The sequence below is a fragment of the Scardinius erythrophthalmus genome (genome assembly GCF_964197995.2).
Source record: "Scardinius erythrophthalmus genome assembly, chromosome: 16".
Lineage (NCBI taxonomy): Eukaryota > Metazoa > Chordata > Actinopteri > Cypriniformes > Leuciscidae > Scardinius > Scardinius erythrophthalmus.
The window spans coordinates 26313797-26536434 of record NC_138236.1 but is presented as its reverse complement, the minus strand read 5'-3'; the positions used below and the strand labels follow the sequence as shown (position 1 = coordinate 26536434).

Sequence of the window (222638 nt, the reverse complement as noted above, 5' to 3'; positions counted from 1 at the left end):
CTCTTTGAACTGTTGCCGTCTGGTCGGAACTACTGTAAGAATTAAGAAATACCGGGCAGTCTTGGTTGAGGAATGACCACTCCCGAGAAGACAAAGGACCTTCCTGGAAATTAACATTTGATTCTCTCTTAAGAAACTAGCATCCTCGAGTCAATCACCTCCCCCATGTTGTCTCTCTCTCACGCTGAGATCACCAGATATTCACCCAAAAATCTATATGGTTTATTGTGAATAATTATCATACAGTATTATACATGTTTGGTAACATTTGAAATGTCTCAGTGCGACTGGTACAAATGTCTCATTCCCAAAGAAGTAAACCAAAATGTAATAAAGTTCTTAAGAGTTTAGAGATAACTTATACATAGAGGAGGGGTGGGTCCTCCAGGCAAATGGCATTCTGCTCCAAAAAGGTGTAAACTCTAAATGCAAATTCCCATTGTTAGCAAATGTTTCCATGTGAAAGAAGTTTCTGTCTATATAAAGAAATGCAACAAGAGGCTCAGGGAGATTTGTAACTCATATTAGCCCGTGATGCGGAGTGTATGCAGGCACTCTGCATGTATTTTATAATGGCTGGTTCGCATCTTCTCTCTATATTCCAGAGGTCTGGATATTTTATGGAGTACAGCAGGGAGATCGGGGCCTTTTCTGTACTTTAGATCGGTCCGTTAGGCTGAGAGATATAGATCTCTCAGCCTCACGTATTTCTTAATGTTGGGTTTGCATCTTCTCTCTATTCCAGAGCATTTGATGTTTTGTATCGATTATATTTGAATTGATTATAAAATTGGCATGATACATTTACCTGACATAATAAATTGTTACATTTGATTATTCTAACTGACTTTGATATTATTTTCATTGAAGAGTTAAACGGAATAGTCAAACATTCACTCATGATTAATGATCCACAGATATCATTAAAACCTTTTAAATGGAGTCAGATGAAATAAACGAGAGAATACATAACTAAATGTATTGTAAATTTAACCAACCAATACTTTGCACGAGTGAGGACAGAACACGTGATAACCTTCCCCGTGTATTGGAGGGCCGGCAGATTGGACCAATTTCACGGGCCTTACAGCATCTTCTCTCTATATTCCAGAGCATTTGATATTTTGTATTTATTATCTTTGAACTGATTATGAAATTGGCATAATACGTTTACCTGAAATAATAAATTGTTAAAAGTGATTTTATTCCGACTGACTCTGAAATTGTTTTCCCGAGTAGATTAAACAGATTCGTAGGCTATGTTACCGCAAGTTTTGCGTCAGATAGTGACAACTAATATTTGGCACTAATTCAAGTGTATGTGTTTTGTAAAGACAAGAAGGGAATTTCCGTTTAGGGGCAGCAAAAGTGCTGCTTGACCAACCTACATCTGGGTGTGTCTTACCTCTGTATTAATTTAATCTTACTTTAGATAAGTGTAGGCTACGTGGGAAAATGGCCCATATCTGGTATGTGTGGATTCCACGTGTACCAGATGTGGGCCGGATCTGGGCCGACACTATCCCAGCTAACACAGTTACGTTGTGAACACGTAACCAGACCGGACCATATTCATAGTAGCTACGTACCACATAACATTCCAGCGACATAACTTTGTGAATCCCATAATCGTCCTGGCGATGTTATAGTGGTATGTAGCAAGAACGTAACGGGTACATCTCAGTGACCAAACTAGCATGTTGCGAGGACGTAACATCAAAGGACCATATTAGCCGGTGCAATGTGCCAAATAATGTTCCAGCAACATAACTTTGTGATTCCTGTATGCGTTGTGGCGATGTTATAACTGTGCGTTGCTGGAGTGTGGCAGGGACGTCCTAACAACCAAAATTCCACGCATTTCCGCATTTATTTTTAATACACTTCTCACCTTTAGTCCTGGGAATGAAGATGTGCTTGATCCATAACCTTGAAATCCGCATAGATCTGATAAACTCAAACATTTCATTCTCTGCTGTAAAACCTTATAAATTCTAATAGGGAATTGTGTATTGTTTTAATACATTTAGGTATCAATACATGTAACGGAAACCAATACAAACCCCTATTACATTCTAAATAGAAAATGGCCCCAAACCAAACTGCATTCATTTATTAATCAGCATTTATTCAGTATTACTTTGTACAATTACTAAACCAATACATTTTGAATATTAACAATTTTTTTAACCATCTAAAGTTATGAGTACAGAAATTTAACACGCCAATTAATTAATAAAAAAACATGATAAATGAATAATGTAACCAACTATTATTTTTTATTGAAAAAAAAGTGTCTTATTATTAGGGATGGGTGTAGTTAAATAATTATTTATTACTGATACTTATCAATACTCTTATTGACACTCTTCTCTATAATTTGGCGCAAAAACAATAAAGACATTTAAAAAAAAGAAATAAAAAGATTCAGCAGTTTCTTTATTATTCAATTATTTGCAGAAAATTATAATAATTTCATAGAATAACAGAATTTATGTTTTAGATTTACATATTCATTGAATATTGCTCATATAGTATCACTTACATTTGAATGTCAAAGCCTTCTTAAAATAAATTAAATGAATAAAACTTTTAAATTTGAGATAATAATAAAAAAGGAAAAAACAGATGTATGGTGATATAGGCTAGGTAAAACATATTGTGGGGAAAAATGGATATGAAGTTATTTAATAAGCTTCCTCTCTTCACCTGTGTTTCCTCTCTGGCAGCAGTTTTCTTCAGAAATGTTGAAATCGTGGAGCTTTCCCTCTGTTGTTAAAGGGTTATTTTGTCGCTGCTAAAATAACAGAACATTTATTAATATTTCTGTGCTCCGTGTAAATGATGTCATCGATTAACAGCACATACATTTATGTTAAATATCAGTTTGTTAAATAAATTAGCCAACTTCCAATCACCCATTCTACTGACAGCAAAACCTTTACAAAACTAACAAAAAATCTCGTCTACACATAAAGACGTAATTAAATAAAAGCACAAACTTTTATAAACAAGAGTTTAGTTGTCCTAACAGTTAACGTTAACATTACCTCTTCTGAAAACGGGTGAGATGCTAATGGGCTTTTTCGAAGACACTAAACTATTTTAAAGCTGCAGTCCGTAGTTTTTCCTCTTTGTGGCCATCTCTGTTCGAAATCTGCAATTGCAGTTATTCGCGGAATTATCAACTTTACGTGCGTTGTGCTTCGGCATGGCACAGCGCGGATGAATCCAATGTTTTGAGGAGAATGTGCGGCTGTCAATCACTGCGCTGGTGGTGTGGATACTGTCATTCGCAATCACAGATTCTACTTTTTGGAAGTATGACCAACATAAGAATTTTCACCGTAAAATGTCGTCTGAACAAGTACCGTAAGTAACATCCACTTTTGTTCTGACCAACTAAGGGGAAAAAAGCATTGCGGTAAATCGAGCCAATTAAATCTAACGCTCGCTTATCATATCATGTCAAACCGTGCAAATTATACTTTGTTCTCAAATTGTTAATGTTAACAACATCAGCATTGCGTGACTACATTTAATGCCCTTCCGATATTTATCCTTGTTTTCGCATGGGCCGGTTGCAGTCTCTTTTTTTCTCGAAGTCTTTGTGTTTTACAACGGGTGAATCTCCAGTTGTCACTGGTGATTGTCGTTTGAACCTTTCTGGATCCGCCATCAAATTGATAAGTTTAAAGGGGGGGTGAAATGCTATTTCATGCATACTGAGTTTTTTACACTGGTAAAGAGTTGGATTCCCATGCTAAACATGGACAAAGTTTCAAAAACTAAGTTGTACATTTGAAGGAGTATTTGAGAAGCTCTTTTCCAAAAAGGGATAAATCCATTTCAGTAGTTTTCAGGAAAATTACATTTTTTTACCTAGACCCACACATTTTGTGAATATTCAATTTATCCTAATTAAAATGTTTTTTTGGCTCAGTCTGAACACGTTGAACAATGATTATTAAATCAAACAACAATATTGTTGATGATAAATTCAAAGTTTATTTATTTATTTTTCAAAACGGTATAAATCCATCAATTTTTGGAAAAAAAAATGATGGTTTGTCTTTTAAAAAACAAACCAGAGAACATGCAACATATAACCAGGTACTCATAGTATAAATGAATATAAATTAAATAAGTGCAAATGCATGAAATAAATAAAAGCCAAATAAAATAAATAGTAAAATAAAATAAAATAAATAGTAAAAATAAAATACATATTTCCAGTGACATGTTCTAATATTGTCCACCACATAAAACAAATAATTTAAAAATAACACACATACAAATACCAGTCCTTAAATACAACAATGTTAAAAATACATTCAAATCATTTAGTAACACATTTAGGCTATTAGGCTATTAGAACTATTCAGTACTTTTAATGTCACGTTAGCAGGCTTCTTTACAGGAAAATATCTTTATCGCGAGGGGGAAACCTACAAAACAGTATTATACTAGTCAATTCTGAAACGAAAGTTGTACTCACCAAACACTTTTATGAAGGTCGCCTTGCAAACGGGCACATTCTCCGGATGTCTGTTGCACAAAAGACTGTACTTAACAGATACGTTCCGGTATTTTTGTTTGTTAATGTCCTGGACTTTCGGACGCTTCCTTGTCACTTGCGTGATGTCCAGGAGATGAAGTATGGCCTGGTCCTGGTCAACCTTGTTTTGTTATTCATAAAAATAGTTGAAATTTACCATCAGATCATCCGGCGACAGCCTCTCGGCCTGACAGAAACCTTTGGCGGCAGCTTTGTGTTGACATCCCACTGTTGGTATTAACGCGCCACCCGAGTGACGAACCTTCTTTTTTTGTTGTTTTTTGTGATTTTCTTTGTCCAGTCTGCGTTTTCTACCCCCAGGTGTAGGTCTCACTGGCTCATCAAGGCCATCAAAAGTGTTACTACAGTTCAAAGCACTCATTTTGAGGAATGAATGAACATAAACAAAGTAACAAACCTCTGTTCAGATCGCCGCCTATTTGGATTGCATAGAACGCTCACCGAATTCTGATTGGTTGAGAGGATATATCCCGTTTAGGCTAAAAATAGGTTTGGCGCTTATCTCGTTTTGGAAAGAAACTGCATCTTGCAGTACATTTTAAACAAGTAAATATAGCGATTTGTCATGAAACGTTGATGGAGCAGTGAATAGGTCCAGTACACAGCAAAATGACATGACAAACTCATTTTTTTTAAAAATGGCGTTTATCCCGTTTTGGAAAAGAGCTCTTCATTTCTGTTCCAAAAAAACTCCTTCCTGTTTGTCACAAGTTTCGGAAAGTTTTTTTCGAGTATGGCTCTGTCTTACGTAAGATAGAGCGGAGATTCCTTATATGGGTCCTAAGGGCACTTCTCCGGTAAGATCGCGGGCGCGCGCGCACTCGTAGACCAGAGCAAGAGAGTGAAAGCAGTTCGCCATCAAAGCGCCCTGCCCGGCTTTTGGGAAGTCAATGTCACCAAAGAAGTGTGTTTTTGGTTGCCAGGGCAAGACAACCCTGCACAGATTCCCAAAGAACCCAGCGTTAAGGAACCCGTGGATGGAGTTTGTTTTCCTCAGCATAAACGGAGTTGTTTAAGACTGTTGTTCCCTGCATTTCGACGATGATTGTTTTATAAACAAAGCCCAGATCGACGGATTTGCAGATCGTCTAATGCTTAAGGATCGAGCAGTCACAATGATAAAGGTTCGCGGTCGTGCGTTGGAACCGGACGGTGCGTAAAACTGTTGAACAAATGTCTCTGTGTGTTGTCACTAGCTCGGCGCGTTAGCACAGCTAAGCTTCGCCCACACGGCCCGCCCCCAGCCGCTCGTTTTTTTCCGGAAAGACTCGGTACAGCCTATCTTTCTTTTAAAAATATAATAAAACAAAAGACTTTTTGGAGATATGAAGGATGCAATATTACTCTATAGGTACTCAAGATTAACAGGAGATTGAGTGAAAATGAGCATTTCACCCCCCCTTTAATTATATCAAGTGCTGCGAGAAAAGGCTATAAATCTCCACCTCCAACATCCTCACACGCAATATAGCCTACTAGCCGAGACTTCTTCTTTATGTGTACAGATGTGACGTAATGACGCAACGACATGCTCGAATTTCCCGCAGAAATCCACCAGTACCACTGAAATTAAATACACTAGTGCAAAATGCCCATGCAAAATCAGTTTTTGTGTGTTTTTTTTAGTAATTGTTGGTTTGTTTGAGTGCTCACTGTTACAATTACACAGCAAAAGTTCAGTGACATTTTTATTTGTGCATGGTAGAGAGCAAATACTGATACTGACATAATGACATACAATAAATGTGGAACACTGAACTACACAATTGACCTATGGCTAAGCCACGCCCTCAAACGCGATGAGCCAATCACAGTGCGCATAGCTAACCCAATACACTCGGACATTCTCTGCTTCCACATCCATTGAAATGCATTGCAGTTAGTCAGTTTTCATTCGTTTTTATCTGTTTTTCTTGTCATTTTAAGTTTAAAATGGTCAAACGGTGTGCATGGGGTACATTCAACTCCAACACTAGGTATCCTGAGAGGCTGGGCGACAGTGTGTATTTTTTACCCTTTCCCAAGTCACATCTCAACCGAGATAAGTGTCTGCCCTGGATTAATTTATGCGGTAACTTAGACCACAACACCAACTAAACGTGGATAAATTAAACAAGGATGTCTACATCTGTTCTGTAAGTCAACAACGTATTTGAACGTTATCTTTAACATCTCTAATGTAACGTTAGCCTAGCTTCTAGCTGCGTTGCAGTTTGACAAGAGTACAGTTTGACAAAAGCACAATGTTGTGTTTTACACAAATATAAGTAGGCTAAACACTTTGCAGTTTTAATGATGTCCTGTATGAACAAAATGGAGTATGTTTTTATGTTTCCACTGTTCGATCGCGATCGCGCCTCTCTCTCTCTGACACACACATGCTGCGTTCACAGCGAAAGGCGAATAGCTTTTCATCGACCTTCTCAACATAAAATGATTAATATAACCCTCCAATGCATAGCTAAGGCCCTTTTGGTGACTTTGAGATGATATATAATCTTTCTGTCTCCAAAAATCATCAATTGCCTCCTGTGAAATGTCTCCTACTGTGACAGCTGCCATAGCGCCTGTTACCAAATGTTGACTGTTTGTCCGAGTGAGTGGAGGGGGCGTGGCTTAGCCATAGGTCAATTCAGGGAGCAGACTACACAGTGAACTCCGAGAAAACGCTTCTTAAAGGAGAACTTGGTAACTTTTTTAACTTAATAAAACTGTCTAGAAATCATTTGGATGGTTAAAGAACCTGTTCTGGTGATATTGGTGACTTTCCCCGCTCCCCCCAGCGTTCCCAGGCGGAAAACCAACCTTGCAACTTGGGGACTACCGTCCCGGCAAAATAGAAATTGGAAGTCTCGTGAGAAACGAGAACGAGCGCGAAACACGAATCGCTTTACGGCAATTCAACATAAACACACACGCATGTATGATGTATTACCAGATTACCCACCTCGGTAGACAAAGCTCCACACGATACAGTTGGCTTGTTCCGACCAAAACAAACGCACATGAGCAGCGGTAGAGAGGGGGAGGAAGCAGCCGCAAGTGAGTTTTTTACGACCGTGTTGTGACATATACGCCCCCCCACAGCTGTAGGGGGAGCTCGTGGGGAAAACATGCGACAACAAAAGGGAAAATCAGCGAAGAAGTGACTAGAGTTCGCTAGAGTTGCCGAGTTCTCCTTTAAGCTCCGCTGCTTTCTTCGACCCTCTCTGTCTCTGGTCCTGCGCTGTGCTCACCAGGGGGGCAGTGTTTCGGAAAACATTGAAGCTTCCCCGGGCGCCGCCATTGATTGACCATCACCTGCTGTTAGCATCCCATTGACTCCCATTCATTTTGGCGTCACTTTGACAGCGAATAACTTTACATCTGAGGCATTTAAATAGGCTATTCCATTTGTCCATTATTTATTTCTAAAGAAACACGAAAATGTATAAAAGGCTCCATTGCCTTGTCTTTTGTCCATTACCTTGTCTCTACCTTGTCCATTATCTCATGTTATGGCCCCGTAGATGCAGTTTTTGTAAAAATAGGTTAACAATTGCATCATAACCACGCGACTCTCTGTCGCACAGTAGAGAAATTACCGTATGGACAGGAAGAGAAGCTCGCACGCAATCAGGGGGACGTGGAGGTAAAATGACAGCAAAATGAGCACAGCTACTAGAAGACAGACAGTTTGCTCACGTGACATCTACGTCGTCAAGCTCAGTTTGAGTCTGCACAGTACGCTCGGCCATCAGGAAGTGAGTGCTTCTAAATGACTTCACAATCCAATGGGGTCGCTGTGTCCATTTATTTTACGGTCTACTTATGGTGCTCACTCAGTGTGCAGTGTGAGAGGGGGAGTGGCCAGCGGGTAGAGTGGCAAAAGCCAGTGTGTGCTTCTTTTACCGATATATTTAACAATATCTTTTGCATTTCTCATACAATGTCAAACTTGGCACTGCACTTACTCGTGCCCGTATAAAGACACCTGTCAAGTTTGAAATCCACCGGACTAACGGTTCGAGAGATATGCAAATAACACACACACAGACAGACAGACGTTTCTGTAATTTATAGATAGATTATTACAAGCTTACCATTTTGCAAGCAGATAGTTTTGAACACTGGCTGGTTATGTACTTACTCAAAAAAATATTTTGGGTAATTTTTAACCTAAAAAAGCTACGGACTGCAGCTAATTAGTAATAGTAAATATTCAACAGGTGTGTGTCAATTACACGTAAGAAAAATGTCAGGAACAGTTGTGTGTATTATTTGTGTGATTTTAGAGACTAAACTCACCTGAAAGCAGTGAAAACAACAGCGAGAGAGGGAGTTTGTTGCTTCTTGTCAGTTGTGTTTGCTGCGCCGTTTCCATGGCAACTCTGCGCCGCTCCAGGGTTTGAAAGCTACTCGAATGTTCAACGCGCACACAGTCAAGCGCATTTACATAAGTAAACATCTAGAATTAACACATTATAGGCTAAATTAATAAAAAAAATCTCATGAATTTAAAATATGTTGTCATATGTTGCTGTCTGGGATAAGATGTAATCGAGACAAGATGCAATTAAAGCTAAACATTTAATATTCGACTACTGTTTTACCATTATTTATTTATTTTTGTCAAATTTCTATATATTTTGACTAATTCATAATTAAATGTGAGACGACAAGAATATTACAAAGCCTTGAAATTTCGACATATAAGGCATACCCTTACAAAAAATAAGTATAGCCTACTTCAAGTTAATTTTATTAGGTATACTTAAGTAATGTTCAAGTATATTTTAAGTATACTTTATATTGTCAATGCACTTATAAGGTAGGCTATCAGATATAACCCAGGATTTCCACCCCGGAATTGTCTTGTTCTTTAATAAAACGTACCTCTACTGTTACAAAGTAGTCACTGACTAAAACCTATGAGAAAGGATTTACTTTCATACACTGACAACAATTGTTTTCAAAAACCATAGAGAAACAATCTTTGACATTTTGACGGCAAAAGAAAATACAAGCCCCGGTTGGGTTTGTAAAGCAAAATTACTTTTTTTTGTTATATTTTTATATCATATAATACAATATTTCAATGTTTTTACGTATCAGTGTACTATTTTTGTACAAATATAAAATATACAAAAATCCCATTTTTAGAGTATAGAGTATAAAAGTATACTTTTATGTATACTTTAAGTGTAACAGTAGCCTACTACTGAGTAGCCTACCACTATGTTTTTCATTTGTACTACAACTATACTATAGTTTATACTGATAGCTATACTTGCATACTGATAGTTTACTAGTCAAATACATGTAGCACATTTTTTAGTTTATGAAAGTACACTTTGAATTATACTCTCAGTAAACTACTAGTTATACTGCAAGTTTTCTTATCAATATTTTCAAACAATGTAAGTTTATAAGACAGTATGTAAAACTGAGCATTTAATAGGCTTCTCAATCTAAAGAGTAAACACAACTACAAGCCAAGTATACTTAGAATACTTAATCATACTTTTAAGTATATGTATTCAAGTATAGGCCAAATACTACTGGCAGTAGTAAGTGCAAATTTAAGTGTATTTCTGAGAAGTACATAAAGTATATTTCTGAGAACATAAAAAGTAGACTGAAAGTATTTTAATTTTAGTTTAAAAGAAGTGTATAATAGAACACTTGAATAAACTTACTTTTCGTAAGGGTAAGATTAAGAGTGAATGTGTGCATAATAGCCTAGATTCCTATAACAAATATTAGCCTGGCAACACGAAGTAGCCAAGCAACACAAATTTGATGTCATGTCTGAGCAACACGCAACACTAAAACGCTAAATAACAACAAAAAAATGATTCAGTTATGCATATACAGTAGCTCATGCTTATGCATATATTTTCTAGAATAGTTGTGGACAGGTGTTGTGACAAGTAAGTGTGAGATTCTTTTGGAATAAAACAGCCTTTGTGGCAACTTGTGCGTTTAGTACATTTTCCTGTCAGAGCTTTAACATCTAGGGATAAATCCCAGAGCAATCTTCTTCAGAGGTGTTACATTTCCACCACAGCTTGTGTTTGATGGTCCAAAGAGAGCCGAGAGACACTTGGCATGCATATTGATTCATCATGTACATATTCATACACACAGTGATTGAACAGTTGAGAATAATCTCCAAAGAGAGGTGCACAAGGTGAATTCAGGTTGATGCGCAAGAAGCGTAATTAAAATACCATGAGAAAATGTTTATTCAGTAGTGTTTTTTTATGAAATACAATACTGTTTCTGTAATTCTGTGACATTACCACTCATCACATTTCTCCAGTTCTAACTTTTAACATCATTCTGATGCACAAATGTCCTTAAAATCCCTGTAGAACTGTTTCAGAACAGTAGGCACTTCAAGGGCTTCTAAAACATTTGTGAATATACATTTTCATAGATTTTTTTAACTAACATATTACATATAATATGTAGTATATAAATAATTATATTCTATAAATTATTGTATATTAACATATACAGAGACGTCGTTGACTCTAAATGGTCAGGTCTTTAAAAGAAACATCGGAAATGCACATGAAAAGAAGAGTAAAAATGAGCAGATGTGATTCACGTTATTAATCATCATCACTGTTAACAACACTGTTTGAGTCTTTGGAAGGTCAGAGACATTCAGCAGAATATGCTCGAGTCAGAAACAAAAGAGAAATCATTTTAAAAGCTGCTTTAGCGTGAGGGATAATATTATGAAATAAAGAAAAATGGCCTTCATTAGGGTTTCTGTCAAAAATGAACATTGGAAATGTGTCAACTGAGAAGAATGTGGGTGTAAAAATCAGTAAAACTGCAGAATTTTACTGGGTAAATGATGTTAACTTGTCATGGAAGATTCATTCTTGGTCTCATTAAACTTGTTAATAATCCATATCTTATTCTAATGAGCCTTTTTTTCCATCCAAGTGTTGGGTAACTGGATATCAAAAAGTTTTGCTGGGGGTTCTTGACCTTGATAAGCTTGTGTGCAGTGCAAACTTATATCATAGTTACAGTAATCTTAATAATTTAAGTCAATTACTGCAATACTGAAGTATGTTGTGAATGGAGTTGTGGCAGACTTTGATGAAACTAAAAGACAGAAAAAGAGAGAATGAAGGAGTACAAGAATGGAGGAATGTGTTCTTAGCTTTAGGCAAAGTAGAATGTGAACGTTCAGGGACATAACACTGTACCAACTACATTAAAATCATGAAATATAACAAAATACATTTAAACATTCTGCAGTATGCTGTGATCTTTGAATGATTTCATATTGGCCAGACGAAAAAATACAAACATTCAGTTTGACTGAAGAACATAATGGCACAAGCCGAAGGAGAAAAATACTCTTTACAAAACCGATGAGATGAAAACTAAATTACTGATAAAGTCCACACTGAGATAAGTTACTCAAATGTAATCAGTGGAAAATTAAAGGTATCAGATATAACCCAGGATTTCCACCCCGGAATTGTCTTGTTCTTTAATAAAACGTACCTCTACTGTTACAAAGTAGTCACTGACTAAAACCTGTGAGAAATGATTTACTTTCATACACTGACAACAATTGTTTTCAAAAACCATAGAGAAACAATCTTTGACATTTTTGATCCCAAAAGAAAATACAAGCCCCGGTTGGGTTTGTAAAGCAAAATTACTTTTTTGTTACATTTTTAAATAAGTAAAGGTTCCCCGTAAAAAAAAATCCCCTCGATGTGCTACCAATCCAACGCTACTCTTGGAGAGGAGTTGCTTGTCATAGTGATGTTACTGTTGGCAATGATTGGTGTTTCAGGCATAGAACTCTTTACTCGGAGCCTTCTGATAGGCTGAGCTGGGTGGCTTGCGCTCTCCAAGGTCATAGCTCCCCTCATCCTTCTTTCTCATACGGTACACCAGAAGGAGGATCAGGAAGATGGCAAACAGGAAGCCGATCACTCCGCCGGCTATAACCGCTGCACCAAGAAGAATGACACCATGTCAAACAAAAATAATATTAAGTTTATAATATCTAACACACACATGCATCTTCAACAAAGGCACACAGCTACAAGTCAAATGAATGAAAATATCAGTGAAATGAACACAGAGGTCCTGTTTACACCTGATATAAAGATGCATTTTGGTTGGTTGGATCACAAGTGAACGACACCAAATACAGGTGTAAAAGGGGTCTAAAACATTTTGAGATCCAGATGTAGTTGAAAACGCATTCAACCGGATTGCTTTCGTAGTGTAAACGTTCATGTGGTCGAATGCATTCGAACAGCCACAAAAGACCACCTCATCTTCTACTGACCATACATGCATAAACATTATGGGAAACGCACTATCCAGAAGGGATTTAAACTTTGTCGGCTAAAGACCCAAGTTTAGTTTGAAGGTGAAAAACGTACCAAGCACAATGTTCTCTCATCATTCCTATTTTTAACACACACTCACAGTGTTTGGTGTGGTCTTGCGGCTGTCAGAGCAGAAACGAAAGCTGCTACTCTCCGTATGTTTTAACGTTGTATGTAAATTGTGCAAGCATATTTCGTCCATTAGATCGAAAGCCCGTTCATTTACCAGCCCATAGACCCTCCCTTTGAAAAAATCAGGACAGAAGTGATTGAAATTTGACAAAAGAGACGGATTTAAACACCAGGTGTAAACAGGTTTGTGTCTCCCTCGTCTACTTGTGATCCGATCGACCAAAACACATCCTAATACCAGGTGTAAACAGGGCCAGAGACATCTGAAATGGTTTGTCAACTTATTCATTTACAGAAAATAGATTGGGTGATTCTTCAATTATGGGCACTTTTGATTACTTCAACATAATAAAGATTTTTATAGCATTTTGTCTTTAACGTCTTGATAGGGGACTGAAATGTTCCCCTAACTGAAGAATCACCCGTCTGTGTGCTGTTCATTTTAAACATACCTGCCAGCACTTCTGTCCTTTGGAAGAGATTCTCTGTGCGAACCTCATGAAGCAGGTCAGCATCTTGTTCAGCACTCGGTGAGCTGGTGGCTTCAGCTGTGACCTGGGGCTTTTCTGTCTGATCGTTAGAGATCTAAAAAACAGTAAAAGAGGGAGCAAGAGAAAGACATCTAAACATCAAAATTGCTGACACAAAAAACAATTCAGCTAGTAGATGGTGTCGGAAAAAGTGAAAAGATTCAATAACAAGATTGAAGGATCCAACATAACAGTGGTGTTCAGTAAAACTGCGAAAGACAGCAGGTCAGTGTATGCGTCAAAGAGGGGCAATATCACAAGTTGTCACAGTTTTGCAGGCTGTGCAGGTTTCCGGAGAAGTGGGAGTCAGCAAAAGCTTTGATAGTGTCAGAAGCAGTACGACTGAAATGGGCGAGCAATTGCACCTCTGGTTCCATGTCTGACTCAATGACTGTCTCTATGCTGATTTTGTCCATCTCTCTGGAAATGGAGGACTCCAAGCTGGGGCTGCTGGTGTAGACAGGCTCCTGAGTAGACCCCGCATTAAATTCTGGGTACCGCGCAATTACCGTGGAAGTGTCTTCATCATCATCTGTGTCACTAAAACCTAAAGAGATGAGTGAGAAATAAAGAAATTAAATAAGTCAGCCATTAGAATGTTTGTTGCAATCCTTGAATTCGATTGGCTGAGCAGAGTTTTTTACTCAGCTTGTCTTTTTTGTGCATTCCAAACCCTCTGGAATTTTTAATTGTCTCTTTCTGGGTGTTACAATAATATGCCAGCAGGTAGAGAAAAGTGTCTTTATGAGTGTGTCATTTGAATCATTCACTCAACTAACTCTTTCAAAAACATCGATTCATTCATGAATATAACAAGTGGCTGCCTTTGTGAGTGACTCATCTGAATCATTTACTCAACCAACTCATGCGAAAACAATGATTCATTCATGAACAAAACAAATGGTTGTCTTTATGAGTGAGTCATTTGAATCATTCACTCAACCAACTCATTCAAAAACATGGGCTGAGTCCGAAATCACATACTCTCTTAATACTAATTTGAATAAGTACTATTTGAATAAGTACTTTGTGACCACTAAAATATACACACATTGTATATAATATGAATGTAATCCAGACATATTACATTCCCCATGTTTTCATTAAATGTAATTTCAAATATTTCTGAGATCTCATGGGATAGTAAAGAAGTGTCTATCGTATGTACACTTCAAAATCATCTGGGTACTGTTTTACTACTGTATTTTGCCTACTATATAGTAGGGAAGTATGCGATTTCAGATGCAGCCATGGATTCATTCATAAACAAAACATGAGTTCATGAGTGAGTCACTGAATCATTCACTGAACTGTTTCATTCAGGATTGAAAATACAACTGTCTATAACCTGAAGGAGCGCAAAAGTTAATTCAGCTGTGGCTTAGTTTAAAACAGTTTTTCACTGACAGAGCAAAAACAGATAAAAGTCACTTTTTGAGTATAGTGTCTAAAATATAATTACCTCAATAATATTTCCTTACATTTGCCTATGGTCATTTTCAACCAACACTTGACGATTTTGAAAATATGAGGTTTTGCAAATGTTGACCTATGATGTTATGGTGTGATGAGACTATAATGACATACCAATGCCCTGGGCTTTACTTTGAACATTCCAAACGTCTCACTTTCTTAGACTTTTAGTCCCACGTAAATACAACGATACAGAATAGGAATGCAAGATCAGCACTTTTGCTTAAAGTGTTTCCAAAAGAGACAGGTGAAATGCATTAAATGTATAAATATTTCAACCATTCTCTCCATTTTGCACTGTAATTGTGCCAGGTACAAGGCACTGCGGTACAGCAGTAAGAGGTAGAGAAATGACTTATTAATAATGCAGAATTTCTGTATGGAGCGGACATCTGCTGAGTGACTATGGTGGTCTTGGCTGACCGCGTTTGACTGCAGGTGAAACATCTGTCCGCTCAAAGGGTGGGCAGCATTGTCTAGCAACCACCGAGTAGACCTTCTATTAACAACACATTAGACAACCTTTAGCCACAACAACACTGGCTCAGTGGCTTAATTGTAAATACATCATTAAATTGTTTTTCTAATACATGTACTATACATGCCCCAATAGTAAGTAAAAAAGCAGATATAAAAGCATAATTATGTCTTTTTTTAGTTGAGTGATTATATAGGATAAACATTACAAGACTCTAACTAGACAATATTTTTCCATTTTTTATTCGATGCAAATCCCACAAGAGTGTTTTGGGTGGTTGCCAGGGCATCTCTATGCAGTTGGTTTTAAGTGTTTTTAAGTACATTGTCTACAGCTACTTCCTGGTCAAATAAGCCTTTCCACATGTATCTATGGTCCTATTCCAAATGGCACATTTGGTGTGGACTTGTGTTGTCGGTCATGTGACGTGTCCTAGTGTCTGTGATGTCCACAAGACCGGAGGGTGTCCCATTTGTCATTGTAGGTTTTAAAAGTCCAAAGCAGACTACTACCAAACAATAGCGGCATTACCAAAGTGTGGACTTGGAGGTGAAAGAAAGGAGAAAGGAATTTTGAGGGGAAAAAACGTCCATTGTCCATTGCCAATAGTGTAGACTTGTATAAAGTACAGCTCACATAGAAGTCACTTTCAGACCAAGTAGCTTTCTGTTGGTCAACTCAGTGACTTAAATGATCAACTTGAACATGAGTGATATCTGCATGGGGAACTTTTTCGCCCTCACTTGAAACTCCCGATTATATGGTTTTCTACTGAAATGACTGGATTTTTGTTGAGCAATGTTAAATGTGACCTCACCTTTAGGCTTGCATTTGAGACAATGCCTTTGATATTCTAGCCCCTAGATCGTCACCAATGATCTCTAGGATCAACTTAGACTCACAATGCTTTTGGGAAATGTACACCTGATCACTTAGGGGCAAAAGTAGCAATACACCTCTCCTCAACAAGCCACATGATTAGAGATTATCATTCACAAACAGTGTGGGATGAGTTATGCGCCAAAATGGAACACTTTGTGTTAGGGGTTTGTTGAGTAATAGTCATAATATTATAATTATGGTCTCTTGAGACTGAAGATGCCTCAGAACAACAATAGTAATACAATAAACTGTTATAGAATCAGTAACAGTGATACAGAATCAGAAACAATCCTTACCAGATCCTGAACCAGAAGTGAAGTCATCATCATCTAAAGGGTAGTCACCAGACTGCTGGTCATCCAAATAGATGTCATCAGCTGAGGCAGGGGACTGACCCGAGACCAGTACCTGTACAGGTGAACACAAGCAGAAATTTCAGAATAACTTAATTTGAAAATTATATTTTAACATCTAGTAAACTTTCTTTAATGGCAAAGGTTTAGTCATTTCCTTAGTACATATATGAAATGATCTCAAAAAATTCTTCAGTTACTGAAAAAAGAAATGTGCACCACTTAAGTGCCATTAACATATCAAACAAAAGCTTTTTTACATTTTTCTAAACAACACAGAATAAAATCTTGGCAGATTTTCTTTTATGCTGAAGACATAAACAACAGAGATGCATGCCCAAGGTTCCTCCCACTTCTGTTTCCCTGGAAACTACCTCAAAGGAAAATAATATTTGATTCCTCTGGAGAAAACTCTCTGAAAACTCTCTGACCCACTAAACAGACGCTAAAAACCAATCTAAAAGTCAGCATCTGTCATTTTTTTTGCACATTGTGGAAGTAACAAAAGGTTTATCGCTCTGGGGTAATACTTCAAGGTTGAGGGGTGGCGCAAACGGACAGACACGGTCTAGCAAACAAACGCAAGAGGCTATCATTGTTGTCAAGAGAGGGGCAGATGGACCTATGTTTATTTCCAAAACCTATGACCCTTTCTTTTTCATCATGATGGTATCACATCCTCCAGCGACTTCGTCGTCTCCCACAGACTTTTCCATTCACGCTTTCTGAAGCTCAGCCGTCTCTGATCTTCTCCATCCATATTAACCCTTCAGCAAATCACAAAGAGCCACCAACAGCAATGCTTTGTGCACCTATGTGTCATTGTATTTCTTATAACGTGGAGGGCAAACAATGAAATAGTGTATGAAAGCGCTGATATTGTCTGTATGTGTGTGTATTTGATTAAAGCCTACAAGAGCGCCTAACAAGGAGATTGGATAATACTCCAAGCACCTTTGTGTGTAATCTGAATCCTCCTATTCACCCGCAGGATAAATAATGGCACTCAGGTGATAAGGTTCAATATTATAGAGGTCACTCATGCAGGATAAAAACCCAGGAAGAGTGAAGGGGTTGGATTCAAAGCCTGTACAATAACAGGAGGCTGGAGCAGGCGCTGTTTTCAGAGGCACTGAGGGGGAGATTAAACGGGACTTGAAAGCCAATGGAAGACTAAATAAAGCCACAGAAGTGCCAGAGCCTGTGATCAGCCATGGGTCCCACTCAGGACACCTCAAACATACATCAGCCTCTGTTTGACTCTTCCCATTTTTCACAGTCTCCTCACAAAGCGAAGGCTTTCATTAGCCGTCATTGCTCATCGTGACAGAGAACACACAGGAAGACGGGATAAAAAAAAACCTGTTTAACCTCCACAGCTTACAATAACTGAACTTGAGTGACATAAGGGCCGTGTATGAAGCCTAAAAGGCAGCTGCCTAGACAGTCAATGACTAAACAGCCAGTGTTTTAGTATGAAAGTTCCTAAGTAAATTGGTTTCAGAAAGACTTCAACGCCACCATAATGTCACCTCAAATTATTAATGCAAGCTTTAGACATTTCTGAAAATATTTAAGGACTGCAATTCTTATGTCTGATTAAAGAGGAGTGATGGTTTAAAAAACGGGGGGAAATCAGACAGCATTTTTTTAATAAACAGAAAGTGATGTAAACAGTGGATTTGAATGTGCCTTGATGCCTTCCTACAAAATAAAAAGTTCTCTTTATGACTTACTCATTCCCTCTTTCTCTTTCTTCCATATAAAGACCATAATATAAAAATGGTATTTGCTTGTGCGAAAGTCACTGCCATGATGCTAGTTGCAATGCTATTCATTTGCTAAGGTGTTCTGATTGTTTTTAGCGCAGAGTATTGGTAAGTGGTTTCTAATGTGTTCTGGGTCGGGTTTCCCAAAAGCATCGTGAGCCTGGTTGATCGTAGAGACCATTGGTGGCAATGGTTTTACGATCTACTTGGGTTTACGATGCTTTTGGGAAACGCGACATTCAGTTGAATGTATAAATCACAAGTCATGCCTATTTTAGCTAAGCACTAAATATCTAAAAATATAAGATAGAGAGTACAAAAGTCAAAGCATCTGAGAATATGGAACATGTGTTTCATTAAAACAGCACGTTTATTTTTTTTTTAAGTTTAAACTCAACCACCAGTATCAAATCCTAAAATAATTCCAGCATACATTTTTCCTCATTTTTTTCCTCTCATATGAAAGTGTGAGTCTCTGTTGCTTAATCCGTCTTCCAGTGAGAGCGATTTTGATCCATGCGATTTTCACACCCCTGTGTTTCACGAAAACTGCCTTTAATGAATGGCAAAAGTGATTTAGAAAGTTCTCAAGAAAATCCTAGCGTTTAATTGAATGGGAATGCTCGGAAGAGCTTCGGTGAAATTGCTAATGGGATGAAGGGACTAAAAAGCCACGAACTGAAAGAAACTACTGCAGGTGGAGGAGTCAGATCTCAGATTTCAGACTGAAGTCACTTTATTTTCTTTACTTTGAGGACGGCCATGAAGGAGAGAGAGACGTAAGTGAGGAAAAGAGAAAGAGTGAGAGAGTGCGGTAAGAGTGTGATGGATAATATCTCTCATTCCAAAACAAACTCCTGTCAGCCATATGAAGGTGAGAGCCACATTCCTGAGTTCCCGGACTGCAACACAAGTGCTGTATTGTGCGAGGGTCTGAGTCCCTCTCTTTCAGCCCGTGCCAATGATACAGCTGGACAGGAAACTCTGAAACTCACAACCAGCTCACTCTTCTTACTCAAACAGCCATGCCAAGCAGCCCAGCACACACACTCTCTCTCTCTCTCTCTTTCCCTAACACCCTCTCTCTCTCTCTCTCTCTCTCAGCACACCGTCACCAACTCATATGTTACACACAGTGTCCAGCCAGCTGTACGCAGCTGCCAAGCTGCAGAGTTGAAAGCAGAGAGAAAGTACTGACACATATGCTGGATTTGGCAAGCAGAGGTCTAAAGTACATAAAAGGAAAACATTTACTGCTGACCGAAAATGAGGTGAATAATTCAAAAACAGGAAGCAACAAGGGCAAGAAATTATGCTGCCCGTGCCAACATTAAAACGTCTACATCTATATTGAAATTTAAAGGTGAACTAAGTAACTTTTTTACATTAACTGAACAGCTTCGGAGTCATTGGAATGGTTATATTACTTATTTCGGGTTGAATGGTGGTCGTTTCGCACCCCCCCTGGTGCCCGTGAGCGGAAAATTCGCACTTGCAACTTTGAGACGGCGGGCCGCCGGCAGCCGCGGCAGGAAGTATCGCGTGATATCAGGTCTCGCGATGTAAACAATTGCTTTACGGCCAAAAGAAATCTGCTCAAATACTGTCATTATTGCGCTCCCTCACGCTGTTCGAACCCGAAGGAAGAAGACGTTTTAAAGAATGTCCCATCTGCTTTGATGTCGTTGATCTACTAGCCTCTGGTGTCTGAGAATCACCAAAGAGTTTTTACAACAGTGTTGTCAAATATCTATTCCGAAGCTGTGGGGGGAGCTCTAGAGAGAAACCTGCGAGCAAAAAGCGAGAATACAGCGAAGAAATCCCGAAGCTACTGAGTGCTGCTTTAATGTGATTTTAATATGATTTCACTTGCCCTTGACATCGAGAATGACAGTGGCAGAAGCTAAACGCTAGTGGCAGTTCTCCAGGTGGCTCTGTCTGTTTCCACACCCTGTGAAAACCTGATTGATTAAGTCTACTCAGGCTTCCCTCAAACTCTTACCACAGGATACACAGTGCAAAATACACAAATGTGGTCAATTGAGCTAGCAAATGTAAATGCAGCCATTTTCCATTGGCCATTTCTATCAAGTCAACAACCTCTTGTGAAGTGGATTGTATATCCATAGACAGACTCTGGGCTGAAAAGCAGTTCTTTCTTTTTGTCTAAATCACTAATGTTAGTCTTAAATGTGATATGAGCATTAAATACCATATTATGTGTGCAGATATATAGGAAACATGCTCAGTTCACATACTTGTTTCTTTGAAAAACAATGCTACAGCCAGTTATTCTACTTTGAAATGTGTGTTCCGTGTCAAATCGTGTCCACTACCAATTTACCCAATCTACCCAATTTACCCAGTATTTCGACACCCCTAGCTTGTCAGTTGGCAGAAAAAAAATGCTTATTGGAGCCATGGAGCCATGGCCATCAGACATTGCAGACTCTACACAACCTAAAAAGCCTCAGCATCCATCTTTCCAGTATATCTATCCAGAGACATATTAAACATGGATAAATCAACTCATCAACTTACAGTTTAAGGTTCGTTACTTTCCAGTGTTAATTGCGCTCATCCTTGTTACGTGTCCTTAATCTAGCAACTTGCGTGAGGTTGGAGGAAACAACTTTATAATTGAATACTTTGGACTGCAGTACCCATTTCAACCTCTAGCTGTCAATATTGCATACTGCAACTGTAAGAATGTAAATCAGCTGTGAGGTCAGAAAAAATAATCCACCTACAATAGCAGTGGCGCGAGTGTTGAGCATCACCTGTGCGCCACACCAGTCTCGAGTCCCACAGAGGAGCTCCGGAAGGATAAACGGAGGAGTGACGACAGAGTAGGATGAGAGAGGACAGGGCATGGGACATTTATGTTTGTGTTTTGTTTTAATTTATGCGGCAGTCGTCAGTGAGGGGCTGCCACTTTACTTTCCTTTGTTATTTGTGTTTATTTTGTGTATAAAGTTATGTTCAACGTACACCAGTTCCTGCCTCCTTTTTTTCCTGAGCCTTGAACATCCTTACAGACTGCTTCCCCTTACAAACTGTCCTGTGCTTCCAAGATTTGGTATAATAGATGGAATAATAATCAGATAGTATAATAATAACAAATTATCTTTATACTTTAAATATGAACGCCCCAATAAACTTAAAGTAAAATCGAATAACAAACTGTTGTGACATCATTTCGAACAAAATCAGGCCCAAAACGATGTTCGTTTGGATTTTGTCTATCTTCAGTGTGAAGTATTGCTAATTCTTGTTGTTTTGCAATTTTGAGTCTTGTTTTTTCCTTAAGCCGGCCTGTGTATTATTATTATTAATGGATTTCCTCATTTACCCCTGCTGTCTCGATTTGAATTTGTTTGCATTGTGGGAACTGTCTGTCTGGTTACTGACCTCTGCCTGTCTGACTACTTTAAATAAAGTCTGCTAATGGATTGTACTTTGGGGTCCAACCCTAGTCTGTCACAGTTGGTCGCACCAAATGAAGAAAAATCAAAAATCAAAAATCAAATTTTGAATACAATTAAGCAGGTTTGTAATAAAGTGTCCCCAATGCTTTTTTTGAATATTACATTTTATGCAGTGTGTACTAATAGCTGCTTGTGAATGTAAAAGGTCTGCAAAGTTTAAAAGATCAAAGTGAACGACAAATCGAAAAATAATCGATTCTTAACTGCTGAAGCGAGCTTTAGTTTCTGCTCTGACAACCGCAAGAAGACCACACCAAACACTGTGAATGTGTGTTAGAAATCAGGAATGGTGAGAGAACGCTGTGCTTGGTATGTTTTTCGTCTTCAAACCAAACTTGGATTTTCAGCCAACAAAGTTTAAATTCCGTCTGGATAGTGCGTTTCCCATAATGTTTACGCATTAAGTCAGTAGACATAGAGAAGGTGTATTTTTTGTGGCTGTACAAACACATTCGACCACATGAGCGTCTACACTACAAAAGCAATCCGGTCGAATGCGTTTTCGACTACCTCTGGAAGTGGTCGAAAGGGGACAAGCTCAAAACATCTTAGACCCCGTTTACATGTGTATTTAGTGTCATCCACTTGAGACTGACAAAAAAGCATCTTAATACCAGGTGTAAACAGGGCCTAGAAAATGCTTTAGTTAGCCAACAATTTACCAAACGCATAAGTCAATCATTCCCATCCAAATTGACTTACAGTACAGTATATTTGTCACAAGGACAGTCCTCTGGGAGTAACCAGGGGTTGAATTTGTTTGTTTAAGTGGGGTGTACCATTGTGGTGGTCCTATTTACATGATAAAAATTAATTAAATCAAGTGAGTCAAGTGAAATGCAAATAAACTAACATAAAAGAGCACAGGCTACTTAGGCTTATGAAAAGAAGAAAAATACAGCAAAAAAGAGAGAAAAGAGTTTAGAGACTGAATTGAAGACACTGAATGTACGAGACAAAGCAGGGTTTTTTTAGCTGCTGGGTGAAGCTGAAGCTCACACACTGCCAGACTAATATGATTATTACACTCCGAACAGCCCCTTTACACATTCCAGACTGCATTCGGTTCCCTTAATGTAATCTCAATATGAAGCAGACTGCTGTGTTTCCTTTGAAATTCCTCTCTATGCCCCTGAGGCCTGGCTGTGTAATTTCACATAGTCTGCTGCTCCGCTCCAGCCGCAGGAAAACGTGGTGTGTTTTCCTAGTTCAGACTGACACCTATTACACAATGATGCCATAAAGCCACCATCTTTCCTGGTAGAAAACACAGGCAGAGCCAGCATTTGCTCTGGTTCTCTCTGATCAGAGGTACAGAGGAAAAACCCTTGCACACACAGCTAAATACAGTATGACCTCAGTTGTCTTCATCACTTTAATTAGCAGACATACAGTACTTCAAGATTTAACTGTGAAGTTAAATTTAAATTATATGTTGCATATTGCAGACTGTAATAGCTAGTTAGTTGAAAATACACTTATAGGCTTTTCCCATTGCGAATACCCGTGAGTTAACATAGTTTTTAACCTCCAGGCTACTATTAACCTTGGGCTAAGCAACGTTTCACCCTTTTAATTTTGAATGGGGCTTAGCACTAATTTTTTGCTCTGGGTAATGAAGCCCTGCTCAGTGCCAACGGATCGCCTACAGCCTGATGTATAGCACAACAAAATGGCACCAAAAAATAAATAAATAAATAAAATAAAACAAAATAATATATACTATACATATATATATATATATATATATATATATATATATATATATATAGTAGTCAACATTTGAAGTGGATCAAAACCTTTCTTCAAAGTTATACATGAATTTTTAACAATAACCGTTCTTGTCTTATGACAACTTTGATGAACTTTTTTGTTCCACTTGTTATCCACTTGGACCATGCCGATACTCAATATCTGTCTCCGAATATACTTACTATCCTATATAGTATGTGTAAAAAGCAGTACAAGTGAGTGTCTGAAAATGTAGTATTCATAAAAGACCAGGCAAAAAATACCCCGAAAGATTTACTGCTTACGCCGAAACTCTGAAATGTGCACCATGTGAGAGAACTATTCATGTTCATATATGTTGGGGAACATCGGTGTGGATGACATCAAGAAATTCTGCATCAAAAGTGGTACATACTCTGACTCAGCTTTGGAGTAAAAGTAATATGCAAGTCAAAGAATTCTAAATTAAACAATGCTTAGTTCCCTCAGATGCAAAACAATTAAGGCAAACACCTCCATTGCAATTATAAAAAATCTTTTCTGCAGACGGAGAAGCAGTTAGTGCCTGATATTAACCTCATATATATGCAAATGAGAATGCTAATGCAGTGTTTACAAATGTACAGTGTGAAATCTCGAAACTACCCAGGGGTAATAAATAGAGATAACCCAGGATTACAGTAACGCAGGGTTAACAGTTTAAAGTATGTAAAGTCTTATGTTAACGTATTCGAATTTGTGTATACATGCTTTTTCTACACTTATCACACACTGATGTGGTGGTAATGTTATTCATATGATGAGTCAACTTATTCTTTCCGCATATTTCATTTTTCAAGCCATTTTTTCACTAAACGTTACATTCAAAGGGCAAGACGATACTAAAGCACAAGAAATTCAATAGAAACATCTGAGTCATTCACTTGTGTATTGAATTTAAAAATGAATATGAATACATTTTACAGCACAAGAAAAAAATGAAAGGAGAGAAGCTTAAAAAACAAAAGGACATGTAATGACTATTGGCTAATGAGCTGAATGTGTTGAAAGCTGCAGATGTTCTTCTGTCAGCTCATGTGTGCAGAGACAAAAAACTTTAACGCCAAATTAAGTGTGAAATCCACCTTGAAATAGAAATTAAAATAGGTTTTATAATGTTTCTCAGTTTGAGCTTTAGCTAATAGATTATAACTGACTGAAAGTCTAATGAACCATGAAAGACAAAAAAAAAAAAAACCTTTAGCAGTGTCCTAAGGTCTAAACATAAACTTTGAAGATACTTTTAAGATTTCAAGTACACTCCAAGTGTATATTCAATACAGTTAAGCAAGGGACAACTTTATACTTGCTGTTTGCATGTATGACCTTTTTAAACTAAACCACACACAGTTTGTAGACTAAAACCTTGAGGACCACACTACGATAGCTGTCAACTCTGAAGATTGACTGGAAGATTTGTGACCAGTGTGCATGTGTCGGGCCTCCAGGGCTCCGGTAATGATCAGGTCTACCGGACAGTGTGAGAACACAGCTGTGACCGGCTGAGCTCTCGACGCACAGATGATATAACGCCTGACCAGCTGCGGAGATTCACTTCACTTCACTGCACATATACACAACATCCATCGGGCTGCCATAACCGTCCAGAATATGCTGGATGGAAAGTGGGAACCAGGATGAATACTGTCCATTCAGACCACAGGCATGTCTGGCATTCCTAAAATGCCTTCTCAAATACAGGTGCTGTCGGGAGTGGATAGAGCAAAAGAAGCAAACAGAACGAGAGAAACGAAGGGTACAGAGAAAGGTTCGCAGGAGAAAGAGAAATTGAGAGAGGAAAAACAGGGCGGAAAGTCTTGTTTTTCTTTGTGAATGTAAAAGGTCTGCAAATTTTTCAAGATCTAAGTGCACAGTAAATAAAGTTATTGTCTCCTGAAAGAAAGAACCGATACAAACCTACATAATATTGTAACACATTTGCATAATGGCAGCCTATGGTCTTCATGGCTGCTCGTGACATCTACATCAACATTGACCCTCAAACACTGAATTGTAGCTGAAACTGGAAGAGTTTGGTTTGTGTTGTCATCATGTCGAGAAGATGCTGTTTTCTGTGCTGCAAAAGCAAAGCAATTTTTGAATGCACTTCATAGGACGAGGACTCGCTGTAGAATTGATACAGTAAAACCGACACCATTGCTACTGTTCGTATCACTGTGTTTCAAGCGCTTAGGAAGCCTCTGGAACTGAAATTCTGATATAGTAACGAATGTTTCACTTCCAACATGCGCTGTAAGCAGTAGACCACGACTGAGTCATCTGACCAATCAGAGCAGAGGAAGCTCTCCTTTAGAGAGACTAAATCCTTTATTGAACCATTTCAGACACTGTGAGAAAAGAGCTCATTTACTAAACAGGGCAAATTCGCATCGGAAAGTTCTGCGCTTGATCTTTTGACGACGTGCAAATTTAAGAACACAGACGTAGCCAGATCATGTCCATAATGATCAATGCAATCTACCAAGAGCAGCGCAAATTAGCGTTTGGTTTAAGACGTGCTTTTTTGGGGCGTTAAATAAAGGCACAAGTACCAGTAAATTGACTAGCGCAAACCTTTGTAAATCACCTTGCGTGATTCATTTAGATACTCCCCTCCCATAAATTTCAGAAATTTGAAAGGGAACTCCTACAAATGCATAGCAATAAGGTCAGATGCAATAAGGTTTTCAGCGTTAATTTTTCACTGCGTGTCTTTAGTAAATCCTGACTGTAATTTTTTAACACCAAAAGACGCAAGACGCAAAAGACGATTTACTGGTGTAAGCTGTTAGTAAATCTGCCATAAAATCATTGTATTACTGTTGCGGTAGCAGGAAACTTGAATGCTTTTTTATTGCCTTTTTTCCCTATCACATATCTATCTATCTATAAATTACAGAAACGAGTAAGTGCAGTGCCAAGTTTGGCGTTGTTTGGATTAGAAATGCAAAAGATATCGGTAAATATATCGGTAAAAGAAGCACTTAGAAGGTTGTGGTTTAAAAATAAACATTCTGACATAAACACTGTCAGCTAAACATTAAGTCAGCTACACTGTTTACTTCTGAATATTATATTTTATTCACGGCCATCATTTGTAGTAGCCCATTAACAATCTGTTTTCTCAAGCGTAGCGTTTTCTCGGAGTTCACTGTGTAGCTTGCTCCCTGAATTGTCGCGCTTATTCATTTGTGGATGCTAACTGAATCTGTAAGTCAGCTACACTGTTTACTTCTGAATATTATATTTCATTCTGGTGTGCTTAACGTTATCGCTACTGTGCAATAGTAGCCTATGCTATTCACCAACTAAACATATCCTATTCAATGCGTTCACTGTCTCTTTCACGGCCATCATTTGTAGTGGCCTATACACACTATAAACTGTTTGTTCAAGCGTAGCGTTTTCTCGGAGTTCACTGTGTAGTCTGCTCCCTCAATCGTGTAGTTCAATTTTCCATATTTATTGTATGTCATTATGTCAGTATCAGTATTAGCTTTCTACCATGCTAAAATAAAAATGTCACTGAACTTTTGCTGTGTAATTGTAACAATGAGCACTCAAACACACTGAACCAACAATTACTAAAAACACACACAAAAACTGATTTCGCACAGGCACTTTGCACTAGTTTTAGCAATCATCATAAATTTGTTATCATTCAAAAGACATAATTCATCCTGTTTTGAAATTGGGCATTGTGTTTCCATAGATACTGTACTTTACAACTTAATTTTTCAACTATATCATTTCCAAATTTGAAACACAAATTGGTTAGACATATGGATTTGATTTTCAAGCAATTTTAGAGACCAAATTTGTAATTTTTAATTTGTAATTGTCATTTTTTAAACTTACATATTTTGAAGTGCCTTCTTCAAAAAAACACCTTAGGCCTGAATTACAAAGTGTTCATTAATTAATTACAACCAAATTCAGATCTACACTGAAAAAGGGGGATGACAGTTAACAGGTTAATGCTACTTTTTAATACTATTAATACTTTTAGTCAGAAAAGATGCATTCAACTGATCAAAAAGGACAGTAAAGACATTAATAATAATATGAAAAAACTGTTTCACAGTTGTCAGCATTGATAATAATAAGAAATGTTTATTAAGCAGCAAATCTGCATAAAGATCATGTGACACTGAAGACTGGAGTTATGATGCTGAAAATTCAGCTTAGCCATCACAGGAATAAATTACATTTTAAAATATATAGAAAAAAAAAATAGAAAACAGTTATTTTAAATTGTAATAATATTTTACAGTTACTACTGTATTCTTGATCAAATAAATGCATTAAAACTTTTGAACAGTAGTGTATAGAGATCACAATGAAAAGCATAGAATTTGTGCCTCTAATGCTTTAAAAATGTAATGGAATATCAGACTTTACTCTATTGGTGGAGTTTATACCTTTATATTGTTATAGACTGCTGAGTTATAATGAAGGAAGGGAAAAAATGACGGTTAAACAGCATGTGAGGTCTACTGCATCTGGAGAACATGTGAAAACACACACACATACACACGCACAATATACTGTACAGATATGAAAATGGTCCAGGGTATTTCCAAAAGAGAGTTTATGACCTGGTCCATGTACAGTTTTAAAGTGACGTTATACTTCAACTTTTCACAGCACATAAATACAACAGTAAAATTTTAAAGAAGGCGTCTCTGAATTCCAAAGTCATCGGTTTTCTGGAGTTCTCTGATTTTATTGAGCGTTGGACTAACCACTAATCCGTCTATTCGACTTGCAATTTATTTAACATTTTTAAGCTAAAACATCATACACGTCATGTGGAGCACCATAAAGGTGTTGACTGCTGGTATTTTTTAACGATCTTTAAAAACTGCAAGCATACTGTCTTTAAGTAACTTAAAACCTCATACCTCGTTTTCCCATTTCTACGCACAGTATGTACCATTGTGTCGGCGCACACCTGGGGCTCATGTGGGCTCTTATTTGAGAGTCCTCTGGAGAGCTCAGGTAACCCATTGGGTCATGAAGTGCACACCTGGTTATTCAGACCACTGATTTACAGCACATAACACACCTGAGCTCTCACATACAGTATATCTATTCACATGAGTGGACAATGAAATCCGAGGACTGATACAGGGAGTTAAATAAGACAGACGGGTCAATCTGTACGTAGTATAAATCTGTTATGAGATCTGCTCTGGGGTCAATGACAAAAAGACTGTCCAAGTTAAAGAAAATAAAACACAAAGTTCTTCTAAATGAACTCTTTGAAATCATGTTGAAAAAAGTAAAGATTCTAAAAATGACGTAACCATCAAGTAAAAAGTAATAACATATTTTCCTTATAGCTTGAAGAAATGTAAGTGTACAGATGTTAATGATTATTTTTAATTATTAATTAATAAATATAATTCAATTTCACACCACATGACATTTTACACCTTGCATTGTCAAATTACCGCAACAGTGAAATCAGTTTATGAACAAACGTGAACGATGGACAGTTGATGGAAAAGCACTTCAACGTCACGAAAGTTTAAGCCTTGACAAGAAGACGTGAAAGGGAGCTCATTTCATTACTCGTACGCTGTGTCTAAAGTTTTGTGATGCCCGGAAAGACACGTCTTGACAGCGTGTGAATGCTAAACTGAGCTCTATTTCATGTTTTCTTGCACTTGAGCGGACAAATTCACACAAAATTGTCAAAAAAATAGTGAGTATCCTAGTAAACATAGTCGGTTATCTCTTAAGTAAACGTAAACAGCGGACAAAAAGTAAAAGCATGTGTACAGTATGAATCAGTATATTAGACCTGTGCATTCGCTCTTAAAGTGACAGCAGCCTAATATTTATAATACGTCTGCGTTTTCACGGGTTTGTGTTTTTGAGGTTTGCGGATAATCGTTTGCACCTTCGAACCTATTTCAGTGAGTGCGTTTTCGAGACACCAGGCATTGTTTTGTGCGGATGGGCGGCCGAAGCGCGTTAAGGATTTTCCTGTTAAAACGGTGCTAAGTTAATAACTAATGATTTTCGCAACGGAAGTGAATCAATCAATCAATCAAAACTAACTTTAGCTGGACAATAACTTTATCCTAGAGCTGTTGTAAAGCCTAAACAATCTGTTACGGTAATTTACTATTATCTCTGTAAAGCTGCTTTGAAACAATCCATAAAGGTTAATAAAACATTACACTCACATCTTCTGGAGGTTCAGCAGGAACACGTTGGTACCGATCCGTTTTTTCTCGTTTGTGAAGCTGTCTGGTGTGAAATGATTCGCGCAAACATGAAAGCACAGACGATCGTGGGGAATCCCTGTGAGGGAATCCCCGCGTCAATCCTTTGGGCATATCGCTTCAAAAACAAAACTCAGCCACTGCTTCTTCAACGGCTCGGATTTAGGAACATCCAAATGACTGCTGTGTTCCTTATTACATCTAAGAACAGAACACCACAATCGCTTAGACGCCATTCTACTCCAGCATATCAACAATGGTGGACTACTATGACGACGGCTGTCACAGCTTGCTCAGGGCGGGTCTTGTGTTGAAACACGGCTGTCAATCACAATAGCGGGAGGGGCGTACGATCTTATGACGTCACAATATCGAACGGCTTGATTTCAGAAATGGTCAAACATATAAGGAGATTAAAACAAAACCACTGGATGGATTTTTATCATGATAGGATGGTTGTGTACAGGCACTGCCAACAGACATTTCAGTGCAATCAACTTGTAAAAGTGCATGTACCATTATATGACCCCTTTAAAAGCGCTATATAAATGAAGGTGACTTGACTTGACTTGACTTAATATACCTACTGCTGCATGTGCTTTTTATGTTAATTAAACAACTAAGGACAAAGAAAAAATCAATCAGCTCTTGACTGATTCACTTTTGTAACTTTAATAAGGATTAATTAATACAGATGTTTAATTAATACATTGAAGATTATGCAGAGTTATTTTACATTCGCTTATTTTATAAAAAATTTGTATACATGAAAACTACTGTTAGACCTAAGTTTACTTGTCTTCAATAATGTTTAATATTCACTATCAAGTTTAAATCTGGAGGCCAAACTGTGAGCCTGATGGACTTGTTCTCAAGCCAATTCTTGGTTGTCTTTGAAATTTGGGCAGGAGCATTGTCTTGTTGAAAAATAACATCTGATCATTCCTCTTTAGATAACAACTTTTCACTTATGGGAAGCAAGCCATTCTGCAATATTATCCTGTACTCCAAAGCATTAAATGACTTTTCACAGTGAAGCAGCTCACCAATACCAGCAGCTACTGTAAAAGGCTCTCCGCACAATGACACAGTCTCTTCCTCCCTGCTTCACTGTGCTAAAGATGCATTTATTATAATATTTCTCAGCAGATTTTCGAAGACACTTCTCTGGAACATCCCCATGCAACCCATTTCTTTGTGATGCATCACTCCACACACAACTTCCCATATTCAGCCAAAAACTTTATTTCGTTTTGGATGTTTTTCTGAGAGAGCAATGTCTTTTTAAGTAGTGCATTTGCTGAAATGTTGCTATATTTCCTGATCAATAATTTGTGATCAATTTGTGATAATTTGTGATAGCCATTTTGGGCTTGGCCCATATATATATGGGCCAAGCCCATATATATATGGGCCAAGCCCATATATATATTCGTATAAACTTTTTTACGAATCATATATATATATATATATATATATATATATGGGCTAAGTAATATTAAGCAACTACATTTAAACTACAAGTACTAAATAACTACAAGTACTAAAGGTTAGGGTTGGATTAGGATTTGGTTAAGGGGTTACTTGCATGTAATTATGCATAATTGACTGTTATTACTATGGTAAGTACATGTAACATTTGTTACGACACTGTAAAATAAAGGGTTACCCTATTTTTAAACTTATGTGCCCCCAAAAAATTCTAAAATAATTTTAAATCAGAGATTATGTTCATCAAACAAGAAGTGTCACTGTATGTATGAATTGGATTGTTAATGTATTTTTGAACAGATTATTAGATCTGGAGAATAGAATAAAACAATACAACACTGCACAAAAAAAAAGGTCATAATTCACTCACATTACACATTTAATTAAAAACATTCCAATAACTGCTGCCATGCATCTATGCTTAAATATGTGCAGGAAGCTCAACAGTACCAGTCCTCCATTATCTTCACTACACTTCTCTTTTTGTGTTCCTCAAAGGACAGAGTATAAGAGTAAATTAATATTTTTATTTTATTTTAAGATCCTTTAACAGGTACAAGGTTTTAATGAAAAACTTCACTTGGTGCAACAACACAGCTTGACATCTTGCAGTTGATCAGAACCTTCAAAAAAGACAAAACTGAGGCATGAGCCTCTCTCATTCTTAGCAGCGTTCCTCCGTCTGTGCTGCTGGAGGCCGGCCAAACCAGCTCCCTCTGGAAGGATAACCAGGCTCATATTTACTGCTTACTTCTAAAAACTGAGCAGACTTTGGTGGAGTCTTTCGTGGACTTTTCTCTGTGCTATTCCAAAATAGCACAGTCACAGTCAGTATCAGACAAACTTTTTTACGAATCTTGCAGACTGTAAACTGTTTTCGGCATTCCATCATTTCTAAAAGGGAAAAGTATTATCTCCATAAAACCTAGGAAACTGGGGTAGAGGATTCTGGAAATTACATATAGAAGTTTTCTGTAAAATTCAAAGAAAAATAGGAGACAGATTAGTTTTACTCTAGTCCCAAATGTACACTTCATCGCCCAAAGGTATTTATGTTTCAAGGATTTTTATAACTAATGTCTTCTCTAAGACAGTCTGCTGGTTCTTAAGCTATGAAAAATCTCAAATGAATATTAGAAATGTAAAATCACTTCACATAAAAATCCACCTCAAAATATAAAACGTCAAATGCTTGGCCCATCAAAGAAGCTTGTTTCTAAAAATATGCCTCAAATTCCAAACAGGCTTTGCTTTGGTAGATAAAAGTGGAGTGAGGAGGGAAAGAGAGGGTGAGGAGTGAGAGATAGATGGAGAAAAAAAATACATAATAAAACCAGATATGATATGTCAGCTTAAACTCTGATAAAATGTGTCGGCCACATGAAAGCCTCACTATCGTGGGGCATCTTTCCTGGTCATGCCCTCCGTCTGCAGGGTGCTATCTGGCTAAATAAGGTTCAGCAAAAACAAATCTAAAGGCAAAAAAGAGATTGCGAAACATTACGGAACCCAGGCGGCTTATTCCCCCCACCAAATTCAGACTTACTCTGTGGTTGTGCCGTATTTGAAATGTTTCGCAAAGTCCCCCCAGGAGCTAAAGATTATGAGTGATCTGGGGCCGGATTCACAAAACATTCTTAAGAATAAAATTCTTCCTAACTGCCATTTTCTTATTTTCTTACGTAAGAAAAAAGATAAGAATGTTTTGCATTACCAAAAACCTGGTTACACTTTATTTTAAGGTGTCATTGTTACAGTGTAATTATATATTTAAAGGGTTAGTTCACCCAAAAATGAAAATTATGTCATTAATGACTCACTCTCATGTCGTTCCAAGCCCGTAAGACCTCCGTTCATCTTCGGAACACAGTTTAAGATATTTTAGATTTAGTCCGAGAGCTTTCTGTTCCTCCATTGAAAGTCAATGGACGGCATACTGTTCACGTCCAGAAAGGCAATACAGACATCATCAAAGAAGTCCATGTACGTCACACGCATCACACATGACCAGCGTCGGCCTATAGTGAGCCTACGTGTGACGTACAACACAGACGCGCTACGCAGTTACACTACGTGAAATAGCTCGAGACCCAGAGAGAAGGAAATGAATAGTGGAATAAAGTCGTTATTTTTGTTTACTTTTTGCGCACAAAAAGTATTCTCGTCGCTTGATAAACTTAAGATTGAGCCACTGATGTCACATGGACTACTTTGATGATGTCTTTATTGCCTTTCTGGACATGGACAGTATGCCGTCCATTGACTTTCAATGGAGGAACAGAAAGCTCTCGGACTAAATCTAAAATATCTTAAACTGTGTTCCGAAGATGAACGGAGGTCTTACGGGCTTGGAACGACATGAGGGTGAGTCATTAATGACATAATTTTCATTTTTGGGTGAACTAACCCTTTAAGTACTGAGTAATATTAAGCAACTACATGTACTTATTATAGGGTTAGATTAGGATTAGGAATTGAAGTTTAGTTGCATGTAATTATGCATAATTTACTCTTATTACTACGGTAAGTACATGGACACTGTCAAATAAAGTGTTACCGAATTTTCTTAACTTTCTTCAGAAGATTTTCGTGAATTCGGCCCCAGATTACTTTCAAGATAATTACTTACAAAGCACTAAATGGTTTAGCTCCCCAGGACTTGAGCGAGCTCTTAACGCATTATAATCCTTCACGTCTATTGCAATCTCAAAATAATGCACGGCTGATCATACCCTAGATATCAAAATCAACTGCAGGAGTTAGATCCTTTTCCTATTTAGCACCTAAACTCTAGAGCAGTCTTCCATGTTGTTCTGGAAGCAGACATACTCAGTCAGTTTAAATCTAGACTAAAAACACATCTCTTTAACCTGGCATAGCCTACACATAACACATCATCAATTTCTATAATTCAAATCATGTAAAATGATGGCTGCATAAACTAGGTCAGCCGGAACCGGGAACACTTCCTAAAACACCCGGTGTACTGTTAGATCATAAGAAGAATGGCATCTACGCTAATGTTAGTCTCTTTGTTTATCCCGAGGTTCAGCCGGATCCAGATCAGATGACGAGGACCTCGCCCTAGACACGACAGCAACGCAGCCCTGAAGAGACCGTGTCAATATCCCCTGTAAAGCCCTCATCAACACGACAAACATTGTTTTCCTCTGCACAGATGAAAACGTTATCAAAATGATTCCCGTTCACACGGATCCGCGGAAACGACTAAAAACAGTGTATTATGCATGCCAGACAAGTAATTGGCGATGTCACTTTGTAAAGAAAGACTACGCGCCCGCGCACATACGCATTCAAACACGCAATACGAATGTGTGTCACCGTTTTCACAGATTCACGCTTTTGAAGTTTACACGGAGATGATAACGGTATCGCTTTCAAAAACGTGCACTTTGAAACCTACTTCAAAATTTGCGTTAACGCCACTGTCGACAGTGTCGAGTAAATGAACGGCCAGAACGCATTAAAAGTTTTCTGCTTTCAGTTGAAAACGGTCGTGTAAGCGTCGCCTGAGTTAATAACTAATGATATTTAGGCTACAACGGAAATGAATCAATTAAAAACGTACTGAAGCTGGAAAATGAAAATTTTCTTCTCGAGCTGCTGTGCAACCAAAACAATCTTTGTTGCATTCATTTCCAATTATCACTGTAAAGCTGTCTGAAACAATTGTAAAAAGTGCTATGAAGGAGACTTGACTTGACTTGACAATCCAATAAAATCTACAAATCTTACATTTTTTTAATTTGTGGTTTTACTCAGAAAAACATAACAGAAGTGAAATGGGTTGCAAATGTTTGATGTTTTATGTATTTTCACAGCGGTGCTCATTAACGGTGTAGCTGGCAATCTAGAGGGACAGATTTTAATGAATCCTCTGTGTAAATAAGAGATTTGTTATTTATAGGGATATACTCTACATGAATATAAGCAAGATATCTCTGTAAATAAAAGAGAAATCATATATATATAATGACAGATTTAGAGTCATTAATCTTAAAGTTGTTAAAGTTCGAAAACTTTTTCCAAATCATATGAAACAAACATGAGCATATTTTTAAGAACTTTCTGCCTATTTTTGTCCTTTTATTTGTCATGGACACTCTTCTTTGTCATTGACAAGTTATAATTATGCATTTTGATTACATAATACAATTCAGCACAAAAAGTACTCAGGATTCATAAGCAAATGGGTAAATGCCCCATAACCCAGCTGTTCCCACACTTCCTCTGTTTACAGCTTTCGCTGCTAGTATTCCATAACACAAGCTACTCCCACAGAGAGAGCACGGGAACATCTGCATCTTGTACATAAAACATCTGGCATAGATGTTTCTGTATTCTGGACAACAGAGGCACATCCATCTATGGGATTTACACAGGGCTAGGGACTCTCACGTCGACGCATTCCTCCAAAGACCTGCAGACAGCGGGTTAATCTGTCTGCGGTATGCAGGATCTGCTATGTCAACACACTGGCATGCCATGGAGAGAAACACCTAAGGAACCATTAATCACTTCAGGACTATATCCTCCCAGATGAGCTATGACAAAAACATTCACCTTCATCTGGACAGATTGACAGACAGCTTAAAGATTGCAAACTAAACAGACCTACACAACACTGATTGACAATGACAACGCTCCAGATTTAGAGCTGTTTTAATGAGAGTGGAACCCACATAAAACTGTGGACAGACATGGACAGGAAGCAAATATACCCAGTGTTACGTTTCTCTTTCGCAAAAAAAAAAAAAAAAAAAAAAGTCTGTACACTGTAAATACAGATGTGTTTCCGAAAGCACCCCCACAACAGATGAGAATACCACATGCCTCTGGCAGACACACTGCTCTTTTCAGATGCTAAATTGGTCTTCAGTATGGATAAACAACACTTGGACTGTTGGCTCATTTTCATAAGTAATTTTCCCTCGTGCTTTAATATATCATGACATTGTGATAGAATATTGTACCAAAAAGTGCAATTATCGTCTACTGCAGCTTTTGTGTACCCTCATTGCAGACATTTTCCACTTAAAAGTGAAGGAAATTCCCTATAGTTAAGATTAGCCTAAATCAAAGCGGCCACAATGCTGGTGAAAACTGTAAACTGACTTCTCTTAGGTATATTAATAGTTCTTTAGTGGTTTGCACTGTGGGGTCTAACTGGTACGTGTTATTCACACTTTCACTCAGACTACCACCTCTGCACAAAGTTTCCAACTCTCTATCTCTCTTTCTTTCTCATGTTTTATGACTTCCTGTTGCAGGATTCACACTAAAAGTGAATGAACAAGGTTGGCCAACATGAATGACACAGACAAAATGTCCATTCATCCAGACAGAGACAGAAGTGGGTGAATAGATAGATAGATAGATAGATAGATAGATAGATAGATAGATAGATAGATAGATAGATAGATAGATAGATAGATAGATAGATAGATAGATAGATAGATAGATAGATAGATAGATAGATAGATAGATAGATAGATAGATAGATAGATAGATTCCATTTGCTAAGCTAATTGAGGGGAACTGTTGGTAACAGAAATTCAAAGCTATTAGTTTCCATTCTGTGTTACACACACAGATAAACTGTCTGACAACATCCCTGTTTCATGACTTCCTCTGCCTGAGGTTGTATATATGCAGTCAGCACACAAATATTGTTCAGATACTGGCATTACTAGAAGCACACACAGGTGTTCAGAGTGGGAGTCTGTGTTTACGCCCATGAATGAGGTGTCAGCACAGTCATGCATCTGTCATAACATGTTGTCTTGGCAATGGGTACAGTTTATGTTTGGTTACATCATATTACGCTGACATTATTTTGTGGAACGGCACAATAAGAAAGGTCGTAATAATCTGTTACCAACAGTTAGTCCCTAACAGTAAAATGTTACATGGTGCTATTTATCCAAGAGGCAGCTGGTTTTTTTTTCTTGTTTTTCACCCCCTTTAATTTAATGGTAATTGGTTGAATTCAGCAGTTATGCAATTACATTTTGGCTGTTTCAAAGTTAGACCATACAGTTGTGGCTTTGGATCAGGCTATGAGGACTCAAGGCTCCACATTATGAGAATCCTCACTGTTGAGGAATTGAAACCTGAAATACGTTCGAAACGGCATGAAAAGAAATGAAACAAGGAATGAAAACCAATGGGGAACCACTTATTGTCATTTTCATATTAATTTCATTAGTTCTAAGAATCATGGAATATATAAACTTCTGATTTTGAAAACATGTTAGTGTTACAAGTACAGCATTAATATTCCATTCATTCCCTCTATAGATATAATGTTGAAATAAAATTTCATCTTTTGAAACAGATTGGCTAATACTTAAATAAGGCTGAACAGACTATTTACTCACTATGAATGATTAGCACTGATAAAACTGTAGATGTGGTGCAACTTGTTGGATCTCAGGGTCAAACTGAAGAGTAAACTCATTGCCAAGGTTAATAAAGGATAGGGAAAAAGACCTTATTTCAGGACGTTCTGAAAACACGAGGGCAGTTGCTTCACTCACACAACAAATCAATAAACAGGGTATTAGAACAACTGTGCAAAAGCTTTCAACAATTCCAAACATCTTCCAGTAAAATTACACTGCGGTGGCTTGATTTTATTGCTTCTTTGTAATGGGCTTCATCACAGTTGAAAGCTAAAGGTAATTAACACATACAGATCTGCGCCCTGAAGCAACCTGCAAATTTGCTTGACAGCACTTTGAAAGCAGTGTTGCTATTGGGAATCGATGTGCTGCGTTCGTTGCTTTGCAGTCTAGTTCGCACACAGAATAAAAAAAAGTTGCCGCCTTAAATTTCTAAGTACAGTCAACTTGGATATTTAAGTCATTTCAACTTAAATCACATGAGTTGAATCTGGTTGAACTTATAAAAAAAGTTGAAAACCGCTTAACTTAATTTGATGAGTTAAAGCAATGTAAAAACATATGTTGTCATAACTTATTGATCATATTATTTTGTACAGTGAGGAACAATCCCTGATAAGCAGGAATTTAAATTCTTCCCATAAACCAAATCCCATTGTTCTCGTCAATGGCTCAAAGCTCTGAAACTGAACCAAGACTAATCTGAATTTGATTTGCGACACACAGTGGTTTTCAGTTTCAGAACTGAAATAAGTCGACTCAACTGGATTTCTAGAGTAAAACTGGCTGAGAAATTAAGTTCTCTCAGGAGGAGATTAGGGTTCATTTGCTGGTTGTCTCAGTGAGACACTGAATATGAGCTCCAGAAGACCAATACATAGTGACATTGAACTTCACTTTTAAATATAAAGGTTCCAAAAAGGGTTTTTGACAGCGATGCCATAGAAGAACCATTTTTGGTTCCCCCAAAGAACCTTTCAGTCAACAGTTCTAAAAAGTTTATTTTTTTCTTAATGTGAAGAACATTTAAAAAAATCTTAAGAACCCTTTTCCACCTTTTGTGGAATGAAAAGATTCCATGAACGTTAAAGGTTCTTCATGGAACCATCAAAGCCAATAAAGAACCTTTATTTTTAAGAGTGTTCGAGTGACTCTTCTGAGATCGAAATGCAATTGTCATTAGAGTACTCTGTAGCCTAACTTTCTCAGGGATCTCTTTAAGATTGTTTTATTTTTATTATTTTTTAGAAGTTTGGACATCTGTGTAAAAGGATGAGCATTATCACGTTAATATCTACTACATAACATCATCATGCTGGTGTTACAACAATCTCATAATATGATCAAGATGGGCTTTACAGGTTTCCCAAGACCAAGTTGACACTTTTTCTGAAGCAAAAGATGCATGTTAAGAATCAATTAAACAGTATAAAATAAGCAACATAATGCATTATGTCTGTCGTAACAACTCCACACAATATGTTTATCATTATATGTCACATAGGAAGAATGTAGGCTACAGCATCAAATAGTAGATCGGCGCACAAAACAACATGAACTCGGCTCAAACTCACCTTGTCGCTGGACAAGAAGACAGCTGCTGAAAGTGTCAGGAATATCCAAATGTTCCTCATTATTCCCCTTAAAGAAGTCTTTCGGAAAGAATTCGTGGATGGCACTCGTCTGCGCTCCTTAAACCAGCTTCTCTCTTCGGTCTCTTTTACAGTTTCACCTAAAACACAAACGCAAGATCCTTTTCGAGAGATGTTTGGCGTTTTGATCCACCTGATCAAACTTCTCTTTTGCCTTTCCAAACGGGAACTATTGAGAGAGTGTTGATGCGATGTTGATGTCTCGGGTCCATGTGAGGCTGCGAGGGAGGGAGAGAGAGAGAGAGAGAGAGAGAGAGAGGGGGGGGGGGGGTATGTTAGACGGGGAAGGATTTTTGCGTCACACTTGATTAATAGGACTTGGACCAGACTGACATGTCTGAACATCATTTTGTCGTAATTTCCGGCAGTAAACGTGCCTGTGTGCAGCTCACTCAATGGGATAGACAGACTCCAGCAAAATGAACAGCTTCGATATTGGAAAATTTGCTGTGCCCCCTAGTGAGCCCCGGCCCACTGCTTTAAAACAACTAGAAACCATCTAACATCTTACATAAATGATGTACTGTCAATCAAAATTTCAATTACAAAGCCATTACAGGCAGTGCTACAAGTTTAATAAAATGTACTGCTTATCATAGTTAATATTGTTTAGTTTATTTGCTTGTAACAGCTGTTGCTGTAATCACATGGTAATCAGCCACTAATGTCATTAACAAAGATACAAAATGGCAAAGATTCTGAAATCTTCTTAAGAGATCCTAAATTAGTTATGTTTTACAGAGTAGTAACAATAACAGTCCTATTGTATTTTAGCTCAAACTATGGTTGTTGTTTAATCATCGTCATTTCTGGGTGTAAGTAATGCATTATTAAGTCATTAATTACTTTAAGTTAAAAGTGATTACTCTTAATTTTCTGTAATTTAATAGTTACTTGTGATGTAAATTAGTACACACAAAAATGAAAATTGTCCCATAATTTACTCGCCCTCAAGCCAGGTGTATATGACTTTATCTTTCAGCCAAACACAATGAGTTATTGATATAGTTATTGAGTTATTGATAGTTATTGAGTTATGAGATATTAAAATATCACGGCTCTTCCAAACTTTATAATGGGAGCGAAAAGTAACTTAGATTTTGAAGCCCAAAAAAGCACATCCATCCATCATAAAAGCAATCCATACGGCTCCAGGTGGTTAATAAATGCCTTCTTCAGTGAAGCGATGCGCTTTTGTAAGAAAAAGATCCATATTTATAACTTTATAAACTATAATCTCTGGATTCCGGTAACAGCCGTACGCAAGTTTCATATCTATCCTTGTATTTTACAACTGGTCAAGGTTAATGTGGGAATTAGAACATCATTTATAATAAGTAATGCGATACTTTAGTAATTAGTAAAGTAGCCTATAAGATAAAATTAGCTTGTAGCTAATTCATGACTTTTTAGAGTAACTTACCCAACATTGGTTATTTTTAAGAAAATGTAATAAAATCCTTTTAAAACACGTTTAATCTTTTACTGTACATTGTATTATTTTCAGTTTTCATTATATGAAAGATAATGTCCGTAATATCACCTTCTGGGACATACAACCTATCTGAGTGAATATTTTCTGAGTGGGAGTTTGTCTCCCCCTGCTGTTCTGCTCGATATAAGCACACAAAATACAAGCACACTTAGTGCATTACACACTACTTTTATTGAGCGCTTTTATGCAAATAGAGGTTCAGAGCATTTTAATTAAAAATCAAACTTTGAATAATGTATACACGAGTGCTTTAGTGCTGCAAAAACATCAGATTTTTTATTCTAAATCCCTAAAATAAAGAACACAACAAATACAAGTTTTTAATGTTTTATTAAACATATATTCATAAACATCTGTTTTTTAAAGGGTAACGAGGGAATCTGAGTTAGTGGCAGATAATTTTGCTCTTTGAAAGTATGTCAGACACTTTACAGTCAATAAAAGATATCGGATCATTATGTCATTAAAATATTCACAACAATAAATAGTGGGATTATACCAAAATATACTGCAAGACAAATGTCACGTAGCAAGATAAAAACTGTCAACATGATACCACATAGGACCTGAATGGTTAAATGTGATTTTAAATTAGACTGAGGTGTGCAGGGTGAAAAATACAGCATCATTCGGAGATACTAGAGTCACACTATCATCTAATTCCAGGTTTAACGTCTGTTCCTTTTAAGGTGCCAATATGGTTTTTCCTCCAAACAGGGGGAATCTGTCAAAAGACAAAAAAAAAAAAAAAAAAGTTACAATCATCACTATAAAGTTGTAGAGCTGTTGCAAAGTACACATGGAGTATTGTATTACGCACAGGAGGCGGAGAGCTGGTCTCTAAGTGTCGGCCCAGAAAAGAGAGAAGTCTTCTCCAGATTAGTCCACTGCCCAGGAACATGAACCCGGTCACTAACCAAAACACACGTGGGTCCTACACACACACACAAATCAGTGTGGGTCGATAAACAACATGTTCTCAGTCAGACAGATACTCTCAGTCTGTTGGAAAGACTTCGGGAGTTTAAAGCGTCATCTGATTGGTTGAATTCTACAGTATTTCCGGGAAACTGTTAGACATTCTTTAAACTAAGCCGGTGTGTTGACAACTGACAATGAGTGCTTACAAGGATCTATAAAATACTGGACTTTCAAAAGTATGTTAAATATGTGAAGTCTGCGGTATAGACTCTTTAAAAAGTGTCCAAGAGTTTAATGTAGGGACATCGACTTTACATTTTCACACGACTGGTTGCTTTATATGTCAGTTATACAGCCTCTTGGCAGTCCTTGGTCAATGAAAGCTGTTATGGAGTTCAGAGCTTCTGCCGTCAGTCTGCGAGACTGTCAGATTGATAACACTGCACACAATGCTGGCTATAACACTGAAGTAAAACGGTACACAGTAATAAAACGGTAAACTGTAGAAAAGCGGTACCAACCTCTTCAAAGGAAGATTCTAAATTCATTCCAAAAGCCACACCCATCAGACCAAATAAGGAGAGGGAGAAGGTTCCCATGGTGAGCTGGAGGTTCAGGCGCATCATGACATTCCGATGGCTAAAGACAATTTAAGGCAAGACCACGCAGGTGAATATGGGAACTAATCGATATCACCATACTTCCCCCAGTTGATAAATCACAGTACATTAAAAAAAAAGTTTTGTATTACAAATTTTCAATGTTAAAATTAAATATGCAAAGAATGCATTATCTAATTAAGCTGGCAATAATTTGCATACATTCTTCAGAACTGAAATTTTAATATTGGATGAAGCCAGGTTCAAAATTCTTGTTTCATTTTGATGACGTATTACAGTTAAAGGTTTTTATAGAGGTAATTTTGGAAATCTTTTTTTATCACTGCTGGGGAAAAAACATGTTCACCATGTTTTTAGGGATAAAATGTAATATGAATCAGGTGAATGGTATTTGGACAAACCTTACAAAGCATGTAAGTGCTGCTGAAGGGGAGATTTCTGGAAGAAAAATGCCTTTAAAAGACATGCATTGTAATGAAATCTACAGACACAAATAGATAAAGTGTAATAAAATAACATTAAAATGCGTATTCTGGATGTGCACTTTCTACAAGTCTGAAAGAAGACAAGTACCCCCCCCCCCCAAATTTCTCTGTACTATACGTCTTTTTAAATGTCTCAATTACAGTAGGCCTATAGATAAAAGTTATGATATTTGTGGCTTTAAAACATTATTTTATAAATTAAATATAAATAAACCTGACGTTACATGACTGGATAGTGTCGAATTGCACAAACACATTCACACCACTATGATCAGATGCTTTCTTAACTGCTGTTTTCTCACTGCTGTCATTTTTGTTGTACGTTTATTTTGTTATTGAGAGGAAAATGCACAGCACATATTTACATATTCGTCTAAATGGCACTCGCATCTGTGTGAATGGTGTTGGGGAGTTTGGTATTTCAAACTTCTTTTTCAAAAAACGAAAAAGAACTTCGCTGTTAGTAGGCTATATCACACAATTAAAGCAACAAGGAACTTTTCCTCTTTGGTCGCCCTACAGGTTAGAAGCGGAATTGTCCATTACCGCTGTCGTGAACAATTTTGCCGCCCGCAGCCTACCGTCGCACACTCGCTGTTTATCCAGCACCGGCTTTGAATGAACAATGTCCACAGACAAGGTAGAGTATGTTGCATGATTTCATGAAAGTATGATGTATTGCGACATTAGAAACGCCAAATACGTCTCATTCGAACTACAGAAACGCGACCCGGTTTGGCAAACTTGCATAGTGTGGTTATAGCAGATATAGGGCTGCAAAGCGAATCCAGAAGTACCTTTCACCCTGTTATCGACTTGATGAACCACTGATACGATTTTGGAAACATTATTTTAAGGTTTAAAATGCTACTTAGTGTTGCTTTAATCTTTGCTAACTCAGTTTCTCCACACTCCCTTTCAATATCCTCTACTTCTTCGTTCTTAACTTTGATGTTTACTGTGCATTTAGGCTATGTATACGGTATAACTTCATAAAAACAATATTTGAACTCCATAACCATGTACCTATTGAAAAATTTCACATATTCTCGAACCAGCATATCAGAAAGAGCATTCTGGGATGAGCTAGAGGAGCGGAATCCTTAGAAATATCCCCGCTTCGCTCACACGCTCCGACTGTGACATATGCACAGTCTCTTGATGTGTATTGCATCATGAGGTACAGCCCTAGAGCAGTCAAAAATGGCGTTATAGAAGATGTGGTTGCCGCTGGCGTACCTATCCAGGTTAATGAAGATGACGCTTTCAGAGTCATCGATGAGGTCCTTCAGCTCTCTGGCTTTGTTACCAAGCTCCTCTGCTTGCATGAAGTAATTCTCCAGCAGTAACTCCATCTCTTCAGCGTGATCTATACCCAGACTACTCTCCTCACTGGCTCCATGTGAACACATACCCACATACAAACACAGGCACACCAGCAGATAAAAGACCCACACAACAATTATCAGATATTTACACTGACACCAAGAATATTTGTGTACATGTAAATGTGTTGCTATGAAGTTGAATTCTGTGATGTGTCACCTACAACACTTGCGGGTCGCTCCACTTGGTGACACAGAGTTCATCTATCAGTTCATCCTCATCCAGGATTTTTAGCAGACTCTCTTTAAACATTCTAATGTCCGTCTCTAGCTCTGAAAGGCTGCAGGGAGATAAAAAGCCTGTTTTTTTTTTCTCTCAAAGAAAATGATAGATCATGCTACTTCAAAGATTCCACTCTAAAAGAAATGACTTTAAAATCATTTTCTACCACACAGAGAACATATAATCTAATAATAATGAGATGTGAGAATATTCATCACAGAAAAACTCAATTTCGCCATGCCATTTTTTCCCAACATCGGGCAGCCCTATTTAGATACTATCAGAGACTGTTCAATATCTTTTTATTAACCCTAGTGATGAGCAAAACTACATATTTTCAAAACTGACAAGACAACTTGGAAGCCACAAATACCACAAAAACTATCAAAGACTTAAGCGCAAACACAGCAAGCATTCTCCTTCGAATCACCACCACAAAAATAGTAAAAGAAAAACTAGATAAACTCACTAGGGGACATTACTAACAACCTAATCAGCTGTTATACGGTCGAGTCGACTATCCTGACTCATCCCTAATTAACACAAGAAAAACACAACAAAACAATCATTTTAGAACTCTGGATAAGCTTAATAGCAATTACCCCTTCATATTATGTACTAGCGATCTTTCATTAAGATTAGCTAATAAGAAAGTAAGGTTCTTAATTGTGTAGTTAAATGCCTCTTGCACTTGGGAACAAAATGTTCTAAACAACAACATGGCTAGGGAAAGGCTTTTAGAGCAGCTTTTTAATGAAGTTAATGAACTCACCTCTTGCTATTAAGCAGGAGCAAATGGAGTTTGCTTCGGTCGGCAGAGAGGAGCTTTGGGTCGACCAACGACTCCAGACAATCCAGAACCTGAGGCTGAACTTCATTCAGTCGCATCTGCAGCAAATTCACCTGTGCCAAAACACATGCTTACCCATATAAACATGCAACAACACATGATTACACATACAAACATGGACAAATAATCAAGTAGACACAGAGACCAAGAACAAAAACATAGACAAAGATCAGACTGCGGCACGAAACAACTCCACACTAGCCATGATGATCCCCAAATACCACTAACAAACTCAGTCATGTAGAGCTGGTAAGTCCCGCCCCTTCCGCTAACCCCACTGGACCTCTAGGTTGAAAAATCGTCAATGCAAGTGAATGGGAGAAAATAATTATTTTCTGGTCCCGTTTGAATTGTGCCATGAATGTGAACATATGTTGTCTGTGAATTTTTTATATATTTTTTCGTGTAAAGAATGCTACAATTTAGCGGGTAGAAGTTTGATACGGTTAGACTTTGTGTGAGAGCACTTTGTGGACTACAACTCTTCGCTGCTTTCGACGCGTTTGAAACGTCACCACCACCACTCGCACACGGACACTAGCTCACGGATCCCGCTAAACATGGCTGTGTCTTTGGTGCACTTCACCGCCTTCTTTCAGGGAGAGGACAAAATCGTTGAGGTTGGCGAAAACCACGGGTAAGTCAACTTTATGGGGTGACGTCACATAGGCGACATATAGTCTTTCTCGTCATGTCTTTTCCACAACTGCTAGCCGAAGAATCATACCATATACTGTCAAACTCGTAACATGAAAAATTATATAAAAAATTCACAGACAACATATGTTCATGGCACAATTCAAACAGGACCAGAAAATAATTATTTTCTCCCATTCACTTGCATTGACGATTTTTCAACCTAGAGGTCCACTTGGGGTTTTACGGAAGGGGCGGGACTTACCAACTCTATATATTTTATGATACATAGATTATGATCACAATATTTTTTATGCTTTTTTTAAAAAGTCAATTACACTCACCAAAGCTGCATTTATTTGATCAAAAATACAGTAAAAACTATAATATTGTGAATTTTTTTTACACATAATATAACTGATTTTCATTTCAATATATTTTCACATTTAATAATAAAAAAAAGCTGATTTTTTTTTTTTTTTTTTTTTTGCTGCCATTACTTCGGTCACACAATCCTTCAGAAATCAGTCTAATATTGTAATTTAGTGAATCATTATTAACAGTATTGAAAACAGATTGTTTTGTGCAAACAGTGTTTTTTTACAGAATTCTTAGATAAACAAAGTTAAAAAGAACAGCATTTATTTGAAAAAGAAATATTTTGTAAAATATTGAATATATTTACTGTACCTTTTGATCAATTTAACTCATCCTTGCAGAATAAAAGTATTGATTTCTTTCTTCTTTTTTTAAACCTTATTGAGCCCAAATTTTGAACGGTAGTGTATTACCATGTTGTTATTGTTTTGATTGTTTTGTGCAAACAGTGTTTTTTTACAGAATTCTTAGATAAACAAAGTTAAAAATAACAGCATTTATTTGAAAAAGAAATATTTTGTAAAATATTGAACATATTTACTGTACCTTTTGATCAATTTAACTCATCCTTGCTGAATAAAAGTATTGATTTCTTTCTTCTTTTTTTAAACCTTATTGAGCCCAAATTTTGAACGGTAGTGTATTACCATGTTGTTATTGTTATTGTTATTTATTTATTTATTAAAAAAAAATTTAAACACTCACCCTGTGTTGTAGAATGGCTTCCAGAGCTCTGAACTCAAAGGGCAGGGAGTAAGTAGCCAAATTTCCATCTCCCGCCAACTGTGGCCCAAGTTCTAACACTAGCCATTTCTCCAGGCCAAGACCACGGAAATCCAGCACCAGCAAACACTCCGGGGTGACCACTGCCTTCATGGACTACACATAAAAAAAAAAGGAGAAAAAAAACTTTTTATACTTCAAAAAAATAAATATTCAATTTCCACAGACAAATGAGTTTTCATCTTTAGAATATTTATTGTATTTGGTATTAAAGGGTTACTTCAGGATTTAGCATTAAGCTTTGTATTAGTAGAAAACCTGTAGTATTTTCGAATTACCATGCTTTCCCCCCTCATATCCCCCTGAGAGGAGAGATTTATGTATTTTTTGTCTGGAAAAAATCCTCCGATGACGCAAAAATCGTCATTTTGCGTCATCGGAGGCTAAAGACTACAGCCAGTAGATGGCGTTGTTCCGCATGTTTTCAGCCCGCCCATAGAGGGAGGGATCTCACTCACAGAATGTACACAGTGTCAGCCGTCTTTCTTTGGAAGCTAAGCTAGCAGGCTCTTGTTCTGTGGAGAAAGCTGAATAATAGGAGAAAGCTGAGTAAGTAGGGGTTACCATCTTCCTTTTCCCGGACTTGTCCGGCGGGCGAGACTGTTAAAAATGTCCGGGATTCGGCTTTTGCGTTCTGCTGTCGCCATTCATTGTTTACATGCACACCTCTCGTTTCAATCTAACTGAATTAATTCCGATCGGTGAATCTGACTGTAGTGTTTACATGAACACTAAACAAGTGATCGGTTGATGTGCGTTTTAACATTGCTAAGAAAATTCCCGCTCCTCCGTGAGAGATGCGAGACCCGGCGCGTCTCAGTAATGAAGCCACCGGCCTCGCGCTGTTCTCCCGCGGCCGTCAGCCTCGTCCTGCTCGCCACAGTAAACATGATGAATGGTGACTGTAGAACGCAAAAGCCGAATCCCGGACATTTTGGGTCTCTAAATCCCTGGCAAACTCATCACTTACTTAGGCTAGCCTTGTTGTTTTCAACTGTGCTCTCTTACCGGTAGGCGTGGCCTCCTAAGGCAGCGAAGCAAGTGCATTCTGGGAATTGTTGTCTTTCATCCACATAAGCCAAAAATACATTTTCTGGCTTTTCTCAGTCTAGAAAGCTCCAAATTCAAAAATTTCTCCACATTTCTTCTACTTAAATGACCTATTTTAAATACACATTCATCTTCCCAGAGGTGAAGTATCCCTTTAAGTATAAGATAAAGATCATCTTTTATGTTTATGAAACAATCTTCAGAAGCTGCGAGTGCGATGACGTGTGTCGATACCTCCATGCGTATGATGATGGCATTGTTCCGGGCCGTAATACTTGTTAAGTGCTGGAATCTCAGATCTCTCGCCTGCAAACTAAGCTCCTGATACAACTCAGTCTTCTTCTTTTCTAGAGAACAGAATAAGAGCCAGATCCATCGATAAAAATTTCAAATATTTGGCCATAAAACACTAATGAACAAAATAAAGACAGGAGGATGCTCTCTCTCTATCTCTCTCATTCAAACAGGGTTGATAAACCAAATTACAAAATACACAATTTAACATAAAATATTCTGTTATAAATATAATTTAAAAATATAACTTATAATAATTAACATTTCTTGGGTCAAATGAAAAGGAACTAACATCATACCAAAATCTGGAACATACAGTAAGTTTGTGAAAAGCATCCCACTCACCAAATGATGTCACATTCCCATCACGCTCAAATTTCATCTGTTGAATGAGAACGCAAATTAGTAAAGGTGAGTGAATGACCTTCTAATCATGACGGCCCGGTTTCACAGACAGGGCTTAGATTAAGCCAGGATAAGGCCTTAGTTCAGGCTCTTATAGCATTGTCACTGACGTATTTTAAGATGTGTCAGAGCAAGTTACTTTCAGCTCAAACATGCATTTTAGTCTGGAACTAGCTTAAGCCTCGTCTGTGAAACGGAGGGATACAGTGTGTGATTAACACTAAAAGATGCTAAATGTTTGGCGTACCACAACAAACACTGGAGCAACGCTAGACAGGGCTGCCTGGGACGCGTCTGTGGCTCTTTGGCGACAGGAGAAGTCTGGCAACAGAAGTAAATGTGTTCCTCGTGCTGTGCCACAGGGTCCCTGAGCTCTCAGCAGAAGAGTGCTGTGGTGTGTCCGTCCACACGCTGCTGTAAGAGGGCGTCTGAAAGATGATCTCGAGCACTTCACGGGTCTCCATGTCCAGCATTTCATCGACACTTTTCTCAGACTCTCTCGACACACAGACCGCAAACATGGCTCCATATTTTAAAACGCTTGAGTTAAAAGTCCATTTTACCCCGACACACAGGTGAGGTTACTGTGCGATATGACACACTAGCTTTGGCCTTACTATAACTCCATTGAAACCCGATTATGTTGCTATTATGTATTAGTTGTCAAAGTAAAGAACACCATCTCCGAAATCCCGGTTATAAAAATGAAGGAAGAAAGAACCCTCCCGGTGTGATGTATTTAGCTGTCCTGCAAACTCGCAACCGCAGGTATCTCCGCTTTACTATTAGCTCGTAATGTATTTGGTATACGAGCACATAAGTGCAGGAAAAGTTCAGCGAGTTGCTGACTTTATCAACAGTGGCTGAACGGCATGTTTTCGGAAACTGTTGATGACGTGAGGCATGCGTACAGCACGCGCTCGCTGTCGCTCCCAATGGGCGGCAGTTATGTGTGGTGACGTCACGCACGAAGCCGTTAAAGAGATAGTTCACCAGAAAATAAAAATTCTGTCATCATTTACTCACCCTTATGTTGATCCAAAATTGTATGAGTTTCTTTGTTCTGTTGAACACAAAATAATATATTTTAAAGACTATTGGTAACCAGACTGTTGACGGTAAAAAAATATTAGTACCCATTTTCAAAAATAAATTGACATTTTATTTCTTTATTTCTTTCTTTATTTAGAATTCCGTTGCTGCAAATATTAAGTTAAATACTGTCTGTTGTATATTATTATATTATATTATAGCCTATTATATTATTATAAAAACAACGACGACAAAGGTCTTGAATGTACAGTTAATTTATTTATTTTGCTAGCAAATTTTCAATAGCACACATTCGCATGCATAAGTTATTTTTTGAATGAATTTATGCTACAGTGCAAACTTTGTTTGGTTTTGTACTAGTTGCCTATTTATGTTCCATAAGATATCTTTAAAAAGCTGCATGTTCCCTGGATCAAGAAATAACTTTCATAATGAACTTTATAAACACATTCTTTTACATTAAAGACTTAACAATTTAACTTATCTTCTCTGCATTTAACTAAACTTTACTAATCTTCTCTGCATTACTCCTCTTCAGCTTCCTATAGTGATATAATAAACATTGTTTGTATATTACAAATATTGCTGGGTCTTTGATGTAGTGCTTTTTTTTGTAAGCGTCTGTCAAATGCATAAATGTAAACAATAAATTGTTTTTGTGTGTGTATTTTGCTTGTGCATCTCTTTTTATTATTTACTTATTTGCCTTTTAATTAATTTAAAAAAAAATGTGGGGGTGGACTCAGCCGTAATGTTTGAGAAGGGAGTGATATTTTGGCATTACTGGATGTTTTTTAACATAAGAAGTCACAAGCGCAGATTCTCATTGCGGCCACAGGATGGCGCTCTCCGCATTCATCCCAATCAACCCTGCCCAGTATCCACAAATACAGTATACTACGATGCTGGTCATACATGAGATCATGCGGTTGCATATTCGGCATTCGGGAAATTACATATAAATGAATATCTCCGCTCCAGCCTTTGTATTTTGATGGTTTTAGGCCTTCTGTAATTCACTGAAACATCAACTCGCTGCTGCTGCACTGATGCTTTACAGCGCCTGGGATAAAGACATCATTTCCCCTCCGAGGGCGCGCAATGAATGAATGAACCAGGCAAGTGTTGCTGTGCTTTGCCAGCTAAGGGAAATCGCTAAAAGCTTTTTTTCCTGCATTCGTCCCCCTACAATAACGACTTGACGTGGCGTGAAGATGTTCCCGTCGTGCTATACTAAGCCCAAAAATGGCTCTCAGTTCAAGATGTCTTACACTAAAGTGATTTGTGGGGTGTTGGTGGTGTATGTCCTGCATACGTGCTGGGCCATATACGGCTTCATACACACCAAACCCTGTGACAGCGCCAAAGGGGACAGCTGCGTTACATCTTATCTCACTGTCAAGCCTCGACTTCAGGTGAGTGTATCTAGTTTAACTGTCTTTGTCATATCATGTATTGTAAGTCACCCGTTGCTTCATAATCTTACAGTTATTAATGCGTGTTATTTCTCAACAGCTTAGTGTCTATTCCGCTCTGGACCCCAGTGATGAAGCTGGACACAACCTGCTTTTCAGAGTGGACAGATTTGATATAAACGCCAAGTTCGAAAGGCAAGCTGACCTTTTGTGGTTTGTTACCCATGTGAAATAGCATAATATTAATAACTTATTATGGAAATAATAATAGGCCGTACATTAAAACTATATAAGCTACTTAAGTGTGAAGTGAATGTAATTAGCAATGTTAGTTGCAATTAAATTAAAATGTCTTGTATTAAATGTCAAAATCCATCAATATTCAATGCAAACTTCTTTTTTCTGCATCAGTCATACACTATGGGAGTATAAAAATTATTTTTTTCTTAAGGTGTTCCTTTAACCCCATTGTAAGTCCCACCCATCCGTAAAACCCCAAGTGGACCTCTAGGTTGAAAAATCGTCAATGCAAGTGAATGGGAGAAAATAATTATTTTCTGGTCCCGTTTGAATTGTGCCATAAATGTCAACATATGTTGTCTGTGAATTTTTTATATAATTTTTCATGTTACGAGTTTGACAGTATATGGTATGATTCTTCGGCTACCAGTTGTGGAAAAGACATAACGAGAAAGACTATATGTCGCCTATGTGACGTCACCCCATAAAGTTGACTTACCCGTGGTTTTCGCCAACCTCAACGATTTTGTCCTCTCCCTGAAAGAAGGCGGTGAAGTGCACCAAAGACACAGCCATGTTTAGCGGGATCCGTGAGCTAGTGTCCGTGTGCGAGTGGTGGTGACGTTTCAAACGCGTCGAAAGCAGCGAAGAGTTGTAGTCCACAAAGTGCTCTCACACAAAGTCTAACCGCATCAAACTTCTACCCGCTAAATTGTAGCATTCTTTACACGAAAAAATATATGAAAAATTCACAGACAACATATGTTCACATTCATGGAAAAATTCAAACGGGACCAGAAAATAATTATTTTCTCCCATTCACTTGCACTTGCCGATTTTTCAACCTAGAGGTCCAGTGGGGTTAGCGGAAGGGGCGGGACTTACCAGCTCTATGCTGAATGTACTGAAAAGGATTTATTATAAAATAGAATGATTTAAATAGCATATTTGTAATAACACATTTGTACAGTTTAGCTTGCAATTTAGTACATTTAAAATATTAACTTTAAATGAACTTAGCACACTACAGTTAAAATTATAATCATGTACTCGATATCTTCTCTAGTATTTTAGTCAACATTAAAATATGACAAATATAATTAAAATAATGATTTAAAACATACTTTAAAGTCAAACTTTTAATTTGACCTTTTATTCATTAATTGTATAATACAACCCCCATTCCAGAAAAGTTGGGACATTTTGTAAAATGCAGTAGAATCTGTGATTTGTTAGTTCTCTTGAACCTTTATTTAACTGACAATTCCAATGGTCAAATTAGTATTTTGTAAATATTAAAAAAAATTATTTGGATGGCTGCAACACACTCCAAAAAAGTTTGGACAGAGGCAAAATAAAGAGATGAAAGTGGCAATAACTCTGGGACCACGTGACTCGGATGCGCTGAGATCACCGGACTTGGCATGCCAGCCTCTCGTACCTCAGAGGAGAATCCATCACACTGTTTATCAGTCTCCTACATCCTCGGACTGATCCAGTGATCAAGGAGTTCCCAAGCTCCACAGACATTTGAGCCCGGTAAATATTCAATTCAAATATTCAATTCAAACAATTAAACATTGGATAACTATGACAGCTAAAGAAACATGAAAAGGGAAACTGGGCAAAACAGAGTCCCAAAATACCTAGACCAAATCCGTGACAATCCAGAGAAATGTCAGTCTGTATAGGCCAAGGCAGGAAACGTATCGGTTACCTAACGTAACCTCTGTTCTCTCTAGAAGAGGGAACGAGTATTGCGTAAGTAGCTTACGCTGCGGGAAAGTCTTCTTTCTCGAGATACTGAAGCCAAAAAATTATCCTTAATTTTTAATAATCTTGTCAACGCAGTGCGGCAGCATGCAGACCTAGGGCAGGCTAACTAGCGTAACCCTGCGGCAACTGCAGCAGCCTATCGCTGAGCCCTTGGCGTGACGTCACGACCAATGAGCGCGCTTGGCGCGCTTCATACGTCACAGCCCGCGAAAAGGGGTGTGGCTTTAGCGTATATAAGCGAGGCTCAGAGGCTGCTTCACTGGTTTCTGTCGCTGAAGCGAGTGAGCTCGTGGCGCGTGCACGGCGGGTTACGCAATACTCGTTCCCTCTTCTAGAGAGAACAGAGGTTACGTTAGGTAACCGATACGTTCTCTTACAAGAGGTTCTCTCATATTGCGTAAGTACCTTACACTGCGGGAACTCCCTTGTCAACGCCGTGCGCGCCCAGCATCCACTGAATGAGTCCCAGGGAGAGCCCGGGGAACGTGATAGCAGGGAGCCGGGCGGCCAATAGAAGGCTAGCGTAGTACACAAGCACATACTAGGGAGCACGGAGCAGCACAGCCGGTCCAAACTGACAATTCCCTGCATAGTGCAGCTCAACCAGTAGAGCTAAATCAACCAACATAGCCCGCGCACTGATAGTGGGCCGATCTACGCGAGACTTAGACTGATAAAACCTTCACCTGCAAGGCGGGAACTTCCAGGTTGTAAAATCTAACAAATGTAGAGGGGGAGGGCCCAGCCTGCCGCTGTACAAATGTCGTGAATGGAAATCCCGCTGGACCATGCCCACGACGAGGCCATGCCTCTGGTGGAGTGGGCTTGAATGCCCAGTGGGCACTGCAGGTCTTTAGACGCATAAGCAGCTGCGATAGCGTCCACTATCCATCTGGACAGGCTGTGTTTCGAGGAGGCGAGACCCTTGGTTCGCCCTCCAAACGAAACAAAAAGCTGCTCCGAGCGCCTGAAAGCGGCGGAGCGTGTGATGTAGTTTCTCAGCGCCCTGACCGGGCAGAGGAGATTACCATCGGCCTCGCTGCCGGAAGATGGCAGGGCTGAGAGGGAAATGACCTGCGCTCTGAAAGGAGTGCCCAATATTTTGGGGATGTAACCATGCCTCGGTTTGAGAATAACTTTAGAGTCGTTAGGTACGAACTCGAGGCATGCGGCGTTAATAGATAACGCGTGAAGGTCTCCCACATGTCTGACTGAAGACAGAGCTATCAGAAAAATGGTTTTGAGCGTGAGGTATTTCATATCCACAGTTTCCAAGGGTTCAAAGGGATGCGTTTTCAGGGCCTCCAAGACCAGTGAAAGATCCCACATAGGAACCGAGGGGGGTCGCGGGGGGATCATCCTCCTGGCTCCTCTAAGGAAGCGGGTGACGAACTCGTTCCTTCCTAATGCGCGGCCCAGCTCTGAGTCAGTGAAAGCTGAGATGGCCGCAGCATAAACTTTGAGCGTGGAGGGGGACCTGCCCGCGTCCAGCAGCTCTTGAAGGAAACACAATACGCGCGATACCCCACATGCCTGTTGATTGAGCCCCTTGGCAGTGCACCATTTGCTAAACACAGACCATTTAGACGTGTAGAGCCGCCTCGTAGAGCAGAGCTCTATAACCCCTCTTGGCAGATCAACGGGTAACCGTTGAGGCTCCATGCATGCAGAGACCACCGCTCTGGAGGGGGATGCCAGATCGAGCCGCGGGTTTGAGAGAGAAGGTCTCTCCTCGCCGGTATCGGCCAGGGGACTGTGTCTGCCAGCTGCTAGTTCCGGGAACCAAGCTTGGTTCTCCCAGTACGGGGCTATGAGGAGCACTGTGTGGCGCGCTTCCCTGACTCTCCTGATGACCTGAGGCAACAGAGAGACCGGGGGAAAAGCATATAGCGGGCCGCTGGGCCAGGTCTGGGCCAGCGCGTCCTCGTTCTTCGTAAATAACTCTGGGCAGTGAGCGTTGTCTTTTGACGCAAAACGGCACCATAGTGACTGGACTGTTTGGGGGTGTAGAGACCACTCCCAGGGGGAACATTGTCCCTGGACAGTCTGTCGGGACCCTCGTTCAGGTCGCCAGGCACATGCGCGGCTCTCAGCGAGAGCAGAGAGTGCTGAGCCCACACGAGGAGGCGTTCCCGCCAGGGTGCAGAGCATCTTTGATCTGACACCACCCTGGCGATTCACATAGGCCACTACCGATGTATTGTCCGTGCGGACTAGAACATGGTGACCTAGGAGGAATGGAAGGAAGTGCTTGAGCGCTTTCTCGACCGCGAGCATCTCTAGACAGTTTGTGTGTAGGAAATTCTCCTGGTCTGACCAGCGGCCATAGACCGGTCTGCCTTCGAAGAGCGCTCCCCAACCTTGGTTGGAAGCGTCTGACGAGACAACTTTCCGGTGTGAGATCACTCCCATAGTCACTCCTGTGTGATACCATTCGGCTGCCAGCCAGGGCTGCAGGGCTGAAATGCAGCCCTGATTCACTCTGACTCGCGAGCCGCCGGCCGTCCAGGCTCGGTGGGGCACGCGCGCTTTCAGCCAGCGTTGAAGCAGGCGCATGCGCAATAAGCCCAGCTGGAGCACCGCTGCAGCTGAAGCCATATGCCCCAGGATACGCTGGAATGTCCTCAGCGGAACCTGGCTGCCTACTTGGAAGGATGCGGCGAGGTGACGGATGCGGCGTGCACGCTGCTCCGACAATCTGGCCGTCATAGCCACCGAATCCAGTTCTATTCCAAGAAATGAAATTGACTGACGGGGCGATAACGAGCTCTTGGTCCAGTTGACCGAGAGACCTAGACCTTCCAGATGGCTGAGAAGCGCTGTTCTGTGAGACACAAGCTCTGTCTCTGACTGCGCTAGAATAAGCCAATCGTCCAGATAGTTCAGTATCCGCATTTCCTGTCTTCTCAGGGGAGCGAGAGCCGTGTCCATGCACTTCGTAAACGTACGGGGTGCTAAAGACAGGCCGAACGGCAGGACTGTGTATTGATATACTCGACCGTCGAAGGCGAATCTCAAGAATGGCCTGTGACGGGGAGTTATCTGGATCTGAAAGTACGCGTCCTTCAGATCAAGAGAGATAAACCAGTCTCCTGGGCGAATCTGCGCGAGGATTTGTCTGGTTGTGATCATTTTGAATGGCCGTCTCATGAGGGCTTTGTTTAAATGTCTCAGGCCCCGTCCACACTACTGCGTTTTCGTTTAGAAACGGAGAATTAAAACGAATACGATCTCCGTCCACACCAGCGTTTTAGCTGCGTATTAGAATTGATCTCCGTCCACATTAAAACGACTGAAAACGCGGATCACGTGACTATTCACCAACACTGGGCATGCGCGTGCCGGTGTAAACATAGAGACTTTCAGACATAGACTGTAAAAAAATGCTTTCAAACATCAAAATGTCATTTATTAATATGTATTTGTGTCAAAATTACATATTTTCCTATTCTATTTTGCCTGGAAACGCTTCCAACACGTATCGCATGAAAAATAGGCGTCGGTTCTATTTATAACATATGCACGCGTTTACCGCGCGAGCCGCGCCTGAGACGCGGCAGTTTATTACTGTAAGAAACTGTTCCAGCGGGTGAAGTTTACTGAATATTACCTGTGTACTCCATGACTGATGACACCCAATCATAGAGCCGAGCGTGAGCCTCTGCGTCATCGTTTCTAAAGTCCTCCGTTTTGACCCGTCCACACTAAAACGCCCTCCGGAGATTCAAAACGAAAAACGGGTCGGCAGCTTTTCTAAACTTCTCAGTTTTGGGTCTCCGTTTTTGCCGTTTTAGTGTGGACGGGAGGTGCAAACGTAGCAAAAGGTCTCCGTTTTTAAACTAAAACGCAGTAGTGTGGACGGGGCCTCAGATCTAAAATAGGTCTTAGCGCTCCGTCCTTCTTGGGTACGAGGAAGTAACGGCTGTAAAAGCCCGACTCGCTCAGAGAAGGATGAACCTGTTCTATAGCCCCTTTGCGCAGCAGCTTTGCTATTTCTGCTTGAAGCAGGTGCGCTGCTTCTAAACTCACTTTCGTCTCCGTCTGCGCTAGAAAGCGCGGGGGGCGACGAGCGAATTGAAGCGAATAGCCGTGTTTTATAGTATTCAGCACCCATTCTGACCTGCCCTGAATAGCTTCCCATGCTTTTGCACGCATAGCTAGGGGTCGAATGGTCTCTGGGTTCAGATCGCTGCGCTGCGCGGGATGGGGAACCTGTATCAGAGAGGATGTAGCGGCGCGCGTGGGGGTTATCATGTCTGAAAGTGAGTGCGCGTGCTCGTGAGCGGGCGCAGCGTTTACACTTATAACACGGCCAGTGTTTGGGAGCTTTAGAAGGTCTGTAACCCGAGGTAACTGAGTGGCAGAGCGAGCAGCGGGTAGGTGTGAGCACAGAGTTGTGGGCACATTTACTACACTTAGTACTCGAGCGGCGTGTGTCCGCTTTATGAGAGTGCGCCCTGAGCGCGTTACCATGGGGACCGTGTTTGTGTGTAGTGGTGAGCACATGGGAGTGGGCACATTTTCTACACTTATGACACCTTCGGCCAGAGCCGGAAAACCCGAATTTATACTCTTTCTGAGATTTATCTGGGCCGCCGTAAAAACGGCGTTTGTGTGCAGGCGAGCGAGTAGTGTTACTGGCTCGTTGGCTGCGGTGTAAGCTGCTGCAGTAGCCTGATTTAAGGGGACTGACAGAGCTGGGCGTTTTGATGGCGGTCCGGCCGCGGCGGGACTCAGCCATCTTTTCCTCCTTACAGGTGCTAGGAGGACTTCGCGGGCTCGGGCTTCAACGCTATCTTGGGCCGCGGTCCCCGGGGGGGCGGCGGTCTGTGACGGCTGGTCGAGCATCACAGACCGCCGGTCACAGACCACAGATCGGTCCCTGACGTCGCTGCAAAGAAGGAGGAGGCCGAGACGAGCGCTGCGTGCAGGAGGCTGAGTTTGAGGGCGGCCTGCAGCTGGGCTCGAGCGGCGGGGCAGGAAGAGGTTCGTAGCCTGCGACGCCTTTTGCACTTCAGAGAAGCGATCCACAATTCCGCTGACCGCAGGGCCAAAGAGGCCAGTGGGCGAGAGCGGGGCATTGAGGAATCTGGCAAGCGGTCGGCTTGTAGGATCTGAAGCACGGCCATCGAGTGCAGGGCAGAAGCAGCTTGACCGGAGGTGGCGAAAGCGCGGCCAGCGAGAGCTGAAGTGGTCCTGCAGGCTTTAGACGGCAAGGCAGATTTGAGCGCCATCTGGCAGACGGCGGGCAAAGGTGCGTTGCCACAGCTTCCTCTACGGAGGGGATGTTAGCATATCCCTTCTCGACGGCCCCGTCCACCTGGGAGAGAGCCGAGGAGACTGAAGAGCGGAGCCTAGCGGAGAAAGGAGAGTTCCACGACTTCGATAGCTCCGTGTGGAGCTCAGGCAGAAAGGGTGCTGACCTAGAGGCTGGCGCTTGGCGGCGGCTAGGCAGAAAACACCCGTCGAGTCGGTTAGGTGCAGGCTCCTTCAGTGGGGACCAGTCAAGTCCCAGTCGGTCGACCGCTTTGGTGAGGAGGCGGAGGAGTTCCGCGTCGACACTGGCGCGGGACCGGCTAGACTCCTGAGTAGAGGAGGCGGAGCGGTGAGAACCCGACCACTCCTCGCTGTCTGAAGCAAGCAGAGAGCAGTTGTCGTCGACAGCGGCGTCATCTGCTTCTTCCCCGAGGCGACGGCAGTGCGGGCAATGGCCGGCCGCTGCGCGTCGGGGAAGGGCGGGGGAGAAGGAGAGAGCGAGGCTCGCGGGAGGGGCTCCGGTGAGCGCTCAGCTGTTACATCCGGCTCGGGAGGCCTTTGAGAGCGGCATTTCTTCTTTCGCGGCCCGGTAGAGGCAGCCGGAGAAGGGGGAGGATCGTCAAACATGGCGAGTCGAGCCCGCAGGGTCGACATCGGCATCTCCTCACACTGTTCGCAGCCGCCCGAGGAAAGGGCGCAGGCTGCGTGGTCGAGGCCCAGGCAGAGAGCGCAGATCACATGGCGGTCTCTGTCGCTGAGCGGGGCTCTGCACGAGCCACAGGATGAGCGAGGCATTTTGAAACAAACGGCGAACACTCAAACACACAACACAGAGCAGTAAAAGGATATAATCGCCTGATAGCGAAGCAGGCAGGGAATGCTGAAGGCGGCGAAGGCGGCCGGCTTCCTCAGGCTGAGATCCTCGGCGTGCTGGTCGCTTGATTCGACGGCGGCTTCCTCAGAGCCCAGCGATGCGGAGAGCTTTGCTGAAGAGACAGAAATCAGTGAAGCAGCCTCTGAGCCTCGCTTATATACGCTAAAGCTACACCCCTTTTCACGGGCTGTGACTCATGAAGCGCTCCAAGCGCGCTCATTGGACGTGACGTCACGCCAAGGGCTCAGCGATAGGCTGCTGCAGTTGCCGCAGGGCAGCCAATGGGCACGCTAGTTAGCCTGCCCTAGGTCTGCATGCTGCCGCACTGCGTTGACAAGATTATTAAAAATTAAGGATAATTTTGTGGCTTCATTATCTCGAGAAAGAAGACTTTCCCGCAGCGTAAGCTACTTACGCAATACGAGAGAACCTCTCGTAAGAGAACCTCTGTTTAATGTGCGTGACCTTCGAGCCCTCAGATGGCACTGCATGAGAAAATCATCAAGCTGCTGTATTAAAAATACATTGGAAAACCAACATCAAGAAATGCATTGTATCAGACAAGATTGGGCAAAAATCCCACTTGCAAAACTGTGACAATTGACCCTTCGCTAAGCCCCGCCCTCCTTAGTTACTGTTGCTACGCCTGTCAAGATTTTGCGCCTGGCACGTCTATTACAGTATGTATGCACCGGTTTCAGACATTCCTAAGGAGATAATTAGTCATTTTTGGCGAACAGGTGAAAATATGAGAAAGCAAGACTGCAGTATGCATTCGAGGGCTATATCCACGACATAATATGCAAACGATTAGAGAATAATTTCATCAAAAATTTAAGCTAAAGCCTATAACGTTAGGTCCCAACGCAAGCAGTAGCCGCCTCGTACGCTGATCATTCAAATGGGAAACACACAAATTGAGGAACAGCTTTGTGCATGCACAGCAGCGTAAGTGAAATTTGAAAATATTCTAATATTTATAAATCAAACAGCTTATCCATAAGTATTGTGAAATAAACAAGACATTAGCCTGACCACTTTGCAATGATAACATTCTCCCGCTTATATTTTTAGTGCGCCAGGCTACCGCTCACACGTCGTGGGTCACATAAGTGACTAACTTACTGTTATGAACTGATTAAGTTTGCATACCAACCTTTTCCTTGGAGATCTCCGGCAAAGCCCCCTGATGTTCCCTCCTTTTACTAACTACCTTTTACTTTTACTAGACACCGGGAGAGTCGCGATCGGATTGGGGTAACGTTATTAGTTTGGCCGTCGATTAACAAAATGCTGAAATATATTTTTAAGTAACGTTATATTATGTCTGTGAGCCTCCGTCTTGCCTTTAATCACACTGCTTGATCCACGAGCTGGACAATAACTTTATTCTAGAGCTGCTATAAAGCCAAAACACTTTACTTTAATTTCCTATTATCAATGTAAAGCTGCTTTGGAACAATCTACATTGTTAAAAGCCCTATATTTATAATGAAGATGACGCCCGGCATTTCTCCCCTTGGGTTTTAGGTTTCGGGAAGGGAACAAAATCCACCACCCCGTCCAAACTTTTACGATACCGGGTATCTGATTTGCACAATCCATACGCACAACGCTTCGGCATGTTTCCCTCGCTCGAAAGCTTGCCAGACCTCCCGCGCCTAGTTAAGGTTGCTAAGCCAAGGCGTGCTTTTCGGGCGTGGCTTAGCGAAGGGTCAATTAGTATCCTCAATTCCCAAATGATTAAAAAGTATACAGTTGTAAACATGCCTCTGTCTCAATTTTTCTGGAGTGTTGCAGCCATCAAAAACCAAATTACAAACAAACTGGTCAGCGAAAAACCTGAATCTTTTTCCCAGTTAAATAAAGGTTAAAGAGAATTGTTACATTCCCAATTAATTTTCTAGGGGCAAAAGGGAAAGTAACTTTAAAGCAAAAATTAACAGCGTCAAAGAGAAGTTAACCTATCTGAGTCCCAGCACACAATACACAAAGAAAGATTTCCAATACATTTATTTACAATAAGTGATAAATACAGTGCAAAAAGAATCCTAAACAAACAGCTCCAAAAGAAAAAGAAATGAAGCGTGTTCTTCAGGAGCGGGTAAAGCCAAAACAACAAACAAAAGATCACTACCTGGTAGAAGGAAAATCTAATTAACCTACAACAATAAACACAAATAAACAACAGAACTCTTAGCTTACTTCCTAACTAACAAAAACAGGAGAAAATGAGAAAAGAAAATGGCACCCACTCCTTACTGCTCCAACACTCAATAATGGGCAAGCAATTCAAAGCTGTACACTACAGCCACAAGACATTTAAGTTGACCTTGGTTTAAGCTTAACACATCAAAGCTGCCACTACAGCCGTAACACCACATTTAAGCTTAACATACACCAACAAGAGCAACACTCCGAGTCTGGTAACACCACCAGTCTCAGGCTCTTGGGAGAAGAAATCTCTCACAGTCTCTCTCTCCAGCTCTGCTTAAATACTGGATCCTCTTGCCATTGATGAGGAACAGCTGGTAGGTCCCATCACCTAGATTAGGACAGGGAGGAGCACAAGAAATTGGACAAAACATACAACAAAACTACAACTCCCAGCTGGTTGTTGGGTCCATTGGCAGCACACACACTCAATAAATCAATGAATGACACTTACAAATTATAAAACACAAATGCATACGTCCTGGGACGTAACAGAATGAACAAATCACAGATTCTTGATTTTACTGCATTTTACAACCTGTCCCAACCTTTATGGAAATGGTGTTGAATCTGCTTATTTAAGATTTTAAGTACACCACAAGTGCACTTTCAATACAATTAATATTTTTCAATAAACTTAAAGTTGTTGATGAGAACATACAGGTTTTAAATAATAAAACAATAAATGAGTAATTGGACACATTCTGATTGGGACCAATTAGGTTAAAGTAATTGCAAAATTGCTAGTTCTGTTAGTTAGTTCTGATAAAAGGTCTAACATTCATTTGTTTTAAGCCTCTTATTATTTGATGTCCCTCATTTCCTTTTAGTGCATTCTGATCACCCTGTCGGGGTTTATTCTGCAATAACAACCGGCTGGACATACATTATCCCTTATGTGGCACTCTGAATTATGTACATGCATATATAAATAAAATGGCCATTTTCCTTGCAAATGCCACTTGGTTTGATTTTAATAATAATTTAATGACATTCAGATTTTTTTTAAATGTGGTTTAAGGGACCAGTATATATTAAAGTATGTGATTTACCATGTGATCCAGTACCATAGGATCACCACAGTACATTTTTGTTAGGGCTAGATGAAAATCCTATTTCCCATTTAGTTGCAGAAAGTACACTGTGGCTCAGAACTGGTGATCTGGTAAGAAATTGATTCAGTTTAATATGGTTTTGAGAATTTTTATTGACCAGTATGTGAATACTGAAACTGCATTGTTTGGTTCCTCAGACAGCATACAATTTTTTGTGATTAAAGGAAGGTGAGTGTCACGGTTCCTGAGATGACCCATAACAATGGGAGCGTCCATGCTGTGGTGTTTGTGCACAAAAGCGGAGTTTCGCCTTGGAAAGACAGCAGACATGTGCGGCTTGTGACCCGTCTCACCTCTCAAGTGATCCTTCTTCAGTCTGGCACCAGCACTAACCCTGAGGTATTGTGGCAAAGTATTACTGCCCACACTTCTTCAAATATTGAGCTCTAGAGCTGTAGTTTCAATGATGCTGTTTGTGAATGTTCATTGGAACTATGATTTCAGGAAATGCCAAATCGTTTAACTTTGCTGCTAACGACTGAACTTGTGACCATAGTTGGCTAATGTTGCTTTTGGGAAAGCACACTTGCGTTAGAGCATCATCTAAAAGCATAAAATTGTTGGGGTTCTCAACTTTACATACAGTACAGTACAGCAAAGTGAAGTATTATCTTACTTCATCTGTCCATGAAAACATAGGTGCTAAATGAATATACCCTACTTCAAATAAAAAATCTCAACTGATTATATAAACACATTAAATTAAGTTTAGTTGACTAAAATCAAAAATGCATCATGACAGATGTGAAGAGATAACTTGAATGTGGCTACTTTCCTGTGTAAAGGCACCAGAAGAGCAGCAGATTGTTTCTTACTGGAAATCACGACTTCCCTTGCACGTAATGAACGAGGATTTCACCTTCAACAGTGCCGCGGTGCCCAGCGACCTTCGCCGCTATATGAAAATGTGAGTTATTATCTGAAACCTTGATGTGTGTGTATCTGTGTCGTAATATATTACCTGGAATTCCAACGCTGTTTGTTTTACTTTCATTTTTATTCCCTCAGAGTTGAAGATGGAAAAAAGGAAAAAAAGAAATTGTATCTGCCACTTTTACTGGTTGATGAACTAAGAAGCAGATTAAAGGACTTAATTGTATTTAAAAATAATAATTCTGAGATTCTATTTAAAATGTAAACATTTAAATGCGCCCGATTTATGAATGCACGTTTACATGTTAAATTACGCAGGAGATAAACAGCACCACAAAAGCAGTCCCACTGACAATATCATATGACACCATTACCTTACGCAAATTCAGAATATGGATCCACATACAAGCTGTCATATACTCACTCAAACATTTTGGTGAGTGGCATACAATGCATGACATATATGCATCATATACTAGATTCACAAGTTTTCTCAGATTCCTCATTTAATTCTGTATTAATCATAAGCCTGTTTTTCTACTTTCCTTCTGGCAGGATTTTCGGAGCAGAATCTTGATGAGATTAAAGCCATGTTTGTTGATAGTGGGCTGCACATCTTGGCTTTGTCCATTCTAGTGCCTGCATTCCATGTAAAAATGCTTTATAAAGATACTTATTTTTATGTACGTTTATTATTATATATCATTATTTAACCAATAATGAAATATTTTGTTTTGCAGCTCTCATTTGAGGTCTTTGCCTTCAAGAATGACATACGGTTCTGGCGAGAAAAGAAGAGTTTAGCTGGTATTTCTAGAAGATCAGGTACTGATTAAAGAGCTGCAGTGTGTTGGTGCGACGAGACGAGCCACAAATAATGTGTCGCAATTGGGAAAAATGGCTATAAAATCGTGTTTGTCTCTGCAGTTGTGTGGAGATGTTTCAGTACCATCGTAATATTCCTCCACCTAATAGAAGAGAAATCCAGCTGGCTGATTCTGCTTCCCACTGGGATCTCGGCTCTAATTGAGGTATAAAAATAGGTGAAATGTGCTCATTTTGGCCTGCTGGCATTTATTTCTGTTTAAACCAAACCTGACTTTTCTCCACTGTCATTTGTTCTTGAATTTGTAGTTATGGAAAGTGAACAAGGTCTTGGCACTTTCACCCACATTTCATGTAAGTGTTTATTAGTTTGTTAGTAAGCACAGTATGGTCTTTTTAAGGAATATACTACACATCGTACTCACTGTAATTTGTTTTCTTGAAGAATGAAAGAATGGATGATTTTGAGCGCGCAACGGAAGACTATGATTCTAAGGTTTGTTCATTGAATCATTTAGTTCATTATTAATTCATGTTTCCCGAGTTCCTATAGAATTTGCCATCTTTCTTTGACACGGTTTTTTTTTAGTAGTTTCTCTTTACTTGTACAGGCCATGAAGTTCTTGTCATATCTGATGTATCCATTGTGTATCAGTGGGGCCATATACTCGTACTTGTATCTCCAAAATAAAAGGTAACATTTTTACTTTAAAAATAATATTCATATTCTGTGTATGTATATATATATGGAAATGTGCATGCTTTTCTCCATATATATATACTTACTGTAGTGGTACTGGAAAATGTGTGAACCCTTTGACCAACATTGAAATCTTCCTGGAAGTCCTCTGACTAGATAAAGAGAAATCCAATAAAACAAATAACACTGCATATTTTAACTTAATTATTAAGCAAAATAAACATCTTTGTTGTTATCTTGAGCAGCAGTAACAGGAACCAAATGTTTCCATGTAACTGTGTAATCAGTTCTATTCATCAGCTTAAAAAGTATTTTGGTCAATTCCTCCTAACAAGACTGCCTCAACTCATTTAAATAAGAAAGCTCTATTTCGAATTCATCTTTCTATATAGGTCATATTTATAAAGAAAATTCACAAAAAAGGTTCACAAACTTTTTAGAGCCTTTATATATATTAATATGTATTCATGTTTCGTTATGTTGTGTACTCTCAATAGTTGGTACTCTTGGATAACCAATGGCCTTATTAGTGGTAAGAGTTTTAATAATAAAAAGTGTTGATTAACACTTAATTACTTACTGCACAAAGAATTTCTAAATAAAACTCCTCTTCTTTTTTTAAACATTAAGGTGTTTATGCGTTCGGGTTTCTGTCAATGGTTCCTCAGCTGTTCATCAATTACAAGGTTTGTTTATAGGCCAGTTCTGAAATACAGTTCAACTACAGTTGTCTTTTTCCTATAATGTTTCCTCTGAATGTTCCTTAAGTGTGTCTTTTGCTTTTTCCACAGTTAAAATCTGTGGCTCACCTGCAGATGTCCGTCTTGATGTATAAGGTAAGTTACGTTAATTTAATGAGAAATCGATTTTCTGTGATCTTATTGAAAACATACTGCAAAATGAAAATAAACTTATATTTTGGGTAACACATTTTGATAATTTCATGACTTACTGACAACATAAGTACCGTGTTTCATGCTTGTTTTTTCTAAAAGACTTTCTAGAAGTATGATCCACCAGTTGAGAAACACTGACTTAGAAGAACTAAATATATAATGTGTGAAAGCTCATCATATATGTTCCTGGCTGTGTGTAGCACCTACTGCTCTGCATATCCTTCAGAAGGATCTTAAAGTTAGGGCTGAAGGTTATTTTTAATACTGAATAATATTATAATGGCCATAAACTAAATTATGATTTTGGGTGCAGGAAACATCTCAGGGGAAAAAATAAGATAAAATGACTTTTTAATATATATATTTTTTATATCAGAACATTAACTGTTCTCATTGGGGAAAACCAATATTACATTTCTTTTAAGTTGTTTCTGCTTAATAGGGAGTCTTAAGACTTAAATATAAAGAGACCCTTTCCAAAATAGATATACACTACTGTATGATGAATTGCTTTTGCTTCTCAGGGCTTGAACACATTCATCAGTGATGTGTTCAGTGGAATAATAACAACCCCTGGACCCCATCAGTTGGCATGCTTCAGAGATGATGTGGTCTTCCTCATCTACCTCTATCAGCGCAGGTGGGGAAAACATACAGTTGGTGCGTGTGGAATAGGATGAAGGAGTGAACAAGCCAATCCACAAAAAGCTCCTTGCAGAGTAATTTCTGTACAGTACAGTAAAAATCTTAGTAATGTAGCTACATTTTCATTAGCATGACATTAGTTCAGTTCTTTTCCTGACAGTATCCACTTTTCCTCTAACAAGTTATTTTTTCCAGTAGGTTTCAGTAGCATTAATAAAGCACATTCTCCTAAACAGAACTAGGAGAACTGAAACAGATATGTAATATCTGAATGGCGCTCCTCTGTGTGCGACATAGCGTAGTTCTCAGAGTCAAGTTTACCTAGTTTTTGTTTTGGTAGTGTCTTTACTGTCCTTTCATGTGCGGTATGTTAGAGCTCATGTTAAGCTGCTCCTTGCTCTCCCTTAAAATATATTTTTTTAAATAAAAGCTGACTCTGAGAAATGCACAAGAATTCCAATGTACCTGTGCTGTAACGTACCTGTGCAAACGGCAATAAACTTTAAACTGTCCTCTATCTCTGAAAAATTAGGAAGATTCATTGTAGTTTGGATGGTTTAATCAAATGATTCACAGATTTCTTTTCTAGTCCCTGCTGCATTTTCCAGTCTTATATTGAATATTTAGTTAAATGGTTCATCATGTTTTTTGCACTGCGTTAAATAAATCACTTTTTGTATTTTACTACTTGTATTTAGGTTTTTAGGTTTCAGGTATATAGGTTGCAGATGAATACTTAAATACAGTTCACTACCATTCAAAAGTTTGTCATCAGTAATTGTTTTTAAGAAATTAGCAATACTTAAAGGAACACTCCACCGTTTTTTGAAATAGGGCTTATTCACCTACTTTCCTACATTTAGATAGGTGGGCAAATGCATTTTTGTCTCAGTGCATGCTTTGTTTTAGTTTGACAGGGTCGGCGCGAGCTTAGCATAGCTTAATGAATGGAATCCTTTGTTGCCAGCTAGCATGTCCTGAGTAAAAGTGATAAAAAAATGTTAAAAAAACCCACACCTAATTACTTCTTGTGGCCTGCGTATTCACAACGAGTACAAATAGCGATACAGATTAACACTAGGCAATTTCCTAGGCAGATATTGACTTAGGGGGAAGCACAGGCGAAGCACTGCTACTTGGGCGTAGAGATATCACGCAACACATGAAATCCCACAATATAATAGTAGCCGGCTATTTTTTCTACAGTAGACATAGTGAATGGCGATGAACATGGCTGATTTTGTGAGAGACGAGGAGGGTCACTTCTCAGACAGTCAAGATCCAGAACCATACCTCTATGAACCAGAGTTTTCAGAAGATGAGCTGCGTGCTTTGGAAATAGAACGACAGGAGGAGGAGGTTGCGATCGCTCAACAGCCTGAGGACGTGAGGATGAGAGCCAACATGAACTGGTGGTGTGAATGTGGGGGAATATGCCAATCTATGCCGACTGAAATAGTGTCTGTTCTGTGGCGAGTGGGACAAGTTTCTGCCATCGATGACCAGGCTCAACGCGTCAGGTCAAGATGAGCGTGCCCGCAGTTGAGTCACAGCTACCGAGGATTTCACGGCGTTGATGCATCCTGCAGTACTCGATTTTTTTTTTTCGGTGTGATAAAGTGAACTGGAAAAAACGCCCCAAATGGACAGCTGTCCACAGAGTAAGTGATTATTTTAAACATGACGCATGTATAGATCGACCCATATTATACCTGTTGCACGCCGGTATGTTGAAGGAAGTTGTGTGATTTCATGTGTTGTGTGATATCTCTGCGCCCAAGTAGCAGTGCTTCACCTGTGCTTCCCCCAATATAGTCCCAAGTCAATATCTGCCTAGGAAATCGCCTAGTGTTAATCTGCATCGCTATTTGTACTCGTTGTGAATACGCAGGCCACAAGAAGTAATTAGGTGGGTTTTTTATTTATTTATTTTTTATCACTTTTACTCAGGACATGCTAGCTGGCAACAAATGATTCCATTCATTATGCTAAGCTAAGCTCACGCCGACCCTGTAAAACTACAACAATGCATGCACTGAGACAAAAATGCATTTGCCCACCAATCTAAATGTAGGAAAGAAGGTGAATAAGCCCTATTTCAAAAAACGGTGGAGTGTTCCTTTAAGAAATTGTTGTGCAAGGACACATCAAAGGGGACAGGTAAGACATTTATGATACAAATATATTTTATTTTAACAAATGCTGTTCTGTTGAACTACATATTCATAAAAGAATACTGAAAAAAATGATCACTGTTTGCACAAAAATATTAAGCAGCACAACTGTTTTCAAGATAATGAAAGAAATGTTCCCCATATGTCTGGTGTCGAAGACGGACACTAGGGGGTCGTACTTGGGATCTCGACTCACTTTTCTGGCTAAAGAGAGAGTCACCTCAGCCACTCTCTGTGCTGGTCCTTCTGCAATGCACAAGGCCACGACGGCTAAAACTGAGGGATATATGAGGGCAACAACGGGAGCATTTCTGTCGGGTCAATCCCCACATTCCTCCCATTCCTCACTTTGCATGTTGCTCCCGATGGAGTTCCCGGATGAGTTTGTTGTTGTGTCACATGACGTGCCTGATTTCTCATTCAGGGTCCAGATGAGGATGAGCTGTCAATAGCAGCATCGGACATGAAAGACTCGTCTAAGTGTGACTCTGAGTTGGCGGCCATGCTTGATCAGGCCCTCGAGAGCATCGGGCTCGAGTGGAATCCTCCGTCCTGTCCTAAGCGCTATCGGTTGGACTGGTATCTAGGCTCGGAGCGCGACTCACAGCTGTGCCCTGCCCTAGTACCTTTCTTTCCAGAAGTTCATGTGGAGCACACAGTCACGGAAGGCACCTTTTAATGCCTGGTTCCACTTTACGAGCTCTTCCACCCTCATTACCCTCAACGGTGGGGCAGCCAAGGGGTATACAGAGGTTCCACAGGTGGAGCGTGCAATTGCGATGCATTTATGCCTGCAAAATGCCGTCACCTGGCGTAATTGTACCAGATCTCTGACAGCGAAGGCTTGCGGGAATGCTGGACAGGCCGCCTCCACCCTGCATGCCATAACCATCTTGCAGGTCCATCTGGCTAAACCTCTAAAAGAGCTGCACGTGGGGAGTTCTGAGCCGGGATTGATACAGAAACTACGCTTAGTGAGTGACTTCACTCTCAGAGCGACCAAAGTCTCGCCGGAGCCCACAGCCAGGCTGCAGCGTCGAGTTGCCCCCAGGAATGCGACACAGCCCACTCGTCAGGCGACCGCCAAGAACATCAAGAAGGCTTTGAAGCATCCCTGAGACGGGTGACCCAGGGATGGTAGGATCTGCTCTTTCCCAGGAGGTGGTAAATTCAATGCTCCTTCCCCCAGTAGGACCTACCACAGAGACCTATTTCAACGGGTGGGTAATTCCCTAGGGCAGAATGTGGTGTCTGTAGTGTTCTTTCTCTCATCTGGGAGGAAGAGCGCTTCCTCACCACTCCGGTCTGAAAACAGCTGTGATTACTTTCCTAAAAAAAAAATAAAAAAAATAGAAGAACTGAAAAGTTCTTGGAAGTTCAGCGGGAGCAACCTATTCCAAATGTAAGGACTGTCCTTCGGTCCCAGAGTGGTACGAAGGACTACACGGCTTACGTGGAGTGTTGGGTAGGTTACGACGTTGCGAGTGTACTTCTTACTCGGCACGCAGTAGCTTGCCAACATCTGCATCGCCAGAGCCTCGTAACTCAGTTCAGCTGTTGTGACTCTTTCCATGGGGATCCCTAGTGTTAGGCTCAGACACTACATTGAAGTGACTGTCAGATAGGGAATATCTCGGTTTCTGTTTTAACCTCCACTGATGGAGGGAACAAGACGTGGTGTCCCTCTTTTCACAGCATTGGACCACCCACTTAATGGCCAGGACACACTCTCGGCTCCTCAGCACAAACCTGAATGAGTGGATGCACGCCAGCTCCTTTTCTAACCGTATGTCCGGGGAAGTGGCGCATGTAAATTCCACTCGCCAATTCTCATTGACCTTTCCTGAAATATCAGAGGAATCCAAGTACGACCCCTAGTGTCAGTCTTCGACACCATGTCTCATTCCCTCCATCAGGGGACGGAGGTTTCAACAGTAACAGAGACCTTTCTTGAACACCAAATCAGCATATTAGATGGATTTCTGAAGGATCATGTGACACTGAAGGCTGAAGTAATGGCTGCTGAAAATTACATTGTTAAATTTAAATATAATAAAATAGTAAACAGATATATTTTATAATAGTAATAATATTTCACAACATTGACTTTTTACTCTTTTTTGATCAAATGAATGCAGACCCCAAACTTTTGAATGGTAGTAGGCTATGTATGTAAGCTTGAATATAGTTTACATTATCAGTAGCTTTGAACTTGATACAGTTACAAAGTAGTTTTCCAGGCTTTATTGAGGATACAGTTATTAGCCATGGCTAACAAATGTTCATTTCACTGTCCTCAGGATTTATCCAGTGAGCAAGTCCAGGTCACGTGATTTCGGGGCGTCACACAGGAAGAAACCCAAAGGAAAGCTACATGAAGACTAAGCGTCCTGGACGTTCTCTGACAGCTTGCGCTCTCCATGCATGCAATACAGGAGAAATGCTAGAGCACTGAAGAAGGGCATTACAGTCGTCGAAAAGTTCTGTGTATTTTTGTAACGATCTTGCCTCCTGCTCTCTGCTGCAAAATCTACACCTACTTGAACAAGCCAGAACTGATGAGAATAGCAGAGCACACCTGCTTTAGACTAAATCAGTGTGTACTATTCACTCAGGCCGATCCATCCAACAATTAAAAAGTGATGTAAGCTCTAAAAGAAACTACAGCAACACCCACCTGGGCTTTTACGTCCTTTGAAAGAATGACTGCAATGGCAAAACCTGTGATTACTAAATCTACACAACTGTTTTTAAACGTCCAAAATAACACTCACTAGTTGTTTTGAACAGAAATGCACATTCTACAGATTTTGAAACGCATCGAGTTGCCGCTTTGCATTTTTTGTTTGTTTTGCATTTGAACTATAATTATATACACAGAAGTTCCTTTTTGACATGCTGTGCACTTCAACAGGAAATGAATATGTTGAAAATGTAATGACTTTTTCATTTTCTGAACTAGCAAGCTTCAGTACAGTATTTATTGCAAATGTTTAAAGAGTATCAGTCTGTCACGTGCATTATTTGGTCTTGTTTATTATGAAAGTATGAAGAGTTCAGATGCAAAAGCCTCTAAGTGCCATCTGAAATTTTCTTCTAGAATGATCATTTTTATAAAGCTTGTTCAGTAATTTCACTTAAATGACAATTAATAGGTCATTTGCATTGCCTTTTAAGTGAGATCATTGAACTTAAATATACGAGCTTGATAAAAATGATCATTCTTGAAGAAAATTTCAGGTGGCACTCAGAGGCTTTTGCATCTGAACTCTTCGTATAATTTTACATGAAAAAAAGTCAACTATACATCTGTTTGACTATATCTAGGTTTCATTTTACTTTTAAAGAATGTTTTATTAAAGTTTGACAACAGAATTATTTTCTTCTGGGGTTTTCATCTTGTTGCCTTTAAACAAATCCTCCACACAAACAAAAGGAGATGATTTTATCAGTGTTTTGGTAGTTACAACAATAAGTGGAAGCAGTCTGACCTGTTTAGTCTGCACTCGGAAGGGAGGGAACACTAACCATGATGAAACAGATAAGCAAACCACTATGTACAGACTCGACTTTTTACCTAGCCTCATAATTATGATTGAATAAAAGTGCTACTGGATTTTTCACTGAAGTCAGTGTAGATTAGTCTGAATTTTCTTACACTATGCGTCTCAGTCGTAAAGCCAAGAAGCCATCATCGGCGACAAAGCTACATACAAAATGCTCTGTTTGTAAAATTCAAATCTAACAGTTGTCATGTAAGAATGCACATTGTGACACAAGGCCAAAAGTATGAGGGAATGCCAGCTGTGCTGGCGTGTGTCTTCTTTCACTTGTTCTTTCTAAAGGACCAGTGAAAGAATGTCTGCATGGGTGGATCTTTGAGGAGACAGTGAGTTTCAGTCAGAAGCAGAAACACCCAGTGAACTTCCCCACACATACAGTCAGTGCTTCAGCAACATGGACACTCTTTCTAGTCTGCTCTTTTTACTTCTAACTGTACACTCAGGTATGGCTTCTCGTTCACTTGCTTGAATTGCATTTTTGATTGTTAATGTTTTGTAATCCATTATGAAATAGCAGTTCTTTAATATCCGTCTAATTTTGTGGTTGGATGGAAATCCAGTTGATATTTCTAAACAGTGCTAAGAATTACTGTATGGTTAAAAAAAGGATTGATAAAATTATTATATGTATATGCTACCGCTCAAATGTTTGGAGTGTGTAGTTTTTTGTACGTTGTTTTTAAAGAAATGTCTTGTATGTTCACTAAGGCTGCATTTAATTGATTACAAACACAGTAAAATATTGTGTACAGTATTACTATATAAATAATGCTATTATAATGTTATAACTGTTTTTAATATATTTTAAAGTTTGATTTATTCTTGTGATGGCAAAGCTGAATTTTCAGCATTCATTACTCCAGTCTTCAGTCACATGATTCCTCAGAAATCTAAAATGGAAACTATACATTTTCAGGATTTATTTAGTAATAGAAAGTTCAAAAGAATAGTTTTTTTTAATCATCCTTGCTATATTAATGTATTTCAAAATAATAATAATAATAATAATAATAAAAATATGATACAGATATATGCATATCTGAGAGATCCCAAACTTTTAAACGGTACTATATATTCAACTATTATGGGCTACTTTCTAAGCTGGGGTTCTAACCTATTTTTTACAGTCTAACCCTTTTCCATGATTATGTAAGGGACTGTTAATATTTACCAAACCTGTAATGTGTATTGTGTAAACAACATTTTCCAGCACTAACGGTTTCAAGGGTGGTGAAATAGTTTTAGAATACAGTGTTCTCTAATGTGACTTTCAGCTGTTAGATTGCGTAATAAAAAAAAATCAAGTCAATATTGATAACATAAATTCATGTTTTTCTTTAAAAGCAGGCTATTTTGCTCTTTTGCAGTGAGTGCGCTTAAGTGTTACGTGTGTGGCTCCGTAACATCAAATCAAGAATGTAACAAAAACTCTCAGGACTGCCAGGCTCCTCTGGACACCTGCATGACCACTGGAGTCAAACAAGGTGAGCACATGCCCTCGACATTAAAGCACATCAACTGTGGGGAATTGTAGAAATTCAGGAAGGATTTTAATTTTATAGTATACACAAATCATGTTTTGTTGTGTTTGAGGCCTCATAGAAGTTACTAATGTTGGTGTCACAGGGGTGTGTGTGGACTGACTTAAAAAGCAGGCAGATGATGACATAGATTTTAACAATACACAGAAAATCAACAAACAAGGCAAGAAAACACACCTTAACATAAACGTGACCAGACAATGAGTGATAGGCTACAAACTAGGGATGTCAATTTTCACAAATTCCCATGATCGATCGTCGTTTAAATTAACGATCAATTAATCGATTAATCGTTAGCCTTAATACTGCGATATGCATCAACTGCAGTGGCATGTGGCCAACAGCATGACAGGGTCTGCAAATGCTAATGTTCCTCACCAAATCAATTAGAATGGTTTTAAATATAAATAAAGGGCTAGGATTGTAAAATGTTTCGATGTGATTGATAATTAAATTAATTATTTAATAATCAAATATAACTACTAATACAACGCGTCACCAACGCCGCCTCATATGCGCTAGAATGTGACTGTTGTGGACGTGTTCTTCCTGGAACAACTGCACGCGCTGAATGAATCTGCAACCGTTAAACTGGAGCACTTTGCTAGCACGTTATTTATCTAAAAGAAACGCATCCTATATGAGATTAATCAGATATATTTAGAATAAACATAATATTACAAATTATATCTGCACAAAATGACGCAAATTCATGCACAAGTGAACTTGAACTAAGTTACGTGCCATTCATTCAGAACTACTCATGTTGTGGACGCGCTCTTCCTGGAGCAACGCGACACGGCAACTAAACCCAAATAATTCACAATGTTTTATTACAGTATTGTTCTCTTTATAATGTTATGTAATATTACAGTCCCAATAGTCATTATTAGTCGTGCACTGCCGTTTGAGCTGCGCGCGCTGAAGCTGACGCTTTACTACAGAGTTCTTTACCAAATGCATCCAATATGAGATAAATCAGATATAGATAGGCATACACAAAATAAACAGTATTACAACTTACATTTGAACAAAACAAAAGGCTGCGAATGCACACGCAAACTTACATGATGATGAAGGTTTAAAATGGTCCCAAACATAACTCCGGCGCGCTCGCTTTACATGTTTCGCGGTTGAGCAGCACGCACGCGCATAAAAACCTGCTTAATCGATGATCGATAAGTTCTATCGATTAAATGTATTATCGACAATTAATCGATCGTCGATTAATCGTTGACATCCCTACTACAAACCGAAGGAACTTAAATAAGGCGGAGATAATGTAGGCCTATATGAGCAGCAGCTGTGACGATTAATCAGTGTCCATAGAAACTAATGATTGACGGGGAATATGTGTCTGAGAAAAACGAAGGGGCTGATTACACCACACCGTTGCTTTGTTTTGGCTGTTGGTTAGAACGGAGGGTTGTTCCATAAAAGACGCTTAGAAAAGCGGGGATTAAATTCCAAAACGAGCCTAACAAATGAGTTGGGGCTAAAGTGGTTCCATAAAAGGTAATTGAAGTTCACGCAATCTCACTAATTTGACCCAGGTTTATCTAGTCTAGATAATTGCGTGTGCTGTGCACGCGTTTCTGAAGCAGCCCTAGAGGTCGATCGTGGATCAAATCGATCCACCATCAAACAGCGTAGGCTAGGCCTAGGCCAGGGGTCGGCAACCCGCGGCTCTAGAGCCGCATGCGGCTCTTAAGCGCCGCCCTAGTGGCTCCCTGGAGCTTTTTTAAAAAATATGAAAATGGAAAAAATATTTCTTGTTTTAATATAATTTCGGTAGGAGGAAAAACATGACAAACATTCTTAACCCTTTCGCACGTACGATCACATCGGTCGGTGTGATTAGAACGGTCAGTGCATGACGTGATCAACTGCTAAATTCAAATGTGCTCTCGCGCGTTGGCTGGCGCTGAGCCAGAGACAGGCGCGCTCGGCTCAGAGCTGTCATATATCACAACTTTTCAGTGTTTTCAACCACATAATGTTTATTTTAGGTTTCAGACATATAAATACAAAAAAAAAAAAATACATTTAGAGTTTGTAAAATACACACTGATGTTAAAGGAAGAGGCAATAATAATCCTTTTCCATTATAATTAGACACGTTTTATTCATATCAGATACACATTGTGTAAGTAACTTTAAAGTTTACTCTATTCTTCTCCCAGTTCACCAGCCACTTACTTTTATGTATTTCGGGAGAAGTGGATGAATTCACATGTTGTAAATCCAACAGATCCGATTCTCTGAACTGCGTCTGCGGCACAAACTAAGATGGCGGCGCCCATCGCGCATACAGCTCAACTAACGCGATCGTTATAAAGGTGTTTAAACAACAAAACACTTCCAATTGCATATATTTGACAATCGGAATATCAGATATTTCATGCCATATCTAACAAATTTGTGAATATTTTGAATAAAAAAGGAAAAATGACAAAAGCAGATCATCATTCATTCAGCTCTGTTGCTGCTGCGGTGTGTCACGTGACACGCAATGACGCGTCACCATGGAAACCATAAAGTGACACATTCTAAATAACGGTCGCCTTGAAAAACTCACGGGTCAGTCAGAACATTTTAAACTTACGTGTGAAAGGGTTAAAGTTTTTCAACGTTGTAAACATAATACACGAATAAATAAATCGAAACATAATACATTAAAATTATAATGGAAGTTAAACTTAAAGCACGATCGTACAGCAGAGTAGTCACGTGGTGCGTCATTCTCTCCAGGATGCGCTGCAGGGAAAATAAACATAATCATGAACGCTCACTATGTATTTGTAGCCTACTTATCATTTTGATACTAGGGGGCTAATAACGCTAATATAGACAGTTGCAGCATGTGTTGCCTTCATTATAAGGCTTATAAGGCTTTTAATTTTTTGCGGCTCCAGACAGATTTTTTTTTTTTTTTTTTTTGGTCCAATATGGCTCTTTCAACATTTTGGGTTGCCGACCCCTGGCCTAGGCCTATATGTTGTGCTGTTTTATGCGTTTGTGACATGTTTTTTTCTTCCCTCAGTGCAAAACTTACACTTTACAGTTATATTCTTCATCTGTAAATGTTAGAAAGTCATGCAAATATATCCATTTTGCTGCTAATCTTCATATTGAACGAGCGCTGCTGCGCGCCATAGCTATAGGAGCGCAATAATTCTGACTAAAATATACATTTTGCTTGGAAAATTAATATGCGATATTTTATAACACCAGAAATATATTCTAATTCTAATTTATTAATTTATGATTAATTATAATTTATCTTTAGGATGCTGGATAAGTTGCAGTGAACTTCTAGCTCATTACACTCATATATTTTATACTTCTAATAAAAAAAAATGAACAGAAGTAGCCTAATTCAGGGAAGATTTTTTTTAAGAAACTAAATATATAAAGATACAAAATATAGTTTTGGGTATAGGACCTATGCTACTTAATAAAGATGACATATAGGCCTACTTATTTAGAATGCTAAGGATTGCAGCTTTTAATGCAATATTTTTTTGGAGATCAGCAAGAATCCCCAGTTTTAAATGAGTGGTTAGATTTAGTTTCTAAAGTAGGCCTACACTATGGAGAGGATAACATGAAATTAAGAGCAAATGTATACATTTTGAAAAGATATGTGCAACTCTAAAATCAAAGAATATTCCATAAAATAAAGGAATATATATTAGCCTACATTAACTACATTTTTATATAACCCTCCCTCCCTTTTATTTCTAGTTATTTATTTTATTTATTGACTTATTTAATATTTAATATTTGATATTTAAATAATATTACTTGAATAATTAGGAATTATGTGTCATTATAAGAGTTTGATATAAATATGTGAATGTTAAATTTTTATTAATATTTATTTATTGTTTTTTGTCTTTTTCCCCATGTAAAAGTGTCTAAATATGTACTTTTTGGTTATATATATATATATATATATACTTTATTATGTCTTTCAATTCAAACACATTTAACACAATTATACAAATGGACAGTTCCTTTAAAGACATCATATTTTCCCCCAATAAATATTCCTTATTTTTCCTTCTACTTTTTTTCTTTTGTGATAATACCCACCAACACATAGCCTAAAAAAAAAACACATAATTAATAACCAAAAACATAGTTAGACACTTTTACATATGATTTAAGGGGGAAAAGACAAAAAACAATAAAAATATTTGTTATTTTGGACATTAGAGGTGCCTTATTTAGAATTTTAAACCTACAAGTGTATTTTTATGATAGCAATAACTATCAAGGGACTATATGGGGTAAATCAAATGTAGATACTGTCAATTACTAAGCTCAGATTCATCTTACCGGTTATAATTTATACTGTGCTTTTGTAATTATTTATTTTTAATTTTGTGATTTTTAACTTCTGCTTTAAAAATATTTTTTTAGATTATGTTCTAATGTTCTTCTAATAATCATTACTACAGTTGCCAAACAAAACCAGTGAGAAATGTATTCATAAATCTTTAAACCAATCTAATTAAATCTTGGGCACAAAACATTCAGCCAGTAAAAAAAGAAAACCTGTAGTACTATCTATCTATCTATCTATCTATCTATCTATCTATCTATCTATCTATCTATCTATCTATCTATCTATCTATCTATCTATCTATCTATCTATCTATCTATCTATCTATCTATCTATCTATCTATCTATCTATCTATCTATCTATCTAGTCTATCATTGTAGCCTAATTTCAGTAAATTTTCTGTATACTGTGTATTTATTTTTGGACTAATAGTGGTTAATGAAGTCCAATAATGCTATGAGAGAGTGTCAGTAGTAATATCATTGTATTCTTGTCGGTCAGTGTTAGAGGATCTGTGTAACAGCTGAGGCTTAGCCTGACAGTTAGCCTGCCCTGGACCAGGCTATTTTCCCAGCATAAGTTGCCAGGGTAATTGAGTTTGAACTATTTTAAGTTTGCTTTATGAAACAGAATTCACCGACAATAAGTCTGACTAACCAAAATAAGCCTGACTTGTATTCTAATCTTGTTTTATGGAACAACCCTCCGGTAACTTAGAACTTTAAAACGGGTTTCAAACAAGCGGCAACCTCCTCCCCGTCTCTCTCTCTTGAAACCAACACGGAAGTGAGTTAAACTGCAATTCGTTGACTGGCCGCTTGAGGCTGATGTCAAAAGTGAGTCAAATTGGTATCTCCCCCATGTTAAAATGCCAAATTTTACAGCAGAAAAAAACGTGTTTACAGCCTGGTGTCTGTATGTGGCTTTATTTTGCAGTGACATTGTTACATTATGTTAAAGTGTAACCAGCGGAATTCAAAGAAAAAAAGAATGTACCCCTTCATTATTTTCCTTATTCTTCTTTTCTCTTTGCATTCGGCTGTTAAAGTATGAAAAAGGCTGCTGTGCATTTGTGGTATGCTCTTCCGATTTAATGTACAATATCATGAATAATTCACTGGAATGCACTAAGAATCTCTCTTCCGTTTTTTTTTTTTTTATTATTATTATTATTGTTCATAGAGCGAGCCTTTCACTGAATGTTTACAGTTTAAAGGAAGTTACTCACATAATTCAAAGCAGCTTCATATGGAGTATGAAAAAGGTATATATATATATATATATATATATATATATATATATATATATATATATATATATATATAATGAATGAGTGTAGATAGATAGATTGATAGATGCCTATATAAATCATTAAAGATTTCATAGAACCACCATGACCTGAAGTTTTAGAATTATGCTATACTAAGAGGCCTTTTACTTGCTAAAAAAAAAAAAGAGCATAAATGAGCTTCCAAAACAAGAACAAATTTCAAGAGAATACACAAAAAGCTGGATGCGTTAGTCATAAAAACAAACTATTCAACATGGTAGAGGGAAAACTAGATAAACTTTGAATTTGTCTTTTTAGGAAGTGTTACAGCCATTGTGAAGTCATGCTCCTATTCAAAAATCTGCACAAGTGCTGCTGCATCTGCCTCTGTGGACAGTAATGGAGATGGAGTCCAGGTGACATGCTGTAACAGTAACCTGTGTAACTACAGTGGAGCTGCCAGCGTTACACTGCACAGATGGCTGTTGGTCCTACCACTGCTCCTCATCTCCCTCCTCTTCAGACAGAACACTTGAAATGTGAAACACTCAGGGTACTGATGGATTAAATCCCATCATGGACTAAAATGGTCTTCATACTGAAAATCCAACCTTGTAACTACTGAGCTAAGCTATCTAGAAAACTTAATTTCCCCTGCTTCATTACTTGTTTGGTAACCTTTTTGTTGAAAATAAGGATGTCAGTCCATTGTGTCATATGTCAGGATGTCATATCATGTATTCCAGACATCTGATCATATGTAAGTAATTGTTTATGAAAACGTATGAAGGATTTTAAAGTTGGCAAGAGTTGCACAAATTATGGCCTGTGTTAACTATGTGTATAATGAAATGTTAACATAATTCAGGCCTTAGATTTATGGATATAGGTGTTTCAAACCCTTTTTTACTTGAATGAAAAACTGTGGTTCTAATAAATAAAATTATAAAATATTCTAGTTTTATATTAATCAATGGTAACAAATTAACTTTGAAAAACGTTAATGATACACTATGGAACTGTAAATAAAACTCAATGCATTTTGCAAAAAACATTGTTTTGGTTTGTTATCTTACTGCTCATACAATTTTCACTAGGGGTCATCGGATGCAAAATTCACTTTTATATGGTTTGCATACGTGTATTTGCAGTGTGTGGACACACTGCACCAAACAATGAAAAAAAATCCATTCTATCCTTTTTTTAAATCTTCAAAAAGTCTAAACACTCTCAATAATCAAGACGTTTGGTTTATCTGAGCAATATGATGTCATACTGCCCATGCTCCGCCCATGGACTGTCCCGTATTAGCATATGTCCCGTATAAGCATATTTCCGCCCTCAGTATTTGTATACTGTCCGCCATGGCAGCACTTTACATGTGTTGTGTCGACACCCCCCATGGAAGAGAGGGGTGGGGTGAGCAGTTGCTCATTATCATTGGGTTGCTGTGAACAGAGCCAATTTTGAGGTGGTAAAAAGGGTGTTGTTTTACACAACCATTGAGGAATTTTAACCAAAGTATGTTACAAACTTTACATGAAGACCCTAAAGAATCATACCAACTTGTGGAAAATGAGCATCCGATATCCCCTTTAAGACAAACAGATTAGCCCAAGTGTGAATTGTGGTAGATTTTTCCCTAAACCTAACTACGTAATTGGGTCTCGTCTACAATTGACGTCCCCTAACGTCTGCAGTCAACGTTTAGTATATACTCCAGCAAGTCTACAGTCGACTTCAGCTGAGTCTAATCCTATACCCTAGCACGTCTACACATCGACGTCAGCTGGGTGCTAATACCTGTTCCCCTAACTAGCTTATAGTAGGGAGGTTAAGCCCAAAAAATAGGCCTTTGACTTCAAGTCATGATGCAAAGGTCGTCTTTGGTATGGAAGTACCTTAGGGTCATACAAATAAATTTATCCTAAGACACAAGTGAGATCACACTTTGTATCAGAAATAAACAGGTTTTTTCAAAAATGGCCGCCAATGCGCCGAAAATACTCTAGAGCCCATATCTTTGCTTTTGTTATCACTATAATGACAAATTTGGTGTCAAAGTGTACATTTTTGGGGTCAAGGAATCCAATAAAATTGGTTTCAAGTTTAAAAAAACTAAAATTTTCCCCATACCATGACAATTGGGGGTAAATATGCACATTTCACATAAAAATTGTGTCATCAGTGACTTTACTTATCTTTTCCTTCAAAAACTTTAATTTTGTATTTAAGCAGTGCAGCTACTTCTGTACTTTACATTTGTCCTAAGTAGCATGAGATTTCGACCAGTCAGGAGTAGCCTATAGCAAATCAGTTCCTGCAACAACACATCCCATCTGCACCAGGAGCTGTGACAGCTGTTGAAGGTCAGAGGTGACAGGTTAACACTTTGAGGTTCGTATGACTTCCTCATTAAATAGAAAAATGCTTTTAATGTTAGATAACTAGTAACTAGCTAGCTAGTAACTAGTTAGCTTCATTATAACTAGGTCGCTAGTAACTAGTTAGCTTCATCATAACTAGCAAGTGACTAGTTAGTGTCATTTTTATTGAAGCAAGCACATAGCCTACATGTTGCTAGCTAGTTAGCTAGCTTCATTATTTGATATTTCTTACTTTTGCGAATGCTTGTTAATGCTCATATTATCTCTCTTATGATGATAAAGCAACTTCATTTCTTTTTTCAGATTAGCCATAATGGAATGCCGTGACTGGAGTTTATGCTTCCTATGTCAGTCCGCCCTAAAGATTGAAAAAAGATCCCTCTTAAACCGAGGACCGTGACGTCGCACGGTATGGCGCAGCCGGGGCCCCACCCTGGAGCCAGGCCGGTGGTTGGGGCTCGTATGCGAGCGCCTGGTGGCCGGGCCTCCCCCCACGGGGTCCGGCCGGGCTCAACTCAAAGGAGCGACGTGGGGCCGCCTTCCCATGGGCTCACCACCTGCAGGAGGGACCGTAAGGGGGTCAGTGCTGAGAGGATCGGGCGGCAGTCGAAGGCGGGGGCCTCGACAACCCGATCCCTGGACACAGAAGCTAGCTCTAGGGACGTGGAACATCACCTCACTGGCGGGGAAGGAGCCTGAGATTGTGCGTGAGGTTGAGAGGTTCCGACTAGAGATAGTCGGGATCACCTCTACGCACGGCTTGGGCTCTGGAACCACACTCCTCAAGAGAGGATGGACTCTTCACCACTCTGGAGTTGCCCATGGTGAGAGGTGGCGGGCTGGTGTATGTTTGCTTATAGACCCCCAGCTCAGCCACCATGTGTTGGAGTTCACCCCGGTGAACGAGAGGGTCGTTTCCCTGCGCCTTCGGGTCTGGGATAGGTCTCTCACTGTCGTGTGTGCCTACGGGCCAAACGGCAGTGCAGAGTACCCGGCCTTCTTTGGGTCTCTGGGAGGGGTGCTGGAAAGTGCTCCAACTGGGGACTCCGTCGTTCTACTGGGGGACTTCAATGCCCACGTGGGCAGTGGCAGTGACACCTGGAGTGGCGTGATTGGGAGGAACGGCCCCCCTGATCTGAACCCGAGCAGTGTTCAGTTATTGGACTTCTGTGCTAGTTACAGTTTGTCCATATTGAACACCATGTTCAAGCATAAGGGTGTCCATCAGTGCACGTGGCACCAGGACACCCTAGGCCGTAGGTCGATGATCGACTTTGTGGTCGTTTCATCTGACCTGCGGCCGTATGTCTTGGACACTCCAAGAGAGGGTAAAGAGAGGGGTGGAGCTGTCAACTGATCACCACCTGGTGGTGAGTTGGATCCGATGGCGGGGGAGGAAGCTGGACAGACTCAACAGACCCAAGCGTACTGTGAGGGTCTGCTGGGAACGTTTGACCGAGTCTCCTGTCAGAGAGATCTTCAACTCCCACCTCCGGTGGAGCTTCGACCGGATCCCGAGGGAGGCTGGAGATATTGAGTCCGAGTGGACCATGTTCTCCACCTCCATTGTCGAAGCGGCCGCTCGGAGCTGTGGCCGTAAGGTCTCAGGTGCCTGTCGAGGCGGCAATCCCCGAAGCCGGTGGTGGACACCGGAAGTAAAGGATGCCGTCAAGCTGAAGAAGGAGTCCTATCGGGCCTGGTTGGCTTGCGGGACTCCCGGTGCATTTTGGACTCCGGCAGGGCTGCCCTTTGTCGCCGGTTCTGTTCATAATTTTTATGGACAGAATTTCTAGGCGCAGCCAGGGGCCGGAGGGTGTCAGGTTTGGTGACAACACGATTTCGTCTCTGCTCTTTGCAGATGATGTTGTCATGTTGGCCTCATCAAACCAGGACCTTCAGCATGCACTGGGACGGTTTGCAGCCGAGTGTGAAGCGGCTGGGATGAGAATCAACACCTCCAAATCCGAGGCCAGAAAAGGGTGACTTGGTGGAGAGTTCCTGCCTCAAGTGGAGGAGTTTAAGTATCTTGGGGTTTTGTTCACGAGTGAGGGAAGGATGGAACGGGAGATTGACAGACGAATCGGTGCAGCTTTTGCAGTAATGCGGTCGATGTACTGGTCTGTCATGGTGAAGAAAGAGCTGAGCCGCAAGGCGAAGCTCTCGATTTACCGGTCAATCTACGTTCCTATTCTCACCTATGGTCATGAGCTTTTGGTCATGACCGAAAGGACAAGATCCTAGATACAGGCGGCCGAAATGAGCTTTCTCCGCAGGGTGGCTGGGCGATCCCTTAGAGATAGGGTGAGAAGCTCTTTCACTCGGGAGGAGCGCAGAGTAGAGCAGCTGCTCCTCCACATCCAGAGGGGTCAGCTGAGGTGGCTCGGGCATCTGTTCCGGATGCCTCCTGGACACCTTCCCGGGAAGGTGTTCCGGGCGCGTCCCACTGGGAGGAGACCCCCGGGAAGACCTAGGACAGACTATGGAGACACTATGTCTCCCGGCTGGCCTGGGAACGCCTCGGTGTCCCCCCGGAAGAGCTGGAGGAAGTGTCTAGGGAGAGGGAAGTCTGGGCATCTCTGCTTAGACTGCTGCCCCCGCGACCCGGCCCCGGATAAGCGGAAGAAGATGGATGGATGGATGGATGGATGGATAGATCCCTCTTCATCATTCAAACTGAGAAACAATCCTGAAAGATTGCAATCATGTTACAAAGAAGCTTTAGATAACATCCTGGAGCTGAAGGCATTAGGGGATCTGCCTGAGTTTATAGTGGACATTAGTGGTGGTAGTCAGGATGTAGTTCAGCTGATGATTCAAAATCCTATGGTGTGGCACAAAAGCTGCAGAAATGCGATTGATAAACAAAAAGTTGAGAGAGCAAGAAAAAGAAAAAAGCATGTAGAGTCTGTGAGTCCAGTAAAAACATGGCGCATGAGTGACAAGTCCACCACACTCGCTTTACCCAGACCCTCAACATCATCATGTGAACCATTTGATAAACTGTGTCTCTTCTGTGGTGAAGTGGGCAAAAAAAAGGAACTGAGGAGGGCTGCCACCCTTGGCTTGGATAGAAAAGTGAAAGAATGTGCTCAGGTGGTGGGTGACAGGCATCTATTGGCTGAACTAGCTGCTGGTGACATGGTTGCTATTAATGCTGTTTATCATCGTCCATGCCTGACTAGGCTCTATAGAAAAGCAGAAACTGTTGGATGTGACTCAACTGAAAGTAATGCAACTAAGGTCATCAGAGCACATGTCCTCAATGAGTTGCTCGAATACATCGAGGACTATCGTTGCTCAGGGGAATCACTGGCAATGTCTGACTTGACAGCCCTCTATGACGAGCGCATTGCTGATCTTGGATTTCCAAACATCAAATGCAACACCACACGCCTTCGGAAGGATATTGAACGCCTGATTCCTGACATCAGATCAGTACAAATAAATCGTGTCTGGTCCATTGTATTTGATGATGACCTGAGCAAAGCTGTTGCTAACATGAAAAACAACACTTCTACCGATGTCTCCATCATCTTCAAAGCTGCCAATATCCTTCGGCAAGAGTATCTCCCCATGAAGCATGCTTTTACAGGTGCCTTCTCAACTTCCTGTGAAGCTGATTCTATCCCTCCCATGCTGAGATCGTTCTTACACATGCTTCTTGATGGATCAGGTATTGATCAGCCACCTCCTGGACCTGAGAAGTTCCAGGCTGCAACATCCATTGGGCAGCAAATAATTTTCAACTCTGTAAGATGCAGATCCAAGAAACATGGCAGTGTTCCTCGTCACATAAGAGAGAGGGAAACACCAGCTTCGCTATATCTGGCAATGAAACTACACCAGCAAAGTGGTAGTAGATATCTGGTGGAGGCCATGCATAAAAGAGGAATGTGTGTCATATGACCACTTGAAAACATTTAGCATAGATATAGCGAATTCAGTGATCAGTCACTAGGAGCAGATTGGTGTCGTGGTCCCACCTCAGGCAGTCCACTGAATAAAACGGCCGATTTTGTCAAATAGGGTGTCAAATTTCGTTCAACCTACCCTCCATTAGATGGCAGACATGTCATACTTCATCCGCGACTCAAAAAAACGTCATGCTTCTATACAAAATCTTCGAGCTAGAGTGCATTGAATCAGTGCGAACAAAAGCGGAGCTAGTGTGCGAGTGAGCCATTTTATCAGAGCAATATTGTCAACGTCAGCGAGTATTTGTATTAGATTATTATTATTATTATTATTATATCTAATGGCATCAATAAAACTTACCCGCAATGAAGTGTTGGGTCTTCTATTCGTGGACCCTGATTATGAATGGGAATATCTGCCTGATTCTGAAAGTGAAAGTATAGCCCTACACCAAGCACAAACGGTGAATCCTTTGCCCAATTTAGATGGTCCTTTACCCATTGTCAGTGGTGGAAACAATGTTTCTCGGGGTCGGAGTGTTCATCGCGAAGTTAGCAGGCGTGTTAGTGTTGTGGGGAACGAGGCGGGAGATTTTATGAGGATGATTTACTATATGTAGAAAATAGAAAATCTCTACAGCAAAAGGCCAACCGCTACTTGCATTCGGTTTGTTTCTACCATTTATTAGTAATGATTTACACAGTTTGTTTACTACTTACTATTTACCTGAGCATTCAGTATAATGCAATATAGCATACAGAAGGTGAGGGACATTTTGGGGGGAAAGAAGTGCTGCATTTGATCATTTTATCATTTAAATGTGACTTTTCATGAAAATTCTATAATCCAAGATTGCCGCCACCATAATGACGTCATAATATGCAAATTAGATGGGGAAATGTAATCCCTACATAAACTTTGGGTCATCCTTAATATTTCTCTAATTTACAGAAAGTCTCTATCTTTTATCACTTTTAAGATATAGCCTTTTGAAATTAAGATGTCAAAATCGAACATTTTAGGAAAAAACCTCCCACCTCCCACGAAACACTGTGTGTTTGGCATGTGTTTTTTAATAAAAAATTGCATACTTCACCTCCAATTGTCATGGTAAGGACAACATTATTGTTTTTTTAGTCTTGGAACCTATTTTATTGGACTCCTTGACCCCAAAAATGTACACGTTGATACCAAATTTGTCATTATAGCTATAACAGAAGAAAAGATATGGGCCTCTCAAGTATGGTCGGCGGCCATTTTTAAAAAATGTGCGTATATAAGATACAAAATGTGATCTCACGTCTGTCTTAGGATAAATTTATTTCTATGGCCCTAAGGTACTTCCATACCAAAGGGGACCTTTGCATCATGACTTGAAGTCAAAAGTCACTTAACCTCCCTACTATTACTTCCTGCACAGGAATAATCAACAAACAGACTTCAGCAAATGTCCTCTAATTGCTTTAATCACGGCCGGAGGATCTCTCGAGCATTTCTCAGAGAATCTCCCCCAAGAAGAAGCAAGGCCGGAGGATCTCAGACAAATTCCATTGAGAATCCCACCAGCTAAAAGAATTCAACAGTTTTTATAGAATAAGGAGGTATGGCAAAAATGTCATGCTGCATTTCATAATTTCCCCACAATTTTATTAGTTCTTCATATGCATCCCCTCTTTTACCAGGTAGAACCAAACTCTGTTTTTGGTTTCAAGTTTAGACATCTGTCTAGTTTAATTTCCCATATTTGCTATTTATACACTCACACAACCAAAGTCAAAGGGGTATGGTTTCCTGCAAGAAAAACAAATGTTAGTTATTAATTAAGAAATCTATCACAGTATCTGGAGGTGTGAGTAATGGGTGTGACGAAAGTTTGATTAGTGCACAAAGGTAGGGCGTGGAGAGAAAATTAATTGGTCGCAAAAGCGGTCTGTCAGGCTGTAGGGCAGGGTTAAGGTTAGTCTCTTTTGTAGAAATTAATTCACCTCTCGGCACACCCATTACTCCAACCTGCAGCGATCCCTGTCTCAATTTAGATGGATGATCTCAAACTGACTAGCTGAAGACGTTACTTTAGCTGATCAACAGATTATAAAATGGCCCTTCAGATAATGCTTTATAATGAACTCTGTTAGAGAGATACTATGGCAATTTAACTGTTCAATACAATACCTTACTCACTGGTTTAGTACTAAAAATGACGTCTCCGCGTCGCTTTTACAACATTTCAAATCCCTTTCTTGTCATCTTCTAAAAGTCAAGCCAGTGTTGATTCTGGTTCCCTTTCATAGGTTCAAATCTGTGGCGTTCTCTTTTGCAAGCAGACTCTCTGCATTTTTTCAAACTGGTGATTCCCCCAGAGGTTCCATATTTATCTGCTCCATGTCAACCTTTCTTACTCGTTGTAACAACTAACTTATGCCAGTCTCCCTCCCACACCACACACGTGTCAAAGTAGCCGGAACAAGTCCTCTCTATTTACGCATATAATGAGACCGGACGAGTGAAGCATGTATGCAATTTCCCGCGAAAACCATCTCGCTAGGCCTAAAATATAAACATTTATAATAGGCTTACCATAGTGAATCAGGGCAAGTCAAAAACAAGTTTTGGAAGAAGCAGTGATGTATTGACTCATTTAAATGTTAATTTTGAAGAAAAGAAAAAAAGCTGTAGTGTGCATTTAACTTAAACATAAACAAGCTCAAAAACCTTTTCATTATGAAGCAAAAAAAACCCCGCATAAATTAAAGCTGCAAGCAGCGATGAAAAGGGCCCTTGCACCCGTGTCACCGACACCCGGCGGCTTTAGGAAAACAGAGCACGGTGGGCAGTATGTAAATATAGGAGGACTATGTCAAAGTCATTTGTATTTGCCACACTTCCTGCTACAGGTGGCGCTATTACTATTAACTGAATATTGGCATGTAGATGTCTTCAGGACAGGATTCTTTTCAAACATGTAAAGTTTGGGGCAGATTGGACATTGTACGCCTGAGTAGGGCAATTCCGCGCAAAACGGTCACATCCATAACGCCAACTAAATACCATGGCATTGTGTTGGCGTTATGGATGTGACAGTTTTGCGTGGAATTGCCCAGTTACAACTTCCTGTTTCGTGGCGTTAATCGCATAAATTAGCACTTAGCCAAGTGTTGCAAGTGGGAGTGAATTACAGTGTAAAACATGTAATTTCCTGTTGCCAACAGGGGGTGCTATGACTAGCTGAATATTGTCATGTAGATGCGTTCAGAACAGGTCTCTTATCAAACATGTGAAGTTTGGGGCAGATCGGACATTGTAAGCCTGAGTTACAACAGCTTCCTCTTTCATGGCGAAACGTCAGAATTTGTCAGGCCGCCACGGACACACCCTTCAGCGAAAACTCAAGATCTTCACAATTTACCACCATTAAGGCCTTAAAGGAACACTATGTAGCTTTTCAACCTTCATAATATATTTCCAAGACCCTTGTGATGGTACATCAACTTACAATAGATTGAATGACACGTCTGGCATAGCCTGACGGGTCTATATCGCTTTTACTGGCACTATGTAACTTCGGGGTTCGGGTAGTAACCCAAGCACAAAAAGAACTACAAAATTCGACTGCTTTACAGCATACGTCACGTATTTACAACAGTGCAGGTGTTCCACAGCGACTCTAGGGGTCGCTGTTTGACAAAAACACAATTTCTACACAGTGTGCCTTTAAGATTAGACTGACCATATATGATTTTGATCTGGTTAAATCTCTATAAAGAGTTAATCACAGTGTAAAACGTGTCATTTCCTGTTGTCTTCAGGTCAGGACTTTAATAAAACATGAAGTTTGGGGCAGATCGGACACTGTATGTCCGAGTTACAATAACTTCCGGTTTCATAGCGAAACATCAAATTTTTGACGCGTGTGCAAAGTTTCGTGATTGGGCAATGTGTAAATATAGGAGGACACACCCTTTGACGAAAACTCAAGATCTTCGCAATTTAACGTCGCAAAGGCCTTAAGATTACACTCACCAAATTTGAAGAGGATCAGATCAAAACTGTAGGAGTTTGTTAAAGTACGAGGCCTTAAAATGGCAAAAACTGCACACAAATCAGAGAGGAAATTCAAAATGGCAGACTTCCTGTTGTGTTTAGGGCTACGCTCCAAGAGACTTTTTAGTAGGTATTGGGTCATTACATGCATGTACCAAATTTCGTCCATGTACGTGAAACGTTGCGCCAGCGCCAATTCGAAATATTGTAGGGGGCGCTATTGAGCCATTTTGCCCCACCCAATTCTGAAACCCATTTCATGTGTACATTTTCTCCACTTCTGATGCATGTGCAAAGTTTTGTGAGTTTGAGCATGTTTAGGCCCTCAAAAAAGCAATTCACTTTGGAGAAGAAGCGGAGGAATAATAATAAACGGAGCAATTCCAATAGGGTCCTCTCACCATCGGTGCTCAGGCCCTAATTAAATAGTAAGGGTAAGATACACATTAGTGGAAGACAATTCACCAATAAATAAAATTATTTTTTTATTTAATCAAGAACTGATTTAAAATAAATACCTACGACAGAAAAAAAAAAAAAAAAAAATTTACACATAAAATGATTTTTGTGCTGCAATCTTCAACTAATGGTGATTCAAATCTTTCTTTAAAATATTTGTTCGGCCTCATTATGTGATGACACTTCTATCAACAGGTGAGCTCATGTTAACAGTTACACAAAATGAAACAAATCCTTACATCAAGGTAGAAAACTGATACAGACCTTACATCAGTGATACGAAGGTGACAAACTGTGGCAAACACATTCAAATGATGTTGTGATGCTGGATATATAATATCCATATTGCATGGTGCTTATATCCAAAGAAAGTATAAGATGATAGTTGACAACAACTAGAAAAACTAAGGATGGGGGAAAACACAAAGCTTGACATTCTTTTGCAAAGCATTTAGAAGAAAAAGTTTCAAGTATGCCTCTTCATTATTAGCTTCGTCTTGCAGTGGCCTCTGCTGGCGGTGAGCAGGTCTTTATGGCAAGGCTTCTCCATTGAGCTCTACGGCCAGTTTAGCGTCTGTGCCCGTCTGTACGAGTAGCGTGCCGGAAAACTGGCCCGCAGCGGCCGGCACGAACTGCACAGGGAGGTTGATGTAGTGTTGTGATCTAGAAAGCCACATGGAAAAAGGTTCAATGCTTGAAAACATGCAGGTATAATAGCACACCTAACTAGCTTGTGATGTTACTTAAAAAAAAAAAACTAATGTTAAACATGAATTCCACATTAATATAATATTTAAACAAGTTAAAAATGATTTATTTAACACCACACACATTTAGTACACAATCACATGCATACAGTGCTACGAACCACAAAAACACCACTCTGGCCGACCTGTGGCTGAGCTCAGAATCAGAGCCTTCACATCAGGCATTGGCAGCAGGAAGTGACATGGAATGCTTCAATAAAATCTCTACTTGCTATTTCTTAAATTGGCTTGAGCAAACAGTAAGACTTACTACTACTAGAGAATAAGCGAGAGAAGATTTAACTCACCTTAGAGAATAATTTGAATGCTTGATGTGGAAAGGCTCTTTAGGACTTATGAATTTTAGCTGCAAGTTAATTAGAAAAGCTCAAAATAAGTCTCATGCCAGACATTTAGGAGCAGCAATAATAACACTGCACACATCAACATGCAATATGACTGAAGTTGTTAGACTTGAACGTATTTTATATGTAAATAATTGCTCTGTGAATTCTTAATGTATTTTTCCTCAGAAACAGAACTTTGAACAACTGTGAAGAGTCCGTTTGGATTAGTTATTGCCGCTTTACGAATGTCATGTGACTTCTTTGAAGGTCATTAGTGTTCTCACCTCATGTGTGTCGAAGGAGTTATTTCTGAAGTTAACCTTCAGCGTGCTGGTGACGCCCACACGTGTGGCAGGAAATGTGTACAGACTTTGGGGTGCATACACTCCCCTCTTTTGGGTCTCAGTTGAAGATCTGGATGAATTAAAGATAAACAGCAAAATATGCCCTATGAAATGTTTTAGAGGGGAAAGTTGAATCTTTCTCAATAGATCAGATTTAGATTGGCTGCAGATTGTAGTGTTGAGTTCTGCATGTTAATAAGACAGACGGTCAGTGGTACTTCAGTGTGAAAGACTCTTACCCTGTCTTTGAGCCTGCAGACTCCAGTCTCTTCCTGTTCTTCACAGTGGCTTCTGTTTTCACCAACGAGCAATTTTCTTTAACACTCGCTCCTTCTCCTGCTCTTATGCCCTGCACACACAAATTAATACACTCAAAAACTGTGAAAGACTGCCATTCCCAATTAGATTACTGCACATGTATTACTTTTTGATTCTCTCTTTGATTAACATTTTCAGCTAACAATGGGGGTTGCATTAGGTTAGTGTGGTTATAAAAGACACAAACTACAGAACACTGCATTCAAGAGACTTACAGTGCCACACAGCTGGAAGCGAACGCGGCTCTTGTGCTGAGGTTTGGCGGCAGGGTGGCATTCCAAATCCCAAAACTGGGCATAATCTCCTCGGTCACGTGGGAGGAAAGTGATTGGAACCTTTTAACAAAACACCACAAAAAAAGGGTTAAATCTGGTTAAATTGCATTAGATCTGTCAGCCACAAGATGATGTTTTGCCCTGCCCTACCTTCATCCTCTCTTGAATCCCCAAAGTCCCAGATACCTTCTCACACCTGAAGGCAGAGTATGTGGCACGGTAAACATCTCCACTGCTATCAACACCCTGAACCAAGAGACAACAGCAAAGTCAAAATCAATAAATCCCTCAGGAATGAAAGGAGTCAAAATTCTTACATAAGTGCCAACAATCACACACCTTCACATATGGAGGTGCAAATGAAGAGAGGTACCACCTCACCTCCTCTCCATGATTCTCCACTTCCAGGGAACATTCTGTACAAAGGAAAGAAGCTTTCCTTACACAATTTTATTAGGCCAATAATTCAGACTTATACTGAAAGTTCTAATGTCTCAAACTGATTAAAATCCTGTTACTGGACAAATAATGACAGGTGATTTTTGAGAAAGTGACTGTACAGAGACATAGCGACATAAGATGGGACAACTGGGCTTTTTATCTTGAAGACAAAATTACAATACGCAATTTTGACTATGATAAAGATGAAGTTCAGATGGCAGGTTCTAAAGTTACCTGATGACTCTCCAGAGGCAGTGGGTGAGAAGACAAGGGTTCGGTTCTTGATCTCAACCTGAGGTTGGGCGCTGCTGCACTGAGGTTTCTGTCCTGGTACGGTAGGGGTCTCAGCCTGAGGGGGTAGTGGGCATAAAGAGCGGTCCGTGGCACAGCTAGTGGAAGAGACATCCATGGCCAGATCCTGTCGGATCTGGACTTTAATGGACTTCAAAGAAAGAGACATAAGAATAGACGTTACGGAGAGAGCAACACCATGATGTTTTATTTGCATCTGCAGTAACATAAATTTGTACAAAAATAATTTTTTTTTTTTAATGCACATTTCTGTTATTAAACTCACTGGAATGCTCCATGTGCTTGTGCAACTGTTCACACCGTCAGTTCAAATCTGATTATTTGTCTCTGAATGGAATCTGATCTAAAGAATTGACTGTCCACATTGTGTATCGCAATGGTTTAGATCTGATTTGTTTCCCCCCGTGGCAGTGTTTAGTTTTCTGGAATCTCTGAATAGGCTTCTATGGCGAAGAAATTTAATTGGTATCCCAATGGCAAAAACAGCATTAGCAACATGGAGACGTTTGCAATACAGAAGCTGTCTTACAGCATGTCAATGGCAAGCCGCGATGCTGGACTTCTACATTTTATATGAAGCAGCAGCAGAAACAGGTGAGGCTGGCAAACGCAACTGCTGCCATCTCCGCTTGTCTCAAAAGAGGCGTGTAGGTCAGGCCGACTAGCAGTAAACTGAAATGTTCTGCTCGATCTGCACTTTGCAACAACCTTATTTCTGCAACAATTTCAGCATGTTTCCTACAATGTCTGAAATGTTTACATTTGACGTGGCATAAGAAAGTGACAGGCAGAATAGCTACAAACAAATCTGATCAGAGCAGTCAGACTGAAACGGAAAACCAGAAATGTGATTTGAATAGGATTTCAAACAAGAACATTACTTTAAAAATATTTTCTGTGGTAAAGCAACAGCATGTCAAACTTGTTGATATATAAACTAGAGACAGTCCTTGAAAACATGTACATTCCTAACATTTTTTTTTTTGAGGGAAACTAGTACCTTCTGTTGATTATCACACTGTACATAGATCTGTCCACTCCAGGGCAGCATTGAGGATTTGGTTGCCAGAGAGGGATTGGGACTGATGAGGATTTGCAAGTGGCTCCTGAAAAAAATCCCAAAAAAACCTATAGATTAAAATTTGTTGAAATGCCAAATATTTATATCAGCTTATGTGCTTTAAATGAAATATGAGAGCAAAATGTTAAGGTGACTCCGTTTCATTGATTTTCCTGGTGTTTGTTTATATGCAAGTCTCGTACTGAGGTTCAATGACTCCGTGCTGTGGGGTGATGGTAAGGCAGTGGGCAGGCCAGGACAGCTCAAAGCTCAGCTCTCTGTTTGAGCGGTTCAGTATTTGCACATGCCTGGTGTCAGCTGCACTGTCTGCAAATAAACCAACAGAAAATAACATTCGGAGGGGAAAGCATTCGATCCCACTATGCTAAGTGCATTTGCTTCAAACAAATACTAATGGTCTAACACTTAAACCACTTGAGGTCATTTTCAATATCACAGTCCTAAACTTACTGATAGTGGGTGCAGTGAGAACCAGTTGTTCAGGCTTGATGCTCCAGGTGCTCTCCAGGTTCAGCTCTGTTTGTTTAAGCACAGGTCCTGATGGGCTTAATGGAGGACCTTTGACTGGCAGCACATCCAGAGAAACATTACTGATGTAACGGCCTGATGACCCCAAACCGCTGCGTGGGGAACTACACATTAACTTCATCAGCACCGTAAAGTCTGAAAGCATTCGTTTGTGTTCACCATGTTATTCGTTGAGGATGATTACCTGTCTGATTCGGAAGCCTGCCGTTGTGAAGGTCTGATGGACTCCATATGGTCACTCTCTCCAGAGTCTGACAATTCCACAGTGCCAAACAGTGACAGCATCACTTTGCTCATGTTGCCATAGAAAATTTGAGCTTCATTTGGCCTCTGAGGCAAATCATAGGCTGAAATTTAACCAATCATAAAGCCAAAAAATAAATAAATAATTCATAACCAGGGTCAGTTGAGTAAAAGCGATTCAATTTGAGCAAATCTTACCCTCCTGAACCTGCTCCTCCCCGAGGAACATTTCATCAAAGGGGATACTCTTCAATAAGCTGTTCTCAGAAAGTACTTTATTCCCTGCTTCTGGTTTGATTTGTAGTAACCTTGAAAACAGATTAAAATACAAAATTGTGAAACATGATTTACCATCACACAATGTCTAAAAATCAGCTGAACTTTTCTCTCACATCAATTTGATATTTAATAAGGACATCAAGGAGGTAATGTCCTCAGCAGGTAAGTGTGAATCATATACTAGGAATTATGTTTAATTTCCAAAAAGATCTCCAGTACAATATGGACGGCTACATGCAACACTTAAAAATAAATGTGATATAAGAATGTGTTTCCAATCTGAGGAAACCTACTATGTTCAGTTAGAAGCCTCTAAGAAAATACACATTATATGGTAAGTGTTCAATTATTTTTTCATTGCAAGAGTACATCAATTACTGAGATGTTACCTTTCATTATATCCTTTGCAGTAGTTTTCCATTTTAAAAACATTTTAACATTTGAATGTATTCCTATAATGCTGCTCAAGAATCGGCTCTTATCAATGCTGTGCTAATATTATTCAGGAAACAATTTTTATTTTTTATTTTTTTCAAGATTCTTCAATAAATAGAAAGTTAAAAAGAATAGTATTATTTGAAAAAATTTAATTTTACATTATAAACATTATAAATGTATTTACGTTACTTTTGATCAATTTAATGCATACTTGCTAACAAGTTATTTTATTTACCCCAAACTTTTGAATGGTAGTGTAATCACGGTTTCTGCAATAATATTAAGCAGCAAAAACTATTTAATCATTGATAAGAAGAAATGTTTCTTTAGCACCAAATCAGCATGTTTTGTAGGGGGTGGATTGGAATCCACTACTGCTTCAATGTACATGTAAGAAGTGATTATAATCAAGGTATTAATCAATATTTTTCCTCCTGAATATCAAATGAGTTGAATGACTTCTCTGGAGATTTTACTTTGTTATTGAAGTTACCAGTGTGATTACTGAAATGTTCTTTTCATGTATTCTTTAATGTCTGTATTTGATATTTGAATGCAGTAACAGTGCTTGCCTATTTACTATTTACATTGCTTGCCCATTGCTTCCAGAAATGAAATAGGGACCTGTTTTGTGTTTGAGAAAGGTCTTAAACGTGTTAAAACATATAGGGGTCATTGAAGTCTATAGTTTAAGGGACCATTTGTCAGTTAAAACATATATTTTCCATTTAGACTAAAGTGTCATATCCTGAGAGAAAGAACTTATCTTGATGTTTTGAGACGAGACTCCTGTTTATAGTTAGAGCCTGGCCAAATCCAACCTTGGAAAAGATGTGTGTCGGGTGTGTGTGTTAGTCTTCTTGCTTACAGGTTAAGGAACCACTGGCATTGTTGGAGATTGACTGAGTTGTTGTTCGAGACATGCTGGCACCCAGCAACCCAAATCTGCGACCTGGAAGGTCACGATATGCCTGACTTCAGGGTCCGAGTGTCAGCTGCATAATCTATGGAGATATGCTTCTGTCTATCTGTATATGTGTGGAAAATTACTATGTTTATGAATTTCTAAGCCAATCAGAATCATTCAGCCAGTAAGCAAGGACGTAGCTTAGACCTTGGAAATGGTATAACTGCTGTGATCTTTCTAACTTTAAGCGGGGCGGCCTACGAACTCCTGTGTGAGTCTTGAAGCTGATGAAACTGCAAACTATCTTCAGTAACACTTTTTTTTTTTTTCAATTTTTTATAATTCTGACTCCAGGTCTTCTTTCAAACATCTGGTCCTTGGGTCCTAAACTGTTAACCCCTAACACTTTGCATCAGGAATACATTACATTCTTCTCATTTAATCTGAGAATTCAGGCCATCGTGTAAAATGAGAAAAGTCACTGACTTCCTGAACTGTTGTCGAGAGACCTCGTCCCCACAGAAGAGGCAGACAGTTGCAAGGAGAGCGGCAGCCGACTGACAGAGTGCCTGCTCTCTGCGTGAAGCCTTCATCGCTATTGTGATCACCTGTAGAAGCAGCACTGATAAATCTTCCAAGCAAATACAGGTGTAAACATGGATGGCAGTCCAAAAGCAATTTCTGAATAAAATCTATAAATGTTACGTGGAAGAAAGCTTTTCAAAAAAAATCAACAAAATACAAAAAAAATACCACCACCACAACAATTTTTTTTTTTTAAACCAAAGTAAAATGTGCACTTGGCTCACCTCCTGCGTTCTCTCTTTCAGAACAAACTGTGAAGGGGATAAGCTAATAATGGTCGAGTCCATGACAGCTCGATTCTGAAGATTGCTGTAGGGTACCACTTTTACGAAGGCAGCACGTGAGCCCGTGTTCCGCACGCACACGCAGAGCTTACTGACACGGCCGGCCTGCACTCCACCAATCGTGGCCACATAGCCATCAGAACGCTTCCTCAACTCCTCCAGGATCACATTACTTGTGCCGCCATATCCCGACAAAGGGATCTGAGAACATCATGATTAAGTGTAACACCACCTATTTGTGACAATATTGTGGTTTATCAGAGATTATAAATAAACTCACAGTGAACTTGACCCCAGGCTGGGAGGCACGAGCAGCAGACTGCTTGATCTCCAGTTTGGCTAGCATAGAAGCAACGCGCGTGGGAGCAAAGAGCAGATGAACAGTCACATCCTCTTTGGGTTTGATTGACAGCTCTCTGTTACGTGTCAGTCGCTCATCTGGGCCGAATGAACTCTGCAGCTGGAGGTTGAGACAGAAAAAGACAAAGGAGAGAAAAGATCAACAAATGTGGATAGACAAATGTGAATATACTGCCAACCAGCTCCTTAGAGTGCAACAGCTGGGTTCTGGAAGTAAAAAACAAACAAACAAAAAAAACATTTAAAAATGTACCATGTGCTTTTGTTAAAGCCATGTGTTATTTAAACTTTTTAAATTTATGGTTTATGAAAAACCCCAAAATTACCCACGATGCTGTACAGAAAATCCCACCAATCAGAGTGTTGCGACAAGCAAATCACACCAAAAGACCTCGCAGGCAACGGCCACTCCCATTAAGCACTGTGAATGACGTGATAGAGTCGTTCTCCCTACGCTCTCAAAATACTTAGGACTATATACACAAATACCTATAACATTTATCAGAAGATTGGCTCAAAACAACTGCCATTGAAATGAATGGGAATGCTAATGGTTAATATTGTGCTTATTAAAAAGAATTAAAAAAAATTATGAAATACAACAAATAAAGAAATGCATTTCTAAGGTAATAATACGAATGCTGCCACACACTCTCCAATTAGTGTGCTTCACTTGTCAGCTTGTTCACAGCAGCTATACAGGCGTAAATATTGAAGTTATGCTCATTCTATTAATCATACTTCTTACTACTACAGATACTACTTCATCGGCATCTTTAATATCCATATCGGTGTTTGTTAGGCCATACAAAGAAACAGACAACAATACACTGTACTGAACACATGCTGTGTGCCATTGGTTTTGGAGCATTTTAATGAGTACGAGCACACAAGCCCAGTATCAGGCCCAAACCGATACTGGTATCAGTATTATTTTATTTCTTTGCTTTCAAATGTTAAACAATAAAGCTGTTATTTTGGCAGAAAATGTACAGATAGTCTCTTTTGTTGACAACAGATTCATAAACAATTCTTATTTCAAATATTGGAAAAATGTTGTCGTGTTGCATTTTAAAATGCACATAGGCAAACCAAAATCTCTGCACTGGGGGGTTCACGTGGAGTAATATTGGTGAGCATCGGTTTCATATATTTCAGACCAGCTGGTGAGCATCAGTTTCGTATACAATATTTGGCAGCAGAATGTACACAACTAAATGCTGTGTTTCAATTTACATACTATCCGTCCTAAATAGTATTCCAAATTATACAATGGGTTGTGGGCTAATATTGCCCACAACCCATTGTGCGTTGGACAAGGATTCTATTAGAACAACAAACATGAGTAAAACATCTTTTAAAAAAAAAAACTACAAACATAGCAGATGTGCAAGACCAACGGTTAAGATAGTTTAGATAGATTAAGAGGTTTAGATAAATAGGTTTGAGAGATTATTAATCCGTATCTAACCTGATGAAAAGGTATTTATTCAATGTTTCATCTGCAACAGCATTGTGAACTTTTATAAAGGTATGTTTGGTCATTAATCTGTAAATGCATCATTATGCAAACACATGAGAAGAGTTCTCCGCATGAAAGATTCACGACTGGCAGATCAACGTGCAACTACATTTCTCTCCAATTTGGAAGGAATTCAATTAAATTGAATGTGGAGGATTTTAACTGTGACAAGATTATTGACGGCAGTTTATACGGTGGCAGGATGCAAGTAACTAAGCGACAATTGCGTCTTTAACGGACCACTCTATGGTTAAGTAGTATGTCCCAAAGCTTGCCTACTATTATGCTACACACTCAAAAGTATGTACTTTTTCTACACAAAAACAATACATACTTTTAGGGCATAGTATAAGTAGGCAAATTAAAACAGCAACTGAGTTAGCTTACCTGGAAACAATCTTGGTCTTGACCCCTGATGAGAAGTCTGAGTTGCTGTGATGTAGAGGGTGAATTGTTTCTTAGCACCAGTTTCTGTTGCCTGCAAACACAAAAGCATCATCCACACACATTTCATAGACATGCCACTGAGAGCAGCTGTGTTTAAACAGGAGGCCCAGTGCTAATTCGAAAAGACAAAACGATAACGTCAGGACTTGACAATGAGGACAGCCTAAAGGCCCAGCGTGAAAGACGCTTGGGACAGTAGACAGAACTGTCACTGTCCCAATCGGGCCAGTGCTGAATCATCATGAAACTATCATTTGGATGTGTTAAGCCTTGCCGATTTAATAATTTAAGCGAAAGATGACGTGAAATAACTTAAGCATGTTATAAGTATAACATAAATGAATAAATTGAGCTCTCTTTCGTGTCTTCTTGTGCTTGAAAGGACAAATTTACACAAAATTATGTCTTGGTGAGGCGAACAGTCAAGAAAGAACACACGTGTATCAGTATATTGGATCTGTGCGTTATCTTAAAGTGACAGCAGCCTAATATACTTGTCTAATATGCTATTAGGTGTAACAATATTGTGTCACAACAATATATCGTAATACAAAAATGCATCAATATGCATCGTGGATAGTGACAATATGTATGTATTGTGTATAATACACCCAAAATGAACATTTCTGTGCGAGGAGAAAATGCAAGACTCAGTATGACATTAAAAATGCAGAGTTTTACTGTCAGTATGACATCAAACTACTATATATAATGTCATATAAATATAATTTGGCATTATCAGGACCAACAAATATTCCCCCCATTGCATTATGTTACCAGTAAAAAGTGGCCAACATTATTTTAAATATATCTAGCCAGTGACAAGCATGCATATTAATCTAAAATAATTCTGTATTTTAAGCTCCAGAATCATGAATATTTTTATTCTGGTGTCACTATTGTCCAGTGTATTGGGTTACTAGCACTAAGTCCAAGCCTATTCATTTCCACACCCAATGTAATACCAAATTTAGCATTTTAAATCAACTAAATTTTTTGTTAACCTTTTACCAAATGTCTTGGGAATATCGCAATAATATTGTATAGTGAGTTCAGTATTATGATATGTATCGAATCGTGACATGAGGGTATTGTTACACCCCAACTCACTGCTCTTGACTGAATAACTTTTGTAACTTTAATAAGGATGAATCTATATTTAAGGTATACAGTGAAGACTATGCAGTGTTATTTTACATTTGATTAGTTTTCAGAAACAGAAATTGAATAAAGTACTTTTAGATCCACCATTTCATTTGAATCTTTGCTCTAGTGTATTTATTTGTGCTGTTATTTGTAGTTTTATTTGTTCTTATTGTTTTTATTTCACAGTACTCCTTTTTTTCCTGAACATAGCACACATACCAAACCGTACCGAAACGGTGACTCTAAAACCGTGACCGAACCGCAAGTAATTTGAACCGTTACACCCCTACATTCTATGGCTATGTGTACTCACACTGCTCTGCCCAGCGTAACCCCTCCCCATGCCATGAACTGTTTGTTGGAGAGGATGGGTGGGACTTCAGCCTGTGATAATACAGCAGGTAGGGATGCCACTTTCCCAGAAACTCCTTGGATCATCTCTCCTTTCAACATCACCTCATACTGAGGTCCACTTGGTAGAACCAGAATCGTCAACATGCTAAGAAAATAAATAAATAATTGAGTTACTTGAAAGTGCAACAATATAAAAAAATAGCAAGTATATTTTGAATACACTTGTTTATACTCCCTCTGATGAGGACAAAACTATTAACATACACAAAAACTATTTCTATATGAATAAACATGCCTCTCCTTGTGTTTCTGTGTGTCCTGGGCAGTAAAAGAGACCACTACGCCTTGCTCCTCTCCAGCTTTAAGAGTCAGCTCCTCTGGCCTCACAGTGAAGCAGCGGTCACCATCAGTACTCTGAAAAACAGCCAGAAAAACTAGAATGAAAAACAAAGCTTTTGAGACATATTCTAAGGTATTTATTCTAGAGTATGCGGTCAATGTATGAGAAACATCTAAGTGTTTTAAAAAGTAAAGCTCATATCAGGTACCTTTAGTCTGAGCAGAACATCAATGTTGCCTGCATTCTTTAAGGGAAGAGTCTGCTTTGCAGTCTGCCCCAAAGGAGCCTGAAGACACACCGTCTGTACAGACATTCATGTAGTAAATAAGTGGCAGAAAGCAAGCAAATAAGCAAGCAAAAAACTGAAACTGAACCCATTTCATAACCCAAAAAAGCCATGTGTGTCTTGTAGCTTGTGGAGACAATGTTTCCTCCATTACCTGTAGGTCTTTGGGTGCATGTACTCTTGCAGTGCCTGCCCTTGCCCTCAGGGCTACACTCTGGATCACATGACTGGGGCCTGGACTGTCCACCTCAATATCCACCCGTGCACTGTATTCATCAGCTGGCCCCAACTCACCTGAATACAAAAAAAGGGACACCAGCTCATGTTCATTGTGTACCTTATTTTACTGGATACAGGGCAGGGTTATTATAGACCATAGAAAAAAAATAAAAAAAAATTACTTTGAAAAATAAACCATAACTAAAATACATTATTAAAAAACCTTAAACACATTTTATTTCAAAATTGAATAGGAAAAAAAATTCAAATGGAAAAGATAAAAATAAAACATGAAAAACACATATACACACACTGATCAGGCATAACATTATGACCACATTCCTAATATTGTGTTGGTCCCCCTTTTGCTGCCAAAACAGCCAGACCCGTCGAGGCATGGACTCCACTAGACCCCTGAAGGTGTGCTGTGGTATCTGGCACCGAGATGTTAGCAACAGATCCTTTAAGTCCTGTAAGTAGCGAGGTGGGGCCTCCATGAATCGGACTTGTTTGTTCAGCAAGGAATTTGGTGGCCAAGTCAACACCTCAAACTCATTGTTGTGCTCCTCAAACCATTCCTGAACCATTTTTGCTTTGTGGCAGGGCACATTATTCTGCTGAAAGAGGCCACAGCCACCAGGGAATACTGTTTCCATGAAAGGGTGTACATGGTCTGCAACAATGCTTAGGTAGGTGGTACGTGTCAAAGTAACATCCACATGGCTGGCAGGACCCAAGGTTTCCCAGCAGAACATTGCCCAAAGCATCACACTGCCTCCGCCAGCTTGCCTTTTTCCCCACAGTGCATCCTGGTGCCATGTGTTCCTCAGGTAAGTGACACACACATCAGATTCATCAGGGCAGGCCACCTTTTTCCATTGCTCTGTGGTTCAGTTCCGATGCTCACATGCCCACTGTTGGCGCTGGCCAGGTGTCAACATGGGCACCCTGACTGGTCTGCGGCTATGCAGCCCCATACACAACAAACTGCGATGCACTGTGTATTCTGACACCTTTCTATAAGAACCAGCATTAACTTCTTGAGCAACAGTAGTTTGTCTGTTGGATCGGACCACGCAGGCCAGCCTTCGCTCCCCACGTGCTTCAATGAGCCTTGGCCACCCATGACCATGACAAAATGTTCACTTGCTGCCTAATATATCCCATCCACAAACAGGTGCCGTGATGAAGAGATAATCTGTGTTATTCACTTCACCTGTCAGTGGTCATAATGTTATGCCTGATCGGTGTGTGTATAGTGTTATTTTAGTATCACTGATATGCTACTAATACAGGATGAACATTTCTCAACTTGTGCCTAGTTTGTAGGTTTACATACAGACATACCTGAACTTGAAATGTACTTCTGAGGGGCACTGAAATGAACCCACACCAAGAAGCTTTCTTGATTCTGGAAAAAGACATGTATTTAAACACTCAAATCTGCCATCAGTTCTGAAAAAACTATTTAGAGAGATATTCACCTCTGAATAACTGGCATGCAGCACATGGTTTATGACTGATGAAGTTGAAAGTGAGGTCATGGTTGAGCCAGAATGAAGGGAACTGTCTGTGCTCATGGCAACCGGGCTCTTAGAGAAGCCGAAACAATGCCATGCTGATGCATTCTATGAGAGACAAAACCTTGAAACTGTTAACATGCCATTGAACGAGGTCTGTCATTATCTGTCAAAAGTCTCATAAGGATTACATCACACACAACTAACGTTTAATACATTTTTCAAAAACAAATGCTGACAGAGCTCACTGACCGCACTGATAACCAGTCGAATAGGCACAGTGGCATGAGTCCTGTTGACCACTTTGAGTGGCAGAGTCTTAGTACTGCCCCCCGCCAGGTCCCCGAATTCCAAGCAGCCCGTCTTTCCAACATCTACCTATTTATTAAAGTAAGAGAAAGACAGTGTTTTTGCACATTTCACATGGATTACAATTCTTCTAAAAAACAATTTGAACAAATTTCAGGTATAAAGGCCAATCCGCACTGCACCAACAGACTGACGGAGAGAGTCACCAGATTACAGCGTGTCACTTCTCAGACATTCTAATTCAGCAAAAACAAGCTCCGACAGATGGCAACAGGCTCTGACAGGGGTAACATGCGGATCCGACAAAACTCGACTAAGTATCTGTTGCCGTCCGTCAGTAGGTACAGTGTGAAGTGGCCTTTAAACCGCCACATCATTAATTCTAGTACACATTTGTTTTAATTATAAGCAGTTTTAGTGCTTTGAACTAGCAATAAAGGCAAAGGAAACTCTTAACCTCTATTGAAGGGTTCTCAGCCACAGCGATCATCACCACTTTCTTGGCAAAGACTTCGGCGTGAGCAACCATCTCCATCTCTGAAGATGCAGGCCAGGACGACACACTGAGAGTACATTGATACAGTCCAGCCCTTGGAGCTATGAACAAAACCTTCTGTTCTTCTGTACATTTAGGTCCAATTATGGTCTTATTCTTTACTATCAGCCACTGGAATGGGAGAGACTCCACCTGAAATGAAACATTTATTGTCCATTTTTGTACGCAGTATTATAATTTAGACATTTATCTATAAGAGGCTTCAGATAAACTACTTTTTGGCCAGATTTAGCTAAATCTAGACCCAAGGCCACAATTATCCACACAAAATATTTGAAGGCCCAATACTCATTTCTAGTTTTATAATTTTTTATAAAGCAGGACTCCAGAAGTTTTAGGAGCCGAACATTCTTCAATGTTGCCACTGATGAATGAATTTACATGCCTTTTCCAGTCGTTTATAACTACTTGAACATTTTTGACCTTGGCCTCCATCTAGAGCAATTACAAAACGTAAAGTGAATACTGAAAAATATATATTCATTATAAAAATGACAATTGAATTTTTTAATATTTTTCTTATTTACATGGTTTTCACAGGATTTCTAATAAAATAAGAAATGTCTTAATTTTGGTTGCTTTAAGATTATTTTAATACTTTTTGTCCTACACAATTTTACATAGTGATGGACCAAAACAAATTTCTTAAAGGGATAGTTCACCCAAAAATTAAAATTGTCATCATTTACTCTCCCTCAAGTTGTTCCAAACCTGTATGAGTTTCTTTCTTCTGCTGAACACAAAAGAAGATATTTTGAAGAAAGTCGGTAACCAAACGACTGATGGACCCCATTGACTTCCATAGTAGGAAAAAAAATACTATGGATGTCAATGGGGACCAGCAACTGTTTAATTACCAACCTTCTTTAATATCTTCTTTTGTGTTTAGCAGAAGAAAGAAAATCATACAGGTTTGGAACAACTTGAGGACAGTAAATGATGACAGAATTTTAATTTTTGGGTGAACTATCCCTTTAATGAATTGCTTTCTAACTTTTCATTTTCAGTGAAGGAAAACTTTAAAGTTCCTTTAATAAAAGAATATTTTGATTAATTCATTATTAAACACTCAAACTGTGAGTTGCATAAAAATGTATATTGCACATAAGGCATCTTTTTGATTATATATTAATTTGTTGCTGAAACAACCATTTAAATGCATCAATCTTCACATCATCTTAAAGCCCCACTGAAATTTTGCTGAGGCCTCCTTGTTGAGATCCACTGATCTAGACTACATTTGACAGATTTTCTTACCTTCTCTCCATCAATGGATAGGCTTGTGATGGAGATGGAAACTTGCTGCCAGCGCTCCGAGGGGTTGAAGATGTTGAGGGATGTCTGAGAGGCAATTCCCACACAGCAAGAACTGGGAAACTTCAGCTCATTTGGAACTATTACTTGAGCTAAAGTGCAAGTGAAAAAAAAAAAAAAGTCTTTCTTTTAAGAAATTCCTTTATAACACTGATGTCTTTGATGTCAAATACATGAACAATTCCACTCACTTCTAAGATCTGCCAGATCTTGTGCGGCCCATGACCCAACATTTGGCTGTCCATAAGTCTTGCTGACTGGATAATGCGGAGGATGTTGTTGACCGGTGTTCAGGTAACCAGACTGAAGACTTGTAGATCCAGGGACATGCATATGTCCCATTGATGGGTTTGCAGCTGATACTCCATACAAACCAGATGGCCCTCCAATCTGATATGGAGGAGCATGTAGAGGGCCCTCTGAGCTCAGATACTGCTGTGCCAGTTGGGAACTGAAGAGGGAACGTCCTGTTAGGAGGCTGGAAAGGTTTGGCAGGGGACCCTGAGAGCTGTAGCTCGGAACTGGCCCATATGTCAAGTCATCCGCAACACCAAAACAAGACCCAGACCCCAAGACATGAGGCAACAATTGGTGCGTCGGTTCTGTGGATGTCACAGGTGGATGCTGAATGTTTATTTTGCTCGAGTACCCAGAATCCCCTTGAGTGTACAACCTCGGCCCAGGCTCAGACTGGCGGTTGCCATTAGCGTATCCGTTTTCTTCTTTATGGAAGTCATTTTCACTCTGGCTACGTGAGCCCAGTTCTGAGGTCTTTTGGTTGAGTCCTGGAATTTCAGAGTGGCAAAGAGGTTCTGGACTCTTTAAGGAACTCAAAACATTCCCATTATCAAACGGCTCCACTGGAGGAGTTGGGCTGGCTCTGATTATAGTGGTGCTTAAAGCTATTGAGGTGTTTTTCTGAAGAAGCAGAGAAAAAGATTCTTCTGTACATTTAAACCATAAAGCAAATCAGTGGCATCACGATCAATATTAAATAGTGGTCAACTAATATGGGCTTCCAATGGCCAATGTCAATATCTACAAGAGCATGGTAGCTTGCTTCAATTTTACCCAAACGTTACTCTGTGAACATTAACCAATAACAGATTTAGCAACAAAGTTTTTTTTTTTTAATAACAAAATTTGTCTTTGTACATGCTCTGTCTTCTGATTGTCATTTATACTTAAAAAAAATTAAAATGCCTTTCAGTATAATTCTAGAACTGTTGTGGTGCATGTCTTTTCTGTTAAAACTTTACTGATTTTTATACAGTAAATGTAAGAATACATTTCAAATGGTTAGTAATATTTAACAATGAACACTGAAGCAACTTAGGTTTTTGATTATCAGGGTTAATAAAGCAGCAACAACTTTACATCTCAAATAGCCAATTAATATTGTAATCCACATAAAACTAAAATGGGAATTAAAAAAACCCTCACCTTATGGTGGTCAGGGGTGGGCATGCAAGTGTTCTCATTAATGGAGAGGTAAGTCAGCCTGCTGAGAGTTGGGCTTGAACAGTGAGACTGTGGGGAATCAGGATCTCCAGCATCCTTTCCACTACTGGGTGAGCACGGAGATGTCTCCCTATTTCCAAAACACACGGATAAGTGTCAAATCATGTCATTGCAGTTCAGTAGATTCTGGAATAACTACTATGGCTGATTACAAGACAACCAAAAATAATTACAATACACAGAGAAATTTAAATGTGGCTTACACCACAAAAAAAGCGAGATGTAAATCTGTAAGATATGAAACAAGTATACAAGAATTTTTTTTTTACCCATATCCACTTAGAACAGAGGCCTGGCTTGGACTGGAGTGCGTAAGAGGGGAAGTGGACGGTCTGAAATTACAATGGGTGACCTCCACAACACCAGGGGCACCGTTCTCAGGCGAGCCTTTAATAAAAAGTAGTAAATACAGTTGCTGTCCTTAATTTTCTGAAGCTTGTATGATAGTCATGCAAATATAAGCACAGACAAGAGATTAAATGAAATTAAAAGAAGTCTAACAAGGACTGATAACAAAATGTATCAAATTATATGATATGCCATTAATTGCATTTAGCAATCAGCATCTCAATATTTGCAGAGTAAAGACCACAAATTAGTAAAATTCAAAGACATGACATTATTATGGCAGATAAAAACTTTGCAGATATTACAAAAACTGTCTGAAGTGAGACCTGAGCCAGTCAACTGAATTAAATTGTTAAACTAACAGCCCTTTATTAAAGTCATGATGAAATGGAAGTAATGACAGATCTCTTCTTCCATATTGTGATTAAAGTATAATTATTATTATTTTTTTGTAGGTTTGAGACTTGGTTCTATATTCATCAGTTGCTGATTGGATAGAGGCAAACCTGAATGCAAGCTTGTAGTTGACTAAGAAATGGATGAGATTTGTGACCTAAATGAGAGAAGTCTGCTGTTTCACCAGAAGATGCATGGATGAATTGTTTACAATAAAATCAATAGCATGGATTTCGAAAGTAGATGGGATGAAATAAAAAAATTCACCCTAACTATAAAACCAGCACTACGACAGGTTTAACATGTTAAAAATAAAATAGATACCAAATTTTTCCTCTGTTGCTGGCAGTGAATCCTGACGATCAACAGCTGCAATTTTCTCTTTTGAAACAGACTGAGAGGCTTTAGGGCTTCTAGGTGATCGTGCCCGGTTAATGACAGGTTTGTCTGTCTGGCCTCCTGTTGTCCTGGGTTTGTGTGGGGAGGTCTTCAATGACGAGCTGCCACCACTTCGAAGGCCAGGTGAGGTCTTTGGGCCAAAAGCAGGTGTTGATGTGGACCCGTCACCTTTCAGAGATCGGCGGTTACCTGTGGTGGAACTGCTGGCTACTTGTGGTCGAGCCGTTCCTATTTTGATCCTGGATTCAGGGACACTTTTATTGGTGGATGGTTTTGCACAATAGTCATTTTTGTTTTTCTCAAAGCCAGGTTTTGGTTTCAAGGATGTCGAAGATGATGACTGGCCAGAGCCTAAAGATCTTTTGGCAGGATGCGCAGTGGCAGTGCCAGTTGGTAAACTGCTTGACTTAGGTCGAGGAATTGAACTTCGTTTGGCATCTGACTTTGGATTTGGTGAAATAACATAAGTATCCTCTATTTGTTTGGATGCTTTACTTGCCAGAACCTGATATTTTTTCTTTACTGCTTGCTCTTCCATCAATGAATTCTCTTCATTTTTATGGGTGGTTCCATTTTCCAAAGTCGGCAACTGCTGTTGAGTCTGCTTATTAGAACTGGCCAAACTATCAGCCAAAGTGAGGATGTCCAAGCAGGACTGGGAAGTAGATCCATCACTGTCGCTACTTGAGACCTCAGCCCTCTTCAGATATTTCTCCATGTCGGGAGTACTAAGGTCTCCCAATGATGTGGTCTTCTGCAGGTCCTCTGGTAGACCATTCTGATGCAAGGCTGCTAAAGGACTGATAATGGACTCTTCTGCTACTTGCTGGTGGCTTTTAGAGCGACTCCGTTTGGACAGCTCCATGATCATGGCAGCAAGCTGGGCTGGATCTGAGCTGATGGAGGCATCAGCAATTGCAGAGGCAATTGTACTGATGCTGAGCATAAGGTTGCTGCTGGAGTTGGGCGATTCTGAACTATGGCCAGAGACCTCCTTATCTTCATATTGTGCAGAGATCTAATACAAAATTAGACAAAGGTTTCAAAATTATTGCACATTTTTAAAAGACTATATGGCAGCAGTCCAAATCAAAACGGTTGTGAATACCTGGGAAACCTGCCCCTCATTTGTTTGTGGTTGCACATTTTTCTCATGTGCAGCTTCAGTTGTGTTGGGCTCAAGAGTCTTATCTAGATCATCTGTAGTTCACATAAAGGATATCAAATTACTTATCAAAAATAAATAAATTATTAAACAAATAACAAATTAAATGTGAGAAGTATGTTGAATGCACCTTGATTAAGAGTCTCATCAGCATCACTTTGCTGAACCGTCTCAATGTGGATGGAGCTTCCTCTGGAGAACAAATCTGAGGGCCGGAGTAACGCAAAAGGTTCCCTCTTCTCAGGAGAGGTAATGCAATACCCAAAAGATGGCTGAAAAACAAACATCAAATGGTTGACAATCTGTCAGGTAAACTTGGTTCTGAAGACTCTGCGGTAGGGGGGCATCCAACCTTGACCCTAGAGCGCCACCTTCCAGTAGAGTTTTGCTCTAGCCCCAATTAAACACCTGGATCAGCAGTCTTCAGGCTTACTAGAAACTTCTAGGCTGCGTCCGAAATCGCATACTCTCTGAGTAAGTACTTAATTTTGAATAAGTAATTATTTAATATGTGGTATAATGTAATGCGAACATACTACATTTGTGATGTTGTCCTTGTAATGTTCCTTCATTGCATTCACAAATCCTCTCCAGTGGCCTCATGAGATACTAAAGTGTGCATACAATGGACATTTTACTATCTTGCCAGAAATAGTAGATCTTTATGACTTTATGAATACTGTGAATTTGGACATACTACTATTTTCACATACTGTTTTTAGCTACTATATAGTAGGGGAGTATGCAATTTCAGATGCAAGAAGGTTGGAGCTAAAAACTACACGAGAATGTGGCCCTCCAGGAGCAGGACTGGTCAACTCTGCTCTACGGCATCCCAAGCAAACTATTGATGCAATGATTGTTAGAAAAACATCTAGCCAAATTCTAAATGCACAATTGACTTACACTGCATTAAATATATACATTAACAAATCCATGCATACCATGGGAAGCCAGCCCAAGATTTTTGCATTGCTGTCTCCATTCAGTGTAATCTACAAAAAGGGTTATTCAATCATGATCGAGTTGCTAGCACACTTTGCATGGCCCGAGACATTTGCATGGCATACAGTATGTTGTCTTAGACACCTGCCCAAGCAGGTTTTTGGACAGATATAGAGTTCTTACCCTTTTAATATTGTCCTCGTCACTACTACCAAGACACCCCAGAGCTTCAGAGCGCCTCTGAAAAAACTCCCCCAGTGAAATGCGCAGATAACTTTGGTTCCCAGCCTCGAGTTCAGAGGAGACCTGGGAGGCCCTCATGAGGATGTTGTTACTTGTTGGGGTTTTCCAAGAGGTGTCTCCCAGAACTTCACTCATATTTACAGCTTGAATCTGCTCTTCCTACCAGAACACAAAAGAAAAACAAATTTGTAGGTTCCTCAATCACACATATGGTGCCTTTGTGTAAAATGGACTTTAGTTCCAGTTTGGCTGAACTCAAAAAACCTAAAGAGAACCATTCGTACCTGCATAAAACGGTGCTCCTTTTCAAACTCCTCCTGATCCTCAACTATCTTGTCCATAGCCTGGCCTAAGGGAGGACAACATATGCCGTAAAAATAAATAATTCATTTAAAGGATTAACTCAAATGTGTCAATTGTTCCAAACACGTTTGACTATCTTTCACAAGTGGAAGATTACAGGAGAAATTGAATAACCACCAGGTGGTTAAAATGACTTGCCAGCCCATTACAATAAAAAAAAAAAGCATCATATAGATAATTCGGCTTGTGAAATGAATCAACAAGATCTGACTCAAAAGAACAGTTCATTCACAAACCGAGCATTTCTCTCATTAAAAGGAAATCGGTGAATAACTTGTCACTTTCCTCATACAAAGCTATAATATGGCTTTGGAAGACTTTTATATTTATGCATTTGGCAGATGAAAAAAAAAAACAAACAAACAAGATTACTCAAAGCAAATTGCATTGCATTCAAGGCATCCATATTATTAGTTCAAAGCATTCCCTGGGAATCAAACTCATAACTTTGGCATTGCTTGTGCCATGCTCTGCTGCTTAAGCTATACAAAAGATTTTAGTCTGCATTCATTTTCATTAAATTGACTTAATACCTTTTTTTGTGTTCTCCACAGAAAAAAGTAAATCAAGGTTGAGCAAATTAAGGAATAGTAAACCCCAAAATTACATTTTCATTAAATGTGAAGAATGTTAACATTAATTTTCTTGGGTTTCTTCCCCCAAAGTGTAAACATTAAGCCACCCAGACACCATTAAAACATTAGGTGAATTTGTGAAAATGAACATGCGAAATGTGTGAAAACAGTGACGTCATGCGCATGCAAACTACATGTTCAGTCTATAGGCATGTGAGTACTTGAGAACCAAAACAACCAGGGCAGATTACAGGACTGTGTTTGTGCTGCTCAAGATACAAAGTTTATTAATGCTTCTCCAGCAAAGTGTAGATTTACTGCACCACTACGAACAGCAGAGACAAAAAGTGCGCCCATAGGATGGGTTTATTATAACAGAGATGCTTGCAATTTGCTCTAGACAAAGTGTTAGCCTACTCAATTGTTCCCTCATTAGGAATACTTTTAGCTTTGTTGCTATGTGTCATATGTTGCATCTTATTAAAAGTAACCTACTTTTACCCATTGAGACATTCCTTTACATGCACCTGTAAGAGCTGTGTTTGTGATTTGGGGGAGGCGCAATGCATGAAAGGGTAATTTGCAAGGTTGTTTGAAAAATATTTTTGCAATTACATACGTCACCTTTAAAGGAACACTCCACCGTTTTTTGAAATAGGGCTTATTCACATTCTTTCATACATTTAGATAGGTGGGTGAATGCATTTTTGTCTCAGTGCATGCATTGTTTTAGTTTGACAGGGTCGGCGCTAGCTTAGCTTAGCTTAATGAATGGAATCCTTTGTTGCCAGCTAGCATGGCCTGAGTAAAAGTGATAAAAAAAAAAATCCCACGTAACTACTTCTTGTGGCCTGCGTATTCACAAAGAGTACAAATAGCGATGCAGATTAACACTAGGTGATTTCCTAGGCAGATATTGACTTGGGACTATATTAGGGGGAAGAACAGGCGAAGCACTGCTACTTAGGCGAAGCACTGCTACTTGGGCGCAAAGATATCACGCAACACATGAAATTCCACGACTTCCGTCAACATACCGGTGTGCATTGCAACGAGTCAAAACACAGAAGAAGAAGAACAACACGCGTGACCTGCACCGAGTGTCTTTGCTTTTGGAATTTTTTTTTTTTTTTTTTTTTTAGAGAAGTTACAGCAAACATGGTAATTACCTGCGTAGCAAAAGGTTGTGAAAACAAGCAAAGGACATACACGAATGTAATGTTTCACAGAATTCCACCGAATGTGGAACTGAGAAATAAATGGCTAGCAGCTCTGGATATCTGTACTTCAACGCCTCTCTACAAAATGAAACAGTATCGTGTTTGCGAAGAGCGTTTTGCACCGGAGGATTAAGTTACTTTGAAAAAATGGAATATGGGCCCAGAAAGATGGTACTAACGTTAGTCTGAAACATACGGCCGTCCCATCCCATCTATTTTCAAAGCACAGGCAGAACAAAGTGCACATGTAAGTTGTCTTTTATTACTCTTCCTTATGTTAATCTATGTCTTTATTCGGTTGTAAGATAGATGCTGAGAAGCTGTATATAGACTAAGGTTCAAATAACATTAGCCTCTTCTAGTATAACCTCATGTTGAATTCAACCTGTTTAGCATGAACAACCAAACTAAAATAAAAAACGCTGTTATCGTTACCTGTAAAATGAAATGACTGAGGGCTAAGTTAGCTATTTCTCTCACCGAGTTAGCCTGGTTCTTTTGACTCAGGAGTTTTAGTATAACTACTATGAGGAGAAAGCTACAAGCAGTTTACTATACATGTGTCATGTTTAAAATAATCACTTACTCTGTGGACAGCTGTCCATTTGGTCTATTTGGCGTGGGGCGTTTTTTCCAGTTCACTTTATCACACCGGGAAAAAATAAAATAAATCGAGTACTGCTGGATGGATCAGCGGCGTGGAATCCTCGGTAGCTGTGACACAACTGCGGGCACGCTCATCTTGATCTGACGCGCTGAGCCTGGTCATCGATGGCAGCAACTTGTCCCACTCGCCACAGCACAGATACTATTTCAGTCGGCATAGATTGGCATATTCCCCCACATTCACACCATCAGTTTGTGTTGGCTCTCATCCTCACGTCCTCAGGCTGTTAAACGATCGCAACCTCCTCCGGTCGTTCTATTTCCACTCATTTTCTGTAAACTCTTGTATATAGGTATGGTTCTGGCTCACACAAAATCAGCCATGTTCATCGCCACTCATGGACTGTTGGGAAAATAGCCAGGCAGCTACTATTCACACCGGTATGTTGACGAAGTCGTGGGATTTCATGTGTTGCGTGATATCTTTCCACCCAAGTAGCAGTGCTTCGCCTAAGTAGCTGTGCATCGTCTGTGCTTCCCCCTAATATAGTCCCAAGTCAATATCTGCCAAGGAAATCGCCTAGTGTTAATCTGCATCGCTATTTGTACTCGTTGTGAATACGCAGGCCACAAGAAGTAATTACGTGTTTGTTTGTTTTTTGATCACTTTTACTCAGGCCATGCTAGCTGGCAACAAAGGATTCCATTCATTGTGCTAAGCTAAGCTAGCGCCGACCCTGTCAAACTAAAACAATGCATGCACTGAGACAAAAATGCATTTAACCACCTATCTAAATGTATGAAAGAATGTGAATAAGCCCTATTTAAAAAAATGGTGGAGTGTTCCTTTAAGGATGAGAAAAATCACTGCATTTCACTTACTTCCAGCAAGAAAATCTTCAGACTGGAACTGCACAGCAACTTCCTCAGGCATATTGGCCTCCATTTCCTTCTCAAAGGAAGAGTAATAGGCCAAATCAGTGACCCACTTTCCCTCTTCATTCTGATAGACCACACTATGAGTGGCATTTTCGCCTGAGGAGGTATTGAACATTTAATTTCTAGAACATGAATATAGTTTCTTAAAGTATTAAAAAAAATATATATTTATGTAATACTACAAATTTCAGAGAAATTACTGACATTACATTAGAAATGGAAGAAAAAGCAAGTTACCTTGCTGTAACTCAAGCTCCACATTATCTGGTTGACGACTCCAAATATCATTATGTTCCTCATGATTCTCATTCAAGCTCTGGGAAAGGTACCTAGCATCCAGAGACTCTTCAGGTTGATTATCTTTACTGCTGGTGCTCTGCTCCTTGTTGAGACCTGGAGAATCTCCACAAGGGCCATCACGTAGGCCCATGGCACCGAGATCCACAGTGTTGGCCAGGTAGACCCTTTGCTCTGTTTTATTATGCGATTCCTGAAGAAGCTGAGAGAGGTGGAAACTGCTCTGGGTGCCCTGAAGGAAGGGATTGACTGAAGCAGAAATGTCCTGAGGGTTGTGACCAACACCTGCCCTCAAGTAAATGGAGTCCAGATTAACTTCTGATGGGTTATCCATTGCATCCTGTTAAGGAGAAAAGTGTTAAGGGGTTTCAACAATTTTTACTACAGCAAAAGGAAACAGAAAAAGAATTACAAGAGCCTCCTGTCGGTCCAGGCTCATGCTCCAATTGACTGGGCATCGACTGACAGGTCCAGATGCCACTGCAGTATGACCGGCCTCCCCTGTGCCAACTGGACCAACACGATCACCCATCTGAAAATATCCAAAATAAACAAATACAATCTGTAATTGTGCAATGATTTGTATAATTATGGTAAAATATGCATAAAATAAATAAACCAACCAATCTTTTTTTTTTTATTAATCTTTGATCATTTAACAATAGTTTTATTTGATTATTGATTATTTAGTGTGACGACACCTGTCATTCAGCAGTACTGATACCTGCTGATACCTGGCTGCTTTAAAAAGCTTTAAATCACTCCTGTGAATGTTTGTGTAAGCGCTCTGCGAAAAGAGTTTACAACGTGTTTTTGCAGCATTAAGCTTTATAGCCAATCACAGACAAATCTGTTGAGCGTGTGAACCAGTGATGCGCGGGTCGATGTATAAACAAACCGCACCCGACCGACGTTTTCAACTAACCCGCCCGCAACTCGGACCGCAAAAAAAGAAAATATTGTACATGACCCACATTTTTTAAAAGTAGTAAATGCTCATCGTCTTAATATAACTTATATATTCTAATTTTGTCAATAATTATTAAAAATCGTCATTAAGCTGATTAAGCTCATAATTTGTACTAAAATAGTCTAAATGTTTAGTTTTAAAAACAATTTTAAAAAGCTGGCTATGTCTATTTTGATGTTTCTGCGCAAGTTCAGCAGACAGTGAGGTTCGGGTTTGTTCCGATCAGAGCTCGTGAGTGGAGAGCGCATCTCTGAATATTCCGCTCTGCTCGCTCATTCCGTAGGGTCGCTCGCCCAACGCAGAATGGCCTGCTGGTTCGAAAATGTGTGGAATAAGGGCTGCCTGACTAATTTTTTTTTTCTAGTCGACTAGTAGTTAAGCCATTCGTGGACAAATCGCCCCTTTATATTAATTTAATTACTTAAATAGGCTATAGCCTACAGGATAAGCAGCGTTATGACCGCACGCATAAAGCTTGCCACAAAAAAAACGGTTAAAGTAATGATTATGAATGTGTCTAAATTAGCAAGGAGACATTTAATTGTTTAGTAATAAACTGGTGTTTTCTGTGTCGCTGCAAAGACGAAGTTGACGATGCGGAGATTGCGGACTCGCCATGAACGCCAGAGAGAAATGCACATTTCATATGGATTACATATTCAAACCAAAATAAATAGGCTACTCTCTGATTATTTTCGTTTAAAAGTAGACATTTAAAGCTTTCTGTAATATATAGCCTATATTTCTCAAATCTGTGAGGCACAAGCTGAGTTTCGGCGCCCTCCAGTTCACATGCAAAGTGATCGTGTCGGCGCCTTATTACATTGTCTGCTATATATTTGCTTCTTATTTATTAAATACGGGCAATTGATTGATAAAACATTGATCAAAATTAAGATACAATTTATACCAAACGAAAATCTTTTAAAAGAGTTTTCTATAAAACAAAACGTAATGATGTCGTCAAAATCACGTTTTACCAAAAACAGTGCTGTTGCTAGGATGGCGCCAACGCCTCTGCCTTTCAGCGCCTTTGCCTCGCGAGTGGATGATAGCCCTGAAGACGCCTAGCAATGATATACCTTTAGTGGTAGTATGCCTTTAGTTAAGTTATACCTTATGAGTCTTCATAGCGCGCTAAAAGACAATGTTATCGGAAAATACAGCCCAGGTATGATGCGTATGATGATGCGTAATGGAGATTCCAAAGCGCTCTTCTTTGGTCAGAACCATGGAGAGCGATCGCGGATTTACTTTTAACAATGCAACAAAATATTTAAAGAGCATCAAGCTATTAAAATCTATATTATGTATACGCACAGATAATATAACAGTGGGCTATATTAGTCAATATTTTTTTATTAGGTTAAGCAGTGATTGGATAATTTATTTTTATTTTTTATACACGTTTTTAATTTAAGGCCCACCCACAATTGGTCTGGCCCATCCAAAACTGGAATCCTGGCGCTGTGCCTGGTTGGTCGTGCCAGTTTTGTTGTTATCAAATGTGTAAATAGCGTCGCAAGAAGTACACATGACAAAGCCAGCACTTTGGTCATCATCTTTCATTATTTCGGCAAATGTCTCCCACACTTTGCTCTTTCTATTTGTGTATTTGCGGAGCTTCCACTCCCCAGTCTTCACCTTTTCTCTTGCCGCCTCCATCTCTACCTGCAGACTGAGCTCGTGCGTCATCTTCGCGCCAATTATTCAGCCAATAAAGTGCAGGCCTATGTATTTCATAGAAAATTGTGTCTAGTACTATATAAATTACAAAGGTTTAATTGGCATCTTTATTTCAAACGACCCGACCGACCGCGACCCGAATATCATAAAAAATATTTTTGGATGACTCGTAACCGCGGGTGACCGCAGGCAACCACTCATTTTGGATCAACCGGTGAGTCACTGGTGTGAACGCAATGGCCAATCAGATGCATTTAAGTTAGTCTAAATCCACTCAACACTGCTCAAAACGTCAGTGTGCTTGTTCAGCGCGGGTTCTGCATGCTCGCTAATTTTTTCATTATAACCAACAAAGTATAAACACAATGTCAATATGAGACTCTGCACAGCGAAGACAGCTTCATTGACTATTACGGGAGTTTTCACAAGAATACAGCTTTATGTACATCACGTTGAACTGAAGCAATTGGCAGCTTCAGTGATTATAAAGGCAGTGATCTTTGATCGCTTTCTGCATAATACATATTTTTCATGACGCTAACTACACATTTCAAAGTCTCTAGATTGACAACCATACTTAAATGCGCGACTGAATCCGATTGATAGTGATAACCATAGACAAAATAAAACAATCTGATCACGTATGTCAAACAAATTCTTGGAGTGTAAATGCAAAATAATAGACCTACCACTTTTATGTTGTGTTTACTTTCAAATCAGTCAATCAGTGACTTTTTACATATGAATTAACATTTTTAAATATAAAATAGTTCCAAGCACTTTGTTATGATTTGTCCTGCTGACAGTGATTGTTTTTATTTAATGAATAAATAGGTTAAATTAAAATTACAAACCGCTTCTTTGCATTTATTTTGGATATATTTTCAGTATTGGGCTCGCAGTTCATATGGGTAGGGTACTTAGTACTCTATGTGTGGATGGCTGTATTAGTTTGCCACCACAGAAGACCATTTTTGACCCAGGAAAACCCTGGCAATAGAAAAAACAAAGAAACGAAAAAAAAAAAAAAAAAAAAAAAAAAAAACACATTCTGTATTTTCTTTTAAGCTTTTTAAGGGACGTATATACGTATGTTATCAGTACAGAAAGCTATGTTTTGTTAGCTCAGTGTAACTCTTAAAATGGGAAGCTTAGAAAGACGAAGTTCCAAAGAAACTTCCTCAAAACTAAATAGCATTTTCCTGTTGTTTAAAAACATACAGTTTTACATTGATCATTGTTAATTGCTTACATGCCACTAACTTTACCTGGTCATGCATAATCATGCCCGATCTGCTTAGCAAAGTCTGAAGCTGATCATCATCTCGGGTCTCTCCGCTTCCGCCCACGATGCCCAGGCCACGCAGCACATCATAGGTGCTCTGAACTGTGGTGGGAGGCAAGGGAACGGTAGATACGCCTCCATCATTTCCCTCCTCATCACTCCCACTACTCCCATCTCCTCCTCCTCCATCACCTGACGCCACAGAGAAACACAGTGAGGAAATTCCTGTGATTTTATTTAATAAACATAGCTTTTTATATTTAATAAAGAGCATTTTACCAGTAATGGGCGAGTTGATGACCTGTCCCTCTGCAGAGCAGCGGTGCTCAATGCCTGTCCTGGTGTCAGTGTTCCTCCCTGCAGTCTGTAACTCATCATCAGAGCTCCCTCCTTCCAACCCTGGTCGAAAATGAGGCCGATGGCTCTCCCCAACCTGATCATACAGAAGTATTGCATTACAAAATTATTTTTGTGGTGTTTGGATCTGGTCAAAATAAAAGCCATTGATAATGTGAGCAAAAAGGAGTCTAAAACAAACCGGTTGTCTGGAGGTACTTGGTAGCAGGAATCTTGCTCTGCTCCGGTTCTGTAAAGCCTCTAGCTCATCCTCTGTATCCTCTTCATCACTTGCAGGACACGAATCCATACCTGTGGCTGCCAGACGTACATCAGGCATGTGAAAATCCCTCTGTGGATTGACACCGCAAGAGCAAACGTTAGCCGAACAGTTTCAGACGCCAGGGAAATTTAAAACATATTGCTAAAAGATTAATAAGACTAAAAATTATCTGGAATATTATTAATATGGATATCAAACATTGGCAATAATACCAGAAGCATGCATCATGAAAGTAAATGAGGTCAATTTTGATTTAATTTTATGACGATTAGCTCATACTTGGTCATAGTCATCATGGAAATCGTGTCTGTTCCTTTCAGGTTTGGTAGAGGTGGGCTGAGATGAACTGGAAGGTAACTCCTACAACAGGAACAGAGTGTTATAAAAAATAATAAAAAAGGTAAGCTTTGGTAAACAAGCAAAAGAACTCACAACAGAGATTTCTTGTCCTTCCACATGACCTCTCTGCATTGCAGGTGGCATCAACTTGTTGAAGTACAGCTCCAATTCGTCATCATGGAGTTGGTTCACATCAATATCATCATCTAGAGGACAAAAAAACAACAATACATTTTTACCTTGTTTATCTTGGTCCTTTAGAGCTCTTTTGAAGATATAACTTAAATTCTTAACCAACCAGTGATATCACTGTCCATGCTGTCCAGAGACATCAGTTTCTCATTAGCCAGGAAGCTGGCGACGCTGCCACAGCACCTTTCACTTCCTGTCCCTTCACTGGCAGAACCCTCCTCTTCCTCCATCATCACTGGGAGCAATGTGGTCTAAGAAGAACAGAAGAAAGCTTAGCCCTAGAAAGCCTACTGTTTCTGCTCATACAAACTGTTTCTTCAGTACTGTAAGACAAGTATTGACAAAACTAAATAAATGCATTATTTTTTATTTTATTTTGTCAGTACTGGTTTCGCAGTTCACATGTGTAGGGTACTTTGTGAATGGATGACTTTTGCAATTTGATGCAGTTGCTGATATTTATATTTCAGTTTGAAAGTTTTTTTTTTTTTTTCCTACTCGAGTATGAGCTCCATATTCTTCTATACCATATTATATGAGCCATAAAAGCCTGATGTACGAAATACATCACTCAAAAACACATATGCAATTTTTCTTTTTTAGATTTTGCCTAAAATGTTCAATAATTTGTTCTTTTTTATTATAATTATTTAAAAAAAAAAAAAAAAGTACCTGAGCTGCAATCGTTTGTTTGTCTCCAAAATGAGAGAATGACAGTGGACCAGTTGAGAGGTCTAATGAAAGAAAAAATATATTTCAAAATACTTTTCTCAGCTTGAACAAGTTACCCAAACTCCACTATTTTACAAATAATTTCTCAATCATGCATCATCAATTAGGCATCATTAGGCCTGCCATTACATTTAAGACATTTAAGTCTTTAACTAAAACTAAAAAGAAAACAGCAGATTACGTACCTGTATTCTGAAGAGGAACAGAACCTGACACAAGAGGTGGAGCCACCCTTCCTGATGAGGTTTTGGAAACAGATTCGGTTTCATCCAAATTAACATTCACCAACAGGTCAGAGAACCGATTCACAGGAATAAAGTCATCTACATTGTCTCTAAAAAAAAAAAAAAAAAACCTGGCTGACGGCAGATATAATATTGATATAAAGTTCTACATAATACAACTTAAGACAAATAAAAATTGTAAAATGAAAGCATGTTAACCAACATTAAAAAAATATAATAATAATAATAAATTATTATTATTATATTATATTTATTATTATTATTATTTTATATTTATTATTATTATTATTATTATTATTATATTATATATGTTGATAAGGTTGTTTGTAGACAAAGGGAAACTAGTAGTGCTGTCAATTCTGAAACTTTTTGGACTAGAGGAAAGTTCAGTCTATCACAATTCTAACAACTGCTGATCACTTACAAATCTTCTTTGAGGCTGAGAACAAATTTTTCCCTCCCTCCATCCGACCCCTGGGAATGCATGAGGGAAAATTGCCCATCCTCTAAATATGATGCTTGGACATCAGTAACTCTGAAAGGGACAAATGAACTCAATTAACCTTGTTGGCGTTTAATGGCAGTATAATCATTTAAGTTAGCAGCAATACATGTACAGCATGTGATCATAACACTAAATAGTATTTTGACCCTCCACCCATGGTTGGAAAACTGCATGAAGACCTTTAGGTTTCTGTCACAACAGGTTTACAAACATGTCTCAATACATGTAAAATATGAAATGCTGTAATCGTCTGTCCACAAATGTATTTTGGAAATGATAAAGCGAAACTGACGCACATTGCATTCCTAAATGCATGTTAAACTCACAGTGCATGCAGAGATTAATTGTTTGCTCGTTTTAAAGCCATGTTAGCATCAAGGCTATTTACATGGCAAACAAGGTCAATATCACAATCCATCAAATAAAATTATTATATAAAACATTTCAACTTAACATAACAGAAAATACATCCGGGTGATACATTCTGAAATATTCCATGTAAACTTATTCCTGCATAAAAGCGTTTCAGTAGTCCTTATGTTACAGATGTCAAATTAATTGTGGCGCTTGCTTCTAAATAAGTGATCAAAAGCAGTTGCAAATATTTTACAAAATACTCACTTGCACTGTAAACCTCAACATTGTGCAATTTCAGGGCAGAACATGGATGATGGGATACACTTGGCATTAAAAAACAATCCAAAACCGTATTAAAGGGGACCTATTATGAAAAATTCACTTTTACATGGTGTTTGAACATAAATGTGTGTCGGCAGTGTGTGTACACAACCACCCTATAATGGTAAAAATTCATCCACTCCTTTTTTTTTAACTCCTCGACTGTCGAAGGACTCCACCCTATCAGCATAAACCCCGTCCTGAGTGAGCTGAACACAGTCCACCGTGTTTATCTCCTCACCAGAGCATTTAACAGCAGAATTCAAGAAAGGTTATTCAATCAAGAGCAGTGAGTGATTTTCTGTTTTTCTTTTGTTGTTTGATTCATATTAACAGCATATACAATACAGTAACCACTGCTATATATTACGTTGCTTTCACTTTAAAACACAGATCTAATACACACATGCAATTCATTTACTTGCTGTTTACGTTCCCAGACATAAAGGACTGCGTTTATGTGAACCTTGTGTGTATTTGACAGTTTAAGCGCAATAATACGTCAGAGAACTTAAGTTTAATTCTCATGGAAGTGCTGTCTGATATCCAGCTTTCTGTGCGCTAAGAACCATATAGAAGTTAAGATTGATATGGCTTTAAAACACGTGCAGACAATAAACTTTCATTATGATGAATAACTGCAATGTCAAGTGAGTGTGACAGTAACTAGGTTTACATGGACACCTTTTGGCTCAATCGGAATGAAATCAATACGATTGATGAATCCGAACACGGTGTTTACATGAACGATAAATAAAGTAATCGGGTTGATGTGCGCGTTTATGTCACAAGTTTCAAATCAGAATTGATTTTTTGACATGCGCACTGCACAAATATAAAGAGTTTCTTGCTGTTTGCGCATAACTATTCTCCTCTATTGGTTATTTATTTGTTTTAAACAGCAGATGTAATATTTATCCGTCTCTGGTCATGATCTGGAGACAATGAGCATATGAACCCTTTTGCCGTGCCGCTTATATTCATCATGCAGTAAAAATGCCCAAAACCAGTCGTCTGTGGATGAGAATCCAAAATAAGGACTGGTGGGACATTGTCCTGCTTCACTTCACAGATGCAGTGAAATGAGAATTTAAGAATGACGGGACACTTATTTACATGATACTTTATTAAACAGGAAGAACAGCTCGTTCCGCACGTTATACGTCATGACACTATTTAACGCCATTGCACATGCACGTCCTTTCAGTTTCAGTTTTCAATCCGATCAAGTGTTTACATGTTCTCTCGATCAGATTACAAAAGGAATAAACCACCCCTTTTAATCCGATCGAAATTTCATTCGGATCGATTAAGGTGTTTACATGAAGGATTTTTAGCCCGATTGAGCCGTCAATCCGATTATAAGGGTCCATGTAAATGCAGCTAGTGATAGAGATAAGCAAAACCAAACAGATGTTTTAGTTTTTGGCAGAGTATCCGACTTGTAGGATAGTTGATGAATGACGTTGAATTTGTGATTCATGTTAGCAGACGATAAAGCCAGGCCACATTGCATGAATCAAATAAATTATATTTATTTTGTTTTCAATTAACAATTTGCTTTGATATTCTGTACATCTTTTTAAAATGTTTGTTAATCAAGGTTTTATATCACTGCTTAATAAATACATTAAGTGACTTTTATCTGTTTCTGTACTGACTGCATCCACAAAGACTCTTTAAGTACACATAAACTGGGATGGGCAAAGATGCAAAGATACATCAATCTATTTTGAAGGGATTTATAGCTCTTAAACTCCTGCAAAGTGTACGCACTCACTCCAAAAACAAGGTAATTAACGATGTCCAGATTTGTGAGCGGAGGTAGTGCGTCTGGATTCGTAATCCAGTCTTGGGCAGCTAAATCATATGGATCAACGTTGTTTATCGCGGACAGGTTTGTCCTAATAACGTTTTTTGGCAGTGGCAATGGCCAAACACACCCACTATTAAATGTCATAGCAACGGCCGGCGAAAAGGTAAACACAGATCGTGCCTGTAAACATGGCGCCCACGTCCCATAATGCAACACTGCGTGACGTTACCTTCACATTCCCTATAAAAGAATAGAGGAGTTCACTCCACAATTATAACTACACAGAAACAATATTGTTGATGAACGATAAAAACGTTGCCAATCAGAATCCATCCTGCCTAAAAATAGCAAAACTTCAGGATGCAATTAGAATAAACAGAACAGAACAATATTGTGCACTGATGTGGACACTAATAGTTATCTTTCTTGATGTGAACGGGCCTTTAGAGGATTTAGTGTGTGTTAAGGGCACTGCGCTTTGGCATTTATCAGACTTGGGACAGTCTTGCACATTTACTGTGCCGCACGTTGCTTTGAAATACACAGAACAAGAAACTAGGCCTATATGCTTAATCACCATGAAATCAAAAATTGACAATTCAGATTTTTATTTTTAATAAAACATTGGAGTATTTCTCAAACAATTTATTCATGATGCACATAACAAAAAAATTTATGTGTAACCTTTAATCAAAATTAGGGCTGGGAAATGATTAATCGCGATTAATCGCATCCAAAATAAAAGTTTGTGTTTATCACATAATATTTGTGTGTGTACTGTGCATAATTATTTTGTATATATAATACACACACATGCAAGTAAATATTTAAGAAAGTTTGTTATTTATATATAAAATATTTATATTTATTTATAATACAAATTATAATATATATACACAGTATATTTAAGCAAATATTTCTTAAATATATACATGCATATGTGTGTATTTATACATATACAAAATAATTATGGACAGTACACACACATATATTATGTGAACACAAACTTTTATTTTGGATGCGATTAATCGCGATTAATCATTTCCCAGCCCTAATCAAAATAACTTCTCTGATGATGTGTTTACTAGGGCTGTAATCTCCCCGTCGATTAGTCGATTATTTGGTCGATACGTTCTTGCTCGACCAAAATTCTGATTGGTCGATTTTTTGCCGCGTTCATTTCATCAGGTGGAAAGCACTAATTACTAATGGGGGTGTTTTCAGAGCAACCCTGTTTCCCAGGTAATAGTCTGTCTTCGGAACACCCCCCTTGTTTTCACTTCTTTTGGATTAGCCCAACTCACCGGAGAAGACGGACAGATTGAAGAAAGTAGGCTACTAGAAGGTTTGCTGAATATTACTTGATCTGGTTTGTTTAATAAATATTATTTTTTATTAAAGTGGACGTGCCTTTTGTGTTTAAGAGTAAAAGCTTTAAGTTAATAGTCTATTCGTGTCTCAGCCGCGAAGCTGAGCTCCTATGTTCAGCCTCGCTCTGTGCGAGCTGCAATAAATTGATAGTGTCTGTCAGTCTAAATTATGGTGTATATTCCTCAAAAGTTCTTGTGATGATATCACTAGTTGACAACAAAGTACTATTTTCGGAAATCATAGGCTCTGATATTGCGCGCAGATGCACGTGATGCAACGCTGCAGAGCCGACAGACTCGTGTGTCAGACTCATTTCAGTGCAAAATAATTAGGCCAAAAACGATTTAATATACTGCAAATAGCCTACTAGTTTTTTATGTTTATTCATTCATTCATTTAGGCGGACAACAAGGCTACCAAGTACTGCACATATTGTGCAGATAATTCATTTAACGTTTTTTTTCCCTAACGTCATTTTTAGTCGAAAATTTCAGGACTTTAGTCGACCAAGATTTTCTTTGGTTGATTACAGCCCTAGTGTTTACTGGCACGAGGGCGGGACAACCCATCACTCACATGAGGTTACAGCAATGGCAAACAACCACCATCCAATCAATTCCAAAGTGAATGGACAAAGTGAATGCACAAAGCCATATAGCAATTTTAGATTTTAGTTTGTTTAAAACTAAACAAAGATGGCCGGTCTGGTGATTTTACAATACCAATGCAGGTAATCACTCAAAAAAAAAAAATAACACTGTTTACTAAACAGGAAACTAAGGAAGTCAACATTCTCACCAAGTTAGGACAGATACAGGGTCACAATATTTGTGAGATTAAATGCAGAAGTTTCCCACCTGTTGTCTACTGGAGGTCTAATTTTAGCCACGGTAGAGGCTGCCATGGGCATCCCGAGTGTGGAGCCCAGTGTCACGTTGCCGAGAGTGGAGCGGCCACTACTGCCCAGCGAGGCGTTAGAAAGGAAGCTGGGAAACGGCTCATCCTCAATGTTTTGGAAGTTCTCCATGTCTGTGTGGCTCACTGGCACAGGGCTTCAGCACATGAGGAGTGACTGCAAAACAAGAAGTGCATATTTCAGGCATGCAGAGTGAACTCGTGAGTTCCCATAGGGAACCAGTGCAAAATGACATTATTGTCATACTGTGCCTGTTTGTTTACTGGACATGCAGACTGCCAACTAAAGACTAGCTTGGAGGATGTTATGTCTCTTACACAGTGTCACACATAATAGGGTGTTTTGTGACTCATGTTGTTACACAGATAGAGCTGACATCTGTTGATATGGCAGCTAGCTTACGTTGCATTTAGCTCTTTATCGTTACTGGAAAATGACAAAGCACAGATTCAACTAAATAAATATACATTAATAATTTAGCAACATCGTAAACTTGACTGTCTCTTTCCATATAACGTTACTCCAGAATTGGCTTCATTCATGTGACGTTTGTAGTCATCAGACTACCTTTATCAGTTCAATAACCAACTAACTTACTTTAACTGCACATCAAACGCTGTTGTAAGTTATTAAAGGCAGAATAACATTATTTGCGGGTGGACTGACTAAAAACTACATAAATAAGGATAAAGGGCTGTTTAACTCAAATAAACACCGTGCAGTTGAGAATAACTGTAAAGGCCATGATACAAACACTTCAACCGTATAACTTAAACAGTTAAACAAAGGCAAAAAAAGTGACACATAAATGTCATTTAAACAGAAACGTCGTTTTTTTCGGGCTCAAGCTTACTTCCTTCGACCAGTCGTTGGCGAAAAACTATACCGTGACAACAACACTGGAAAAGATTTGCAACAGCTGAGAAGAATTTGTTTCGATGAGAACTTACCATGAGGAGAAAAGCGGCACTTGTGCCTTATAAAGGAAGTTAATTCGACTACTTTATACAAATACAGCACCAATAATCCGCATAACAAGAAGAACCGTTGCCTTTATAGCGACCTCTCCGCTTTCTGAGAAGAGTTTGTCGAAGTATAAAGATGAAGTGAAGCCATTACGAGAGAATCCCGCCTCTAGTTTCTCTTTGCATGGGCGGGGCTTCGACATTTTCATTGGAGAATCCTGTCTGACTGAGTTCAAAGAGTGGCGTAATCATCTGTCAATCAACTTGTTGGTGTTTTGAATGAAGAAGCTGTTTGTTTCAAACATTTTTAATACATACATGTGTTGTAAATAGTGCTGTTAAATGTATACTTTACGTTTAGTAATGATAGTACAGCAGATAATTTCTGAATGCATGAGGACTTCAATTGGTTGTTAGATCTTACAATCAAACGATTAAAAGCCTGATTTTTTTTTTAAATTAATAAGTATTTATTAATTTAAAATGTCGTTTCTTATAAACTAGCACGAACGAGATCGTGAAATGAATCTCTAGAGCAGATCCACAGAACAGCTGAGACAGCAACTGTGTGGGACCCTAAAATGACAGTTGCTTACTAAACACGGTCATTGTAATTCACCAAACGGCATATTTAAATAGCCTGATATTTAGACTGGAAATACATACTGTCATATAAGGCTATAAATAAAATTCCCGAATACAGGACAATATATCTGCACATCATACACACCATATAACAAAATTAGAGTTGTAGAAAATATTTATTTTGATCAATTATAATATAAAACATTTTAATGTCAGTAGTTACATGATCCATATTATTAGATTTTGACACTAAATTGTTTTAGTATTTTAAGCCCAATCATTTTTTTGTTTATCCATTTAAAAAAAAAATGGCATTTAATACATGCCCTTTTAATTTAAATAGATACATAAATGTGACTTTATGAAAATAAAGGAACAAATGACCTCCAAATAATTTTAATTAAATTTAATCCTGAATTCTTTTTTATCACTTTTTCCCTTCACTTATTAACTTCTATATTTATTTTTATTCTCTTATTTATTTTTATATTTATGTATGCATCTTTCTTTGCAGAAATGTTTGGCCAAGAAACACAGAAAATACTAAATCATTTGCATCATAATACAACTGTCCAATACAGATTATGACAAGTATCAGTATAGATATTTGTAGATATGCAGGATTCTTATGAAATAAGCTCAAAGATTTATGCATGCTTCAACAGCGGCTATGACCTTTATTATTCTCGTTCTATAACACAAAAAAGTGAAGACAATTAGACAAAATTTTGGCAGTGTTATAATGCCAGCATATTTTTCATGTCGACAATGTGAGAAAATAGAATAGAAATAAAATGTAGAGTCCTATATAGTAAGACAGTCCCTTTTGTGATCAAGGCATTAGCATCCATTCAAAGATGACGATACAACAATTCTGAAAGCCATGATTTTTTTCACAGAATTCATTCAGATCAGAGCAAAACATAATACTACAGATAGAAAGAAAAGTAAACTCAGTGATCATTCCTTCAAGGCAGTTCAAAATAATGGACCCATGTTAAGTGCCAGTCTTGTCGCATGTCCAGCAAGCACAATCAGTTTATATCAGTGTGAAGTCCCGTATCATAGAAGTGCTCAGCTCCGGATTTCCTCAGGGTGGTCCTGTAGAAAGACATCTATCGTCCAGTGGCCCCGTTTAAAGCACTCTGTGCAGAAGAGGAGCCCAGGACGGCACTCAGAGCACCAGGCTGACCAGATGACCCATATACTGGACTGCCATCTCCCTTTAGAATACCTGTGCATTTCCAATTGTCCATGTAGTTTGCTGGTGAAATGTGAAAAAGAAAAAGGCAAATTACAACAAATTCATGAAATCAAAATGGAAAATTCTTCATTGTTATGCAATATTGCAAATTATAAATGTATCTGTGCACTTTTTTTTTTATGTGCCCCAGAAAGCTTTAATCAAATTAACTTCTCCCTCTTGCAGCAACATCTCTTCTCTGATGAAGCGTTTACTGGCACGAGGGGGAGACGTTATGTCACTTAGGCCTCGTTTACATCTGGTATTAAGATTCGTTTTGATTGATCGGATCACAAGTAGACGACACTAGTAAATACAGGTGTAAACGGGGTCTAAAATGTAATCGGACAAAAGAGACGGATTAAAACACCCCATGTGTAAACACGGGAATGTGTCTCACTCTTCTACTTGTGATCCGATCGACCAAAATGCATCTTAATACCAGTTGTAAACAAGGCCTCAGATGAGATCACAGAAATTGCAAACCATAACCATCCAATCAATTCCTGATGGACAAAATCAAGTCCTGCCCTTTAAATGCTGATGTTAATATTCTAGTAGTTGCATATGATCATTGCGATTACAAATTCTTGCAAACACTCACCTTTCCAGAGTCTCACACAGCCATCATCACCGGAAGAGGCCAGAATCGTACTGGTGATGTTCCAACTGACGCGCCACACCTGAGAGTTATGACTGTCAAACTGGGCCAGCACCTGCACCTCGAATTTAGTGGGAGCTGACGAAGAGCTGTCCTTTCTGTTAGTCAAAAAGAGGCATGCAAATTGTGGTAAATCTATAGACCTTATTCACAGCAGCGCCGCCTTTGATTTTTAACAGGAATGAAAGCGAGGCAGTGAGGGATAGTCATCTCTTCAGTGGGTTGTACTGTTATTCAATGTGTTTTTGGACTGTTCAGCTGACAAAACGCTGCATATCTTTCAGAGAAATTTCAGTAGGCCAAAAAACAAAAACAAAAAAAACCTCCAGACAACATGAGCTGTGGAAAATTATATGTGATCTAGGAGTTTTTTTTTTTACAGCAGATGCCATTGAAAATAGGCAAGTCTATCCCTCACAGCTTTGCTTTCATACCTGTCATGGCGCTGCTCTGAATAAGGTCTATTGGCATTCAATTAAAATATTTTCTATCTAACCAACTCTGAATGGAGTTTTTTTATTTTTAATTCTGGAAGAAAACTTTTTTTAATCTAAACATCAGGACTGCAATGCTAAAATAAATAGAAGTCGCCTTTCCACGATCTCCAACAAACAAGCGACAGACCGAAATTCAATCATTTTCAATGAATAGTACAGGAGCTGCGTGGGGTTCTGACCATATGCGTGCATTTCTGATTCGACTTAAGCTTCAGATGCATTAATATATTTGAACTTCTGTGACTAGATCGTATGCAATGTGATGCAGTCTAATCAAAACTATGAATGTGAGGTCGGCATTACCAGTATTTTTCCACTAAAACATTATCAACATTTCTGAAAGGTTAAGTCACTGTGAAATCAAAATGGACAAATCTTATTTTTATGGAATATTGCAGTATTCATTATAAATTATTTATCCGTGCACTTCTTAAAATTCATGTGCCCCAGTAATCTTCAATCAAAATAACTTCCCCTCCCTCTTGCAGCGACATATCTGATGACGCGTTTACTTTATCACAGCAACAACAAACCCTGAACAACCCCAAGAAAACCAACTGTCTCCTTCAGACATATCGGGAAGCCATTTGTTTAGTGTGGATACATTCATAAATTCAATATATTCATGGAAATCACTGATATTACAATGGCCAAAAGCTGAGGGTAACGGTTGCTTTAAGACCACTGTGGGTGAAGTGTGACAATCGTATGCTAATATTGGAGATGGTGGAGAGGCGGTTTTAGAATTATCATATAGATGCAGTGATGTACAGGGCTTAAATAATAAAGAAAAGCTCATGCCATCATTACACAAGATATATTTCCCTTTCTACTGTAATACTCATTCGGCTTCATTTCTCTCACCGGAGTGGAACCAGTTTGAAGATGCGAACGTCTTTGGTGGCAATAGCAAGCACATGGAAAGACCGGCCCAGATTTGGAGCAAATGCAATATCATGTACCGCATCTGTAACTGTCATCAGTGTCTCCGCTTTGGCATATTTCCTGCAACCATTAAAAAAGATAAATAAAGCCTTAAAATATTTAACCTGTGGGGATGTGAGTTTTTGCTGGATAAGTGTGAACTAGGATATAAAAGGATAAAATGATTTGAAGGCAAACCTTGTAACTTCATTATACTCGTATATCTGAACCTTGCCACCATATGTCGCATTGCTGTCATCACTCCCCACTGCAATCATAGGGGCGTGAGCTCGAGAACTGTGAAGACAAAAACATTTTCTTTTTTTTCTTAAATGGTTAGTTCACCCCAAATGAACATTTTGCCACCTGTTTGGTTACTGACATTCTTCCAAATATCTTCTTTTGTGTTCAGCAGAAGAAAGAAATTCATACGGGTTTGGAACAACTTGAGGTTGAGCAAATTACGACAATTTTAATTTGGGGGGGGGAACCTTTAAGTAATCAAGCATGTGCATTTATTGATTCAGTTTGCTAGGACAATACAGTCTCAAAGTGGCATGAGAGGTCTTGAAAACCAATAGAATCTTGTTTGAAATGTAGTCAAAGATCTATTAAGTTTGATGTTACTGTTGACAAGCATGTAGAACATATGTGATATTTGCAGTCACAGATCTAATGAGAGACAGAGGTTTCACCCTTTTGTGAAACTATTTCAATGAGACTTTATCTGAGACTTTCAGATTCAGGATAAATTAAGTTACAAAATGTGCACATCTATAAAAAGGGCCCTATGATTTTGATGATGCAGAAAACATGGACAGAATCCAGTCACATAATTTGGGGTGATAAGTCAAAAGTAGGCTGTACACTTAACTGAATAGTGATATGGACTTCTGTCTGAGAATATTAGACTGCATAAAGACTGCTATTGAAATATGAAGTCTGTGTTCATGAATGCCGCTGGTTCAGCTTATACGCGCTGCTCAAGCATGTGTGACGCTTGCAGTGTTTATAGTGTCTTCTGTCTCAATATATGAGGACATGAACACTTGAACTTCACCTGCAGAGCTGCTCTGAGTCACTTCACAAGCATTTCAGTTGAGGAATCGTCATATCAAATACAAGGTCTTCACAACAACTCGCCAAAATAAAAGTTCAATTTAACTTAAAATTGTGACAGAAATACATTTCTATTGTAGCTCAAAGAGTAATAATAGTATTAATATTTTTTCCAATCATCCTTTGGCTAGCGTTGCATTATATGATCACGCTCTTATTCATACAAATGCTTTTAAAAGTGATAAGAAACAAATGAGAACTCTGTGAATCTCCTGACTGTGTGAAACAGACGACTGTGACTATGTTGTAGTTATGTTTATCCATCATCGGTGCGCTCTCACCTGGAAGGGTTCCACGAGATGCAGGAGCAGGAGAGTTTGGACGAGATCTCGTGCTGCAGGGACCACTGGCTCAGGTTCATCACGTCAGGGGCCTCGTAGATTCGCACCACCCCGTCAGCAGAACATGTGGTCAGCATCAAGCCCATGTGTTTCGGGGCAAACTTCACATCGGTCACAGATGTCCGACTGTCCACAAGTGTGGTCCTCTTGATCTGATGTGAGAACAGGGGAGACATTAATGCTGACAATTTCAGAGTCCTAAAGTTATAAACAAGCCATGTTCGGATTAGAATAACTGATTTTGCAACATGGAAGTAAACTGCTTCATGTGAATGTACAAGACTGCTCATTCATTAGCCACAATAGGTAAAGATAACTAGAGCAAAAAGCAGTAAACAGTAAAACTATTTGCACTACAAACCTGTTTAACATTATGATAAATTAAAATATGATAAATACCACATTGCAATATCAAGCAGCCCAACAGACTGTTTTTGTACAGCTAAAATATGTCTTAACTCCTGAGAGTCCAATCAAATGGAGTCAAAGAGATGACAAAAAAAAGAAATATATCCATTTAATTTACTGCACTAGACACAGAAGAGTATGGTAGTATGCCATTGAAACTCTTATTGAAGAAGTTAAAGCCTCCTTCTGCAACTATGCATTAACCCCAATCAATTCCAACATATTCATTAAAAAAAACTTGGCAGAATCAACTAATTTAAGGCAAATGCCCATTCGAATCTCATTTACCCAGTGGCTTTGCCCTCGTTGTTTGTCATTGGACTCTCCAACAATCTCCTCCCACACTATGGCAGTACGGTCAAAGGAGCAGGATGCCAACACCTGTCCAAACTCTGGATGGGCCCAGGTCACTCGCCAGACTGAGCCACTGTGAGTCTACAAAACAACAGTATCAAATTATAGCCCAAAACCCAATGCACCCCAATAACAACCAATACTGAAAGTATACAAATATTCATGATGCTGACTAAGTGTTTTGGGATGATCTTATGGCAGTGGTTCTCAAACTGTTTGAACCAAAGGCCCCACCATATTTCTAGGACACCCCCCATTTTATATATTTCAGTTGTAATTATTGCAAAAGCTGCTTGTTTTCCTTAACGCACGTCACATTCTTTAACAATCCCGCCTGGAAACAAAGATGCCGTGACGCCAAACCCCCTCAATGAGAGCTTATCAGGATAAACTAAATGTTTTCAAAAGTATGTGAAGTTCGCAACATAGACTCTCTATAATATGCCCAAGAGTTTTACACACCAGTCTGTTGTTGTAGGGACATCGTTACATTTTCACACTACTAAACATGACGCAAAACTAAAACTCTGACTGGTTTACATGTCAGTCAAATGGCTTCTGGGCAGTCCTTGGCCAATGAAAGCTGCGATGGAGTCCAGACCTTCTGCCATCAGTCTGACTAGTGGCTACGCGAGGAGGTTAGCCTTCAAATGGCTTCAGAGAAATTTTACGGAGACAGGAACTAAGAGTGTTAAAGACAGGTTGGGAAGAGAGCTGCAACAATGTAAGATATGTGAAAAAATAATGCATTTTTGAACATTCAAGCATGAGAACCTATTCTAGTAGACCTCAAAAACAAACCAAGACTTTGAAAAGGCACAATAGGTCCTCTTTAAATGAGGAAGTGTATGGGGAATATGAGTCCAATCAAAAGCTTCAGCATTTTGAGTATTTTCATATAATTAACTAATTGAAATAATTCATCCTCTAGCCCCCTAGTGGGCCCTGGACCCTTGTTTGAGAACCACTTTAAAGTGAGACCTACTTTCCAGCTGGCTGTGCAGTTCCATTCTCCACTATCCCCCTTATCCCACACCTAGGAGAAAAAAAAAAAGCACACTTCTAGTCAGATTCAGGTCTTATTTACATTGCATGCTTGTTAACCACATCTGTTACATTGTAAACCAACTTCAGCAGGCCATGGTGTGAGAAATCATTTACCTTAATGCTTTGGTCGCTGGAACACGTCGCCATTCTCCGGCCGTGAAAATCATATGAAACATCGTGGATCAGATCTTTGTGATCGGCTGCGATGCTGCGCGCGACAAACATACTTTTATTATCTGCGCGATTCTTCCTGGCACGCGGGAAGTAAACACACACACACTAGAGCACTTCCTCAGTTTTTGAACGCAAAGTTGCAACCAGTCCAATCACGTTTGACATGGGAAGCATGCGTTCTAAGATCTTTATACAATAAGATGAGTTTAAGTATTTAAGAGGATGACGTGAAGATCAGCTCTAATCTGAGCATGCGCAGTCATGCAATCTAACATTTAACCAAATAGCGCCCTCTATTGGACGTGATCGTGACCGTACAACAAGACAGGAAACCATGAATATTAGACTTTTGCATTTATTAAACAGTAAAACCGCAAAAAATGTGTTAAGAAAACATGCATTTATAAATATTCTGTAATCTTTCCTCTTTTTTGACGAACACAAAAACAACTGACTAGAAAAGACTAACCAAACGTGCTCGGTCATGAAGGCAGCTGTTTCAGATCATTCATCACAGTAAAATGAACAGTAATAGTAGCCTATTGTGAACAAGTGTAAACATGAAAAGCCTTCGATCCCTTATTACATTTAGAATTTGCAAGTTGAAAACCCTCATCAAAACACACCCATCATCTGGGCAATGAGAAGGACGGTGAGGAAGAGAGGAGCGAGGGACAACTGAACTGCAGAGGCAGAGTTGCAGAAGTCTTCATCACAACACGTGGTCTTCATGGTGTACAAGGTCTTATTGGGAAGAAACTCTACATATGTTGTCATGTTGCATTTCTCCACAGGAAGACAACCCATCACCTTTATATCCAGGACAGAAGCTGAGAAAACAAAAACAAAGGGAAAGTTAGGCAGAGTAACAAAAGGAGACTGGTTTGTCAGTAGGATACTGCAAAAACTGAACATTGGCATAATTTACCTGCTTTACCATTTCCCACATAACACAACTCATCCTCACTGCAGTTTGTCTTTGTAGTGAAACACAGATCCCAGAATCCAAGATCACACCGAAAGCACTCAAGTGTTTGTCCTGCAAGAAAAAGACTACTTTTAATATACAATTTAAACGTTTTTATAAGTAATACAACTCTTTAAGTCAGTTTAATGTAACTGAAGTTGAAATGACTTAAACATCCAAGTTGACTGCACTTAAGTTAAAGCAGCAAATTTTTTACAGGGAGTTCCTTAGTTAATGGCACAAATCGGTTTGTAGTTTGCACATGTGATATCAAATTACATTAATATTCAAAATGCTATCCAACACATATTATACATACATAGGCCTACTCAAGATCTAATATCACACTGGTATGATTTTTAAAATGCTGTATGGAAATAAGCATTTCAATCCATTCATCTTTGATTTGAACAAAGCGTTAAAATAGCCTACATATCAGGCTAGAATGGAAATAGACTTACCCAAAAAAAACAAAGACATCAAAATCACAGAGGTAGTTAAAATATTTCCTCTCATGTTTAAGTGAGTTTTAGAAGTAGATGAACCCATAAAGGTGAATGCAGCCATTTGAGATGGTTATGGTCTTTACAAACAAGCACTACCAAACAGACAGCCAGAGTATCCAATCGCCTATGACTGAGGATTGTGTTGTACAATGCACGATAAGGTGTGAGGGGGATAAAAGCATTATCTTATTAGCCATTTATGAGAAGCAGCTGGTCTCCTGGAGCACGTGAACATAAACTACGTCCACGTTTACCTTATTAATCACATTAAAGCCTGTTTGGTTTAAACGTGAAACGAGTTGTGCATCATTCATCTACACCAATGGACATAGACCTTCCCTGACGAAAATTAACCATAACAAACCATAACCATGGTAGGCCTATTTGTAGTAAAACTGCGGTTGGTAAGGTAATCAATCCGCCAAAATGGTTAGCTACACATACTATAAAAACAATAAAACTAATAAAAACATGGTTTCGTAAGGGTTTTTACCGACATTTCACTAATGTGGCCACCTTAAATCCTTTCTTAATTGTAACGTTTTGATAAATTACATTTCTCAATATAATTTAATGTTATATAGGCCTCAATGTCCCTTATGGGACCAAAATACAACAAAATAGATGATCACTATAAATAAAATATATTTTAAAAAGACCCTATAGGGCCTAGAACTCTTTTTATTGATTTTTCCTGGAAGTAGGCTATCATTTGTGAACGAATCGGCATCGCTAATTGAACGAATCTTTAAATTGTCGGTCACTTCCACTGACTCGCTAAATTCATAATATAACATACAGTTTCCAGGCTTATAGATATAAATGTGGCATAAAAAGTAAGATTAGTGTTAACTTATTCCGAATTCAGCCCTCTGCTCTTATGAATTGAACGAGGCTCGGAGTGAAATTTCAATTTAGTTGATTTTTTTTTTAAAGCACGAAATATATTTATTTAGTCTGTTAATATTGTCCCTTTTGTGTTGCCTGATAAACCACACTCAAAGTGAATGTGGGTGGTGGAAAAAAAAAGAGCTGCTAAGGCATTTGAGGAAAAACGTGATTTGCAGACAAATTTAATAAATAAATTAAATAAAAAAGATAGATAAAAGATAAATTTCGTGACAATCTACCAAATACTTTATACTTTTATTATTCTTTCTATGGCAGAGTAGTAGCCTACGCGATTCCGAATTCAGCACGACTTGTCTCCATCTTGACGTCATCCATAGATATGGTGTCACCTGTCCTGAGGAAGAGCCATGAGGAAGAGCGAGTGAATGAATCTTATAAGTGAAGTGATTCAAAAGATTCGAATCATTGGAATGAATCTCCACTACTACCTGGAAGTAATCAAGGTTGCCATGACGACTCTTGCAGACAGAGGGCGCCATTTCTCGCTTTCCTCTCGACTGGCACACGGAAGTAGCCGATGGGGGTGCTGAAAGTGCTAGTAATTTTATCCTCTTTGATGAGGGTTAACATCGTACAGCACCGTTCCTCTTGCCGTTTTCACGGGATCATGACCATTTCTAACAATGGAATAGTGACCCCTCGTTTGATCTCAGACGACATTTGATTGAACCATTTTCCGTTTGAATAACCCCGAAAAAAATGGATCAGGAGTTTGAGAACATCGATTCAACTGGACAGTGGCAAAACCTTTATAATGTAAGTCGTACTGTTTTATTTTTATTTTTTAGGTTAAATATGAGTCGCTCCTTAGATGAACGCTTGGGACACCTGCATTTATTTGCTCTGGTAGATTTGCAATGTTTATCTAATAGTCCTAGACAAGTACTTAGCCCGTGAGAACGAATGAGTAATTCAGCTTTGCGTTACTGCGCATGCGCGTAATACCGAGAAATACGGTGAAATAATCTTCTTCTGTGAATCATTTCAGCTCGGTAAACCTGTACACGAGTGTTTATGGTTATACAAGAATATTGAGTTAAATTGGGTTATATTTTTTTTATTCTTGTCATTAAGCAAAATGAGTAGGCAGCGTATTATTGTAGTAAACCATACAGCGAATTACCATGTGTCAAAACAACTTGACTGGCAGCAATGCGAAGTGCATGAGTGCTCGTGTCACAGAGCGGTACATTAGAGCAGCTCACTAGGTGCTTCCTGTGAACACGTGGGCTGTGTCTCAACACCTAGTGAGCTGTTTACCTAGATAGCGTTTTCAGACCACTGACTCGTGCTGTATTTTTTAGGTACCACAGGAGTTCCCAGCCCTAGCACAATAAATGCCATGTAATTGTGTGTCCTTCAAAACCCCCCGCATGCGTGTATGTTGCCTAAATATGCTGTCAGATTAGGGAGCTCGTGAGGTTTTGAGACGCAACCATGCACTGATATGGTTTCTGAGAACTGACGAGCACTTCCCAAGAACTGAAGAACCGAAGCTGTCAGTTCTCTATAAAACTCAGCCAGATAGTCATGCCCAACCCCCCTTATGTGATGGATATATTATTATCTTTTTATGTTCTTTATTTCAATTTTAAAAACACTCCCCACTCTTTTTGCCATTTGTTAGAAAAGCTTTAAATATTTAATAAGTGATTTTTTTTTTTTTTTTTTTTTTTTTTTTTTTTTAAGGGATGGCTCTTAGGGTTCTCACAATCATGTTTGTTATTTTGTAATCTCTTTCTAGGAAATCCGTAACCAGTCTCAGGACTGCGCCTGCAAAGTGGCAAAGTTCCCAGAAAATCGCAATAGGAATAGATATAGAGACGTCAGTCCCTGTAAGTTTCTTCCATGTAACCCATTTTAGCAATGTTTCACTCATTTTGTAACCTTGCCCTTAAGTGGATGGGGGGGGGGGATTAATTTACTCATCATCACGTTGTTCCAAATCTCTATGACTTTTCTGTATGTGAACTACAAAAGGGGATGTTAAAGGAGAACTCTGGTCAATTTTAACATTGAGCTAATTTTTTTGTACATTTGGAGTGCTGTCAATACAGAGAACAACGTCAAAAATCAGTGTTGCCTACATCGAGTTATTCTATTTTTAAAATTTGCACCCTGTTGACTTCAATGGGGCAAGTACTAAACCTGCTTTTAGGCTCTTAACATCCTTGATGTGTCATTACAAGTGCACAGAAAATGTGAGTGATTCCTTCAGAGTGAACACGAGTGAATCTGACTGCAATAGATGTGAAAGATATGTATAAAAATGATGTTATTTAAGCCAGCGCAAATACCTGTGTTTACATCCAGTCGATTGCCGAGTTCACGCGCGTGATCATAGGTAACTAAACCTATGCGCGTGAACTCGACAATCGACTACTTTGGGCTTCAACCGAAAACAGGATGTAAACACAGGTATTTGCGCTGGCTTAAATAACATCATTTTTATACATATCTTTCACATCTACTGCAGTCAGATTCACTCGTGATCACTCTGAAGGAATCACTCACATTTTCTGTGCACTTGTAATGACACATCAAGGATGTTAAGAGGCTAAAAGCAGGTTTAGTACTTGCCCCATTGAAGTCAACAGGGTGCAAATTTAAAAAATAGAATAACTCGATGTAGGCAACACCGATTTTTGTCGTTGTTCTCTGTATTGACAGCACTCCAAATGTACAAAAAAATGAGCTCAATGTTAAAATTGACCGGAGTTCTCCTTTAATCAGAATAATTCACTTTCATTATGTATGAAAGAAAAATGCAGTGGAAAATAAATTGTGACCTTTTGTGGTTCCATTGAGGAAATACAGCCATATAGATTTGTATTACATGAGAGCGAGTAAATGACGAGTAAGTCAGAATTATATTTTTTTGGGATAATCTCCTTAAAATAAAAGCTTTTCTTTTCTGTAAGCTTACGTTGAATTTCACACAAATTTATGCTAACATGTTTGTTTTGACTCTGGCTTAATAACCTGCATTTTGTGTTAAGATGATCACAGTCGGGTGAGATTAGAAAATTCAGAGAATGACTACATAAATGCAAGCTTAATTACCGTGGAGGAGGCCCAGAGAAGGTACATATTGACACAGGTATGACAGTAATGGAAAAAGTAAGTCCACTGTTTGCATTTTGCTAACTTGCATTGATGTGTTATGTGACCTAAATACAAATTTACATGCGGTTGTTGTAAACGAACAAGTTTAATTTACACATTCCCCCTGTTTTTATAGAATTTCTAAAGTTTAGCATCTTGAAACCTGCCTTTTTAACTCTTTCCCCGCCACTGACGGAATTTTCAGGCTTTCCGTGTTTTCGCTGTTTTACGGTAGGGGCGCTATTGCACATCTTCTGAAAGAGTACAGAATCTCCTGATCAAAACACATGCGAAGAAGAAGCAGAAACAAGCGATAGCATATGTAAGCATATGCATGTGTAAAATAACATCATCAACATTAAACGGCATATAAATCAAAACTGCCTAACTTTACCTAATGAAATGTTGACCCAGGATGAGCTACAGGACTGTGAAGCTTTTAGGGTGTTGATGGACTCGATTACGTTTTGATCATCGTTTGACAAAACCTTTTTTTTCTCAGCTTTTTGCTCAAAATGTTGCTTTTTATGAAACTTACCCATATGCAAGTGTTGATAAAAAACTAATGCATTAAGCTAGAATAAAACTTTTTTTTTTAAAGCAGAGGCTCTGTTCTTTCTTTTGATAAATTGCATTTTCAGATATTCATACAACTAAATATTCTGGCGGCCATGAAACTTTTGTGAAAATGATCAAAAATGCTGGCGGTGGCTGGCAACTTTTTAAAAAAAAAACGCTGGCCGGGAAAGAGTTAACAGCTTTTACAGCCTTTTGTAGAACAAAGAAGGATGTCTCATAGATTATTTCCACTTTTTTTGCATTGGCCAGCTTGTTGAAATAGTTAGCATATTCAGTAATGTAATTGCAGATACTTTTCTCTTTCTGCAGGGTCCCCTGAGGAACACTTGTGGTCACTTTTGGCTAATGATTTGGGAACAACGTTGCAAAGCAATTATTATGCTTAACAGAGTTATAGAAAAAGGCTCGGTGAGTGAACACATCTGATGTTTTGTTATTTGCCTTGCTTTGTTATAGACATGTAACATGTAACCGGTAAACGGTAACACAGTATATCACGATAATGGACATGCGCAATATTGTTATTATCAAAATACCACCAATAAAAATATTTTGAAAATGTTCTGATTCTTTATCATTGTTCAGTAATACAGTAGTTCCATTTGTTTTGAACTTCCGAACAGAAGAGTAAATCATTGTTATTTTAAATAATTGTCGTGAAATCTGGTAGTATGTTGATGTATAGTAATGCATTCAACACATAAGCTGTAAAAAATGTAAAAAAATTATAGAAACATCCGGCTTGTGTTGTTTTGCTGTTTTTGTTGACGCTGAACAGGAGAAGTGTGCGCAGTACTGGCCGTCAAAGGAGGAGCGAGACATGGATTTCAGTGACACTGGGTTTATGGTGACTCTGGAGTCCGAGGAGGTCAAACCCAATTACACGATAAGAATATTAGAACTTCGAAATAGCAAGGTGTGAATGCAATGTCAAATGATCACGTCGTTGAATGCTTCTCTGAACAAGACATGAAAAATAAATGTTTTTTCAATTTTGTCCCATATGTTTAGACAGGAGAAACCAGAGATATCTACCATTTTCATTACTCGTCGTGGCCTGATTTTGGTGTGCCAGAGTCCCCAGCATCATTCCTCAATTTCCTTTTCAAGGTTCGAGAGTCTGGCTCATTGGGGCCAGAGAACGGCCCCGCTGTGGTCCACTGCAGTGCAGGAATAGGGCGGTCTGGGACCTTCTCATTGGTTGACACCTGCCTCGTCTTGGTAAGACTGCAGTTACACAATAGTTAATAATTCTAAAGGTTTCACTGAGACTGTAATCATTTCTCAAGCAGCTGTTATCAGGTGTAATATATGACGTGTGTGGAACTGACTTTTAAATGTCCTTTCCTCTTTGTAGATGGACAAGAGGAAAGACCCTTTGTCTGTGGACATACAAAAGGTTTTGTTAGATATGAGAGAGTATCGAATGGGTCTTATCCAAACCCCAGATCAGCTTCGGTTTTCATACATGGCAGTCATAGAGGGTGCAAAGAGCATCCTGAAAGAGTCTACTCAACAAGTATCAAGCACGGTGCGATTGCATTATTTATTTTCTCCATACTATGCAAGCCAATCAACTGTTTGGTTACTCATATTATATTATGCTATTCCTAAAAATACACTACCATTAAAAGTTTGGGGGCAGTACGTTTATTATTTTTTTAAAGATATTAATACCTTCATTCTTTTTAAATTTATATTCATCAATGAATACTGAAAAAAAATTCACAGTTTCCACAATAATATTAATTAGCATAACTGTTTTCAACATTGATAATAAAAATAAATGTTTCTTAAGCAGCAAATCAGCATATTAGAATGATTTCTGAAGGATCATGTGACACTGAGTGATGATGCTGAAAATTCAGTAATATATATAATATAAAAAATATTTTACAATATGACTATTTTTGCAGTAGTTTTGATCAAACAAAAACAGCCTTGGTGAGCTGTAGCTTGAAGAGACTTGAAAATCCCAAACTTTTTTTGCGTTATTAGTTCATTTTAAATGTTCTTGTGGTGTTATGTACTATATCTAACTCTGAACCTTTTTCACTGAAAGCAGAAGCGTCATGAAGAATGGCAGGAGCCAGAAGCTTATTTAGTTTCGTCGTCTCAAAGCGCCATCTGTAGTTCAGAGAAACACAACGGACAGTCTGACTCTTGTACGGAGCCGCAAGATCCAGGAAGAGAACAAGACCGGATACAGTCACCAAAGGAAGAGCGGCTTACAGAGTTAAAAACTTTTGGGTAAGAGAAATAAATAAAAATGTTAAATTTTATCTTGTAAACTGGTAGCTGAGTTGTTGTAGTCTAGTTATATCAACTGTGATTGTAACAAGTGTTAGACTGAATTACAGAGTTGATCAAGAGCTGTATATAAAACATACATTACCGCTCAAAAGTTTGGGGTCCGTAAAACATTTTTTTTTTTATGATTTTAATTTAAGTTGACAGTAAAGACTTTTGTCATTGTTTCCAAAGATTTCTGTTCTTTCTTTCTGTCTATTAACCAAATGATCCTGAATTTTTGTTATCACAGTTTCCACAAAAATATTAAGCATCACAACTGTTTTCAACATTAATAATAATAATAAATGTTTCTTGAGCAGCAAATCATCATATTAGAATGATTTCTGAAGGATCATGTGACAATGAAGACTTGAGTAATGATGCTGAAAATTCAGCTTTGCCATTACAAAAATAAATTTTCAAATATTTAAATAAAAAAGTTATTTTAAATTGTAATAATTACTGTTGTTACAGTATTTTTGATCAACTAAAAATGCAGCCTTGTTGAGCTTCTTCTTAAAAATAATACCTACTCCCAAACTTTTGAACGGTATTGCAAAAGTGGTTAAAATGATAATTTACACGGATAGTAAACAACCAAGAATTTTGATAAAATGTATATTTAAAACAAAGACATGCGTTAAATGATATAGTTCATCTCGAATCACAGTTTCTGTCCTGTGAAGTGAAATATGAAGTAATCAACCATGCGTGTGTTTCTGTTTCTTCCAGCCTACGCAAGCGGAACCGTGAGGAGCGAATAGCCAGCACTGCACAGAAGGTGCAGCAAATGAAGCTGAAACTGAGCGATTCTGAGAAAAAGAAAGAGAACTGGCAGTTCTGGAGACCAATCCTCCTAAATGTCGGTGCTGGTGCCGCATTAGCACTAGGACTGTGCATGTGCTGGGCCTTTCTGTCCCAGTAATGCAATTTTATCCCACAGATTCCTCTTCTTGTCTTTTATTTTGCCCAGGGACCCAAATTATGGTACTCATATTAGTAGGTGCTTGGATGTTTTTAGATAAGGGACAAAATGTAGTATGATTGTGTTTACAAGCATTCAATCCCCGGACATTCTACATGAGTTACTGAATGTTTGTGTCGTGGTTATCACAGTGTAAAGAACGATGTAGTTACATTGTAACTGCTATTGTAATTCCATCATGGTAAATTCTCGAGGCCTAGCAAATTTCACTGTACAGTATTATGTCTCAGTTTATCTGCAGAACAATGTTAAATGGAATTGAAGCTTGTTTCCGCCACAAAAAAAAAAGAAGATAATTGTGACTTTTTTTTTCACAATTCCGAGTTTATTTCTCAGAATTGTGGCTTTAAATCTTGCAATTCTGACTTTGTGAGAAAAAAAGTCCCAATTGCAAGATTTAATCTCGCATTTGCAAGAAAAGTCACAATTGTTGGTGTATATCTCTGAATTATTTTGATTTCTCAAAATAGCAACTTTAAAGGGATAGTTCGCCCAAAAATGAAAATTCTGTCATCATTTACTCACCCTCAAGTTGTTCCAAACCTGTATGACTTTCTTTTTTCTGCTGAACACAAAAGAAGATATTTTGAAAAATGTCGGTAACCAAACAGTTGATGGACCCCATTGACTTCCATAGTATTTTTTTTTCCTACTATGGAAGTCAATGGGGTCCATCAACTGTTTGGTTACCGACATTTTTCAAAATATCTTCTTTTGTGTTCAGCAGAAAAAAGAAAGTCATACAGGTTTGGAACAACTTGAGGGTGAGTAAATGATGACAGAATTTTCATTTTTGGGCGAACTATCCCTTTAAATCTCACAATTCTGAGAAAAAAAGTTCAAATTGTGAGATTTAAACATGCAATTGCGGAGAAAAAAAGTCAAAATGGTCAAAAATAGACCCCCACCGGTCTTACTGAGTCAGTTTATTAAATGCTTCTGTCTTCAAGTTTGCGCATGGATATTCATAGGGTGACTCATTTGTTTCAGTAGGTCAAAGCCCAGTGAGTTTCCGTACTTTCACATCTCAGGATCTTCTAGTAATAAACTGACTGTAGATTCAGCCAAATGTAATAAGTGGTCTGGTTTCCACTTTCAAAATGTAAATAGTAAACTCTTTACTAAAGAAAACAATATTGCTGTTTATTTGTCTCAGGCATCTTCTGTGCATATGCTTCTCTGTTCAAGCTCATTTGCATATATAAAATGGTTTGGATGCACGTGGGGTAAATCTGATGTACGAGTGCGAATAAATGCAGATTGTGTTCGATTTCACTTGATGCATGTTTACAGATGTCTACATCAGTGCAGTGTTAGGCCTGCTATGGTTAATATTTAGACGACGGATGCTAAACTAAGCCTGTAGCGATTTATTTTTGTCTCCAAGGATCAAAGTTTGTTTCCAGCTCCCATTACCTCACACTGTTCATTGTGGGTTTAATGCCAATTACTTAACAGAATCAATGCGAGTCAAATTAGATGTCTCTTCCTGCCATGGTTCCAGGAATTGATCCAATATTTCCAGAAGTGGCTAATGGTGGAGTGGTAATTTCATTCCATCTAGCCAAGTGACCAACCGGGAAAGACCGATCCTTTTTCCTCGCAGTTGACTTGTCACAAATACGGGAAAATGTCTTATTGGAGCCAAGCTTTGCTTAAGGGATGACCTCCTAAAAGCTCTTAAAATTTTTCCAAATATTGAGTTTTTGAGCTTTTATTGATTTTCATTAGTTTATGTTTGGTTCTCAGGTTTCAAAGTACATCAGCATTACATATGTATGAGGGTTGCTTGAGTTATTCCTGACATGCGAATGTAAAATTTTGTTAAAATAATTAAAGGATTGGCGTAAAAAAAAATTCTGATAATTTTGGTTGTTAATAAAATCAAATACTGGACAGTTGTTAATTTGAAACTTTTTTAAATATTTTTTTCTGTCATTTCTATGTTAAAGTCATTCCAGATTGAAGAGAATGTTCATTTGCAAGCCATACTTCTGGATTTTTTTTTTTTTTTTTTAAGAGTAAAACGTCTATGGTTTACATTTGAGACTTTAACGTTTTGTTGTATAACATAAATTACATATTCATTACTCAAAACGTGAATTTTAAAGCTATATGTGTTTTAAGGAACTAATAAAATGCTATGTGAGGACTTTCAAGAAGGACAGCTTCGAATGACTGAAAATGCAGTCGAGAACCATTTTAGTTTTTTTTATTGAATAAACATTAACATCATACAACAGTATACACGTTTGTTCAAATGCAAATATTGAACATTGTACAATAACGCATAGAGAAACAGAAAAAGAAAAGCAACTAGAAAATAGTACATATAAAAATCACAACTGTACAATTGGGTATAAAATATCAAATAAATATAGAGCTTTGGGAGAGAATAGCCTTTTTTAGAGTATAGTATTGTGTTCAACCTCAGTCAACAAAATCATAAAATTGGGTTATTAGCAAACTTGGATTCATGAATGTGAGATTTTGTTAAAAGTGTCAGTAAATTAATTAAAAGCATTTTCAGTGAAGCCAAAAAGTAGCCTACACTCTCCCATAAAACTGAGAGGTCTTGAACACTGATACATTTCAATATTTGACACCACAATATGGCTGAATAAGTACAGATTTGAAAAAATAAAAGTAAGGTAGTTGCATTATAGTTATTCCAAAAACTGCAGTTTGTGTTATAGTATAGTTTTAGTTTATGTTAAATATTCTTTCGAGAACTACAAGATCCAGGAGGCGACTTTTCATGACGTAATTTCCTAAGGATGAAGGGGCGTCAACGCTGTGCCTGAATTAAACTAAATAGGTTAGCATTTCCTATAATCTCAGAATTCGTTAAACATTAAAGCTCACGAACACCATCGTTCTTTAAAAGTAATGTAATTTGTTTTTAGTTTACAGCTTTTAGAGTATTTTAAAACCGCAACTGCGAATATACACAGGCGCTGTGACGACAGATTCCCGCTTGCCTTTCCGCCAGGATTTAAAATGTCAGTTGCAGCAGGAGGCGTTGACATCGCATCCAGCAATACAACAACACAAATATACTGAATATGTTGAATCCGCGCATTTAATGCAGACGTTGAAGTTGAAGTTGAAATGCTTAGTTATAAACTTGTAGTTTAAACTTCTGTCGCATTTTCACGCTCGAAAACATGTCCCTGCCACCAGAAAAAGCAACTGAATTAAAACAAATAATTCATGACCATTTAATCAAGGTAAGGTGATGATCAGTTTGTTTTTATCATGGTTTTTACTTGCAAATCATGACGTTAATTATGTTAGGTGCCCGTATGTGACTGTAATTTTTTTTTATGTCAAAAACCATTATATTCCTGTTTTACACAATGTTATATATGAAGTAATTTTGTTGCTTTAAAAGAAATGCATTACGTTTTTTTTTTCGATGCCTTGTGGTTTTTATTTTGTGCTGGTCTATTTGGGCGGTTGACATGACAACCATACACTACGACACTTTAGTTAATTTAGACCAAAAGCAATGGCTGTTCTTTTAAACATGTATTTGTCACGCCACAAGAGCCTACAATGTGATTACAAAGTTATGCACTTTCCCTTTACACACTAAACTTACCTGCCATAAAAAAATGTTTACCGGCCATGAAATAAGTTAGTTTTTTTTTTTTTTTTTTTTTTGCAAAAAAGGCAGTAATGACACCAAAATTTTAAATAACAGTGAAAATGAACAATTCTCTAATCAAATGTCGATACCACAGCTACCAGCCTAATATAAATTTAGTCAGTAATAAAACAAGAACAAATAATTAAATTACAAGCAAAAACACAAATAAATACAATATAACAAAGACTTTTCAGGTAGGTCTAACAGTAGTTTTCAGGTAGTGCCTACAGAAATTTAATAAACTAAGCAAATGTAAATTAACACTGCATAGTCTTCTCTTCACTGTATAAATTAAACATCCATATTAAAGGAGAACTCCGGTCAATTTTAACATTGAGCTCATTTTTTTGTACATTTGGAGTGCTGTCAATACAGAGAACAACGACAAAAATCGGTGTTGCCTACACCGAGTTATTCTATTTTTAAAATTTGCACCCTATTGACTTCAATGGGGCAAGTAGTAAGCCTGCTTTTAGCCTCTTAACATCCTTGATGTGTCATTACAAGTGCACAGAAAATGTGAGTGATTCCTTCCGAGTGAACACGGGTGAATCTGACTGCAGTAGATGTTAGAGATATAAATAAAAATGAAGTTAATTCAGCCAGCGCTCATACCTCTGTTTACATCCTGTTTTCGGTGGAAGGCCGTAGTAATCGATTGTCGAGTTCACGCGCGTGATCATAGGCACTAAACCTATGCGCGTGAACTCGACAATCGATTACTACGGCCTTCCACCGAAAACAGGATGTAAACAGAGGTATGAGCGCTGGCTGAATTAACTTCATTTTTATTTATATCTCTAACATCTACTGCAGTCAGATTCACCCGTGTTCACTCGGAAGGAATCACTCACATTTTCTGTGCACTTGTAATGACACATCAAGGATGTTAAGAGGCTAAAAGCAGGCTTACTACTTGCCCCAAAATTTTTCTTTGTCCTTAGTTGTTTGATTAACATTATACCATGGTCTGGGTGAATACTCGATTCTGATTGGCTGCAGGGTGTCCATTAAAAAGTGATAGAGGACACCTAGTAAATAAACCATCAGGCGTAACCAGGGAAACCAAGTTATTGTTTGTAAAAACTTTAGATTTTGATTGTAAAACTAATTAAAATATAAACTAATGTTTTAAAAATGTGTTATTTGGCAAGTGACCATGGTATAAGCAGGTTAATGCCCTTCGAGGTGTCCATTGTCAGGTATTAATGCACTTCGGTGGAGGTCCGCTGCGCGTCGGACAGTTCACAGCTCGCCGTCGTCCATTAATGCCTGACAATCAGGCTGCTGTCACTTTAAGAGTGAATGCACGGATCTAATGTACTGATACTGCCTCTTTCTCAACTGTTTACGTTCACTTAAGATATAACCGACTATGTTTACTGGGACACTCGCCATTTGTTTTTGTTTTTACAGACTTTTGTGTAAATTTGTACACTCAAGCGAAAGAGAGCTCAGTTTAGTAATTTCATGCTGTCTGACGCGGCTTTCTGGGTGTGCTTCGAATGTGTGTTCACACAAAACGTTCCACACAGAGTGCGAGCAACAAAATAAACTCCCTTTTGTGTCTTCTTGTCAAGGCTTAAACATTTGTGACGATGAAGCGCTGCCCCGTCAATTGTCCCTAGCAGCGTTCACGTTAAAGGGATAGTTCACTTTGAAATAAAATTTTGGTATGTTTTAGCTTACCTGAAGGGCATCCAAGATGTAGGTGTCTTTTTTTCCGCAGTAGTTTCAATTTTGATATTTTTAGGTCAAACCGTTCTTTTCTTTCAGTCATATCATGCAGGTCTATGGTCACTATCTGAAAGAGCATGCAGAGTCCAAATTAAAACAATTCCCCATCGTAAGTAGCCTACATATTGATGGCCTAAGACACGAAACGAGCGGTTTGTGTGAGAAAACTCTTGTAACACAGCCACGTCCAAGTGATCTGATCTGAGGGCACGAGCGCATCCTGGTGTGTGACGTGTGCGCAGACTGGTGCATAGATATATACACTAGATGACGCCTTGGCTACGGCAGTTCATTGGAACGAATGTCTTTAAGGCGACATCTAGTGTATATATCTATGCACCAGTCTGCGCACACGTCACACACCAGGAAGCGCGCGCCCTCAGATCACTTGGACGTGGCTGTGTATATACAGTGACCATAGATCTGCATTATATGACTGAAAGACAAAATTGAAACTACTGCGGAAAAAAAGACACCTACATCTTGGATGCCCTTGAGGTAAGCTAAAACATACCAACATTTTATTTCAAAGTGAACTATCACTTTAATGCATTGTTAGAATTCATAAAAATATTACCGGCCAACCGGCGAGTGATACCGTTTCATATCGCCAACGCTGATTTTTACTTGCATTTGGCTCTTGGCGAGTGTTAATTTTAGGCCCTTCACACACTCACTCACATTTGTTTCACTATATTAGTGAGGACTAATTGCATAGACTTCCATTGATACTTGTAGCAAGTATTGATAGTGTGTGGGATTTCCTTTTGTCTTTTTTAGATTTTTGCCTTTTTTTTATATTCTCTCCTACCTGTCTATTACCTGCAAGTGTGCGATGGTAATTGTTAATTGATTATCTCACAATTCTGAAAGTTGTAAAGTCAGAATTGCGTGTTATATAGTCAGAATTGCGAGATATAAACTCGCAAAGCGAGAAAATAGTAATTGTAATAGAAATAATAATTACGAATTTTTCTGAGAAAAGAAGTCAGAATTGTGAGATAAAATGGAGAAAAAAAGTTGTGAGCAGAATTTGGCAGAATTGTGAGATGAAAAGTCGCAATTAACTTTTAAATTGTTTTATTCAGTGGCAGAAACAAGCTTCCTTACCCTAAACCTACCCATCACAGAAATATTTCACTATATAAGTGAGGACATTTGGACCTCACAAGTTTAGCTAAACCTGTACACACACATATATACCTAAACCTTTATCTTAAAAAAAAGTAGTTTAATGTTATTTGTCAACTAACCCATTTTCAGATGGATATCCATGGTAAGATTCGTGATGTTTTAGCGGAGACGGTGAGGGGTGACGGGCACCATGGACAGCGCTCGCTCTCTGAGGAAGACTTCATACATGCTCTTCAGCGGAGGGGAATCGTAGATGATGTGATGAAAGATCTCCAGTTTACAAATGTGGTATGAGTATTCTGATTTTGTAACCTGTATTACATACATTGAGATTACAAAAAAGACTGCATCTTCTCACTGAAACGTACATTTTATAGCTCTTTAAATGTTGGTTTCTCACCAGGATGTTTCTCACACTGAAGCTGATACTGTGAACAAGTCTGCGACCCGTTTTGTGGACAAGAACATCACACAGCTGAAGACAAGTGAGTGCTTGCTTGTGAGGGTCATCATTTACTCACCCTCATGTCGTTCCAAACCCATAAGACGTTTGTTCATCTTAAAAACACAAATGTAGAATTTTTTTATGAAAACTGAGAGAGTTCTGCCCCTTCATTGAAAGTCTATTCCACTAAAACTTCAAAATGTTCACAAAAGTCAAGCAAGTATGGTCGAGCTTCTGTTTACCATATCTGATGTGCTCTATGCATGTGCGTTGGTCAATGTTTATAGCCTAAAGTAAATCTATTCATCATTTAAAGCAATCAAAACACTTACATTGCTTTGTTCACATGGATTTTACAAAGTCTTAATGATTTTTATATTTTATGAAGTGTCAAAGTTTTTGTGAAATGGACTTTCAAAGGAGAGGCAGAATTTATTAATAATCAGGTTTCATTAAAAAATATCTTCATTTGTGTCCATGATGCGACACAATCCATTGAACTGTGCACTTATATCCGTAACAACCTCATTTTCATTCCTGTCAAAAATGAAGTAAGCCTCTACCTTACCTGACTAAGATCTATTGATATCACCTTCATGGTTGGGAAAAGAACCATGTAAGCCTGTCTACACTCTTTTGTGTCCCACTGAAGAAAGAAAGGGAGGTGTACATGATGAAATTGTCATTGTTGAGTGAACTAACCCTTTAAAAACTTTCACCAGCTAACATCAGTCCACTACGGAGATACCTCTACCTACAAGTTCTGGGTGGGAAGGCTTTCCTGGAACACTTGCAGGAGCCAGAGCCTTTACCTGGTCAGGTGTGCTCTACATTCACCCTTCATCTCTACTTCCGCAACCAGCGCTTCCGCTCCAAACCAGTCCCATGTGCTTGTGAACCAGACGTACAGGAGGGCTTTCTTCTGGAAGTCCACAGAGATGGCCCAGGTTTCTCATGCAACCCTACTTATATTAGCAGCCTATAACATACTCCTCCTAATTTCAAGAACATGTGTAAAGGCTAATGATAAAGATAAGGTTTTTAGAATCGTTCTAAATGTAAAAGAATAGCAGAGTCCACACCACACCTATAACAATATGGGACAGAGAAACAATGTCGCTGGAATCACTTTCACAGCGAATATTTATTTATTTTTCTTCATCTGATGTACAATAAAAGCATTGACAGCCAATCTGAATTTATCCTGCTTTAATGCTCTGTACACATTGTTTGATTTTGGGCTGTCCCAGATGACAGATGACCAATCGTGGCGATTTCTGTGTTCGTGGCTCTTAAACGGTGGTTCTACTGTACGTCGTACAGTGAGAGAGGTTCAAAGACAGCTGTTGTCACAGTCTTGGGACCAAAGATCGCCTGTGATAATGTTCTGACAGTGTCAGAGATTTAGCATGATCATCTCACAGTGTGTTTGATGCTACGACCTACATCTACTGACTAGCCAATAAAAGTGCAGCATGAAACGGCGTATTGATCAACGCGACATGGCGCTTAAACTTAAAACTACTTACCTCAAGCTCCATTTACAAAACGCTTACTGGTGTTTTCAGCGCACATAAATACCAAACTACAACTGCCAATTTGTTTACCACTAGCACATGCTGATGACGTTTTATTCTTCTATACTAATTTGCTTCGTAGCCTTGCGATTCAACAGGTGTCATCATCGTACAGTCTGCATACATGTCGTACCCAAGTTTATTAGATCCATGTCGTGCAGTGTGATTTGTAATGATCTTATAGGATTGCTGAAATCGCAGTCTGTAGCAGGCAGAAAGAGTTTGAGTATTTAAAGCCATAGGCAACAAAACTGCTGGCGGTTTTAATATTAAACAGAATGATATTGTGCGTTGGTGTGGACGCTGATATAGTTATTGTTAAAGTTATCTTTATAGTTATCATTCCTTGTTTGACAGGGCCTTAACTATGGTATTGTTGTGTTACAGGAGATGCTAGCAAGATGGCTGATGCTACCACCATGTTGTCCATCTGTGATCCAGTGCATATGGTGCTGATTAAAACAGACACGTCTGGGGACACGACACTCGTTTCTTCTTATTTTCTTGACTGGCGGACAGTTCTCAGTGCTCCCAATGGAAAAAACGCTGTCTCAGTAGAACTACTAGGAGTGGGTAAGCAAAAGAATTTCCTTTCAAAAATACTGTTAAGATATTTTGAAGAATGTTTTGTCCATACATTGAAAGTCAGGGGAGTTTAACTTTGGACCAACTTACTTTCACTGTATGGACAAAAACAGTTGAAACACTCTTCAAAATATCTACGTTTGGACATTTTACCTTTTTGGTTAAACTATCCATTTGAGTTGTTAATCCATGAAAATTGTTGATGGGTATATATGTGTGTGTATTTTTTCCAGGCAGTGAATGTAAAGTACCTGCTGGTGTTCTGAATCTGAAGTTGGAACTGTATCCTCCCCTTACTGAGACCCTGAGCCCTGATGTCATCGCCACCCAGGTGAATCATTACTATATTAATGCTTCAGTTCATTTAAGGCTCAATCCCAATTCACCCCTTGGCCCTACCCCTCCGTTTTATGCATTCCCGTGAAGGGGTAGGGTTGTCTCGATTCTCTTTTGGTTGGAGGGGTAGGGGTAGGGGGAAGGGCCAGATAGCCCTTGAAACGAAGATTTTTCGGGACCACACTTCAAACGAAGGGGTATGAGAAATGAACCTGCATACACCGGCTACAGAGGCAACATAGCTGCCAATAATCATTTGCTTTGTCACATTCAATCTTGTGTTCATATTTACGGTCATGTTCTTCAAAGAAACGTTTGCAAAAAAATCGCTGAAAGTTCGTTTACGATAGTCCCGCAACATATTTTCATGTCTGATAACTGGTGAATGTAATTGCGGCAGGGAATTGGCTTATCTTTTACCGTACGTCTGCTATGAACGCATTGTTTTCTTGTGGTTATATGTGAACACGATATAAACGAACAGTGCTTACACAGTTTCGTGCTTTTTGCAACATGATCAACCAGTCTTGGATGTTCTTTATCAAACAGGGACACCTGAGGAAACCCGGAGGCTCATTCGTTTTCGCGCTGACAACGAGCAACGTTTCCTGAAGTCCAAAAATACTTAGGTGTCGAAGATATCGTCATCTCCGTTGTTTTCTGCGAACTTCAGAAGAAAAATGCAAAAAAATAGCTGTAACCCACGCAATTGAGATGACTACAGCTGACGACGGGATCTGGGAAGTTTGTGATAAACATTGGCGCATCTCCTGTGACGTAGGCGCTAGCGACGACGTATAATGACATGTAACGGTGTAGTAGTGGTGTCCCATTTCTTAGGGGAATATTTTCACCCCTACGCCTTGCCACTCTGGTTCAAGGGGCGAGGGTAAGGGGTAGGTGAAGGGTTAGGGGTAGGCGAAGGGGTATAAAATAGAATTGGGATTGGGCCTAAGTCTTGTTGATTAGCTCCAGCCATAACCATGTAATAACCAGTCCCTATTTACATTATAGGAAAACATTTGGAATCAAGTTCTTAATTAAGAATTAAGTGCATAAACAAAAGTTCATCTTTGTAGAAACAGCAGTTCTAAAAGGACAATGCAGATAATGATTCAAATGTTTCTGGTTTTAAATATTCTAGAATGTCCCATAGACGTCCATTGTATGTTTATTACTGTAAACATGATTTATTGTGTACTTCTCTCTTCTTTTTCTTCTTCTTCCGCTCCTGAGTCTATGTCAGGCCATAGAACCGTACATAAGACATTTATGAAATTTATGAAGATAATATGTTGAATAAAAATAAATGAGGTTAACATTCCTTTTTAAGGAGTTTTGGTTCTCTAAACATCATTTGTCCATAAGAGGTAATGGTAAATCATCAACAAAGCTTTATCATTCTTGTAATTTCTCTGTTTTTACAAGGGTTGTCTCTGTAACACCTAAAATATAATGTTTTTTTTTAAAAACTCATGGTCTTTCTCCAGCAATCCCTGGAGAGACGGAAAACAGCAGAGAAGGAGAGGCTGTTTTTGGTATATGCCAAACAGTGGTGGCAGGAGTTCTTGGAGATTCGACCCTCACACCAGTCCAAACTGGTGAAGATCTTTGCACAGGTGACCTTACTGAGCACCGTACTGGTGAATGTTGATATAAGTACCTATTGTTGATTTATGCTTGTGCATAACAGTATATGACTCAGATGTTTTATAATACTTGTGTGTTTTCCAGGATGAAAATGGTGTGAACCGGCCTGTGTGCTCATATGTTCGTGTACTGCGTGCCGGAAGGTTGCTTGAGAGTCCGCGGCAGGCGGCGCGTTTCGTTAGCCTGTTAGCTCAGGAGAGAGCGCCTATGGTTGGGGGAGGAGTCAGGCAGGAGCAGTGGTGCTCTATGATGGCCTTTCTGTGCAGGAACAAGGCAAGACATCCTGTTAAATGCTGATCTAACACTGAGCACTGAAACTGAATAATCAAACGCTAGAGTAAAATATCAGAATGTACTGTTTTTATGAACATCGACACATTTGATTACATTTATTAACATGTTCAGGGTGAATGTGAGGATCATGCCACGTTGCTGTGTAGTCTGCTGTTGGGATTTGGACTGGATGCTTATGTATGTGTGGGCACCAAAGCCAAGAACATTCCACACACCTGGGTCATGACCTGCGGTACAGACGGCTCCATCACCTTTTGGGAAAGTTTCACTGCACACAGGTAATAATTCATACATTTGAATTGTTCTTAGTTATCTTCTAAACTGCCTCAAACATGGCTCCAGACTAAAATAAAATGACTTAAAAGGTTGTTCTGCCTGTTCGAAAAAAGGTCAATTATTGTGTTGATTACAGTCTCAAAATGTCACCCACCATGCTCCCAAACAAAGTTTCTATTACACTCAACATTCAATCCAAAAAGTAAAATCAACATTAAAATTGTACCTCACTAATGAAACAGTTTTTTGTTACAGTTCCCCTATGGTGAAAATCAAGCTTTTAATGTTGTTTATATGTCTGTGTGGTGTTTTTAATATGCTTTAAGACAAACCATGTGCAAATTCATAAGTCAACACCATTGCTGAGTATTTTCTCCTTAAAGGGATAGTTCACTTTGAAATTAAATTTTGGTATGTTTTAGCTTACCTCAAGGGCATCCAAGATGTAGGTGTCTTTTTTTCCACAGTAATTTAAATTTTGATATTTTTAGGTCAAACCGTTCTTGTCTGTCAGTCATATAATGCAGGTCTGTGGTCACTGTCTCAAAGAGCATGCACAGAGTCCAAATTAAAACAGTTCCTCATCGTAAGTACACATTGATGGCCTAAGACACGAAACGAGCGGTTTGTGTGAGAAAACGAACAGTATTTATATCGTTTTTACCTCTTATACACAGCCACGTCCAAGTGATCTGAGGGCGCGCGCGCATCCTGGTGTGTGACGTGTACGCAGACTGGTGCATAGATATATACACTAGATGTCGTAGATATCTTGCTTTAAGACTAGCTTTCCTGCTTTATTTTCTGTACTAGATACCTCCACCGTCCAATAGACCCAGATGCACCTCCCATGGTCCCCCAACCAAAATCCACCCACCCTTACCGGACACTCGGCTGCGTCTTCAACCACAAGACGTTCTTGGCGAACTGTCAGCCATCAGATGCTGTGGAGCTGTGTGTGTTTGACTTCACAGACGGCTCCCGCTGGAAGGCCATGAGTGAGGAGGCCGTGAGATCTGTATGTGCTCCCGGCTCCACCTCCTCTCTTCCGCCGACTCCTCCTCTCTGCTCTCCTTCTATAGTTCCCAATGAGGCCAGCAACCAACTGGAGCTGGAGATGCGATACCTATTAGCAGAGCATAGGAAGGTAATAAAAACACACATGCTCAAGTAACCTTTGACACAAAAACAACTTGTGTAATGTGCATTTCTGAATACAGTCAAAGCGAACTTTAACCCTAAAATGAAAATTCCGTCATCATTTTACTCTCATGTCAGTCCAAACTGACAAAAAACATCAGTAAAGAGTCTTCTGAAGTTGCTCTACTGTTCAAAAGTTTGGAGTCAGTAAGATATTTTTGAAAGAAGTCTCTTATGTTCACCAAGGATGCAATTTGTTTGATCAAAAATAATATATAAAAAATATTTTTGAAATATTATTAAAATTGAAAAGAACTGTTTTTTTATAGATATTTTAAAATGTAATTTATTCCGGTGTTGGCAAAGCTGAATTTTCATCATTACTCCAGTTTTCAGTGTCACATGATCCTTCAGAAATCATTCTAATATGTCAATTTGGTGCTCAAAAAACATTTCTTATTATCAATTTTGAATACAGTTGTGATGCTTAATATTTATGTGTAATTTTTTTCAGGATTCTTTGATTAATATAAAGTGCAGCATTTATTTGAAATATATATTTTAAAGAAGTAAAATAGAAGTGAACGTCTTTTATTTTCACTTTTGATCTATTGAATGCATGAATATATATTTTTTTTATTAAAAAAAAAAAAAAAAAAAAAAAAAAAACTTACTGACCGATAATGTCAGTTAACTAAATGGTGTCAATGCACCATTTTTCTTAATTTCAGCACAAATTGTTGTTGAGCTGTTGTTGTTGTTTGTTCCTCCAAGAAAAAAAGTATTGTATGACTTTAGAAAACTTGGAATATTGTGCAGTTGTATGGACCACTTATGTTGTGCTTTTTGTCATTTTGAAACTTGACATACCAAAAAAAAAAAAAAAAAAAAAAAAAAATGGAAATGAGAGACCAGCTCAATTTAAAGACTTAATTTTATGTTCAGTGGAAGAAAGTGACTCTTGCGAGTCTTTTGGAGCAACATGAGTATTAGTGTAATTAAAAAAAGATCTCAGTTTACCACAGATATACAAGACTACTTTCTTGCAATTGAAAAAGCAGCTGGAAACTATGGCTGACAGATAAACCTATACTTGGATACTTTTTAACATGCTTTTGGAATTACTAAGTGTAACGTCTGTCTGTAGGATCTCGGCCTGGCAACAGTCTGGGATGATCACCTGTCATACCTGCTGTCAGCAGCGCTGTCGGCGTATGAACTAGAGCGCTGTACAGGTGTGTCGTGTGGAAACGAGGAGTTTCAGGATGCTGTGAGAAGGGCGGTGCCCGACGGACACACTTTTAAAGGCTTTCCTATTCATTTCTTACACCGTAATGCACGCAGGGCGTTCGCTACCTGCCTCAGGTACCTTCACAAACAAACTGATCTACCTTTAAAATGTATTTTTAACTGATATGTCTTAAAACGGAAAGCTGTTTAGAGAAGTACTTTTCGCTATTTCATTCGGTGCTGTTATTGCTGCAGAAATCACACACTGCAGCTTTAAAAAAGGCAAACAACTAACATCTACTAACTTGTTCTCTTCTGTATCACTCAGGTCACCGTTCTGTGAAGAGATTGTTTGCTGCAGAGGGGATCATGTGCGACTGGCGGTGAGGGTTCGTGTGTTTGCTTATCCAGAGTCAGCTTGTGCCGTATGGATCATGTTCGCTTGCAAGTACAGATCCGTGCTGTGACAGAAAGCAGCGCGATCTTTCACCTCAGGTTTACAGAATTCACAAGTCCTCTGACTGTATGCTTGGTTTAGAGTATTATTATGAGTTTTGGAATTGCATGTATGACATGTTATACTATCTATGCTGCTCATGTATGTTCAGTACAACAGTATGTGTGTGTGTCATATGGAAACTGTTTCAAAATGGTATTTATGGATATATTTTTCTAAATAAATGTTATGATACCCTTAATTGTATTTAGCTTGATTTGTTTGTTGTGCTATTTAAATCACCTCTACTTACTACTTAAAGGTTGTCAGTTTTACTGGTGAAAATTTTTGCAAGGCTGCATTTTTTACAATCAAAAATATTGTAAAAAAAAAAAAAAAAAAAATAGTCAAATATAATTACAATTTAAAAGAACTGTTAGAATGATTTCTGAGGGCTCATGTGACACTGAAGAATGTAGGTAACCAGACAGTTGATGGACCCTATTAACTTCCATAGTAGGAAAAAAAATACTATGGAAGTCAATGGGGTCCATCAAATGTTTGGTTACTGACATTCTTCAAAATATCTTCTTTTGTGTTCAGCAGAAGAAAGAAATTCATATAGGTTTGAAACAACTTGGTGAGTAAATGACTACAGAATTTTCAGTTAACTATTCCTTTCAGGGTGGTTGGGTGGGGGCCATACTGTTGACTTTATATTAGCAGTGTTTTATTTTGACCAGGAGATGGCAACATACTCTTAAAAAAGAATTGCACAATTTTAGACTGGATCCTTATGGGAAAGAAAAGCCGATATCCTAATCCGCCCTCATGCTGCAGCATATTAATTGAAACTAAAGCAGAAATGTATGATGAGCTTGCCTTCTCTTTTCTAAGAACTCTATGGATGACCTTTGTGTGTTCCTCTTTCCATTTAAGAGCCATTAGCGAATCTGCCCAAGTATTCAGAGAACCTGCACTTGACCACAAGTGCACATTATCAATTCATTATTTAGGCAAGCTCTCCAAGGTCACATGATTGTTTAGCTTCTAATTAACAGGAACCAGTTACCATGGCTGCCACCCAATTCCACTTAGAGTTGACACAAATTTGTGTTGTACACAAACAAATATGCTTTTTACTTAACAATGGTATTTTTGCTTAAATCTTGAAATGTGGTCTGATGATTAAAGCGCTAGTTATTAGAATGAATTCATGCTGATTCAATTAATTTTTGCAAATAAATTAAATAGCAACATGCTGGGTGGAAATAAAACACTTGGTTAGATATCAGAAAAAGCATTCTGAAGTAAATTAGCAGCTTGAAGTAACGAACTGCAAATGAGCATTGTAGAACAGACATGCATTTAGGCCTTTTCAATACTGAAGAAAAGTGTTAGATTTGCGATTCATTAGTTGCTATAGGTAAATAACTAGAAGAATAACAACATGCAGTAAACTCTAAAACTATACAAGTGTGTTTATGATTGTGATAATAGATTACAACAGTGTTACAAATACCAGTTTGCATCAGTAAACAGCATCACGTGGAGATTTTTCAGTGGCTCTGTAGGTTCCGAGTGAGTCATTGAATCGTTCACTCAACCGATTCGCTCAAAACAATGATTCATTTAGGAAGTAAACGCCACGGCTCGTGGTCACGACGCAATGGAGGGTTCTGTTTGACATAGTTTGGAACAAAAATAGACAATGTAATGTAAGTTGCTAAATATTAACTTCTTGTTGAAGTGTTGTATTACATCAATGTCACTCGCAATGCAGTTGGTTAGAATATCATAATCGGAAGACATTGCTAAACAACTCCCTATAGCAATGATGTAGGCTAGTTTGCTATTAAAAGCATTTTTATAAAACCATAGGACTATCTATAGGCAGTTGAAGAGCATGAAGAAATGAAGATGATGTTGTGCTTTATCATAATATGTATCAAGGATCTTATCAGTTAATTTATAAGTTCTCACAAATTTAAATGAGCTTCCATGAGATAAACGTCTTCAAAAACAAAGACTATTTTGTAGGTTTGTTCCACGCGGTGCTTTTAATCCTTTATCTTGCATTGTTGCATGTAATTTTCCTTCTGTCCACCAGGGGGAGACAAAACACAAACAACACAAGAGCCGCAATCGCAAACCTAAAGATTATGTTTTTTATAGCAGTGTTTTCCAACCCTGTTCCTGGAGGCACACCAACACTACATATTTTCAAACTCTTCCTTAGCAAACACACATGATTCGGCTCATCATCTCATTAGTAAAGACTCCAAGACCACAAATAGATGGGTCAGATAAGAGAGACATCCAAAATATGTACGGTTGGTGTGCCTTCAGGAAGGTGCCTTTTAAGTGATTGGAGGTATCGTGCTTAGCTGAACTAAAAGCTTACATGCCATCATAAGATCTTACTATTTTCCTGTTTGCAAAAGGCTCCATATCATTGCAGTGTGTGGAGTTCAGTATCAGACTCTTAAATGAATAGCAATAGTGCATTTCAGCACATGAGCTACTCTAAGGTGACGATACACAGGGCAACTTTTTGAGCAATGTTGTTGGGCAATCTTGTCGAGCAATTGTTGCTTGGGCACTTTCCCATTGAAAATGGGCAATACATTTCTATCTGGATAATTTAGATTGGTCATGGGCCCTGTGTCTCATCTGGTTGCCCGTTGACGGCAACATTGCCCAGCAGCATTGCTCAAAAAGTTGCCCTGGGTCTCAAAATGCATTGAATCGTGGGCTTTGCCTCCATTTCATTCTCAGTCTGCTGGTTATTTCACTTGGCCATTACTTGTGTGAACTGTGTGGAAACAAATCAAATTATCTCCGACTTTGCCATCTCTCGCTAACAATCATGCGTTCACTTCACAGCTGAACATGTTGAGGACAAGGAGGAGCGCGTGTGGCATTGGGGGTTGGAGTTGTGGAAAGGTGATTTATGTTAATGAATATTTCCTTTCTAACTGAACCCCACCTTCACTTTTAATCACATTCCCTGTCTAGGAGAGGAAGTGTTTGATGGTGCCAAACAAGTATTGTCTTCACTGCATATAAAATACCTTGAACTGCAGGTGCAATTTTCTAATGAGTCTGTAGGGACTGAAAAATCATCTCACCAGACCAGTGACGAAAACACACTCTCTGCTAACACTGACAAAAGTGGCTGTTGATTAGAAGAGAAGTTTGATTTAATAATGTGTTGTTTTGAAAATCTTTTTTTTGTTTTTCAGACTGTGGTAATTGATCAGATCGTCTAGATCGCTGCAGTCCTCGTGTCTGCCGGAGTTCAAATCTTATATGATATATGACAGGTATGTTTTTTACATCTGTGCTAGTTTTCTTAATTCTTAATTTAAAAAAGTTAAAAACAAATTTTATGATTTTTTTGTTGTTTTCATAAAAATCGTATTTTTCATACTTCATACACTTTCAAAAAAGTTAATATCTTGAATATTATATTACAACTGTTGCATTCATCTTTTCATTAATTACTTGAGCTCATCCACAGATCATTTACTAATATCAAAAATATCATGATGAAACATGAATGCTTACGACAGAGTACAAAATTGTGCGAGTTTGTAATTACACGGCATGCATTTATCCAATTACAAACACTGTAAATTGCGAATGAGATACTTCAGAGTAGAAAAGCATAAAAGGTAAAATGGCTTCATTTATCTAATGCAAGAAAGACATGCCACTTTTGTAATGAAACAAATAACACTTTTTTTTCTCATTTATGAGACAATTTATGAGGCAATTATGGAACAGACATGTGAAAACAATGTTTAAAGATATTAAATGCTCGAGTAAATAATTGAATTTCTGTGAACACCTGTTCCACAAAAACAGTTTAGGCAATTAAGCCCCCCAGTGCCCCCCCATCTTGTTAATGTTTTCAGATAACAGACAATGGAAATTTACAGTCATTAACCATCAAGGGTATTATTAATGTTTTTTTATTTATTTACAGTTATAAAATTGTTTTAGCTGTATTATGGATTGTGCCACAAATACTCAATAAGGTGGAAACTTTAGATGCTTTAAAAAAACAAATATAGTAAGTAAATAATATATAATACATTATATCAAAAGTCCAGGGTCAGTCAGAATTTTTTTTTGAACCAATACATTTAATCAGCAAGGATACATTAAATTGATCTAAAGTACAGTAAAGGATTTTATATTTATATATATATATATATATATATATATATTCAACATAATATTTCAGATAAATGTATCTCTTAAACTCTCTATTCATCAAAGAATCCTGAAAAAATGATATCATGGTTTCCACGAAAATATAAGCAGCACAACTGTGTTCAACATTGATTATAATTAGATCCGTTTCCTGAGTAATAATAATCAGCATATTAGAATGATTTCTGAAGGAACATGTGACACTGAAGACTGGAGTAATGATGCTGAAAATTCAGCTTTAGCCAACGCAGGAATAAATTCTGTTTTAAAATAGAAAACAGTTATTTTAAATTGTAATACTATTTCACAATATTACTGTTTTTAATGTATTTTGATCAAAGAAATGCAGCTTTGGTGAGCATAAGAGACTATATATATATATATATATACACACACATGTATATATTATTATAAAATTGTTTAACAAAGAAAACTTTTTAGAAGTAGGGAAAAAAAATTAATCGCACACAAAAAAGAAAAATTGTACCGATTTTCCATGTCCATCTTTCATCTTTGTGTTTTTTTGTGTGTGTGTGTGTGTGTTAAATGTATGAAGATTCTGCATTGAGTATGGGTGTACATGTGGCAGAAAAAGAGAGGACGTGGGGTACAGGAGAAACATGCTGCATTGCCCAGGGCAGTGTGGGTAATAAAGTCATTAATTCAGCTGATTAAGTTGGCCTTTGGGTTAAAGAAAAATCATATCCGTCTCTTTCTCAGATGTAACCGGGGACGCACAGAAGAGGCGAAAATGCCAGCTAATTAGCAGACGAAAAGAGAGAGAATGAGCACGGAGGGAGGGAACGACGGATTCAGGGGACAGAGAGGTGCTTCTACTGAACTCTTAATGAGACATCTTTGGGGGTGAGGGGGTGACGTGCTCATCAAACCGCACACACACACACACACACACACACACACACACAGCAATCTCAAAGACGTGTGCTTCCTCAGAGCCGCACAATGCTAACTAATGATCCGCAACTAGAGCGAGAGCGCGAGGGGTAAAATGTCAGTTGATGCACAGTTTTAATGAGCTTGTTGTGAAAGGCGAGCATGGCGAGGGAAAGAAAATGACAGCGAAAAACATCGACAGGACTGACCCATCATGCTTTCCTTCAAGTCTCGAAATTGCCACGGGCTTTGCTTGATTTGCCCATTTAATAGAGGCAACCTGTATCTCTCGAGAGGGCTTTGTTGAAGATTGCTTCATGCCATTTTCTCTCGAAGGACAAGGTCAGGGAGATCTCTTTCCCTCCGCGGTAAAGTCAGAGGACAGTGGATGACAACAGATAGGTCTTGTAGCCCTCTGATTCGCACGGTAGTATCAGACGTGTCCTTCATCCTCTGCCTCCCCGTCTTTTGTGTGCGCGTCCAGAGCTCTTGTTTTGAGTGACAGGCATTTTCCAGGCGCGTCATGTTGACTGACGGGGTACGGCAACCCGGACCTGTCGATCACGAGGATTCGGTGGTCGATCACACCACCAGGCGAACAAATGCCAGGGTTCACTTGTCAGAACTCGCTGCTTGCTTGACACGGGCTTCCTTATTGCTTTAATTTAAGCTATTTGAAATTCAATGGCAAAAACATTGCCGAAGCCGCATATTAAAAAATGGGTAACACTTTATTTTACAGTGTCCTTGTTACATATGTTACATGCACTTACTATAACAGTAAATTATGCATAATTACATGCAACTAACCCTCAACCAAATCCTGATCCTACCCTAACCCTATAGTAAGTACATGTAGTTGCTTAATATTACTCAGTAATTAAATGTATAATTACACTGTAACAATGACACCTTAAAATAAAGTGTAACCAAAAACGGACAAGGATTCTTTTTTATGAAATTTTAAATAGGTTAATTTTATTAAAAAAATCATAATAATTATAACAAAAACACAGTATATTGTGTATAATATGAATGTGCACCACTTAATAAGTATAAATTATGTCATTTAACACTTTACAATAAGGAATTAGTTAATGCATTAGCTAAAATGAATTTACTATCAGCAATATATTTGTAAAGCATTTATTAATCTTTATTATTGTTAGTAGAAATATAGTTGTTCTTGTTAGTTCACATGCAATATAATTAAAGATACAAATACAACTTTTCATTTAAAAAATTAATTGGTAAATATTGAAATTTACCTTGATTAATATCAATAAATGCTGTAGCAGTATTCAGTGTTAGTTCATGTTAACTATAATGTAGTTAACTAATGTTAACAATTGAGACCTTATTGTAAAGTGTAACCTAAACCCATAATATTTAATTCCTTAAACCAATACTTTTAAAATCCATATTTACAAGTACTATGAACTTCATTTGAGTTCACAGGGGAAATAAATTCTTAGATAAATCTTAGAGTTTATAATTATTTAGTGTTGTATAGCTAAAACTTAACTAAATTAATTCTCATTACACTGAGACAAAATAAATAAATTAAGTACAATGAACTTCGGTCATATTTAAGTGAAATGTCACTGTTAGATTTTAAAGTGCTTAAAGTTAATCCCACTAGTCCATTTAGACCTGCTGTTTATTTATCAAATTAATAGATTTAATTTAAATCGGATTATTTACATTTATGCATTTGGCAGACACTTTTATCCAAAGCAACTTACGTAGTATTTGAGGTATAGATTTGATCAGTCCATGCAGGAATCAAACCTGACCTTGCCATTGCTCATGCCATGCTCTTATTTATCCTTTATTTAACAAACGTTAACTTTAACAGATTTTTTCATCCCACTTTATATTATGTGTCTTTAATTTCTATGTAAAAACATTTAAATGAATCATTTGATACAATGCACTTATAAGTATACTACAAAAACACTTATGTACACAATATTTAAAAAATACCTGCATGTAATTAAAGCTGTGAAAAACCACCAATCCTGTCCTAACCGTACCCATATCCCAGTACATAGTAGTTAAAGACACCTAATATAAAGTGTGACCATTTTTTCCCCTTGGTATTTAGTCATATTTCTTTATCCTTATTAAATATGTTTAATTTGATCTAATGCAAGCAAGCCAGGTTCAGGCATATTGCGTATTTAGATGTCAGTATTAGTTTCTAAGGCCATGTTCAGACTGCCAGCAAAAATCAGATCTGAAAAGATCTGATTTGAGAAAAAAATCTGATTTGCCTGCAGTCTGAACATAGCCTAATAGATAGTAATGCAAGATGGATGATCAAAGTTTATTTTGGGGGGAAAGTAGACCTGGGAATCTTGTTTTTTAAGTCTGATGTTGGGAAGTATTTACTGAATTATGCATAAATTGCAACAACCCCAATTAATTGGCTCAAATCAAAGCATGCATGACTTGAGTTTTAGAGCAACTGTCAAATGAAAGAGTGCATAACAAAATAATGGCAATGCTATGACAATGCATTGTTTTGTTTCACATAAATGGATTGATAGGAGAAAAATAATACCCAGCAGCATTGCTTAAGCAATATCTTGACCCCGATGCAAGTATAATCTCTTTTACATCTGGGATTGTTTCTGTTTTTGATGTAACATTTTTAAGCAACCCTAGTTCAAATTAACATATTTTTATCCTTTGGGTCTGGAAAAATTGCTTGTTTTTAGTTGAAATGCAACCCCTCAAAACCTTTTAAGATGATGGAAAGTCATACATGAAAATGCATGTGCTTTATTTTCCCAGTGCACTGTTGTTTTGGATCCAGTTAAAAACTGTAATAATAAATATTTAAAAGAATTATATCAGTCTATTAAATACTCTCTTTTTGGCCTGTTTATTTTGTGAAATACTGGGCAATATTTGACAAATGTTTGAAGGATGCAGAGTAGTATTTTAATTTTCCAATCAATGAATATATTGATATTGTCTATTCTGCGCTTCATCTGTTCTCTGACTAGCAGCACAGCACTATTGATATGAGAGGTGGCGTCCTCGCACGACTTCACTTCTGCCTGCATTGTGTTCCATTGTGTACATCTCAGGAGGAAAGCAAGAGTGCCGTGTTCGCTTCAGGCACAAGTCAAGTCCTAATAGCTGACTGCATTTTCATATCCACAGAGTGTGTGTAACTTTGCGATTGTACTTAAAAAATGGCACAAAGCTGGGGAGTTGATCTAATTCGACATCAGACTTCTGCGTTTATGTAATGCGGCTTGAACATTAGTCATTTAGTGGCTGAAGAGTGATAATTCCATTTAATGTTTAATAGTTATGGGATGGTGATCACACTTGGGTGAGAAAGTAATTTCAAAAGAATGAAAAATTCGATTAAAAGAATGTTATCTGTTGAATTAGCAATGAAGGCCGGGGTCTCTGTTGGTTTGTATTTTGAGTTGACTGACATTCTACACACATTTCAGCATTGCATTTCCCAGCAGATCTAACTACTAAACCTGCATAAGAAAACGCCGCTAAATAATGCAGTGTTCTGTTGTTTGCTTTATATAGTTTACAGACTGGCTTGTGTTATTTATTTAAACTCATATTTTGAAACTTAAGAAAAAATACATTTCAATGCTACTTGAGAGGCTTTAGAGGTCCTCTATTAGGAAACACAACCCCCTTTTGAGTTTTTTTTAGGTAAGCATTGATATTAAGATGCAAAAAATCAGCACAGTCACTGCTAATAACACAGAAAGTCATTTAGATTTAAAACATCCATGGATGTTTTCCAAACATCATGGATCTACGAAAATGTTTAAAAACGCTGTATTATGCTGCCAGGCCAGTAGTTGGCGATGTTGTTGACTTTGCAAAGAACCACTACGCACCCAGCGCAATTAACTTTGTACACCGACGCATGTATCATTCCGATTTTGCACCCGACGCACAGCAGACTTTTCCCTCCACAGACGCACATCGGTAAATTAGGGAATTAACTTGCGCTCCCGGGGGTGGTTCAGCGAAAAGAGGCGGCGTGTTCCGGCGCAAACGTTCCCTGGTACTATTTTGCAGTTTTAGAAAACAATTCCACCACTGACCAGGAAAAACCTAGTCTAAAGTCGCATGCTTGGCCATAATGTAGCGTGTGCACAACGCGCATACACTTTGCTTCTCTCATCTACACAGACGCAGCAGTTCCCATTTTTGCAAACCATACATAATTACAAGGAAAAATATTACCACACAAGGGAAATCAATGTGGTGTCCATGAAGATATGAAAAAATAGGCATAAATCTAGCTTACACATTTACCCAAATTATTATACGCCTGTTTAACCGAAGCTAATTTGGGTGGGTTTCTCCCATCCCCATACAATGTCACTTCTCTGTCTTTTACGGTCCTGACGAGAACGTCGATCTCCTCGGCTGTGAACCGCTCCTGGCGTGCGCCTGGCAAATCCGCTGTTATAATAGCAATCCGCCATGGAACAAGCGCGCCTGCTTTTAAAGGGAATGTGAGATGACTCTCTGATTGGTTTATTTCATGTTAGGCCCAAACCACACCTATGAGTAATGCAGCTACTTCAGACCAATCCATTTTAGATTTGCGTCGGGCGCAAGAGTTCCATTCACAAAGTTACTTGCGTTTGATACTTGCGTTTCAGATCGTTAAATTAGGGCCCATAGACTGAATATGTAATACTCATGATGTCACCGGTTTCATAAATTTGCGTTTTTGTAGTTTGCATGGAGACAATAATGGTATCGTTTTCAAAAACTTTCAGGCCCCCAAAACGCAGTTGTCATGCAAATGAATGGCCAAAACGCATAAAAAGTTTTCAGTTTTTAGATGAAAAGGTGTAAATCCCCCCTCAGTAAAACAGTTCAGTGAGTTAATCTGAAGTTCAGTTAAGCCTTCACTGTAAAAAGTGGCATTGTGTAATCAACTTGTTTTACTTGATCTGGCCATAAGAAGTCAATATTTCATATTCATACTCATATTGAATAAAACCAGTTCAAGCTAAATATTTGGAATTTGTGATAACAGCTTCACTTTTTGACTTGTGCCTTTCATGAAGCTTCAGAAGACTTGGAAAATAGTACATTATTTGGTTGGACTACTTTTATAGTTATGGACTGCCATTTGGAAAAGCTACATAAAGATACTTCAAACAGCATATGGGTTTGAAACAACGTGAGGATGAGTCAACAAGTATGACTTGGGTGAACAGTTCCCTTGTGAAAAAAGTAACATACTTAAAGCATAAAGCATATTTATTTCGAAGAAACATCATTTAAACCGATATTTTACCACTGGAAAGATGAATGTGTGTTTAAATTGGGTCATTTATATAGTAGAAATGTGAAATTATTTTAGAAGTTGGTGCCTTCTAGACCGAAAAAAGCCTGAACATTTATTTTTGGCTCATGTGGATGAAAGACAACAACTCCCAGAATGCACTTGCTTCGCTGCCCTACGAGGCCACTCCCAAGCCACGCCTACTGGTTACAGAGGGCAGTATCGGAAGAAATTATACAACTAGGCTACTAGTTGACTCGAAACTGAAAAGATGCCGTTTTATCTTGATCCCTCTATGGGCGGGTTGAAAACATGCTGAATGAGATCCTACTACTGGCTGTAGTCTCTAGCCTCTGGCCAAAAAAGCCTCAGATGACGCAAAATGACGATTTTTGCATCATCAAAGGTTTTTTTTCCAGACACACAATACAGAAATCTCTCGTCTCAGGTGGACATGAAAGAGGGAAGCATGGCCATTCGAAAATACTACCGGGTTTCTACTGATACAAAGCTTAATGCTAATCGGTGAAGTATTCCTTTAAAATAATATATTCAGTGCAAACTGAATGTAATGTTTCCAGACACATATTTGCATGTTAATTGTAATTACATGTAAATGTATTAGTTTATATTAAATTCAGATACACTCTATGAAAAAAAGTATTGGGACACCAACAGGGACCGTAATGACATCGCAATCTAATTACATAGACATTAATATGGAGTTGGTCCCCCTTTGCAGCTATAACAGCCTCCAGGGTTTCCACAAGATTTTGGAGTGTTACTGTGGGAATTTTCACCCATTCATCCAGTAGAGAATTTGTTAGGTCAGGCACTGATGTTGGACGAGAAGGCCTAGATCCCAATCTCCGTTCCAGTTCATCCCAAAGGTGTTCTATCGGGTTGAGGTCAGGGCTCTGTGCGGGCCAGTCAAGTTCTACCACACCAAAATATCCAACTGTCTTTATGGACCTTACTTTGTGTACTGGGGCACAGTCATGCTGAAATAGAAAAGGCTTTCCCAAAAAGTTTCTCACAAAGTTGTCCAAAATATCTTGGCACGCTGAAGCATTAAGATTTCCTTTTATTGGAATTAAGAGGCCTAGCCCAATCCATGAAAAACTGACCCATCCCTCCAGTAAATTTTATAATTGGAACAATGCAGTCAGGCAGGTAAAGTTCTTCTGACGTCCGCCAAACCCAGACTCGTCCAACAGACTGCCAAACAGAGAAGCGTGATTCGTCACTCCAGAGAACACGTTTCCACTGCTCTAGAGTCCAGTGGAGCCATGCTTTAGGCCAATCCATCTGATGCTTGGCATTCATTGCACTTGGTGATGTGAGGCCTCGCTCTGTTTACTTTACGCATTCTTCCGCTTCGAGTTTCTGCTGTTCCTAAACGCTTACACTTTCCAATAATACCACTTACAGTTGACTGTGGAATCAGGGCTAGCAGGGAGGACATTTCACAAACTTATTGCAAAGGTGGCATCCTATGACAGTACCATGCTTGAATTCACTAATCTCTTTAGAACAACACATTTTTTCCACAAATGTTTGTAAATGCTAGGCTAGGTGAATGTTTTTATACACCTGTGGTGATGGGTCTGATTGAAAAACCTAAATTAATTAAGTGGTGTGTCCCAATATTTTTTCCCTATAGTGTAGCCAAACATTTTAATCCACTTAAGTACATATTTATATGTCATTTTATAGTCTTTTAAACATGGCTAATGTGTATTGAAGTTGTAAATTTAAATGTAATGTTGAATAACACACTACAGTTAAAATTATGACCAAGTACTTTCCATTACTCTTTATTATGTTAGTCAAAACATCCAAGTATATGTACCTTTTTAAAGCATGACAAAAGTTTATAATTTAAAGTAAAGTGCACTTTTTAAAATTATGCTTCAGTGCACTAAGAAACATAGTCATGAAAGTATACTCTAAGTACACTTACAACCCGATAGCACTCATTGTATTTATCGTGCAATGTATACACGGAAATTAGGTTTTACATGCATGTGATACGCACTAAACCCCTTGGGTGGGATTAGAGGTGTGAGGTAGGTGCGTATTACACGGCATAAAGTGCGTATCATATGCACGTAAAAACTCATTTTCGCTTATAAATAGCACAATAAATACAATGCATGCTATAGAGACACATTTTATGAGATCAGGCCGACACTTAAGTAGCCTTTATTATATATATATTATCTTGCAAGCAGCCTATATTTTCTCTTTTTTTACGTATTTTAAAGATTTGAAGTACAATACAAATGCACATTTAATACAATTAAGCACACTTAATTTTCACAAGGGTTCCTTTCAGTTTTGCTGTTACAAAGGCACATTTAAGGTATTGAAAACTTCTGAATTTCTGTTTTACTATAATATTTTTGCAATTCATCTTGTTGCTTGGCGGATTGTTTTGTAGATTGTAATGGACTATTTTTTCTTTGTGGAAGCTTAAAGATAATATAGCCTATAGATAATTAAAAGATTTCAGTCACTTTCTGTTCTTATCCGTTCTCTCTCTTGTTCTCTCCATCCCTCAGTATTAGCACAGTGCAGTGAGTGCTGGCGTACAGCAGCCTCTTCCCTTCAATAATGAAAATATCACAGGAGACCCAGAGGGGGGCTGCTGACCTTTATCGGGCCGGTGCATTATCACCACGCTTGCTTGCTCTTTCGTAAAATGCCTGGCCACACTCTTCTCCCCGGGGCAATATGGCTGAGTGACTGCAGTGGATTGAGTGCTTGTAAGATCCATACCCTGTGTAAATAATTTATCACCCTCAGATGCTGCTGAGGACGGGGAGAGGCGAAATAAGAAGCAGAGTGTAAATGAAGAAAGGGCTTATATTTGTGCACTGCAATGCACTCAATTACTGACTGACTTAGAAACGCTGGGGGGAAATGAAGTTGAGCTCGAATGAAACAAAGCAGGATTCGCTGTTCTCTGGTCGGGTTGGTTGATTTTGTAGCAGAGGATTCAAAACATGTTTATAGTATAGCAGTTTTAGCCATGTTAAATGCAGATAAATATAATCTGTGCCTACATTTTTTAAATAGCATGCTGAGATTTAGAGGTAATGTCATTATAATGTATGTATGTGTATATATAATATACAATTTATATATATATATATATAATTGAGATTTGCCTTTAACTATGAGTATATGAGTATAGCACAACCTCTTGTATAATATATTTTGTAACGAGCTATTCGATTTTTTTCCTCATATACATAAATAATTGAGATCTGCCTATTTAAAAAGTGTTTATAGTGAAATTTCCAGTGGGCTTTATAATTTTTTTGTAAATGATCACAAAATATTATGAATTTGTTTGAAGAATTTGCATGTAAATAAAAACATTTCTTAAATCTTTTTATTTAGTAAATGGCTAAAGTTAAATCCATCTAACAATGCCCTTTAACTATGATTTTCACAACCTCTAGTTTAATACATTTTGTGACAAGCTATTAGATTTTTTTTTTTTGAGCCCATTAGTGTTTTTTTTATCTCTGAAGGATAGTATGTTGATATTGGTTAATCTCTTTCTAAAGATGCTGGAGGTGTTGGACCCTCACAGTAGGGTCTTTAGTAATAGAGTCGCTGCCATCTGGAGCTGGTGAGTTCTGTATAGAACAGAAGCCCAGGCCGTATTGAATATGAATTGCCTCTAACCCTTCAGAACTATTCCAGAACCCCGCTGTGTTCTGTTTTCGGTCCCTGAGGGTTACCTGGGCAGTGGGCCAGCCAGAGTCATTGTTTGATACTGACTTGTTTCAAACTGATGTCAAAAAATATGCGCTCAGATATCATATCAGAGGGGTTTGTGGTCTGTCTTACAAATGATATTAGATTTCCATAGGAAGACCCTTGAAATCGTCAAAACATTTTTTTCTTTAAATTATAAATCACTTAATTAGACTTGGGGCATAACTAAATAAATTACATCAGTGCCATTTTATTATGCATTTCATAAACTGCAAATGTAATTTATTAAAACCAGATTGTCACAAATACACAAAGAAATAGATCAATTAAACTATAAATGTTCATTAACAAATAATTATGTTGGAATCGTTTGGATCTTTTCAGTGAGTCGCCTCTGATTATCTGTGCACAATTAAAAAAAATTCTCCCTCACACAACGCTATTGTTTGACTTGCATTGATCGACCACGTTTATGATATATTAATGGTGCTTCTGCATTCTTTTTTATGATTGAAAGTTTCAGTCTTCATCCATCGTAATTACATGGAAAAGAGCATCAAGCACGTTCTTAGATATTCATAAAGGGTTCCAAAGAGGGTGGGGGCTTCGCCATAAAAGAATCATTGGTTCACCAAAGAACCTTTAAGTGAACAGATCTTAAAAGAACCATTTTTTTCTTAGCGTCAAGAATGAATCTGGTCAGAGCCGAGAGGCCTTGTGGGCAGTGCTCTGATATATAGTGTGGTTGTGCTTCGGGCGACCTGAGTTCGAGTCCCGGCTCGTAGTTCTTTCCCGATCCATGGATGCAAAGGTTCACTATAATTATTATTTTTTTTTTATAATTTTTAATGGTAAAAGACTGTCAAAATGGTAAGTTCCCTTACTCTGTGGTGAAAAACTGTAATAGATCTAATGGGGCATTAATGTAATTTTACAGTAAAATGTAATTATAGTTGAATTTACAGTTTTTGGAAGTGAAAAAGAGCAAGTCATCTTATTATTCACAGTGAAAAAACGTAAATTGACATTGCAAAATTCTTTCGAAATAGCTGCCTACTTTATAGGTCCTGGTGTTAACCAGGATTTTGCAGAGTTAACCCTGGATAGCGGTGCCAAAAAATGTGTTGTTAGAATGTTAAAACTAGATGCTTAACAACAGACAGACAATTGCGTGCTTTGTATCACATGCTTAGGACAGTCACAGGAACATTGCACGTTGTATAAACAGCTGTTTTAGTGTTTGAGGCAAAAAAATTCAAACAATTGGATTACAGAAGAACCTGTTTAGGGCTTTTCACACTTCGCTTAACCCCATTCTAAACCCGGCTTTTAACCCTGGGTAGAGAAACTATTCACATTTGTAATAGGAGCAGGGATACCATTGCTTTTGCTGTGCCAAACTTGTACATCGTGAAATGATGAGGTGTTAGAATGTTACACCTAGATGCTTAGCAAAAGACAACCATTCAAATGCCTCATATTTAAGTGCTTCGGTCAATCGGAGTGAAGAGACTGTTTCATTATTACCTTTATAGTCCAAAAACTCCATTCAGGAAAAAAATTGATTGCAGTCAGCAATATATAGTAAGGATAACAATATATAAATAGGGTGCTTGCTGCGTTTGTCCAATCAGTGACACTGACAGTGCAAATATGCAAATAAGAGCATTAGCCCAGGGTTTAGGAATGTATGTGACACATATGAATACCCAGGATTAATTGTTAACCCTGGGTAAAAATATGAGCAGTGTGAAACATGAAGCAAGATAAACCAAGATTCTATTTACCCGGGGTTAAGAATGACCCAGGATTAACTAGTTTAGGCGTAAAAAGTCCTTGTGAGAAGATAAAATACTTGAATGGCCCATGCAAACCACAGTAAAACCGTAAAACTGCATTTTTACCTTTAGCACCCATTTCCAGCTTGAAGTCTTCAAACGAAGGTCTCTGCAGAGAGGAGATACACTGCTCTGCTCTAAGAGCACAAACCAGGAGAACCCAATTAGCAGTGATTTGTGGCAAAGGAGGAGATAGGGACATGAACAAATGACGATGGGTGAGAGAAAAGACAGAGCAGTGATTAATGTGGAAGCTGTAAAGCATGGAAATGGGAAAGACAGGACAGAACAGTGGGACGCTGTCTGACAGGTACCACCTGACACACCTGCTATGAGAAGAAAAGAAAAGTACAAAAGGGAATTGGCTTTGCTGATCCACTGGGACTGTTTTTGTAAATAGGTTAAGAAAATGGAACATTTTCTTAACAGAGAGAAAAGCTAATGAACATACTAGTGGTAGACTGATATCTAGGCATTTTGAGCTTGCATTGACCAGTAACTCTGCTCAGTTTGGCTGATTAACAGGATTTTCTAAATACACAGCCTTATCAGTGAACAATGTAATTTTTTTATGTAATTTTTAAAGCAATGTCCATTTATACTGAGTGCATTGGCAGTCATAATGGTGGCTACGCCTTGTGAATATTTAAGAAATTAATACTTATTAATACTTTTAATTAATACTTAATATAGCAAGTATGAGCTGCTCTAAAGTGACAGGAAAGTTACAAAGATAATTGTAAAAAAGATTTCTATTTCAAATAAATGCTGTTGTTTTGAACTTTCTAATCATCAAAGAATCCTGAAAAAAAAAAATCAGTTTGCACAAATGTATTAACCGTTTTTAACATTTATGATCATTTTTAACATTGCTTGAGCACCAAATCAGCATATTATAATGATTTCTGAAGGATCATGTGACACTGAAGACTGGAGTAATGATGCTGAAAATTCAGCTTTGCAATTACAGGAATAAATTATAGTCTAATATAATATAACATAACTGTCAAGTCTGGTCTGTGTTTGAGTTTTGCTTGAGTTGGACTTTGAGTTAGTTTTGCAATATTTCCTTGCATGGTGATTCAGTGTTTGTTTGATTCTCTACACCCGTTTCTCGTTTCCTTTGGTCTGCATATATAGCCCTGTGTTTGTTTTGTTCTTTGTCCGATCTTGCTATTATATAGTCGTTGTTCTGTTCACCATGTTTTTGTATTCCGAGAAGTGTTGAGTTTGTTGTCATCAAATATCAACTGCTTGTAATTAGGGGTGTGACGAGACCCTTATCTCACGAGACGAGACACGAGATTGTGTTCACGAGAACGAGGCGAGATTTTTGCACAGTATTTTATAGAAATCCTCAATGACAAAATTCATGACTGGAAAAATAGTCTGCAGGTGCATTTTGAATTTTTTTTAACTAATAATCTTGTAATGAATGTCATTTCAGTTCTACTTTGAGTATGGATTATCAAATGCATTGAAAGACAACAATATACAAGCACTGTAAAATGTTTTGCTACAAATTCAAATGACTGTACATGAATTATGAGCTTCCAGAACTTCTGATTGAGGCTGTGTGTGACCACCTAATTGAACTCCTTTCCACAAATTGAACTAAAAACAGTATAAAAAATATCCTTAGTCTTAAGTGCAAACAATAAGTGCAAGTGTTCAAAAGTACTCTCTTAAGTGAAAACAGGGGCCAAAACAGAACTACTCAGTCCAGAGATAGCATTGATATTGAGAGACAGGCTATTGTTTGTAGTCTAATTTGCACGCATCAGGGAGCTTGTGTTTTACTTTCAGTTTCAAATTCGCGATCGCACGGACTCTGTTTTTAGGGAGCGACGGTGCTGAGCACGCATTCTACAAGATAAGGCATTTATCAGAAATTTAAGCTCTATTACGCAACAAATCCTCCGCCATCGTCACGCGATCAGTGAACTGCGATTCCTGCTTCACTGTGTGACTGCAGCTTGTGCTGGATGAGCAGAGCAGATGTCTACAAGTTTATTTTTTATAAAAACAGCAAAACGACAGTGGAATGTAATGTGAATGTAGCGGTGGCATATTCTGTGCTAATTTCACCCTCACGCTCTGTCATGAGGCAGCTTTTCACTCGACGAGAAATATCGTCACACCCCGTCCCCTACTTGTAATTCCATCCAGCTTTTATTTTTGTTTGCCTCAACCCTATCGTGACAATAACATTTTAAATTAAAATAAAAACTTTTTTAAATTGTAATTCAAAATATTACTGCTGTTGTATTTTTGGATCAAATAAATTCAGCCTTGGTAAACTTTTTCTAAAACGTTCAAAGACATTAGAAAATCTTACTGACCACAAACATTTTGAATTGAATACTACAGGCTAAAACATTACAATAAATATAAATAAAAAAAATCATGTAAAGTCAGTTGATAATAGTTTCTATATACCGTGTGTATATAATTTCTAATAAATATATAACTTAAATGTTAGCCATTTTAAAATGATAGATGTGTACAGATTAGAGGGAAGAGTCTTTATATTTAGGTACTAAATGACTTCCACTTTGGCACAGTGCAGTGATGGTTTTGGAGACTTTTCAAACAGTCTGGGTCTCTTTTTAGTCCTATAGGTCATTAACTGGAGGGAAAACACTGCCTTGAGATGGAGTCAAACACTCAGCCTGGCACTCAATTTGTTAGCTAAATATTCCTACCGTGTCTGGCTACCCGGAACGCTGTTCTGTGGCTGTCATGGTGATGGGTCGGTATGTGGAGTATCCCGTGGAGGACTGTTCACTCAGCTAATTAAAATGCAGGAGATAGTTATGGGGCCAATACACCGCCTCTCCCTCACCAGCATTCAGTTCCCAATCTCTCTCTCTCTCTCTCTCTCTCTCTCTCTCTCTCTCTCTCTCTCTCTCTCTCTCTCTCTCTCTCTCTCTCTCGCTCTCTCTCGCTCTCATTTTGGCAACTCTAATTGACCAGGGGAAGCACAGCAGCAGTTCTCTCTCTTTCCTTTCGCTCCATCCCTTCCTTTTTCTTTGTATCTCTCCACGTTTTTCCTCTCTAATGGAAGCTACTGCTGCCCTTCTCTCTCCTGTCTGGCTCTGCTAATTAAAACTGTGCTGAAACAGAAAGCAGAGGAGGAGGCGCATATATATTCTGCTGTCTGATTATCCAAAGAATTCAAGAGCTGACTGTTCAACAAGACCACAGCAAATACTTTTGCCTGTGCTGCGTAGCTTTTGATCACAAGTGATTCGGTGCTACATGAGACCAATTACATCAGTTTTATAAAAAGAGTTCTTACTTTTGCCAAACCTTCAAACTTTCCTTTTGAAATAAGTGCCTTTCAAGGCTATTGAAGTGATTCAGAAGTCAACACATCTAATTTGGTGACTCATGTTAGATTTATTTCGTTTTATTTATTTGTTTGTCAGTCCTTACTGCTTTACAGTCCACTTTTTGTTCCATTGACTTCCATTCACATTGCATTTCTCTGAGTTTCGAAGGTCAAACTCTGAGCTGTGAATTCAGTCAAAGCAATACAAGATTTATATCATGTTGTGACCCCTTGGTCTTAAAATAACAAACTTTACAGCTGCAAATGTGTAATTTTGCAGGAAAGAGGAGTAGACTGTATTTTTACATTACAGAGTTAATTTTTTATATATATATGTATGTATTTAAAAAAAAGATGCAGCAGAGTGTGACATCATATTATGACTTTTGCAGCATCCGAAGAAATTTTGCGTGCTTGAAGTCTGTGACTGCGGCTTTAAAGGGAAGAGTTCATTCAATAATACGATTCTGCCACAATCTATAAACTGTTTAGGTATTATTTCTAAAAGAGAAAAGGTAAATGTTTAGTAAAACTCATTGGGTTTAATTTGTCTCAAACATTTCCACCCACAATGATAAATTTGTCAGTATTTACTCAGCCTTCTTTATATTCTTCTGGGAAACAAAATGTGATATTAAGCAAAATGTCAAAGGCATTTTCTTCATATAATAGTGGATGGTGAGTTTTATTGCAAAGCTCAGAAAAAAAGAACAACATCGCAAAAGTAAAAGAATATTAGAACAAAAATTGGTATTCACTGAAAATCTTCTCATTTATATTGGATCAAGTCAAGCCACCTTTATTTATATAGCACTTAATACAATACTGATTGTTTCAAGATTGTTTCAGATTGGTTTACAGTGATAAACAGGAAAATAACAATTCAGTGATGCAAACAGAGTTCAATTCTGCTGTAAAGCAGCTAGTAAACTGAATAGTATAGCAAATACCGCACAATAGTACACAGTCATTATTTAGTTGAAATCAGTTCAGAGTTGATTCAGTTCAATAACTCTGTATTCTCATCCGATAGAGTCAGTGCAGGCAAATCAATAATATTGCTGAATACTGAATCAAATAATTCATTGATTCTAAACACCATTAGTTCTTGTGTGTACTTATGGTTATACTTTTATGGTGCATTTGGTCCTTTTTGAAGTTTCCACTTTCATTGATTGGGAAGAGCTACACAGATATTCTGCCTTTCTCCTTTTTTGTTTAATGAAAAAAGATCAAATAATGAATGTTGGAACGATAGGGGGTTAGTTAATTATGACAAAATTATCTTTTTGTTTAACCAAACGAAAGCCAGTGAGTTTCATTGTTGCAAACCCTCTAACCTTTTCTCTCTTAATACTTACAATACTTATCTCTCTTTTTACTCCCTCACCTTTCCGTGGATTCTTTGGTTATGTGGCCGCCACTGCACTCCTCTGCCTTTCCTAAACCCCCTGTGATAAGTCACAGACCCTCAAATGCGGAAGGGGGGATGGGAATGAAGCGAAGCAAGCAGGTGAACTCTGGCTGGCGTCCAGGGAGGGAAAGGCAGGCAGTTTGTAGGTCAGTGCTGATGGGAGACACGGAGGAGTGAAGGCCTTGCTCGCAGTTCCAGCCCAGTCTCCAATTACTGGTGGAACTCTTGCATCTCGCTCTGTCTTCCTTTCTCCTCTCATCCTCCTTGAAACCATGCCAGAAAAGGCCTCCCTAAAGACACAGGAAGACAGAAACAAGACAAAGATTTTCAGGATCGGTGGAGGGGAAAAGAAAGGTTGTGAAATATTAAACATGACGAGGTCTCATTGGAATGAAGTGGCATGTTTTTCTTTTGGATATTTCTGGGTCTTCTGAAACGTACAAGTGGCAGAATAAACGCCCTGTCAATAATTAGTCGGATGTAAAATTTACAGCAAACATTTTATAATAATAGAATATTTTAGTCAAAAAGTTATATTCATCAAGTTCCACTGTCGCTGTCGTTTTGGCCTATTTTTATGTTTCTTGTTTTTATAACCCACTAAAAACTGACATTTTTAACTGTAATTTCTTATATATAAAAATATTCAGAAATGTACAGCAAAATCAATGCAGGTGTGACAAATTACTGGTATTTAAAAACATACCAAAAATGCTGCGTTGTGTGATAATATTTGCGGTTCATTTGAAGTCACCATGATGGTGATCGGTGTTTTTATTGGCTATTGTTTTCTTTTCATTCATTTTCTCCAAGCTCTCATAGCTAATAGTCCCTTATACTTTAGCATACTTTTAAAAAGACTACTTTTTTCGGAATTAATATTCTTCAAACGAATATAGCCTACTTAAGTTCAAACTAATTGCAAATAAATGAAAGTGTGAATTTATATTAAATGCAATTATATCTGAACTTAGAGTGCTTTTTTGATTCATTGACTTGCATCTTTAAATGTACATCTACATTTAAATATGTTAAGCTACAATTTAGTACATTTATTAACTTTTAATGTAATATCGAATAACACACTATGCATTCAAATTATAATGTGCTTTAGTATGTGTCAACACATCAAAATAAGTGTACTTCTTTAAAACATGATGAAATCAATCATAATACAACAATATGTACTTTAAAGACTAACTTTTAGTTGGATTACAAATTGAACTTTTTAAATACATAGTAGCACCTGCAGTAAATATACAAGATATTACTGTAATGCAGAGTCTTTTTTTGCACAGTATAGTTGTAATTTAATTGTAATAAATTAAATTGACCAAAATATTATATATAAATTATATTTAGTAAAAATAACTGTGAAAGTACAGCAACTAGTTGCCAGGAAAATTCAGCAAATTAACGCTAAAGCTCACCATTTGAGATGCAAGAGCTGTGAAAGGCTTCCAGTCTCGAGAGTAAAGAGAAGAGATTTCACTTCCTCAATAGACCGTAGGGCAAGCATGGGTCTTTTCATTTAAATATTAATGCCACCACTGAAGTAAGCAAGCCTGACGAGGATGCAATTATAACCAAAGTAAGCCTTTGATAAGTCTTGCTACAAAGAGGGGTTGTGTTAGTAAATAAACACATTGTTGTGCCTGTTTATGTTTATGGGGAGATCTGTGCTCCTAAAGTATCCATTAAACACTTGGAGAGAGCATTAGTGCCACACTTTAATATAAAGTTTATAGAGGGAATAAGAGAGAGAATGTAAAAAAACTGTAATGATAGCTTTTTCACTCATCATCGGAGCCATTTATTATGATTGTATGCGTGTATGCGGCATTAATGTGCATGTGCAGGCCTGCCACACAGGCTCGTCGTGCATGTTAAGTGCATGTGCGCGTGTGTACCAGCCCATGTGTTTATTGGTGGCGGGCCAGTTGTCTCTGGCTTGTTTTGCTCGGTCGATAATTTCCTCATTTGCTAGGGGGAAAATAGCTAATTAAAACCCTCTTCAGCTAACAGCCTGTTTGGGAGTATGCTAATGCAGTCCTGTGCTGGCTTCTGTTCCTGCCCCATTCCCAACACACGCGCCTGTTTCTCTCCTATTATGCCGGTGGTTCGGGACATTGATTCAGTGCTCGCATCACTGCGGTGAGCCAAAAAGCCTATTTTCTTAATTCAGAAAGAAACTCTTTAAATCAGAGCGAATAGCAACTGTGTCGTTACATTGTAATAATAAGTGAATTAGACGTTTATTACACAATGTCTCACTAGAACACATTTATATAATGGCAATCACATTAATGCCAGTATTTCTTTTCATTTCTATCAAGGTCAGTGAAAGCAAATATTTAAAAAATATAATATATATATGATTTGAATACTTATATATACTGTGATATACATTTAAGTACAATCAACTTGGATGTTTAAGTCATTTCAACTTAAATTGGCCTAAAGAATGAGTTCTTGCATTGAATCATGAATCTTGCAACTTATATAAGATAGTTGTTATATAAATATAACATTAACTTTGAAACATCTAATTAAACACTTCACTCAAAATGAAAATAGATAAAAATAGATACAAGAAAGTTGTAATTTTACACTTTAATTCTCTAATGGATTTATCTTGCACTAATTATGTCCCTCAAAATGCTGGTAATAATGCTATTACCTTTTATTAACAAAACTTTTGCGCTTGTTTTCAGGAGAAATTAATTTTTTATTCCTGATGTTAGCATTCATGCCTTGGGGTGAACTTGCTAAAATCTGACAGCACAACTCCAGAGAGTACAACTACAAGGCTGTAGTAATTAACTGTTTTTTACCACTGATATTTTTTATTGATGTGTTGTTTTTCTTTACCGACTTCCTTTGTAATGCCTTGATGAAAGAGGCAGATGAAGAGAAGAGCCAAACAAAAAAGATTACAGCTTTCATGTCCTTGTCGCTCTTTCAGCAAAACTTTGTGTTGTTCATTAAGGTCACTAGATTTCTCTTTCTGTCTTCTTTTCCAGCGTGTTTTGCTTGTTACATTTGACGAACCTCAATTAAGTGTTGTTGCAGAATTAATTGTGCTGAAATTGATGTCAAGCAGATGGAGGAAATACATATTTTTATTTCTGAATCACATCCTTCATGACACCTTCTAACTAGGTCACACATCATCACTTTTTAGTAAGAGATATTATCTTTTGTCTTTTGTGCAGAAACTGGCATTCATAACTAATGCATTTCGGAGACTAAGTGGCACCTCGTCTAAATTTCACCATCATGATGGTACATTTGAACAATGTGCAGAGATGATTCACTTATGCTTTTCCTTTTAAAACTGGCTTGCTGAGAATGGTCATTTAAGAATAATTATACAGTTGTACACTGATTTTGACTTTTACATTTTATGCAGTTGACAGATGCTTTTCTCCAGAGTAACCTGCAGTTAAGATATATTCTTATTTGTATTTGTGCTCCCCTTCTACTGTAGTTCCATCAGTACAGCAACAGGAATAACACTTTACAGTAAGGTTCATTCTAATGATTCATTTCTATATTTGCAAATTGTACAAATTAACATTAGATAATGTATTATGAATGGATATAAATAAACAAAGAACAATAGTAGCCTACATTTATAAATGAACACTTAATAAATGCTCTGCTGTTCATACTTATGTTATGATTAACTAATGTTATCAAATTTAACCTTATTGTAGCAGGTTTACCCTTATGGAAAAAAAGTACACTTCAGCATACTTAAAAATCACAGAAATAATACACTTGAAACAAATCTTTTGATGCAGCCTGCACTTTATGGCATGCTATTTGCAATTAAATGAAAATAAATTATAGTTTAAATTTATATTCAATGCAATATAGCTGAATTTAGACTGCCTTTTTTGACCTACTTAAGTACATCTTTATTTGTAATTTGATAGTTACTTCTGTTGTTCGTGAAATAGTTAAATACTGCTGAATGCACTGACGAGCATTTGAACTAAAATATACTTTAATGCCATTTGTATTGAAACTATGTATTTAAATTTTTTTGTAATTACACTTTTGTAATGATGAAGTTGCAATTTAGTACATTTAAAACATACCTTTAAATATCAGTTACAGTACGTTATACAAAAAAAAGTGGCTTCTTAAATTAAGTACAATCAACTTGGATGTTTAAGTCATTTAAACTTAAATTACATTAAACGGAGTTAAAAAATGTGTTGAATCTTATATAACTTAAAAAAGTTGAAAATTGCTTATCTTATTTTGATGAGTTAAAGCAAAGTAAAAACGTTGTCATAACTAAATTGATCATTTATTTTTTTTACAGTGTACAGTTAAAATTATCAAGTATTTTACATATACACTTATCAAAATAAGTGCACTTCTTTAAAACACGATTATTACAAAGTGCAGTTTACTTAAGCATGTTAAGAAACATAATCATGAAAGTGAACTCACTTAAATGACCTTTTATCTCATAACAGTAAACTAAACTTTGTACGCATTCACACAATTAATAAAATAAGCACACTTCTTTTTCACAAGGGACTACAATACTTACATTAAAATATTAGGTTGTTTGAAACTATGTAAAGTTTAAGTTAAACTAGTCAAATATAAACTAACTTGTAGTGCAGTATTGCTTTGCATTGTGATAGGTAATAATGAAAACTTCACTGGCCTACAACAAAATGCACTGCGGCTCCTGAATGCCTAAACGAAGAGACGTTCCCGAGTGACACAAAAAGGCTATAGATTTCAAGCTCAGGTTTCTCTCCGCTAGGCACTTGATTCCTCACAGAGACGTTTCTGAAGCTGTCAGAGGCTTTTTGTACAGCTGCCAATTATCACCGCGCACAGTGTTTTTCAACAATACTGTGGCGACACATCATTTGTCGAAAAGTCACACGCTTTCAGAAGTTAATTGGATTTTAAAAACCAATATAAAATTCCATCGCTATAATCGCTCCTTAAAGATTTTTCTTTCATCAGAGTTGGCTGCTAATTGCGTGAGCCTGAATGGAAGTGGGCGGATGAAATTGCCTCGAGTCTGTATCATAATACTGCAAACTATAGACAGGAAATGTATGACAGGTTGAGAAAAGATTTGTGATTTTTCGCTAGTGGACATGAGACAAGGAAGAGAACGCTTTAAAGTGCCGAAAAATTCGAATGTGATTAAAATCACACCGTGGATGTTTAGAATGTTACAATAAAATATATGCTTTGAAAATTCTATGCTCCTTTATGTAATTCCAAACCTGTGCGCATTTCTTTCATCTGTGCAACACAAAAGAAGATATTTCGAAAATTGTCCAAAAAGTTTTTTTTGTCCACATAATGAAAGTCAGTGTGTCTAATGTTGTTTTGCAACTCATCAATTTGCATTTAATGGACAAAAACAGTTGAAACACTTTACAACAAGGCTCCATTTGTTAGTTAACTACATCATTTAACGTGAACTAACAATGAAAATACTTCTAAAACGTTTATTAGTGAGTTAGTGAATTTCAATATTTATATATTATTAAAATCAAAAGTTTTAATGGACTTGATCTAACATGAACTAACAATGAACAGTTGTATTTTTAGATTAAGAAAAACTGGTAATATTAATTGATGCATTAACGAATGGGACCTTATTGTAAAGTGTTACCAAACATTGATTAAAATTTCTTCTTTTGTGTTCATCAGAAAAAAAGCTTTGGAATGACAATGAGAGTAACCGAATTTTAAGTTTATATTTTAACCCCGTGTCTGAGTTTGTGAAATATTATTTCTGCACCAATTTGCTCAATCAGAAATGTCAGTAATTATGAACACAATCATTCTAATTGTGGGTAGTACTGGTGATTGTTATTTCACAAATAAGTGCTCAGGACTAACCACTGGAACTGCAAATTGCAGCCCTGCAATGTTATTGAAACTAGACTCACAACATGAATTTCAATTATTCAGAACAATCTAGGGCCTGATAAACAGCACATTTCTCTCCGTGCCTCATGTCCTTCACCAAGAACAGTGCAATTACATCTCTGCTGGGAATAGGGGGGCTGACAGAATACAAGAGGCCAGTAATCAGAAGAGGAGAGGTCCGTCTTTTGATAACAAATTACACACCAGAGCAACACTGCATGCTTCCAACATCCCTTAAGTCAAAATGTAGACCATCTCTTCCGCATTTGGCCTACTTAACTGTACACATGCTTATATAGACACACACACACTCACATGTTCACACATACACATTCTGAAAGGTCAGTAGTGTCAGCATTGTATCTCACTGCACAGACGCTGTTTGTCTCATATGTGAGATCATATAAGATATTGAGATGGATGAGCCTTTGAAATGTCATAGTGATAAGACTGTTTTCTAACAAAAAAAAAAGAAAAAGAAGAATTGTTGTCAATAGACTTTAAAGGAATAGTTCATTCAAAAATGACAATTCTGTCATCATTTATTCACTCTCGTGTCTTTTAAATGTGAATGAAGGATGCGTTTGACTTTGTTTTCCAATGAACATGAAAGGAGTGTGAGGAGAATGAAGAATGGTGACCACAGTTGTCAAACGAGATTTTCAGAAAATAATGACTTTTATTTTTTAGTCCAGAGGACGTTTAGATTTGAGGAGACTTGGAATGTAGAGCAAAATTGATAAACACATTTTTTTTTATGTTTCTTTGATGTTGTTTTTTGTTCCTTTTAAGCAGTTTTATTTATTATTTATTTATTGTACTAGTATTTATTAATATTTTCATGTTTTCATTTTTTTTTATCTAATATTTATATTTTATTTCAATTAACGGAAAAGTTGTTTTAATAGTTTTCTTTTTAGTTACTTGACAGTCACTTTCATTATATAGAAAAGAGCAGCTCAGACATTTTACAAAACTTCTCCTTTTGTGTTATTGTCAGGGTTATTTTTAGTTTAGTTTCACAGGTGTTTGGTTTAGTTTTCAGTCAGTACTTTGTTCCCGTTTTGCCTGCGTTTTGTGTTCCCTAGTTAGTTTCCTTGGTTGTTATTAGATCCACGCACCTGTTTCTGTTCAGCTGATTACCTCTCCCCGTGTGTTTAAGCCCTGGGTTCTTTCTGTTCAGTGTTCGGTCTCATTTACATAGGTTTAAAGTTTTTTGGCTTTTAGTATGAATATGTTTGCCCTGAGGTTATCTATAAGCTAGTGTGCTCCAAAACAACGACAGGATTCGCATTTAGAACATATAGGCATTCAAAACTTAGTCTCCCATAATGGATCAATGATTTTGATGACATCAGCTTCTCATCATATTTTCTGTCCAATCAAATGCTGTCTAGAATCTATAGCATCCCGCTCTCTACAATATGAATAGACGCTGAAGATGCGGCTAAAATCTACATGGTGAATGGCACATAGCGCACTATGTAGGGGATATGGAACAATTTAGTCAGTGTAAAAATGCTTTTCATTGGGGAGAATGAAGTCTGGTTTCACGTTAGTGTCACAATACTAAACAGATTGCTTAATTAAAGCGATATGGAATAGAAACAGTTAGAGATTATGAGGAAACTGCAGCTTTACCGAGCTCAACAGCTCTGGCCAAGCTGTGATATAAACGTAACTCTATTGGCTATTTTAAAAAAGGGGAGGAGCTGTTTGATATGTCCCGCCCTATCTTCCTGTTTCAGTGGAAATCACATCAACAAATTTGTTGTAATTTTTTTTCTCTCGTGATAAGTCATTCCAAAAATCATGGCAACAGATGTTGGTAGGTTTACGTATATACCAGTCACTGCACTAGTCATTATTTTTAATCAAAGGAGACTTGGCCATGTTATCCAAGCATTAATGGCAAGGAAAGCCCCTTATACTTGGGAGCGGAGGTGTTTCTGGGTGATGCTCCCTCAAATCTGCTTTGAGGTCTTAATAAATTGTGGCATTTCTTTAGAATCCAGTATTCCTGTAATTCTTTTATGAGTTTAATAAATAACTCTGTCTCATCTTCTGTTCAAATACACCATGCCTTCTTTAAAGGTGCTCTAAGCGATGTCACACGTTTTTTAGGCCAAAACATTTTTTGTCACATACAGCAAACATCTCCTCTCTATCCGCTAGCTGCCTGTCCCCTGAACACACTGTAAAAAACGCGGTCTCTGTAGACAGCCCAGGCTCCACAAACGGCAACAAAAAACAAACTGGCCCAGCCTGGACCACAAAACATAACAAACTGTGTTCCAGCCAATAACCGACAAGAATGATTTGGTGGTGGGGGTTGGGGGGTCGCGTGCACATGAAGGGGGGTGTGGGGAGTGGAGGAGAGAGAAGCATGAAGAGGGAAGTTAGCTAGGGGAAAGATGTCCTAGACAACGACAACGACTAACTTTAGAATTATATTCTCTTGAATTTTGATATGGCGACACACGACCAAAGAGACGACGTTCCGATGAACAAATAGGAAAGAAGAGGGAAAAGGAGAAGGAACACATGAAGTCACGAATTTCCATCGGAAAACCCTGTTTCAGGAAGCGCGGAAGAGAGGGGGAGGGGACGGGATGAGGAGGAGGGAGGGTCGAGCTAGCCTCCGTTTTGTTTGACAGTACTTCAAACGTCAACAAGAAGTGACTTCACCCAACATCGCTTAGAGCACCTTTAAAGAACAATCGACCTTTACATACGTCAGGTGACCTGTAAATGCGGAAAAACTGTTTCCATTTTCGAATTGCCTGAAAAACCACCTCATGCGAGCATAAAAACGTTTTCGCGACATATGGGAGTTTTTGCGAAATTGACGCATTTTCAAATTCGCAATTTAAATTTGCGCAATTTTGAGGGTAACGGAAACGCAGCTCCATTGAATAATGCTGTGCGTTTCAAGGCACTTCCGTGGCCTTTAATTGTGGTTAGACTTATTATATCTCCTGTGGTTTTCTTGAAGTGATCGTTGAGTTTATTCAATACTACTTCCTTGAATCTCTTTGTGCCGTGCGTGTTGTTAAGCCACACCGAATCATGACAGACAGTTGTATATGTAATATGCATTACATACAATATTAATAATACAAATAATAAAATAATATAAATAATTTTATTTTTATTTCTTTGCACATACTTATCTATCTAGTAGGCTGTTTTTTTTGCTCTATACATACAGTATTTGCATATATCCTGTGCATAAACTCACGACGAATTTGCGCATCTGTCAGCAGTCCCACACGTGCTGCAAATTGATATTCCATTATTTCTCATATTATCTTAGATGAAAGGCTTTCTAATTCTACACAAAAAGAGTCAAACAAAGGAAAAGCAGCCCAGGGTCAGTAATGCCGCAAGCAGCGGGACTCCACCTCCTCCTCCACCTGTCACTCAGGAATCTCTCCGTCCAAAGCCCAATTAAATCTCTCCCCTCCACGTGAGCTGACCCCGCTCGCATGAATATGTATGAGAGCCAATGCAAATAAAGGCTTCACCGCTGTGCGCGTAAGGGCTCCGAGGAAGAGCATAACAAAGGGAAGGCCCACACCGAGGCACGGATGCCATCACTTCCCAGAATCATCACAGGCTGAACGGAACACGAAACCTGCCGAGACGTCATGGCCGGCACCACGTGTGTGTGTGTGTTTGACCATTATCTGTACTACAAAAGCCTTTTTATGGCTCACTAGACAGCTGGCGTGCAGGAAAAGGGACATCAAATAGCGTTAAACTTTTTAATGTGCTTGGTAAATATGGATCTGAAGGGACATATTTTACTTAGGAGAGAAGAAAAGCCATGGATTATATATGAACTCTGGATATCGTTGAGTGGAGTGATACGGTTAAAGAACAATAGGCTATATACAGAACTGCTATTACTATTATTGTTATAAAAATCATTTAGTAGCCATATATTAGCAGATAATACATTTCGCTCTCTGTGAAGGGATTAAATCTAAAACGGTTCGGCCTGTATCCGCCGCTCGATTTCAAAGCCGCTGTTTGGAGGTCAGAATTAATACCCAAATAAAATAAGTAATAAGGGTGATGGCTTCATAGATAGTGACATTTAGTGCAGGAAAAGTGGCAAGTCGTCACAGCGTACAGGGGTGTGCTTGTAAATAATTAATCTTTGCTCTTCATGTCTACTTGTCAGTACAGACTGGGGGCTTGTATCCTGGCAACGCGCCATGGTTTCCACATGCTGCAGGGAGAGAGAGGCCCTCAGGGGGGAGCCAATCATCTCTCTGCCTGAAGCTGAAACATCCACACACACATGCACATGCATGCATATATGCAAGTTCAGGCTTACTCACGCAGAGAGAGACGACTATGTATGTACATATGCTACCGTAAACCGGATACATACACACACACTCGCACGCGCTAAGTGTTATGTTCTGTTTCCTTCTGGCTTTATTCCTTAGACGTCTTCATTTCACAGCCCGGCGTATCTCAGACCCACGTCATTCATATTTTAGCATGGCTGCTTAGCTTACACCTGCCTTGTACAATAAAATACAGACACTTTTATCTAGTTAGTCCCTTTAAATGACTTGACATATGCTACAATATGAATTAAGGGCGTATAATAAAGAAAAATAAAACCACACAAATTTTTCAGTCATAAAGGAAATCTTTAGGAAATGCTTTAAAAAACAAGTATTTATTATGGAAATAATATACTTTACGAGAATACACTTTAGTTTTTTTTTTTTGGACACGTAATTGCATGTTAAATGCAATTAAAAGAAACTGTATTCGTTTAAATTTACATTCAATGCAATTAGCTGAACTATCAAGTGCTTTTTTGACACACTCATAGTTATTTTTATTATCTTCGAAATGTGGTTAAAGTGTACTGCCAAATGTACTGAAAATGAGTAAACTAAAATATACTCGAATGTCATTTCTATTGAAACTTGAATGTTACGCATTTAAATATATTTGTAATTAGACACATTTGTAATGATGATGTTTGACTTTAAATGCAAAGTAACACTACAGATAAAATTATAATCAGTTACTTCACAAGTGCTTTAGTATTTTAGTCAACACAAAATAACATAGTAAGTGTACTTATTTAAACCTTGACAAAAGATTATTAAAACAATTAGGATTTTTTTTTTAAAAGTGCTTTAAGTGTGTTAAGAAACAGTCTTTTATTTAATGTTAATACTGTATTATCTGTAAGCACAGTTTTTTTATATTCAGGTTAAACTTTATTTTAAGGTATTCTTGTTACAGTGTAATTATGCATTTAGGTCCTGAGTAATATTAACAACATGTAAAGATTTAGGGTTATTTACACTGAAAAAAAGTTGCTGCCTTAAATTTTTAAGTTTTAAGTCATTTCAACTGAAATTACACTAAAATATAAATAAATTAAATGAGTTGAATCTTGTATATCTTATAACTTATTTTGATGAGTTAAAGCAATATAAAAAAAAACGTTATTTATATATCTTTTTTTTCAGTGTAATTTTGCATAATTTACTATAATTAAATTAATACTATAGTATGTAAACAGTGGACACTGTAAAATAAAGTGTGCAAAATATTCTCCTAAAATTTGAAGTACGCTACAAGTGCACATTCAATACAATTAAGCACACTTCTTTTTTAAAAGGGCTTAGTTGTGAAATCCTCCTTGACATAAACATTGTATTTCAAAGAGGTCACAAAATAAGTTCCCTGGCCTTTTACACTGAGTGTATATTAGGTCATTGTGTTGAATTCACCCTCCCGTGTCAATGCCAACCATAAGACGTTCTCAAAGGGGTCAAACGTCCCAGTAACAGTGTTGCGTAACATCCCAAGAACAAACAGAAGCCAAATCCCACTGACGTAACCACATGACCTGTTTTTAATAACCAGTCTTTAGTGTCAGATAACCAAAACTCACTTTGCGCACATTCACCATTCAGTCCCAGGATTCTAATTAGGCAGAGAGAGCACCTTCTGTCTCTCCAGAGTCTCAGACAACAGAAACTTCCAACTCGGTGCTGCAATAGGCAATTAAATGTTATTATTTTAGCTTTCAAAAATGAATAATTAGCACATAAGAGAGGTTTGAAGATTAATGTTATAATGAGACAGAAAATCAGGTACATTAGTGCAGCCCCTCCAAATGAAAACGATGTTCATTTTTCTTTTCACTAAATACATGGTCAGTAATACAAGGCCCATATGGAAAGACAATGATGTGTATGGTTTTGATCTTGTCAAGAGGACTTTTTGCTGGAAGAGGGGAGAGATGATCAGTGGAATTTCAAAATGATATAATAAAACATAGACACTTTCACATTTCTATTCTGTGATGCTGATTGTAAGGTTAGATGTGTGTATGTATGAGAGCATTAAGTGCTCCTGCCTCTGGGCTGTGTGTGTGTATGTGTGTGTGTTTTTGAGGACCCAGCAAAGGCCTGCCTCCAGGGTCAGCCTCATTAAAATTCTAATGGCTTCTCCGCTACATGCAAATGGCTCTAATGGCAAAGCTAAGTGAGAGAGAGAGAGACAAAGAGAGAGAAAGAGAGCGAGCAAGAGAGAGAGAAATAATTCAAAATTAGATTCATGTTTTTTTTAGCAAACATCAAGAGGGACAGTGTCTGTCTCAGCTCATGTGTATGTGTACAAGTGGCATATTGTTGTTCAGTCAAAGCGTTCATCTCTAAGCCGTGAAGACAGTTTGATTATGCTGCTTAAATGATACTGGAACACTGATGGAAGAACTATACCCATGTTTCATTTCAAGAGTTGCGTTTTAAATGTTCCTTAATGTTGAATCATAATGCTGCAATGTCCTTCATTTTTCACATACATTGGTTTCCCAATAAGCAAATCAGATGAAAACAACTCCTGGTAGCTTTGTTTGGTAACACTTTACAGTAAGGTTCACTAGTTAAACTACAAAATGAACTAGCAATGGAAAATAGCCTACTTTTAATTTGTTTTATTGTTAGTTAAACATTTACTAATACATTTCTTAAATTAAAAGTTGTATCTGTTAATATTATGTAATGGACCTGAGTGAACAGCTAATTTTTTTTTTTTGTTATACAAATGTATTAGTTATTGTTAGTTAATGCATTAACTATTCCATTAACTAATGGAACCTTATTTTAAAGGGTTGCCCTTCGCTTGATAGATGTTTGGTGTGCACATAAATATTCCCAAAAACTTGCTTTATTCACTTTATTTACACTGACAATAATAATAAAAAAGGTGTATAAGGAATTTTTACTCAGACAATTACAAAGAAACAGTGAGTAACACATTGAATTAAATGTGAAATTTTGAAGTAGAAAGACTGAAGAAGTATTTTCTTGTAAAATACTCCAATAACCTTTGAAAAATATTTTTTTTACAGTGTACTCACCTGCATGGTGTTTTGTCTTCTGCAAAAAAAAATAAAAAATACTTTAAGCCATACGTTTCCATTCAATGAAAGTCAATGGGGTCCAAACCTTTTACTTTCATTTTTTCAAAATATTACAGAAGAAAGTAAGTCATAGGTTTGGAATGAAATGAGGGTGAGTATTTAATTTTTGTAATTTTTAGGTGAACTATTCCTTGAAGTAAAAAACAATCCAGACATTCATTGTATTTTTGCAGTCCCGTAAAGAATGATTTCATTAATTGGCAATCAAGCACAGCCTGTGCAATTGTCTGCTCGAAAACTCAACATGGCTGAAATTCTCAGTTACCACAGCGATAAAACGCCTGGTGATGGCATTTCATTCAGAGAATTAAATGAGAAAACAAACCACAAAGCAAGGGCTGTTTATTCAAGTTTATGCACGGGGAGATGCTGAGCGAGAGAGAATAGTACGGAGAGCGAGAGTTTAAAATACATTCTTCCCAGTGTGTGTGATCCCTGCAGTGAAAGCATATCTCTAGCTGCCAGCGCTCCGCTATTGAACTCTGTCAGAGCGCTGGAGTTCTCTTGTGCTTGCAGCTGTGGGGCTGAAGTGTTGTTTCCCAGCAAGTGAGCCAAACACTGTCCCTCAGCTTAAAGACCCCCCAAACACACACACACACACACACACACACACACACACACACACACACACACACACACAGAGCGAGCACAATGGATCCAGAAAGGGCTCTCATCTGAAGAGTGCTGGCTTCTGTCTTTGAGTGTCAATTCTGTGTTCTTTTTCCCAGGCTGGATTCCTCTAGTTGTGAGACAGTTGAAGGGTCTTAGGCCTTGATTTTCATCTTCATGTCAGCTTGTATTACTCATTTCTGTTTGTGAAGGGCAGACTGATGGACTTGAGTGACGTGTCAGAGCTCTTAACTTGTGACTTAGATTTAAACTCACAATAAACCCAAATATTAACTGTAGTTCCATTGTAAAATGCTGAGTTTTACTTTTATATTTGTCAGACACTCTAGAGTCATTATGAAATCCATTTGCAATTCATTTTACTTGTGTTTTTGTGGTTGTTCTGTAAAAAAGAATATTTAATGAGAAGTATTCAGTGAGTAAAAACAAAATGTATTGCCACACTATATTGGGCCAGTTGGAAGTTGTTGTAGCTACTGCTTTTAGAAAACCTCTTAAGGTGTGAGAGTATGCAAATGTGTAAGTATGCATACTTTGTTAAATGCATATAAGATACAATGTACAAAAACGCAGGGACTTCTGTGGATGTCCTTTTACTGCTTTTCACCATAAATTGGACAATAATTTGTAACTTTTACTTGCAATAAAAACACATTTTTACAGTAGATTACAGTAAAATTACATGTAATGTGATGTTAAATACACTTTTCACCCTATATGGTATAAGGTACATTACAGTTAACCAATTAAATGTTTTTACTGCAGCATTTTTACCTTTTGTTCTCTAAAATTTTTTAAAAAAAATTACAATGCATCTTCCTCTACATGACAGGTAGTTGGAGGGGAAGGGTTGAAAAACAAGAGGCTTTGATAATGCCAGCGGAACTAAAAAGTTGTTTCAATGGTGGAACAATTATATATTTTTTCCCATTTCACTAGTGAATTGTTCGGAAGAACAGGCACTTGCATTGAGAGAGTAAATGTGGACAGTTTTATGTTGATTTTAAATGTGACTTTAAACTGCATTCAAGGCATACATTTTAGGTTCCTGGTAGTCAAACTCATGACGTTAGCATTGCTAGCATCACGGTCTACTGGTTTAGCTATATAAACAATATGGGATTTCAAACATCACAGTCATTAAGACTCATCAAGTCTCAAAATACCAATCTGTGAAGACATTTTCCATTCAATATTCAACACAAAGCAGAATGTTCTTTCCTACGAATCCTCTGCCTTTGTTAAGAATGTAATTCCTATCCACTTATATTCAAACACTTATCTATTACACCGGTGGCTAACATGGGCCATTAGGACTCACTGGGCAGAACAGCTATTATGAACTTTATTTCAAACCGCCTCCAGCAGATGTTCAGTGCCACTGGATAGTTCATTTCTGCAGCAAAGTGACAAATGTCTACATTTGAAGAAACATTGGGTTCATATCAATGGCCATTTTAAAGACTCTGAGGTGCCAATCTTCAGTTCCTTCCGTGTGTTGTGTCCTACCACCGTGCCTCTGAGGTTGTTGTGGTTTCTCATCAGTCCTATTGTTCTCTGGTGCATCTGTGCCTGTCAGTAGGTGGTCAGCACACCTCAATCTGCCCACTTTGAACCTTCAACCTGACCTGCACGGCTTCAGCTGCTCCTGACATGTTCATAAATCCAGGCGTGGATGGCATGTGAAGATGAACACGCGGCAGACATTTCACCTGCTGTCTACACACAGCTCGTGCCCTGCAGAAAACCTCCCCTCCTGTGGATTCGGTTACAGAGCGTTTCTAACAAGGACGTTGTGTTTGATACAGGGTCAGAAATGAACTTTTCTACAGAGGCGTTGTCTTTTATGTTAAATATAAACAAATACTTCATTCAATCAGACTACTATAGACTGCTACCGATAAAATTTTGGTAGCACTTTATTTTACAGTCCTGTTCTCCATGTATACTTATTATAGTAATTACAATATTTGGGTAATAATTAGGTACTAACCTTGAACCTACCCCTAAACCTAACCTTAACCCATGTAGTTACCTTAAATTACCCAGTACTTTCTTTGGTAAGTACAGTGTAAGTACACACACTGTAAAATAAAGTGCAGCCAAAATTTTATATCAACATCAAAAGTCATCTTTACACCGCAAAGTTGGAACAGAAGCTGTATCTGACATTGCATTTCTGTTTATTTTAGGGCTGGAACTAACAATTATTTTTTTCAATCGATTAATCCATTGATTATTTTCCTCGAATAATCTAACGATTTATCAAGAATGTTCCCCATTACTGAAGCGGTTCATGACTTCAGTTTAGCGTGAGTTCTGCTTTCTCGCTCACTGAAGTTAATATTAATCTCTTATATCGTATTTGCACTTTGTTTATGATGAGAGGATTTGCAAGACAGTGAACAGAACTTTGACGTATTCAGCAGTGACTAATGTAAATGCCTCTCATTGGCCATTGCATTCATAACCCCAAGAAAAATGTGTGTAATTGGTTATAATCTTCAATGTTGCAAAAAAATAAAAATCTGATGCAACTTGAGCAGATCTAAGTATAATGCTTTTCATTCAATTTAATATGAAATGATGATAGCCATTTAGTTGAATTGTGCAGGGGCAGTTTTTGCCTCGTTATCTTGAATTTCGGGGGCATTATTGTTCATTTTAATGGTGTGTTTACCCCAAGCCCCGTTCATTTCCAACCCTGTTTTGATGCCTGCAGACTCTGTACAGTTTATGAATGTAAAATGATGTCTCTCTTCTCTCATTTATTTAAGTTCCGCACCTCCCCCAGTTTAGCACCTCCAAAAAAAGCATTATTCCTGGTCATGCCCTGTAGTGGTGTGATCTGCTGTCCTACCAGGTGAGAATGAGGGATGCATGTGCCATCAGCGCACACAAGAACTCGCACCTGCGGATGCAACCGCGTTGACCTAGCAACTGCCATGAGAGCATTTGGTTGTCAACACCGGATGCCTCTCCATCTGTTGGCCCAGCGGAGAGCTTCGCTCGGCCCAGGAAGGGCTCGGGGAGTGTGAACCTGCTGAATTTGACCGTGTTGCGCAGCATGGCACCATAGGTGGGCTGTCAGGCCGATGTCTAACATGGACCTGACTTCTGGTGCCTTTGAACATTGACCCACTTTGCTTGTTCTTGATTTCAGTGCTTGTCAAAGTCAAATGAGGACCAGCAAGGGTGTTTGGGACCTTGTTGACTTTGAGAGGATGTGAAGAGGATCAGAAAAATAACAACCTCTTGATAGTTCTCACTGATCCAAGATCAGCAGCTGTTGTACATCATTGTCTTGAATGATTCAAGTGCCGTTTACACAACACCGTTTTCAACTAAAAACTGAGTTTTGGTCATTCATTTAAATGACAACAGCGTTTTGGGGGCCTGAAAATGCAAGCTTTTGAAAAAATTTTTAAAGTGCAAGTTTTTGAAAACGATAGTGTCTCTGTGTAAACAACAAAAACGCACATTTTTGAAAACGGTGATGTCATCCACATGCGTATTACATATTCAGTCTATAGGTGCGTAGTAGGGGTGTAACGATTCATCAGCTACATCGATGTATTGATTTATATTCCTATGATCCAGCTACATCGATCTGTGCTCGGCAAGTTGGCCTTCCGGACAACATATATCGATCTAACATCGTTTTAAAAGGTAATGAATCAATTGTATCGATACTAGGAAATGACGCATTGGATTTAAGCATGTCAGACTTAATATGGATGTTTTTTTCTTAGCACTTTTAATGATAAAGGCGTTAAACGTTACTCGATTCAGTCTGCCTATCTGTGACGTCATCGCCATGCGTGACGTGCCAGCAGCAGCGCAAAGACAACAAGCAGCGCAAACTAGTCTCTCACCTCAGAAAAACTGACTTTCCTGTCCTCTCAGCTGCTATACTGCAGTGATTTACTGTCGTAAATTAATAAGTTAAGAAATAAAAGTAAAATACCAATAGGAAATTACGTTATTGGTACGTCATGTGTGTTGCTGTTTATCAGGAGCAGTTTCCATGTTTCTTTACCAGTTCTTCTAAGTATTGTTTATCACCATGGTAGCCTAATTGTTGTTTGTTTCCATAACAAAATGCCACTTACTGGTTATTTTGTATATTTTTATATGACTGTGGTGGCTCATACCAAGATTGTATTAACAAAAACTAGTTTGGGACTGCTATTTAATAGCGTAACCTCGCAGTGCCCACTGTTTATCAGTATTTGTCATATTCTTAAAAAAAAATTTGTATGTCAAGTATAGGGGGACAGAACTTGTGTGTCAAAATTTTTTGTGTAAACAAATGTATTATAATAGGCCTATATAATTCCTAAAAAGGTGGGTCGCGGCTTGATGACCATGGGGAAATGTGGGTCCCATGGCCAAACTATTCAAAACATCATTCAATGTTGTGATAATCGTAATTAATAATCACAATTACAATTTCAAGGGAATAATCGACAATTATGATTTTTTGTCATAATCGTGCAGTCCTACTTTATTCAAATAAAATGTGAATACATTTGACATTAATTGTTGTTTACTTGTTTGTTTATATCCATAATTAATTGATACCTGATTCCCTTACAAGAATTTTTGGCTAAAAAGTCACTGAATCGATTTCAAGTCACTGAATCGTTTCGGATCGTATCGTTCTAAATGAACCAATGTCGTCCTTGAATCGTATCGACAACCACGAATCGTGATACGAATCGAATCGTTGTTAAAATGAATCGTTACACCCATAGATATCATATATAAACGCTAGATGTCTCGTGCGCACTGCTGGCCTATGGGGGTCGACGTCAGCACATGGCGGCCATCATGCCACAGGCAGCTCGCTCACTCTTTTAATGGTGCATGTACTTTTAAATAACCATAACTTGCTCAATTTTCTACCGATTTTCAAACGGTTTGGTTTGTTATAAATGTCAGAGATGTAGCTATGACACTGCCTGCATACACTGCATACATATGAATAATTATAACATATATGTTCAAGCATTCGGAATTATAGCCACGTTAATAACGTTTGTAAGAAACCAAACCGTTTGTAAATCCGTCCAGATTTCAGCGAGATAAGAGGATTTGTGTGCGTGCTGATCATTCACTTTACATTAAGCCTGCCTGTGACAAGATGGCCGAACGGTGATGCCGTAAGTGACTGCGCATCTAGCGTTTATATATGATATCTATGGTTACACCCCAGTGCGTAGTGTTTCTTTACAAAGTGACATCGCCAACTTCTGGCCTGGCATGCATAATACAGCGTTTTTAGTCGTTTTCGCAAATCCCTGTGAATGAGGATCGTTTTGACAACGTTGTCGTCTGTACGCGAAAAAAGAAAAGGATTTTTTTTCCATTTTTAGTACATCGTCATCGTGTAAACGAGCCCTTAGTGCAGCTTGTGTTGATTTAGGTGATTATTTATAGATGTATCACCCACATTGTTGTGGTATGCAATTGCTTGTTTTTAAAAGAGTTTTTTTTAGTCATAGTTTTATTGGACATATCTTTTAAATTTAGTAAATTAGTAAAATCAACTTTGTTCTGACTAAAGTGGTGTCCTATTATAGTCAATGGAAATAACATTTAAGTTGACAAAGTGAAAAATTAAACAAAATATTCAATAATTTTATGTATTTAAACATATTAACATTTACCAAATACATATAAACAATATATCCTTGTTGTAAGATTTAATGTGCTACTTTAGACATAATTTTGTAATAACATTGTAATAACATTGGCAGTATTTTAGATGAGCTTTAGTGAGTTACAGAAACACAATGTTCACAATGTGACATTCTGACTTGCATGTAACTTCAAGCTCACTTGTACATGCATGTCATTTTGCAGAAAGTTATATTTATGTTGTGTACATAACAGATTAATTTATACACTAAATATATATATATGATCAATAAGTTATGACATGTTTTACATTGCTTTAACTCATCAAAGCAATTTTCCACTTTTTTATAAGTTATTCAAGATTCAACTAATAAAGATTTAATAAAGTCAGTTTTATGTCATTTAAGTTGAAATGACTCAAACATCCAAGTTGATTGTACTTAAACATGTAAGGCAGTAACTTATTTTTACAGTATAGGATATGTGTGGGTAATTAACCCTATTGTAAAAGAGTTTAGAGCACTCTAAAATAATTATTTAATGACAAAGATTAGATTAGCAGACAGGATGTCAATTCATTAAGCGATAAACTTCTTTTAAAACTTCTTTCAAACTTCTCTTTGCCAATGTACTGCTGTGGATTTATTTTATTTTTTTCTTAAAAAAAGTCCATCAAGGAACATTTTTAGTCATTAATTTCCCCCCCAAAAATTGTCAATCTAATGGTGGAAATGTCTTTTTATGCACGAGTTTTGAATAAAACAGTGATGAAGGCAATGTAATGTTTCTCTCTGTGGGTGTCATTGTGGGACAAACATATTTGACTGCATGTCAGTCTTCTCGCGTGGGACAGGATCTTTTGAAAAGAGGTTTAATTGAGTTATCAAACGGAGTAAAGTTCATGACCCAAGGTCAACAAGTCTTTATTAAAAGAGGTTTCAAAAGACTGACAGGAGATACAAAGGACTGAAAGGCAATTGATATAGCAATTAGGAAGGATGTAGTTTTTAACAAAAGGAGGGCGACAGAAAAAAAATTCTAGAATTCTTTGTGGGTAATAGAGATGTTAGTTCTCCGAGGAGATGCCATCATCATGATCATCATGACAAAGCAGCCAAGGTTTGAAGCATGTCAATTGGGGCGTTTCACTGGTTTTCTGAAATCTGCAGTCTGCAATGGAGCCAAATCTGATTCGTTGTGGCTGGTCTGAAATAAATTTAGAAATTCTTCAGAACACAACTACTATTGATTAAAAAAAAAAAAAAAAAGATCAAGTGTGAAATGTGAAATCCTTGCTTCGTTTTGAAATAACACATCAATAAAGCTCCAAACCAAAGGCACAGTCTCTGGGTGTGTAATTGCTGGTCCACATGGGCAAACCCTCGTCTCTTTAAACTCCAGTCAGGCACTTGATGGGTATGAGATTATGTGAGACATGTAACAGCTATAAAGTGCCAGGATGATCCACGTAGGAGAGCGGAGGTGTGTGTGTGGTTAGATGAGATTTGAGCTCGCCTGATGGTGTGACTCCTCTCACCACCTCCTCCATTTACTCCTCATTTAGCCTGGAGCAGATGGCAGGCCTTGGTTCCTCTTAGTATATGTGTCTGTGTCTGAGCATGTGTGTTTGTATGACTCATAAATGCGCACAGACTGTCCGACATCCTCTGTGGGAATGAAAATTAAGAAAAACAGTTTTTTGACAATGTTTTGTAGAAATATGTGCAAAACGGTTGAGAAGGAATCTGTTTGCTGCTATTGTGGATAGGGCGATTTTGGAGTCGTGTTTATGGTTGGTAGCGTTGCATTTGTACTTGCAGCCAAGCTACTCCTTTTGAAAAAGTAGTACACTTTAGCAAACTTTCAAAGTACTGAAATAAAATGCCGAAAATAATTGACTATGTGGAATACTAAATTCTGATTGGTCAATCACACCATCTGTTATTCCCAGATAACAACTGCTAAAAACTGATAACACAGGCTCATCTGGGTTACTGAAGTCGGCGCTTTATGCTTGCTAGGAATGGTTTTTCTTCGTGGAAGTTTTGCGTTTGGTGAGCTAATAAAATATTAAAACTCAAATCAATATTTTGTGTACAATTAATAATGTCATCTGGACTCGCTTTCTCTTTCTTGTTTCATACAAACACTGCTGCTGCCATTTTGCTACTTGTTTTATCCACTGTAATGGATTATAAGATAACAAACAGGTAAGATTTTAAAAGTTTCATCTCAAATCAATATCTCTTATCCCCATAACTATTTGTGTGGCGAAATGCCGTGTAATATGACTGTGCCGTATCCCTTAAATGTCCGTCAAGTTTGAACTTGCCGCTTACTAAAAAATTTACTTAAATTTTCGCCATATAATATGTCAAAAACAGTCATTCTACACTGCTAGATATTGGAAAAATAGTTAAAGGGGTGGTTCGGGATTTTTGACATCGGACCTCATTTTTAAGTCAGCCTGGTTGTTATTTATCAGTGGAGACATTTAAAAAAAAAAATTATCCAGTCCTTATATTTGGATAGTTAGCCGATGCTAGGCTAGCGCGAGTCAAGGGTAGATGTTAGCCAGCCATTAAAAAGCGTTTTACCCACTCCACAGTGCACCAAACGCAAATCAATTATAACACTAGACTATCGATGCAAATGTACGTTGAGAGAATAATGTTAGAAATCAAACTTACCTTTCATCTCAATGATCCCAAAGGAACTAGTTTCTCAGCAGCTGCGGAATTTTACTATGCTCCGGTTAGTAATGCGGCAAAAAGTAAACACACAGTGTGCCTGCGGCAGGTAAATGCCGGTACTCTTGCATCATGTGTGGACCGGCTCACTCGGTTGCCTAGGTAATCAATATCACTCCGCTGCTGCTGTAGACAAAGGCTTATGATTACAGGGAACAAATTATAACTAATGCAATGTGATGAAAGGTAAGTTTGATTTCTAACATTATTCTCTCAACGGACATTTGCATCGATAGTCTAGTGTTATAATTGATTTGCGTTTGGTGCACTGTGGAGTGGGTAAAACGCTTTTTAATGGCTGGCTAACATCTACCCTTGACTCACGCTAGCCTAGCATCGGCTAACTATCCAAATATAAGGACTGGATAATTTTTTTTAAAAAATGTCTCCACTGATGAATAACAACCGGGCTGACTTAAAAATGAGGACCGATGTCAAAAATCCCGAACCACCCCTTTAATTACCGCAAAAGGTACACTACAGTTCTTGCTCCTAAAAGCTACACTCTTGAAAACAATTTAGCGACTGTCACGCTACTGAAAAAATGCATTCTTCTTCCCAGCATTGATTAAGACGTCTCGAAGAGACACAAAAATGGGAAATTTTATAGAATCTCTGTCCCTGTGGTGTCAAAGAAAATGCTCTGAGCACACAAGTGGTTCATTGACCGCTAGGCTAAATGAAGTGGCTCTCTTTTAATGCTATTTGTCATGCAGTTCTCTTCCTCTTTCCGGCTGAATTGATCAGTGGGTCAGATCAATATGCTGGTGTCTGCGAGGCCTCATTGTGTCCTTCTAAGCACACTAGACTAGACTGTAAATTGAGATGTACGACTGAGAGGAAATGAATGAGTATTTGCCCTCGATGCACCGCTGAGCAACAGCTGGCATGGGTCAAAGAGAAAGATAAGCCTCTCTCTCTTTTACCGTCTTCTCTTACTGTCTCTCTCTCTTTGTCGCACCTTATGTACGAATCATGGAGCTGATAGACATATGCTCGTACTACTGTAACCTTCTCAATCCCAGGGTGGTTCTCTTCGGTGCATCGCAGATGGGAGGCCATGATGAGTCAGCTAAAAAGAACCCGTTACCTGAAAGATAACTGTGCACTAGCATCTGGGCGCAGGTCCAGAATAATTCATGAAAATGACCTTTGCAGCGTCTGGCAGTCCCATCACTCCCTCCCCCTAAAGTCGCATAACCATCCCACACCCTCTTCTCCTCACATGCGCACACATACACATAAAGTGGCACTAGACAACCTAATACATGATGTGGCTCATTCCTCATATTATTCAGTGTCAGCAGAGGGGCCACAATCTGTTTCTCTTACCCTATGCGTCCATTCCCTCAGAAGAAATCTGTTCAATACCGCCCAAAATGCCAGATCTGCTGCTTTGGAAGTGTGTCTGTAAAATATATAGTAAGTGTGGTTCTCATATAGTCACACAGTTACAGTGAGAAAAAGCTAACTTTTAATTTACAATTTAAATTAAACTAAAGTGAAAACAACTAATTTAGCATGTTTCACTGTAAATAGTTAGATGCTATTTACACTAAGTGCAAATAGTGTGATACTTTATTTCAGTGGTCCACTTTAGACTTTCTACTTTGCAACTACATGTCATCTAACATTCATTAGAGTATTAGTAGACTGCAGTAGACTGTTAGGTTAGGGTTAGGTGAATAAGTTGACAAGTTACTTATAGTCATAAGAATGTCTGTTGGTGGACCATCAAAATGAAGTGTAAGCAGATATTAAGCAGACAGTCGACTAATATGCTAATGACTGGTAGTTCACGTGTAGTTGCAAAGTTATAGTTAGTAGAATGTCTACTAAAATGTACAGTAAAATGGTATAAACTCATTACAACATATTCAGTGTTTTATGATTGTTAAAATCATAAATGGATGATGCCTTATTAAGACCTTATTTTCTAATATTTTCTTCATTTTTATTTAGAATAAACTCCTCACTGAGCTGAAATGCAATATGAATAGGGAGAGTAACGGGATCAGGTAAAGGTAAAGGCATACTCAAACTCAGGTTGGTCGCATCAAAACCTTATTTAGACATACTTCTTTTGTCATTTTGTCAGGTGGGTGGAGTTGAAAATAGCCTTTGCCAACAAGGAGAGCTATTTTCACTTGTAAAATAAATAAAAAATACAGCATTAAATATAGAAATTAGTGCTGTCAATCAATTAAAAAACAACAACAACAAAAAAAACCCGAATTAATCATTTTTTTTGTAATTAATCGGGAATGTGAATTATGATTATATTTTTATACTGCATAATTTCACACTGACATGTAGATACAACAGGAAGAAGGTATATTTTAAATATTTGCTTAATAGCATCTCTTTACTAGTACTGTGAATGCTACTGATGTTAATTGATTTTCTTCTCAATTTCTAGGGATGAAATGAATAATTTTAGCCTTTCAACATTACAGTATGTTTGAGAGCCATCATTATTAACATTTAATAGGCTTTAAACAATATAACTTTTAATTTAAGTGAACTTCACATAAACCCATAATAAATGTCACAGTTAGCTGTGCCTTTAATATAGCAGGGCTCAACAATCAGGATTTTTACTCTACTGACCCAGTACAAAACACTGACTCAGAAACAGAGAAATGCAGTGACTGGATCTTTATTGACAGCACAGAGTGTAATGGCATAAACAGGTGAGTAGACAGTGCAATGAGACTATCGATGAATGGAGATGGATAATAATGTAATCTTTTCCTTACAGATGTTGGAGATCGTGGATGGCTGAACTGACAGATGGCTGGAGCACACACCTCGCTGATGGGTAAGTATGAAGAACACACACAGAGGAAAGAAACGGGAGATACTCTGGGGAGCAGACGCTGGAGAATGACGCTGGAGATAGATGTTGGAGAATAACGCTGGAGATATATGTTGGAGAATAACGCTGGCGATATATGCTGGAGTAGATCGCTGGAGACAAACAAGTAGTATTCTATGTCTTAATGAGACCGGGCACTGAACTGATGTGAGGTGTATGCTTAAGTAGCAGTTCTGATGATGTAGGTGTGTGCAGGTGTGTGTAATCAGTATTCTGGTGAGAGTGTGCGCTGTGATTGGCTGGGTGGAGAGCCTAGCAGGTCTGTGACAGTACCCTTTCTTCCATGGCCCGCTCCTTAGGTAGGCCTGTCACGATAACAAATTTTGCTGGACGATAAATTGTCCAAGAAATTATCGCGATAAACGATAATATTGTCGTTCTGAGACCATTTTCATTTAATATAATTATAATGGCATAATAATGCAGGTACACCTTTTCAACGATCTATAAACTTTTATTTCTAAAGAATATTAAACATTGAAAACGGAAAACATTTTAAATATCCAAAAAAATGAACAAAACAACCAAAAACAATGAAAGCAATGGACTCTTAGTGTCTGTTAACAAAATAAATGTCTGTTAATATATAAAATGAAACAAAATTGCACTTCAAAAAATATTAAACATTAGGCTTTAGACATTATTAAATGGTGATACATTCCATAACAGGCAAAACTGACAGTTAGGACCTTTGTAAACAAATAAAAAAAAGCCTCAACAAGCCATATCGCACAATTTTGCACTGTTACTTTGTCCTCCTGTTACTTTGTCAAGTGATTGTGTACTGTCGGGAAGACGGAGACGCACTTTATTGTGTGTGTATGCTACGCACTGAAAATACTTGGTTAGGATTAGGGGTGAGGAGTGCGTGCGTATTACACGCCATAAAGAGCGTATCATATGCACGCAAAAACTATTTTTGGCGTATAAATGGCACGAGAAATAACATTCGTGGTATAGATATGCATTTTCATGTGATCGGGCTCGCTGTCGCAACTCACAACTAGCGTCTTCTCTCTCTCCCGGCAGTAGCCGCAAACAGTCCCGCCTTTCCCACACAAAGACCATGTGACTGACAAGTGCCGCGCCGCCGCCTCCCCACACAAAGACCATGCAACTGACAACAAGAGGGTTCACTCCTCCTACGCTAAAGAACCGAGAGTGGTCATCCAGTCTCTTTGGTAGAGAGAGAGAGAGACGAGGAAAACAAACAAGCATGCAAATGGAATTATCGCGGCCGGAAAAATTATCGAGCTCATTTTTTTTATCGTGCGATTAATCGACTTATCGACTATCGCGACAGGCCTATCCTTAGGGCTGTGGACCCTGACGTAGTGGTGGCCGTCCTCTTCCACGGGGTGCAGGGCGATCTGGGGAAGACTCCTGGAAGGCAGCTAGCAACGTGGGTTCGAGAATGTTGTCTCTGGAGATCCATGAATGTTCATCCGGGAGGGACCATAGCCTTCCTAGTCGACAAGGTACTCCAAAGAGCCACCACAATGCCGGGAGTCCAGGAATTCCTTCACCTGATAGGTGGCGCCATCATCCAGGATCAACAAAAGGGGGGAGTTCCTCTGTGGGGCCAGGCTCTTTGGAGGCAGAAACAGGAGGGTGGTAAGGTATAATCAGGTAAACGTGAAATGAAGGATGAAGTCTGTAGTGTGAAGGGAGTTCAAGCTGGTAGATGACCAGGTTGATCTGGTGGGTGATGGTGAAGGGGCCAATGTATCTGGGACTGATCTTCTTGCAGGGCAGGCGCATCCTGATGTCCCTTGTGGATAGCCAAACCTTCTGTCCTGGTTGGTATGCAGGGGTCTTGGATCGGCTTGGATCTTTTGACGTCGCACTGCTCACTGAAGCTGATGGTGAGCTGCATCCCAGACCCTCTCGCTCTCCCGTAACCAGTAGTCGACTGATGGAACATCCGATGGATCCCCAGACCATGGGAACAAGGGTGGCTGGTAACTGACCATGAATTCTGCGCGTACTCGGCCCAGCCCAAAAACATGTTCTAGGAGTTCTGATGGATGTGGCAGAGGGTTAGTAGAAAACGTCCTATGTCCTCGATCTTTCTCTCCACCTGCCTGTTCGACTGAGGATGATACCCTGACGAGAGACTCACGGTCACACCTAGGTGGGCGAAGAAAGCCTTCCACACTCTGGAGATGAATTGGGGCCCCTGGTCCGATACGATGTCCTCAGGAATTGTGGAGGAGGAGTTTTTCAGTTTCGATGGCTGTGGGCAGTCCCTTGGGAGGAAGCAGACAACATGATTTTGAGAAACGATCAATGACCAGAATGCAAGTGTTACCATTAGAGGGGGGCAGGTCAGTGAGGAAGTCCACTCCTAAGTAGGGGTGCACCGATCCGACTTTTTCAGTCCCGATACCGATACCGATGCCTGGGCTTTGTGTATCTGTCGATACCCGATACCGATCCGATACTATAGTTGAATTAATAATAAACTGTATACCTTCCACCTTATACCTTCCTTGAAGAGACTAAAGGCACCAGACTTTACTAACTAAACATAACTAAGACAAAATAACAGATGTATGTAATGTGTTGTATTCTTATTTATTTAAAAAACAATTGTGCATTCAAATCGAAAATAGAATATAATCAAACTTCTTTAAATAAATGTAAAAAAAATAAAATTAAAATGTAGCGGTGGAAACAAAAAAACTGTGTATTGGTCAAACGTGTCACACCACCATCACAAACATGACCTGAATGCTCACTTAATCAGCAATGGCAAATTTAAATGTCAGTTTTAATGATCATTATGTTTCATATTTTTAAAAATGAAAACAAAAAGAAGCAGGGTTGTGTTTTATATTTCGTGTAAATATGCAGTAAAGATAATCAATGTACGCGTTTGCCTGAACCACATTTATGTGGCCATTAATATGTTTAAGATTTTTTTTTAAATGAAAAGAGGCAGAGTGGTGTTTTATAACATACTTCGTTTTATTGTTGACTAAAATATACATAAAGAGATTACCGGAGTAGCCAGAGCGAGCTGAGTGACGCGATCAAGAACGCTGCTGTTCCATTTGCAGAATAACCGGACTCGCGTCCTCTCGTCCTCGGGAGTTCGTTCTCCTGAGTCGAACTTGGCAAGTCCGAACTACCAAGGAGGACGCAAGTCCGAAGTTTGCGTACTTGGTATTGAGAAACGGCCTCTGGCTCGCTCCATGTTGCTTCTAGCATGCGATACGCGTGAAGCTGACGAATGACGTAGGTTCTGCTGCGACAACGGAAAAAAACAAAAACAAACCTGGATCGGCCCATGGATCTGTTATTTTTTCCGATCCCCGATCCAGCTATTTTATCAGTATCGCGGCCGATATCCGATCCTAATATCGGATCGGTGCACCCCTACTCCTAAGTGTGACCATGGACAGTTGGGAATGGGCACGGGAAGAAGCTTGCCAGTTCGGAAGTGGCATGGGCTCTTGGAGATGGCACAATCACAATCATTGCAGCCTTGGACCCTGGATCCTTGGATCCCTGGACATGTTGGGCCATCAGAATCGATCCTTTAGCAGCGAGTGCCATCTGGCTTGGCAGGGGTTTAATCTTTTAGCTTCTCTTAGATGTTATAAGTTGTTGTGGTCGGTCAGGACTGTGAAGGCATGTTGAGCACCCTCCAAACAATGCCTCCACTCCTCAAGGGCTAGTTTTATGGCTAGGAGTTCTCTGTTGCCAATGTCATAGTTCTTCTCCGCCGGGGTGAGCTTCTTGGAGTAGAAAGCACATGGATGGAGTCTGGCCAGATTACCCTGCTGCTGAGACAGCACCGCTCCTACCCCAGTGGTTGACGCGTCCACCTCCACCACGAAAGGCAGACTGGGGTCTGGATGAACGGGGAGCGAATGAATGCCTCCCTGAGTAGATGGAATGCTTCGGTGGTCGCTGGAGTCCAGGACAGAGACTTGGGTATATCCTTCAACAGGTTGTTTAATGGGCTGGTAATGGAGCTGTATCTCTTGATGAAATGTCTGTAGAAGTTCGCAAAGCTGAGAAAGTGCTGGAGTTCTTTGACGGTGATGGGTGTGGGCCAGTTCTGGACGGCTGCCACCTTCCCCTCATCCATCTGGATGCCCTGCGTGTTGATTTGATAACCATGGAACTGCACTGTGGACTATTTGAAAGAACATTTCGACATCATTTTGTGTGTTTCTGTCCGTTCAAGCGTGAAAAAGAACTCAATGTGGTACTGGTGCGCTGTCTTGAGTGGCTTTCTGTGTGCCTGTTTTGGGTGAGTAAACACAGAGAGCCATTCCACAGACATTGCACCAGTAGGCTATAGGCTATTTGAGATCTCTTTTGCATCTTGTCGCGCTTGAATGGTTTAAAAGCATTTGAATGAATGAAAGCATAATCATATAATGTAACGCCAGCCAAAGGATACCAGGAAAAAAACAGATGCTGCTTTAATTGTGTTTTTTAATATTTTTAATATACTTATTTTTATCGCATTAAAATAAAATAAAAATATTGCAAAATGAATGTGTTAATTTGACAGCCCTAATATGTTATAATCGTTATAATAACAAATAGCACTGCCTTCACCTTCATGATTGGTGGTTTTGCTCTCTTATTTGCATGAAGTTGAGCATTTCTCACATTTTTAATGCTCTCATTCCTTGTTCTACTTGTGAATCCCACAATCCCCTGTCACTCGTCTCCAATGAATGAATTAAAAAAGCTAAAAAGCTGCTTTCTTCTACAACTCATACTGCATAATTCATAGGCCTGGTTTTGTTAAGAATTTGTAATATTGCTTGAATGCTGTCTTTTTATGTTTTTCAAGAGACCGTTCATGTTTATCCTGCAGAGCTGTTGGCCACATGGTAGGACAGAGGAAATATTTCTGCAATATCATAAAATGCAAAAATGCAAAAAAAAAAATCACATAAAAAATTTAATTCTCTCATTTACTCACCCTCATGCCATTCCAAAGTCGTATGATTGTCCAAAAAAGTTTGAAGAATTTTCAGCTGTTTTTGTCCATACAATGAAAGTCAAAGAGTCCAAAAGTTTCAAGCTCCAAAAAGGTTGCATAAAAGTTATCCATACAGCTTCGATCACTTTTTATGATGTACAGACCAAAATTTAAAGGGTTTATTCACCCTCAAATCAAATCAAATAATTGGTCAGCAATGTATAGAGAACCCATACCAAATATCACAAGACCATGACATGAGTTCCAGTCATGTTTGATGTTAAGTAATGTGACATGTAAGAACAATGAGGTTTCTTAATATTAAACATAAGAATAAATCATATAGTCATACAAGTTTGGAACAGCATGAGGGTGAGAGAATGATGACAGAATTTTAATTTTGTCATAAACTATTTTTTCATGTCTTTTCCCACTAAGGAGAACCACATCAGTATAATAATATGTTATCAGGGCTGCCTGGCACATCATAAATTTCATAAATTCAAAATGCATTCCATCACACAATGGCAACTTCATATGAACTTCGTCCATTGGTCTAAGCCTCTCTTCATTTTTAAGTTGAATTTCTTTTGATTATTCTATGCAGCCTTTTTTCCTTTTTTTTTTTTCTTTTTTTTACTGAAAACCCCTTCGGCTCATCTGTGGTTACCTGCCTCAAATAACACTTTTAATAAGATTTTGTGACCATTTTGCTCAAGTCCACTGGGAAGCTCCCTCTTCCTAAAGCTCCCAATATCCCACCTGAGGTCCCAAACCCGTTTCCTGAACATGGACGAATATCAGAAGCAAAATAAATCCATATTAAGAATAACACACAAAGATGACACGCTCACACTTACCCTTCTGACACACACATCCAAAATGTAAGGAAAACGAATTAAACCCCCAATCAATCAGCAAGCCGCTTATCTCTCTCATATAAACTGGAACTTTAGAAATTAGCTCATTTATTTTGGACAATTAGGCTTATTGGAGTGTGACAGGGAAAATTTGCAGTGCGGTGAGGCATGCAGCTGCTAACAATAGAAAGAGAAAACGACTGACAGAGTGAGATGGTCTTTTCTTACGGCATGGTATTTTACTTATCTGTGTAACCGCTGCAGTGACGCGATCTTGCTGGAGCGTTTCCACTCCTTTGAGTGAGAGAAAGACAGAAATCATCCTGGGAAAAGAATGAGATGGTAATGATAGACTTGAGCAAAGAAATGCGTTGCATGAGGCATTTGCGCATTGGAATTCATTTTCTAATCGAGTCAACTGTTGAGTGATCTCCATATAGCCGATTCTAGGAATTCTTTGTCACTTTACAATGATTACAATTTGTATAATTTTGCAAATTGCAGAAAAGTCATGAAAAAAATATTATTTTTTTATCATGGTTTCCACAAACATTATTGTATTTTTCCACAGGACAATATTTTTAACAGAATTTATAATAATAGGAAATATTTCTTGAGTAACAAATCAGAATGTTAGAATGATTTCTGAAGGATCATGAGGATGTTAAGCCTCGGCCACACTATTTGAGAATGTGAAATTTCTATGGACACTGCAGCGGTCATAATATGAGTTTACACACTGCAGCGTCTTTAAAAACAATAATTCAACATAATACATCCATAATACATGCAATCTACTTCACTTTACACAAAGCTGCAAGATTTAAAGTTTGCGTTCTTTTAATTCACCGAAGGGGTCACGCTGTGACGCAGCAGTCTTCTATTGGTCACATGTTTTCACGTGATATGAATTTTGCATGGCAGAGTTTACCAAACTTGAACCTTGGAAAGCAGCAAAATTCATATGAGCTTGCATTTCCATTTCATGTGTATAAATGGAAGTCAATAAAATGAAAAGTGTCCACCGCTAAAGGTTGATGAGCAGAGAGTAGGGAGTTTTTTGTGGCTGTTAGAATGTATTGGACCACGAGAGTCTACACTATGAAAGCAATCCAATTTAATGTGTTTTTGACTACCTCTGGAAGTGGATGACAAGCTCAATATGTTTTAGACGTATTTACTCCTGTCCAACTAGCATTGTCCACTTGTGATCGGATCGACAAAAACTAATCTTATTACCAGATGTAAACAGGGCCAAAAGTGCACACCTATTATTTCAGCCAAATGTACATTTTCTAAATGTAAGGCATTTAAAAGATGAGCTGAAAATTAAGAAATAAAGAGAGATGTTTTGTAGGGCTAAATTGCCCAAAATAACATCACTATCTGTTTGCATCAGTAATACAATTTCACCTATATACAAACTCTTATGTATGGCGTCACTACTTGCAGTACTTGTATTTGGAGGGGTAGAGTGGGAGATTTGACCTTGTCAGCATGGTAAACATTTGAGTAAATGTGAGCTACACACAGGCCTTTCAGTATTTCACCTCAATACTTCAGAGATGAATGTTATTTATTCAGGAAGAGTGCCTCCTTGTGCTTTAACATTTACCTAAGCACTAAAATTAAAATTTAAAAACAACCTCTCGACTTTTAATTTCCCCATAGCTCTCTACATAATTCATCCTGTGCTTGTGATTCTGATCTGTCTCTTGAAAAGAATGAAAAGAATGATTTGCTCTTCAAATCACATGCGGCAGCAAAGCTCGCACTCTTTCGCACTCTCTCTTTTCTTTCATTTCCTTTCTCTCCTCTTGGTGGCAAAAAAAAAAACGCAAAACAGAGGAAGCCATTTATCTGATGATTAATATTTAAGGCAGGGTGTTAATAAATAATACTATTCCACATAAAAGAGAGGTTTGTTATGGGCTCTTGTCTCATTACTGATGCAGGTGTCGTGCTTCTTCCGCCATCAGTATCTTTTCAATATTAACACTCTCACAGATGGAGCATTGATTGCCTGACAAAATATGTGTTTCTAAATTATTATCACTATAGCCTAATCATTATTAATGCCTCTTATGTTCATTAGTTCTGTTTACAGTAAAAAAGAGGATTCAAAGATGCCCGTGTTCAGTTAGATGTTAGATTTACATTTATATATATATATATATATATATATATATACATATATAATATTTTTACCCTCTGACTTTGTAGTGTTTTAACCAACCCGGGAAAAGCATGCCTGTGGTGAATCTGTATTGTAAAAAGCGCTATATAAATAAATGTGACTTGAGCTAGAATTCCCCTGTCCAGTTTCAGTTAAAGTCCCTATTATGGTTTTTTGGATATTATCTTTAGTGTCTTAGCTGTTTGTGAATGTAAAAGGTCTGACAAGTTTCAAAGATCTAAATGCACAATAAATTGAGTTATTGTCTCCCAAAACAAAGAACAGAATCTGAACTGCCTGAAAGTAGTCATCAGTCTTTCTTCACAAACCTACGGAGGTTTATAACTAATATGCATAATTCCAGTCTATGGTCTCAATTGGTTGCCCGGAAAGGAGGGGTTTAGAGACATTAGATGCATGTAAACCTATTGAAGGAGACCTCCAAAAGGGTACGTTTACACGACAACGAACTAAAAACTAGAAACGTTTTTCCTTTGCGATTTTTTTTTTTTTTTTTTGCGTACAGGCGACAACGTTGTCAAAACTATCCCCGTTCACAGGGATCAGCGAAAACGACTACAAACGTTGCATTCTGTTGCCAGGCCAGTAGTTGGCGATGTCACTTTGTAAAGAAACACTACACACCTATAAACTAAACACGCAATACACATACGCATGACGTCACCGTTTTAAAAAATTTGCATTTTTGCCTTTTACACAGAGACGATAACTGTATCGTATTCAAAAACTTGCACTTTGAGTCCCGTTTTCAAAAGTTTGCGTTTTTAGGCACCCAAAACACTGTTGTCCTGTAAATGATAGGCCAAAATGCATAAAAAGTTTTCCGTTTTTAGTTGCCCCTAAAATCATATCTGCCAAGTTTTTACCAAAATATCATGACAAAATAGTACAAAAGTTATAAACAATGATGGCTGTCACATAATTTATTTATTGTAAAGCATCTCATGATTCACATTTAACCTAACACAATATGTAAAACAGTGTCAATATAACAGGTGTGTTTGCAGGTACAATTATAACTTTGAACTTAACCACGACAAGAGCACATCGCTTACAGGCAAGGACCGTATGAATTACGCTGTAAAAGCATGAATTGAGCCCTTTCTAACACATGGATACTGACGGAGAGGGTGAGAGAGAATGAGAAAACAGGCTGTGAAGCAGATTGGGGCTGCCAGCCAAGAGGCTTGGCACAGCTCCTAATGATGCCAGGCATGAGTCGGCTCCCAGTGCCACCTAGACATGTACCCTGCCAGCTCCCAGTCAGGTATGGATGTCTCTATTAGTCACATGATTCTCTATGTGTGAGAGAGCCCGAGAGAAGCCCTAAGAATAAATGCACAGCCTGGAACAACCAAACCGTGATATATTTCACATTCCCTTGTGATCAAACCTACTGAGACGTTGATTTTCTTCCATTTTTGACTGAGTATTGCATATTTCCATGTGATGAATGATGCAATAGCTTAGCAACAGGGTTTGTGCTATAAAGAGACTTATGACATGAAGTCCACTTCCTCATCTTTTCTCAATGTACAGATCTGGGCTCGCAGCTTCCAATATAAGGTTATATCACTCTCACTCCCTCCTACTGTATACTTCAACTAATACTGCTGGCTGACACACTGTGCTGTTGGATATTTGAGATGGTATTAGCAGGTCAGTGGGAATGCATATTTACTTGGACGGGTAAATATGTCTAAATATTAGGCTTATTTACAGTGCAATTATAATACGTTTAATCTCTCTGGACATTTTGAGATTGGACATTCGCTGAATAAAAAGTATTTGGACACTGAAGCCACTTAAGTATGTATGACATTTGATTAAATGGCAAAATGTCAAACCAAGTGATATTTATTTTAAAAGATTCATTCAAAAATGAAAATTGTGTTTACTCACCCTCATGTCACTTCAAACTCATATGCTGTTATTCTTTCTGTGGAACATAACGGTTAACATTTCTGAAGAATCTTCACACACATTTGCAGCTTCTCAGTCATGGTCCCTTGAAACTGTCAATGAAAAATATCCGTGTGAAGATTCGTGCAAATATCTCATGTTTTGTTCCATGGAAAAAAGGAAAATCATGGGTTTTGGAATTATGCATAGGTGAATAATGACAGAACTATAACTTAATATAGATCATGCACTTTCCAAGCAAAACATTGTTTAAAATTATTCAACATTATTGTTCAAAGTTACACTACTATTCAAAGGTCTGGGATGAGTAAGATTTTTTTAATGTTTGTGAAAGAAATTTTAATGAAATAAAAGAGATGTTCTGTTGATCTGATGGCTTACTACCCTACATGAACTAAAATGCATGTATTAGTTAAAATCAAGTTACAAAAATGGCTCATAAACATGAAATTAGTTTTGATAAATGTTTAGCTTAATTTCTTTGCAGATGCCTCATTGTTTGATATGTTATCTAATGTGATGGCATTCATACCCTTGTGTGTGGCTTTATTATGTTTAGGGGTCACTGTATCATATATATTTTGTTGTGCATTAGATCAGCATGTGTTCTCTTCAAAGCGTTTAAAATGAAAGGATGGACTTTCCTAGGCACAGAGTAAGCCCAGTCCTGACTGTTGACAGCTCAATGTATTTTAGAACTTGTCTTAAGCTATTTTTGGAGCGTTGCCCATGGGACAGTATCTGTGTGCATTTGTGCGTGTGTGAGCATGAATATGAATGTGTATTTGTACATTTGTACTGGCTGTTACCATGACTATTAAGGACACGGTCATGCCAAATGGTCAGTGACAAATAAAAGTGTCCACAATAAGACAAGGAAAAATCTTCTGGTTTAAAAATCCCAAGTTCTTAAATGTATTCTTTGTATTCATGTTGGTTTATGGTTTTGAAACCCCTTTATACTTAAAGGTGAACTAAGTAACTTTTTTACCTTAACCGCACAGCTTCGGAGTCATTGGAATAATTATGACTTTTTTCGGGTTGAATGGTGATCGTCTCGCACCCCCCAAGCGCCTGTGAGCCGAAAAACCACCCTTGCAACTTTGGGATGGCGGGAAATCAGCGTGAAATATCGCGTGAAATCAGGTCTCGCGATGTAACGAATTGCTTTACGGCAAAAAAATCGGCTAAAATTCTGTCATTATTGCGCTCCCTCACGCTGTTCGAACCCGAATGAAGAAGACGTTTTAAAGAATGTCCCATCTGCTTTGATGTCCTTGATCTATAGCCTCTGGTATCTGAGAGTCGCCGATGAGTTTTTCGACGGTGTTGTCAAATATCTATTCCGAAGCTGTAGGGGGAGCTCTATAGAGAAACCTGCGAGCAAAAAGAGAATACAGCGAAGAAATTCCCAAAACTACATAGCCCTGCTTTTAATGTATACAAAAAACTTCTAAAAATGTCATGTGGTGTGACCATCAGGAAATAAAAGTAATAACTGATTTTCCTTATGCCTTATACTGTAGATGTGATATTGACCTTTGTCTTCAAATAATAAAATAAAATATAACAAGTTTTTTTTATATATAATGTGATTTATTAATTCACAGACATTATTACATTTGAGGAGTCATGCTACATGACCTTTGTTGTCTGAGCAATCAAATTGCCTAGTCATAAATATGTCAAATTATGTGATTGTCGGAGAACAGACTGGAGAGATCGGTGAGTATCAACAACAACTCTTTATTGAATTATATGGGGATTATGGCAGAGTGAAAGCAACAGGATGCAATGACGGTGAATGTAGAACAGGCAGGTGAGGATCCACACACACACATAAACAGTCCCTGTATGAGCCAAACGATAGCAGTCTTGAGACGAGACCAGACAATGGCTGAATACGAAATCGCCCCCTAAACCCTCATTCACTATTACCTACGTTATTCCACTAATACTGTTCACTTAAAGGAGTGCAAGTAACACATTGAATTAAACATGGAATTTTGGATTAGAAAGACTGAAATAGTTCTCCAATAATCTGTTGTATTTACAACTTCAAAAAATCTCTTTTATGCAGTATATTCAAGTCATTGTGTGTATTAATTGCATTTGAAAGTAAAAAAAAAAAAAAAAATTATTAGATCCAGGCAAGCAAAATAGCATCATGCCATTGACCCAAAAAATGAACGTTTGTGAGCGGTGCAAGTTTCCAGTTGTAACACAGCTGTGTTTGTGAAGTACACCGAAGTGCTGACAGATTCATTTCATTCTCTGAGCTGAAGAACAGGTTTATTCTCACTCTGGGTTTAACTTACAGCATTGCTTAGGTGTGAAACTTCATTTAAGAGATAAGATAAAATAGCAGTGAACGTTACAACTGCTTTCACAGAAAAAACTAACCTTGTCATTATCACTCATATTAAAGCGGAATTATCATTCGTTGCGCACCGAATGTAGCTATGGGTGATGCAGGTGCTAGTGTCTATGTGTGAGTGTGTGTGGTCTGATGCACTTGAAACTGTACCTGTAACCACAGGCTCACCTCCTGTGGTCATTGGAGACAGGTAAAATGTGGTGGAGAGAGCTTCTTCAGCAGGAAACAGAGCAGGTGTTCCAATTAGCCGTTCTCCTTTAAGAACAGAATAAACAAACTCACAACACTCACAATTAATAAAAGTTGGTGGCCTGGAACTTTCCACTATAAAAATCCTTTGGGCGTGGATTCAGCGTTTTCTTTTCTGCTTTCCAAATTTGAAAGATAAAGCAAACAAAGTTCTCAGGTGCAGCTCTGAGAGTCAGACGTGACCGTAATGATGCTGCAAAAATAAAAATGAAATTAAAAACTCCATAAATGCACAATTTATTTAAAAAAAAAAATATATTCTGATACTTGCCTAAAGATGTGCGCTATGTACATCACTTTTTAAAAGAGTTTGTTAAAGAGTTTCTAATACTATTAAAATTAAACAAAAATTTCTATAGTCCACTTTAGACATTCCACTAACTATAAATAACTTTGCAACTACATGTCATTTAACTCTCATTAATTTACAACTGCATGTCAACTAACTCTCATTAGAGTGTTAGTAGACTGTTAGGGTTAGGGCTAGGAGCCATGGTGGAGTCTTGGCTGACAGCACCAGGGGGACAACTGACGGATACGAAGCTGATGGAGGTGGAGCTGAAGAGCCAATGAACCCACGCAACATCAATGGCTCTGGAGACCGAGGCAGAGCTGCAGTGACGAGCATCTGAGGTAGAGCCAGGATGCCAAAGGACTGAGGCCCGAGGTGGACCCGGAGGTAAGACGGAGCCGAAGAGGTGGAGAGACGGAGCACAGCAGATGGCTCGGAAGTTAATGGCACAGGCAGAGCAAAGTCTGACCAAGGCAGAGCCAGAGAGACGAGGGAGTCTGGTGAAGCCGTAAGGACGGTGGTCCCAGGTGGAGCTGAAGGACAGAGGAGTCATGGTGGAGCCGACAGGTCGATGGGCCGAGGTGGAGTGACAGGATCAGTGGCTGGAGGCGGAGCTAGGGGATCCTTTTGGCTGGGTGGAGCTAGAGACCGGAAGACACAAGGCAGATCCACACTGAGTGGAGCTAGAGAAGTCGAGGGGCTGAAGGGAACCAGCGGAGGCGAGGCTGACGGACCCCAAAACGTCACATACTGACGCGTCTTGACCATACGGCAACATACGACGAAAAGGGTACCCCTAAAACGTCCATATGAGACGAAGACATAAGCGCACCAGCAGCGCCTCTTAGTGGTACCCTAACGCACACCTAAACCTACCCATAACCCGAATCGTCACATATGGACGTTTTAGGGGTATCCTTTTCGTCGTATGTTGCCGTATGGTCAAGACGCGTCAGTATGTGACGTTTGGGGGTGAGACTGTGTTAGGCTGGAAGACCTAGTGGAGAGCTCTGGAGACAGTGGAGACTTCTTACTGGACGGGACCAATGGGTGCACATGACATTTCATGCTGTGCGGAACCACCATGGGCACAGGAGACTTTGAGCTGGGCTGGATCAGCGGAGACACAGGATACTTGGAGCCTGGGGGGACCAGCGATATTGAGAGAATCAGGGAAATATCCTCTTCCAAATCCTCTCAGCGGCGCTAAGTGCAGTGTGTTGGCGGTGGCTGGCTGGACTCTGGGTCTGGAGTGGGGCTGGTGATGTCCTCTGCTGGGCAGATGGTGAACGCCGATCTGTTGTTCACCAGCACCCACTCCACAAACGCGGCAAAATCCTCCCTGGGACCGTTCACTAGAAGGTGTGCTTTGGACCTCTTGCTGAGGCTGGTGTGGTAAAAAAAAATAAAAAACTCAGGGCTTATATCCATATGAGGTAATCAGGGAGAACAGACTCAGGTGTGAGGAATTAATTAACAACTTAAGAGACTAAGGGCCCGTCCACACGGAGACGCGTTTCGCTGTATACGTATACATTTTTTATCGTATTGGCTTTTCGTCCACACGGATCCGGCGTTTTGGGAGACTGAAACCGCTATTTTTTGAAACCGGGTCCCAAAGTGGATAAATCTGAAAACGACACCCTTGCGGTTTCGTGTGTACAGCCAATCCGTATATTTTGTGAAACGATGATGTCATCACATCACGTGCCGTCTGTGTCACGCGTAACAGCAACAACAATAATGGCGGACTTACATGATTGTGTTCGTGCTGCAGAAGCTACTAAGCCTACTAGCTTTATATATAGCAGAATATATTGCTTCTATGCAACTGTGGTGAGCAACAAGCGATAATCTTCGTCTTCTTCTTCTTGGTTCATATACAGCGCGCAAGATTATGCGCATGCTCAAAGTCTTCTTCTCCATGTATAGTGTATCTCTGTGGCAGAATTACAGCGCCCCATACTGGTCTGGCATATTTACTACACCGTTTTCAGTCGGTTTCAGTGGTTTCGTGTGTACGCAGATATTTCTTGAAACGACGCCGTGTTTACGGAATTTTTTTTTAGAATGAGGAAAAAAAATTATCGGATAGGGAACGCACCGGCTTCGTGTGGACAAGGCCTAACTAGGAAACTAAGGAAACCAGGAACACAAAAACAAAACAGATTATACATGTAACAATATTAAGTAGGCAGTCTGCTAATACTCTAATGACCGCTGGTTGACATGTAGTTGCAAAGTTACTTATAATTAGTTGAATGTCTCAAAATAAAGTGTTACCAAATTAATTTACTCATCTTCATTCCAAACCTGAATTGCTTTTTTTCTTCTTCTATGGAATACTAAAGATATTTGGAAGAATGTTGGTAAACAGACAGTTAAAAAAAAACACACAGAGACATTTTGTTCCAAATTTTCTTTTCTGTTCCACAGAAGAAAGTGAGTCATACTGGAGTAAATTATGCCAAAACTTTCATTTTTGAGTGTGGTTTCCTTTTAAAGCAGTTCTGAGTTAAAGTCTACTTTGTCTCAGATGTTTCTCCTAAAAGTTCTTACAAATAAACAAAAACAGTTGATTGAGAGTATAGAGCTATACAATTAATATGAATAGTAAAGCATAGATAATTTAAGATCTTAAAGCAAAATTATTGAGTTTCTATTAACTCAGCATTTTTCTTAATTTAATTTTCCATATCATATTTTACTGGATATCATTTAGCATCATTATTAAAATAATAATAATAAAAAAAGGCAAATTACCGGAGTGAAAACCAATATCATCCACCCCCCCCCCCCCCCCCCCCCAATTTATAGAAAAAAATTAAGTCTTTCCAATAACCTGCTAAAGTTCCTCAAGGCTGCAAAATTTTGTTATACAATAAATATTCATGCTAATTTGCATTGTTTCCCAACAGGATTAGAATATGATATAAATAAAATCGGTCCTGTGAGTGTTTCCTGTGTATGAGGTTTGTCCTGATTAAATCTATAAGTCAATATGTAGAACTAAATCTGCATTAAGGTCTTGCTGCATTGCATTTCTCTGTAGAGCCCAGTCACGTAGAGCCCTTCTGTCTGCCTTTTAGATTCAGCCTCTGTCTATTCTCTGAAAAATAGATTTCTACTATTTTTTTCTGAATTTTGAAGCTGTAGCAAGAGATGGCTGAGATAAATAGTTTCCTGAGGCCTTTCTGTTTCAGCTGATTCAGCACACTGAAATGCTTTTTATATGACCATCAATTATTAATACACTATTAGCATATTAGCTTATCCATCTGGGTTAGTGGGGTAAGATATTTGCATGTGCATGCATGATATAAGTCTATGTGTAGGATATAAATGTGTGAAAATGTGTCTACACACATAGACACATTTAATGAGATCGGGTTGGTAGCCTATATATGTTCCTGTTTATAAAATGTGTTGATGTGTAGGAATCTATTAGAGCGTTTGTGTGTGTTTCTGGCTGTTGACTCCGTGCAGGTCGCCGTTATTAAACAGAATTGTGGATGTGCTCTGACAGGTGGATTATGAGACGATTATTTACGCCGCTCTTTTAATTAAAAGAAAAACTGCCTATTACTCTTCCCTCGCTCGCTCGTTAATATCTGCCACCAGATTTGGGTGTTGACGATGATCTGTAATTAAAAAGAGAAGAGGCAGCTTTATGGCAGAGTTTGGGGAACATCAGGAAATTGCTTTGTGAATGACACACACACACAATCTTGGTGTGAAGAGGTCTGAAGTATTAATGATAAATATATTCTCTTTTTAATAAGAAAATTAAATCATTAAAGTAATATTGAAAATATGTCTGAGTGCAAGCATGTGCATTTCAAAATAACTACCAAAAACATCTGTGTGCTGCAGTTGTCAAAAGAATATTTCACTGAAAATGAAACACACACACACACACACACACACACACACACACACACACACACACACACACACACACACAAACAAAAGATATTTAAAGAATGTTTCGGTTGTCTGAGTCCATGATCAATATATGCATATAGAGCCCAAATCAACTGATGTTATTAACATCAAATCTCATTGGTCTTTGTGTGTTATGTGATCACCACTGTGGTTTGATATTGACAATTTTGACAAATTTTAAATTTGCATTTAAAGGGACACACACAAATGGTGCGATTTTGCTCACACCCAAAAAGGGGCAAATTTGAAGAGCTATAATCAGTTATCTGGGGGGTATATTGAACTGAAATTTCACAGACACATTCCGGGGACACCATGGATTTATATAACATCTTGTGAAAAGGGTCATAATATGTCACATTTAAACCATCAGTGTTGCATACAGTAGATCACTTTTATGCTACCTAATGTCCTTTTAGCATTTGAAAAATTCGATCCCCATTGACTTTCATTGGTTGAAAACTGTTGAAAAATTCTTCAAAATATTTTCTTTTGTGTTCCGCAAGATAAAGCAAAATCATAATGTTTTGGAAGAATGTCATATTTTCCTTTAGAGGTGTACTATGCAGGATTTCCAAAAAGTATAGACTCAAATAATCCCTCTAAGTCATTACTTTTGATCCACTAGAAGTGTGTGGTGGTGTTTGTGTCTAAAGAGACATTGTCCTCTGTTTGTATTTTGTTATTTTATTCTTCTTTTCCTGTGCTCGGGACATTTTTGGGCTGCAATCTTTGTCCAGTGGGTGTGTCGTCTGTGTCTGAAACTCGGGAAGCTTTGTTAAAGGTGCTGTATGTAATATTTTTGACTTTACTAAAGCATAACAATACCATAATATGTTTGCAGATATTTAGGAAACATGCTCAGTTCACATACTTGTTTCTCTAAAAACAATGCCACAGCCAGTTATTCTACTTTGAAATGTGCATTCCGTTCCATTGTTTTGGTCTGTGTGAGTGCGCCCACTGCCATTTTACCCTATAGTATTTCGACACCCCGGGTTTCCAGTTGGCGAAAAACAACCGTTAAACAGAAAGAAAATAAAGAAGAAAAAAACAG

The 222638-nt window shown here is 38.5% G+C and overlaps 9 protein-coding genes across 12 annotated transcripts; 4 read left to right on the top strand and 5 right to left on the bottom strand.

Annotated features, from left to right (window-relative positions):
- Positions 1-10194: 10194 nt before the first annotated feature.
- Positions 10195-39830, bottom strand: LOC308704726 (syndecan-2-A-like). The gene is made up of 5 exons (XM_081389235.1): positions 39541-39830; positions 16731-16842; positions 13967-14148; positions 13524-13656; positions 10195-12552 (listed from the first exon to the last, which is right to left on the bottom strand). Exons 1-5 carry the CDS (start codon positions 39598-39600, stop codon positions 12389-12391), a joined length of 651 nt encoding a protein of 216 aa, XP_081245361.1. The 5' UTR covers positions 39601-39830; the 3' UTR covers positions 10195-12388.
- A 1596-nt stretch (positions 39831-41426) lies between these two features.
- Positions 41427-50065, bottom strand: mrs2 (magnesium transporter MRS2). The gene is made up of 10 exons (XM_081389232.1): positions 49391-50065; positions 49084-49120; positions 48679-48791; positions 47317-47490; positions 45520-45650; positions 44689-44805; positions 44379-44531; positions 42556-42673; positions 41934-42047; positions 41427-41837 (listed from the first exon to the last, which is right to left on the bottom strand). The coding sequence occupies exons 1-10, from the start codon at positions 49670-49672 to the stop codon at positions 41766-41768; spliced, it is 1311 nt and encodes a 436-aa protein (XP_081245358.1). The 5' UTR covers positions 49673-50065; the 3' UTR covers positions 41427-41765.
- Positions 50066-51410: 1345 nt separating this feature from the next.
- Positions 51411-72572, top strand: LOC308704725 (lipid scramblase CLPTM1L-like; the record flags this gene model as incomplete). The annotated part of the gene is made up of 17 exons (XM_081389234.1): positions 51411-51611; positions 51712-51806; positions 63251-63425; positions 63872-63993; positions 64095-64182; positions 64278-64395; positions 64515-64609; positions 64700-64784; positions 64887-64990; positions 65094-65138; positions 65230-65280; positions 65396-65478; positions 65982-66016; positions 66115-66170; positions 66276-66320; positions 66905-67020; positions 71500-72572. The coding sequence occupies 17 exons, from the start codon at positions 51411-51413 to the stop codon at positions 71582-71584; spliced, it is 1599 nt and encodes a 532-aa protein (XP_081245360.1). The 3' UTR covers positions 71585-72572.
- Positions 72573-73149: 577 nt separating this feature from the next.
- Positions 73150-80939, top strand: LOC308704105 (ly6/PLAUR domain-containing protein 2-like). The gene is made up of 3 exons (XM_081388201.1): positions 73150-73205; positions 74130-74246; positions 80244-80939. The coding sequence occupies exons 1-3, from the start codon at positions 73157-73159 to the stop codon at positions 80459-80461; spliced, it is 384 nt and encodes a 127-aa protein (XP_081244327.1). The 5' UTR covers positions 73150-73156; the 3' UTR covers positions 80462-80939.
- Positions 80940-90730: 9791 nt separating this feature from the next.
- Positions 90731-127762, bottom strand: cep192 (centrosomal protein 192). 4 transcript variants are annotated; one of them, XM_081388828.1, is made up of 48 exons: positions 127550-127762; positions 126541-126755; positions 121738-121848; positions 121254-121402; positions 121009-121070; positions 120443-120587; positions 120238-120350; positions 120085-120165; positions 119725-119874; positions 119466-119619; positions 119170-119378; positions 115658-115777; positions 115186-115585; positions 114892-115044; positions 111530-111594; positions 111186-111404; positions 110188-110329; positions 110001-110092; positions 108818-109910; positions 108019-108136; positions 107672-107819; positions 106420-107146; positions 106172-106320; positions 104816-105046; positions 104302-104427; positions 104014-104157; positions 103877-103940; positions 102465-102604; positions 102233-102325; positions 101980-102098; positions 101644-101829; positions 100125-100215; positions 98136-98315; positions 97796-98056; positions 97473-97594; positions 95561-95670; positions 95304-95466; positions 95042-95223; positions 94774-94897; positions 94511-94616; positions 93433-93640; positions 93097-93173; positions 92908-93003; positions 92698-92817; positions 92404-92513; positions 92105-92234; positions 91782-91840; positions 90731-91390 (listed from the first exon to the last, which is right to left on the bottom strand). In XM_081388828.1, exons 2-48 carry the CDS (start codon positions 126708-126710, stop codon positions 91258-91260), a joined length of 8145 nt encoding a protein of 2714 aa, XP_081244954.1. In that variant the 5' UTR covers positions 126711-126755; positions 127550-127762; the 3' UTR covers positions 90731-91257. The 4 variants fall into 4 exon arrangements, with proteins under 4 accessions (XP_081244954.1, XP_081244955.1, XP_081244957.1 ...); XM_081388829.1 differs by having other exon boundaries at positions 95042-95211; XM_081388831.1 differs by lacking the exon at positions 121738-121848 and having other exon boundaries at positions 127550-127741.
- Positions 127763-128308: 546 nt separating this feature from the next.
- On the bottom strand, positions 128309-135164 carry LOC308704643 (nucleoporin SEH1-like). Its single transcript, XM_081389091.1, has 8 exons — positions 134858-135164; positions 134682-134732; positions 133631-133777; positions 132875-133086; positions 131673-131771; positions 131415-131555; positions 129997-130151; positions 128309-129413 (listed from the first exon to the last, which is right to left on the bottom strand). The coding sequence occupies exons 1-8, from the start codon at positions 134966-134968 to the stop codon at positions 129265-129267; spliced, it is 1065 nt and encodes a 354-aa protein (XP_081245217.1). The 5' UTR covers positions 134969-135164; the 3' UTR covers positions 128309-129264.
- On the bottom strand, positions 135048-136747 carry LOC308704644 (sperm acrosome membrane-associated protein 4-like). The gene is made up of 3 exons (XM_081389092.1): positions 136346-136747; positions 135846-135956; positions 135048-135747 (listed from the first exon to the last, which is right to left on the bottom strand). The coding sequence occupies exons 1-3, from the start codon at positions 136449-136451 to the stop codon at positions 135533-135535; spliced, it is 432 nt and encodes a 143-aa protein (XP_081245218.1). The 5' UTR covers positions 136452-136747; the 3' UTR covers positions 135048-135532.
- Positions 136748-137763: 1016 nt separating this feature from the next.
- ptpn2a (protein tyrosine phosphatase non-receptor type 2a) lies at positions 137764-144541 on the top strand. The gene is made up of 9 exons (XM_081388112.1): positions 137764-138058; positions 139047-139137; positions 140302-140402; positions 141296-141394; positions 141765-141902; positions 141998-142207; positions 142344-142517; positions 143052-143236; positions 144011-144541. Exons 1-9 carry the CDS (start codon positions 138002-138004, stop codon positions 144201-144203), a joined length of 1248 nt encoding a protein of 415 aa, XP_081244238.1. The 5' UTR covers positions 137764-138001; the 3' UTR covers positions 144204-144541.
- Positions 144542-147050: 2509 nt separating this feature from the next.
- On the top strand, positions 147051-159128 carry cep76 (centrosomal protein 76). The gene is made up of 12 exons (XM_081389886.1): positions 147051-147493; positions 150916-151074; positions 151190-151271; positions 151954-152178; positions 153196-153381; positions 153627-153724; positions 155220-155348; positions 155464-155652; positions 155785-155951; positions 156763-157096; positions 158237-158454; positions 158648-159128. Exons 1-12 carry the CDS (start codon positions 147431-147433, stop codon positions 158784-158786), a joined length of 1989 nt encoding a protein of 662 aa, XP_081246012.1. The 5' UTR covers positions 147051-147430; the 3' UTR covers positions 158787-159128.
- Positions 159129-222638: the final 63510 nt, after the last annotated feature.

What these genes read in the sequence shown, in the direction of transcription:
- mrs2 (XM_081389232.1), bottom strand. Translation starts at nt 49,672, where the DNA reads ATGGAGCCATGTTTGCGGTCTGTGTGTCGAGAGAGTCTGAGAAAAGTG. An exon ending in TAGAATCTTCCTTTGAAGAG is followed by an intron (nt 42,048 to 42,555) that starts GTTGGTACCGCT and finishes GTGTGTGTGTAG; the next exon opens with GACCCACGTGTGTTTTGGTT. An exon ending in AGACCAGCTCTCCGCCTCCT is followed by an intron (nt 41,838 to 41,933) that starts GTGCGTAATACA and finishes GTCTTTTGACAG; the next exon opens with ATTCCCCCTGTTTGGAGGAA.
- cep76 (XM_081389886.1), top strand. Translation starts at nt 147,431, where the DNA reads ATGTCCCTGCCACCAGAAAAAGCAACTGAATTAAAACAAATAATTCAT. An exon ending in CATCACACAGCTGAAGACAA is followed by an intron (nt 151,272 to 151,953) that starts GTGAGTGCTTGC and finishes AACTTTCACCAG; the next exon opens with CTAACATCAGTCCACTACGG. An exon ending in GCGTTCGCTACCTGCCTCAG is followed by an intron (nt 158,455 to 158,647) that starts GTACCTTCACAA and finishes TGTATCACTCAG; the next exon opens with GTCACCGTTCTGTGAAGAGA.
- LOC308704643 (XM_081389091.1), bottom strand. Translation starts at nt 134,968, where the DNA reads ATGTTTGTCGCGCGCAGCATCGCAGCCGATCACAAAGATCTGATCCAC. An exon ending in ATCTCGTGGAACCCTTCCAG is followed by an intron (nt 131,772 to 132,874) that starts GTGAGAGCGCAC and finishes TTGTCTTCACAG; the next exon opens with TTCTCGAGCTCACGCCCCTA. An exon ending in GAGTATAATGAAGTTACAAG is followed by an intron (nt 131,556 to 131,672) that starts GTTTGCCTTCAA and finishes TAATGGTTGCAG; the next exon opens with GAAATATGCCAAAGCGGAGA.
- ptpn2a (XM_081388112.1), top strand. Translation starts at nt 138,002, where the DNA reads ATGGATCAGGAGTTTGAGAACATCGATTCAACTGGACAGTGGCAAAAC. An exon ending in TTGACACCTGCCTCGTCTTG is followed by an intron (nt 142,208 to 142,343) that starts GTAAGACTGCAG and finishes TCCTCTTTGTAG; the next exon opens with ATGGACAAGAGGAAAGACCC. An exon ending in CTCAACAAGTATCAAGCACG is followed by an intron (nt 142,518 to 143,051) that starts GTGCGATTGCAT and finishes CACTGAAAGCAG; the next exon opens with AAGCGTCATGAAGAATGGCA.
- LOC308704644 (XM_081389092.1), bottom strand. Translation starts at nt 136,451, where the DNA reads ATGGCTGCATTCACCTTTATGGGTTCATCTACTTCTAAAACTCACTTA. An exon ending in GATGTCTTTGTTTTTTTTGG is followed by an intron (nt 135,957 to 136,345) that starts GTAAGTCTATTT and finishes TTTTTCTTGCAG; the next exon opens with GACAAACACTTGAGTGCTTT. An exon ending in TGTGGGAAATGGTAAAGCAG is followed by an intron (nt 135,748 to 135,845) that starts GTAAATTATGCC and finishes TTGTTTTCTCAG; the next exon opens with CTTCTGTCCTGGATATAAAG.
- LOC308704726 (XM_081389235.1), bottom strand. Translation starts at nt 39,600, where the DNA reads ATGAGGAACATTTGGATATTCCTGACACTTTCAGCAGCTGTCTTCTTG. An exon ending in CACTTCTGGTTCAGGATCTG is followed by an intron (nt 14,149 to 16,730) that starts GTAAGGATTGTT and finishes TCATCTCTTTAG; the next exon opens with GTTTTAGTGACACAGATGAT. An exon ending in AAGGACAGAAGTGCTGGCAG is followed by an intron (nt 12,553 to 13,523) that starts GTATGTTTAAAA and finishes TTCTTGGTGCAG; the next exon opens with CGGTTATAGCCGGCGGAGTG.
- cep192 (XM_081388828.1), bottom strand. Translation starts at nt 126,710, where the DNA reads ATGGAGAACTTCCAAAACATTGAGGATGAGCCGTTTCCCAGCTTCCTT. An exon ending in CTGAGAACCCTTCAATAGAG is followed by an intron (nt 104,428 to 104,815) that starts GTTAAGAGTTTC and finishes TTTAATAAATAG; the next exon opens with GTAGATGTTGGAAAGACGGG. An exon ending in GGAGGAGCAGGTTCAGGAGG is followed by an intron (nt 95,467 to 95,560) that starts GTAAGATTTGCT and finishes GTTAAATTTCAG; the next exon opens with CCTATGATTTGCCTCAGAGG.
- LOC308704105 (XM_081388201.1), top strand. Translation starts at nt 73,157, where the DNA reads ATGGACACTCTTTCTAGTCTGCTCTTTTTACTTCTAACTGTACACTCA. An exon ending in ACTTCTAACTGTACACTCAG is followed by an intron (nt 73,206 to 74,129) that starts GTATGGCTTCTC and finishes GCTCTTTTGCAG; the next exon opens with TGAGTGCGCTTAAGTGTTAC. An exon ending in GACCACTGGAGTCAAACAAG is followed by an intron (nt 74,247 to 80,243) that starts GTGAGCACATGC and finishes TTGTCTTTTTAG; the next exon opens with GAAGTGTTACAGCCATTGTG.